The sequence below is a fragment of the Lipophrys pholis genome (assembly GCF_963383615.2).
Source record: "Lipophrys pholis genome assembly, chromosome: 5".
NCBI classification, from domain to species: Eukaryota; Metazoa; Chordata; class Actinopteri; order Blenniiformes; family Blenniidae; genus Lipophrys; species Lipophrys pholis.
Genome location: NC_137628.1, coordinates 26,262,636 through 26,550,993, shown reverse-complemented (window position 1 = coordinate 26,550,993; position 288,358 = coordinate 26,262,636). Strand labels below are relative to the sequence as shown.

The 288,358-nt window shown below is 39.4% G+C and overlaps 1 protein-coding gene across 1 annotated transcript in view; it reads left to right on the top strand.

Moving 5' to 3' along the window:
• Positions 1-286,331: 286,331 nt before the first annotated feature.
• frg1 (FSHD region gene 1) overlaps positions 286,332-288,358 on the top strand; it is a 12,730-nt gene continuing 10,703 nt past the window's right edge. Inside the window, exons 1-3 of the mRNA XM_080464197.1 lie at positions 286,332-286,466; positions 287,733-287,797; positions 287,999-288,121. Coding sequence (XP_080320323.1) covers positions 286,408-286,466; positions 287,733-287,797; positions 287,999-288,121 — 247 coding nt within the window. The 5' untranslated portion in view covers positions 286,332-286,407. The remainder of the gene's footprint in view (positions 286,467-287,732; positions 287,798-287,998; positions 288,122-288,358) is intronic.

Below are 288,358 nucleotides of genomic sequence, written 5' to 3'. Positions count from 1 at the left end.
GGAGACAGAACGTGTGTCCTTGTATCCTTGACTGTAGGGTGATAAGATATTACAGGCTTCTCTGTTCACTGTCCCTTCCGTATATGCTCTTTTTTTTATCATTTGTTTCCTTCTGTCGGTCCAAGTATTGGTACTCTAAGCCTCTGTCCTCCTGCTCCAGAGGTTTTTTTCATTCTGTCTTCCATTGAAAAAAAAAGCTTATAGATAACTGGTTATGTCCTGGCTTGAATTTTAGATTGTAAATATATTCCTGAAACTCTGAATGTTACAGCCAATATATTTCCTAAACATTTTATGACTGCTGTTGTCCACATCTGGAACACATGTAACAAGCTCAATGTGGATTTGATTCTCTTACCTGGATTCAGTACAGCTTGTTTCAATACGCTGCACTGTAATAGGACTACAGATGGATAATACAATTCATTAGGATTCACTGTACAGCACGCACGCACACACACACACACACACACACACACACACACACACACACACACACACACACACACACACACACACACACACACACACACACACACACACAGTACAGTGTGAACAGTAAAGCGCCATCAAGTTTTGTGAGCGAGTAACAGCTGGCAGATATGATGTGTTGTAACTGCACGCAGCCACACTGTCGTCAATGAGACGTGTTTTTGTGGGCATGTGCACTGTTAACATTTTATTCACAGGCAGATGCAGCACAACCTTTAAAGGCTGTGCGTGTACAGATTCGTAATGATCCAGACTTTATAGTTAGGATAGTTACTGGTTGAAATACCACCATGCCCGCACCATCCAGTTCTATCAACATTCATTGGGTTGTGTGCAGTAAACTCCGAGGTTTGCTAAACTTTCCTTTTTCATCTGAGGACAAAATATATGTTGACACACTTTTACATATTGGTTCTTTGTTCTAACACTATTGTGAAAGCTTGACCTTGTGATGTTCTTTGACATACACCTTTATCAGTTTCATATCCCGGGTGAAGCACTTATACACTACTTGTATATTGTATTCATCACAGAACGACAAAACAGATTTTGCTTTTGTTACGCGATCACAGGAAAGTCACAGAACTATGATTGAGATTGAAAAAAAAATGACTGGTGAATGATCTTTGGACATATAAAGATAAATAATGGGCTTATAATCATGTCCTCCTGGCTTCATGGATGGAACAGGTGATTCTCAAAAGAGCAATCACTGGGTTTAGTGTGTCACAAGACATTATATTAAAGTTCCTCTACCAGAATCCACACGGGAAAAAATGAAAATATTTAGGACCCAGTTTTGTTGATGTACATCTCTAATACATTGTCACTACTTTTCTGAAGTATTTACAGCATTTAAATTTTGTAGAACTTAGACCACAGAGAGAAAATCTATGGTCACATTTCCACAAACAAACCACAGGAACACTGCAAAATGCACAAGGGTTAGTTTTTTCCCCCACGAGACCAAACCTGACAAGTGTGACTGAAGCATTAGAGAATTTTCTTCCTTTTTTAATGACCTGAAATCTATGATAATATCCTGACTGCCTCTTGTTATTTATTCCCTTCTTCAGTTTATTATTAGGTAAACCCAAACCCTGAACCCACACCTTGTGTCTGACCTGTAAAACGGAGAGACCGCGAGGAACATTTTAACATAATGCTGAATAGGTCTCGTTCCACATTGTACTTTACTCTTCAGTTTCTCTGTATTTGGCTGCTGTCCTGCTGGACAGACCCCTCCTGAACTCAGACAGAAAGGATTCTTACTGGAGGTTTGGTGCTAAATATGTTCTGGGTGGGATGCGACACCTGAGGACACGTCTCTGGACAGAGAATCAACCACTGGAAGCGCCGAAAGGGAAACTGGCTCTGAAAATTACTTATTGTTGCTGTTACTTTAGCGATGCTGGCCACCACTCCCGGTCTCAACAAGTTAATTCTTTTCTTTTTTTTTTTTCCGTGAGGAAACTTTGCCCACTGATCATTGGCTCCCACTCCGGAGCGCTATTGCTGCATGGAAAATAGTGCAAAGCCTCAAAGGCGACATTAAAAGAAATATGATAACACAAGCTTAATTAAATTCACAATTGTTTGGCTTAAAAGCATTTGAGGCCCTGTTGAAAGAAAAGAAAAGGATGACTGATAGAAATGTGTTATTGAAAATAGAAAAAGTGAGTGACAGGCAGTTTGAAGCATTACCCCATTTAAAAAAAAAAATAGTTTGGTTCTTTGAGATGCGTGCATGAATTAGATGAGGCTAACAAACATTGTGTTTGTTGTATCTTTTCAAAATGGCTTTTTCGTACTTTCCATTGTGATTCAAATGAATTTAAATTCAAATGCAAAAAGGGGGAGATAATATTATTCCTCCACTATCTGTTATCACTGGAGAACAGCCTGCATCTTTGAATATGGATACACTAAGTACTGAATAAGTGGCTTATTTTCTTTTTAACAACCAGTTGGTTCCGGTGGATTTGTCATTGTGAAGGCTCGACATGATTTAATAAGAAGAGGAATTTAATTACGCTTTATTGGACAATACACCCCACCTGTAACTGTATCGCCTGTCATAACTATTGACAATGGCAGAGACGTTAATGCAATAAAGTATTTTTAAATGGACAATTCATAAAACTCGCATCATCAGAGGAGCCCCGGTCTCTCTGACTGTGGCACTCTGAACAACTGCATAACAATTCCTCTCTGCTGCTCGCCTGTGGGCTCCAGTGGCTGCAGTTCCCACATATTTGTTCTCACTTTGTGTTACTGACTGTTTTTGGCTGTGCATTGTCTTGGGAAATGAAAAGGGAATGAACAATAGTAAGGTTTTCATTCGATCGGTTTATTTGCTACAAAACATAAATAGTGAGTGACGTTTCAACCTGATACTACGTATCAATAGCGGGCAGTGATGAACAGCCGGTTTGCTTTGCATTGAACCAAAACATGCAACCGAGACATGTGGAACTATCTGAATGCAATGAAAAAGTTAATTATTTTTGAGATTGATTCTTAAATTTAATTCTTTAAAATTTTTGTTTATAAGTTATGGCAATCCAAAATATGTTCGTTCACAAACACACTTAATTATAGAGTGACAGTTTAACACAGCGCACTTTTAATTACTCATTACTTATTCATTTATTCTATGCAATAATAACATAATCTCTGGTATATATTGATTCACTACCAACTTTGTCATGAAGGATATAAGATATTATCATGGTCATCTTGTCTTTATATCATTCTTACCATTGTATTTATGTTTAATATTTATTATTTTGCTACTCTGTTTTTGCTGTCCACTTACTGCTGCAACAATGCAAATATCCCCGTTGTGGGACAAATTATGTACATGTGATTTTGTTTTTTGATTTTAATAAACTCCAATCATTAAAAAAATGTTTTGACATTGCCTTTATGGTCTTGGATGTTGAAATTTATGAGGACAAAAATGAATGTAATCCATTTTGAAATAAGGCTGTAACATAACAAAAATGTAATGAAAGTGATTTGCTTCTGGATACACTGCCTAGTCTGTTACATATCTTCCACATAGATGTTCTGTGCCAAGTGAAACGCAGCGTGCTGAATTACTGGAGTAGATTTACGAGTTGATGGTTGCCCAACATCCTAAAAGACGTCTGCAGGAATCTTACAGTTGGAGGAATTCCTCCATTGTGTGCATTAATTATGACAAAATTGCAATGATAAAACTCTAAAATCCAAAAGAAGCCTCAATTTAGCACATATTTGTAAATAGACTTCAATCAAACTATATAGTAATACTTTCAGAAGTGTACATGACCTACTTTTTAGGTGGATTCTGTTTGCTTTTGTGAATCATTCATGGGTGTAGGCAGGAGCAACCATATTGCAGAAACCGTGTTGAACTAATGCAGCAGTATTACTTGGGTCTGTCAAACAGTATAAATTCTGAGGAGTCTAAACACACCCTATATAACTATTCCTCAACTTTTCTGGGGAAAAGGCTGCTGACCCCAGGTTGGGAACTACAATCCAATTTGCATTTCCAAACCAAACATGATCAGTGCAATAATCTCAAAACTGAGTTCAGATTTTAAAACTTTCTACTGGGCATCAACCCAACAGCTGCCACTGTAGGTAAAAATATGGTTGTGAACCGTTGTCTGTTTCTGTATGTCTGAGCCTGTGATTGACTGGCAAACTGTCTAAGATGTTCTGGCTTTTCAGTCACTGTCAGTGAGAGGAAGCTCAAATCTCTACTGCATTCCTCTAAAAGGATCCACGCCTGTAACTCACAGGAAGGCGAATGGATCGCCGGCCAGCTAAACTTGGTTTGACTGTTTTGTAAGAAAAAAAAAAAAGAGAGAGAGAGACTAATAGCACCTTGAGTGTGTGGGATCTATCCAAGACTCAGCATGTATCCATATAAAGCCAGCATAAATTTGCACGTAATGGCAATCACAGGGTGCATAAAGATTGCCCAAACACCTTGATTACTCCCAAGCGGCCCGCTGTAAAGCCACCCACTACATGTTTAAAAATCGAATGGTTGTCAAAGTACAGCCGCTAGTCCTCCATAATCCCAGGAGCCAACTGAGAGTCCAGACATCTGATTAGCATGTCCCCTGCTCGCCTCCCATTGGAGGTCCACCAGGCTCGTCCAGCTGGAAGGAGGCCCAACAAGTTGTGAGAGGTTTGGACATTTGCTTTCTGCTCCATATTGCCATCACAACCCTATGTAGACTAAATAGGAAAGAAGATGGAATTATTAATAGATCGGTGTCCAAGAATCTGTAGGATTTTGACATCACAATTGGGACCCTGAATGTGATGCTGGTGGAGCATGGTGGTGGACGGCTGAACGATTAACCCAGCGGGATGACGTGGAGGAGGTGAGCTCTGAAAGGCAGGATGTCAGAATACACTGAGACCGAACAGGCAAGTAGAGGAAGTGATTTGCTGTAGATTGTGGGCTCATTGGACAAAAGTAGTGACATTAATATTGAGGATCTGGAGACTTAACGTGACAGAATGTGCGCATTGGTGAACATAATACTCTAATTTATTGTATAAGTAAGAAGAAGTGGTCTCGATATGTCTACTTTACTATACGTCTATAGATTTCCTAATCATGTCCTCATACAACATGAACATCAAAACTGTGGACATGCCTTTGACATTACATATGCATAGATTCAACTTCACCAAAACAACCACTACAACACATCTGAAGTCACTCCTTCACTTTGACTGCATTTTGCCTCGAAAAGTGCCTTGAAATTAAATGTCTCAATCTTTGATAATCACACTAAACACATTAGATAGAATGCAGAGCGCTGGTGGTGGACGGATAATCGCTCCGAAAGGTCAGAATGTGGAAAAAGCTGCAGCTGTTCTAAGAACAAACTGAACAAAGAGAACATGTTGTCCTTAAGACGGTAGTGTAATTTGCACGTTTTGTGTGACATGCAGGTTTTCAGTTTTGTCAGTTCAGTCTTGGGGGGGGGGGGTGTCTAAGGTTGTGGTTGATATTACCAGGTCAGGTTTCAATCGTCCGTCAAAGTCCTGCTACACTCAAACATCTACCTGGGCAGAGAACACAGAGAGACATCCCGTATTGTATATCAGCTGTTTGTACTGGAAGATGCAAAAAATAAAAAACACACAGCAGAGGCTTTATCATTTTACCTAAACTTTCAAAGAGATAATAGTGAAAGGTGTTCCTTCAAATCGAAGATCTCTCACTTGGTAAAGTCGTTATGTTTGCGTTGCTGCTGTCTGCTGCTGTGGAGAGAGGCATAGTTAGACCTCTGCTTGTCAGTCAGTGAAGAGTTTCCTTCACTTTGTAAACTCCTAGTCTTTATTAAGCCCCTGCACGGTGCTGAAAGCTGACCTTCAGCCATTTACCCCCCCCCCCCCCCCAACACACACACACACACACACACACACTTTCCTCTCATCAAAGGCAGACATGATAAGAGCCGACTCTGCAGTGATAGAAAACCTTCACCACAGCGAGTCCTGGTCACGAGCACCTCCTTTACTGGCTGCAGACTGTCCGGCTAGGTTGTGGGAACAACTCCCCCTGTGCTCATAATGGAAGTGTGTGTGTGTGTGTGTGTGTGTGTGTGTGTGTGTGTGTGTGTGTGTGTGTGTGTGTGTGTGTGTGTGTGTGTGTGTGTGTGTGTGTACGGGGGAGCATCCCATTAAAAAAGAGCTTGACCTGAAGTCAAGCCCACATGAGACAGATGAGGTTGCAGGATAAGGTAACGCAGATGGAACAACCACCACATTTCAAGTTACACCTGCAACGCCACTTTTGTTTCAGTCTAATCTGCCCAAGCGCAAAGCGCTGCTACACTGAAGAGCGCTGTAATTGCTTTTGTTTGAGCCTCACCTTAGCAGGTCGCCTGGCAGTCCATACGCTGAAAATTCTCCCCGATTCAAAGAGGGCGACAAATGCTTATGAACAGGGCCACTTCTGAATTTTGGTGTGAAGCCACTGTTGTAAGGTGGCATTCACACACCCATCTGGTCGCAGCACCTGCCGCTGGTATGTTCTGTTCGAGTGGGATGCAATTAATGTAGCCTACAAAGGCAGGATTTGTTTGTGCTGGTTGGTTGGCCCACCTGCAGCTGCTTTTGGCAGCCGACTGTACCGAGAGTGGCAGTCGGGGGAGATGGCTCCTTCTCCGTGTGTTAATTAACCCGGAGGTGACGGTACAAAGAGGGCGTTTTTGGCTGCGTTCTGCTCGGGAGGGGCGATCCGAATCAAACCAGCGCTAAGCTATAAATAAAATATGAACATCAAGTCAACTCATGCAAGAAAACAGTTTGAGAGAGACCGAACATCATCAAGTCACATATATAAGAGTGACATAGAACATGACTTTTCATTTAAAGCAACTAAATAAAGTCAGTTTTCTCTTTCTGAATCAGGATGATTTAAAAATAGATGTAAGCTTTGTCTGAATTTTCTTTGATGTTTGGATATCAGTGTTTGGAAGTCAATCTCACAGTTTTTATTTTTTTGTGAACACTGATTAATCTGTTAACGTTTGAAAAAAACAAAAGAGCCAAGCAGAGCTGATGGATATCTTCAAATAGATGGTGTAATGACCTCACATATTTCAAGGGCGGATGTTTAGGTCATGGGCGTGTCAAACATATGGTCAGAGAGATGTAATCCGGCCCAAGCGATGACCTTGCAAAGTCTCATTACAACAAAGAAAACATTGAGTTTAATATCTAAATAAAAGTACAAGCTATTTTTCATTTATTCATTTGGGGATTGTAAATTCTTAATGCAAATAGTGGAAAAAGTGAAACCCAGTGGCGACAGAAATAAGTGGAGCAGCAATTAGAAATCCTAGTATTTGGACATATGACTTTATTTTCCATTAAGAATCCTGATCAAAAATGGCTTTATGCTGAAATGGTAGCATCTTTTTGTTGATAAGGTTAAACTTGTTAAATGTTTGCAAAAATATGGACTTTTTTAAACATGTACTCATTTGCACAAAAACAAAGGGGGATTTTGGACTTTGTATGAATTGAATTTCTTTGCAAACATTGTACTAGTCAAGCCCATTCAAACAGAAATGGTATGTTGTGGTATGTGTCAGTTCATCAACCGTTCTGTTTTTACAACATGCCATATAGTACATGCTCACGAGCATGCATTTAAAAAAAAAATATCAAATTTTACAGTTTGAGTTCATTATTAGCTCGATCATCGATAAAAGTGAAATGCTTATCATGGAAAAGTTCTGTTTGTTTTCAGAGTCTCATTCAAAACCAGCTGCAAGAGACACGATACAGAGGATCTGTGTGACTGAAGCAATGCGTCTTTAGCTCATTCTGACATTTCTCTTCATTGATGCAATGAATAATTATTCTGTTATTATGGAACCATCTAAACTAGCCTGCTAGCCCTTTTAAATCTAATGATTTTTTTCTACGTGTGCCGTGTTATAATATGTAAACAAAGGAAATGATGAATCAAAATCAGTTTTGTCTGGTTGAATGTAACATATTAACGGATGTTTTCTTCACTTTTGTTTTCGAATGTGCGTGTGTGTGTGTGTGTGTGTGTGTGTGTGTGTGTGTGTGTGTGTGTGTGTGTGTGTGTGTGTGTGTTCTATTAAAGGCCAAACTTTTAAAATAATTACACATTTGTAAAAAAAAAAAAAACACTTTAAAACACTAACTTAAAAAACAATATCTAATGTTTTGGCACATTTCCAGTGTTTCCGTTGTGCAGGTTGTGATGTAAATTGATGAAGTGTTAGCAGGTATCAGGTGTGGGGTTTAATTTTGAATCATCGAGGTGATTCCAAGTATCCCCATGTAAGCACCCTTGTGGCTCAGTGTAGTGGATCTGTGAATCCCACACTGAGACCTCTCTGCTGTGACCCCCTCAGTGTTTTAGCGGCAGTGAGTGGGAGCTCGGTTTGGTAGGCCGATCCCACTGGTTTGTGCCCGTGTGGCTCATTTTCTGGAGGAATTTGTACTGCACTTAACATGGATGACTCACTCCCACTCCGGTTTGTTTTTATACTTGATACCAAGAGAGCCCTTCGCAGAGATCCAGTTACATCTTTGCACAGCAGACCTGTCAGACTTAATACAGTATCTACAAATCTAATGTTCCCTCTGCGGAGAAATGTTACTGTAAAAGTTCAGTGTTGTCCTCAGTATTTGTTATATTTCTGACCTTATTAGCTGTACATACACTGAAGAACCAACATGCTTATGCCAGTTGGTTGTGTTTTTTCATTGTTGTCTCGCACAGTCAGCTCCAATAATCCTGATAATCGTTAGTGACATATTTCCATTGGAGAAATAGGATTTAAACACGTGTGTGCCTTTCAACTTTAACAATTAATTCTCAAAAGGACAATTATTTATTAGCACTTGCTTATCAGCTGCAGCACACATATCTGCTGCTTCGTGGACTGAAATACAAATTAATGTTTGCTTTGTTTAAGAGATAGCAAGTCCACGTAAGTTGCACAGCAAATTGAGACAGTAAGCACTGTGTGAAGTGAGATAATTATTAATACATTAGCTTTTGCATGCTCCGAATACGTTAAATAGGCATTGGATGTCTCAGATTTACGCAGACGCATTAGTTGTCTTGCTAGAACAATTACCCCCTGAAAGGCTTCTCCAAACAAGCCATGCAATATTCATCATATTCTTCTGGCCTGCAGCGCCTTTGAGATTACTCGCTCTGTGTCCAGACGGGAAAAAGGAACCCAGTGTGTGAGTGCGTGTGTGATAAATGGAATGAACCGCGAAGTGACATAGTTTGACGTCACAGCAGGTTTCTTGCTGGATTTCTGTGGTTTTCAGGTGTTTCGCTTAAGCAGTTGTGCTCATTCTGCGGCCGACTCTTACTTAGTCCTGATTTGGTCCCGTCCGGCAGACTGGAGGATAGCTTACTGTCAGTTACTTTATAGATGCAGTAATCAGCACCCAAGGGATCAACACAGATGCATCTGGATCTCAGCATCTGGATTTCATGCATATTGTCTGTATCTTTTCTCTCTTTGCGTGCCATAAAAAAAAAAAACTCTGAGCATTTTGTTCTTAGGCTGCAAGCAGAGAGCGGAAAATTAAGAAAAATAGAAAGTGGAAAACTCAAATGTGATTTGAATTTAACAATGATAAAGCTGGTTCACATCTTTATTGTCTTTAAAGTGTGACTATGTGTAATTCAGTGATTATTAGGAGGGTTGGGTGCAGCGTAAGAAGCTGTCAAGTAAACACAGAAAAACCCTGAGTGATTATCATTTGCCATCGAGTGTCTGACCGGATCAAAGTGAATCCAATATTTTCTCTTTGTTTAATTCCTGACCATTCCCATGGGGGAAATATAAACTGTATTGATGCTAAACTTCTTATCAATTTCTACTCATGAACCACAAAAAGCCTCCAAACCTGCTGCTACCCCGAGTGGTTTTCCAGCTGTGCAGCGGAGAAGAGGAAGGACCTGCAGCAGGAGGCGAGGGTGGGAGATGACGTCATAAACACAGCTCCACCCAAGCTGGATATCACCTGCCCCGCCTGCCTCTGTCTGTTTCTACCCCCAAGCAGCCAATCAGAACTACCTGACCCTACTATTATTTCAGGAAAACCCTGCTTGTTTCAGCAAGAGATTAGAAAACAACATTTTGCAAAAATCCCACCAGTTTGTTGCAAACTTGCCTGAATATATTTTACAATAATAAAATCAACTGTCACAGATGGCACTGATATAATTGTATGTATATCAAGCAAGAATGGGAACCCAGCTCAGAATGTGTTTTTTCTTTGTTAAAATAAGAGGCGGCATCGCCATGACTATGTACTTCCTCTTTATATGTTATATTTCTTAAGTCATTCAGATCAACTTAACAACTGTTGTATATTTTCAAATGTATGCCATTATCTCAGTTTTTCAACATTCAATATGGAGCTTGGAATAATTACTCATTAAAAATATGATTAAGGCTGCATAAAATCTCCCAATGTTTCCATAATTGGAATTAATGAGATAGCTTCTACCTAAACATCCAAATGGATTAAATCCACGTTCCTTCTCTGAATCATACCATCTTTACTTTAGTTTTAAGTGCTCGAAGACATTAAATGTCACCTATAGCAACCTGCGATGTGGAAAAAGAAAAAATCTCTCAGCTTTTTTTAGCTTTCAAGTGCCAACGTTTATGAAAGAAAACGTTTTTCATTCAATCTGATTTTCTCCTTCAAAAGCCTGTAATTATGCTCAGTACATATCGAAAAGGTCAACAGAACACCAGGAGTAACAAGGAACTTACAGGTAAGTGACAAACAAAGAAGTACACATTCAATGGAGAGAATTATGAAAAATAAACTTTTTATACGTACACTTCATCCAAGGTAGGTTGAGAGACAGCTGTGGTCTGTCTCGACAGTTTCAAGTCCCATTTCTTGTTACCTCTATTTTCTAGTCACACCTATGTGCTGGCCAAAATGTGAACGATTTATCAAAAAAAAAAAAAAAAATTAAGATAAGTGCATCTGCGGAAAAGATTAAAATGTGATTTAATCTCCAGAGGATGAATTTGTGATGGACGAGGATAGCAATGCCGTTTCTCTTGCATCACTCACCTCTGCTAAATGCAGATTTCTCAACAGAGCCACACCACGGTTTATCAGCGGGACGTGTTTGGCTCATAAAGCACCCAGAATGTCCGGCCCCACTCTCCCCACCTGCAGACCATTAGATTGCTGTCGTAGATCACTGTTTGAAGTAGTGGATGACCACTCCACCCCCCCACCCCCCACCCCCCAACCCCCACTTAAACTCCTCCCCCTTGATTTCCTCTCAGAAAGATTGTGGTTCCTCCCTAATTTCCGATTTGAAAAGACAGTGAGGCTAAATGATGAAAGTTTGACGTTCATGTTTTCGTTGACATCTAACTGTGAAAGTGTGAGTGTATGTTGTAGATGATGGCAGGTCACTCTTTATTTTGTCCACTTTTTCTTAGTGCAAAACTAATCCTGTTTGTATTGTAGCTGAGCAGTGAACCTCTAAAGACCTTTTTTGGTTTTTTTTGGGGCCCAGATTGGTGTCATCTTATCAGCTATTAGATGGACTGCTGTAAAAAAAGAAATAAAAATTGTACACACACGCTCCTTTGAAGATTTTAGATTTGGACCTTAGTGATTGACAGACTTTGACTGTTGCATCACCGGCAGACGCAGTTAACTGTTTATTTAAAGTGAAATCTGTCAAAACCATTTGGAATGCGACTGGCATCACAATTTCATGGTCTCAACATTTCAATTTGTTTCGTGCATCTATGAACTGGAAAACCTGCCAGAGTAGTGATGAGAAAATCTCAGCCGTACTTTCTATCTTGTGACATTCAGCAAAAGCTGCCGTGCCGACATATTAAACTATGATGGTAAAGGCAGAGCTGCGATCTCATGCCGTGACACCACACATGACTTCTCTCACTCCAAAGAGACCGTTTTTCCCTCATTAGAGAGAATGCTCGAACGTGTGCATATTGTATATTATTATCTTTATTATTATTATTATTATTATTATACATCCAGGCAGAGGGTGTTCATGGAAATTCTCTCAATGACTAAGCACTATTTTGTTTTAAATGTATTAAAAGAACCTTTAAAAAAGTTTGTTTAAAAAAATGATGCTCACATTGGACATTCACTGTGGTAAAATGACACAAAATTCCTCTGCGTGAACGAACCTTCTCTGGGCCGCAGTCAAAAACATGCATTTGAGGTCAAATGGTCCCCATTTGTACGGCAACGTTTCAAATGGAAACGTATTGTTTTTGTATTATTGTTTCATTAAAGTTTGAGCAATTCTATGTTTTGAAAGCAATGTCCGTTTAGACGGAAATGGAAGATTCGGGAATAGGAACTGGATAACCACATTTTTCTCTTTGTTAAAGGAGCAGAATTATAGAAATCTTCAGGCAATTGAATCAGGTCACCTGGACTTGAACTGTGTCTACTCTATTAGGAGTGTGTGTGTGTGTGTGTGTGTGTGTGTTCAGGCTGAAATGAAAAGTTGGTAGTCCAGCTCCAGGTACATGATAAATGTAATGAATGTCAGTTCGCAGGGTGAGCTGTGGTCGAACCTGTTTTGTTAACCTGAGGGTTGTTTAATTCTGCTACAAATCGTCTTATGTGATTTGTATTGTTGTTGTTGTATTTTATTAATTGATTGTATTTTGGTTCTATGTTGATTTGCCTTGCCTTGACAGGAGGGGACTTCTGATTTCTCACCAGTTCCTCTCAGTGATTTCAGCTCCTGAATGAACACCGAAGTCCCTGTAACATTCAGCGTGGGGGGCTTCCACTGAAATACAGTAATGTTATTGTTGCACGTAGATATTTTGTCATGTCAACAAAAGATTGTCATCCACAGTCTGTAAAATAGTTTGAACTACAACAGAAATCCATTTAAAAAGCTCTTTTTTTTTTTTTTTTTACAGCTGAAGATGTGGCACGAAACAACTTTTTCGCATTTTTCCTGCAACACCGGTGTTTGTATTTAGGCTCTCGACCATGGCTGAGTGTGAGGAGAAAAGCACAGCAGCTACCCGTGGAAAGGACCCAGAGCCTCACACTGGGGGAGGTGACAGTGAACAACAATACCGCCTTTCTCTCGCCAAAGCGCTGCAGACAATTTGGCTCCATGTCCATTTGGCTTGTGCTCGGGCCATCCATCCGTTCCCCAGTCAGAGTATCCATCTAAGAAGTGTATTATGGTCAACATAATGGTTCAAATATAGAGCCACTTGAGAGTGAATTCAGCATTTTGGTTATTTGTTGCCTAGGACTTTGGCCGGCCAGGTGGGATGAAGCTGTGGATAAAACGAAAGTCTCAGTGACAAAATTCAATTTTACATTGGGGAAGTTCAAAAAACAAACCTCTTTAAAAAAAATAAATACTTGCGAATATCTGCTAAGACCAACAGTAAAAATAAATCTTTTAAGACAGTTGTGTCAAAATGAGAGCAGGAGGCCTGAGTGTTCAGTGGATCACATGATTTTGTGAAGAGTTAAAAACACCAATAAAACATTAACTTTATATTTGTTCTCGTAGCAGCCTGACTTGTTATCATCGCTCTCCTGTTCAGTGTTGTATGTCCAGGTTTACATACATGAGATAAAGAAATCACAGAGTATCATATCACTTATTTTACAAGGTTTGACGTTGTTGATCTAAGTGGACTTGATTTAGGTACTGAATACAAATCAAACCAAGATTCAGATGAGCGGAAATGAAAGTGTAACTGGGCTTTGGTCCACTTTGTACTGGGACAATTGGGTCCCAAGGTTAAAAAGGCTGAGAGCCACTGGCTTAGAAGATGGATGGATGGATAAACTTTGCCAATCGCTTTAATAGGGCATTTAAGTCATTATGGTTGTAACATTTCACCAATAAACTAAAAAGGTATTACAGTATGTAGTAATAACTGCAGCTGAAATTGTAATACATAAATAGGACTACATTTCCAGGAAAAAAAGTTTCTTTATGAAGGTTTCTACAGTTTGATCATCAAAAACATTAATATTTAGCTATTTTACCATTAGACAAGTTATTACTCGTATTAGTTATTATTTTTGGCTTTATTACATTGAAATTAGCTGAAAGTATTACTACTTGGAGTCATTACATTATTGGCTGCAACACTTTAATTCCATATTGTAGAAGACGGAACTGCAAAAGATTTCAGATCGAGAATAATTTGACAGGAGCAAAGTCAAGTTGTTTGATTTTTGGATGCAACAGACATAACAGGTAAAATTCCATTATTTTGCATGGGGGGGGGGGGGGGGGTCTTTAAAACTTCCTGTTTTGTCCTGTTTTGTTGAAAATGTCAATTTTTCCTGATTTGTGAAAAGATATTTATTAAATGTAAACCTTTTCAGGAAGTACCCATACTCTGTCACAAACATCTGGATATTTATAGGTCATTATGTTATCAGCGCCCCCTGTCTGTCTGGCCCGGGTCAAAAATCCCATTGAGGCACGTGGAGCCTGAATTGGAAGGAGATTGACAACCTATTTTAAAATAGTAAAATGTTTTATTCCAAATTCAGATTGTTCTTCATAAGTAGAAATCCATAACATGAATTGTATTTATTTAGGAACAATTTTATTTCTAAGTTCCCTGAAAGCAACTCAAGGTTTCTGAAGATTTTGAGGTTTTGTGGACTGAATCTGGAGCTGCTTTTTATTCTCTGATTAAAAACTCTGATCATCCTTTAGGGAGAGGCGTTATAAAGGGAAATTGTTTATGGTGACATAAAGCCTGTGAATGTCACCACTAGCAGCCCATGCCAAGGTAAAAACGCCCTGCATTATGGAGGCAGCAGTGCTGAAAGAACGGAAAAAAAAAAAGAAAAAAAAAATCAACACTAAGTGACGTCAAGGTCAGACGTGGCTTTTATACTGAGAGGCTTCTTGGAGAAAGGAGCAGCGCCTTTTCTGCAAGCGATGAATCTATAGAAACGCTCAAATCATCCAGAATAGTTTTGTCTGAAAAACAAAACTAAAGAAAAAAATGCATCTTGATAATCTATCACTATACGTAATGCAAACTGGTAATTCATCCCTACTTTCCCTTTGGCTGTGTCACATTTACCCATAATTCCCTCTCTGCAGGACAATGAGCATGTAAGCTAATAGGAACTTTGCCTTCAGCGATGAAAACGCCTCTCGCTGGCAGCCCATCACATGTCCTCAGCATCCTGACAGCCCAGACCCTCGTGGGTGATAGTTACATCGTTAAAGGAGAAGAAATGTCACCAAAGATCCCCGCTGCACCTCCTCGTGCATGGCAGTGATTCATTTTGTCTTCCTCCTTGTTTTATTTGACCTGGATTATGTTTTGACTGCAGCTCGTCGGGACTCACAAATCTGACAAGGTACCGGGGCTCAGAAACAAGCAGCACTGTGCACCGATGTGTCTGAGGAAACCTTCAAAGTTTTTCCAGTCCAGACGAAGCAGTTTGATCGAAATGATAAGAAAACAATAGTATAACAGCACTTAACGTCTGCATCTGTTCACATCTTGGGTGCAAGATTACCTGAGTTACCATGAAATCTAAACTCAGTGGCAAACAAATTTAACACTCAAACATGTACACTCGAGTTGCTCTTTGAATATTCGCTTCTTACTGGCTGTCATTCAAAGACAAAGACATCTATAATGAAGTTTCCCTCCTCAGAATGTACAGATTGCTTTTTTATGTCCAAATCACACGTCTCACAGCTATTCCCAAGAGAGCTGCAAACATTACTTCTGAAGAAGGATGGCTCATAACTTCAGGGAATCCCTGTCCTTCAGTGTGTTGACATCTGAAGGATTTATTCAGTGGAGATGAATATGCTGCTCTAAACATCCATCTCTGAATGTGACACGTGGGTATAAAAATGTAAATACAGCTCACAAGGGAGGCCCGAGGCACTGAGAACTGGTCAGTGTCGGCCGCACGATGCAGCCGATAATGGTTCAAGTTCACTTTCACAAATAAACAAATGTTCACTTGGTTTTTTTTATTTTTTATTATTAGGCCACATATACTTTGAAAACGTATCAAAATAGTCCTCATGAAAAAAAAAAAAGCAAAGTACTTGCATTTACAAGCTCTCTGAAAATGATAGATTTGTGCTTTTGTGCCTTTAAACACTGTACAAGCTCCTCTATCTGGGCTTTTCTTTGTGGGTACAGCGTGTGGTTGAGCTCTGCATACATCACCCTCACGAACCTCAGGGAAAATACAGAAAGCCATACTGAAAACTACAAAGATAGATAAAAAAAAGTAGTTTTTTTTATCAAGAGCAAGAATAAAGTCTTAAAGAATCTTCGAGAAACTGTATTCTTTGCTTTTGTCTATTAGACCACATTGATGTCCTCTCATCAGCCTTTGACTCAGTCATAAAGAAATATTTGATTATCCTGATGATTTAAAAGACACATTTTTACATACATCAGTAGTTGGTGGGTTTGAGTATTTTTAGGTACAGTGTGAGGATAATATTTAAATAGTATTGGTTCATGATGGGGGAGTTTCCTACTGGTACTCCGGCTTCCTCCCATAGTCCCAAAACATGTGAGGTCAATTGGTGACACTTGGTGTGTGTGTGTGTGTGTGTGTGTGTGTGTGTGTGTGTGTGTGTGTGTGTGTGTGTGTGTGTGTGTGTGTGTGTGTGTGTGTGTGTGTGTGTGTGTGTGTGTGTGTGTGTGTGTGTGTGTGTGTGTGTGTGAGAGAGGTTTTCTGTCTCTCTTTGTTTGTTCTGTGATGGACTAGAAGGTTCATAACACAAATTAAAGTTATTAATAATGCATGTTCCCAGTTTCTGTTTATTAACCATGAAGTAATTGTTAAATTGTCTCTTGATAAGTGCCAAATAAGTATTAGACATTATTATTATTGCAGTATTTTATATAAAATTTTCCAATAGGAATTTCAGCGTCCAATTTCTGATGACTCATCTTGCATTTGCATTTTCTAAGTCTAAATCCAAGAGGGTTGTTCATTTTCATCCCTGTGATCCACGTGGACATTCAGTTTCATTCTGACCTTCATAGAAAGACAGTGTTTATCACCCCTGGAAAGAGCAGAGCAAAGTCTAAAGATTAAAGACAAAAGAGGAATAGGACCGGCTAGACTAAGTAAGACAAATACATTTTAACACTAAATGATTCAAAATCAGTTCACAAATGTAGAAAAGGGTAACAATTGCAGATTACAGTTTAGGATTGAGAAGAAAAACAAAACAAGCAATTGTCATCAGTGGCGCACCGTTGAATTGGCTGGTTGACATCTAGTGATGCAAGTTGCTGCAGGCTAATGAGGAGGAGGAGATCAGGTGATAATAGCGGCAGGAAAGCAGGCAGGTAGGAATGTTGGGAAGTAACAGGGAGTAGATGACAGCAGGATTACTACTGCAGCGCTGACTCAGTTGCTCTGGTTACGTGGGGACATTTCTGGCTGATGTATATGGTGTGATATATGGAGTGTGTGGAATTGTGTTTAATTCAAACAGCTGTGTGATTAAAGTGGTAGATAGAGTTAACCCTTTCTTTTTTATATATATATATATATATATATATATATATATATATATATATATATATATATATATATATATATATATATATATATATATATATATATATATATATATATATATATATATATCATCGATAAAGGATCCATCCATGACTTTTACACCAAGTCTTTTTTCGCCTATGAATCTCAACAGCTGTTAACAAGAATAGGTTCAAATTTTTTTTTAAACTGCACAATGTCTTGCTGTAAGATGAAGCACACGCAGCAGGAGAGATGAGGTTCCAATGTGGTACACGCTTTGTGGAGGACTAATCCTCCCACTCTTTAAAAAAAAAAAAAAAAAAACTACATTTACGCTGTTTGAGACTGATTGCAGGCAATGTCATTCTGCAGTGTTTTGTTCGAGCCTTGCAAGTCTGACAGTAGTGCACTAATTGCAGAAAAAATTATTTCAAGAAGCTACAGGAGTCGATGAACAAAATGGAAATAGATTTTTTTTTTTTTCAAGAGAAATCTAACCATATTGTGTTTTTTCTCCACAGGTAATCATTTTGCAAGTTTTTCTACATGTGCAACTCAGAAAAAGTATATTGGTGGTACGGGATTAATTAAACTCTAAAGTGGGGAAGATGTAACGAATGAAGTTGTGTATTTTGTGATCAAAGAAAGTTAAAGAAGGTGGAAGAGGCTGAAAGAGGGAAAAGACTGAACTACAGAGACAATTCATTTGACAGCATCAATAGATTGGAAGAAATATGTAGAAAATGTAAAGATATTTCTAATCCATACTCATGACTAAAGTGATATGGTAAAGGGCAAAATAGTTTCAGCTTATCGACACTAAAGTAGAAGAAACGGGACGAACTGTAACACACCTACACATTTCTGTACAGACGTTCTATTGATATTCTGTAAGTGGCGGCACACTTGAGGGAAGGTTGAGAGTTTGTCAATGTCCCACAGCTTGAATGTGAGTGTGACTCGACTTCAACAGTAAACCTTTTCCAAACCTTCAATACATCTTCTGTCCTGCTTGAACTAATTTAGGGCTCATTTAAGTACTCTGTATGTCGAGGCTTTCAACGCATTGAAATGAGGATCCACTAGAGGGCGCTGCTTTAAAGCAACATCGTGCTGAAGAAGAACAACTCCGTCAACGATGTCGATGGCAGAAGGAGGCGCCGACGTTGGTATTGAGCCCTGTAGTGAGGTGGTTAAACGTCACACGGCTGTCATTTGATATTCAATTCTAATCTCATCATTCCCGAATGGTACCGATCCATAATCTCCTTGAGAAGACGTACAGAAATATGGGGAAAATTAATGCAGATTACCGGCAGAAGGCTGGTTTACATCGTAACGAAACAGTCTCATGAGACAAAGTCATGGTTTAGCAACGCAGTAACATGGCCTGCTTGCCGGAAAGTAACGGTAATCTCATTACTGTTATTGCAAAAATAATCCCTTACTTTGCTCGTTACTTGAAAAAAAGAAATCGGATTACAAGTTACTTGTAACGCTTTACTGCCCATCAGTGCTCTCAACTGACTTTCAGCGAAAGCAGAATACAGCCTATTACTATCCGTCGCAGGGAAACAAAGAGCAATAGGCAATGACACACATTCACATTCACACCTTAGGGTATGTTATTGTCATTGTTTTTCCTTTCATACATGTTGTCGGAATGTGAGAGGACCCCAGAGTACCTGGGAAAAACACCCGCCGACGACAGTCACCAACTCACCGTGTACTTCTTAGCACAGGAAATCCTCCAAACACGGATGGAAAACGGAGAACACGGAAAATTCACTGGCACCTGAGCTCAGACCTTATTTTGAAGAGTACTAACCACTACGTGACCGTGCACACAAGTCATTTTAATTTCATGTCCTTCCAGTAACAAACAGAATATTTAGGTTGTGTTTTGATTCAAATCAACTCGCAACTTAAGTATCAGGGAAGCATCACACACACACACACACACACACACACACACACACACACACACACACACACACACACACACACACACACACACACACACACACACACACACACACACACACACACACACACAACTGTGCTATATATGGTCCATTTGGCTTATGCGTTTTTCCCATGTGGCGAAAATGAAGTTAAAGAGGACTTCGCCAGCTGAGAGGCGGCTAACTGTGCCATGGAGGAGGAGGAGGAGGAGGAGGAGGAGGAGGTGGAGGAGGAGGATACACCATGCCACAGCCTGCAGCACTAAAGTAGAAGAAAAGCAGTAGCCATCTACATACTCCATCTGTACAGGAGACAAATGAAGTGCAGTTTTATAGCTTATCCTGCTGAGTCGGGACTTAAGAATGTCCTGGGGATTTTAAAGAACCAATTGGTAGGAAAAATGGAGAATGAAATGCTGACTTGTAGGAATCTAAAAAACAAACTTTGTTGAGTAAAATTCATTTGGCTTGATGTTCACAAGACAATTATGTTGTAATACAAACGTATAAATAGCCAATATGAATTTGAATGTCGTATGCAGAAATGATGCGATACAGATAATTGCAGTTTCATTCCCTCTGATCGAATGTGTGACTCAAGTGTAAACAAAGACGATTTAAGCAGCTAGTGATCTATAGTATTTACATACTGCGGCCCTCTTTTTATTCCACCATCAGCAACATTCCCGTGTTGCCAAGTGCACCAGCGAGGTCCTTAAATGCAACAAAGATGAAATGCTGGCATCTGTTCACTGGATACCTGTTCAGCATTGATTTTAAGATGATAGTGTTCACTTTTAAAACATGATTACATAGCCCGGAGCTATATTTTTAATTCTCTTTGAGCCTGCATGCAGCCTCAGATCCTCTGGGTGCTTTAAACTAAAGGCACTGAAAGACTTTGAAACAAGTTACCCAAGTAGCTCTGGGTCACAGAATTGCTTTATACTTAAAGACTAAAAACTTATTTTAATACAAATAATGTGACGCGTTTTTATCAGACCCTCTGCTGTATGATTAAACAAAAAAAAAAAAAATCACACAAAATAAAATAAATCATACCATCCAAACAAATATGTTGGGGCAGAAAAAACTAACAAAACAAAAGCTATAAACAGGGCTACAGCTGTATTAATGAAAGGGCATTCTTTGCCCACACACATTTTATTTATCATAACCTGAAACTACACTCCTCTTTCCAAAAACACCATGCAAAACACACAGGAGCAAAAAGTGTGGTGACTCAGGAATGGACAATTAACAAACCCCAACAACTGAGAACAAAATTAACATTTTGGAAAATCATTTTAACTTTTTCTTTTGAGGGCTCAATAAACGGTGTCACTCCACACGAGGGACTGATTTTAATTAACTTCTGCCTGCAACAACAACAAAGGAAAGGAAAGATTATATTTTGGCGGGTTGCACAATGATGTTGAGTGCTTGTGTGTCGTGTGTGTGTGTGTGTGTGTGTGTTCCAGGTATTCCTGTTTGCTTTTCAAAGACGTGTGTGTAAGGTGAATCCGGGAGTGTGTGACTGTCTATCAGTGTTTGTCATGTGATGGACCGGTGACCTTTCCGGGGTGTCCCCTTCTTTCACTCATAGACAGCTCGCACTGTCTCCATCCTCTGAAACCCTGAGCTGGATTGATGGGGAGAGAAGGAGTGGATGGATGGATGGATGGATGGATGGATGGATGGATGGATGGATGGATGGATGGATGGATGGATGGATGGATGGATGATCAAGTGGTGAATGTGGTCAACACCAGCATATCTGACCTCTGCCAGTCCAACATACTGTATGGTAACAGGTATGACCAGGATGATTACAGTTATAAAACAGACACCATCAAGCAGAATAATACACAGAATACAGTAGATTCAAAGTCTACAACAACAACATTGTTAAGCGTCGTCGTTGTGATCATTTCATCCAAGTATCCCTCTCTTTTTTTCTTTTGAAGCTGCTGTGTAAGCAGCTTCAGGGTGGGTGGAGCTCGCTGTAGTCAACATTTGGTTCTTGCTTTTTTACTTGCAACCCATCAAAATCCTCGAGAGGCATCTTTTACATCAGAAACAACTGAGTTTAATACGATCAAAACAACAACCTCAACACTGAAAATTCAGGCCTCTCTAAACAATCTTGAGAAAAAAAAACCCACTTTGTAGGAGCGACATCAATGGATCGTACAGGAGCACCAGATGAAGTGGCCGGTGGGTGTGAACGTGTTTGAAGCGTCTACACGTACAACTGCAACTCAGCTTGTGTAAAAGTACATGAATTAGCTTTGTGTGCTGGCACTGTGTTTTTCAGCTGGATGTCAAGAGTTTAATTGCAGATACAGCAAAGGCAGTTTACAAACAGGGCTTCAAAGGTTTCCGCAGAAAAAAGGAAGGGGCTTTGTACAGTTTGAGGAAATACCTCAAACAGCTTAAATCACCCTAAAAGACAAGAATCCAGGGTTTTTTATTTATTTATTTAGTTTTTTTTTAAACGATTCAAGGTAACTGACTTTAGATTCATCTTCAGTTACAAAGGGCCTGATCTACTGGAGGTTTGTGTGGATAAAAACAGTAAGTTAATAATAATGTGCACACACACTTGTGGAAGCTGATCTACAAGCAGGATGCACTGGATATCGGGTCTGACAGACTTTAGCCATCCGGCTTCATAAATATAGAAATACTGGGAGGGGGAAGTTAACATCTGAAAACATTTGCCTTGTTTATGATTGCATCTGTTTTTAACGCAGATGAAAAAGAGGCACAGATCGGCCTGGCCTGTAAGTAGAGACAATACCGTCACTGAGACGAGAGGCATTTTCTTAGCTCCCCCGCATACATTTGTGGATTTTCTAATAACTTATTTTCTGTAGTTTAAATTAGGAATCTGTAAAGTTTATCTCCATGAGTGACTATTTATCCCTTGCCAAATCAACTATATATATTTGTGGTATTGCTCCGATGTGTTTGATAACAACTTTCTCCAACCGCTCTTCCAACTCAGCGTGCCATCTGCTCACTCCATAGTGGACTCAAACAAATAACCATTAAAAATGATAGATTTTCCCTCATTTGGAGGTCCGTGTTTGTTGGTGTTGTCACTAATGCACAATCTATTTGCGTGAGCATTTAATTTAGCACCTTTTATATAGGATCCTAGTCGTAAAACTGTTGGCACGTTACCAAGTATCATGTCACTTTTATCCTAAATGCCACCTCAGTCTATATTACAGATTGAGCCATTTTCGTAAGTGTAGAATTCACTGTGTCCATTAGCAAAACAATTGTAGTGCAAAGTCTATTTGTCATTATGAAAGATAGTAAAAATGAAGTCAATGCAAACGATACATTTATTTATAATGAAACACAGTACATTTTCAATAAATGCATTTTAAAGTGTTTTTTGCTTTTCCAGTTTCTGATGGAAGCACCAAGCAAATATGAAAAACTTTGGAAACTTCCTGTTATAGGTATCTGATAAGTTTGTGATCCCATGACAGCACTCAATCTGACCCACATGCCTGATTTCACAGACCTGAGCACTCTGATCAACCTGAATGGAAACATCTTTAGATGCATAGTCATAAAAAAACAACAACAAAAAAAACATGCTATAACCACAATAATTATTTCCAACATGAAACTTTTTTCTCCACTGATTTGAACGGATCAATTAGTTTGGATTAAAAATGTTCATCTCCGATAGGATTTAACACATCAGTATATTAGCCACCGACATATGTGATTGAAAATATTCCAGTAATGTACGTCTACCGAGGGAAAAAGACCAGAAGTGTAATTAAGCACAACTACTCAATAATGAGTGAATGTGCTGTTTTTAAAATCTCTGCTAAAGCATGAAGTAATCAGTATATTTCTATTTAGTAGTGAATTTAATTTGCTGCGTCAGTGGCAGACGCTGCGTTTAAATGAGCCAGTATAAAATATCTACTGTATGTTCAAAGCACATATCACTGATAAGATATAAAATGACACAAGTGTAGGCGATTTTTTTTCTGTTAGTGTGAAAAACATTTTGACAAACGTTTAGGTCAGCAGGTTTAAAATTATTTAAATTATTTGCTCTATACTGGAAAAACCAAAGTTCTCAAAAGTATTTCTTGAGTTTTTCAGATTTGTTGACTATTACCTGTGTATCATCAAGTATTTAATAGCTCAACATTAACTGAATGATTTCCAAAAATATCCAACCTTCTATCTTCTATGTGACTGTGAGCTGAGAGCGTTAACCACTCGTCCTCCACACGTCGATATAAACTGAACAGAATCACCAAACAAAAGCTGTGTTATCAAACGTCCAGGTACGAAAGGTTATTTCGCTTCTGAATGCTTTCTGAACAAAAGCCTTTAATCAGCAGAGTCTAATTTAAATTTCTGAATGCACATTAAGGCTCATTAGCCAAGTTTTCATTTTCTGCAGCCGGGTTGATTCGTTTTGATCAAGCAAGACAGCGTCGGATCATGCAAACATGTCTGATTATCATTTCTTCGATTTTTAAAATGCGTAGCATTTTTACGCCACCAGGTTTCTGAGAAGCGTCCGGCTCTTTAAACTCCAGTCTCCATGTTAGGACGGAACTTTGATGACAACCCGGTGAAATCATGTATTTTATGCTGGGTTTGTGAGCTCCGCAGCTCGTGTCCACAGTCTCCACTGGCACGATAACGCGGGGTGAGAGCTGGGAGTAAATCTTTGCAGAGGTGCCTGGCTCACCTTCTTGGTGCTAACTGCACACCTGCAGAGCATAGATTAGAGCTGAATTATCTGAAGAGCAAGCCTCTGCTGCTTCCTCTCCTCCTTTAATCTCATCTTTCATCTGAGCCTTGTTATTGCTGTTTTCCTCCCGCCGAAGGAGCAACTCCAGGACTCTGTGTCTCCCAGAACGCCGCCGATGTGGATCGCATGTTAACTGCCGCACAAACTTTTGAACCGCGGCAACACCAGCTGTGTGCCGGAAAACTGAACTGGTCATATAAGTGAATACGCTGTATCGCAGCTCGTATCAGGCAATCAGGCAACGTGTGGATGCCTTCTACTCCTTATATAGATGTTCTGCTACACCGTTAGAAAACATTAACACCTTTCAAGTGAAGCTGGCACAGCCGACAATAATCCAGACAACAAGATGAGGCTCAGTGCGTTCTCCTCCGAGGCGAGTGCAGGAGTTATTTTGAAGTCGTGAGCTAATTCTCAGGAAGCCTCAACAGAATAACAATGTGCCAAATAGACCAATTAGTCTGAACAAACAGCCCCGCAAACTCATTTTGGTCCGTACTTGCTGGTAAGTTGCAGGAATAATCCTTCCATGAAGAAGTTACTGGATCGTCTTATCATGTCCTGAACTGATAAATTATTAGTTTTGCAGGTAAATTAAAATGAGTCAAAATGACTGTATCACTGGGTTTATGTCACTGTTTCAAATATCAGACTGTATGTTGTTGTTGCAATCACAGACATACATCTTGTACTTTTTAATTTTTGAGCCCTCACTATGATAAAACAAGTCCCTCCCGGTCTCAAACGTCTGTAATTCTATTGTAATCCAGCCTATAGAGTCAGTAATATAAAGTAAAAGTCATGACGTGTATGTCAGATCAGTAATGATAATGAAACTGTATCTATTTTTATATGTGACCATAATGTAAGACATCAGGCCTGCACATGCCGGAGCACTACATGATACTGACACCGGCCCACAGACAAAATCATACGAGCTGGTTGTTGGTCACAATTGATGGTCAACAACAAAATCCCAAGATGCCTTTTTCCATATATCTTCTACAGCCACGATGGGATGAACCGAAACTGGTTGAGTTGCTGCAAATTGCCCCAGTCGCTGTTCTGTTGAGTGTGTCTCATGTCTGCTTCTCCCACTGACACTCTTTTTGTTAAAGCAGGGCCTGCAGAGATAGTGCTGAGGCATATTTCCAGAAAGCAAGTGGAGCTGATGTCGGATGCTTACTGAGAAAAACCAATGTCAGCCCACCAAGGGTGCGGTACTGAGGAGGCATATTTTGAAGAGGGGCGGGAGGACAAAGCCGCCGGGCTGCTGGATTATAGTTTTATTTGTGTGAACATGTACAATATTGACATGTTCACACAAATAAATGTATGTATGTGTGTGTGTGTGTGTGTGTGTGGTGTGTCTATAAGCATGCAGTACTGCAAAACAATGTGATTATTGATAGCAAAATCAAAAAATGTCCATATATATATATATGAATAATGTACCATTTAATGCTAATTAACATAGATAATTGCTTTTTTATCACTAGCTTAAGAAGTTATAGTCTTTGCATTTCTTCAATAAAGCCAATGTCTGTATGTGTCCTGATGCTGCTACACACTCCTTAATCTCCTTGGACCTGGCGTCCACATATGTGGACATCATTTTGGGTTGTTGAGATCACAATACTAAACTCGTTTGGGTCTTAGGAGGTTAAACATTCACAATTTAAATCAATTTAATGAGTTGGTTTGGAAAATGTCCAGGTAAATTCTGTTTTTGTGATATGCGGATTCTTTTATATACAAAAAAACACTAATTCATTATACTTTGTTTATAGGAAGTTTTAGCTTAAAAGAATGGAAAACCTGTTGAGGTAATGTGTTTTTCTTTTTTCAACACATTGTTTTGCATTTTATCTAATTTGTTTGTTCGGCTGAAGATATTCCAAATGACACGTGGAAACAAAGGGTTTTCCACAAAGAAAAGACAAACGGGAAAAGGCCTCTGCTTAAACTCCCACTGCTAATGAGGTTAATTGGTAACAGCTGAGTAACATGTTGAGGTATAAAATGAGAATCCCGGAGAGTCGCAGTCTTTCACAAGTGAAGATGGATTCAACATTTCAGCAGTGATGTTGCTCCGTGTAAAAGCTGTCGGGGGAATTCATCATCCTCGATGCATTGTTGGAAAATATATGTTCGTGTAAATTATAAGGCTTGAAAAAAGAATGGGATCATCAATGGAATTAGTCTTCATGTCTTAATTAAAACAGAAATGTAATCTTGAGGCCCTGCTTTCACCGCCTGTACAAGCGAGCCTTTGCCCTTCTGCACTACGGGAGGTTTCTGTCCTCCCTGAGCTTTTTCATCTACAAAGAAATTCACATTATCAAAAACTTTAACAATCCTGTAAAAAAAAGAAAAGAAAAAAGACCTGCTCAAGGCAAGTCAAAGCAAATGTATTTATATAGCATAATTTGTTACACCTTAAAGGTCATTTTACCGAAAAATTACACTGTCTTCCCCACATTTTGTGCTGGTGTTGTAAATTGTTCCAATATGCAGATAATAGGTTGATATTTAAAGAGTATAAGGTCGAGTTATCGAGCTTTAATCTCCTGCTGGCCTCCATCAGATAACGCGCTCGCTATCTAAGTAATTAGCCAGTGGAGCTAACAATACCACACAGATACAACAATTACTGCTTGTTTTGGAGCTCCATGGTTGAGATCAACTGACAACTGGTAATTGGACCCAGAGGAAGACTCAGAGCAGGTGCTGGTAAAAGCAGTTGTGCAGTTTCGAATTATTTCCTGGTGTCTGTGGCTCTCATGCAGGTTGAAATCATGAGATGGAAAGAAAAAGAGAAAAAAGGAAGAAAAACTGGGAACAGGAATTTCAAGCAGAGCACGGGGAAGGAACTGGGCTGGACAGGTAAAGCAGAAAGGAAACACTGATTATCAGAGACTTGCTATGTACAACATAGTGGTGAATAAAGGAAGGCAGCTGTGCACGCCGGGGATTATCTCGGACATTGAGCGGGATCAGGACACTCTGAAGGGGCAGCTAGTGGACAGGCGGGGAATACACATTTTTTTTCCCCATCACATACGTTGACTTGTCAGAATATCTGATATGGAAGAACGGCGAAAGGAAAAGCAAACACAAAGCCAGCATCCTGATATAAAGCATCTGGAATAGAATGCCGTCACCGTATCGTTAATCATATACATTTATATTAGCGAAGGTAGAACTACACACCAGATAATTTGACCCGCATAATAACAGTTATTCAAGCATTCATCTACACCAGAAAAAACTACTCAGTGTTTCCCATTAGTTTAATACTCTACTTAATTAGAATTCATGTGGGTCTAATTTGAGCCATACAAGAACAAACATTTTGTAAACACTGTTTGGAATTTAAAAATAAATATGAGAGCAAGAGAGCCCCATTACATGTAAACAGGGCACAATGTTCCTTTCCACTGCAGCCTGATCAACACACCCCCTCTTGTATTGATGTGTCTTTATTGCAGGGGAATAAATCCAAGCTGTTTGCAATCAATCTGAGATCACTGGTGACACATTTAGTGGCAGCTATACTTCTGAAGGAAGTTCACAACAAAAGATCAACCGATCTTGAGATTCACAGGCAAAAATAAGCATGAGAGGTCTTTGAATACAGATCTGCACCTGCTACACGTGTTTGTTCCCTGTAATTTATTTCATAGTTTTAATTAATATTCTTACTAATTAAATTATTTTTAGTTCTCAAAAATATATTTTTTTTATTTTCAGGATTCTTTTTAATTTATTTGCTTCAAAATCTCCCGTTTATTCTAGTTAATTTAGCAAAATCTACCTTTGACACTGAACTGGGCCTCAGCTGTAAACAAAAAACAAATAAAAAATGGGGGGGGGGGGGGGGGGGGTACAATACAGCAATATCTATTAAGATCAATATTGCTTAATACACTACAATGCTGTGAAGATTTTCTTTCCAATCAATAGATGATAGAAAACATCCTCATTTTGATGTTTCTGAGATATGAAATTAATGCTTATGATTTAGTTCTTGTTGTTTGCAGACCTTTGTGCTGCATGTCACCCATATGTCACCCTTTCATTGTGAAATCATGACTGGCTTCATCTGAATGATTTTCAAGGAATAATAAAGAATGAAAGGGTGAAAGATTCGACGACAACAACATGACGCCATTCCCTGCAGGGTGTACTGTGACTGCAACTGTAGTTTCTTTCTTTATGTTTCCTCATGTTTGGGTATTTCTTCCTTCAACCATCAGTCTATCAGAATTGCCACCTGAGGTTGCGTGAAAAGGCAGAAATCGGTTGGGGTCAAACTCCACACTCTCTCACTCACACACACACACACACACACACACACACACACACACACACACACACACACCATGCTCAATGGAGCATTTTAAGACTCAGCAGGGAGCCGCTGGCCATAATCTGGAGATTTCAGCCAGCAGCTGGGTGTGAAGTGTCTGACAGACAGAGAGAGGTCAGCTGAAACGGCAGGGAACCAATATCACTGCCAACCATTACGCTAAACACAGAGGGGGGGACAGCTGCAACAAACAGCAGGGAAAACAAGCGTGAGGTGCGAGAAGAGGAAGTCACTTTTCTCCAAGGGGATTGTTTCTACCTTTTACAGGGCCTGTGCAATAAAAATGAAAAAAAAAAAAAAAAAAAAGAGAGAAACTTGCATATTTCTACATATGTGACTTCCTGCAAGTTTTCTTTGTCAATGCAGCCGCAGCAAACACCTGGGAAAGGTTGGGGTATTCTGCACAGATCACCAGTTCATTCAACAAAATAGGGCACAAACAATTTATGTCTTCAGTGAACACAACCACTTTACATTTACAGAGTCCCTCGTTAAAATCAAGTCAACCATCCATTAAAAAAGGAGGTCTAACCTCCATTACAAGCAATAACCCCAACCAAGCTCTTCCAGTAGCTGCACGCCGTCCAGGAGCATTCATCCTTAATGAATTGATTCAGCTTAACCGCATTTGCAGGATTTCTCATGTGAACGGCTCTCTGGAGCCGGCCCCACAGCAATCTCATCTGTTGGCTCCAGATCCCTCCTAAAGATTCATTTCATCATTTAGTAGTTTATTTACTAACATGTGCATGGTCGTTGTTTTGCTGCATCACTCAGCTTGAATCATGTAGGATACCTTGATGAACCTTTGAATACATTTTCCCTTCATGAGGGAAATTAGTTCAGGCTCTGAGGCCGCGATCCTTCCTCCATCAGTCGCTGTGGGGATGATAGTGGTTTGTGGATCACTCCACAAACACTCTGTCTATGACCCTGTGAAGCGGAAACATGCTTCCTTGCAAGTTTCAGGCAGCTAGTGATATTGTTTTTCAGAAAGCTGCAGCTTCTTCTGTGGTACACTGCTTTTTTTTATTTATTTATATGTAAGGTGAACATATAAAACAAACGTTTCTTCAAGCCTTTAGTTGTTACTCAATGATTTTCTCTTTTTTTCCCCCACTCAGCATTCTGTTCTGAGCTGTGGGACTCAAAAGCTCAACAAATTGTACATTTGCGAACAATTTATCTTATACTGTACTGGCAGATACCTAGAGTATTTGCGATTACTTTGCAACCTCTTCCTATCGAAAACTGATCAGTAGTTTTGATTGAATGTCTACGGAGGTCTATGAATTGAGCGGCATGGGCAACATCATCTCAGGTTTCTTGTGAATTTAGCAAATTTATAATGTGTGAGTCATTTTCAAACTCAAACAATCCGAGCACTTTTTGTTTGAATGAGCAAACTTAGGCACCATGAAAACGCAAGGTTTTTGCATTTTCGTTTCAGAAAACATCTGTGTTTTGCACAGAAAATGCAGAAACACTGAAAGCGATGCAGTTAGCATGCCAGGCCAGGGGTTGGCACTGTTGGTGGTTTTTTGTAATGAAGCCAACCACACAAACATTGTTGTTCTAGTCAATCTACTTGCATATGTGTAAAAGAAGTATTTACTATGGCCGTAGTGCGCATGCACAGTAGCAGCGTTTCAGAAAAGTTGCGTTGGGTACCATTTTCAGTGGCTCTGAGCATTGTTGTGTAAACGGGAGCCTTCAGCTCTACTCCTTGTATTAGGCTCAGTGTAAGGTGTTTGTATGTGCTTGTGATTTAGATGTCGATCATATCACAATTTATGGTCACAAACTGGAAAAATTAAAAGTGCTCATATGCACTTAATTTGCCACTGTATTATTTTGTTGTGTGATGTAATCTGAATACCACACGATTCATGAACTTTCATTAAAACGACTATATTATTCACATTCACTGCGCCTTAACCACACCTGAATGGCTTACTACGTCTATAACCTTTTTTTTTTCTTTTTTTTTCCCTCTACCTGGGACAGCTTTCTATTAGAATGTGATATTTTCTGTGCATCACACATTTATGCAAGTCTTACAGATCTGTGGTCTTTAAATACAGATTTATGACTTTATGGTTCAGTGCACTGAGAAACCACCACGTTTTGAAAGTGGTGCAAGGATACTTATGCTAATGGACAGTTATTCTGCCATGTCCATGAACACCCTGTTCAGGAGTCATTTAGCAGGCGAATATTTTAATGGAGAGAATCATTTATCAGACCTGATAGCTCCTCAGACAATGAGTGCGATTTCACCAGCACTGACACAAACAGCTCTTGCAGCCTCTCCTCTACGGGAGCGCAGGCACAGAGGCCAGTCAAGCTCTGTTCTTTGCGCCTCGGTTCTGTATTTTCCTCCTAATTAGAAGGCTGAGAGGATCAGATGGATGATGACAAATGAATCTCCAAAGGGCTGCCGCTGCTGATGGAGCACCTTTTCATGGATCTTTCCCCTTGTAACAATGCAGGTCTTAACAAGGCTTCAAACGCTTTTTCTCCTTCTTCTTTCCTTCTCAAACCATCACATGAAAAGACATAGGAGAAACACATGGGTATTTTTCATTCTTGGTGCTAAAGTTTCATTGGAAGTATATTTGTCAATGTACTTTTTTTTCAGTTAAGACATGGTGGAAAGAGGATCGGAGTACTGACATATAATCAAAAACTGCCTTTATTGTTTGATGAAGACCCCCCCCCCCACACACACACAAAAAAATAAAACATTTTACAGACTTTTAACAAAGAGGGAATGGTACCAAAGTTTTCCAAAAGCAGGTCATAGAATTCAGCGACAATCAAACTGATAAAAAGCAGATTGAATCTTATGCAGGCACATTGGAGGAGAGGGGAAACGAAGCACAGCCTGTGCAATCGGAGGCTGGCTGATGAGACGAAAAGACAATGATAGACTGAACCTATGAAGGATTTAAGACACGACAGCCTGAGATAACATACTAAAAACCAGATTGTGAAAACACAAAATAAGGTCAACAATTTGAATATAATATAATCGTGGAACAAATTAACACTACCTTTGCCCAGAAGAAGAGTCTTCTTCATTGATGCGCCTTTTTTCAGCGTAACTCTTCTTTAGCCAGTCTGGAAACTGTCCGAGACAGACTATCAGCTGGAGCCGCCCTCACATTACAAATTAAAATATGATGGGGCCAAAAAGTATTTTTCAGTATATTGTGCATATGAGGGGTCGTTCCAAAGAAATCAAGGATATTCACTCCTGCAATCCCTCTAGTGCCGGCTTCAACAACTGCTTTTCAGAACAGGTGTTAAACGAACGGTAAATTTTGTTTTGCAAAACTCATTTCTCAGGCTAGATAATTAAAAAAAATTTTTTACAGCAATAAATAAGAGAACCATAAAACTATTCGCAAAGACAAATACAGCAGGCTCCCTCATCCCTTTGCCTTGCACATTGAAGAGTAAACAGAATGTGGCAGACATCCAGTTGACCCATCTGTTACTATACATAAGAAAACAAATAAGTGAAGAAATGTAGCTTAATTTAAACTAGTACGTTGATCTGCTGATTTTACCGCATTTTTTGGGAGAATACAGAAAACAAGATGTGACCCAAGAGCTGAGGGTTTTCTCCCATAGTCTCTTAGCTGTAATCCGATTTCATATTTGTGCCTCCCAGTGCATATTGCTCTTGCTGACCGGCTTTATTGGCGGTTATGATCACTGCTGGACTGGACACCAGCTGAGCAATGGACAGGTGAGATCTGTCTGTCAGTCAGATTAACATTGACAGCAGTGACAGCAAGTGTTTTGAAAGCAATAAAAAGTTAATTAATGAACAGAAATAACCCTTATTTCATTTTCATAGTGCAATGTCATTGTGTGAAGCTATGCAGACCGGAGGACAAATACATAAAATAGCCGTATCACATAACACCATCAGATGACAGACAGTAATTAAATTCACCTTCACTGACCAGGTTTTCACTTCACATTGTGACACATTATGGTATTATTCACTATGTCTGACCATGAGCTGAGAGGCAATGGCATTTAAACTGCAAGATCATAATTCAGCAAAAAGCACAACCGAGTGAAAACCAATGAACCCCAACAGGAAAGCTGCAGCCTCAATGTGTGCTGCTTTCCATTTGCTTAACTCAGCATGACGTAGCTTCCTCTGAAAAAATGGGTTGTGGCGTACCACAAATCATAAACTTCCAAATCAGACAGCACAGTACAGTGGTACTATGTGGTAGCACTGATGAAAACATTTACTGTTTTTATGGACAGAGTATCAAGGCCCAGCCAAGGCCTGGGGGGCATTATATGGGGGACAAGAAGGTGGCCCCCATATATGGTAACGTCACATGAGGACCCCCAGCATTCATTGAAACGGTTCGCTGCCAAATAGTTGAGATGAGGATCAGTACCTGCAAAACTGACTCCACCGTTCTCTTATGGAAAAGAATGGTATGCCTCCAGGGGAGGGGGGATCTTGATTGTGAGATCGGCCACAGATTCAGACAGGCGGCTGCAGTAATGCAGTCAATTTACAAAACCTCTCTGCTTATCGGTCAGTCAGTTATGAACGTTGGGTCATGACCGAAATAATGACATAGCGGACACAAGTGGTGGAGGTGGGTTTTCTCTGCAAGGTGGCGGGTGTCACTCTTGGTGACAGAGTGAAACGTTCACCCATTCAGGACAGGCTCAAAGTCCAGCTGCTACTCCTCCACATCGAGAGGAGCCAGTTGAGGTTGATCAGGCATCTGACTAGGATGCCCCCACATCGCCTCCCGTTAGAGGTTCAACTGGGAAGCATCGGAGAGGTCAGCTCATGACCCGCTGGAAAGATTCTATCTCTGGTTTGGCGCTGTGGCGGAGCAACATGCACAAGTCAATGAATTTGTAGAAAAACGTCTGTGCGGTAATAGTAACAATAAAACATGGTTCATCTTAATGAGGCATACTGCGAGCCTGGAGAACAGAGTGTAAGTCTTTCATTGCTGTAGAAAGCAGCCAGGTTGAAGGCAAATGGAAAGCAGCATATGTAGTCTGGATGCCTAAATGCTCTTCAGGTCTGTTTAAGGCTTCGGCACTGGTAACCACTGAGCACATGGATAAGCAGCTTGATGTTCGACAGCTTGGCCCAACAGGCTTCCACCTGACTGCTGCACACGAGGAAACTCATTCTGCGGCCGGAAGGACTTTCCTAATGATTAGCTAATAACTTTAGTGTACCTGTGAATAGATTAACCCCAACCAGAGTCTAAATCCTCTTTGGATCTCCCACTTTGTGGATTTGTCCATGAAGAACGACAGACACATGCCTCAGAGGCATCAGCTGATCGGGCTTATGGTCGGTAATCACGGCTGAGCCCAGCACTGAGCTCTCGATCCATTTGTTTAGCATCTGTCACGATCTGCTTCTTGACAAACTGCTGAATGCAGGATAAACAAAACTAACTCTAGAGGTAGTAAAACAACTTCTCGCAACACTAATGTGTTACACCGTGGCCAAAAACTGCCTGAAATAAACTTGTACACATTTGTCTCCTATGTAGGAAAATATTTTTGATTAGGTGAAGTGATTATTCGGAGGTTTTCAGTTCCAGAGACGGCAAAGATTAAGAGTCAAATCATTCTGAGGTTAAGGTGCAAGTCAACTGTGAATGGATTGAGAGGACAGTCTCAGAGAAGTGACGGAAAGCTGGAAATGATTACAGACTAATGGTGGAAATGAATTTTTCTTGTAGTAAAATGGACATAAAAGGATGTCGGCAATGATGGTTTTTATAAAATAGAGTCTCACTGCATTGAGAGGGAGACAAAGCAAACAAATTGAGAAAACAAAGTACAGCATCCCTATTCTAAATAGAATTCAGCAGAAAGATGGTTGGAAAAAAACCAAAACAAAACCTAATTCTGGCTTTATTATCGACTTTTCATTTTTCCAGCCACACTGGAAACTTCTCAATCACGCTGACACTTGGAGTGTTGTAAGCTTGCTGACAGAGACGCCTTCTCTCCCTCTCCAGGGCTGCTTAAATCACAGAGTCCACCTTGAGTTCTGACTGCAGAGGGAACTGAACCTCAAGCATTTTGTGAAATATTTATTGTCCTCCCATTCAGAGGAATAAATGACTTCGCTCATAAATGTAATTCTCAAAGTAGATCCTCGGGCTTGCATGAACAGTGGATACATGGAGAGAAAGTCTACAGTGCGTCCATATTATAATAGGATATAAAACCCTAATTCCGGAAAGGCTTGGGACAATTTAAACATTGTATAAGAACAAGACCGAATGACTTGCAGTTATAAAAAAAAAAAAAAAGACTTGAGAATACTATATTTCAGGATTTTGAGAAAATTATTAGTCTTTGTTGAATGTGAGATGCCAAAAAGGTTGAGACAGGCACAACACAACGCTGGTACCATTTCAGAAATGGACATAAAATGTGTATTTTTTATTTTTCAATCAGAGCACGTAAAACTTTCCAACCTAGAAAAGATAAGAATGAAAACACTGCCCTGGCTGTTTTTAAAATACATCAGTCTGCGAAGAAAGGTAACGAAAACCCAATTTCAGCAATGAGGCATTTTGAAGTGTTGTTTGTTTAGGTTTCTCAGATAATTAGTAAAATTCTGTAAATAATCTACAGTATTTGATCTTAACAGGTTTTTTTTTTTCTTTTTCAATATCCCTGCGGGAATAAATAATGAATAGCTGTGACAGTTAACAAAATTATGGCTCCAGCTGTATTTTAGTTTCATTTTAGTGATGTGGTTTCAGTCACTCTCAGTGAAGAAAAGAACAAATTAAGATAATGATTTTGCAATGCTGTTTTTTAGACTTTCTTTGTTCTTTCTACTACAGTAAAAGTATTAAAACAAAAAAATGCTGAGAAAAAAAGACAAATTAAGTGGTCAACTTCTCAGTGAAACCCTGCTGGTTTGAGTTTTTCTCTCTCTCTCTGTGATTGGACGAGGTCCAGACACCACTAATAGGCCTTCGAAAGCCTGATTAATGCATCGACAGGCTCATGGAGTAACTGATTGCATTCAACAGAACTGTAGTCATCAGCAGTCTACAAAAAAATATCGACATGATTCATTAAAATTTTATGTTTAAAAGCACAGTCATCAGGTCAGATTATCTTGAGAAAGAAAAGGTGATTACATAGATGGCTTGGGTGTTAATTATGAACTCTATATTTAATTTCATATAATTCAGGCAGGCTCAGGTTGTCTGAAGTGCTTTTTTTTTTCTGTCGGTCTAATTAAGTAAATTATTGAAAAATAAAAGAAGAAGCTGTACTTTTGTGAGTGACTGCTTCAAAAGTACATCTCATAGGATTTTTGCAAAATGAAAACTTACTCTCCTCTTCAGTATTTCTCCAGCAGTGGATCTCACTCTAACTACCTCTCACCCTCATTATGAAGTCTTTTATTATCACTGAAGATTTTGCAGTCCCTTTCTTGGACTTACTGCAAATTATCCTCACACGAGAGAGAGCACGTGTCTGTAATCCAGCATACATGCAGATTTCTCGTTGAGAGTTTACGAGTTCACGAGTAATTCTCGTCACATCTTGAAAGAGTTACTGCTGATGATAAATCTTATGTTTTGGCTGGCTTAATCTTTGAAGGGTTTAAACAGGTTAAAAAAACAAAAGCATTGCCTTTTACTGTGAAGCAATCGCTGCAGGGTTGGCCTGACCACCACAGAGTCCCAATCTGTTCATAGAGTGTCTGTTCCATGTAATCGTGGGGGTTTGTTTCACCTCGCAGTGAAATATTCAGTAATCCTTTAGCCTATGAAGACCCACGGCAACATTTGTGCAGATTAGATATTTTGTAACTGCTTGGTTTTCAAAACTGAACCATTGTCGCTTCAAGAGGAAGGAGTTGCATAAATGTCGGTGCAGGTCAAAGCGGGTTAAGGAGCTAATACATCCTGCGCGTTGAAGCCAGATTTTTAAGCAGCAGTAAAACAAGTATTCAAATAGCCATCAAAGCATATTTTACACTGCCATGCTGTGAATTCCATCTACCTAAAGATGGTATTTTCATCACAATTCTATTATTATGCAGAAACAAAATAGTGTTGACACTGCTTAAAGATCTTGGCTTGGTATAGCATGCCATATGTCACTGGATCAGTAGAACACTGGAGCGAGACATAAATAACCCTTGGAAACCACTAAACCATTTGGCCTACACACACAGACCAAGATTAGCAGCATAATCACGAGCTAATAATGCCACAATCTGCAAGATTAGTATTAAATCAAGTTAATCTGTGCACCAGCAATGCCTCTCTGGTTGTTGTGACGACTAATGAGTATGCTCCATTAGTGAAAGGAAGTTGGTTTAAGTGTCATAATTACATACACTTGAGAAACTTAAATGCCTTTAGAAGTATTTGCCAAGTAGAAGTTCCTCCATGGCTTTAATTTAATTCATCCAAAACATTTGCCTGACTGACGGACTGCTGTGATAAAAGCATGATAAACATCAGGAGCCAGAAAATTATCAAATAGTATTGAGGATTGGCATTTTAGTAGTTAAAAAAGTAAAAAAAAAATTTGGAATGATAAACAACTATCTTTTCTTTGTCAGCTATGAATAGCAATTATTAAAAAAGATCATTTCTACAATATATATTTGTTATTATGATAGCTGAGGTGTGTACTGTACCAAGACCAATAGCGGCATTGTTAATAACGTCACTTCTAATCACTTCTAATTGTATTTGAAAAGAAAAACCTCAACGTTTAATTCAGTTATTGCTGTTGTGTTTATTGGGTTTACAAGGGAGCCATACGTATTGCAAGTTTGTCCTCAGTAGTTGGGTGTGGCCAGGGCGAATTGTGCTCCGGGAATCATTGTGGCTGCACTTTACCTCCTGGGTCCTCACCAGGAGTCCATGAAAAAGTACAAAGGAATGACAACAGCAGCACAATTACATGCAATACAAACAAGAACACGGTGGTCTCGATGCCGGTCACGCTCTGTGTTTGGCTCATTCGGAACAGAAATGGGTAACATTGATTGCTATGTTCGCCACAAAAATGCCATTCTCACTATGGGTCCAAATATAAGCTCTACAATCAAGATTTAAGAAAATTGTGGCTATTAAATCGACACTAATACTTTGCTGTCTAGCTGAGTAACTCTACCCCAGATAGTGAACTATGTGGAAGTTGTCCTCATACAATTTGCAAATATTTGGTAAATCATGAACATCAGTAGATTTAGTTCAGAGGAAGAAATAATTAGGATTTATATGACAGCAGTCACTCTTTATCCAATGACGTACACAAGGTGCAATATGTTGTATTTGCCCCAAGCCTGCTAAGTGTGAAGATCCTAACAATTTGCAAGTGGTAATTAATTTTTTAAATTTTTTATTTTATGTTGGAGAACTGTTGGATACGTGGAGCTGTTGAATAAACCTGTTTGATACAGATTGATGTCAACTCCTCTCTACTTTTAAATTCCAAAGGATATATCTTGCCATGGGATCGCCACACCGACATTGGGTCACACTTGGCACCAGAAGAGACTTGTGATGCCCTCGATCATTACGAACCGTTTGGTAAGTTACTCCAGCTGCTAACATACAGCTAACAGAGCCTCATGTTATCACGGCTAATTTTCTTTGCACTCATTGCAGTTTCGTTAATCCAGTGTTGTCTCGACTTCTCAGTATGTTGAGTTCTCGGTCATCATGACCCATCACTTAATGTAGAGAATCACTCACGATTGTGGTGTGCAGCACTTTTTTGTTTACATGAAGTAATCAGATAAAATGCTGATTATATTAAAATGGCTTCATATAAACCCCTCTATTGGATCAGATTGATCCTGTTGAATTGAAATTATGATTGGATCGGAGGCGTTGATATAACTTTACCCAGATCAGAGTCCACGTAAACGCCACATTGGGTTGCTTCTCCTGTCTGTTATATAATCAACCACCTGATGCACGGTGATTTAAAAAAATAAATAAAAAGTACAAATAAATTAACGGTGGTGGCAAACCCACCGATTGATACAGGGTTGCAAATGATGCATGCATGCTCTCCCCTTCACGCTCTGAACAAGGAGAAGGTTTCTTTAGTGCTTCAGTGTCTGGGAAAAAAAGAAAAAGAAACACAAGCTTGATTAATCGAGTCAAGCGATCAATACTGGTGGGCTTCTTGGTAGAGCTGGCTGTCGGATCACGTGCACATGTCACAAACGGCCAGTGAAGAATTACTGGACTGATCGACTGACTGACTCAGGTGACATTAGATATTAGATTAGATGATTTTTGCAGCATGTTAACCCGCACAACGATTTATTCAGTGTTTAATTCATGGGGCAATGTGAATCCTCATTTGTGAAGAATTCAGTCAAATTAACAAAAAAGTGACGGTGCTAAAGAGACCTTACTGGTTTCATTCCGACTTTGAAGGATTTTCTGTGGAAAGAACCTTCCTCCTGCATGTAGGTTTTCTAGTTTCATTGAAAAGCATGAGGTTAGATAGTGACTGCAGTGCATAGTGAGATCTGTCTCTGTATTTGCCCTGTGATGGACTGGCACTCTGTCTTTGGTGTAACTTCCGCTTGCGTCGTGTCAGCTGGATCGGCTCCAGCACTCTACAACCCTTCAGTTAAAAAAAAAAAAACAGTATAGAAGAAGATGGATGGATAGACCTCTTGCCAGATCTGCCCGCACAGTAGCAAAGCAATGAGATTTAAACAGAATTCTTTAACTTAATGGGAAAGGACAGTCTGACTGATTTATTGGACATTCCACCAAAACACAGCTGTGAATAATTAGGAGAATAAGCCCAATGTCTCCATTTCTGCACCTTTAACAGTTTAGACTGGGTCACACCGAGCCCCGTATCAACCCTGCATCTGTACACACCGTTCCCCCTATATGTAATTTCAATTTGACAAATAAATCATACAGTTCGTCAGATGTTTCTTTATCACTTGGGGTTATTTTGCTCATGGCCAGTGCTTGAAAACACGGGAGATTTTTTTGTTTGTTTTATAGAAATGTAATAATAGCATGAATACAAAAGAGGTGACAGACTGTCTGTGTCTGTAACCAGGGGGACTATTGTGTGAGAGAGAGAGGTGATACTTAGCTACTTTCAGCAAGAGTGTTTTTTTTTAATCCTGCAGGGTGAAGATTTTAGCTACTTAGGAAAAGATCATCTTTGATAAAAAACAAAAAACAACAACAATAAAACAGAAATACAATGCTGCTGGAGGAGATGGACCATTCAGAGAGAACACATTAAAATCTGCAGTGTATTATTATGAAAGGTAATTAAAGTGACGATGTAACCATGTGGCACATTCACACTTTTAGAACTATTAAAAACATTTGAGGAAGGCATATTTCGTCTTTACATTTTCAGACATGCTTGTCAGACGTGTCAGTCAGTCAGACCTACATAACCTTTTATTATACTTTGAAAATAAATGGCTGCCATCTGATACTGAGCATTTAGTTCTTTTATTACATTCAGGGTCAGGAAACCTTTGCGGGTACAAGAGGTACCCTGCAGAGGACCCTGAATCGAATGGTAGTTTGTAGCTGGAGGATCGGGACCACCTACAAGCTTGCAGACTGCCCGCACACCGTTCTTGCATTTTGATTTATGTAATGAATTGAACAGTGGCTTGGCTCCATGCAGATGTGCCAGTGAGTCAGAATGAGTTCCAGAGCCGCGGCACTGGCACATGTGAATGAAATGAAGCTTTCATCAATATAATTAGACACAATGACATACCCAATGTCCATTGCGAGAAAAGGTCTATAATGTCCAACTGAGCTTCCAGGTGTGCTAGTGTCTCCCAATGGCGACTGAACAATGGCTTTTTTTACCTCTGCCAAGGAGGTTATAAAATAATTTCCGTTGATTTGTCTGTTAACACGATATCTTAAAAACTAATGAGTTGATTTCATGAAAATTGGTACGCAGGTGCATTTTGATCAAAGGAAGAACCAAACAAATCCCGGTGGTGATCCAAGGCCAAAAATAATTGTTACTCTGAGGCTTTGTTTACACGACAACGAATACATGTATCCGCAAAACTTTCTTCACTTTTGGGGGGTCCGTTTACACCACACCGGTGTGTGGATCCACTGTATCCACAAGGTTTTAATGCCGACTCCCAAAGTGGAGAGATTAATTCACGGTCACGATTCCCTCCTGCAGAGACTACCGGAGCCTATGGAGAGCTCTTACTGCACATGCGCACATCTTCCCCTCGCAATTGAAAATAGTTCCTTCTTATCGTCCATATCAGTAGTTTTCTAGTTGACACTCACCCCGATAGCATCCGATTGGTCATCAGTCCATACTGATGTCGGGTTCTCTTGATATTCTTCACGTTTATAGTGTATTGTTCTCTGCACACACGTCTGTGTGGTTTCATTACTAAAACAAGCAACAGTGCCCTCCCGTGGCCCGGCATACTAACTACATTGTTGTCAGTGTGTGCGCTGCTGCTGCACTCTCTTTTTTTTTTTTAACGGATTGGGTGTTGTCACGTGGAACGTTGTTGTGTAAACGGGTCCTAAATGACGAGTGTGTTGTGGGAAATAGAGTCTTTGCATGTTTTGGTTTGGTAAGTGTACTTTGTTGTTGACCAGTGTAACAGCCAGTCTTCCCGTCTCCCTCCATCCATCACCAGATCAGAATCCGCCCAACAGCCAGCTTTTGTTAGCAGAAGACACGAGCGAAGTGAGTGAAACTCCATAAACAGCCAGGCTTCTCAACTAAGGTTCAGATGATAACGTGGAAGAAAGTACAAATATTGTCTTATCTTGTGCTCTTCCAAATATGAAAAATAAATCATGCGATCACCAAACTAAATAACTGAGTGAAGGCAGTTTTTATGTATGTAGAATATGTTTCATTTCCCTGTCTCGCCTTGGCGGAGGTCAGAAATCTCTGATTGCTCTAGTTTCTTCTTGTTTCTTCTCCAGTGAACCCTGCTTTGGCTTTTTTCCATAAAGCCTACATGGTGTTGCATTGAACATATGGTACAGGCTGAAAGAAGCACGACCTCAGTCTAAAGCTCTTCAGATGCCTTGAATCTGCTTGTTGTTTTCAATAAACTGCCGAAGCATTGACTCCATTTTGTCTCTGGGTTCTGTCTTGGACACAGGTCTTTAAGGAGTCTTGATCGTTCAATGGCAATAAATGTAACTGTCAAAACACAACTTTCAAGGCCTTTACTAAGTGTACTTTTAAATAATTATTGATAATTCCTTTACATAAAGTTATTCTCTGAGAGCATGCATTGGATTAATCGTTTACATGTGAATTAAGCATATTATTTTGTCTTACTGTCAAATTTGTATTCTTATTTTGTTTCAAGAATTTACATAAATCCCCCAAAATATTCCATTACTAACAAGAAACAGCATTAATGATGTTTTTCAGTAACACAGAACATTTTAATCATCTATTTTTCCAAAATGAGTTGATTTGTACTTATTTTTGAAAATAATTCTTAGTCGTGCATTTAAAGCCAGTCACTCTGACCAAGATCACGTTCCTTCAAAACCGGAATGAAGTAATTGGTACTTGTGTCAACCAATCATTCTCAATACCGTGTACGAGTGGATACTAATAACACCATCATGTTTCAAAGATTAGAAAGTTGCCTAAAAAGCTCATTAAGCACTTCAGTGACTATTGATTAAGTCTGTAGTGAAGTGCTAAATTACCACGTGCTCCATGAAGTCATGCAGCCTCAAATAAATGCCAAATTAAATGGAAAATGTACCTTGATTTGATGGCGTACCACTGCATTTAAGTGGTTGCATGTTACAGACTTTAGAAATGTAGATGAACACATATTTAGCTCTTATTCATTTGCCAAAAGAATCCTGATTAAGACTGTACAGTTAGCAATATTAAAACCATAATTACCTTTGAAAAGTCAATGTACATGTGAAGATTAGTTGGGTATATTGAATAAGACAAGCATTTTGATTTTCTTCTCAAGTGAAAAGTCCAGGCTGCATTCACAATTAATTAAACACCAGAGGTTTGAGTTTACAGGCACCATATGGCTTGTGCCATTGAACTGTGATTTCACTGTGGTTTACCACCGCTACAGTAGTTGCATGAGGGCTTTTAATAAATGAGTGAAATCCTCAATCTTGACACTTCAGCTTTCATGATTAACAAGGTTTAACATTTTCCTATGGATATCTCCGGAAATACAAAGTCCGACATTTGAATGAGATCAATCAACGGCCTTGTTATGTGACTATTAATATGTGGAGGAGGAATTTGTTAACAGTAAACTCTTAGAAAGCCCCTTGGCTGATGCTTATTTTTCACTTTCGCTATCTTCTCAGTGATAAGTTGAGATCAATATAGTGTGTGTTGGTGATTAAAGCTTCAAGTTTGTTTTCAGTACCTGTAATCACACTGACTTGGCAGCTTGTTCTCAGTTTGTGTTATATTATCATTAAACAATTTTCTTTCTTTTCCGACTTAACAAACTTGAGTTTTTGTGGTTTTCACTTGACAAATATTCCACATGGGTATCTCTGATGAATAAGGCAACTGAAATTTGATAAAAAAAAAAAAATTCCCTGTCACCAATATCATTTGGAGACAAAACTGAGTCTTTGTGTTTTTATTCATTTATACAGCTTTAGTGTCTGGTTTTAGTTGCAGTGAGCCGTAATAAAACTTGTTCTGCCATCTGGTTTGAGTTCTAAAAAAAACAAACAATTACAGTTGCAGTTCTGTCCTCAAGCGTTCCCGATCATGAGGCCACTCTCTAACTACTTTGTCTGTCACAGTTCCACACTGCGGTGAAGTCATTCCTTTTTGTTCCATCTGCTGCGCAATAATTATACTTTTAGCCACGAGTTATTGAGGTGATGCCTTGATGATTTGTGTTTTGTAGACCTATGAATGTTTCTTGCAAGCTGGACAGTTGGGTTTTTTTTTTAACACCCTAACTCCAGGGGTTGAAGTTTTTGAAATATATTTGGAAAGTATGTAGACGGACCTAAGTTGAGCATCTGTGATCATCCATCATTCCTTTGTGGATCTGTCGGTATGAGGAGCTGCCAGAAAGCCCGTCTCTGCACATGCCCTTAATGTTTGAGTGTATTGTGGATGTGCTTATAGTCTGCTGTGGGCTATTTGTTTTGGTTTTGGTGGTTTGCTCTTGTTGGACCGAGAAAAGCTGCCTGTGTCGCAATCGCAGCTTTCACCTCATTTCTGGTTAGAGTGACATCTCTTACCTCTCTGCTAAAGTTCTTATAAGTCACTATGAATTAGTCCCGGGGAACTGTTTGTGGACATCTGGGATTATACTTAACTAAAAATCTCTTCATGTGAATAGAGAAAGAGCCCCGAGTGTGAGTATGTGTAACTGAATAAATATTCAGTGTTTTTTCTGGAGACAAACTGTATGAAAAATATGCTTGTCAACTCCAACTTCTTTAAGAAATATGTTAATATCTGTCAAACTGCATCATATTTTGAAGATTTAAAGCTGTCTAGAGGGAAATTCATAGTCTATTGTACAAGTCAAATGATCAAAAAGCTTGTACAAAAAGCTCACGATTCTTATTATACTATTACATCATAATCCTATTACAACCTTTTCATTTCTTCCTTCTTTTTCCTCATTTAATTTAGAGAATGACACGATGCATATTTTGGCCACGATGTCAATACAACACTCTCCTTGTTCACTAAGTGTACTTGAAACCATGTGCATTTCTACAAGGGTAGATGGAGCTATAGGTGTGTAAAGAAAAGTTTTGTTGTTGTTTTTTTGGTCCCAGAAGACACATTTCTAGAACCCATACAGAAATAAAGTGACAGCGATGTTGCAGCCTGAAGAGAGGACAGCAGCAGAGTGACAAAATGAAATATGACTCTCCGACAGCTTACAGTCTCAACACAATTGTTGAATTTGTACTAGAGTCTCTCCAATCCCAGCCAATGAGGTTCCTGCTGTTGTTACCATGTGTGTAGATGTTCACCGTGTTGCTCTGGACTTACATGCAGATCCTGCTGTTGCAAGATGCTGCAGATATCCGTTAAAGCGAGAGCAACGACTGTCGGTCGAAGAAAGACGAACAGAAACAAACTGCTGTCTTTCACTAGAAATGTCAGCCACCCTGTGCACACCGCTAACACCTCTCAGGGCAGCGCCTTCAGAATCAGGTTGCTGTCACAAAGCTGCTTCGCAACATGACTCGGGAGATCCTTCATACCCATAGGCATCAGACTGTAAGGCGCTGTACGTGGAAGAGGAGGAGGAGGAGGAGGAAGGATGACGACAGCATTCAGTTTATCTGATATTGCTGAACAAAACACAAGTTTTACTGTGAACTAAATGTACTAAATAAATGAAATGTGCTCAATATACAAGTTCATAGTTTCAACCATTTGTCACTCCAAAAAAATGCAGCACCAATCTTCAAAACTGAATATTTTGAGAGTCAACGTGTCCATTTAGCATTGATAGAAATCAACAGATCCAGGATGAGGGCTGAAAACTAACAAGTGCGCTTGACTGGATGTTTAAAGCAGGCCTTACATTTCAACAGAAATGCTTGAAGTTAAAGTTTGTTTAGGGCCATCATTTAATTCTACCTTGTGCTCATGTCAGTAAGTGTATGGTAATCTTTATGGATTTATTTCAAAGGTGTTGAACAATGTAATCTCAAAAGTCAAAAACCAAGCAGAATTTGTTTCTGTAATATTATCAGTTGCTTCCTTAGCTGCCACAAGTCGACCAAGTTGAGCACAAGTTGAGCTCGTAGTCTGATATTCTTCACATATCTCAGGCAGGATTCATTGCAAAACTCCCTCTTTTGAATTAAATGAAACACACAAGTAATATTAAACACGGTAGGTCGCACTACTACTACTACTACTACTACTACTACTACTATATGTCTCCATTGTTAATTTCTTTGAATTCCTCTTCAGAGTTTTCTTTTGCTGTATTCGCTATAACATGTGATCAAATAATAGTGTCATTTTAGGAAAAATTAGAATCTACTGGTATAGTATCTTCACCTGATATTTAATTAATATATTATTCAAAATATCATTAATCAGTGTTGTTTCATTTCATGTAGCACAGGACAGATATCTTACATTTAAGCAACGTGAATCATGCCCCCACAAAAAAGGCTACGATAGAAATCCTGTACAGTCCATTAGAAATGCTCAAAGACACTTAAATTAGTCGAAAATGCTAATTGATACCAGCATGTATCCTGATAGAGGCGAAGATGAGAAGCACATTGGACAGACAGCTGAATATGGATCAGTCTTGTAAGTCTCGGCTTCACGAGATTTAAGACAATGGATTCAAACTAAAGTGTGAAGCCTGTCAATAAGTGGGCCGATTCTTCCATCTTCATTTGGACAATTACAGAGTTCCATTAGGAAGTAAATGCCACATTGATCTCTGAAGAAGTCTGCGAATAGCAGAAAGCAAATTAATGTGGGGAGAGAGGAAATTCTGTGATTACAGAAGACGGAAAGTGCAGCATTAGTCAAATGTCACATCAGTTACATCTGTCTGAAAATGACAAAGAACATCCAGACATTTTCTCTGCTCAACAAAAAGAAAACATTTAGTGTGACTCTAAGTAGCTGCAGACCGCTACACCGGCCTTTTAATACGTCAGTCACTTAAAGGGAAAGTTCAGTCATATAAGCTTCTTACTTTGCTTTTTCTCATAAGGTTTATTTCATTGAAATGTAACAACTGAAACGTGTCAATCAATTAGACCAGACCAATCAAATCTTTCTTATCTTTCAGGATGGCATTGATTGTCTAATTAATCTTGAGAAACAGAGAGAAATTGGGAAAACAAGCTCTTTCATGCAAATGTGCAGACACACCTGTCAGCAAAAACCAGGAGATGGCTAATTGGGCTTGTTTTGATTCTATGTGAGAATGGAAAGCTGCTTTCTAACTCCAACAAAACGTGAACAGTGCCGACGTGAATTCCCATTTCATACAAAATCAGATGTTCAGTAATAGCAACACTCAACGGCTGGGCAATGGGCTGCAATAATAGATCATCATTTGAATCATTCGAAGCTTAAACAGTGCACTGAGTAAAAAGAAAAATAAATGAATGAAAAGGGAATATATGTATGACACATAAAGCCTTTGTGTCACAATCAGAAAAACACATTTGAACATGAATCAAGCCTAAAGATTGAAGGAGTTTCGGCACTGGGAAAACACATCTGTGATAAAGTATTGCTTCTAGATCTATTTTCTTTCCATTCTTATAAATTCTTATAATATTAACCAGCTTGGAAAACCTTTTGTTCAGTGTCGTAGAAAAATGGAGTATCTTTTTAAAGAGGATGTGAATATTTATTTTCATTTCTTCATGATTTGTTGATTTAAGTTGACCACACCCATGGGAGGGGTTTATCCGTTAAAAGCAGGGTGGGAAACTGCATGAGGAGAGACGTTCTCTGGAGATGCTTCAGCAAGCAACAGGCCTTGAAAAACAAGGTACTCAAACCGATCAGCTGATTGCAGAGCTGAGATCAGGTTGTGTGTTTTTTCTCTCTCTCGCTGTAAATTTTACTTTGAAATCTCAGAGCAGCTTTTCATTCATTAAGTGTCACAACTTCAACCCACCTGAGTCAACGCTCCTGCTTTCAGAGTTTCAAGTTCATCTTCTGATGGTTTCTAATACAGCCACATAAGAGACGTTTGGCATGAAGTGGCTCTCAATCTATTTCTGTCTTCCTTTTACTCTTGGTGTTGTTTTCCCTTTTGTATTTACATATTTTCACTGAGCCTAATTATAAGAAAAATAGAGTAAACATTCAGAGAGGCAGTCATGACTTTCCAGAACAGGAAAGGTTTTTAATAAGCTTGTACGGTGACTTTCTTATCTTTGTTCGTTTTCAGTTCCAATGTAAAACATGTTTCACCTGTCCAAAACAATTTCTGCTTCCATTTACGGAAAAAGTTTTTTTTTTTTTTAAACTGGGAATTTTTGAAAAAAATCTTGGGCTGAATCCTAATAATGTTTATTGTTTACTGAATTTAAAATATATATATATATATAAATTACAAGAGAGGAAAACAAATTGTTTGCGACAGTTAAGCCTGATATGCATCTGTGCACTGTTGTTTGAAAGGAAGCGTTTGGAGTTGAGTAAATTGTATTATTGCACATTGACGTCACTTACTCATTTGTGATATTGCAATAACCATGATTGCACTCGAGAAATCTCTGCATAATGGTGTACACAAGAGTACAACGTACATCCAATATGTTATTGTGAAAATATTCGACTCATATCTTCTGGCTGTATGTGTGCATTCTTATTTTACACACTTGATGTGCCCAATACTGAACTTATAAAGCAAAGTCAAAATTTGAGAGATGACATGGGGCTTGAATGACGGGGTATTAACTGTCACCTTGGTTTGACCTAGAGCCTGCATGCATAGTTTGCATGTTCTCTCTCTGCATGGTTCGATTTTCTGCAATTAATCCTTATTTCATTTGTGTGTCTCTGTGTTGTAAGCCTACCAATGTAATCCAAGCATTTCTCTCATTTCCGTTTGGATAGACTCCTGCTCCCAACAAACTTAAGTTAGATAAAGTGGGTAAAGAAAATCGGTTGAGCAACAATATGTTTTGTTTTTTTTCCATCCTGATGGGATCACTATCCACCGGTTTGTGGTTGGGCGTAAAACCTGCATATTACAGAAACCAAAACTATTGTTGCCACGGCGCCGTACTGTGGGGAAGCAGCAGTACGAGATGTTAATGCCGGGTTGGATGAATGTGCAAGGCAAAGAATAACGCTTAAACCGCAGACAAAATTACTATTGCCAAAAGCATGCATGAAGATTGGACAGTGGAACGTCAGGAACAAAATGCATTTGGAGTTTGATTTAAATGAATAAATAAAAAAAACAACAGGAAGAGGTAATATTATTTGCTTAGTTGTTATGGTTACGGTTATGATTAAAAGGCTATAAAGCATTATGTCAATGAATGGCTCACACTGAGATAAGTGTGTGAGTGTGTGTGTGTGTGTGTGTGTGTGTGTGTTCCGCCTACCAAAATATGTAAAAGATGTCAATAAACTCAGACTATCCTCCCAGAAAAAAAACAAAAATCTTTTGTGTGATAAATGATGTTTCTTGTTGTTCCTGCAGCTTGTCGTTCGCTTTACTGCATCTTTTAAAGAAGCATTTTCATGGCGTATCCCACAGTGAGGGATACGGCATTTTACTTTACATTAAGTCAGATCATATTCCACTCAGTATGATAATCGGTGGCCGGTCCATTACGCCTAATTATATCAATCATCTCCCGTAGATTTAAAATGCCATATTGCACCCTGCTGGGTGCATTTATGGCCCCTGTATTCATCAGAGGCAAATTCAAATTCAAAGCACATGACGCACAAACTCAAATCACACCTACTGCATCTCGATGGAAAATGTCTTTCTCTGCCTCTCACCGCCAACAGCATGAGTCCTGTTGGAGCTAATCTGAAGATTTCTGCCGGAAAATCAACCCACTATAAGTCTGACGTGCTTGTTATCACACTGGCACGGCTGCTACACCGCTGGACGGCTCCTTTTTTATCCCCACATTTCTGAACATCTTTTCTTCCTCAGTCCTGTCAGTCGCACAAATATTTAGAATTCGTTGCCTCCACAGTTGAAGGAAAAGTACTTATTTACTTCAATATAATGTAAATAACATTAACTGTAGAGTCAGGTTTGGGACCCAGTATTCAGATGATTTAATTGATTTTATATTCATATCTATACATAAGAAAGCAATATAGTTTTGAAGTGGTGCACTTCAGTGTGCATATGAGAAGAGTCCTATGTATTCTCCTTGCAGAGCGACTTCGTTAAATGTCGTAGCCGACATGCTAACTGCCAACATGATCTCATGCCAGGAACAAACTAATGCTCGTGGTTCTGAGTAGGATTAGGGTTAACACTTTTAATGATCTTTAAAATGATCCCATCAGGTGGTTGATTGGTGGTTCCGCAGATCTGTTAATCGGACTATACTTCATTGAGAAAATAGCAACGGCTCCTTCAAGAAGAAAAAACTTTTTGTTGGAACAATGAACCAATGATGAAACATTACAATAATTTGAGTTAAGTTGCGGAATGCCAAATAAGATCTGTTAGGGAACAAACACAAACCAATTAGCTTTGCTCAGCATGTGTTTTTTTTCTTTTAAGTTTTACAAAACATCATGGGAGATAAGCAAACAGAGCAAAAATCTAATGTGTCTTTTTAATTATAAAGAATAGTTGTAGGCGTCGGGTAAGGTGAGAGATGCTCTGATTGGCCGAGCCAGTCACATCATATTGGAAAATGGTCCCAGATGTAAAATGTATTGATCTGAGGTCATACCTCACCCACCCGACCATTACCAGTCGACCCAATGAGTTTGCTTTTCATTTACTGAGAAAAATCCTGTGGAAGTTTCAGCATTAGACAAAGAAACTGCAACTTGGCATGGTGATAGACATGTGTGGTGTCAGAGCTTGAGATTAGTGGGAATTATGTGAGTCGGTGTGACTTGGCAGCCTTGGACCATTGTGCTACAGCCTCCCCCGATTTGGGCTCTCAATCTTTTTGTTTTGTCCAATATTAAGGGGGCCAAAACCGCTCTCTGTCCGTTAGTTGTCCAAATTGGCATGTGCAAGCTCAGCAAAAATGCCTATGCATTAATTGAGGTGATCTTCAAGAATCTGGAGGTAATAAGTAGTTCAGTGCAGTTTTTTGTTTTTTTGTAAAGGTTGATGTCAGGACACAGAATTCATTCCAGACAGTGTTCGGTTCGCGCATGCTCTGGCTTTGCTGCTTCAGGATGTCCAATTCTGTTGTAATTCAGACAAACACAGCAAATCAATGCCTGTCCATTGACATTTCTTCGCTCACGCCTGCACTTTTTGATTTATGCAACAGACTAATGGACATCAAGCAGATATTTAGCAACATGCAAACAGGAGTGATTTACTGGAATGTGCCTTTAAGTTGTATAGGCGTCTCTGAGGTCTCACCGCTTCCCTCGCAAAGAGCTTCGCTCTCAATATGTCATCCAAGTGAACTCTGCCATCTGCTGAACTCTGCCTCTGCCTACATGCACAGTCCTCGCACAAACTACACACACATGCATGCAAAACACACAGTGTACAAAACCAAACTTTTACCCCTAAATGTATTAACTAAACCACGGTAGTTCCTGTAATCATTATTGTACATACAACAGATAACCCATTACACAAGTACAATATACAGGTTTGATACACATTTTTTAGATATTTTTCAAAATGTTTAATTTATTGCCCTTAATGTAAAGTGATATTTGAGTTATTACACACACAAAAGCACAAGTACAGCTGTTGCCATCTATAAAAACAATGAGTGGTGTATCTCCTCAAAACAGCTTCCAAACAAACTATATAAAGGAAAAGGTTCACAAGTGACACTATGAAGTAATGCTGAGTTCCTGGATGACTCTATAACATTTACTTAGCGTCGACTGAATTTTAAAGTTTCTGGTCAACCACCAAAAATACACGTCTGCGACATTCCTGTCCCAGATGGATTTGGAAAATTCTAATTTAGAAAAGTGGGTTGTCCGCACACGCACAAACGAGCATCCATGTTGGCTTAAATGCATGCACGCCTGTGTGTGTTGTGACTCCCACTATTACTTGGTTTCGGGTTACCAGGCCTCCCTCACTCTTTTTCTCTGCTGGCTCCAGGAGTCTGCTTGTCTGCTCTTTAAATAGAGCTGACCTCAATGCAAACTCGCTGCTGCTACTGTGTTTACCTTTGCATGGTAGGCGATGCATACGTGAGACACGCTGTATGTGTGCGGCTGTCTTTGTGTGCATGTGAATGCAAATGCCGGCAAGAAACGATTCAAAGAGAATAGAATCCAAATTATACGTTTGAAAAAAGGGGAATAGAGCCATAATTCATTCCTTCACTGGTGGAGGGAGACCTACTACGTGGAAAAAAAACAAAAACATCCAGTTGTACTAAAACTATCCTCTACCGCTGAGGTTTTTATATGATACAAGAAAATGTAAACTTTGTCATTCTTACCACAACACATTTGTGCACCCTGAAATGCATACAAGTAACCTGAATAAGCCCCCAAACCATGGAAACCATTATCCAACCTGCATACAAATCATGCTTAGCATGTTTTGACAGAGGACGGGTTTCACTGATCTGTGCATGTCCCAGTGAAACAAGGCTGCAGAAAACCCAGACCTGGCATGATGAAGTTGCTGAAATGATACAGTGAAACCTACAATTGAGTTTTGTCTTTGAAGAGTGAATCGTCACACATTTTGCCAAGTAAAACATGCAGTAAACTGTATGAACACTTTTTGTTATGAAGGGCGAGACCTACAAGGAGCATTCTGCAAATCTGATGTAGCATGGAGGATTTATAGAGAAAACAGGAGGGATGTGATTATTTTACAGTTATGCACACTGCTGTCATGATTCATGGCAGGAGTCTGCAGCCCAGAAGTTGCTCTGGACAGAAATCCCTAAAGGTTTCATGTGAGTTAAAGGTCTGGCATAAAACGACCAGAAAGAAAACACGACTGCAAAGTGACTGTTAAAGAGATGATGTTTAGTCTGTAAATACTGGGTCACTTTCAAATGATGGCGGCACGTTTTATTCCTCTATATATATTCTCTCCTGATCATTGTCGGGAAAAATACTGAAACTGAAATAGTTCCTGAAAGACAGACTTCAGATTCCACTGTCACTGGAGGGGAAGGTTGCTTGTTTTGTCGAGGCTGTCCTCGCACTCCTGACTGTTTATCACTGAGGGAGTCTAAACTATACAGCTCAACCTAGAAGGGCAAATGAAACAAGATAGCCAGTATGACACCCTCAGCTGAGGGGAGGTCAGGGGAAAAAGGGGTTAATTCGGTTTAATTCCGAGATGTTATTCGCTCAGTACCTTCAGAGGTGCTTATTCAGCAAAACAAAGAAGGGAGGTGACTTTATAAAAGCCCTTGAAGGTGGCAGCTTTAAAACGCAGAGGACAGCCAATAGGCCACCTTCTCTAAGATCACATTACATGACGTTAGAGGAAAGATAAGATGAATGAGGAGCAAACAGGATAATGAGACGTTACCAATACCTTCAGATGTATTCGCAGCTTTGAGGAACCAATTAACAGAGCGCCACATATAGAACCGCAGTAGCTGCCTTTTAGCCAGAGGCCTGTCAAAAAGAGCATCGGCGGGAGGAAAAAAAGCTGATAATGGCTGCAGACACTGAAATGTCATGTGTGGCACATCTTACTGGGAGGCTGCTTTATTCCTCCCCCGTTTGGTATTTGAGAAGCTGCCTAATTGTAACATAGCAAAGGTAAAACCGTCAAAACTAAATCTGTGTTGCACGTCACATATATTATCGTAGTGGGAAACAGGACTTGGACAACCCTGATCTCTGGATATAGGGACCAACAGCTGCTGGAGGAGAGAGGTCACAGAGAGAGATCAACCTCATGTGGCTTCAGGAGTTCATAATTAACATGTTCCCACCTGGTTTATTCTCCATCCTTCACACGGTCAGACCACAAGGCTCAGAGGCTCTGCGGAGCTCTGGATGGGCTCACTCCAATTACCTTTTAAATATTCACATTGCACATGTCATCAATTACAACAGCTCAAACGTGGATGCAGTGAAAAAAGCTTAGCTAGATTCAGAAGATGAACATGGATCAATAATATTCATCATGCAGTAAACCTGAAAGCTTTTTCTGTAAATAAAGTGTATGAAATACAAAACACTGCCAGACAATGACATACTAACACAATTTCTACTGAAAGTGTTAGTCTAGGATTAGCATGCTTCTGACTATTCAGTAAGAGGGAAATCCTTTCCTATATTTAAAGGAAAAACACTGCAAAGACGTCCGTCTGTTGCTGAATTTAATCACAGTGTTCAAGGTGAGCTAATCAACTGCTGGATATAGCTAAGACTGATAAAACAGTGACATTGAGAATCACACCTGAACTCCATGAAAGTAAATATAGTTATTGGAAAACATTTCTTTTGCTACAAGAATGGGAGTTCAAGTGACTCCTTGAAGCAGAGAAATAAGTTATTTTTCTTTTAGACGGTGATTCTATTTTCCAGCTCTCTTTTAATGTGATATATTCCAAGGTATTGTGTGTATTGGTCACTGCATGCTGCGACAAGAATGGCAGACCCAAATATTAGTACTGGAGCAAAGTGAGAGGAATTTGTTTTTCCCACATGTTGAATGAACCCTCTGCTGCTTTTCAGAGTTTCTCATCAGCAGCGTTACACAACAAACCAAATGGCAATGTCAGTGTGTGTCTGGGAGTACAATGTTAGTGACAGTGTGAACAAATAGGACAAAAAAATAAATAAAATAAGACGCTGCACTGCACAACGGGAAGAAACAAACAACCAAGGTAGGCTTTTTAGGTGAAATGAAAGCCGTCCTCCTCTTGCATGTTGACATTCTGCCTGTGATCGTGGATGATTAGCGGGACTCTGTCCCCGAGGTGCTAAGCCCACATAAAGCCCTTCATTCTCACTTCTCCCTCCTGCGCTGAGCCTCTCTGGGGAAGGAGAAATCACTCGGCGTGCTCGAGATGTGCCAGCATGCGATCCGTGTATGAGGGATGGATTTTGAATATTTGGATCAGAAGAGGCTTCTGGGTGGGGTAATGCCTGATAACACTGTCACTAAGGTAATCACCCATGACAAATTCTTCCACGGCAGAGAAGTGGGCAGCCACAGATGCTGAGGGGAGAAATGTTTTTTGGCTGATCTGGGGAAACTGTCAAACCAGTAGTTACCAGCAGTGGTGAGTTTGGCTCCTAAGAGATGCAGAGTCGATAGACAGACCGTCTCTGAAACCTTCCGAGTCGCAGAAGAAAATCCAGCAATTCTATCATTCAGTGCCTCCTTGTTGCTCCCCTTAGGACCATATGTGCTTTGTTCAACCATCCATACTGGTATTGATTCCTTTCCAATGTTGCTTGAATAATTACCTCTATGGAGAGAAAACATTAACAAGACTAACAGGGCAGTTTTTTCTTGAATTGGTTGGATTGATGCTTACATCCTGGCGTTTCGAGCATTGCATCAAAAGATGAAGAGTCCACAGTGCAGATACCGGCTTTCAGCCAATGCAATTTAGCGGAAAGCTCGACAACAGTGACAACCGTGAGCACACCTTAAAAGTATTTTTCCATGGAGACGAGTTAAGCCTTCCTACTTTGCTTATGTTAGCATTTCTTCAACCACTAGAGGGAGCCACAAAGAAACCAGCAGTTGGGGCCTGCTATCCTCTGATTCGAAGCTCAAATTTGCAGCACTAAAGATGTTACCTGCATCTTGTGCAAAAATATTCATTCATGCAGGATTTATTTCTCTCGCTTCAAGATAGCATAGAGCTCTCCTCCCTGTGTAATACACTGTACTGATATCCAAGGTTTTGAATCTTATATTTACATTGCCTGAAGGCAGATTTTTAGTGAAATTAAAACCTTCTGAATAGAAATCGCACATGAATAAACATGCTGCTTCTGTACCGAAGGTTAAGTGGGCATTTGAAATGAATCACTTACAAAATAAGAGGAAGACTTAATATGCTCAAAATAACTACATATTTTTTGGGGACAGAAGTTAAATATAAGCCACAGCAACCAAGAAAAGAAGCGCCGAGTGTCTAGACTTATATTCCTTTTGCTCCTTTCCCCAAGGAGACTTTTTGTGAGCTTTATATTATTTTCCAATTTCGCAGAAGCCTTTTTTTTCTCTTCAGTGAAAACAGATTTATTGCTATGCTGAATGTGAACATGTGAATGTGCACCCCATTCTCACTAGCGACCTGTCCAGGGTGAACCCTGCCTTCTAACATGGTAAGCTGGGATCAGCTGCTGATTTATCTCGATGTCCAGATGATGTATAGATGAATGTTTGATATCCAGCAAGACTAATTAATTCATCACATTTCATATTTTGTGTGTTTTCAGTGGTACCACCATGTCAGTCCTTAAGAAAGAACACAAACAACCCACACATTAATTTAACTGTTTCAGAGAAGTGGCTCAGAGTGGTTTGAAGGAGCTTCTTTCATTTTAGTTGCAGGTCCATTCAGGAGCAGCTGCAAACAGGGCAACAACAACAACAACAACTAAAAAACAGTTTCTACTACAGAGGATATGTCTGACTCTCTACTGTATCTTTCCACTCCCTGAACAATTATGTTTATTTAGCCATGCTGCAGTGTTACTCAGTGTCCAAAGAGTTTTGAAAAACCTATTTTTCAAACTGTAATTAACCTAAGTGTAAGACCATGATAATGCGGACTGTGCAAATATTACCATGTTCAGTAAACAGTAACAATTTAAATTGATCCTTGTTTACTATTAAAAAAAAGAAAAAAGAACAAAAAATCCCAATAAACTCATATCTTATATGGAAAGAAATTCATACCGTTTAAACTATGCTCACATAAGTTGTAATCACTGTTAATTGATCATCTACCAAAATAAAATGGAAAGCCAAATTTTCTTTTTCCCCCCCATAGTACCCCCCTAGAAAATACAAAGCATAACATTCCAATTCTTCCTTCTCCTAAAGCAAAAAAATTAAATAAAAGAAATGCTATTGTATTATCTGTGGCTGAAACGGCAAGCATAACACTAATTAACTTCATCGGAAGCATTTAAAAAACCGTGAACACAATTCTTTGCAACACATATCAAAGCCACATTAAGAGACCCACAGTATGTCACAAAAAGCAGCAAAACTGTGTTTATGGCTTAAGTCTTCACTACCAACACAGTTCAGAACCAAAACACAGACTTGCACATCTTCCTGTGCCTCTGAGGATGTTGGTCTTACAATGTGGTGTAGCGCTGGACTCCTCACTCAATGACTTTGTGGGTTTTTTGTACTATAAGGGGGCAATAGTGCCATTTATGCACCATTAAAAATATTAGCTGCACACCTTGCTTACCTTCTGCTTGTTACATATTTCCATTGTTATGGTGAAGATGTTTTGTTTGTTGGCGTTTATTGACTCATTGTGCAACTCTGCATACTGTGCATTCATACATTGGGGAGCAGTAAAAAAGTAATATTTATTTAGAAAATTATTTTACAAGAGAACGAGATTAGACACAATTAGGCAGTATGTGACTGCCTCGATGATGTTTGCTGTGCTCCAGCTTTCACTTTCACTACCGTTTGGTAAATCTGGCATTATATAATGAGTGTGCATTATACAATAAGCATAAACAAGGGCAGTAGTGTTATGATTTGCACTTCCTCTTCACAGTTAAGCCCTGCCCAGTTTAGAGTGTGTTTGTATATACAGGTATACATATATATATATATATATATATACACACACACACACACACAAACACCTGCCTTCACCCACAAATCAGCTGGGATGAGCTCCACCACCCCTTAATCTGGGAAAGAAAACAGAAGTCACATATTTGAGCCAATTACCAGACTTCTCTCAAACAGTCTCCAGAAAAAACACAGCTAAATTCTTCTTGAGCATGCATTTTCATTTGCTCCCATGAACCATCTGCTGTATGTCCTCACAACATGATGAGAGACTCGATCTCAGACATAAAGCAAGGTTTGTAAAAACATTTAATTTAGTACGTTTTGGACTAGAATGGTACATTAAATAAAGTTAAATATGTATCACAATTGATACATGTATGTAAGTTCAAATAGCAAAAAAAAAAAAAAAAATCCACTTTTCACTTGTAATTATTCCATTAAATAGCTGATGTTGATGTAAATGGTTCTGAGGTTTGGCCATTAAGACATGAGGGCAGAAGTCAACCTTTTTACTTTGGCACACAGAAAATTATGCAAATTGTTACATTCAGCTATGTTGGAAAATAGAGTAATACCAGGGCCCCGAAGTGCACCAGATGCTTTTTGTATAAAAGGGAACATTGCTGGCATCACTTGAACTATTGGTTGTCATGTGCACATTGGGCCAAAAGTCATGTCAGCTGAAAGCAGCAAACACATGGAAAAGAGTTGTTTGCCAGGTAAAATTGGCTTCTTAATGTTTACCATGAATATATGCTTTTCTGAATGCTATACAACCAGTTTTTTTTCTTCTTTCTTTTTTTTTTTTTTTCTTCCAAGGACTTGGTATTTCCAAATTTTAAATGTAAAACTTGAATCCCAGTGGAAAATGTCAGGTCAGCCAGAGATGATCACATTCGGACATATTACAGACGAGAGAAAACGGATGTGCCAATCCATCACTTCAACTCCAATAAGCTCAGATCCTTTTCTCATTTCAATGACTCTGATTCTTCTTCTTTGGTTTTCACTGGTATAGAACTGTACCTTTCCTTCCTTTGCCCACTGCCCTTGACATGTATTTTGCTTTAACTGTGTTCTTGTAGGCAGTCTTAAATCTTTGAGTCAGACAAAATATACGTATCTCAAAAAGTTATATTGAGCTTTCTGTGGATTATCCTTGAAAATACATCACGTACAGAACTGGTAAATCACTCTTATATAAAAGGAAATACCTTTCAAAACATCAGGATACAGTCAATAAGTAAATGCAAGTAAAAAGCAGCAAATAACGTAGAGTTTTACTGTTATTTACTTTTTATCAAAAGATGTTCTAAATTGGTTGAAATCACTATTCTGGTTGTATGTGCCCATTGGTTAAAGTGTCATAGAGGAATATGAAATATCTGCTTAGGATACAGTATTTGATGTGTTTTTCTGATGTCAGCTGAGGAACAAGTTAATTATTACAACAAGGATTGATAAAGAGCTTTGTAAAAAGAAACCATCATATCAAGTCATGCATACATTAAGGTTAATCAGTTGTGGCCACAACATGTTCGTGTGGGGTCAGAGTGACCTTGACCTTTAAAGAGCTTAACGTGAATATTCTTTCACAAAAAATGAAAGAGAATTCAGTGACCTTCACCTGAGAACACTAAAATCCATTCAGCTCATGAATAAGAACGACTTTCAGTGTCATATTTGAAAACACGGATCCCGGCAAGTGCTTAGCTCCTCTGAGTGGACCCCGGCTTCGCTTGAAAGCTCTCAGGCCAATTAAAAAATATAATCTGATGAGACCCCCCCCTCCCCTCCCAAGGACCCTGTCCACGCTTGGTGGATCTCCAAACCAGGTGCCTTCACGATATGACCTGGCTCCTCTCGATGTGGGTGAGAAACTTTGTTCACTCTATCATAAAGGGTGGGTCAACCTGTGGGGGCCAGGGGGTCTTGGCCCTTGAATTTCATGACCATATAGACGAGGGTCATTTGTAGACTTACTAGTGAATAGAGAAAATGACCCGACAGTTTAGCAGCAGCTTCACCACAGATGTCCAGTAAACCAACCAATCACAATCTCTCCTGACATCGACACAGCACTGATTCCACCCCAACAGATCTTTCCCTCCATGGAATCCTTTTCCATAAAAAAGAGTCAGGATATCGTCACGTGCTGGAGGCAGTAATAGAACCAGAAAGATGAAATGATTTGCAAAAACTGCCTTATCGTAAATGCTTCAGCAGTTTTAACGTGTTGTACTATGCAATGTAAGATGTTGATGGATATCATTCAAGGTGTCTCTAGCCCACCTTCTTATATTGGCTTTATCCTCTGGCTTAAGAATGAACGGGTTCGCATGTAGGTGCAATGGCTGAACTCAATTTAAAAAAAATGGGACATTAAATCAAACTGACACTCAGATGAAGTTCTTTTTTTTTTTTTTTTTTTTATAAAAGTAGAGCAATCGGTGTTTCATAAAGCATGTGGTTGCATAACATTTATTTACATGATGAGACATTCAACTCTGAGGTTTTTGTTGCTAAAATCACTGACATTAAAAACAATAATTATTGTTCATTTTAGAATAACATTCAACTGGGTGTGACTTGTGTACTTGGGATCTGCATTAATCCAGAATAGTGACCTGAAGAGCAGATCGATACGTGTGTTTATCAGAGATACTGTACTCTTTAGCTCACTGTGAGATAAAAATCATCATTTTGCACTGTCGGGCATTTCATCCATCCAGTGAAGAAAATGAGCATTGATTGGCTATAAGAACATCCATTTGCATTCAAACTAGTTCCCGGTTTTCAGTTCATACTCATTAATCACATCATTCACTGTATTCCCGAAAAGTCCCCCCCGCCCCCAACTTTGCCCAGAAGTCACAATTCGCAAGCTGAAACGTGATAAAATAAATGACGTTTTTACATATTACTGCCTCTTTCATGGCATACAATCAGAGCTTATTGATTTTTATCTGTCTCACGTCATCTGTATGAAAAATAACTGCCCTTTTCTCATCTATTCCCCCAGTTTCTTGTTTGTACTCCTGACACACCATTAGACAGAGATATAACTATACATTTACATATAGTTGAAGCTCCGGAGCCAGACTTTAAATCAATAAAATGATGCCCTCCTCATTTGAAAATAATAGGATTTTCATTCTTTAATACGTCCACCTTTAAGGCATCATAAAGGCAACCTTACACACACAAGGCATTGGTCTTCATCTTATCCCGATCCTTCCTGTAATAGATTCATCCAGAACGCTTTGCTCTGCAGGATTAGGTCATTTTTTTATTTGACTTAAAGAAGCTCTCTGGTACAAAGTCACCTTCACGACAAAAACAAAACAATAGCACTTGTAAAACATACATAAAATGTAAATATCCATACTGTTAAATGTGACCCATTTTAACAAGAACTCCCTGCATCCTCATCAGGGCTCAACATTATATTAAATGGTTAATGCACATATTTGCTGTATATGCGTGTGTGTATTTTTAGTGAGCTTTCTGATTATTGTTTGCTACATTTTATTTTAAAATATAAACTTTTTGTTGGTTTTTAGCTCATAACGACATCCATTAAAAGAAGGTTGTTCTCAAATTTGAGTGATGAATTGCAACAGACCACATGTGTTCGGTACCATTGTCTCGACATTGTGGAGCTCTGCTGGATATTTGTGCTGTTTATAGTTCAAACTGGGAGGAGATGACGTAATTATCTCAGCAGCAGGACTGCATTTTTGTTTGACTTGCTGGGGGAAATATAGCAGTGCAGTGTTTGTTCCCTTAATTTCGGTGCAATTTTTGTCTTTTGACAACTCGGTCTGGAAAACAAAGGAAGGTTTTATTCGGCTTAATGTTTGGTGCAACTGAGCAAACTCATTTGAAGGAGCAGCATGGGGTGGAATGAAACTATACCTTATTTATGCAGTTGCCCGCTCTTCTATTTGTTCTGGTATTTGAGTGGAGCCATATTAAGGCAAAATATAACTAAACTCACCTTAAGGGCCTTTGTCTGCCATTGGTATGGCACTATCTTCACCACCTTTCCCCCAAACTGTTTTGAAGCTTTTGATCTGATACCATCATTGCACGTGTCTCATTGGAACCTCCACACACTGTTTTCCCACCTCTATTTGATGAAAGTTAAATCAAAATCAGCCCCAAATGAATAAATCAGGAAAAGCAATATTCACAGATTATCTGTGTAGGAGGGAAATTAGATTAAAGAGAAGCCTTTAACCCAGGAGACTGGGGTTGTCACATGGTCACGGGGAGAGGTGGACTCATGATGCCAGGCGCCAGTGTTGGAAACCAAGGTCGTCATTTTATTACAAAAAGGGGAAACCAAAAACTAGAACGGTAAAAGTTCAAGGAGAGCGTGTGACAGTGACGCACGCCACCATCGGGTTCTCCCACGGAGAACCATTATTTTATTAAAGTAAAGAAAAACCAAAACTCAGACACTGCTGCCTCTTTCAGGCTCTTCTGCGTGTCGGTCTGTTAACTCCCGCCTGTCACCCTGTGTCCGCGTGGCTCCTCCTTTATGGGCAGAGAGGTGATTAAGCACCTGATTCACATCAGGACAGAGCGATGTCCACAAAAACACACAGAAAGCCAGAAACACAAAAGCCCATTATATACTGAAGTCACCAGGTGACGACAATCACAGGCACAGGACATCAATGAAACATGAGGAGGGGAAGCCAATGTGATTGAGGCCACGTTTACACGTACCCGGGTATTTAGAAAACGGCGATATTTATCTGCGTTTGGGCCTTGCAGTTACAAATAAACGCAGCTACGAATCACCACAACCATGATTCCTGAAAACTCCGGCCTCAGTGGAGATTTAGAAAAACTCTGTCTCTGTTTGCATCTAAAGAAGGATGGACGAAGATTAACGTCACAATTTGTGACAGTGTGTTTTCTTTGGAGGATTCTGATTGCCTATCATGGCTTCGTCCTTCTCGTTACACTGCCCTCTACCAGGTGTCTATACGGTCTATGTAAATGAAGATTTTTTTTTGGAAAGGGGGACATTTTTTTGTAAAAACCCGGGTAAACGTGGCCTGAAATGAGAAATAGAGTTAGAATAAAAGAAAAAAAAAACAAGAGACAACACATAACCCAGGACATGGCCCTTCCTCTATGCGACCAGTTCGGTATCTGGAATAAAATGGGCCTCTCCTCCATGGAAACGGTATATTGTTAATGTGCTCATGATGCTGTCAGTTTGGGATGGATATCAGGCCGCTTTCAGTTCTCTAGCCGATTTATGCAGTCATGCTAAAGGAACTTGTAAAACTCCATGAGTGGGAATGGAAATTATTTCACTGTGTGGAAGAAAAAAATATCACTGATGATTGAGTGCAATGAGAAAAAAAAAAAAAAAAAAAAACTCACAGCAGGAAATTTTCATGCGAATAAATCTCCATAAATCTGCTTTGTATGCAGATGTATACATACATGAGTGACTAAATACATTAAGGTTTTACACTTGCTATTCTGAGCACCTGCAATATGAGCATCTCCTGCTCCTTCACCATCCGCTCCTTGTTAGTTTGATAACAGAGACATAGATGATTTAATCTGCAGTGAAGCAGAGCGCAGACGCTGTCAAAACTGTCACCGACGGTACCTCATATGGAGAATCATAAATATTAGTCATGACAACAGTTCAGGTTGTCTTTTTTAATTGTGGCGTTATACATTATGGTTTACATGATGTTGAATTAGTTTTTTTTCTCACAGTGAAACACAACAGCAGTACATCAATCGGTGGCCCGCTCCTTCCTATGGTACTCGCGCACTCAGTCCAGCCGGCTTGTTGCCGCTGCCGGTGCATTAACTCAAGGTCACTTACTTCAACCCCTCCGTGTCAACTCGTTTATCCATTTCAAGGCTGCTGTTACATCTCCAATGGTGTACAAAATCCCATCAAGCAAACTGGCACCACCACCCTTTCTAATTTCGTTCAATTTGAACTGGTATTTGCTGGTATGCCCTGTAAAATGTGTTCAATTTAGGAATATTATACTTTTATTAGAGATGGGGGAGCGTACAGAATTGAGCGATGGAGGGATACTGGCGGGTTGAAGAGACCGTTAGTGATTGTATTATTTTTTTTTTAGAGTACTTCCATTTACTGTGACGCTCAACCCCAGAAAAGCTGCCCAACATCACACAGCTGTCTGCCAAGAGTGAATTAGGATTCTACGATGTACTGCTAGAAAAGGAATTAAGATACTCAAATAAGCCTCACAATTGCTCTGGTGGTAATTAAAACTCGAGGGACTTGTGGGATTCACCTAACCAATGATGTACCTTCATCTCTCAGTCAATCAGCATAAAAAGGGCAGCTTGAACTGTCACAGGAGATTACATGATGGATTATTACTTGATCAGATGAAGGTACCTTTATTCCTCCAGTTTCCTGACAGGTTTCTTTCTTTTTTGTGTGTGTGTGTGTGTGTAACAGACCTGCATTGCCAGCCCTGTAAATGTGAATATCTGTCAGTGGCTGAGAGTGAGTGGCTTCTTCTCAATCACGGTACATCGACTTGGCTGCAGTCCTCTGATGATACTTCATCAAAACCACATAAAATTGTTCCAAGCCCAAGGATCTCTCCAAATGCTTCCAAAGTCCAAAATCTTCCATTTTCAACAAACGTGTGAGCTGGATACTCAAAATCTTGAAAAGGTAACAAATATTCTGTTCACGTGTTCAACGACCAAGAGATTCAGCGACAAACATCTTGGATTAAAAAAAAAAAAAAAACTATTTCTCCTTAAAATAAAATGTTTGTAATCTCACAAATAGAAAGAATTCTGATTTGAAATCATGGATAGACAATACTCAACAGACTATTTGTAAATGTATTTCTGAAATATCCCTAATATGTCAGAAAAGTGCTCTTGTTGTAATTGTGATAGGGAATTGCACGGAACATTACCAGTGTTCAATATGTTACCTGTTTACCATCTCACATCAAGTTTTCACTGACTATACAAATACATTTTTAAATTTCCCATTCACTTCAAAGGCAAAATACCAAGTGATTCATGCAAACTTTGTGTTAGACATGTTTACGTAACTCTCCCGTGTGGATCTATCCGTCTGTCTTCTATACCCTATTTATCCTGATTAGAGGTGCGGAGGCTGACGGCTCAGCTGACGCTGAGTGAAAGGAAGGGCATATACCAGACAGGCCATCAGTCCATCACAGGGCAAACATAGAGAGACAGACAATTACTCACACATTCACACTTATGGCCAATTCGGAATAACAAATTAACTTGAGTGTAGAAGGACGCCAGAATACCCAGAGAAATTGTCGGCATGAGAACAATGTGTGAACTCCATAAAGAAACCCTGTCTTCTAATCACTGCTCTACTGTGCTGCATTCATTTTTTTAATGTACAAGTCTACTAATACTATTTGTTTTTGTTAAAACAGATAAATTATTGAGTGGTTGTGGCTGGTGGGTGAAGTCTGTAGCCTTTGGTCGGCGCTATTCTGGCTTTTCGTAGGACATGGGTTGAGAATAAAGCTTTAAGCTTTCTTGGTTTAAGATCAACAAATTATTGATTGAAGCAAAAAAAAAGAAGCGATTCACTAAATAGTTGAAATTGCATTTAATCAACCAAACCAATGAATGTCATTGTAATAGACACTATTCAGGTTGAGATATTCACAGGTAAACAACAGTAAGAGTTTAAAGTGACTAAATGTATAATGGCAATATGAAACTTCCAAACTTCTCAACTGTGCTCCCAAATGATTACAGGCAGTTTATATCAGGCCATTCAGCAAAGCCCGCAGAACGAATTTTGACAGGAGTTCTCGTGAGGATTGGGATAAAAGTTACACATTTTAATATATTTTGGCAAAAACAGCATAAGTCTGAGCATATGGATGGGCGGCAGAGAAGTGGATGGTGTTCCGCTGTGGTTGGAGAAGTTTCTATGGATATTTTCACAGTTTTCTTTTTTGTTTTTTTTCCTCCCTCATCATGACAGCCGCCTTTAAAGTTTGCAGGGGCTTTAAACTTGAAGGATCCAGTCTGGGTGGAGTGCCACTTTCAACTTGTTTGTGCACACCAAGTGTATGTTTCACTGGGTTTTTGCAACAAGGCAATTAAAAAAGATGATGAAAAAGGCTTTGCTGGCTAGCGGAGATAAGCTTGCGCACCATCCCTATCATACAGCCATTTATCACTTTTTTTGATTTCTTTAGCTGTCATTGCTTGTTACCAGGATGCCGTTTTCAGATTTGAGTGTTGCGAGATCTAAAAGTGACTTCTCTGGATTTTGAATTGTATTGCACCTCTCAGTTTATTCAGGCACTGCATCATTAAAAAATCTATTTTTATTCACGTCCCCCCTTATCCGCGAGCACCGAACCCCCTTAATGATGTGAGTGATTCTGTGAGAGCACAAAACAAGACAAGTAAATGTATGAAAACAAATGCCTGAACATTAAGCTGTATAAATCATCAACGTATAAAAAAAGCTATGTAGAATATACAGATAAAGAACAACTTTATAAGAGCTCTTTCATGCACTACACTCCTTCCTCACCGTCGTTCTCTAACCTCTCATCTGTGTGATTTTTCTATTTTCTTCAGCGTGGGACGGAGTTTGCACCTAATTACAGCCCACAATAAACTGTAGCAGACAGAAAAGATTTCCATTACTTGTACAGAAACGAACTGGCTTGCGATACAACGCCTTACAAGTTGGAAGTGATTCAGACAAATAATCATGATTGCGTCGGGGCTCGTTGTGCAGCTCATCAACACTGGGTTCAAGACTGTTTTACACAGAATTGAAAATTACAACTCACTTTGGATTATATTGAATTCCCTTTTTCCCTGCTGCATTTTTCAGTTTCTACCAATCAATGTAAGCCATCAGGATATTTGGATAAATTTCAACAGAAGATTAAGATGTAGACAAGCAATACAATATTTTGCAAACTACTGTATGTTGCCATAATTTGTTTTAAGACTATATTAACAGCTGTATCATTATACTTTATGCAACCTGGTGAAATCAAACCAGCAGAGGCCACGGAACTATATTTTATTTATTTTATTTTATTCAGAATGAAATGAAAACAAAATGAGTTGGAATAAGGGGGTTATTCAGGGTACAGTTTGGAATATAATTAAAGAAATACCTCTTTTCTTTCAAGTTTTACACTTTATTTCAAATTGTGTCTTATTAAATATTTTGGGTTTGCACACATTCCTCTGGTAAGTTCAGCGAGCAAATAACAAATACAAATAACTGTGACAGATAATCTGTAACATAGAGCACATACATTCAGTAACAGTAATGTCAAATAATGATGCATACATCAAGAAGTGTTTTCAGTAAAAACGTAGGCCCCATTTACACAACGACCTTTTCATGTGAAAATGGAAAACTTGTTTGTTACATTCTGGGTGTCTGTTTACACTGCAGTGGTGCTCCGACCCACTGAAAACACAATTTTGTTTTAAAAATGGCTCCTGAGAAGGAACTTTTCGAATAAGCTCCGACTCTGTCTCAGTGAAAACGAGGGAAAACACAACTTTTCTGAAATGCCACTACTATGCATGAACACCACAGTCATAGTAACTAGTTCTTCTGCACGTGTGTGAGTAAATGGACAATAACAATGATGGCGGCCACTAGAGTGCCATGACTCCCAGTCCATATTCTCCTGAGAGTCACTGAAATAGCAATCCAACTTGTCAATGTACTTGCTAATGTCTTCTTGTAGTCCCAAGAATCATGCACCGACTGGCAGTCAATTCGACGTTTATTTCGAATAGAAATAGTCACTGTCGGCCGTGACTACGCCAACAAAAAAGCAGAACCACCCAAAAACAAATCCATTCATTCATTCTCCGACAGCCCTCCCAGCACTTCCTGTTTCTTACTCCTCCTCCCAGGTGCCCGCTCATCCAATCACCATAACAACCGCAACAACATAAACAGTAAGAATAAAGATTATAACACAGTTTAACAGAACAATAAACAATAATTGACACTTAGGTCATGACAATATTTATAGTGTATTGTTCTCTGTGTGCATGTTTGTGTGTGCTTTATGGTACAAAAAAACCCAAAGAGCATCATCCGCTATTGGCCCCAGAGAAGAACTACATTGTTTTCAGCGTTTTTGCCCTTTCATGTAAACGGACAAAGTTTTCAAACTGTTGCCGTCCAAACATAAAACGTTTCTGAACTGGGGAAATGCAAAAACGACGCGTTTTCACTTGACACGTGGTCATGTAAACGGGATCTTAGTCTGTACCAACAAGCGGGTGGAGATTCTAGCCACGCAATTTACTTCACCTCATGTTTCTACTGACGACTAAAAGATACAGACACAATTAAAAACTAATCCTAACAACAAACATATTAGACACACGTAAATCGCTGTGTAACACATTTCAAGGCATCACTGCTCCATCCAATCACCACATGGCGAGCACAAGCACGTCTAAACAATAACATTTCCAGCAGAAAATGCAAGCAAAACTATATATTTGTACTTCTATTATCCTGAAGTGATCACCTGCCAAATGCAGGCAAACTGAAACTATCTATTATCATGAGCATACAGCAGGGTCTTAGTAAATGAGGCTTTTTGTGGCGACTACCGCCGAATGACAATACTCCATCACTGTCTGGCTATTGTCCAGCGTTAATGTCAACATGCTAATGAGATATTACACCAGCGACCATGTGTACAAGCCCAATGGATTGTCAGACCACGACAGCTGGAGCATGTCACGGTGATATGGGTATTGGCCTTTGAATCAGGCTACAAATGAGTCACAAATCAAAAATTCTTACTCCGTACTTCACTACCACATATCAATCTGTCCTGCTTCCAAGGATACGAAAAACAGAAGAAGAAAAAAAATGGTTTGAAATGCATGTGGTTAATTGTTGCCTGGATGTTGTAGAGTCCTCCATCATAGGCACTCAACATAGAAATTCTAAACACTGTTTCCAATTGAGTTGCAAAACATTTTCCGTATTGTTTGATGCATATAATTTGTCATGTGATGTAAAATGCATTTTCTTCTTTAAAAAAAATAAAAAATGCCACGAGGATGGTTACCTGGTGATCTAATGTTCATGAGCTTTTGTTGGCTCGATGCATACGGCCAAAGACAAAATGTCGCTATCAAGCAGGCACATTGAGTACAAATACGGTGCATGCATCTAACATTGTTTTATTCGTACAGAGTCTTTTTTGAAGTCAGCGGTTGAGACAGTCTGGTGACAAACGAGTTAACAGCAAGATGTTTGTGCCTCTGGAGATGAAGTCTACGGCATTCCTGTCTGCAATTGTTGCTCTGCGGCAATTGTGGCAATTAGACAAGAAATTAGCAATCAGAGACAGCAGGACACCCAAACTGCAGGTACCAAAAACAAAACAGCAAGAATAACACTGATGCCTATTTGAACACCCCATGAAGTGCTACTGAGCTCTAATGTGCCTGAAAGCAATGGACAGAAATGTGTTTTGCTCCCACGAAAGATAAAACAAGATCCTTCGATTATTATGTTTTTGGACTGAAAAGACGCTTTCTTGCTCTTCACCTTCTTTGTGATCCGAATATAACTTCAATGGAAAGATGAGCTTATAAATGATGCAAAGCAAATTTTGATATTTGTCTGTGAATAAAATATACATGTTTGAAAAATATAGTTTCAATTTTGTGGAATATAAAACATGTATTGTTCAGTTAGATTCACTTTTGTTTATCTTAATTACAGTTTTTGGTTTGATCTGTTGAGACTAAGCACAATACACAACACAGTTTACACGATAACATTTCAAGTGTTTTTTTTTGAAAATGAGGTCCAATTACACGGAAACGGGGGAATCATTGAAAATGATGTAGTTAGGATGACAGGCCCCTGGTGGGTGCTGTTGTTTGTTTTTGTAATGAAAGCATGCACACAGAGAACAATACTCTAAACAATAATAATGGCGAGTACACGGGCATAATATGTATGAACAGATGACCAAGTTGAAGTGTTTTGAAAATTTTTAATTTTCCACCGTTTCCCAGTCGGGTTTTTTTTTTCAAAAAGAGTGTGTGTGTGTGTGTGTGTGTGTGTGTGTGTGTGTGTGTGTGTGTGTGTGTGTGTGTGTGTGTGTGTGTGTGTGTGTGTGTGTGTATCTTGTGAAAATAGTTTCCGAGTATGTTTCATAGCTGGTTATTATTCAGTATGATGTAGTTTCACTTAAAGCATATTCAGTGATCTCCATCCATTTTTTTGTAGATAGGATTATAAGGATTTGGCCTTTCAATTACATCATTTTCTGAAGTGACAAACTCGGGAGAAAAACAAACCATCGCTACTTAACGATTCACAAATGAAATAACTAAGATAAAATTGGATAAAAGCCTTTACCTTAAAAAAAAATGTGTATTGGAAGTTGGATATTTAAACTTCTAAATATTTAATTTGAAGTAAAGGCTAATAGACGCTACACTCACATGAGCACATTCCCCAAGCTCAAAATAAAATAAAGAAATGTGGCTTCCAAGCTGCACTTATCTGAACCACTTTGGTATGAGGCTTAATCAAAGAGGCTGATTTCGTCAGCACTCACTTAAACATTGAAAATAATAAAATTGCATTTGCTGGAGTGTGTTTGAAGACGAGTGTAAGGACATTAGAGCCGTGGCTTTTGTGCGCTGTGCTGGCATCATTCCCTCCGTACCGGATCAAATTAAGATATATACAGGTTTGACAGGACAACCAAGCGTTGGGTTACTTACCCTTGAACGCAGCATTTTTACTCCAGATTTCCCACATTTTCTCTGACAGCTGCAATCACCAAACACTCTGCAGCAAATTGTGTTGTCATCTGTGTGTTTCGCTTTAACTGTGATTGAACAACGTGTAAATGGTAGGGCTTAAGAAAAAAAATAGCCATCCTTGAGTTTTCCTGCAGTCCAAAAAGGTTTATCCTGCACGTTGCAGGTTACAACTAATCATCCACCAAGACATTATTGTCTGTATAATATTTACTTGTTTATCTCTCCCTATAGATCTGGATGAAATATTTCCTCCTACGAAAAAAATCTCATTGTTATTCAGCGAATGCAGCGAGGCATTGATGCATTCGTGAGAGTCTCTGCAGATAAGAATTCAGTTCCATTGTAACCCCAGTTAATAGGCTTGAGAGGAAAGGAATGACATTTTAAAGAACATAAACAAATAAAAGATTTTTTTTTCCTTTTCACGCTTTTGCGACTGACAACCTCCAAAGTGTTTGTGCAAAGCCGACGTGTGTGTATCACCAGGACAAAGGTCACAAAGGAAAAAAGAAGTTGCCTGATAGCGTTTGTTGGTTAATAAAAAGTGGGGAAAGAAAAGACTGTATTATATCATCAATTCAAATGCAAGTACAATATCAAAAAAGGCTGTATATTTTTCTTTGCTACTTTTTGTGTTCAACCTTTTGGTGTTGATCATCATTGTCGCTGTGTTTGCTGTTGTACTTGACATTATGAGGAACAATGAATTAACTTTCTGTGGACATACATCCGACTGTTAAGACTTTGATGAATACTAAAAAGGCAAATGGAAAAAGAAAACTGAAATAGGGACATGTCAGGAGTAAAGACATCCAGACTCAGGAATATAAATTATTATTGGTATTAACAATACTACTTGTCACTTTCATTTATATTTGTGAGGATATTTTAACAATAACAGTGCTAATTCAACAGTGTTGAATCATTACATTACTCACCCACAACACTTAATTATCACCCAAGGGAACCAAGCAATTCCCCCATTGATCATTTGGTCTCAGTGGGGAGTCTCTCATGCAACAATAGAACAGCCCATGTTGTGCTTCGATACGATTAAAAAGCAAATGGTGCAATGCGGGATGATCACACTCAGTAATTGGTTGAAAACCTTTATGTTCTCCACTCACATTTTTCGGGGAATATTTTTGGTCCAGAAACTTTGTCTGTATTGTGTAAAAGAGTGCAATAGTATGTCAGAGACACCGTCATGATACATGTCATGCCAATTTATCAATTTCACGTTACCTAAAACAGGAACAAATGTTTTTAAATAGTCACATATAGTGTGATACAAGAATAAAATCCACCAAGTCACATTAAACAAGAGAGCACTAACACTAGGTTGAAATGTTGACAATACTAACATAACATAGTATTTTAACATAAGAAGTTGCAGTGTGAGTCACATTTTGTCTGCCCATCTATTTTCTTTTACCATGGACCAAAGTTCCATGAGTGATGTTATTATTCTTATTCTTATTCACAATAATAATACTACTACTACTACTACTACTACTACTACTACTACTACTACTACTACTACTACTACTACTACTACTACTAATAATAATAATAATACAAATAAGTAGTAGTAAGTAGATCCAGTCTGTTCGGTTGATCCTGTTTTTATGAAGCTGGAGTTTCGATCTATAAATTCAGTTACTGGGTGCTACAATTCATTTTAAGTCTGTGTGTGTGCATGTACATCTCACAATAGTGAGATAAATTGAAGATTTTTGTGTTTCTCACGAAGAAACCTATACCATTGTATATCTCTGTGGATTATGTGTCTATTGTGTGGTGAAACTCAATTATGGGAAAACTTGTCCTGCCTGTATTCTAATATTTTATGCTCCAATTCAATTCAAATCAACTTTATTTATAGAGCACAATACACAACACAGTAATTTCTAGGTGCTTTTTAGCTTTTTAACAGATGTGTTAAGGATTTGTGCTTATTTGTGGGTTATGTGATGTTGTGTAATAATATAAACCTATAAAAATATAAACCTTAAATAAAGGAATTCAGTCAAGAAGAGAAGACGAGAATCCACAGACCATAGACAGTAAAGTTGTTATGGCTCGTGTCATATTTAGTTCTGATCCAGATATTACTTACAGAAAGGTATGAAGAAGGGAGAGAGGATAGAAATGGAAGAAAAAAAAACCCCACAAACTGCAGGAAAGTTATTAAAATGTAAAAATGGCACATGAATGCATGATGAGTGGAAGAGAAGGGAGCAGAGAAGTGCTCAGTGCATCATGGGAGGTCGGTGCAATTGTATAGTGAAATAGTGTGTTTCTGTGGTTTTAGTTTCAAATATAATTGCTGCAGGTTTTGTCTGAGTTCAGAAGCAGAAAATTAAAGGTCACCGAGGTCTTTATGTTTCTGAGATATTCTTGAAGTTCGACTGACTGATTTGTTTCATCTGGCTTCATGGATGAATAGAGTTCTGAGTCATCTGCATAGAAATAAGAATTTAGGCAGCGCCTTCTAATAGTCATGCTTAAGGGAAGCCGCATCGGTCCCGGAACAAAGCTCTGTGGAACTCCACTTCATCGGTGGAAAAATCATTTGCAACCTTGTACACACATGAACCTGAATTGTATAATGAAAATGACTTCAATAGTTCCAATGCAGCACATCTGGTCCCAGTTGGAGATGAGGAAGAAGTCTATTGTCTGAGGAGGCAGGAACGTTATGGGATGTACTCACTTTAAATCCTCAAGCAAACCATTTCAGTGTAAATGGTTATATTCACATACAGAACAGGGTGCATAGATGATATGCTGCCGAATGAAGCAATTACTGACAATTTTCTCACTGGAATATTGACAATATAGTATATACAGTATGTAATAGTTGTGGGAAAGGTAGAAACAAAACAATCTTGTATATAAGTTTGAGAAATAAATGCTACAGATATTAAATTAATTGGGTTCAACTGAGCTTTAAAACTTTAAGAGCCTGTCCACGGTGTTGTTGGGTTGCAGTAAACAGTAAAATATCACAGTTGTAATAACTTTATAAACTGTAACTCAAAAATGTCAGCCAGAGACACATAAAGCAGTTAAAGGGTGGAAAAAATGGACAAAACAAGACAATCACATCATATGGTCAATAACACTTTTACAGTAAATGTAAAAATAAGAGAGGATAAATGAGAAAGCAGTGTTTGTTTTCAAATGAATGTTTGTTACATTTATTCTTGACTGTAAGTAGAAATTGGCAAACATTGCAATTTATAACCATTTTTTTCACTCCAACCCTTTATGTCATTGTGAAGCAAACATGTTTTTGGAAATGTTTTTATTTGTCTCCATCTCAATATTTAACCCAGAATAAATGAATGTGTCAATCAGTCAAGTAGATTTAAGAAAACATACAATCTGAAGCTTGACGCGATAATGTGATTGAGAGAAATTAATAATGGATATTTTAGTAGGAAGAGTAAGAATGTTGTGGTTGTTTCAGTGAAGATGCTCACACTATCCTTTCCTTGCCTTATCCTGTCTGGAAATAATAAATGTTGAGATGGTCTTTATCTGGCTGAGCTGACAATATAGAGTGACCCATTAAATACTCTGGGGGGGGGGGGGGGGGGGTTGGTGGCGGGTCGCTTCTGGATAAATGTGATAATGGGAATTTCATCTTTGTCGTCAAGTGATGTCTGTGTATTTCATGTTACCGTTCAAAATGCCTTCTTGGTGGTTTAGATTCTGTGAATAAACTTTCTTTAAGAATATGTAGAAGAAATATAAACCAAGACATGTATGGAAATGTTATATATATTTTTTTTCATATATTCATAAATATTTGTTATTTCATTTTTGCTATATTCGTCTCTTTGCCTTGCTTCATTTTACTATCAGTAAATTAAATGCCATGGTTTTTTTTTTTGTACTTTCCCATTTAATTTAGAAAATTAATTAGCACCAAAAGAATCAGATTCATGTTTTTTTTTTTTTTTCTTGCCTATCCAATTAATTTCGGTGGTATAATTAATTCTAACATCACTTGTCTCGGCGAGGTATTCATCACAATATGACTTTGATGGCAGAATTTCAATGATGTTTATCTGAATTCATTACAACGCCCACTTGATGAGCATAACGCAGCAAATTCTGAAAAAATGCTGAACCTTTGTTTGGCTTTTGGTTGGAAGAAGTAATAAATAATAGCCAGTGTCTACATTAGTCAGCTTCATCTCACTGTTTAAGTGGCCTGTTTTTGCCCCTATCACCCATCATTAAATTTAATTTGCTACTTATCAGGATCGGTCGCAATTTTTTATTTTTTCCCTCTGAAACAAAGATAATTGTGTTAAGATATTCCTCTCTCTGCTTCCCGGTGTCTCCTGTTCTCCTCACCTCACAGCCATCCAACACAGCCCTGCTACAATTTAAATGAGGGAGCATGGGACATAACTTAATGAGAATTTGTCTTTACTGCTCTGTGAGTAATTAGTTTGTTAACGCAGAACGGAATGAGTGTGTCTCAGGAAATGTGAAATTGAATATTAATTAAATCACAAATGAGAATCATGCTTCAATTAAATGCTAAGGGCTGCTACCAGACTGTGGCTGTTGAACTGTTGATATGTCTAAAAATGAAAACGGTTCTTATCTGCTTTTCTCATTTGGTTTTTGCTTGAAATTGAATATTGTCAGTCGCTGCAGCTCCAACACTCCGGCTCCGTGCCTCTTGGATGTGTTGCAGAATGAGACTCTTTCAGACTTGGATGTGTCAGACGCATGGAGACATCCAGGTAATGAAATGTAGATATCCCGCGCTCCCCCTTTCAAAGGCCACGTTCTCGTCCCATCGCTGCCTGTCACTCCCGGAGCAATGGCACACTTCATCAATATTGACCATCTTTCAAACAGCGGGAGGCGAAGTCACAGAGACAAAAGTCCATGACACAGATCACAGAGGGAGACAACGGGGGCAGGAGGACAACAAGTGTTGAGGAAACGCTGCGAGAATCAACGCAAACAAACATGGGAGTTGAATCACCGTCGACGAGGGGGTTGAGAGACTGGGAGGTGGACCGTCACATGATGTGCAGTGAAGTGTGTGTGTTTTCAAAGTGTGTGAACTCCGTGTTGCTACTAATGTCTTTGAGCTGCAGCTCAGCATTGTGTGAGCAAAGAGTGACAGTGAGGACGAGATGAATAATTCAGTGTCCTTACTGCATGATCTCCACGGTTAAACTCTGTGTGTGCGTGTGTGTGTATGTGTGTGTGTGTGTGTGTGTGTGTGTGTGTGTGTGTGTGTGTGTGTGTGTGTGTGTGTGCGTGTGTGCGTGTGTGCGTGTGTGTGTGTGTGTGTGTGTGTGTGTGTGTGTGTGTGCGTGTGTGTGTGTAGGGGGTTAGAAGTAGAAAAGAAATGGAAAGAACAGCGCCCACCTACTTGTGCATCTGATTGTGTTTGTGTTAGTCTGAATTGAGATGTTTCACATCAGATAACTCCACCCTGGATGGGGGGGGGGGGATCTGCTCTTATCTTTGAATCAGTGCCGCTAATGAAAGTGACATCAAAGCATCGTACAGTTCTGTACAAAAGTTTTCAGACAGTTTAAATGTTCAGATTCTTATCCACCTCGTTTCATTACAAAGCATTGATCTCAGCATCATCTGAGTCAGACCGGGATTAGATAAAGAGAATAGCGAGGATTTATATGGTGTTTGCTTTGGTGTGAATCCATGAAATTACTCTCACCTTACTTTGTATTATCAGCGGCTTCTGGACGGTTCTTTAAAGTAAAAAAGTCATATACTACACCGACAGCATGTTTAAAACATTTAAGGCTCTGTTAGCAAATACAATCTACTTAAATGATTCAAATGCCTCAATAAAGAATGTCAAACAAAATTACCTTCCATCAGTTCAGCCTGTATTTGGTGACTCTGCAGCCGTTGCCTGCAGGGAGCACTGACCTTCCTGGTGGAGGGTATGAGACAGGCAGGCTTCAGGCGAATATCTGACTTCCCCTGGCCTGAAGGGGCTCGAGTTGCATGACTCCTTCAACCTTCAAAGCGGAATGCTCTCCATGACATCGCCTTAACATTTATGAAATGTGAGACTCTGTCTTATTATGGTTACATGACATAAGATTGCTTCTACGGGCCACATAAAGAGCTCTCCGTATTAAATCTCTACAGTCTCAGGGAGGGAACTCGAGTTTATTAGCATTGTTCGCTCGCTGGGTTTAATTGTGCAATCCTGTTGGGGCCTATTTACTTCGAGATGCGCTCTTACTGTTGCTTGACTAGCCTGAGTTCCCAAAGGTTACGCAATAATAAAACAAAATGTATATTTTCTTCTGTTCATTATACATTCAAGGCCATGTGTTTGCTCAGTGAATAATGAATGATCTCATGCGGGAAAATGCAAATCTCCTATTTTAATTATGTCAAATATAAGCACATATGGGATAATTAAAAAGTACCCCGATATTTTTATAGTATGCATGTACAAGTGACCCAACAATAACAAAACTCCATCTGTCCTTTTTCTAAAAATCAAACTTTGGTGCCGAGACTAGCAGATTGTGAATGAAACTTGGACAGGTTGCACCTCATATTCACACTTACAGGCAAATTACAGTCACCAATTAGCTTCAAATGCATTTTTTGGACTGTGAGAGAAAACCCAACCACCCTATTTTGTGAGAGGGAAAATATGACATATTTGATTAGGCGCACTCACACACACACACAAATCTAGTGAGACATGACAGGGTTGTTTATGCAGAAGACATTAATCTAGTTGACTTTGGTTAGTTAGTTTTACACTTAGAAATAGGTTTTATCACGTTAATGGATTAAAGAAGCACAACACAGTCACATTTTCATTATCCTCTCATAAAAAGTGAGGGTTGAGTACTTCAATAAGCACCTTATAGAGTCAGATATTACTTTCTTTAAATGTTGATTTGTTCATTCTTTGAAGTAAGTCCTGTGAGTAAAAGTTTTTTACTAATCATCTCCCAATACTGTACATATTGGTCAGTATTGGATTGGAACAATTGTTCTCTGGTGGTATGACTTTTATGTCAAGTAAAACACTTTTTGTACATTTCATGTTGTTTTTATTTTTTATTATATTTATTATTTATTGCAATAATTTTATATAGATTGTTGGCTATTTTGAGGAATGTGCTAATATATATAATGCATGTGTCCAAAGCTGTGGCACTGAGTGGGTGTGGGTGTGAACGTGTTTCTCTTTAGTCTTCTTGTGAATTGAAATGCCGCCACATTTTACTGTCTGCAAGGTGCTATGCAAATAAAGCACTGATCGGTCCATTTTCACTGGTTTTTGGGTCTAATTAAATGCACTGCCGTAAATAGATACGTGACGCAGCATTAAATTCATTTTTGTCATAAAATAAAGCCTTCACATTAAAAGTGTAACATCTATCTAAAAATAATAAAAATGTAAACAAAAATGTCTGGATTATGCACAAAGGCAAGCTTGCAAAAAACAAAAAACAAAAAAAGTGTGTCAGGCGAAAGAGAAAAATCAATCAGTTTAAATGAAAGAGTGTACCAAAAGAGTTATACAGAAAACACCTAAGATTACAATGGTAAAAATGTGGTCCCCTACGAAAAAGGTTGGGAAGCACTGATTTAGATGGTTCTCCTTTTGAAATCTAGGTTTGCATTTTTACAATCATTATTCCATTTCACTGCCTTCACAGTCTAGAAGGGTTTAATGATGTGACGGGAACAAGACAGCATAATACTAAGACCTGTAATGGGTCACCTTTAAACAAAACCATCCTTCGAGCAGCACCGTCTGAGACTACTGGCCTGTGGATCAGTAGGTACGAGGCGGCAAAGCACCATCCCTCCGCTCTGAAGGAAGGAGCAACATCACCAACATACGATAATCTGGTCATGCCCTGCAACAGGGCTAAAAATAGCGGCGGAAAAAAAAGACTAGCAGTGAGACTTGTGGGACAAATCTATCCAGACTGCTCAACAGACGGCGGCCGACATTGCTATTAACATGGAAGTAGAAAACTTGTGGTGTCTCACATCTACAGCTGCTGAAATGGAAAGAACATCACAACTGAAGTAGACTGCAGTGTTATTTTCTTTATTTTTGTTTGTTTTTTTCTCTAAAGAGCAATGAACACAGTTTACATTGACGGTCCTCCGCCAAGTCTCATTCTGTAGGAGGTCAGTTTATTTTTACTTGTTTGATTTTATCTGATAAGTTTCGAACAAGGTGACATTGGTACATTGAAGTTAAAAGAGGGCAGGGCAGTCGGAAAAGAACAGCTCCTTCTCCATTGTTCCAGTTTGAACATTGTTAGGGCCACTGTTATTATTATTATTATTATTATTACAAACAGAGTGCGGACAATGACAAGCAGATATGGTTGTAGTACCAATGCAGAACTATGAAATCAGAAGCTTACCTGTGGTTTGGGTCAAAAAAAAGCAAACGCAGAATTGAGGAAATGCTGTTGTATTTATGTAGATGCATTCAAAGCACCTCCCTTCTCTGCTCTTATCCTGCACAGCAGATTCACACTGTATGTCACAGTCGTGTTTGAGCGTTGAGCTGGTGGGCCTAACCCATTTGAGTCAGGTGTATTGATTCAGCTATTGACTGAGCTAGAGCTACGAGAGGACCAAGAACGACAAACTCAACAGTAAATGGTACATAATATAATCTATAACTTCATCTGTCAAAGCTCATTTTTTTAATCCTGTTGCCCTTTCCACCCATGGACGCCTAAAAAGCACGAAAGAGGAAGAAAACATGAGATATGATCTTCTTAAATCTGTCGTGTCAGGTAATACTCTGAATTGGTGACCTCAACAGTCATACTGAATGTAACTGTGCAGCTGTTAAAAGTTAGAAAACAGACAAATCAAACCTTTTTCTCTTGATTTCTTTGTGTGGCTGCATGTGAAGGGATGGCGGTATGAAGTGGAATATCACAGTCCACTTTTGACCACGCTTTGTAGTTGTCATCCATCTTCTTTTTTTTTCTCGACACATTGACTTTCTTTCTGTCAGTCTTTCTAAGTATTGAGAAAATAACAATCAGATGTAAGGGAAAGGATCTAAGTCATTTCAAATGTCATACTTTGTTTCCTTCTCCTATTACATCAAGCTGAGGAAACCCAGTTTTGCACCTTCTGCAAAAAAACATAAAAGATTCATATTGAAGATATATTATACTGTGTTTTTCCTCTCTATTTAAGTCTTAATCAAAATAATAGCCAATAGTCTTAATGTCCTTCCATTGATGTGTAGGTTTTATGCTCATATTTATCACCACTGATATTAGCAGACTGCAGTTATTGTACACGATTTGATATGTTTGGAGCAGTGCTCTGCCTGCACGAGTTAGAACAGGACACAGCCTCTCTTTGGAGATACTCAGGGTTAAATATTACAGGGACTTCTTTTCCCTCCAAGGAGTTCCCCCTAAAAATAAATAAATAAATAAAAAAAAATAAAAAATCAAGAGTTTATGACTCAGCAAGCTGCAGCTCAATAGATACACCTATCTACGGAGGAATGAGAAAAAATGAGAACACATTTTGACACAGACAATAAAAGGCACCTTATAAGGTTTTCATCGTAGGTGACAGGAATGCAGCGAGCAGCGCCTGTGTTTATTTGGGTCTAGCATCAGTAATCCATCTATATGTTGGAGCCTCTCAGCCTGTTCCTCTTTTGCTCTCAATATACACCAACACAATTATGAGGCACTGCAGTGTGTGTGTGTGTGTGTGTGTGTGTGTGTGTGTGTGTGTGTGTGTGTGTGTGTGTGTGTGTGTGTGTGTGTGTGTGTGTGTGTGTGTGTGCGTGTGCGCGTGTGCGTGTGCGTGTGTGTCAGTTTAAAGCAGCTATATCTTTTCAGCAGGCTTTTCTGAAGCCATACAAACTGTAACCCCACATTAGAGTTGTGGTGGGATTCATTAGCTGAATCCCCGAAGAGAAACTCTGCAAGAGTGTCATCTTATAGCCTACCTCCATTGTAGCTCTGCCACAAAGCCACTAGTGAAGCCCACACTGGCGTGTTCCTTTGTTTTGCTTTGGGCTTTTTTTGTTTGTTTGTTTGTAATTCTTGACAGGATGTCAAAACTGCACTTTTGTGTTTTCTGGCAAAACTCTTGAAGAAGTTGCGATAAAGACATCAAATAAAAATCACTTGCAAAAACCTCTCGCTTTGTTTATGTGTTCCTATTATGCGTTTGTATCGAGTTATGTACACATATTTATTTATTTTATTTTTTTTGTAGAATGATTGGAATTGGTGGAGGCGTTCTGCAGACCTGAAGCAAGTAACATCTCTGTCAGTTCAGTAATTAAATAACTCCAATGAAACTCCCTTGTGCTAATGTGGGCGGAGTGAGTCAGCCGAGGCTGTATACATGCAGGTTATCTGCAATTGCGGTGGGAGAAATATGGTTGCATTTTACCTACTTAGACCACCCTGATTGTAAATATGAATATAATTTTTGTGGTTTTAGCTGCAATCACAGACAGACATCTGCAGCCCACCAGAGTGTTCTGAAAACTGTTTGTGCTCCTTTATGAACACATCATTTAGAAGTGTCTACTCAGCAAAGAGACATACTGTGCCTTTGGACACAGTTTATCTGCCTTTACAATGATATATGAGGGCTATATTTGATTATTTGGGAGTTTGTGTGCTTGTGTAGAACATCATGGAGAAGGATTACTTTCTTGCAGAGGCTGGCCTGGATACTACCCCAGGCTCATTAGGATAATGCCTTCGGTTAAATGGGATGAGAGTATTCTGTCATTATGAGGTCTGATACGCATTCAGTTTTAAGATTATATGTGCCATTTATAACAATAGTGGCTATGTGGGGGATGAGCTGAGATGTGGAAATGGAGGCAGTTTGAGAAATATCATGATAAAAACAATTCTCACTCTAACGAATAAGGTGCTTATTTTGTAATTAGATATCTCCATTATACTGATATGATGAATGAATAGGGTGGTCATCATCATGATTAACGTAAGGACAAGATGAGCTCAAATACAACCCACAGACACTCCCCTTTTAAATGAGTACTCCATATATCGCAAGACTCAAAAAAATCTATTTTTGGAGGCGGCTGAGGTCTGCCACACAATGCTAAACGTGTTCTATGGGTGGTGGCGGCGAGAACTATCTTCTATGTTGTTGCATGCTGTGGTTCCACCGACTCCAACAGGCTCACTAAACTCAGAGAGGCCAGTGACGTGGTGGGGGTGGATATTGACTCCGTACAGGTGAGCTCAGAGAGGAAGATCTGGTCCAAGCTGAGGTCCATCCTGTGTAATGTCTGTCACCCTTCATGAGGTCAACAACAGGAGATCCTTCATTCCTGTGGCAAGAAGACTCGATGACTCCTCCTGTAAATGGTGTTGGGTGTGTTTTTCTTTTCTTCCATGAGAGACCATAATTTGGACAATTTGATATTGTTATCACATGTCATTCGATTATATTTGATTTGACAGTGCCAGAATCTGTGGGCAACTGGCTCTTTGGGGGAACCCAACAGCCTACGGTTTTCCTGCATCCTGCATTTTCACTCTACCAGACAAGCTTAGTGTATATTTTAGACATTTTAGTACAATGATTGTAAAACAATTCAAGTTCTGCACCTTGCATTTATCCACTAAATGTATAGAAATGGGTGAAAATGTAATCTGGAATCTGATCTCCTGGCAGGATGCACTTAGGATTGTGACATACAAGCAAAATAACGCATCCTATTTATTTACTCTGTTTTCCCTTCATGAATTAAGAATACCAGTTGTGTGTGCTCCAGATCAAATACTGTGAGGAATACTTTACAAGGCACAATGTGATTTGCATTGTCTGAAAACAGTTGTTGTGAATGATTGCATATGATCTGTTCTTAACGTGTTTGAGAAGGGGGCGGAAATCAGAGAGGCTATTATGTTATTGTGGTGAGAGGCACTTCCTCTGCTGGGCCTCCGTGCCATGAATTTGTTTATATATTTGATAACTCCCTCCACCAAATCCTCCAATTCCACGGTATTTTGTGCTTGCTCAGGGTACATCACTCCATTCAATCAGGTCATAGTGAATGCAAGCGAACAAACATGGAAACAATAGCATTTCTCTCAGATTGAGCCCATGGACACATGCAAAACCCTCATTTGAATACTCCTGTTTGATGCCATATGTGGTGTTATTTTTAGATGATCCACTGCAAAATGCACAACAACTGAAGGTGTGACAAGGTCATGCCAGTTAGCACATTTGAAATCATGATTAAAAACCATGGTAAAGTACACTAACACAGCGTTAGGTTTAAAGGTGATCACAGATATCAAGACGTTGGTTTTTTTTTCTCTTTCTTTCCCTGGTTCTGAGTGTAATTCATGCGGTTTTGGTCTAATCTGAGTGATTCCTCCAGGCATCGGACTGTTGCTTCTCTACGTCTGACAGTCAAACAAGTTTTTTGTCTGAAAAAAATATACGATTGCATGTTTCTGTCTCTGTCATTAACACTACTTTATCTTTTGGTTAAAAAATACAATGGTGTGCATTTGAAAAGGCTTCCCGGAGGACTGTTTGTATTTTTCTCTATCTAAATGTACGTGTATATCCTGTTAATCTAAAATTGCTGCTAATGCGAATGTTATGTTTCACAGCACATTTTCTTAGTTGTTCCTCTTGTACTTTGTATGACCACTTGCGATCACACTCTAAAATCCTGCCGAAATCATTAAAATAAGCCAATCATAACAGCTTCCAATTGTGAGTGTGATTTGTTCCTTGTCATTGGCAGTATTTTAGTAAGTGGCTCACATTAAACTGGAATACATGATTGGTTTCAATTCTGTGGTTTGTGTATTGACGGACCTGTATTCCATGTATTTTGGGGAAGTGTGGAAAATTAAAAGCAGCAATGAGCATACAGCAGTTATTTTTCAGGTCTCCTTGTCAACACGATGCACCGATCTCCATGATCTGCTGATCTTTTTCAGTTGTATAGCTCACTTCACAAGTATTTTTTTTAAACCTTTACAAGTCCAGCATACGGATGAAAAGACCTGATCCCAACCTTAGCCCCAACCCCCACTTTCTGTCAGCACTTGGTCTCAATCATACCACTCAGTGCAGTTCTTTGTAGTCTGAACCAGTTGTTGGGTTTAATGCATCCCCACCTCTTTAGATTTTATGGTAATGTGTGAGTTGTGCTCTGCTGCTGGGGGCTTCACATCAAAGGGTCGATACAAGTAAAGGCAAAAGTTAGAGGAGAAAAAAAAAAAATCATAAAAGTCAGGTGCATTTAATACTGGGTAAATGTTTCAATTACAGATAGGAATTTAATATTATTTGATTTCATACGGTGTTTTAAACACCTGCAAAACTAGGCTGAGAGCATCAAGAAGCTGGCAAAAAAACCCAAGAGACAATGGAGTTGTTCTACTCACGTTTTTCGTTTTGAGGGGAGTCGTACTTCGTTTCAAGCAAATTAAACAAAAAAAGAAACCCCATTGGGAATTCCACCTTTTTCTCTCCTGGTTTTCAGTGCACACAACTCGCAGCTAATACCTGCAAGTTACTCTTGAGAGAAAGAAAATCCGTCCAAAAGTAAAATACCCCATGGAAACGCTGCACGAAGGCACTCGACTGTGTGATGCTCCTCATATCTCTATATATCAGTAATATCACGCTCTACTGAAACATTTTCATCATTCTACCTCTTTACACAATTCTATGTGATTCACTTGACAGTGAAACGCTCAGAAGAAAACTAGTGGAGCATTGACTTCCTTATATTTAGCTGTTGCACTGCAGAAATGAAATGAACAACAAGATCAGCGTTGGCCCATGTGACTACCTAGTTTTATAAGACCGCAAAGTGATTTTGGGTTTAATAAGAAACATAAAAGATAAGTAATTTAGTTCTATTATTACTATCATTATTATTTATCATGTTAAGATACAAAGAAAGTTGGACAACAAAGTACATTGAGGTTATTTTACTGCAAAGCAATCACATTAGAGAATACAAGGAAGTGAATAAAGAAGTGAAAGCATAAAGGTAAGAGGATACTTTTGTAAAGAGCAAACAGTCACAGCGGAGTTGGAAAGTTACTCGACCGAAAGAGGTCAATGCGAGGTGCTGCGGAGAAAAGCTTCACACTCTGATCCGAGATGGGGAGTGACTGGCGTGAAGAGAGTCATTACAGCTTCAGAGGAGAGGAGGGAGTTCAGTGATCAGTGGTGGCAGAATGGAAAGCGCTCCCCGTGTGCCGGCCTGTAGAAATGGCCCGGGGACAGATCACCTCAAGAGCCTCAAAACAAACGCAGGCATGAAGTGAAGTGTACAGAGCAAAAAGACTGAAGTTGCACTACCCGCAGCACTGATTTGACCTAAATGCTATTGTCAGCATGCCAACAGGACATACTTTTATTTACTTTCAGACCCCGCTTGAAAGTTTTCAAGTGAAAACTGAAAACTTTTATAGCGTTTTGGGTTCCTGCTCACATGACAACGGTAAATGCAACTTTTCGCAAACAGCTCAGGAGGAGAAGTCTTCTCTGTGTAAACTCTGAGAAAACGCACATTTTCTGAAACGCTGCCACTGTGCCCAGCCGGAGTAAATAGTTCTTCTGCACGTGTGAGGAGATGGACAATAATGTTTGCCTCCAGAGTGTCATGACTCCCAAGTCCATATTCTCTCAGAACTTGGACCGCTATTACGAGTTATCCTGTACTATAAAACTACCAACTTGTCCATGTACTCGCCATTGTTCATATTTAAAGTGTATCGTTCAGTGTGTTTCACACTATTAAAAAACAAACAGCAGCACCCACTCGTGGCCCTTCATGAAAACGAAAGCGTTTCTGCCCTTTCACAGTAAACGGACATTGTTTTCAAAACTTTGCCACAAAGCAAAAACGAATATTTTTTACTTGAAACGCCACGCGGGCAGGGCTTTAGTTTTGTTTTATCAAAAATGCATCAGTCTCAGATTGGCCTCAGCGTCTGTATAATCATCCCTCTTATGTGTCTATCCATCTTCCTCCCATCTACGTTCTAGTTGGAGTCTGCTGAGCGAACCCACAGGGAAACAGACCGCCAGTCCATCATCGTGCTACACACAGAGATAATCAATCTCTCACACACACACACACAGACACACACATCTCTGGCCGATTCAGACTCTCAAATGAAGGTAACACATGCTTTGGATTTGTGGCAGGAGGCCTGTGTAGGCATGCCATACAAATCTTCCAATCCCTCCACAGATATATTTAGTTCCATTATAGAAAACTGTCACGTAGTGCCACACAATACTGTTTCTGACTTAGAATTTCAAACGTACATCAGTGGTTTGTCGTTTTTAGAGATTTGTTAACTAAGTTTCCATTGAGTATGTAACCTGTGCATTACCACAATATAAACTATTCACTTACAGTATATAATATGCTTCACATTTACAAGCTACAATTTTTAAAATGAGTTATTAAAGTTGTCTTATATGGGTTCATTTATTGTGTGTACTCTGCTGTATGAGTTGTGGCACCAAATTAATCCACTTCTGATACTGTATTGGTGCGGCACCACAATGACACAGAAAAGTTATTTATTCCTATATTTCATAAAATCTGTTCCGCCATGTAAAGGTTGCTCTAAATATATTACCAAGTATTTGAAGTAATTAAAGTGGCAACTTGAAACTCTTCATAAATATCAATCAACTCTAATCCTATGCAACCATATTTCTAGTTATTCAATTCAATTCAACTTTATTTTCATAGCACCAAATACAACACGGTCATTTCTAGATGCTTTTAACAGAGAGAAACTCCAACAACATTAATTGCTGTGTGTGTGTTGTTAATTGTGCGCTTATGTAAACCATAGAACATGAACACCCCCGTACCTCCATCAGTGTCACTTACTGTAATTGGTTTGGAGACTGATTTAATTGTCTGGATGTGTGTTTCTACAAACTGCTCAAATGCTGCTCGAGCTGTGGTCGTCCCGATTAATGGAATATATTACGATCATGAAAATATTCCCCCAGAATTTCATCAGTTTTTTTTTTTGCTAAATTGGATATCATTCACCCCATCCTCCTCACTCAGCCCTCGTCAATTCACTGTCAATTTTATAATCTAACTCGGTGTCAAGTGAACTGATGTTAATGAAATTCCTGTCAATTCTTCATCAAGCCTGGTCACTGCAGAATGTCATCTAATCAGTTTAAGATGGCTCAGTTATGGCTGTTGACACACCTTCTTCTTATCGGCAGGTGGTTTCAGTGTTTGAAATGAACACATACTGTATCTTATGCAATGATTATTTCCAACTATCATGCATAATACTAGTTGTACAGTAATGTGGTCAAATATTCTGAAATTGTTTATTACAGGTCATAAACCACAAACGTACCTTGTCAGTGGATTGGGCATGAGCCAGGTTAAAAAAGAAAAAAAGAAAATGGTAAATAATTTTTCCTAAAAATGTTTTCTTCTGACAGAGCCAGAGTTTTAACGCCAATAACATTTATATACATATGTTGTGTCTATTCAACATTTAACTGAAGCAATAAACATTTTCAATATGTTTGGTAAGACATGTGCAGCTAAATTGTCAGAATTGCAGTGTCAGTGCACATTTTCTGAAATAGCTGAATTACTATGCAGTTACAGTAACCCTAAAAATAAGAACGTGATTAAATTTTTTTTTGCTTCAAAATTGTGTACGCATGTGAGATAGAGTTTAATTTATTACAGGATAGCTTTTAATCCCGGCCCTTAAACGTTGAGACCGTATAACAAAACCAGTATTTTATGAGTGGCCTAAGAAGAAATCCATGTGTTGTTTTAGGCTGTTTGCAGAACTGACTGACGGTTCCATCATACATCAACATGTCATGCAGCGATAACAGAAACCAGAGGATGTAACTGAGCCTTTTAATATCTATTTCTTTGCCTCATTAATAAAATTACTCCACAATGCAAATCAAACTAGTAATACAATGAAAATGTACAGTGACTGTAGCATTGTAACTCGCGACATATCACACAAATTGCAATTCATAACATACCTTGCACATGAGTTTAGCAGCTTTACTGTTCGTTGTCCTACAGCCACATGAGATACGCTGGTTACCATGGGGACGGAATTGTTTTCCTAAGCCATTGAAGGAGGAGTGCATCCTGTATCTAAGGAAGCATGCACTCAAATAGTCTCCCTGCGGAGGTTCGGTTATGGAACGGTGAAGCTGATCCTTGGTGTTTAGGCCCAAAACATGTCAGTAAAATTTCATGACAACTCCCAGGACTGCTGTTGCTGTTGAAAAAAGAACTTGATGTATCACCGACTGTTTATGTCCTACTTGATACTTGTGTGGTGGAACTCACACCAGTTAGAACAAATTATTATCCACCTCCTCAACATAGGCAGTATAATTACATTAAACTACATAAATAAAGTATACAATAGTTAAGGAAATAAAATGCAGTTGTAAAGAAAAACTGATCTATTTGTAGCTGTAAACAAAGGATGTCCTCTTCTATTTCTATCTCAAAGTGTTTCCTTACATTTCTTTGCAGGACTCCTTGAAGGTTACTAAGACAAAATATCCTAATAATTGCACAAGACTGTTTTATTCTCAAATATATTTTGGTTTTACCGCCTGTAAAAATGTTAACATGGTATAATGTTTGATCATAACTTTTAACTTTTGACTATAAAGCTGTAAAGGTCAGGTTTCTGGCAACCTTCTTAGTGACCTATTGAATGATGGCCCATTGGATAAATGGATTTCCAGCCATAACTTTGTACCTCATGCAATTGTACAGGTGACAAGTTTAATAATTAGAAACCACAGGAATGTGCAGAAAGGTTTCCATAAATGTAAAAGAAAAAAAAATCTGAATTGGCACATTGAGGTGAGGGAGTTAATGTGTCAGGGTAAATACAATCATTTCATTTTTCTTGTTGCACAAAGTGCTGCTCTGCACTCGGCACAAAGTTAAAAACAAATCCTCATTATAATTTGCTGTTTACAATGTTAACTGTCAAAGGTTGTGCTACCTCCTGCATACACAACAAAAATAATCGCATCGCTCACAGCAACTGTCATTGCACCTTTATTTACTCTTCCAGGGGATGGCCGCAGTGGCAGGTAAAATTATTCTCATCATTACATTTCACATTTTTTTTAATCTATAACTCATCTGCCGGTTATTTATACCAACTTCCCCTGATCCAGGGTCACAAGGTGCTGCATCTTATCAGAGCTCTTGGTTTGTGTGTCTTTGCTCGTTGTGTCGATCCTGTGTGTATTTGAAATATCATGCTTCCGTCAGTATCTAAAAGTCCAGACAAGCCTAAACCCACAATGCGGATGCTATTAGAGGAGGTAGTTTTTTTTGGGTTTTTTTTAAGTATTCAATGTACACACAAAGAAAAGCTTATCTCAGCGAGCAGTGGAGGTGAAAACAGGAAAAATACCTCTTTATTTGCAATAAGAATAGCACCGGAGCCTTTGAGACACGAGCGCCGTGAATTACAGCCGGCATAATGTCACGTAATGCAGTACAATGCTATCTTTTTGGCTTTAAGACTCATTTTGTCACTTTTCACACCACATAATGAAATCACCTCATTGTTGACCTATTATTTATTGTTCTCGTCTGTTTTTTTTCTTATAGCTACAACTATACAGTGTAGAAACTATGAAAGAATTGTTAGTTCTTGGAATAAATGTGACCAGAGCCTAATGATTGTAACTAAAGTCGGAAATTACGATCGGTATGACTGCAAAAGTAAGCATTGCTTGGATATTTCACAGACATACTGGAGGAGTCTGAGCCATAGTCTTTGCATCATAATGTTGTCCTTTGTTTTCCCCTTGTGAGACTGTGGCGTTTCAATCCGTGCTGGAACAAAGATGTGCAAAGGTGGAAAACAAGATTGAAATTGCTGGAAAGAGAAGACGTCTGTCTCCAATGAGTTTTGTTCTTGTTATTACAGGATGTTACCAGACCAGAGGAATTCCATTATACAGAAATCTATCAGGTTCTTCAGTCATAAAATGTAATGTTGCCCAGAAGCTGCTCTCAGATATCTGCCTGAGCATGCCCACACACACACTCGTGGGGGTATCTGTGTTTTCATCAAGCGAAACATTCACAGAATGGTACATTTCCATATCAGAGGTGATATGAACAGCCTGTGATTTTCCCCCTCAGCTCACAAATGGAAAAACCTTCTGCAGTGGCACAGAAATGAGAAGGTGTAGGACCCATCGTTCCCCGTGGTATCAGTGTTGTTCGATAAAAAAATCCTAAAGTACAATGGGGTTTAGAAAAAGGAGGAAAGGTAATGTTTCCACAGATTTTATATATATATCTTTTTTCATTTTTGCCTTATGGCGATAACAATAAAATGGAAAACTTTTTATTTTATTCTAGTACATATTCACTTTTTTTTTCTGACAGGCTCACTTGAACTCAGAAAGCAGATTATCCATTGATCCCCAATCTAGGACATCTTACCATAAGTTAACAGAGGCCAATTGCAATTTTACATAAATACTGTACGAATATCAGCTTACTTTCGTCCTAGAAAAACAATAAATAACTATCTAGACTTCTGTGAGAGCAGCTTACCATGTGTCTTAATATGCATACTGAGTGGTGGCGTGAAGTGCTTTGTTGGAATATTAAGCATTGTGAGATAATCCAGGCCATACAGTTGTGTGGTATTTAGCACTTTTTATTTGTAGGACGAACACGCCCGGTTCAAATCCCGGTTGGGCCAAACTGGCCTTGTTGTGTGGAGTTTGCATCTTCTCCCTGTGTGGCGGTTTTCTCCAGGTACTCCACTTTCCTATATATATATATATCACTGGTTTTACATTTCACTTTACTTTGCAATAGAAGGTATCATTGATGTTGGCTTTATGTAATATTGTAGTAATTTTCAGCAGTACTTATTTGGTTTTCTGAAAATATCAGCATTTTTCATCAGGTATACTCTGCATTGCAATTAAAAAAAAAAGTCAAGTTTCAATTCAAAGGTTATTATGTCACTGTTTAACCGGTCTGGTCCACTCAAGATGAAATTGGGCAGTTTTTGTTTGACCCCCTTCTGTATAAATTTTTTTGGGCCTCCGTGCTTTATTTTCGTTTCAAGTTCCTGTCAAAAACAGGAAACTTCAGGGTTTTCTTTGTGTCCCTAACAACCCTTCTTCACACGTCTTCACATGCTGACACTTTACTTTCACTCTGTATTTTTCGTAAGGCTCACATTTTCCATGAAAACTTTAAAGTCCCCTTTAAAGTTAAAAGACACTGTACAACCAACATGATATACACTCGTCTCCAAGCATCAACTGCCAGAGCAATTAACCCACAGTTAATTAGAAATTTTCCCTCTACTGTAGTTCACTTGGATAAGACCGAAGTGCAGAATGCTACACTGGGTGATTCATGGCCCACTGGTAATCACACAAGAGCAGGAACCAGGATAGTTGAATTAATCACACCTTCATTTACTTCACAGAAATTGCCCACCGCAGCTTTATGATTTAACTGTGTTTACCCACTGAATATATATCTTCCAAACACACACTTCTCAAGCTATTCAGTATGCTTGTGGCATTCCAGTTTAAACAGTTCAGAAGCAGTTTTAATACCGCCGGGTTTTCAGAGGCACTGCTGATTTGGGGGCCCATTACAGTGACTTAACTTCTTTTAAATCCTTCTTCTACAACGAGAGCATTGGGACTAAGTACAGCTGTGAAAATATAGGTGCCAAACATTTGTATGGTCGTGACAATCGAATTTGTATAAAACTTTCTTTTCTTTTTTTCCCCCCTACATACTTTCCAAGAAATGCCAGAGAGTTTGCTTGAAAATACAAAGATGACGGATTGTCATAAATTCATGTAGCTTGTTGATGAAAAATACATGGCTGGTGAAATTGAAGGGGCCACCATAGTAATTCAGTGCTGTGCCAGAATATCTGCTTTTTCTGAGTCAGGCTCTAAGTCACACCCTTTGTCCTTTTTTGTGTGTTTCATGCTGCTCTGGCCTTTCATTAAACATTTATAGTGTCCAAGCAGAAGTTGAGATAAAACCTGAAGCCATTACTGTTCATGTTCTTTCAGAGTTCAACCAGTTTACATTCTATATTCCACATTGATTATTCTTCCCATTCCAAAAGGGAGCACCAACAATACTTTAAAATTGTGTGTTATGACATTTAGCAGTGATGTTTCAAAAATCCGCCTTTAATCATTACGCTTCACAATTACCTTGCTTTTACACGGGATCTTATCATTTCAAGCCTGAAATATCTCGTATAAAAACTACAGCCATATTTGCAGCCTGAGGTTGAGTTTTCAGTGTCAAACAGAAATGTCTGATTGTTTTTCCAACATCCTGGGGATGAAGGTTAAAGCCACAGTATTAGTACTTCACTTGGAACCAGCTGGATTAGGCTGGCTGGGAGTCAGCTGATTTTCACATGTGTACACACAGTCCCCCGTTTGTCCCAGTGGACCCGTCCTGCTGCTGCATCGCAGGACTTTGTCTGCACCGGCTTTGCAAAGCGGCACAACAGCAGCAGCTGCAGCGTTCTGTCAGTGTCACCTGATCATTTCAGCCACAGCCGGGCAGACAGGAAACGGTTGCCAGCACATATATAGTAATGCATATTTGTGTGTCAAAGAAAAGCTAAAAAATAATCATAAAAAAAAAAAAAATACACACCTAAAGCAGAAAATAAAACTCCTGTTGACAAATCGATTTCTTCACCAGCACCGATCCCATAGCAAACACACACGCATAGTCATTTTTAGCATTTCTGACAGTTTTTTTTCCCCCTATGTATTCCAGGAAGAAAAACCACCTTTATCTGCAAAGGTGTGGTGCAGTTTGCTTTAAACAAGTCAGCCCGCCTCGCCAGCACCGTGATCATACTGGTTGAAACAGGCATTAGCTTAATTCTGGGAAACAGTGGGCAGCGCATCTTCACAAACGCCGTGTTGGAGCCATAACATTCCTGCGGTATAGTTCAGCCATCAGTAGAACTCAAGTTACAGCACATCCATTTCTCATGTCACCAACCACAGTGGGGTGAAACTGATGGAGTGCGATAGCGTCATGACAATTTTTACAAGCAGAACTGAAGGATTTTTTAGTTGTCTCATCTTGAGTGGCATGACATGACCCCCCCCCCAAATCTGAGATGCAGTGGAGATATGTAGCTGGACTGTCAGCCAGGTAACCATCAGCGGGCTGGAAGTCCGTTGGCAGCTCAATTACTGCACATTGGCAGAGATGGTATTCCAGTCTCTTATCAGCAGTTCGCCCATGCAGGTGACTCAGAGTGAACTCTGAAAGTAAAAGAGGGGGCTCCAATTACCCATGGAGAAAAAAAAACAACCACCTAATCCAGCATCCCTCAAAAGCCAGTGTACATGTAATAGATGACAATTATCCTTCAAACACTACACCACCAAACAGGTCCAAATACCACACTGAATTTGTAAATAGTGTAATTTATCAGTGGCTGGTGTGACATTAATGCTTCTAATAGTGCGACGTGCCTCTGTGGTGCCGAGATAAGCTTTGCAGAAGTAACTTCCAGATGAAATCTGTCACCTTTGATGACGATGCTGCAATAGTATAACATATCCCTGCTCTATATTGGCACTTTGCCGTTATTTTTAGAACTCTCATTGCCTAAATCCCCTCCTCCATATCACAGGATTAAAGGATTCCTTAGGTGTGTGAGTGTGTGTGTAGTTGAATTTCTCCCAATACCCTGAAGAAACACTACCGTCAGTGTCTGTCTGAAATGTCTGCACCCCACTTGACACACATTTACATATTTATGCTTCCGAAGATTCCAACTTACACACTTACAGTGACTTCTCAGACACTGCTGACATCCGGACATAAACGTGCCTACTTAGAGAAATATGCTGAAAGTTCATTATCTGTTTTTTCGTCTGGTCCATTGCCTATCTCACACATTATTCATTAATATATATGACTTCATTCATTAATCCATATCGATCAGAGATTTTAACAACTTGAACCACATTGCAGCCCTTCAACTTTTACGTCATTTCTGCTTTTTCTCACAAAAAATTAACTTTTTTTGTTGAAAATCCGTTGTTTTTTCACCTGATACATTATGTTATTATCCATAACAACTTAAAAGATTACATAAGTGCTTTTAATTGGAAATAGCTGGTAATAGCTGTGTATTCTGATGTAACTGCTCCATTTCTGGTTTTGCATTTGAGCCTATTTCATCATTCTGACATGTCTTGTTTGTTTCTAATAAGTTAAGTTGCAATAAAGTAATTAGTATTTTTTTTTTATTCACCTATTTCCTTTTGTAATTTTTTCTCCTTAAGTAAAAAGCATCCATCTAAACCTCCAAAATAAAAATAAAAAAGAAAGGAAAAAAAGAATCAACAAAAGAAATATTCCACAGCGCTTGGCGCCAAAAAAACCCACAATCTGAGTCCCTTTTTCCTTTCTGAAGTGAAAATGCAAAAGCAATGCATTTTCACTTGAAACATGTAAATAGGACCTAAATTATTGAATAGAAATTTTCACAAACAAGACTCACTCACATCAGTTTTTAAAAAAACAACAACAATTACACGTATACTTTGAGGCATTTGTTAGCATATCAGATATTGCTCGACTCATGGTGAGCAGCAAATCAAGCTAATCGCTTTCACTTAAGCTTCTTCCTCTTCCTGGAGAGCCATGGTAGCCAATAATAACTGTTCTCTTTACAAATTAGACACTTTAATCACTTGTGGCAATACAAACACTACCAGATACAAAACAGCTGGTTTTGAGAAAGTAAAGGCAGAATAATAGGAGTGAAAGCTGCATGGTGGCTTGTCTTTCAACAAATGTACATGAATAATGTTAAGTGCTGATGCTATGGGGGATATAGGAAGTTGTACAAGAAGTGATATCAACATCAGGTGGAACAAGTCGTGCATATGCTGTACGGGCTGTGCTGAAATACCATATGGTGTCAGCACCGAGTGCATATGGCCACAGCAGGTCACCTCCCGATTTTTATACAGCAGTACTCAAGTGAGTCTGCGAAAAAATGTAAAAGTGCCTGATAAATACTCTGGTCATTTCCATTTTTCCATTGCGAGATTAGTATAGGGGCTCACATCAAACCCTTTCCAGGTACTGAGGCAGGCTGCTGGTCTTCACAACCCCCTCCCTCCCACCCCCTTAGTCCTCTGGTTGAACTATCGAGTCCCCAAACGATGTCCTCACCGCGACCCTACTGAGAAACTGTCAAGCACAGATGCATGGACAACAGTCAGAGCCTTTGTCTGGGAGCTGTGATCATGCAGAGGTCACCCTTTGTTCTCCAGGGAAAACGCCAACCCAGACGCAACTCAGCCGGGAGCTCCTGAGCGTCCCCACAGGGAAATAACCAACATTTTGTTCATGCGTCAAACTGGCTAATTAGTTTGCACATCAAGCTTGCATCCAAATAGAAACTGCAAAGTACGTGTGTGAGTAGTACTATGTTTGCCGTCGTGCTTTTTATCAGCAGGAGTCATCGAATAGGATTTTTTTTTCTTTTCTTTTCTTTTCTCTACAACTTTGGTAAAATTAGCTCCAGAAATGTCAAACCACAGCAGCGGGCTCCCAGACGCTCTTCAGATTCATTTAGGATTCCAGCGACTGATTTACAATTAAAATGTAGTCTAATTAGCTATTTGACATTAAATCTAACCTATTAACAATTCACAAGATTATTACGAAGCAACACATAAACAAGGCCGATTTTGTGGACAGTGCAGTAAACAGCTTTTGTTGACAGATTGTTAAAAGTAAAAGAAAGAAAAATAATAAGGATTATATTGTAATTTGATGACCATTACAACTATGAGTGCTGTAGTGACATCAGGGAAAGTGTTTCAGCAAATTGTTGCCTTAATTGACTTTTTTTATCTATTTATTCTTTACACTCATTTGTTATATCTTCATATTTTTCTGGGCTGTCAATTAAAGGTTACTTGACAACTAGTGATCATTGGGCTTATTGCTGTAAACATCTTAATTTAGCAGTTTTGTTAATAAAGTAATTATTTCTTTATTCTCTCAAAAGGCCAATGGACGATGTTGAACTGATTCATCTGTATTTAAATAATCTCATTAAGTTGCCCCTGATGGTGTCTTGGCCTGAAATAGATTAACACTTTAAAACTATAAAACCAAAAAACTTTTGTTGTTTTTCCTAATTCATTACTTCACATATGGTATTGTATATCAACGATAAGAATTTCTTGTTCTTGAAGCAAAACCAGAACTAAATACTTTATTGTCCATCCTCTCAACCAGTGGCGTTGAACATAAGACTCAAGGCTGTCAAACCATCAAGCTATTTGGAAAAAAAATTTCAAAGAAAATATAGATTTATAGTTTTTCAAAACAAATTACTTAAGAATAGTGGACACAACACAACGCTGAGGTTCGGTGATACTGCTGTGAAAACTAGCCAGCTTATTGCAAGCAATCTAGGATCAGCCTCAAAGCAATGCCGTCAGGGTCAGTTTGTAACAACATCAATAATGCAACCGTGTTTTGGACATTCCATTGTACTATTCATCAGAAGGCCCCGTTGAAACATTTTTTTTGTTGAGACTGTAGTCATTTCCGGTAGTAATTGTTGGGTTTTGTGAAAATATAGACATTATCACAGCATACTCTGCGCCACAGCAAAGAAGATCTTTAAAGTTTAAACTTAAAGGTCATTATATTACAGTCTGGCGCACTCAAGATGGAATTGGGCTGAACGTGGATGCTGAACTAGGCCAAGAGAGGAGAGCCCCACCTCTCCAGATAAATCAGAAACATCCTTTCTGCTTCAACTTCCACCCTTATTTTAAAGAAACATCAAGAAAACCGTCACAGAAATAAAATTAAAAAAAGTCCCACAGCTCAAATCCCAGGTGTTATTATGACAGTAACCTCTACAGAAACTAATTTCAAATAATGTTCATGCACCGGTTAAGAAGTCTGAGAAAAATCAGGTCTTTGCTCTTTCAGTCTGATCTTGAGTCTATCTTGGTTACATTACTGAGATTCATTGTGTTTGATGATAATAAAAAAATACAAAATAAACACTGCACGTCATCGTAGCAGTTCATATTGAAAGACAAGATTACATCCGTCTTGTTTTAGCACCTTGACTTGTTTCACACTCGTCGACACCAGGAAACATGAACATGATGCCCAGGATTGGTTTGCAGGTCAAAATGATTTCCTGCTGTTTCAAAATGTGTCTCCATAGTTCCTGATATCATTTCCTATTCTGAATATTTATCAACATCACTTTAACTTAAACCTTTTTCATGTTATATGATATTGAATTTCCACAATATTTCCGAAATACAAAACCAAATGAAAACAGAAATGTGCTCATAGATTCATGGCTGAGTAAAACATTTTGTATAATATAAACTTTGTTTAAATGACATGAGCCCATTATAGAATACTCAAATAACTCTATTTTTGGCTGCTATATAAACAGTTTGTGGCTCTACTGTCCATGCTACTATTAGTGATCCTTCACGGATTTTATTAGTCCACTGAAGCTGCATTCACACTTTTTTCCTCCACAAATATCACACGCCTGCTCCGACGACCCTGCTTCACGACACCAGACTGATGTGGTCAGGACAAGCTCTCAGGTTTGAGGTTAAGTTCAGGTCATTTCGAGAAGTTGACGTTATTTGGACGGGTCGAGTGATCTCACACACAGGAATACCTGCGCTTGGTGCCTAAAGTCAGGCGGTTGTATATCCTGGAAGTTACAGATCAGTCTGGGGAGAAATTCAACTGATTACTGTTAGTGGATTCAATTTAGCTTTTGATGTTGATAATAAGAACTCAGCCAAATAAAGGACAATGATGGGAGACCAGCCAGTTTCATCCAGCCAACACTGGCGCGCCATTATATTGAGCTTGATATTGACTAATAGGTGTTGCAGATGGTTTACAGTTATGAGCTGCTGTAGTGTCACAGACTGATATTTGCTCCCAGAGTGTGTACTGCCCAGAAACAGCACACAACACAAATGAAAATGGCCACACGGATGGTTATGTCTTTTGTTTTTTGTTGTAAGTACAAGATGGAATTGCTGTCATTCATGAAGAAAAATCATCATATAAACTACTGCCATCAACGATTACTGTCAGGTTATGAGTTCTGAAATGGTATAAATGTTTGCATAGAGTAAATAGACCTTTACTAAAGATCCCAGAAAACCACGTGAGGATTTTTTTTTCCTGTTCTGATGTTTCGGACGACAGACGGGCAGCTGAACACATAACTCACAGGCTCCATAATCTCCAATGTGCACGAGCCCTCAATAAACTAATTCATATCCTGGGCCTGATTTAAAGTGCATTGTAATATATAAAACTCTTAATTATACCTCATTCTATTGTATTAGATATTTCGACATTTAATGGAGAGAAAGCTAAATAATTTGGGTCAGTCGGTGGCTTTAAGCGGATGAGAAGAAATCACCATTATGTTTCAAAGCAGGTCAATCCTAATCTGAGAAGCAGCATGTATCCTTCATCATTGTATTCTTTCACTAATCCGCGGGATGACGGCCGCCGACATTACCGGGACCACAGTGTGCCAGACGACAGCCCCTCACTGTGAACTACAACACCCACCGGGATCCTCAAGTATCCATTTCCAATATGAATTAGAGAGGACTTTGAGGGGATTTACGGTGGATGCTCGGTCAGTTCATGACATCATGGTATGTTGAGAGCATCAGCAGGGAGGCACGAGGGAGAGAGCCGGATTACATCTCATACCTGAATGTACAACAGATTATTATGTAGCTGTATTTAATTTCCAATGTCTCTCCTGCAGGTGAGCTTCCTCTGCCCTCAGCCAGAGATAAAGTTTTAATTACACAGAATGGCAAAATGTCTCAGGAAATATGAAAAAGCGTATACAGCCGTACATTTCTTCACATTGTAAGATCACCAAAAAGCCTGAATGGTTTCTTTTGGTTACACTTACAGTGTAAAAATGTAATGTTGTGCATTCAGTTTACAGTGCTTAAAAGTTCACGCACACGTTTTAGTTTTTTTCTTTTTTTTTATGATTTATATCACAGTGAATAGTTAAGTATTGTGTAGGTGTTCTCCGAGTACTCCAGTTTCCTCCTCCGGCCCAAAAACATTCTCTAAAATGCTAAATACTCTAAAGTGCCATACAAGGTGAATGTGTGTGGTTGTTTCTCAGTGTTTGAGCACCGGTGACCCGTCCAGGGTGTAGCCTGCCTCGCACCACATTGGATGAAGCAACTTAGATAATTAAATACAGTGACTACTATCTATAGGAAAATGTCTTACAGCTTTAAATGTAAGAGTTCTTGTATCAAATCATATCATTATGTCTCTTTCTTTGCTTTTCTGCATCCAAACTAAACGCTCTGCGACACTGTCCAAAACAAATCCTTCAAAATGGTTTTCAAAATACTATTTATAGTCCCACTTCATGTTCTTTTTGATGCTTTTCAATAGTTTTATGATTCACTAACTATTGTTCACATGAGGGGGTCCAATTTTGCATTTTAAAAGTGTTTTTTTTTTCCCCACAAATGTGATCTTAAAATATAAAGAGTGTGTGTGTGTGTTTGTGCATAAGGCCAATACTTAAGGCACAAAAAGACTATGAGTTCGTTTAACAATTCACCCACTCTATTAAAAGAAATTTTAAAGCTTATTCATCCTCAGGTAATGGTCTGCAGAGTTCACGTCGTGTAACTTGAGAAAATGCCTCATTTATTTAGTTCACCACCTGAGAAAAGCGGGTTTTGTCGGTCATAGAAATAACACACAGCAGTCGTGACACTGGCTGAACTCTCTCTTATCTACTCCGTTTCAGCTGGATTATTGATCCTGTACATCCTGCTGGCACAAACCTCTAACCTCAGCTAAATGCAGTGTCATTTCAAGGTTACAAATGTGGATTTTGACAGAATAATAAATGGAAATCCCCGCCAGCAATTGATAGTATACAGGAATTCATATTCACTAGTGATTCAGGGTGACCTCAGCCAGTCTTAATTACAAGAAACAAAAGCTTGTTGTCGTAAGTGGAGCTATATTTATTGAAATGTGACTTCACACTACATCTTTCACAGTTGTACTTTACCACTACATTATTTTTAATGATGTCTTTCTTTTTAAATATGACTGATGATAAACACGACGGTCCTAAAAGCATTTTAGGAACTTCACAACAACAAACAATAAACATTTGCAGTGTGCTCTGCTCTCTTAGACAAACAAATAAAAGCTGTAAATCATTTCATTGTAGGCCATTATGAAGCACGTTAATTACTCATTAAGGCTGTATTAATGGTTACAATTCATGTGGCCTCCAGCTGCTCTGCCAGGTGTATTCATCTTTCACTATTAATCTGGTATTTAGTTTGAATAAAATCACAAAATTAATCAGCAAATGTTTTAGGCTGTAAATAAAGTAAGAAAATAAGCTCTGAAGAGTTTTCAGTTGTTGGCGAGTGGAAAATAAGTGAATCACATTCAGTCAATTGTTTTCCTTGTTTTCCTTGAAAGCTTTACAGATATGCACTGTAAGGACCTCATTTACTAAAAGAGAGGGTTTTTTTTGGGACTTTTCAGATAATTCTGTGCCCATATGTATCATTAAATTGTGGCTTTTTGTCCAGATAGTAGTCAATTTTGTTACGACTTGCGCAAACCTTTGCAAAAACATAGGCTTTTACAACAATTATACTTAACGCCACAACAAAGAAAAACTTTAAAGTTCAAGTTTAAAGGTTATTCTGGCACTATTTCACCAGTCTGGCGGCCCAGCTATAGAGTTCTCGGCTGGAGCGCTGAGCTCCCGCCAGCACAGAAATGTGGAACTAAATGTGTAGTTGAAGGAAGTTATCAAATGTCGTGGAGCTCTGCCACAAAATAAAAAAGAATTCGAGCAAAAAAAAACAACAACTATCAATACCATCAATACGATCAGTAAGTCAAATACATTTTTAAATGAGTGAAGTATTGAGAAACACGCCAAAGAATGATGTGTGGCAATTGCACTGTTGGAAACATTACACAGCATGATACCATGCAAATACAGCATTTCTGATTATTGATCCATTGCTTAAAGTGATTATAAAATAATCACTTGATGAATATTTATTGCTCCCTGATGAGCCCAGAGGCGTGGTTATGGTCTGCAGGTTTGCATCGACTCATCAGATCCTTGTCAAGGATGGCAGACTTGGTAATCATCGGTATGACACTCTGCGTAATCATTCACTCATATTGATTAATTGTGCGACAATATGTGCAACAACAGTGTAAACAATATAGGACGTGGAGCAGATTGCAACAGCAGAAGCAAAATGACTGGAACAAAAGTGATTTGTGTTCCTGATTACATGCTGATAAGCCACCAGAATCATGAGGATGGTGACGATGAGACACAGACACACCTGCTGACACTGGCAGTGGTTTAGCTGAACCTTGTTCGACACATTCATCATCACATAGTTGAGAATCCGACTTCACTCCCTCTAAATTCTGTTTAAACTGCAGCTCTGCCGTTCGCCCCCGAGGGACCAGTTCACATGTTTCTGATGTTTCCTTTTCTCCAACTCACACGACTCACATAAATGGCTCATTATCAGGCTCCTCCAGAGTTTAATGACGGACCGTTTGCTCCCATTGGTTGTGTCGGAGCGGGATGAAGTCTGAAACTGAAGGGCATTGGTCCTTTGAGGGAAGAGATGGGAGACACTGCAGTAGATTTCACATCAAATGCCTTTACTTTTTGTTTGCCTTATTTTAAGATTTTGCTTTTTTTTTTTTTTTTTTTAAATGTATGTAATAATTTTGTCAATGCAATCTGAGCAGACAAAGTAGAGAATATAAGCCTTCCCAAATATTCAACAGGAGAAAAAGCTCAAAAGAGAACTGAGAACGTGATCTTGACAGTGGTGACCTTGTTGCTCAAGTGGTAGATTTTTTTCTTTTCTTTTGGGTGCCGGTTTAATGCTTAAATGCTAAACAAACTAAGCCTGAAAGAGTCATAAAAAGGTGCAGTATTTCAAATGCTTGTGATTTTCTTTTCTTTTTATTATTTCTTTCTATGCGTCTCTGTTAAAATTCCTGAAGTCTCCAGTCTTTGCCTTTGATTAGCTACTCTCGTTGTATTGGATAATCCCTTCATCTCACCCCCTTTCTAGAGAGGCTTATATCGTGACCTATTTGAACTTGTCTTAATCTCACTACTTCTGCTTCCTCTTTTCTTGATATCACATCTGTTGCTGCCGTACTGTGAGCCGCAGCTATAAGCAACCTGCTCTCCGTCCCACTGTTTCCTGTTGCGTCTACATCAAAGTCTGCTTCCATACAGCTCAACCTCCTATATACCCCCACCCCACCCCCACCCCAAGTGCTTTCATTCATCATCTTTACCTACTTCATCCCGAGTAGGGTCACAGGGAGCTGGAATGTACCTCAGTCAACAGCTGGCAAGGTGCAAGCACAGGTCGCCACTTGATCTCAGGTGTAACACAAAGAGGAAGAGCTCAGCATGCACATACAGCCACATAAGAAACAGCATGTTGATACTGACAACAAGCAGGGACTGGAACCCATGCTGCTGTGAGGTGAGAGAGAGAATTACTGCGCCTTAACAGATTTTATTGATGTTCTAATGTTGAAAATACAGTTTTAGTCCCCAATTTTTCGTGACTCTTGATGTGCAGTCTGTTCATCAGTTTGTTTCACAGATCTCTAAACTACTAATGTGATAACTACGTGCAAGTCATCATGGTTACGATGGGCGATTTTCATGAAATGCTGAAAAGAATGAAAACATGTTTGTTTGCTGTCTTAATGTTAAATTAATATTCCAGGATTAGAAACATGAATACATGATTCTTAGTTTGTTGGACATGTGGATGCTGTGGAGGCCCAGAAGGACCAACAGCACAACACAAACACAAATGCCACAACCCAACAGCACAAACCACTGCACTGCAGACAGACTATTTTGATTACGGAGAGTTTAATGAGACGTAAGTAAACCACTGCAGCGTGATGATTGTTTTTAATGTTGATGTGCATTTTTAGAAATCACTCATTTTGGTCACCGTGTTGAAATTGTCATAACATCCTGCATGATGATTATGTTTTACGCTGATCAAATTAAAGTTTGAGCAGCAGAAGTTGGGACAGATTACAACAAGCAACAGGTATCAAAACACAATCACAACTTTTGTTGACAATAAACAATTGATTGACTGACCTATAACTGAATTCTTGAAAATTAATATGCAAGATAAGTACTATGACTGCCCAGTAGCAAAATCTGGAGTACTCACTTTTTTGTGCGTGCTGATTAAAATGTCAGGTGATGTTATTCCTTTCTCTGTCTTGGGTCAACAGGATGATTTGTTTTATGATGTGAACGTGTGACTTTCCCTTGGTGTTTGCACTGTGAATGACTGCTGACACGACCAGGGTGTACCTGCCGTCGCACATCAGCAGGAATCGTAACGAGGTGCAGGATAACACTGTATAGAAGATGGAGGGATGGCTGGGTTTATGGATGAAAATAAAAGTTATTTTAAAGGGTGTTTATTTCTTGGATTTGCAGAGATAGCTTAGATTTTGCTGTCTCCTGAATACCAAATGGCGTAAGTGGTAACTTCCAGCTCACAATTAAACACCTTAACCACATGTCCGACTTCACTTTCATGTAGGTAGTTTCTCCACGATTCATTAACTTTAACAGGGCGACGGGGATCTTACTCTGCCACCTCTTAAATGCTAAGTTATGCACATGCAGCGCCGGCCAAAAATGTAATTTCACCGCCCGACGAAGTTTGCATGCAAGACAAGACGAACCTGCAGAGTAACAAACACGTGGAGAGAGCTCAGTCTCCCGAAGAACCGCGTCACAGTGCTGAATGTTTCTGCTTTCCCTTCACTAATGTGCTCATTACCGACTGTGCATTAGATCAAGCTTCTAAAGGCAACAGAGCATGCAGCTGGGATGGGAACATTTATGACGTCCAACCAGCTATTCTGCTCTTTACTTGTTTTGATGTGATCCTAAATGACAGAGCCGAGGCAATTACTGACGAAGCCGCTCTTTATTTAATTCATGTAACATCAATAATAGCTTTGAGTTTATAGAGTATACAATCGAATAGTGGAGATGTTTACCAAGCCTGGATGAGAGCAAGGTCTTTGGAAAAGAGCCATTAAAAATGTTTTTTGTTTTGTTTGGGGTTTTTTTTTCACCCACTGTTGCTTGCAGCTGTTTGGAGACGTGATCAAACTGACACTAATCTTTAATGTGAACTTGTGAACCGAACAAGTCTGTCTATTTCATTTTGCGATCACTCTTAAACTAGAAAATGATGCATATGCAAGTAAATTAATACCTCAGGCTGTCCAATCACCCTTCCCACATTGCCTGATTCATTTTCAATGGTGCAATAAATCTTTGTGATAAGCTAATTTAGAGAGCAAGGCCAAATTGTCCTATTCAAGATGCAGAGCTATTAATTACGGCAAATCAAGTGGGCACATTATAAAAGACAGAAGGAAACAGCGCAGTGTTTCAAACAGCATTAAAAAGTATTTTGACGATATGATTTTCTTCAGAGCTACACCTCACGGCAAGGACGTATGGCAGTGTCCTCATAAATGTAAATACGCTGTACAACGTTGTCATTTAGTCAACTGAAGCCTTCCGGACCCCCGACTGTAAAACAATACCACAAGTCCTTAAGATCTGTTCATGTCTCAGCCGTGGAACAGATGAACCTTGTAATGGTTTCAAGGCAACATTTGTTCATTTTCTATAGATGTATTGATCATATTGTGAGTTACACGGCCTGTCCAATACTAAAGAATATCTACATCTATAGTTGGAAGTTCTGATCCGTCATCATGACTCTGACATCTGTTTATGAAGCTTGGCTTTATAAATTGGTGCATTAACACAGTGTGTCCGACTGGTCTTATGCCTCATGTCAAAGCAGTATGACAAAATATTCTGATTCTGAATGAGAAACAACGTCTGTGATTCATTAAATGTATTTGTGCTGTTGCCACACTTGCAGGGTGGATTACCTGCCAAACCAGAGTCAAGGCTTACATACCAATTTGCCATCCTTGTAGCTGCCACTGGGTTCAAGACAATGAACTTCCATATTTCCCAAATGTTGGGTATATATGAGAGAGGTAAATTATATATTCACCATTTATTTTTTATTATATCAAACACTTTGGATACCCTCAAATCTGGTGGTATTCACTTATGTAGATTTTTGTAATTGTGGTTGATCACTAGCTCAAAAAAAAACTAAAACTGCCAGAATGAGTAAATATTACCTTGTTAACATCATCATTGGTGCTTTGTTACAATTCTCATTTTAGCATTTACACAAAAGCAGTTTTTGCAAACATCTCAGCATGGCAGCCTTGAAACGAGCTTGTTCAAATATCAGGTGCTTTTTTCTTGTTTATATTATCAAGAGGGCTAAATATTGAGAAGGCGGGAAGAATCCTAATCTGATGGTGTTCAGGTCAGCGTCAATACAAACTACAAATCAAAATATGAAAATACATTAAATCCTCTTTGAACCATCTCAATGAAACCTTTTCAAAAGAAAATTAGGGCATAGTTCTGGTATTTTCAATAAAGTGTGCCCAATGAAGTTTACATTTCGAGTATATAAATGTGTTGATATTGAGCTGTAGCTCAATGTCAGGTTTGCAGCTGTTTTTATGTTTAACAGTCTTGTTGTTGCTTCAAAAGGGCCAAAGACCAAAATACCAGTATGTATGTTCCCACAACAGATGATGTGAGTGATTAACTCATGCTAAACATTTGATCTTCACATTGCCATCTTGTATAAAAGTGGTTTAAAAACATTTATAGCACTTTGTTATTAACAGTGGTAGTAACCTGTGTAACTTCTACCCTTTATGCAAGTTTCATTTTGGGGAAAATAGGTGAAGAAAGGCTGTTTTCTGAATATTCAAATGGCCATTCAGCTGAAAGATCAATCGGGTCACTCAGACACATGGTATATGAATTACAACATGAAGTCACGTCTGGCAGGCAAGCAGCTTTCATCAGAGAGGTAGTGTCAGGACCTCTAATGAACTGAAAATAACAATCCTTATCTCCAGGTTGGCAGATGTGGTTAAAGTAGGCAGATAGGGTAGGAGTCAGCTGACGGTGAGACAGTCTTGATGAGACAGGGTGTGAAAAGATCTTTAACACACAGTTGCCTCTGAAATGAGTGTCTCATTAAAACCATTAAGGGCATTTAAAGGTATAAGGGTAGAAATGAACGCAGCTGCACAACATTTACGCCCAATTACTCCGCGACTGCGTTTAACTGAACCCTCAAAGTCTCCTGGAAATCCACAGCCAAAGTGCAACAGCAAAGAATGTGTGGAGCTCAAGGCCGACCAGATTGGAGTTTTAAATAAATCATCAGAGGCTCATCGAAAATGCTCTAATTACTTACAAATTCCTCTTCTAAATGATACATTTGAGATCTACAGCATTTGTCATACTCGAGATCATGGTTATTTATGGACTGTTTTCATATTCACTGCAATATGGAAAAATATGACGTCTTAGTGGGTGCTCGAATGGAGACTACATTCATTCTAATTAAAGGCTTTTGAGGCGAGTGGCCATGTTTAATAATGTGCAATGTATAATTACAAACTGATGACAGTCATGAGGAATCTGTTATGCTAAATATTGACATAGGTTGTGCTGTTGTATGTTTTGTGCCTCTCTGCTGGTAAAGCATCTTTTCCTTCCAGTCAGTATGCCTAATAGATGCAAAATACAGCAAAATGTCCAAAAATGTATATGTCCTCCATATCGGCCCGTAGTTTCTCTCCAAGTTTTGTCAAAGCACCTGCTTTCCCCCCCCCCCCCCGATCCAAGATAGTGCGCCATTGGTGGCCATGCTGACAGCACAAGCCCCATTCACGGTATTTCATTATAAGCAATAATGTAACTGACTTTGACAGCTGCATCACTAATCTCTCCGTTGTGTGTGAAAAAAGACTATTTCCTCAGATTCGCTAACATTTCATTGATCTTTTCTCTTCTCGGTTGTCCTTACAAGCCGTCACATTTTTCACTATGATGAGTTTCATAGTGGCGCTGAGTATAATTTTCATTGAGCTCAGCAACTTGCTGCATACGCATGAAGCACACAGACCTGTGTGAAGAAATAGGAGCCGGTCCATTTTTCTGAAAGCATTCTCCATTCTGAGTCCACTTCTCTTCTTTTTGGGGTTTTGGGTCAGAAAGCATTATAAGAAAGTTTTGCTGCATCCATTACTCTCACCCCTGGTGGTTAAATAAACAGACTTTTTCCCAACTGGCAAATTTCGTCTCATGGGCTGGATCGGACCTTATTTCACTTGTGCATATGGAATGGTAACGTTTCATACGCTTTGTTAAAAATAATAACCTTGTGATGTCAAGTAAGACTATTTCTGCCGGACCCCTCCATCTCAAACAACTGAAAGTCGAGGAGCACACATGCTGCGAAGATGCCTGGTTCCCATCTCCGTCTGCAGAGGAAGCAACTGCAGTAAACAGTTTGGGTGGCACAGGTGGCCCTCGGTGGTATAAGCATTGCTTTTAATTTGGCGCTCGCAGATTAAAGACTGACACATGTCAACCGGAAACAGAGACGTGAGAAATGGAGAACTGACTGAGATTAATGATACACCACTTGTTAAATCTGTGTCCCAGTAAACTTTCCTTCAGGCCTCTGTCTGTCTGTCTCTCTTTCAACTCTGTCACTGTGGTACTACAGCTAATGTGGCGTAATGAGGGTGATAAATCAGCCCTGTCTGTTGTGTTTACTGCTGCCGCATGCAATATTGTATCACAGGATTTATTTGGTGGTTTTGAGCAGAAAATAAACAGTGCCAGATAAGTTCCCCTCACTGACAACTTAACAGAGCTGTCGGATCATAAAATACCCAAATAACTATAAGTACTGATGAGGGATCAGTGATTAAAAAATAAATAAAAAATAGTATGTGACTCAATGTGATGGCAGACTTGCAGGTAATGGACTGGAATGCTTTTGTAAAATGAAAGTAAGTGATTTAGAATCTCACTACTTCATAGACTCAACATAATTCTGATGTTTCATTAAAGGGATTTTTCAAATAAAATAAAAGGCATGTAGATCAGAGCCTCGAAATGGCTTGAATAAATATTCTCTGTTGTGTCATGAATAAATTCACCTTGTCAACAGTAAACACATTTCTAGCCCAGTAAATAATTCTTTCCTGCTTAATGGCACATACAGTATGTCCTCTCGTATACTATGTTGTCAAGAAGAACATTTGAAAGATTTTTCTTTAAAGAGAGACATTATCATACAGTTAAGATGATTATTAGCCCCCTTATGAAATAATAAAAAAACAGATCAATGCATTTTTAACCCGGCTTTGTACACAGGAACAAAATTATTGAACAAAAACTACCAGGGTGAAAAGTATTAGCCCCCCTGCTACTAATAGTCAGTTGTGTGTCCTTTTTGCTTTATGACAGCATGCAGTCATTTGTAACAAGCCTCAGACATGTCTCCTGAGGAATACCAGCCTGTTCTCCTTTGTCAAATCCTTCAAGCTCCTGAATCCTGGCGTTGGGTTCACCCCACAGATTTTCAATGGGATTCAAGTCAGGGCTTTGTGCAGGCCACACAATAACGTTCACTTTGGCTTTGTGGAGCTCGTTCTTCACCAGGAGTGACGGATGTTTTGGGTTGTTGTGGTGTCGTAAACAAAGCCACAGACCCAGTTATGCTGGTGACTGCTTGAGGTTTTCTATCAAAGTTTCCACATATCCTTCATTCTTCATGATTTCTTCAATGTTGACAATATTCCCAGTTCCAGGCGCACTGAAGCCCCATGTTTAACCTTCGACATGGTGTTCTTTGGGTTATACGCCTCTTCCTTCATTCTCCAAACATAAGCAACTTCTTTGTGGCCAAAGAGCTGGAGTTTGCTGTCATCTGACCAAAGAACACACTTCCAGTATGTAGAATCCTTTTCTACATTGTCCTTAGAATACTTCTGTCGGGCTTGAAGGGGTTTCTTTCTTAGCAGTGGAATTGTTCTTGACCTGCATTCTTGCGGCACATTTCTGTGTTGGGCTCCAGTCACTGTCTTGTTTGACACTACAATTCCTGACTTTGGTAAGTCATTAACAAGTTCTAGGGTCTTTAGAAACATCCCTCACAAGTTTTCTTTCCATAGTCTTTTTCAAATTTTTGGCTTCCTACGTCTGCCAGACTTGTTCTGTTCTGAGTTCTTTTGTTTTTGGCATGATGCTTCCTCAAGCGACAGCTCAAACCGTTAAAAAAGGTTTATATACTGTGTTTAAAGTGTGGGAGAACCCTGTTTTACCTTGATTGGTTGATTACAAGCTGTGAGCATTATAAAGTAAAAGCACATAATAGCACAATAGTGGTTTGTGCTGCTTTGGCAAAAAAAATAAAAAAAAAGGTCAGTTCTTAAGGGGACTAATAACTTTGACCCTAATAGAGTCTGGGTTTTTGTGAAATAATTTTGTTTCTGTGTGCAAAGTTAACTAATGTAAGCATCCAAAAATAAAGCTAGGATGTTTGGAAAAGCTGTGTTAAAAAAAAATCATTGATCTGTTTAACAGCACTTGAGAATTTTTTTGAAGAAATGTGAAATTTTATAGGGGGGGCTAATGATTTTGACCTCAACTGTATTTCCAGCGGCATGCCAGGAATAAGCTGCTATATACTGAAGTGATAAGTCCTGAGACTTGTACGTGACTGCAGCACTAAACTTTCACTTAGGTAGTGGTAGTTGGTAACCACAGCCAACCGCAACGCCACAGATAGAAAATTGACAATGGTCAGTGTTACGGCACGGCTTCCAAAGCATTTACCATCATCTCTCGAGTAATAAATCATCACAGCAGGTTTCTCTGGCCCTGGAAACAATGGTTTGTGATACTCTATGTTTGAATTTAATACAAAGCTTGCAGCCTACTCATTTTTGATTTCTATGTGTGAAAAGCAATAAATACGGGGAAGTGGTGTCTGAGCCACATGGATTCTTTAAATTGCAGCTCGTTCACTCTCACACTCTGAGCCGTTTGATGTGCTGTGGCCTGTAATGCACAGAGACTCAGCCTGCAGTATCACAGCCAATGCAACAATTTTTTTTCAATATGCAATCCAGCTACCAACACAGCCGTGACACACTTGTAGTGAGATTGATATCAGAAACAGTAAAGTGCTCTATCAGTATTGACTGTGGTGTGCCAGTCTCAACAGATCACTTAAACATCAAAAAGATGAAATTTCAGCGTGTGGAACGGTTCAACTGATTCATGTTTAACTAATAAAACTGCAAGCAAAATTAACTAGCCTCACACTTGTGACATGCCACCATAAATCAACCTGAACTTCTGCTTGTAAACTCAATTCCAATGTAAGACAGCTGAATGCAGCCTCTTAATATCATAAAAGCATGAAAGAACAAGCGAAAGAGAACACATTAATAGAACCAAAGGTCATTGAAGGATAATTGCTGTATTGCTTGTTCAGATGCACCTTTATTAAAGTAGAATTCCACATGTTTCCATTAATGTAATCAGTGTCCGTTAACCCCTGCTTAAAACCACTCGAAATATAAATGATTACTATGTTTTATACGATGTCTGATAGCGGTGTGGTGGTAATCACAGTGTACTCTACATTTTGCCAAATGGTAGACGAGACATCTGCAGTCCCTATGTAGCCAGGATTTTGAAGGAGCAAGTAAAAAAGATGCATGGATGGAGGAAAACATCGTGATGTATGATTAACTTTCCAGTGGGTTACCTCCTTTTGAAGTTTCTTTGTTTTTGGAGTCGACATAAAGTGTACTGGCTCCATTCACAACACTTACAATAAATGAAACTGCACAAGCCTTGTGGAATACCTCTGCAGCAGTAACTCATAGACCTTTCAGATTGGGAATTATAACAATTGGACAAACTAAGAAGAGAATTGTTGCAACTTAATGCCACAAGAGAGAAGATATGAACCAATGTTTTTTTACAACTTAATGAAAAAACTAAACAGAATTTATCTTCAAGGCAGCAGGAACAAATCTTCTTATTATTTTTTTTAAGTCTCAAATAATATTGCGCAGTGTGCACTAACCAGTATAACAATCCCTGTTGTCTGAAATGACTGGATTGAGTCATGTCTGCGCTGGTGAAAGAGATTGAAGCTGGAGCAGGAAGAATTCCTGAGGGGGTTTGCTCTGCGGGTCAATATACTGATAAATCCTGAGACTGTTTCTTGGAGAGAGAGAGAGAGAGAGAGAGAGAGAGAGAGAGAGAGAGAGAGTGCACGTTGTGTGTTTATTTATGGGTCTGTGTGTGAGAGAGCGATGGGGGGATTTCTTTCTCCCGTAAGAGAGAAATAAACAGCAAGAAATAAAAAGATTTATGTTCATTTCCTCCTCACTTGGCTTCCTCGTGAATGGTGCATGAATAATAAATGTTTAGCCAACATAAACCTGACTTCCATTGTTGCACCAGATGATAGATTGGTTTGACTGGGGCGTGCCCTTCCTTTGAACACTGTTGCTCTTTGATTTCATCTGGCAGCTGGGGATGTGTTGGAACACAGCGCGTGTGTTGAGTCTTTCATTGTTCGGCAGCGCTCGCCGAGGGACGTGCGCGCAGGTTGTCATTCCAACCAAACACTTCTGCACTAATTACAATACCTCCAACCACAGAGGAGAAATCCTAAGTGAAATCACCTGCACAAGTGTTTGGTTGGAAGAAAATCTGAAAGGACAAGCGGGCCTTATTGTGCACACATGACAAACCACAGCCAACGGTTTGCTCCAAAATGTGCAACCAGGCAGAATAACAGTTATCTTGTCTCTTCCTGGCACAAGAAGTAAAATAAAAAATGGAAGCAATAAATAAATAACACGTTTTGGGTATTTGTAAACCAGCCCCAGACAGGTTTGTCTTGGAAAAAATAATCGTCTGAATACTCAGTGGTAGAAAAGGTATTTTCTGCCAAAAATGATACTTAGTCAAATTTCTATGCTTTTTTGGAGAAAATAGCTTTGATAGAAAGAGTACAAAGAAAATGCAGAGCTCTAAGACATGAAGTCACGAATAACAGGTTAAGTTCATCACCAGCTGGAAGCGGTGCCAGTTATATTTGTTTCTTTTGTTCCAGAAGATACAGAGTAATAAAGCATCTTTTCACACCCACGTCATCAATGTTCTCCTGGGAGGATGAAAGCTAAAGTGGTGCCAGATGATAATGCTCATGATAATATTAACCACATCTTAAGAGTTGTTTTCATTCAATAATGCTGATCATAAATGGACAATGAATGAATGAATGAATGAATGGTTTATTTCGGTTAGTTTCAGTGCAAAAGTTGAATTTTGTGCATTCAGTTTTTAGTCGTTTGAAGTTCACACATGTGTTTTGTTTTCACAATATCTATAGCCGAAATGGATCTAGGCAGAAGCCAAGGCTTATTTTTTCTATCCCTTAAAAACCCATAAAGTTACCAAGGACATCAGTGATACAAGATAAAAAAAACTAAACTGAAAAAACTAAACATAACAAAAGTAATACAAAAGAGAAAAACGAAACAAAAATTAACAGAAAAAATAAAAAAATTCATTGTAACCATTAATTATTTTACCTTTCAATGTTTTTTTGAAGCACAACAAAGATTTACACAATTTTAAGCCGTCACTAAGTCCATTCCATTAAATGACTCCCAGAAAGAAAACACATCTATATTTAACATTGGTTCTCACACTACCTCGATCAAATACACATAATCCTCTTAAATTATAATTATTTTCTCTTATTTAAAAAAATAGATATAATACCTGTGAGTAGACTTTTATTCTTCACTCAAAATAGTATTTCTAATGGGGTGGATTATTCATGTTATCTTCTTTTTGACATCAACCACTGCAGTGTCTGGCATTCCGAGTCCCCCTCTCCCCAGCGAAACATAACAGAAACATCATTATCACGCATGAAACATTTCTAGGTGCACTGTGACGCATCATCAGCAATATACCCCGGGGTCATTGCGTTTCTGGGGTCTCACAAATTGAGAATTCCCCATCCGGCTGACCCATGCAGGGTTAATGGAGTCTGACATGCGTCCAAGGAGCAGCCGATGTATCAACCTCCAAATCCAAAGACACCTTGTGGCTTATTGTGTCGCTTCATTTGCTGATTTAATGGCCCTCTTCTTTGCTGCTCCTGTCATGGCCAACCGAGTGGGGGTCTCACAGTGAGCAACCTGCAGTGCTTTAAAGCCAACTTCAATAGTTTTAGAAAGATTCACTGGTTCTGTTTTTGCCTCCAGTTCATGGTGACTAGCCTATTTTATGTCATTGTCTTACGAAATCCAAGGGCATAGTGAGTCGTACGATAATCAGATATTAAAACTCATGGATAAGATCATTACATCTGGCTGAATCAGTATCAATAAAGTATGATATGGGGACTTCAGCTGCCATCCTGTATTGACCAGCAGGTTTCAGTCAACGCTGTATGGAGGAGGCTTATTCCTGTCTAGAAGCATGCACAGAACCTTTCACCAGAAATGATCAAATAAATGTATATGTTGTGTGGCAGTCTTTACTGATACTGATTATTGACTAAAATCTCTGCAACAGCCCCAGGTTCTGTGTCGATCGCATCACCCTTTCCACAAAGCTCTGAGGCAGATGTTCCAGCGAACCACACAGAGCAGGATGGTGGCTCCTTCAGGTATGGAGGTTTCCTGGCCTTGCCAGAATATATTCTCTATTTATTTATTTTTTGATCAAGAGTAAACCTTGCAATGATAGAACAATCAATCACTAATACTGAATCACATAATTGGATAAATAACAAATGTTGACAAATTATGTAACCCAAGAGGTGAAATAGGAAAAAAATAAAATAAAATCATGCTGTAAAATGAAGAAATATTCTGTATGTGTGACTGAACCCAAGGACAATTATGTATTGCTATAGATTTAAAAGGGCAGACCAATGCACACTGACTACTGACTATATACCGTATTGATTTGACCTTCTGAACTAAATAAGAGCCGCTATTCCAGTCGTCAGCGGACATTTCTTCAGTCTCCAATGCATATCTAGCCCTTTTTGATTTCCTCTGTTTTCTTTCTGTTATTTCACACTGGCTTTGACAATATATGCCTCTAAAGTCCGAGGAAATAGCAAAAATCGATCCGCTTCCCGACGAACTCAAATACATCTTAGTTTAAGCCGAGTTGCACATCGTGCCAATGTCAACCTCTGGTTGACTGAACGGTTTCACAGGGTGAACAGTTTGATTGTAGAGGAAAGCTAAATGCCCTGAGAGCAGGGGTCTCAAACTCAAGCAGGCTGGGGGCCAGTGTGGCCTCGTCGATTCATGGGAGGGCCACTTTGAGTGAACCAAAAACTACAGATTGATTCTGTTACAAATATTGTATAATAATACAAGATATAAAACAGTATTGACTTTTTCGACTCGTTCTCATACTTCTAGTACCACAATAACCTTTTGGCTTATATGTGAATTGCAAAATAAATGGGAATTGTTTGAGACTAAATAAAAAATTAACCACTTATATGATTTTATTGCCCCAAAACATATCATATTTTAATTATATTGTTAGCATTAAGTTCCGTACCATGCACGGAGAGTTTAAGCTTCGCCGCAAAACAAATTATCCCAGCAGGATTTAGTTAGATTTCGTTTTTGGGTAAATTTGGTTTCCATCCTCTGGAATGGTTGAATGTCTTCTCACTGAGTTCTCAATTTTTTTTCTTGTGATATAAAAGATACCATATCCACAAAAACCAGGAAATCATATTATCTCTGCAAGTTTCCATTTTTAGGCATATTTTGACAATGTGTCAGAATGATAACTTTGTCTTTTTTGATGACATTTTTAGATTTCCCTTTTTCTTTCACAACCCTGATGCTGAAACACAACTTAGATAACAAATGCCAGCACCAACAAACAATCTGACACGTACTGTGTAATTCAGGGGTGATAATGAGAATTTTATCTGTCTGCCCTTGTCAAAGGTTTTATGGCAAATCATTTATGACGGCAGTCTTTCTGCTATTTTTAGGAGAACTTTCACTCTTGATCAAGGCAACACATCATTAATTGGTGGCACCTACTGTATGCGTGGAGTTGCATATTTTCTTTCTAACAGATAATATATAACTAAATGTAGGGTTTGGTTGACATGTCTCAGCTACAGATGAAGGTGATGTAAACAAATGAGTCACTCATGAGACGCAAAAGGAAGTTTAGGTACCCGATCACACTTATCCAAGGTTGATCAGTCAGTTTTTGCCCGAGAAGAAAGATATACACGCCTTCATCCATCTATTTTTCTATTATTACTGTCAGCTATACATTATTAGCAGTAACATGTGGTCAGGAGAAGCAGGGAAGGCAGAGCCTCACCCGTCATAATGGAAAGACTATATAACACACAAATAAAATTTAATTGTTATATATATTTATCCAATGATTCGAACAAATATTTTTTTTTCCATTTAACTGAAACAATTTTGATTCAAATTCTCCAAATTTAAAATATGGGGAAGAGATGCTCCGTGTGGCTGCAGCAAACTGAGCCTTGCCTTGAATTGTACAATCCTTCACAAACTGTGCTGGCATTGAGAGTGGGCTACTTGCTCTCTGTATGTTGCCAACCAAATGCTTTAAGTGCTTTAAAAATATATGCTCCGTGACTTTCCATATTTTAGGTAATGTATATCGTTACCAACGGTTACAATCTGTGGTTACAATCAGCGAGTCAAGAGCAGAGCCGCTTTGCATGGTTTCAAAAGGGAGGATTCTCAAATTATTTTTGGAACTGTGTATCCACAAAAAAGTAACTGGAGTATCAAATCATGTTTTTGTTTTCCTTTTTAATGAAATATGTCACAAAGGCTGCAGATGTTGTACATGTAAATAATGATGATATGAGATCTGAAACCTAACCTTGTAAATGCGGCTGATCAAATGGTGAATAATCTCCTTTGTTGGGTTAATATTTTTGTAAATCTGATTCAGATGGAGTCAGTTCCTCATCAGCCATCAGTCATATGACCTCAAAAAAAATTTTAAATGGTCAGGAACTGACAGGAAAACATTGCATGCCAATTGAACCTCTGACATTTATATCGTATCTGCAGCTGCTTGTGTTTTGTGCTCTGATGAAAAGAGCATCCACCCAGGTCTTCAAAAGAAGGATGCAGAGGTCTATAAAAGTTTGAAAGTTTGAAGTTACTACAAGCTGTGTAGATCAGGTGGTTCAACCCAGGAGCAGAACATTTGATGTCATGAGAAGCCTCCGAATCTGCAGGTAGCTTTTACCAAGATTACACAAATTTGACCTGCTGGAAAAATGTGGTAAAATAAGACACCCATCAATCCCAACATTTTGTTAGGATCAAAAGGCAAAAGCGAGGATTTACAGAATCCCACCCATAAAAGAGCTGCAACAGTAGAAGTACTCATGTTTGGTGGACACACAAAAAAAAAAAAGCACATGTTTTACGGCCTGTGGCAACTAGATTGCCCTGGGGACCGGGCAGCTTGTCTTTTCTGATTCCGCAATACAATTGGTGCCACAGAAAAGAGTGTCGGATGATAAGTAATCTGTCCTTAAGTCAAAGTTGAACCCGGGACAGATTTTCCAACAGGATAACGATCCGAAGTACACAAACAAATCCACCAAATAATGACTCGGAGAGAGAATGTGGTGGGTTTATGGGATGGAATTGTTGAAGCGCAGATTTTAATCTCATTGAAATGTCATGGGGGGGAGGGGGGGTTGGAAACGATCGGCAAAGGAAAGAACACTCTCAAAAGTTGCACCATGGAAGAAATTTCAGGAGGGGTAAAGTGAGTTGGCGTCTTGAAGCGGACTTACTTTTCCCACTAAGCCAAGTTATATTTCTCATCTCTTCATTTTTTGTTAAATTATAGATTAAAAAAGCTAATTTTTTTTTGCTGTTGTATCATCTTCATCTGTAGTCACTGTTTCAAAGAGGATCAATGTACTGCCTCTTTAATATGAGCAGATCTGCTTTTTGCTTTTGTTCCTCCAATGCAACACAGCCGACTGCAAAAATCCACTTTACTGAGATCAAAAAAATGAGGACCCGAAACAGAAAACCAATCCAGAGTTTCCATGTATTTCGTATTTGAATATACTTCAGGCTGCATCGGGGATGCATGCATGTCTTTGTCAAAGCTCTGTGTCAAATATCCTCTGTTGTAACCATCATCGCATGAGAGCTGAAAGTGTCTCAGCAGAGTGTAATAAATGAAAATGTTCTGGTCTTGCTCCCTCTGAATACCTTTCGTTATCTCATGCCCCTCATCTCACCCACAGGTATTTCTAGTTGCTGGGTATTGTTGCAGGCCATCCTCTGCTGGTTCTTGGATTTATGACTACAATCTGCAGATTCATGGCATTTTATTAGATTATGGCAAGCAACAAATACATTCCAGAGGATCAGTTTTAGGAGAGGCATGCGAGATCCATCTTTCTTTGTGTTTTTAATTTAGACATATGGAAATGAAAAAGGAGCAATTTCATCTTTTGCCAGAAGACATATAGGAGATGCCTGTTTAGCCACGACAACTAATGAAAGTCAGACCAGGAGATCAAACATTTAGTTTCTTAAAGTGGACACAAGTAAAAAAGGATCAAGAAGTCTGGTTTCAATAATGTGTGGTATTTGTGCCAGTCTAAGGCCCTTATTATCATTTTCATATTATCGCTTCTATTATCACAGAAATACTCACTTGTCATTTACATATTTAGCACTCTCAGCCTCTCCCACATCCCACTGCCTCAGTTTCTGCTTTGCTGTCATCTCAGAGCAGAAGTTTCCAACCTGGGAGCTGGAACCCATTTGGAGGAGGGGCATCAGAGGGATGCCAGAGACACTTATGATGAGGATGATGATGATGATGATGATGATGATGACACTTATGAGGATCTAAATGCTGCCAAACCCTGTAATTTTGCAGACTCTTGCATTTTCCTGATCATGAGAGTCAATGTGTCAGCCAGGATTTGGTAGAAATTTTAGGTTTTGAAAAATCTGAGGAGGTCCACAGGATTTCTTAGAGAAATCTTTGGGGAGATCTAAGAAAAAATGATTGGGAAACAGTGTGTTTGAGAATATTTCAGGACACTTTTCCTGGACTTTTTAACTGAGGAATCAGATATGCATGAAGGGCCAATAATCTATTGGATCCAGAATGAATTTGAAGTTAATTGGCGTGTGTGTGTGTGTGTGTGTGTGTGTGTGTGTGTGTGTGTGTGTGTGTGTGTGTGTGTGTGTGTGTGTGTGTGTGTGTGTGTGTGTGTGTGTGTGTGTGTGTGTGTTGGTCCTGTGATGGACTGGTGAACCGGCCAGGTTGAACCTGCCCTTTGCCCCCAAGTTAGTTTGAATCTGTGATCAGTAACCTTGTATTGTATCAACGATGGATGGATGGATGGATGGATGGATGGATGGATGGATGGATGGATGGATGGATGGATGGATGGATGAATGAATAACAATTATCTTTCATGTCTGTATTCTATGCATGGGAATGAAACACTTATTTATTCCTCAACATAAAAGCATTGGGGTTATATTATCTGTACGGAGTGTTTTATTTTGAACATTTAGCACTTTCTGTTCCTGTTAATTACTTCCTGTGCAGTTTGTCTGCTTTGTAGAGCTTGATTAAGCTTCCAACACAAACAGAGTGGGAGGACATTTTTTATCAAAGCAGAGCAGAAAGCCACCGCTGGGACGCTGTGGAAATGTGCAGCAGTGCATCTGGTCAAATCAAGGGTGTTATCGGAGTGTCCTCAATCAGGCAGAAGACCACGCAGCCGGCCCGGGTGGAATCCAGCCGAAAGGCAGCAGAGCCTCATTAGAGCACTGTCACAGTCAGGGTTTTCTAGTTTTCCTTATTTCAGTTATTCATTCAATCTTGGGGTTGTGTTCAAATGATCCACTCTCAGATGAGCCACACCTACATATCCTACAGTCCAGCCTTCTGCATTCCCTAAACTTCCCCATCCCTCTCCTCTATTTACTTAATCCCAAATCTGCCCGGTAACTGTGCTTAAAAACTTCTGGCTCCGTCTGTGCTTCATCATGTTGCTCCAAAGCATTCCATTTTTCAGCCTGTGACATCTTTTTCATTGACCTTTTGATGCCCCTTTCTCATTTAATTCTGTCTCTCCCTCGTGTATATTTACCCACCTGGTTTTACAACCTTGTACTACTTGTTTCTTCTTTTCTTTTTTAAACCAGTTTACCTTGTGCATCCTGCTCTTGGGTCCGCTGTATGCAAGCTGTACAAAAGTATGCATTTATGTTGAAATCAAACAAGACGTTGTCTCTGTCCCTTCATAAGAGATACAAATCGACAATCTCCTGGTTTGGATGTGTTAACATGCCGATGTCTTGGCAGGTTCTATTTATGTGTCAGCGTGAAACACGATCTCCATACAAATTAGGCGCTGTGCAGATTTCACTGGTTGTACGAAGCCCTTATTGATGCTTTCAACAGTTTTAGATAATTAGATGCAAACAAAGAAATCAGTGAAGAGATATTTGAGACATAATTAAAGCATCTTCAGCTGAATAACTGTAAACAGAGTGTGGCATTTGGCAGAGAGTAAACAAACGCGATTGAAAGGTTATGATTGAATATCTGTTTGACCTACAGGATTAGACTCACGGAGGCAAAATCTCCAAGTCGGCATTTCTGCGGAGCAATTCAGCTTTCGGTGCCAGGCTGCAACTTGGCAACCTTGTGCAAAGGGTCAATGACACCGCACAATGACGTTTAAGAAGAGGTCAAGTGGTTCTCAAACAAATCCATCATCTGATGTAATAGCAAAAGGGTCAGTTTAAGCTCTGTGAGCATTTTATTATTCATGAGTGGGTGAGAGGAAGTGCTCACGTCTCACAAAGTAGAGGACAAATGAATATAAACATCCCCACCTCTCCCTCTCTTCTTACCTTTTGTCTCTGAGGGGATTTTACCCTTGGATCAGTCCCAGACATGCATCAATATATTGACTGGAATAATGCATTGAAGTCCCGAAGGACTCCTTTTTCCTTCCCTCTATTTCTTGACAGGGTGTGGAAGATTGAAGCCATCCCCTCTCTCATTCAAGAGAAACTGCACTGGCGTTAAGACATTTCAATCAGGCCGCTTTGAAGACAAGAAGCAATGAGAGCATCCGCCTAATGAGGATTTGCTCAAAGATCAAATGAGCTTCAAAATAGCTGACGCTTTTTCAAAAGTATTTTAAATTAAATTAAAACATTCTCAGGAATTAATAGATATGCATGGGCCAAAATGCTTGTGCCGGGCCTCGCGTCAAAAGGGAATTGAGATACAGTGTGCGAATTCTGCTCTACATTCTTTATCTTGACTCGTGTGGGTTTTTCCATTACCAAGGCAAAGTGGGAGCAGCCAAGCCCAGACCGTCTCCCAGTGGCTTTGCTCAGTTGGCTGGAATGATAAATTTTCCAGAGTCCCACTCCTTCCAGTGAAATCACAAGAACAAGCAGCATCTATGTTTAATTTGGAATTCACCTAGCTACAAAAAAAAAAGAAATATTGAAGAAAAAAAAAAAGTGTTCTTGCATTGAGAAACGGGTCAGTAATTACTAATTTATCTCTGCAGATGTGATTCAAAGTTGGCACCGACGCACAGGAAGGTTGGTGGTCCATAGAGATGACAAAAGGTTACTGATGAGCGCCTGGGCTCGCACACCCAGCCCATTCTTTAATGACACTTTCTGCACATGTTTCCATGCTTCCTGCCGACGCTTTGATGCGGCTATTCTCAATTAAATGCTCTACATCTGCCACCATGCTGTGCCACCCACTTCAATGCCACAGTTATAAATCATTTCCACCACAGACTAAGAGACTTGGGCAGTCCAGTTCCTGGAAGAAATGTGGTCTGGCCTCGCGTCTCTTAAATACGAGTTTCTCTTTTTTTGTTTTCCTACATGTCCTTTTCTTTAAGAAAAAGTATAAAATTATTGCTTTCTGGTTCGGCTGCCCTGATGTAACTTGCCGTAATAACTTTTTACATTTAGTTTTCTTTGCAATTCAAGACGTTGACAGAATATTGGGGACTTAAAACTATTGTATGTAGATTTTCAATTGAAAGACCACTTCTTCACACAATACAGCTGATGTGACTCATACTGAACCCTCTTTACGCTGCTGTGTGTATACTTTTGAGATGTCTTATGAAATTGGTTTATTGACTGATGCTTCCAATTCTTCAGACGCTGGTATTGCAGACATTTGAAGTAAATTTTGGACAGTTTTTGCTTCTTGTCATTGGTGTGGAAATATTTTAGCCACTGCAAAACTGATCAAATCGACAGAGCAATAACATTTTTGCTCAAATAAGCAAACACTGTATATTTAATGCACGATTATATGTTGATAATTGTTTTGTTTTTCTTTGTATGCATTATAGATAAGATTTTAAAGTTGCAAGTTTTTTTTTTATCAGTGCTTCTAAAAGTGGAGATGTAACCTTTTGTCTTGGCAGTAAGAAAAGAAAAATGGTAGAATTGTAAAGTGAAGATGACAAAATGAACATATTTCTTTTTTTGCCAGTCAGGTAAAAAACATCCCTCATTACTAGATTTTCGGTAAAAAAAAAAAAAGAAAATATAAAGTTAAAAGAAAACACACTCACTCTAAACATTTTAGGTGTTTTTGCAGCTGCCGACAGTATCGCACTGTAAAAGGAAATAGCTTGAGTCACGTTTAACCCATTCACCACAAAGTCCCCCAACAGTCACTTCCTTGTAGGTTTCTGTGCCGAGCCAAGCCAAGCACAGCTTGTCTTATCCAGTACTGATGATCAGCGCCTGTCCTCTTCCTGTCAATCACCACAAGTCATGGGAGTAGAGCAGAGGAGTCATTCAGCCTGTGCTGTGTTCACAGGTGATGGCTGACATGCTGTGGGACCTTGTAAGTCCATGTTCTGGATGATTAACCTGGAGCTGCTGAGAGGCTTCCTGGCCTGTTCCAGAGGTACAGTCACAGTGGCAGTCCACTGCTGAATGGTGAAAACATGGCACATGGGTGATTATATGAATGTGAATGTGTTCCTGTTATGTTGTGACTGAATGAAAAGTATAAGGTGTAGTTTCACAACACAACCTATATTATTTCCACACACCAAATAGTAAATACAAATCTATTCCTGAATATTAGCAATCCACAGTTGTGACTAAGTCACATCTGCATTCTACTGAGTGTAGTTCTAGTTTTTAATGTGTTTGCTGGTGGAGAACAGTTGCTCGCTATCAAGAGAGGACTACATTTAGTCCCCTTGTTGATAAAACCCTGTTAGGAAGAAGAGAGGACACGAAGAACAGACAGGTGGTATATCTCTCTAATATATCCCAGCAAGCCACATATTGGATATGTCTCTTCATTTCTTTGGAATAATCTTTGCAGGATTCTGACAGAAACTTGCAACACCACATGGTGTAAATCAATGATGGTGTTCATTTCAATGACACTCATGTCACTGCAACTTACAGATTTTAGAAGAAGTCGATATGATTAATCATGTAAAACTACAAAATGTGAAAGTGATCAAGAGTCGGGGAAAATACTTTAAGCTAATCAAATTTTGATGCAGCCCTTGGAGAATATCCTGAAGGAGGCCATGGTGCTAACGGCTCGCCTCGTAATGCTTCTGAAGTGGCCAAGTTCATTGCCAGTTCATCAGTGAAATAGTTGTATTTCCTCTTGTGCTTGATTTAAGGAGGACAGAATGATCTTTGAAGAGAGTCTCTGTAGTAATTGTCCTTTCAGAGTGATTTCAGAGGTCTAATTCTTTTTAGATTTTTTCTTTTTTCATTCCTGTTCCTGACAGTTACAACTAATGACATAGTGGTGATGAGTGCAGATCAGCCATAGCAGCAATGATCAGCCAGAAACTGTATAGGACTCTCACTGAACCTGAGCAATTATTACGGTCACGCTGAGCTATAATCAGTGGAACCTGTCAAGGAGGCACCATTACTTCATATCAAAAGGTCCAACATGCGAGAGAGAGGGTGTAAATGAGCAGGAAACTTTAAGTTATTTTAAGTTTTGGAGGCGAGGTGATTTACGTGTCACGAGCGAATTGCTCGCGGAAAAAAAGCGGACATGTGTTTTCATCTTAATAAAAAATGAGAAGAAAAATACATTATAATTACATCCCAGTCTGCAAGTCGATTAGAATGCACAGCCAAGTCTTCTCTGATTGGTCTGAATTTAAATGATTTGAAGCGGCTCTCTATACAGGCAAGGGATTTGATATGTGTTTCAAGTCAGTGTAATTCCACTCATGAATTTTCTTTTTCATTTAGGATAAGAAACGGTTTCATTATCTATAGTAAAAAGAACGAGGATGCAAATTTGGAAGGATTTGCACATTTTCGAAGGTTCTGCGACGGGGAAAAAAGGTTTTCATCAGTTTGTTTTAGCACTTTAAAACCAAACTTCAGATATTCATGAACTTTACAAAAACTGTTGACAAATGACCAACTGTTGATCACACAATAAACAAAAGGGGTACTTTTCTTAAGAAAGGTGATGTTCATTGGAGGCCCCCCTGGATGTAGCTGCTGTCCCTGCTACAACACAACACTGAACTCAAGCACTTCATAACTTTTATTTAACCAGGAAAATAAAACCCATTGAGATCAAGATCCCGTTTACAAGTGCACTGCGGACACCTCCACTCTAAACAACAAACGAAAAGTGTTTGTGTTGTTTATTTTTTACTGTGTGCTTGGAGCATTTTGAGACTTTCTAAATGAAAAGTGCTTGATAAATAAATGGACTTTTATTTATAACAGGACCCATTAAAGTGAATTCAATAGCCAGTTTTCCAGGTTTGCCAGGTTCTACTACTATATATTATTTTCTGCACGTATGCTTTCATGAATATAGAACATCATTCACGTACCGGGATCATGCAAGATAATGCAAGCAGTATATTCTAATAAATCAATGTACTCTGTAATTTACTACCTCTGAACATGTGTATTTATGAAGCGTTTGATAATGCGATTTTAATTGGATCAGCATTTAGCAGAGACGCTGAGGTTATTGTGCTAAACAGACATTTCATTACCTGTCTCCCAACAGCTTTTGTGTGTAGACTTTCATTTTCCCTGTGTTGCAACCTTTTCTTAATCTCTTCTGTTGCTGTTCTTTCTGTCCACTGCTTTGACTTCCCATAATGTGCTTTTATGCTCCCAGATGAATTGTGATGGATTTGCTCTGCTGCTCCGATATGTTTGACGACAGTTTCCACCAACATGTCCAACCCCACGATATCACAAATCATATTGTGCTTGAGTGGGATTACGACTCCAATCAATCACTTCAAAACAAATGCAAGCAAAGAAACGGACAGTTTTTGTCTAAAAATGTCAGAAAACAGGTAAAATCATGACTTCGCTCATTGCGGTATTCCGAGCTGACTACCCTGCAAACCAACATTGCATTTTGTTTGCAGCAAAAGTGTCGAGTCCTTCTGTGTGTTGGATCACAAGCCCAAGATCTGGAACCCCCAATTGTTTTTGTTTTTTTATCATTTTAGATGTAATCTACCTGAGAAATCGATCAGAGAGCAAAAAAATGAAGCAGAAGAAGGTTAAGTCTGGGCCTTTGCACCACCTGCCAGTAAGAGTAACACTGTGGTCCCAGAATGGCTTCATCAGTCTGCACTACCATTACAGCTCCTATTATCTCTGTCCGATCTGCACGACAAACCTGATTTGTGATGTCCAGCGACTGACTGATACAGATGAGTGTAATAATGTCAAGGTAAAACAATCACGGGCAGAGTGAGTTGGGCCACTTCTTCGATATTGGTTGTTTACACGCGCTCAGAACAAATTAAGTTTCTGGCTTAGGAGGAATACTGAAACCCACACCTCAGACAAGCTCCAGGTTCAGAGGTCTTCACCACGGGTGGATGTTCATCTGAATGAGTAACTGCGAGGTGAAACAGACTGGAGCCATCCATTTATCATTCCCAACTGTGCCAGTCGGCTCCGACACTTGCCCTTTCCTGGTTGATGGGCCAGGTGATTCCTGGAAGTCGGTAGCTGGAGCTGGTTGAGTAAAATGTGTAATAGTTTGAAGGCTACTTCACAGAACACTTGTTGGTGCACGTCTGATTAAACAGAAAGTAACTTAAGGGAGTGTTGTTTACATTTGAAGAAAAAAAAAAGCCACAAAAAAACAAAAGGTCTGAAAGATTGGTGCCGTTTCTTTCATGCAATAGATCAGGAGCTGATAACAAGTGCCACAGAGATTATGTTCCACCTGTTCAGGAGAAATATTACCAGTTCAGTATGAGTTTATATTCCCTTGGCGTGCCTCATATTTATTCCCCTTTCAAGCAGTCCTATACCCATGTTGTATATAAAGTATTGTTTGTGCTCTACTGAAAGATTTCGGTTTAATGAACTTACATAATCACAATTATTTTCACATCGCTGGTTGAGCTTGAGATGAGTCGCAGGTAAAGAGTATTTGCATAATAAGCACTATACAGCAAAAACAACAAAAAGTAATGTCTTGATTTAAACTTTACAGAGGAAATCAAATGCTTTGAAAAGATTTTGTGCTATATTTATATGGAATGATTTTTGTATTATCTTTCTGCAAAGTTTATCAGTCTCTCTATATTCTGTTGGGGTTGAAGCCAATGACAATGGAGGAGATTGTAGTTTATTTTGGTTTCAATTGTTTGGTTTTGCTAAAATATAGACTTTTTCAAAACATATACTTCACGACAAATGAAAACTTAGAATTCTAAACAAAGATGATGGCACTAGTTTACAGATCCAGCCCACTCAAGATAAAATTGGACTATATGTGGCCCCTGAATTAAAACGTCTTGCAGATTTTCCAGTGATTTTTCTGCGTTAAACTAACCACAATCCATAGTCAGTATACAGATCTGAGAGCCGTCCACTGTATTTCTTTTAAGCATCTTCTCTTTTGACACTGACAATGTGGGATAAAGCTGGTAACGGCATGCGCTACGCATGAAGTATTTCAGTTTGTTTGTGAAAGTGTTTTAAGTGTAATTCCATTAAAAAATATATATAATTACCTGATATGTAAAACCCAGTGTTACTCTGAAGATTCCAATACGATCTGAGCCAACATGTTTGTGTGTCGGCGTGTTACAACCCAAAAGCTCTCAGTGAAGAAACAGTCGCAGACTCACGAATGTTTTGGTGAACCCCGCTAATGGGGGTGAGGGTGCTCATTTAGCAGCCAGATAGAGTCTCGTTTAATCCCACAGATGTGCCTTATCAGTGTCTTCCAGTTTTTATTGCCTCGCTTCCTCTACTCTGTATTCTGTGCCGAATTTCTCTCCGGTCTTCTTTCCTCTGGCTGTGCAGATGGAAGCTGGAGAAAGAGAGCAACGAAGTCAGGGTCTCAGACTCACTCTGCTCGACGCACTGTGATAGCACTGGTGATCCGTGAAACTTTTATAACTGCAACCTGAGCCGTGCTTGCTTCATCTGTAACCGCAGGTTTGACATTAAATGTGCAGAAATGCTAATTCCCTTGAAATAAATGGAGGTCTTACATTTATTTGATATATACACTGTGATTTCTTCATAAAATGAGAAACCCAACTGAAGCACAGCTTGTTTGTCTTTTCCTACTGAATATCCAGGAGTTTTATCCAGGCAGGCTCACAGTAGACTCGTGTGATTTGCTGAAAGCTTATTTAGGGATACAGAAAATCAATTTATTAGGTTTTTTTTAGGTATAATTGGCAATAGCGTTGGAAATTTTATTTCATTGGGACATAAAATGTTGTTCAAAATTAAAAATTAAAAAATTACAATCAGTTTTTTGTCCAAGGAAGTGATATTTTTGGAAGAAAAGCATATAGAAAGTCTATCCTACTCTGTACTTGAGTGGACGGCAAACAAGATTGTGGACACTCCTTTTGTGCGAGTTGAGTCATCGAATAATGCAGATTTGTTTAGTTAGTGTGGGAGCCTGCGTCAGACGGTATTATTACTGAAAGTTGCAGAGCTGTGATACCTGTAACTAACTGCATGTGACCCACCATCGACGGGATTCATTAGCGAAACATTTTCTAGCATGCGCTCATTATTCGACCGATTCTAATAGTTCCTCTCAGTATAACAGCCTCACAGAGGCCAGAGGGTGGAGTTAGTGATTGCCGAAATGTGTGTGTGCTGCATGAATGATGTGATGGAACACAGACCCCCTAAAGCCGGCTCAGCCTGAAATCTGCAGCAGTGGCCTCTGCATGATCGGGAGGGAGAGAGAAAAAAGAGCGAGGGACAAGGTGGTCCGGCTGAGACTAAAGCAGAATCCATCTCACATGTCGGGGAGTTGCAGGTGATGGAGGCATGTAAAAGCAGGAAGGACAGAGGTGAAGCACTGAGGGGGGTCAGCTGGAAAAACCACATGTGGGAGGAATAAAGACGGCCAAGTGACAAAAAAAAAGAGGGGGTTCAAGGGAGAAACTAGAACAGACGCTGAAGTTCAGTACGCCTGCCCCACCTTCCCTCAGCGCCTATAGAGACCTGCGTTATTCATCAAACCGATCTGAAGCACGTTTTGCCGTCATATGATGCGCACTTTTCATCAAGTCACTGAAGTATACCTTTGCGCTTCATACATATGCATTCATGTCAGCGGTGTGCAGGAAAACCCTTATATATAAGTGAAGCTGATTGAGCACGCAGGCTGTAATCTAGTTTCAGAGAAGGAGAAATATTTGGTGAGCTCCCAACAGTTCCATCAGGAGAGCGGGTCGTCACCTCACCAGCAGAGCCTCTGTTTTTCTTCTTCTCTCTCTTTTTCCTCTCAAGCTGTGAAGTGCCATTGAAATGAAATAATAAGGGAGGTGATCCAAAGTACTGACAAAACACAAATATCTATGTGACTTGAATAATCAGATGGTCTTTGTTTGGAAAAAAGTGTCTTCTAGGAGAAAAGTCAGAAATAAATCTCCCAGAGTTCTGTTTCTATATAACTAAAGTTGAGACTACAGCAGAGGGCAAATAGGGACAAAAAAGCATTAGCATTTATTGAATTTTGAGTTTGTCCAACTGACATTGGTAATGATAGGTGCTTCATGGACGAATTGTTAAGCCACCCAGACGCCAGTTTTATTGGCACTGGCACAATTGGATTCAACTGCCATTTTGGCTTGGATTATGTGAAACCTTTATTAAAAATGTAAGCTTTATTAATATATGTTCATTTATTGTATTCTCCCGACATTTAAAGCAAAAAAACATACGTGCGTTTTGGTCCAATATCCACTGTTGTGCATGCACATATTTTGAAATGTCCTCACTTTGTTCAAAATTGTGTTACGTTGTGGTGAAACGCACCAATAGGCAAAGAAAAATGTAATAAATTCTACAGATCCCACTAAACAGTAATCAAGCGATGATGGTTCCTTCTAAACAGTTTGTTCAAACAGCATATTTATTGAAGATGAAGTGCTAAGTTTTAATTATGCTAATTATTTTTTCCTGATTACTTGAATTTTATGGACAAATATACAAATGTTACAAAAAGTTCAATTTCAGAGTAGATTTTGCTGCAAAATCAAGTTGTTGGTTTTTTTTTTTAACCACACTATTCACAGAAAAGACAATGATCTTCTTGTGGGATTGATTAGTTCAGTAATAGGAAAACGCTGACTGACGTCGGACACAATGGGTCTGATGCACTAAAGGTTTTGTGCATTAAAACAAAAACAAACAGAAAAAAAATCAACCCTGATGCATTGACGCAGGTAATGAGTAATGAGGATGACGTCCCATCAGACAAGGAGCCTACTGTTGATTTAACTAGGTTTCCTTCATGGTTATGCAACATTAGGCTCTCGTACCAGGAAACACCTTAAAAACATTGTGTTATTATTGTTTTCAAACAAGAAGTTCAGCTCTACTTGATGAGCGACATTTCCTCAGTTGGTTTGCCATAACTTTTGTTTGTAGACTTCATTCTGTTGCTTTCCTTTTTCTTGCAGCTTTGATTTTGCCGCTTTATTTGCTGCAACTCTCTGATTTGTTTCGTTAACTTCTGTTATGTTATTTGTAAACAATCACTTTCATGATAACATGATCGTATGAATGTAAAATTCATTTGAATACTTCCTGTGTGATGTTACTCATAGTATTATCGTTATTAGATCTCCAGTGACCATGCAGTGTTTCACACTTCATCCAGGACCTTTGTAAATCAGGTCTGACATGATTATGTACATCATATTTAATCAGAACCCCATTTTTTTGTTTTTTTTCCTAATCTTAAAAGTAAATGCTGAACCTGCAGTCGATCAAAAGTACGTAACTTACGTCCATTCATCCAGGACAGGTTGGATCTGTGGTTTGCCGCTACACATATTGACAAAAAAAAGACGACAGCATTTGTATCAATGTAAGTGCGCATTGTGTATCATAATAATTGCTGGAAACGACTGACAATACTCAAAAGTGGTACTTTGAAACCATTTAGGTCACACTGAGGCTTTTAAGGCTATTGGATATTATAGCAAAAACTTTTAAAATGTTTCACTGACACTGGCACTACAAAGAGCAGCATGGCGATAAAAACACACAGTCTGGTGTTTCGTGAAAAAAAGAAAATAATAATTTTTGCTGAATTTCAAGGGACATGAATCACAATCTGGGTAAGTGAAAATCAAGAAATTATGAGAAATGATTTGTCACTATAGCCAACAATTTGCCTCTTACAACATGTGGTTGGTATTTGTATTTATTTTATTTCTAAAATTGTTTTTAATTGCGTCTGAGGGGGTCGTCAAAATCCAGTGTGAAGCTTGGTGAGACGGTTGGGAAATTAAATAACCTATAATCACACAAGTTAACTCTAAAACATAACAGCTGTGATCAGATGGTCTTTGAGGTAATTGTTTTGAAGAACAAAGGATCGGGCCAACAAGTTCTACCAATTAAAAAAGAAAATCATTAAAAGTCAATTATTTTGACGCTCATGAAAGAAGCATGACAAAATGTTTTAGTGAAATGCAGCAGAACAAACACGATGGGAGAAGATGACTCGCCGATTCTGACTGAAAGCAGAGTAAATAACTGGAAATCAGAAAAAGACAAAAGAGTTGTAGATGGTATTTGGAAGTTGGTCGGGATGCTACTCCTGTGCCTTGCAGGTACATGACTTACCGTCACGGGTGAGCGCACCAATAAAATGTGGCCACATGCCCTTGAATTACTGACAAAGCTTGTGATTTCCTCCATATATGAAACTGGTGTCATTACTTTGTGGAATGTGGCTTGGTAAGTTATCCATTAGCCTTTAAAATAGAGCTGTGTTAAGAGTGATTAAAAACTACCTTAATTCACCCACCCCTGTGCCTGTTTAGCTCCAGTTCACTTAATTTAGAGGTGTGTTCTAATTAACGTGAGGTTAATTGCTTTAAACGAGCGCTCCTGGGACTTCTATATATATATATATATATATACATATAGTGGCCAGAGTCATGTGACTTATTTGCTGCTTTCCAAGCCAAGGTGTGTCTAAAGACAAAGTAATGAGAGGGGAGAATCATTATGAAATCTAATTGGACACCAATTGGTGTCATTTGGATTACGGCAGTTACTTATGAATTGATAATGGTTGTATAGAGTTGTCCGCTGGTTACCAAGCAACGGATATGTGACAGACACTGAAAAATGGCTGAGATTTCAAAATGCAATACTCTTTATAATTATGATCATATTTATTATTGTTGGAGATGGGTGTGTGCATAAATCCAAGGCTGCCAGCTAATTATAAATATATATATATATATATTTTTTTTTTTTTAATGTGTCCACCCTTCTGTCCATCACTGCCATTTAACAGAACCACCAGATATCAGAAAAAACTTCCACCTTCTTACTGTTACAGTACTGACTAGGTTTCAGAAACCAAAGTTCACGAGGACTATGTTCTCAGGTTTGTCCCATTTGTGCAAATGCAAGATCCGGTAATCAAAAATTCTGTCACAGTTAAAAGCCACTGTGACCTCACACATTGTTTTAGACAAGAATTTCCAGTTTTTGTGCAAAACATGACACAATTTCAGAAGAAACTGTTAATAAGGAAGGTTTTCATCTCGTCTCATTCAGTTCTTCCTACACCTCTGCAGCGGCGGACTCCCAGAGGCTAAACGTTTCCCACCGTCATTGTTTGAACGATACAGTGATAATTAGCCTTTTTCCTAAAACTTTTCATTTTTAAACTCTTTGGCATAGACGGAACTATGTCCTGCAATTTTGCTGGTTGACGTGAACTGCATTACGTCATTCAGGTTGATATTTTCACAATCTTTTTTTTTTTAAATATTGAGTATTTCTAAAAAAATATATTCTAACTAAACTTAATTCTCACATCATTCTTCTATCAAGTAATGCATTTGTAACTGTATGATGTATAATAGTCTAAAGGGTGGAAAAATATATTGATTCTTCGTAAACGATATAACAACATCATTTTGAAATGAAAATATGCTCTTCATGTTCTCCCGAGTATGCATGGAGCTTTTCAGAGTACTCTATTTTCCACACACTGTTCAAAAGCATGTAATTGACAACAATTTGTCACTATAAATTTCCTGTAGGTGCGTGCGTGCGTCCTTTGTCTATAGCAGATGTCTTGCTTGATTAAAAAAAAATATTTGAGATTCTTCTCTTTGTACTCAACACCTCAAACAAACCTGTGGAATTGTAATATCCATAAAAACTCTTGAAATAATAGGCATTTAAGACTTTTGGGCAATGCACTAAAAGACATTATCCATGCGTATACTTTCATGTGCCCTCAGGTCAACTGGACTTGGTCACATGTCTTGGATGATGTTTCAGTCCTTCTCCAAATGGCTTCATCAGGTCACGCTGTTCGCTTGACAAGGCTTCCTCGTCAATGGACGAGTGAATTATATAAAATACAGAAGATGGACGCGTGGACTGTCCATGCAGAGCTTGTGCCACTCATTCAACCTCCAGCAGTCTGTAATGGAGGAAGGCGGCAATTTATTTTCAAATTTTAGTTGGGAAGATGTGTGAAATTAACCAACGTCTCGGTGTTAAAGTCCATCAACTTGAGGTGAATTTGTTGTTTTCACAGTGTTGCCCCCAGTGAGCTCACCGCTTTAGATATTTTTAAACTTAAAAAGGTGCATAAGTGATCAACGGTGCTCAAAATGCAACTTCAAAATGGCTCAACGGTTGATTAACAGATGATTGGGGGGATTTTACACTTACTAACAGACACTTTAATGCACTCTGGTGTGTGAACACGTCTCAGGTTTGTTTTCATCAGAAGGTTTCTAAGTATGACGTTTTAACAAATATCAAGTGGAAAGCCAATATATTCAAATCTTTGTGAAAGCTGCTGGAAACCCATGGGAAGCAATTATCACTTCTTTTTTTTTTTAAAGAATAAAATGTCTAGTTGTATTTGTAGAAAATATTGTTAGCACTAAGACAACAGCCATCACTGAATTAGCTGTAGAAAAGTATGACTAATACTGTATGCAACCATTTAAAAATGTAAAAACCCTTTACATCTCAGTATAGCAAGACTTTGTGGTTGAGCTTCTACAGTACCAGCCAATCCTTCATTTCCGGGCATTTTAACAAACCCACCCACACTGTAGGCTTTACTGCCAGTCATGGGGATCAGGCACTTTGAGTTTTAACTTCAAATATTTCATTCTGTTTTATACTGCTTTTTGAACTCCTTCAGCATTTTACTCTTGAAAGTAAGATAAAGTGCTTTCGGCCTCCTGCAGCTGTAAGAATCAGGGAGGCTGTTAAAATCTGCGGAAAAACACTTCCGACCTGATTATGGCCGACGAAGAATTGTTGGCATCGAGTATTTCCTTCAGCTTTCATTCAAAATACTTGTGATCACTTTCTATTGGACTCCATTCACTTTTGTTTTACTTTTCATTCTCCCCCTTCTTCTTGACACTTTGTTTTTTTAGTTTGTGTTAAAATAAAGTCCTTAATTTTCCTGATTTGTGTGACTGTATTCCTCATTGCTTCTCTCACATTCATTTTCTCAGTCTGTACTTCCTTCATTCTAACCGTCTTTCTACGCAAATCATTGCTCTATTTTTAAGAGACAGCTGGCTACATGAATAAATGCTATTTTTTATCCTCCCTCCTTCCACTTTCTTTATTTTTTTTCTCTCCATATTTTCTGTCTTTTCCATCCTCCCCTCTCTCTTCTTGACTCTTGACTGAGTAATAAATCATTCAGTCCACTTGAAGGAGCTTGGAGCACTCACATGGTCTCAACGACCTAGAAATACTGGGAGCTTTCTTCTCCACATCGTTGGCTCTTTGACAGAGCTTCTTCGCGTCAGCCTTGGCCCTACAAGGTCACCGCCGATCTTCTCGCTACATTCCTGCCCTCCTTGCTGATCAGATATGGCAGAAACATGAGATGTGTGAATTATGTCATTTTTAGTTTGGGCAGATAATTGCTTAGCTTCACATTTTTTGGGGGAAAAAAAAGAATCTGCAGTTCAAATGATTTGCAACAAGTTGTTGTTTTGAAGTTGTGAAGTCTGTTAGAAGCTCGTTTGCGACACGCATCGCACTGTAATCAGGCAGTGGCACTGACAGGAATTCACACCTACAGCAACACCACACGGAAAGTGAAGCATGGAGCTGGCTTAGACAGAGCCCGTGTAGGTTTAATAGGTTTCAACCCACCGCCAGATCTATTATCATAAGAACAATTAATTTACCGGGGAGGGGTTCTCACTTGTTTTTCTGTGTTCTTTAATCAACACCCTTAACACTGTTAAAATAATGCCTATTTTTTTATATCTGCTCAATATCCAAGTGGTGCCGATAATTAGTGCTGCAGTAAGACGTTTTGTTACTCACTGAAAACAAACAGACCAAGTTGTAGTACTGGTAGTGTTTTCATATTACAAATGTAACTGGGTATAATTTTCAGAAATGTTCAGTAGTTATGAAGTTTAAATTTGACTTTAGATCATTTTGACACATATGCATCATAATGCAGAAAAGGTATCTCGCTAGCGCTTAGATCTAGCTTAATAAAGCACGCGCGGTGGGACGGTAATGAGGACGCCATTAGCCAAATGACTGCTGCACTGCACTACTATTACACTCCCATTTGATTATCCATATCTTAATAAAGTAAATCTGACTTGATGGGAATTACAGGGGGGTAGCTGTTCTGGCACCAACTCTATGATTAACAGTAGAATAAAAAGCGTTTAAACAAAGACAGATAATTTGAAAATTTACAACAATGGCAGCCGAGGGAGACTTCGTCGTCTTTAGTAAATGTAAGTCCATCAAGACAGTCGATCAGTAGAGACTATTGTGATTATGTGCATTCCAGCATTAATTACCTGAATTTTATGAATTATTACGCTTAATTTTCTCACGCTTGCACCCAAACAGGTTGAAAGAAATTCATTGTCAGATGTCATTCTGTCAGGATTCATTGATGAATGATAAATTGAGACGAATGTGATAAAACCTGAATGCAACACAAGCATGACATCAAGTGAAGATTTGCATTAATCTCTGAAGCACTGAAATCGAAGTCTAATGTTTGTGCTTTTGCTCATAATAGTTTATCACAATGTTAAGCTTACTCAGGAAGCTGGACTTGTTAACACGCTTAATCTATTTAGGGTGTTTCATGAAGCTATGGCTTGTGGTCAGAAGCTCAACAAATTGTGGGCTATATTTTGCAGGGTTCACACAAGAGACTGTGACAGGTTGGACAAATGAAGAGAAAGTGCCTCAGTACTCTGAGTTGTTGGTGATGTTGGACTGGTTGGTCTGGAAGGTCGGGCTGTGCTCTGTGAGAGCAGGTTGCAATAAGTCTGTGGTGCACCTTAACACTGGTAGATGAATTGGGCATTCAGCTGCCGCCAGCAGTGTGAGCCTGACTAACAGAGGAGGGAGAGGAGGAGGAGGAGGAGGAGGAGGAGGAGGAGCTCTGGCAGGGAGAAGGAGTCACTCAGGTTGGTACCCCGGAGTGTTATTAAGTAGGAATGGCTGCAAAACTGCTGACTGCCTGCCAATTCGTTGTTTACCAGCTTTGTGTTTGCTTTCATTTATCAATCAAGTAATATGTTTAAATGCACTTCTTAATGCTACAGCCTGAACCGTTTATAATCATTGGTGGTTTTAGCAGAAATAAGCTGACCTGGGATATGAATAACAGTTTCTTTTTTGTCTTACGCACATTGTTTGTGTAATTATGTTCGGATTTAACCTTTCTATTGTGAAATAGACTTTATAACAACAAGTGGCAGCTATCCTGTCGCTGTGTGTGATGGGAGGTGATGCACCACTTGTCACATTGTTCAAATGAGCTGTTGGGCAAAAAATAGAACTCTCCATATCATAGCTGTACTTTAGAACTGCTGGAAATTTCCACTTGGAAAAACAGAAAAAGGAGTCTCTACAGATCATTGGCTCCAAAGCAGCCTGACAGACTGATATGAATTCCAAGTTTACAAACACAAACAGTTCTGGAATGTTTGATTGAAATAAATCTTCAGCTCTTACATATTAATTAATAAAAATATAAAAGGATAGGTGCACCTATTGAGAGCAGGCCTCCTGAAAGCATCACGAGGGTCAACCACTTGCCATTTTTTTTCCCTTAATCAATGAAAGGTCAATAAGTGCTTTTTCCTTTTCTTGTCTTCAGGCAAGTCGGGTTTTTTGCAACATACGATTGACATGTTTGAACTGGGCACTCCCGTCTCCATCAGAAGTGATGGATGAGACGTCTTTATCAAGCAGAATTAACCTAATTGAACTGGTGAAAGGTCAAGACTGTATCTCCATCATTAGAAAATTATCGTACTTACAACTGTAAAGGATTTCGATGAAGGTCTTATTGGTGAAAAAAGGTTTGAGCACTTGTTACAGTGGAATTTGTAGTTGTGTACTTGTGGGTTATATTTGTAGTTGTGTACTCTCTCCATAAATACAACACTTACACATTCACAAATTCTCCATTACCGGTGCACACGGTCCATTTTACAAGTGTCATATTAAATTAAATGACACGCTCACATTTTTCCTACAATTGTGAGGTTCTGTCACAGATTCTGTTTTCTTCAACTACAAGTCCCACATCGAGATATCTGGTGAGAAACAAGCTGTGAGTTTAGTGAATAGAGAAAAAGTTGGTGCTTATCTGATATTGACTGATTTCACAGGCAATCAGAACGGAGGGGCTTTTGTCCCACAGCCAATCAGGGGATAGAAACGTTTATCTGTTTTGAGGCGGAAATGGAGGAAGGAAGTGACGGGACACTACATTTCTACAAGTATGTGTCCTCTTGCAGATTACTTCGCTTGTAATCCATTCGCATTCACGTTCCCCTGTTTCTTTTGGGACTTTCTGGGAAAGTCCATTTCGTTTGGGGAAATGTGAACGCACCCCGAACTCGGTTCAGGATTTTTCAAGTGGACTTTTCAAGTGGATTTTTCAAGTGGATTTTTCAAGCGGTCAGATGGTTTGGTCTCGTCTCAAAACTGAATGTGAACACCACCTGAACCAGATGAAGGTGTCCCCCCCACCCCCCAAATGACCCAAGTCCCAGACTATCCAATGCGAAAGGCCCCATAGACACAAGTTGCTACACTCACTATAGTGCAACTTCTTAAAAACTCTGTTTAGACCACCCACCTCCACATGCTGCGACTCCTTCTCCTCGCCTGTCTCTCACACAGGCATACCAATCACACACACAAATGCTCAGCCTGCGCCTCCCACACACACACACCTGCATGCCCTCTCATTATCCAACCAGCATCAAGTGAACTGCCTCAGTGACCACAGACATTTCTCCAGAAAGACAGCCCCAAAAGATTAAACATTTCTGACATTATTCGACAAAATAAAATAAATTGAATACATTTTGAAACGATTTCATGAACTTTTAGACATTTTTCACACATTTCTAACAGGCAAAAAATAACTCTTTAATACACTTTTAACCCTCTATTGATTTATTCATGTATCATGAACAAATATTAATAATTTTCACTGGGCTCCACACATTTCGGCTTCAATGTCTTGCTCAAGGGCACTTCAACATGTGGACCGTGAGATGTGGGGAATCAAACCTGCAAAATTCTGACTGAGAGGTGACCACTCTTCCAACGGAGCCACAGCCATCATGTATTCTGTTTGTTTTATGTCTGAAGAATTCTCACATGTGATAGTAGCTTAGATTTTTGAGGAGTACTCCAACTCCAATTATGTTTCCCAGAGCAAACATCACAATATGGTGCCTGAATGTATACATGTAGTACAAGGCTAAACTACCCTAATCACCATACTAGTGTTATGTTTGTGCATGTTCTCCAACACGTCCTGTTTCACAACAGTCACTAGTTTGTGTGCCTATTCTGCTGGGCTTAATGGAAACGTAGAGGTTAAAAGTGGAGTATGATGCAGCGGGTGTTTTAGAAGGACAAGAGCCATGCAGCTTACCCCCAACAGGGTAAAAACTAAGAGCCTCAGAATAAAAAAGACCCAAAACCACATAACTGTGTGACATGGACCCGTTTCAACATCTTTGTCAGGGAGGGAACTATGGACTCAGACTTGGTACTAAATAAAACCTATTATGCTATTCATTACAATTTCTATTTTCACTACACAGTGACAACTTAGGTAATTAGACAGTGCTTAATTAGAAAATAATAATGATGTATATACACAGATGTCTCATTGAGTGGCATGAAATTTACTTTTCGGAGTCCTCTGAGATTTCTTCTTTCTCTGGGGAACACTCCATGGATAACAGTGTTCAGATATGTTCATGCATATTCTCATTCATCCTGGTAGGGGGCATCGAGAATCAGTTCATGAACTGATGAAGCCACTTCATAGGAGGGGGAAGTGTTTTAAAAGACATGTGGCCAAGCTCAGTTGACCTGATTTAATTTCTTTGACAAATGTTCTGATGTATATTTCCCTACTTGGAGGTCAGAACTTAACTACTTATAGTATAAAGGTTTTCATGAGCACCCCATAGGGACCTTAAAAGAGGAGACTCTTGAAAGTAGCTGTTGTTAACATCTCTAAAAACACAAATAAGAAAAATGTGATTAATGACACGGTTTATGTTGGTAGAACTGATTCCAGAGGTGATGTTGCATCTTCATTAAAACGTTACTCAGGCTGGACGCTCTATGCCGACACATCAGAACTCACTTACATTTGGAGGTCAGCATGTTGGTGGTCGTGATGGTCCTGTAGATTTATGACAGCACCGCCTGAATACTCTCCGGTCTCCATTTATGGGTGTAGTTTGACATCATCCCTCTGACATCTGAACGGGCTTACAGTTCAAATGTCTCTTTTGATAATTCTCGAGGAGATTATAACGTCTCACTCTTTATCTTTTTCACATGCTCCTTTTGTGGGGAAGTAGGAGAGGCAGGCAGCACTGGGCAGTATTCAATATTTAAAGATGCTCAGGTTATTTTCTTGCAGCAGAAATGGACATTCTCAAAGCTTTTTCTTTTATTTCTGTTCACATACAGCCTAATTATTCCATACAGTATTCAAAACTCATGTAGATATACAGCGATAATCTAGGTTTGAGGTTTCATAAAGCACAACTGCGAGTGAAACATCATCACAGCATCCATCGGAAACTACTGTAATGAATTAAACATTCAGAATGTCACGTCGAGACCACAATCACCTCTAATTTTATGTACTTCTAATGACTTCTGAGCATATTTTTGTTTGACTGACTTTAATGTAATTTATAAGAAATTGTGTGAAGTCATCGGTAATAAATAAATCAACGACCTTCATGTAATGTAAATGGGGAAGATGCTAAAAACAGTGAAATTAAACAAGAGTTCTGAATTGCTTATACCATCTGAATGTCACACCTGCTGTGAAAGGCTTTTTTTATCCGTCACATATTTACTCAGTTGATATAGGAGTCTCGAAGCGCCTGCTGCTCATACTTTCTGTGGTTTGCATGAAGAATAAAAATGTATATTGTGAGTGAAACTTGGAAGTAGTGTAAATACAATAACTTTTGCATATAGCAGACATATTTTTATACATACCCATAGGAAATATATTGAGTTTTTTTTTTCTTCTTTTAAACCACATTTGCTAATTTTACCACTTAAAGACAGGAAAATACCCAAGGATGAGTGTATATGAAGTCACTTTCAACAGCAAACAATACAAGAAAACAGCAGATTTATCAAAAAAAAAAAAAAAGATTCAAAGATAACTGAGGCAGGCAACATAAAGCATCCACTTCACACTACAATGTAGTATCGGATACGTGATTATCTAAGCTGAGAAAATGACCACAGAGTGTCAGGATTTGGACAAAAGCAAGACCAAGAAGTTCAGACAAGTCCGTCACTAAACCAAACTTTAGGAAAACATTGAATGAACACACCAACTCAAACTCATAATCCCATGAACCAACCCACAGAAACCTAGTGAGGAGTCCTAGTCTCACACCTAATCCCTTTCAGTACATTTTCTATGCCTTCCTTTCATATTGCAAATGAAAACCTGATTATCTATGTGATTGCACGCTACTTTATTCTTGTTCACTCCCAAATAAATTTCAAAACAAACTCTTTGTGTGTTTTTTTTTCCCCAGGTCTGTCTGGGACTGGGTTAAGGTCTGTAGTATGAAACTCTGCAACTGTTGGTCAAAGTAGAAAGTATAATAGGATATTAGCATCTAACCATAGGCCAAATACAACTGAGACAATAATCCTGTCACTTAAAAAGTGTCCTCCCCAAAAAGTGTGCTTTTTTTACGGGTCAATTAATCAAATCAATTGAACTTTATTTATATAAGTATGTGTGGCACCTTGCATGACAGCCATTGCCAGTGGTGGGTGAGTGTGCGTATGAATGTGTGCGTGAATGGGTGGATGTGATTGATAAGTGTATCGAGACTGTTACTGTGGCAACAGATGTGGTGTTTAATAAATGTCCATTCAGCATGGACTAAAATCCATTTAATACACTTCAAAAGGATTCAGTAACAATTGACAGGGTGAACGCACAATACAAGGGACAATGGGACAACAGTGAATACCAGGCAAGAGAAAAAATCATTAAGAATAGAATAGAAACTTCGACTAGAATAAAATACAAAGTTAAAGCGCCTGTCAGTCAGAGCAATAGTCAATCATACAGTGAATAACATTGGTATCTAGATTTTAAAAAAAGAAAAGGGATTTACACTATATTTCAAAGAATTGATTCAAACTGAAGACAGCCCTTAATAACAAAACTAATAGAAATTATTTAAAAGGCAAGGCCATGTTCAATACTTGATAAAATACCATTTAAACAAACAGACGAAAGAAAATACAAGATAAAAATGATGTTAGTAGGAATAAATCAATAAAATGACAAAGAAAACAAGTTGAAAAACAATTTACATTGAAGAAGTGTATAAATGTAGTCAAAAAAGACACATATATATATATATATTCTCACCCCAAAATAAATCTACACACTAACTCAAACTGCAACGTTCTTTGTAATTCTATGGTCAGCCAATCTTGAGGGATCCATGCTCTACATGAAACTCTGGCGATAAAGTCCAGAGAAACATTATTAAAAGGGTAAAAACAGGAATAGAATGTCACAGTATAATGCTCGCCGTTGCCAGACAGAGTTGGTATTTGTAAAACTGCTGATCTGGAAGTTATACCACAAAAGTTTCTCAGAGAGATTCAGACAACCAGTTCTGCAGATAAAATGCACTGAAGATGAGAAAGGTCACACTTGGTACAGTTACACCAAAAAACGAAAAACACTATTTGTGTGAGCTGAAGAGAAGAAAACTGTTGGGTTCTCCTTCTGCCAGGCGAGAGCAGAACGGTGAGGCTGCAGTGGACACACGGCTCATCAGAACTGGACAGTTGTAGACTGGAAAAATCTAGTCTGGTCACATGAATCTCCATTTCTGCTGAGGCGGCAGATGGTTGAGTGAGGATTTGTTTTAACAGTCCAGGCCAGTGGAGGTGGTGGGTAGGACTGGGGGAATGCTTTCTTGGAACACATCGGTTCCCCTAATATCAATCAATCATGATTTTAATGCCTCGCTGAGTACTTTTGCTGACCATGTGTGTCCCTTTATGGCCACAATTTACCATCTTGTAAATACTGCTTCCAGTACAATAATGCACCATGTCACAAAAGCGCAAAATGTCGACTCGAACCGTTTTCATGACTATCACAGGAGGTTCAGTAGCCTCTCAAGTATCCAGCAGAACCCTTTTGATATATGGTAGCATGATATTTACAGTGTGAATGTGCAGCTGATAAATCCGCAGAAACGACGTGGTGCAATTTTATCACTTTGTTGCCCAGAAACTTTCATCGTGCACAGAAGCTGAAGCAATCTTCTAATCAGGAGACCACACAATATGCTGCAAATGGCAAGGTAAATACTTACTGCCTACTGGAACTTGTTCAAGGTTAACACTTTCCCAATCGGTTGATTAGATTTTATAAATACAGTAAGGGGGAATAAATAAGACAAATAAAAAACAGGCCACGGTGTGAAATGCACACCATTCAGCTCAAGCCGTTCACAATTCTCCTCATAGTTGTTGTTTACAATTCACTGTACTGTGATTTGAAGAACAAGGCACGGAGCTGTCACTTTGAAACAAAAAACAACCAGGGAGGAACAGAGCGCTGTGACAGCATGATCCCACAATAACATCCCACAGGAGACAAACACAGAGCAGCAGAGACAGGGGGACTCTGTGGCATTACACCATAATGTCCCCCCCCCCCCCCCCCCCCCCCACCCCACACACACTGAAACTGAAAGCAAGCATGAGTAGATATTAAACTAAGTGAACGAATTGTCTGTTGAGGTAAACAGGCCACATTAGAGGGAAGTAAGCCTACTTTAATACGGCCCGACTGGGTTCCTCTGACTGCAAAACAGATGCTGGATGATGAGTACATTTTGAGTTTCACGCGAGTGCTGCACCATTTCTCACTGCTTTTCTCCATTATTGTCTTCTTCACTCCACTTCCCGACCAAATCCACAAAGCGGAGAAGAGCCAGGCCGGGAGACATTCTGCCACCGCTGCTAACAAACAGGGTTACTTTTCTTTTCATGCTTAACGCCCACATTTATGCCGATCCCTATATTCAACCATTCCTCACAACCCCATATCTTCTAAGTCCACATTCGGTATTTTCATTCATCCTGACCATATAAGATACATTTATTATTATCAAATTGAATCTGGATTTCTGTTTCTTTTTTCCAAGTTTTTCAATCATTGGAAATGTGCCGAAACACTAAAGGGTTAATCCTCTTAAATAAATCGCAGCATGAGGATTATATTGGACATATTTTGTATAAGAAGACTCATTCCGATACCTGAGTAAGACCACTGATAAAAATCCTATTTAGTTTAGCAAAGTTGGTTAATCTAACCCAGAGAAGGGAAATACAGTGACTTTAAAGCAGCATAAACTGATGCAGTTATTCATTCCTATGTTATTTGAAGATCTTTTATAAAATATTTCACAAAAACTCAAAGGTTATGAGAGTTGCTGTGGCCGAAGTTGATGAGATAGACCCACCAGTTAGTAGAATGATATTTCCACATTTAATTTAAATCTTATGAACAAGGCCAATGCAAAAATGTTTGCTTTGGGACATTCTTTTATTTTTTATGAATATTTTACAAATTATATTGGTGAAAAGGAACCTGAGACACAAAAACACCAACCAAGATGATGAATCTTTGTTGCATCTGACTTGATTATTGTAATTGCATGGTTACTATTTCCACAGCATTTTAGTTGGTTTCGTGAGAAAATTAGATTCGATATTCTTGTATTAATTCTGATGTGCAAATTAACTTGTGCAAACATTTCTAACATCTTTATTTTGATTGTTGTTAAGTCTTGTTGGGCTGTTTTCCTGCACTGCAATGTGGATAATAATTCTCGTGGCCCTTCTCCAACAGGGGCCTTGCAACAACCAACAACGTAACAGCCAATAATGTAATAATATTGACCATTATGAATGTAATGACGTGCAATAATGTAGGAAGACATATCAACGGTATCTTTAAACTGCTACAATAATTGAGAGAGACTGCTGCATATACTTTATATTTGATCAGTTTTAAGGATCATTTATAAAACTGACTATAGAGATCTTACAAAGTCACTCTTCTTAAAATCATAATTACTATCATTTACTGACCTGGTTCAATTTAAAACTTCCTGCAAATATTCAAAACATATTTTTCAACAGAAAAGGGGGTTAAGAGTGGAGAGGGGATTTAAAGTTAAAACATGGTAGATTTAGAACACTCCTAAAGTCATTTTGTCTTTCAATATGTGGAGCGAGATCGTGGATCAGTTTGGAGGTGGAGCTCAGGCAGTGTCCAAGCATGACCCACTTCAAAAAGTGGTACAAAAATATGGTTTCCACAAAGTACAGGGAGAAAGATGGGCTGTAAACACTGGTGCAAGAATTGTGTAAGAATGATTTCTAATCTATTGATGTTATTTATGTATTTACTAATTTTCTTGTAAATTTGGGTAAATATATTATTTGTTGGGCATATGCACAGAAATAACGACAGGGGTGTGGAGTAACTGATGGTTGAAGTGGAGAAGGAGTAGGAGTTAATAAGCTTGGGCTTCTTCTTACTACTTTTCAGACATGATGGGTCATTATCCCCCCCACCCCCACCCCCACCCCGAGTGTGCAGGGGCTTCCTCCTGGTACTCTGGTTTCCGTGGGTAACTGAACAAGACCCTCAGCGCCCCCCGAGCACCACGCTGTGTGCCTGCCTCAATTCAATGAAGAAATTTCCCCTCTGGAGACTAATAAGGGATTAATCAATAAAGAAATTAAATAAATGACTATGTCATCCACTGTGCCTACTACTGATTCAACCAGTAGCGTGTGTGGTCATGTGGTATTGTACCTCAAGTGTTCAGAATAATTAAGCTTCTGTGCTTCCTTTTAGTTTCTGTGTGAAACTACCCATGAAATAGACAAGTGATCTCCAGAGACTCTGCCTTCACTGTCGAGGAGATTAACACATTATCTGGATAGAGATGTACATGACTGGGGGCAAATTGGAGAGAGGGTTTGATGGAAACTGCAAACTGTGAAATGATTTTCAGCGTAGTCTCATCAATGTTTATGGTGTTGAAGATGTGAGCAGTGACATTCAGAAGCATGCAGGCTGCGCGGGACTGCAGACTGAACCCATACACTTTCCAGTAAACTGCCTCATTCTCAAGCTCAGCAGCATCTCTGTCAAGAGAAGTCAAACTTAGTGAGGCTGGGGATATAATTACATCCTGTATATTTCATTAGGCGAACAATAAGTAAACATAATGTTGTAAACATACAGTGGTGTTGTGGTTTCGATGTATCAAGTCCAGGCTTTCTGTGTTGAAGTTTGCATTTTTTTCCTTGTATGTTCATCCTCTCACAATCCAATCCTTTGCTCTTATGTGGCCCAGATCAGGTATACTTTTGGACAATGCAAGAACAAAACACATGCTTGCATTCAGATGTTTTGAGGGTCGGATAAAAGCCTCATTCATATGTGGAAATAGACCAGATATGTGCCAATGTGACTGCTGTGTAATCAGGCTGATAAGATTTCTAAACATTGCGTCTCCAATGACATGAAACCTGCAACCATCTAGCTTATTCGGTCGCATAGTGAGCAAGAGGAAAAGAAAAGAGGAGCAGGGAAATCATCCGACAGGAAGAGAAATGCGGCACAGTGGTCAGTTGAGGAGGTCACGTACTTTTTCTCAGTCTTTGGGGGGAGGAGGAAATAACTGCGGCATATGCATAAGATGCAATTATGGCCCTTTTCTTCCGTCTCTGCCTAAAATTCCTGGCAATGTTTGGCAAGCTTTAACAAACATACATGGTCCTCCATGGCCTTGCAGTTAGAGGTTGATTCAGAAGTACCCTGACATTTGTAAACACTACAAGTATGCATGCGCCATGTTCCTGACATTGTAGGCAAAAAGTAATAGCAAAATATCAGACATGGGCCACTTGATGAAACGTGTCAAAATATCTTTAGGCATCAAGGCTTGCAGTGTAAATGCGACTTTAGATGCCTGTCGGTGAGAATGTGAGTGACTATTTTCCCAGTGATTACCTGGTACTCTGTCCATAGTGAGATGGGATCGGTTTGGCTTCGATAGAGGGGTAGAAGATATGGAAGACCTCTGTATTTAAATAAAATCAGCTGTGAAATTTTAAGAGGAGGATAAAAAGATATGTAGGCCCATGGAAGGCTACAGTAATGTGCATCTTCCTCAAAAAAAATGCTTTGCATATATTTTGATTTCCTCATGTATCCTCCAAAGGATATCCTCTATTTCTATCAGCGCCAATACTGGACTAGTCAGAGTACACAGTGGAGAGTGGACTCACACTCACATCTACTAGCATTTTAGACTCACCAAGCAACATAATCTAAGTCTTTGGATTCTATGGGAATGGTACTAGGTACTAGGGAAATATATTTGTACAACACATATAATACAACACAGTCATTCCTAGGTGCTTTTAACAGTGAGAAACCCATCAAATCGTTGACATTTGAATCTACTCTACAGGTTTTCGCTCGCCGTTCTTCACGCTGCTTCAGTATTATTTTAGGTCAGGTGTTGGAAAACGTGAGCTCATTATCAATAAACTACAAAGAAATGTCATTTAATTTGAACAGCATGTGGATTACAGATTAATTACAGTATGATCAACAGTGGAAATGCGAGAATGAATGCAGTGGGATAATGTTATTACGATCATATGTGCCCTGCAAAACCTCAGTGTTCGACAGTTAATCATATTTCCAACGAGGTGTTAACTAAATGTTTACAGACACGGCTTTAAACCTGAGAGCACATGCTGTTTTGGAGGAAAACCGAAGAATTTCCTGTTTAGGCATCGTCACAGCAGGAGGCAGAAAATGTAGTTCTACTGCTGCATTTATAAAGAGACGACAGCAGTATGTAAGTATGTATGTATAGATTTGTCCTGAATCACAAATCACAGTGAGCAGTCCAAGGCTGCAGGAGTGCAGTGTGGTTTCTGAATTTCTGCCTTGGCTTCTTCCTATGGGGGGGCTGTGTGACCCTGAAATTTAATACTTTAGAAACTGTGAATTCCTAGGCTGGTAGAAGAGCAGAGAACTATACAGTATTTGTATCTGGGAAATACCTCTGACTATTGGAGAACATAGGTGATTACCTACAGCTCCCATCAAAATGAGCACATTAGAGAAATGTCCCTCAAAAAGAAGAAAAAACATTTGTTTTTTATGGTTTTATTTCTGGAATATGTGAAAATGAAATTGCACTAATACAGCGCATTCAAAAAATCATTGGCGGATAAAATAATCTGTGGTTCCTATGTAATAATTTCAGCCATTTTGAATGTAATAATAATAATAATAATAATAATAATAATAATAATACAGCATAGTCATCATACTCATCTATTGAGGAATCATGCGATGCAATACTCTCTCAATAATTGTTGCAAGGACTCTTTTACAATTTTTATTACACTTCACATTCAAAATTACCAAAATTATTACAAGTAGTTATTAAATTATTGGACATTATTAAATTATTAGTTATTACATTGTGTCATATTTTAAGTGTGATCAAGTTAATTTGATAAAAACTTTCATGCTGAGTTTTGGTAAGAATTAGTTTTGCAGTGTATTTTGGGCTGAAAGCACAAACTAGAGCGGTAATCTTCACCGTTCCTTCAAGAAAGTATTACAGACAAAGATATTTGCTCACCTCCATGTGCCTCCTGTATCATGATGTAAGAACAGCCCTTGAGATTAAACTACCATCAGCCGCAAAAAAGCAGTTCCAGCATCATCTTTTCCCTGTACTCGTCCCTGAAAATTAGAATGTGCATCATACAGACTTTCACATAGTTATTTCAAAGGGTATGTTCCTACTCCGATTGACCGCACAGACACAGATCTTTCCTCTTGTGTTGATCAGTGAATGAAGCTGTAAGCTGTAATGAGTTCAGATTTGGTTTCATCGACTCTGGACGTCCTCAAAGGTCAACACGGTTCAGACTGTTTGCTTTTTGTCAAAGTGTGAAAAACTGCCCTAAATCCATGAAAGGTGCATCTAATAAGAGTGAATGTACTGTTTGTGATTGAGCGTGTGATCGATCTGCTGATGTAATCATCTTAATTAAGAAAGAATTTCATAACCAGACATTTTCATGAACCCTTGAAAGAAAACACAACACACACTTTTCTCTTTTACTTTTTTTTTTTAAACCAATTTCTTTTTTCTTTTCGAGTCAACTGCTTGAATCTGACTGCCCTTGGATGATGCCCTGTCCTATGCGTCTTCCTTTTCATCTTTCCCTTTCTCACTGACGACCACAATGTGGAGAATGTGAACAGCTGTAATGACTGCAGGGACTACTTAAGGTTGGCTATTGGAAGGTAGTAGGCTCTTCTACTTTTTTGCTCTTTTGAGAAACCGAAATGTCATTTCAATGACTAGCTAAGCCGTGGATGGCACCGAATCTTTTTTTTTTTTTCTTTGTCTCAGGGATAAGTGGCTCTGCCTTCCTGAAAGGCTTGATAAGGGATGCCTCGGGTGAACGTGCACTCCGCAGGGCCTTCACTTATACGATGATGGATTTCCTGTACAATCCCTAAAAATGGACTTAAGAAGAAGTAGTTGCTTTTGCTTTTGATGGAGAATTGGATGAAGTGTGTGAATTAAAAAGAAGAAAGTGAACAGGAAGAACAAGGGCCACTCGCTGTGTGGATGAATAGATCTAAAAGACACTTCATTCTCTCCCAAAATGAATAGTCCTCATTCACTTCTGGCTGCTCCTCTGGATTTAAATGCAGTGGAGAAATAATTGATAATATGCTATTCCCGTGACAACGATAATTTGAGAGAATGTATGTGAAATGGAAATGTTCAATAAGACTTATGTGACAATGTAAAGATATTGCCAGTGATGATAAAAAAAAAAAAAGAAAGTCCATACTGGATTTGTGAGGAGTGATAAAAGTATGATTGTGACGTTCAGGGAAAAAGAGGTTGAAATGTAAAATGCTAACTTTTTTACATTACTCACATCAATATTTATTATGTAATAATCTGTTATCTAAACTGAGTAATTGTGCTGTCCAGGATCAAATGGTTTCGATCCACACAGTATCTCGGGGAATCTTTTCCTAATTCCAGTAAAGTTAATGGAAACAAAAACACCACGCACGTCATTTCATGTTTATTTCATCCCTCGCCAAGTGAATGCATTAGCTTTGTCAGTACCGAGATTATTATGCATACATGCTGTAATAGCTTTGCTTACAGAACGCGAATACTGAAGATGATATCGCCTATTGTTCTTTGTCTTAGCATACAGTGTATCACCTTAAGTTTTTTTCTAGCATATTGTGTATTTTGTCACAAGAAATGCTTACTTAGTAATTGGAATTGGTAGTTGATTCCATAAATAAATAAACACCAAACTCATCACATTATATTTTTAATGGTAACAATATCATTCATTTTAATGACCAGTGCTATTTGTATTAAGTTTCTTGTGCTCAGGGCTTTTCACGTAATATTGATGAAGACACACATTTGCTGTGTGGTTTTTTTTCTTTCTGCTTTTTCTCACAGACATGACCAAAATTAGTCTGACGTCGAAACATTGCTGTGCTTGTAGTGGGAGGTGACGCGTTAAAATCACATGCCACAAGCAACATCAGTGGGTTGTTGCTTAGGCCGCCGTTGCCATGGTATTCACGCAGATTTCAGTCATTGCCAGATATTACTACCACAGACTGGATTGAGGTCTCTGGTGTTAATTATGAAGAAAACATTTTTTCCGAGGTTCTCATCACGTCTCCAGGAAAAGGCACACAGAGAGATTTTTCTGATAATTGGTCTTAAAGTTAAATTTTCTTGACCAACCATCCTATCAGTCATGCTGAGACATAAGAGTCTTGACTTCCACCTGTGATTTCTGCCTATCATCACAGCTCCGGGGCCTTTTTTTGTTTGGTTTTTTTTTCACCTGAACTGACAGGGAAACTGTTTTGTTGTGATGTACGGTTGTACAAGGCAATCTAACTTCTGACTGCAGCATACTATTACAGACGCAGACACAAGCTCTCAAGAGAAAAGAACCCACCATGTGGTTGTTATCCTCCTTTATTTCAGCTTTATTAATTAAATTAAAGTCTTACCAAAATACCATGCAGTTTCAAAGACGAATCCTTTTAGTCTGCTTGTGTGTGTGCTGCCAACGATATGGGCATCAACTGCAAATTATTCCCACAGGCCATGTCCCATTAACCTATCTCATCATGGCGGAGTCTGTAATGCTATTTATCTGTAGGCATTTTAGGAATAAACATATGTTACTGCTATATTTGTCTCTTCCTCCTGAGAGGAGGCAAAGACTTTCATTAACTAAGAAAATGTGTTGACACACAAACGTATAACGAGTAGACACAAAGCGGTGCATCTCCATTATATATTAGGGTTGACTTACATGCACACAAACTGTGTGACATATTGTAGTGCGTGACTGTTTCCATCATTTTAATTAGCACTTTTCTTTCTATGTGAGAGAAGGACATTATAATAAGGTGTCCAGTCCAGTGGCTGTTCATCTCTGCACTCTAATTGCCAAGTGTAACTTTTATACATCTAATTTAAAATGTCTCGTATGATGAGATGCAGCTGATATGAGGAGACTTTGAAATAATGAAGGCAATCTTCTGCAGCACAACCGATGGCTGTTTAATGCATGCAGTTATAACTGTACAGCCTCATTCTAACTTCAGATCTTGGCAATTAGTTCCTGTTAAAATCAAAAGAGATCCCTCTCCACATCATTATTACATGACTTTACATCAGACAGTGTTTTTGCCTTGGTTGATGCATCTGTGGCACAAATCATCAAACCTTGATGAAGCTTAAAAAATGATGGCCTTTCATATGAGCTAAATCCCTCACTTCCCAAAGTAAACATGGAACTGGCACTCAGACGCCCTTGGCTGTTGTAAATTATGGACAGCTGGCCTTTTTCTACTTTATACTTGAGTAAGGCACTTGGTAAAACTTGGTTTGTATGACTAAGATGACGGGGACCGATGATTGATGATGGACAGGCTTTGGATCTTGGTGCCAAATTTACAAACTGTTTCTACGTTGCTGACATAGTGGGGACACCAGGAGTTACCTGGGTTGTATCTTTCAAGTCAGTGATCAGAGGGAAGGTGGAATCACGGCTGCTTGTGTGCCTGAGAAAAGAATAACAACCACAAAGCCCAGCAGGGCCGAGCATTTTCCTCATTAAAGCAAGATCACACGACCAACTGGAGCCTCAAGTAGCTGAAAACCCAACCATCCACATTCTCTGTCATAACAGTGACATATCACATTACCAAGGTCAATAAACTGGACAGACTTGATTCTTGTCAGCGCTGTATATACTTTATTTAGGAGTGGGGTCCACGACTACGCTCCATAAGTAGAAGGCTTCATTATACCTGGCCACCCGTCCTTATGCTGTATATACAACATTGGCTGTATGCAGGGCCTGAAGGTGCATCAGGAGGCTTGTTTTAGTTTGAACAAATGCAATATGCGTGCAACACTTGTGCTCTGCACAAACACAGGCCAAGAATTACTTTGTAGGGTAAGAAAGTAGACCTGTTGTCCACCACCAGTCGTGCTGAAGCATCACCTCAGGTGAGGAAATAGGGGGGGAAAAAGAAAAGACAAGAAGAATCTTTGAATCCAAAGCGAATTTTAAAAAAAAGAAGAAAAAAAGACAGGCACAACAAAAGACTTCTGTTTCTGTCTTTTTCAGGCTTTTTGGTGGTACATCTGTAAAGTTTCAGGCTTTTCTCTGGGCAATGTCCTCTAGCTATTTGTGCGAGTGGCCTCCCAGGACAGCTGCTCACCTGGATGCTGAAGCTTGTTTCTCTACCTTGTATTGCGAAAGTTCAGAAAGCAGATCGAAAGACTCATCAACATCCATTGCTATTATTTTTAGAGAGACATAAGTAATCATTTCATCTTCAGTGCCATTTAAAAAGCCTGCGACGTAGCTGCTGAATTCTATAAATGTATACATTTTTTATCAAGTGCCTTCCTGTACTATTTATGTGGACAGAAAATATATTTTGGGAAGGGAAATTAACCCAACTTTTTTCATAGTAAAGGATGGCGATTATTACAGAGGCTAAATTACAAGGTCAGTGACATTTACAAGCTGCTGCTGCTGCTGTGGTGGCTACCTGGACAGTTTGTAAGTGATGGGAGACTCCTGCTCTTTCCTGACAGACATATTCACTGTTCTGGTTTACTTGTTTGATAGAAATTCACAGTACTGTTTAGTTTGTGTGGCCACACTGTGATGTAGTTGTCAGCAGTCCCGTCTCAAAGCGTGGTTTCTATGCATGAGTGTTTGTGTGTGTGATTTTTCTTGGTGCTCAAAGGCGACTCGCGAGGTTTCCTCACACAGTACAAAAATGTGCATTTTAGATATATTGACAAGTATTTCAATTCTTAATACCTTTGAAGAGTAATTGCTCCTCCATGGTAAAGTGGGCTGCTCTGCAGGGTTTTTTTCACGTTTGCAATTAGTCAGACGCTGTAAGCACCTCCCCTTTTACATGACCGTGCGCTGTTAAAGATGGGAAAACTCTGGGTTCTATTATCTAGATGATAAACAGCTTCATAGAACCGCGAATAACAATTGCGAGTCAGCAGATTTCCACTTCTCCTTCTCACCGATTTGCTTTGGGAATGACAAAAGCCCTGTGTTGTGAGATTTTTTCTTCTGCTTTTGTGATGGCATTGCTCAAGTCATCTATATCATCAAGACTGTATCACTGTGTAGCAAAAATTAATTAAATAGTATTTATATGACTTAACTTGACGCCCCCCAAAAAACTAATCAAATTTATAACATTTGTTGACTCTGAAAAACGTCAAGCTCACCCAATTATTAACCGAGCACAACTCCTTTTCTTTGTTTTACTTGTCATCCACATATAATTGTTGAACTGTTGCTAGTTTTCAAAGAACCAGTAACAGAAATTGGATTAATTCTGAGCCGTTACACCTTCACCACCACAAATTCATTGTTTCAGTTCTGAGAAACAAATCATAGCTGAATGAAGATTTTGGACAAACAAGACACAGATTTCTGTCTCTTAGTTCTGCCATCAAGCACTAATATTTAGTAAGGACAATCGAAGTATTCATTTTTTTCTCGCTGATTTTATATACGGTCAGCACGAATGGAACTGCCTCGTTGCAGCTATTTTCATCACCCAATTTAACAAGGCCTCTGTGGACATTAGCCAGTTAATTACCATTGTGTGGGTAACCCTTTCCACTCCTTTCATATTGGTGAAAGATATTCAGCCTGAAACTTTTATGAATGGTGATTTTAAAAATGCATATTGTGGTTGGGTGTGTTTGATGTACATTGTGAGGCCAGAAGTGGGAACAGTTGGGAGTTCATGCTACTGACGGGCCACTATCATATACTGTATGTGTCCACACAAAATTTTTTAGGTATTAATTTCTCAGACACTTCCATGACTTCTCCATGAGAGAAATGAGAGAGTACAAAGAGAGTATATAAGTGAGGGTTGTGTGTGCATCAGACCCCATTTACATCACCCTGATACCATTCAGTTGGATACGTTTGCGAAATGATTGATCAGAAATATTGGAAGATTACTGAAAATACATCTGAATTTGAATCCAAAAAGAAATAAAGCAAATGCATTTGGGAGATGATCTGTGTTAAAAGCAAAGTTGTGTTAAAAAAAACAACCAAAAAACAACAGCTACTGGAAGAATGGATTCCAAAATGAATGCAATCACAACAATAACAGCATTGTGTCTGCTCAGGAGTGAACTGATTTTTATCTCTCTTTTAAAAATTGTTAAAAAAAAAAGACACAAGACCAGTGGCGGCTGGTGGTAAATTTCTTAGGTGGGGCCTATTAAGACTCTTTTATTAACATACTTGAAAACAAATACAAGCAGATGCTTCATTAAGTCCCTTTTCGAAAACGAATGTGTTTTGGGGCTGGTTTACTTGAAAAGATAGTTAGTCTGAGTTTCGGGAAAACAAAAGGTAAATCAGGTATATTTTCAAACAACACATCAATTCATGTTTCAAAGCATTTTAGAATGCTTTGAAAGAAACCTAAAAAAAAAAAAAAAAAAAAAAAACTATACTGGAGAAAGTCGAGCCTGACCTGCAGCTTTTCAACCAAATTTCTTCTTTCAAACCGGTACATTAGAAGAGATGTGACAGAGTGACACAAGCGGTGAGTCTGTGATTATTGTCTTCATCTCAACATCTCACAGAAACACGCGAGAAGAAACCAGAGCTGACTTTAAGCCAATCACTGAGCCAGGGGCGATTTCAAAAGCACGCCAAGTCTCGGACATGAAATGATGCTGATTAGTTTAATTTAGATCGGCTTAATTCAGCCTCAAACTTGTGTTTATTTTTATAGTGCAGTTCTTTTGAGATCAGGCCCTCAATGGTCTTTTTACTGTTTGTTTGTTTTTTCTCTTTCGCTGTACATAGCATATACTTTTTAAGTAAATAATTCCTGGTTTCATCATGTTGGACTGTTCTGAAATATTATTTGTGTGGTCTTGTAACGGAACAGCTGAGCTGCACTGGTTTATCTATATCATCATGACTTTAGTCACAAAGAAGGTATTTTCAGCATATGGTTTGTGCTGCGAGTGTTGAGATGCTTCCACCTCCTTCTTGGTGACTCCTCAGGTTTTTATTACAGTGAACAAGTTTGCAGGATTTATAAACCGGGGGAGCTCAGGACACGTAGCGGGATCATATTCTTCACATTTAGGTGCTCAATCTGATTTGGAGTTTTCTTCCACCTTTGATTACTTTATTCAGTGTCCTGCCATTTTATTTCAGCGAGTCATTTCTGCATTGATTCCAGTAAACAGTAATTTATTATCAATGCAGATTATAGCACTCTCGAAGGACTGCGGGTAATCTATGAAAACAAGTGAATAAATAAATTACATCTGTACGTTGGGGAGCTAAAGTAAACGCACACAATCACACACAAAAAACCCAAAACACTGCAGACAAACTGTTTTGTTTTTTTCTTTTCCGATGTATAGACTTTGCACCCAGGCAACTCTAAACATTGACATTACAGGATCTTTAGGTCGAGTTCCCAGTCTTTATTAATTAACTCTGACATAATCTCTTTTCACTTTCCACTTTCACTCACATGCTTTGCTCTTGACCAAGAGCGCAGAGAATGACAATCCTTGTCCTTATGCGACTCCATTTTAATTATGGGTCCGCTGCCATCCAAAAATGCAAAGATTTTTGAATAACTTCTTGTTTTTAGGAACAAATGTTTTGTGTAAACTGCACAATCTGTCACTTTTTTGTGTCTGCCTCTTCCTTGTGTGAAGATACGGTCTCTTTCTTTGAATTTCTTTACTTTTGAAGGTTCACTTTTTTTTTGTTTGTTTTTTTGTGGCCATTGAGGTCAAAATATACCCTCCTGGTAATATCATAACCTGATGAAAATCTAAACATGAGTTTCAGACCATTGCATCACATATTAAACCAACAACCACACTTTTGTCTATTACATGTAATCAACATCTTCTAATTGTACAGCTTCATGTTTTAGTATTTGTCTATTCATTCAACATTATTGAATTCATTTGTTAATGAAACCTTTATTCTAACTGATCCTCCTGTTTTGTTTCCTCATTTAACTTTTTACTACAATGCACTTATAAAAAAGGTGACCATTTTATTATGTGTACATGGTTTATATATAACATTTATTTATATTGTGGGTGGTGTAGCACTTCACCCCTGGATCGTCAGGATTTACCCCACCGTCCTAAAAAAAGTTTTTAAAGGTAAAATAATTATCAGTCAAATAGAATAGATTAACAAGAGATGGATGGATTGATGATCTTTTTTTATTTTTTTTTTATTTTATGGGGTATTTTATGATATTACACACAAAGTGCTTAAAATGTAAAAATTGGTTGGGGTATCCTTTTTCAATAAATATACCACTTTATCACACTGACACTACATATAGGCTGCCTGCTGCAGTATATATCTCAACGTTTCAAATGTGGAAAAGGTAAACAGACAAATTAAGGTGAAAAGTAAAGAGGAACATGGTTATCATAAAATTCTGTACACATCCAGGTGCCTCATTTCGACTGACACACACACACGAGCCTTTTGGTTATATTTACTACATTGAGTGTTTTTTAATCAAGTTATCTACCCGTTATCAGTTATCTAGCTGAGATTGTTTAACATATATTGAAGATATGTTGGCTTAAATTGTGTACAGTGGTGTGAAGTTATGCTGCCTTCTTCAGTTTTATATTTATAGTCGTTGATCGCCAAGCCACAACAATATAAATATACCCAGAGAGAGAGAGAGAGAGAGAGAGAGAGAGAGAGAGACCGTGAGTGAGTGAGACCTGTAGTGTTTTTGTTTGTTTTTGTTTTGTTGTCTTTGGGTTACGTCGTTTTTTTTAGTTTCCAGAGGCAGTGCTGACATGCAGGGCAGTGGAACTCAGTTTTGTTTGGTACAGCAATTTTTCAAGTGATCTCTGTATTTTTACCCAAGAAACCAGTTTTGCTGCTCTTTCAATTTTTTTTTTTTTTAAATGTTTTACAAATTATAATTTTCTGTTGTTTCAGCTCTGTGCCTTTCTGTCTTCATAATTATATAATTATATATATATATATAATTTATTTTTATTTTTTCAGTTTTTGGTTTTGTGTATATTTTGTTTCCCCTTTTAAAAGACCTCCTGATGTTTTGGTCCACTCGAGCATTCAGGTATGAATTTTCTTAGCTAATCAAATAGAGAATATTATTTCAGGATAACTCCCAGAGGGAAGCTCTCATCAGAAATTTACCAAAAGAGAATAAATGTCACAGTGACCTTTCATATTTGCCTGTGAAGATCAATTTCTGAGTCACACTGGATATTATCTGAAAACTGAAGAAATTGCTGGGACCCGGTCAGACAGATAAACCAAATACCTTTTTGGCTCCTGCTGTCGCCAGTGTGGAGGCTCGGTTCTTGTAAAGGGAAGTATGGAGAACTTTGACAGCATGAAGATTTAAAACTATGGACAGACTCTTAACATCGCTGTGATTTGAACACCACAAAATGTGTGTCCTCTGGTAATACATAGCACATTGTGGTTGTCAGCGTAACCATTCAAGAGAGAGACAGAACGACATAGTGACCGGATGCAACTAGGTAAGCAGCAGTATTGTCAAGATGCACATATAATTGGTCGTTTCTGGAGAAACTCACCTGACAGTGTCTGCCAAGTAAAAAGAAATAGTGCCAGTGTGTCATATGGAGACAGTCACTACTCACAGAAAAGAGTGGATCTATTAAGTATTATGGCTCCGTTAAGTTTTTCTTTTATCAGCACTCAATCAAAAAGTTTCCGAAGTTTGGAAATGTTGTCATAATATTTACTTGAGTTAAAAATACCAAAAAACATACACAGTAGTTCTCAATAGAGGAGCAACGCCTGATAGAAGAGCACCCCCCTTTTTCAAAGCTGTGGAGCGCACAAAGAAAGAACAAACCTCACTACTTGATAAAATATTATATTTTGCAGTGGTTGCAAAAATGCAGAAACAACAGTCAATTCGATTTTTTTTCCCCCCAAGTGTTTTTATTCTTAACACCCGGGGCTGGGCCAGTGCTGTGGCTGGTGGGGCAGTGTTGCTGATACTGATGACGACTTACTCTTGTAAAAGTAACTTAGTTACATTACTGATCACTTGCTTTTAAAAGTAACTAAGTTAGAGTACAAATTACTGTTTAGTTACTTTCAACAGCTGCCGACAACAGTGATTCTGTCAAAACTCTTCAACTTTCCTCAAATTACATGTTTTGCACTGAAGTCCAGTGTTTTTTGTTTGAGTAGTGGTGGTAGTAGTGGTGGTGGTGGTAGTAGTGGTGGTGGTGGTGGTAGTGGTGGTGGTGGTAGGAGTGGTGGTGGTGGTGGTAGTAGTGGTAGTGGTAGTAGTGGCAGTGGTAGTGGTGGGGGTACTAGTGGTAGTGGTAGTAGTGGTAGTGGTGGTGGTGGTAGGAGTGGTGGTGGTGGTGGTGGTGGTGGTGGTGGTGGTAGTGGTGGTGGTGGTGGTGGTGGTGGTGGTGGTGGTGGTGGTGGTAGTAGTGGTAGTGGTGGTGGCAGTAGTGGTGGTGGTGGTAGTAGTGGTAGTGGTAGTAGTGGTAGTGGTAGTAGTGGTGGTGGTGGTGGTGGGGGTACTAGTGGTAGTGGTAGTAGTGGTAGTGGTAGTAGTGGTGGTGGTGGTGGTAGTAGTGGTAGTGGTAGTAGTGGTAGTGGTAGTGGTAGTAGTGGTGGTGGTGGTGGTAGTAGTGGTAGTGGTAGTAGTGGTAGTAGTGGTGGCGGTGGTGGAGGTTGTGGTAGTAGTGGTAGTGGTAGTGGTGGTATGGTGGTAGTGGTGGTGGTAGTAGTGGTAGTGGTAGTAGTGGTAGTGGTAGTACTGGTAGTGGTGGTGGTAGTAGTGGTAGTGGTAGTAGTGGTGGTGGTGGTGGTGGTGGTGGTGGTAGTGGTAGTAGTGGTAGTGGTGGTGGTAGTAGTGGTAGTGGTAGTAGTGGTGGTGGTGGTGGTGGTGAGGGGGTCCAGGTCCGCGAGCGGAGGAAACAGACTGCCTGTTAAACTTGTCCTGCAGGACATTAAAATAGAAACGCACGACGACTTGAATAAGTTTAATCTCATTACTGTTTTTTTGTAAATAGTGACGCGTTAGATTACTGGTTACTGAAACAAGTGGTCATATTAGGCAAACAGTGATGCCAGTAACGCGTTACTTAGTAATTCGTTATTGGCATCACTGTTCGCTGATAAGAGGCTTCCAAAAAGCTTGGTTTGCAGAAATGCTTCCATGTCAACAAAGTCACCTGTAATTACTGTACTTTAGAACATTTTTTAACTTGCACTCACATGTTCCTAATAGACATGCACTGCAAGGTTTTCACTTACGCACACTGCGTCTATTGGGAACTATACGGTATGTTTATTTCTGTTTATTTCTTATTTCTTTATTAGGTGACTGTTGACAAGTGACAATGAGTTTGAGAGTCTCAGAAATAAAGTAATTTTCCAGCATACAACTACACAGTAGTTTATTTGAGGTGTTTACACAATTTGTTTTTCACATAATGTATCATACATGTCAATGCAACACCACTATCAGCACAATGATAAATATCATGTCGAAATCTGGAGGAATTTAATACAAACTAACTCTGAACAAATAAAGTCTGAATGCTGGGAGAGCTATTTCACTGGATCACACTGAACTGTAGAACTGTAAGTAATGACGTGGGTAAATAAAGACTATAGTAACACTTACCATGATCATTTAAAGAATGAAAAGTAATACTGGCTTGCTGGAGTGATATTGAATAACTGCCATTAGCAGATTCTAGATCTCCTGCTGGCAACTGAACAGAAGGGAGCTGGAGTTCTGATTGCAGAGTCGAGGCAGCGGATGACTCAGACGTGACGGCAATGTGTTTTTAGTCGTCACTGTTTTCTCTCCTCTTACTTATTTTGACATATGCATGAAGTGAACGCCAACTCTTGTCCAAATCCTGAGGCTGTCCTGAGAAAAGTGATGGTTAAATCCATCACTCACCGTGCACACCGACTCTTGGAAAGCAGTGGAGCTGAAACAAGTGCAGAGTGAGGTTTCTGTTCAAAATCCTCATGTCAATAAAGGACAAGAATGACTTCAACGTGTACCACATTACCATTGACTTCTTATTTTAGGATTTCCATGAAATTAAGAACTTTCTCAAGCTGGCACAGATCACCCATTACCCCCTTTGGTTTTGTGTTATGCTTTCAGTTGGAGGAAACTCTCCAATCCTCTGGGCCTCAGGTGTGCTGAGGAGTCTTACATCTCCTGCCGAACGGGCTTTCACACCAGCATGTGCATTCTACTAGTTTTGGCATCGCTGCGCTCTTGTTGCTGCGCCACTACTAGACTTCTCAGGGTGCTCGCCTCACAATCAGTCAATGGGATAATGTTCCGCTCTCTCTCTCTCTGATTGAGAGAGAGAAGAAGAAGAAGAAGAAGAAGAAGAAGGGAGACAGTCATCAGGGATGAAAAAGCTGCTGATAAGAGAGAGGGAAACAGTCATAAGGGACGACAAGAGCGGTGGGAAACAATGTAGATATCAACCAGCAGATGGCGGTAATGCAACTTTATGGATGCAAACTGCCATTAAACCCAAAAGAAGAAGACAACATTGGAGCTTTATGAAAGTGTAAATCATGGACAAAAGGGATACAATAATAATTGTTTCTTATATGTATGATTCTCTAACATGTTATTGCTTGACCTCATTTAAAAGTCACTTCCAACTCTCCAATTCTGCCAATGTTTTGCTGTTAACACTGAAATAAAGGGGATTGTTGACAGTAATAATGTAAAGGATTTGCCTGTGTCACACGCTGGAAGACTGTCCGACTTGTGTTTCCAGGCTTAGGGGCCTCTCTGTGTAGAGTTTACATGTTCCTCCAGTCCAGATGTGTGTGTGTTTTCTCCAAGTACACTGACGTCCTCCCACAGGTTGCTTAGCGTCCAACATTATCCGTATGTGTGTGATTGTTTCTGCCATGTTGGTGACCCAAAGCTGCTAATGAATGAGGCGGATGGAAGAAAAAAACGGATCTAATTCACTTTCGATGGTGGAAAACCTGTCCTGTGCTCATTTGTTTTGCACCACTACAGTGTTAACTTGACACAGTTTCTCTGAGGTGTCTTCAGAAGAGTAACCTTCTTTCAAATAAAGAAGATATAGTTATAGATTTCTTGGCAATTGGAAAAAAAATCAAACAACATTTTTTGAATCAAGTGTTTACTTCCTCAAGCGATACTCATCTTTACACTTACAAGTCTTTTCTGTAGTTGGTCTAACGTTATTGCACCAGTAAAAGAGAGGAACCCAGAACAGGAGTGAGTTGAGTATTCACTTTGCGCTGCATCACTGTCAAATCTCTCCTGGAATTGTCTGAGTTTGTATTACATAACCAATCAGAAATCGGCATTTTAAATCCCAGAACAGCAAATTAACAAAACACACATGGTAACATGACTGGACTGTAGCTATTGGTTTTTTTTTTGTCCAGATTGCGTTATTTGGACTGTATTTGGTGAAATAATGACTTGAACTTGCAGCACAAAGGACAGATTGCAGCATTTATTTGATTTTGCAGCCAGTGGAATGTAATCACCCGACCTGTCAACACTGATAAACGTCAAAATGTAATGGCTCATGACTTCCAGTGTGCTGTTGTGTTTCCTCTGAGACTTGCCATGACTGTTTACTTTGCTGTCAAACTGATCCAGTGCTCTTTACCCAAGCTTACCTTAAATGTAGGCGGCTGAAATGACGCCAGTATTGGTCGGTGTCATTATCGTCTGATTGATAATGAACATAAGCTGCGACAAATATTATAAAAAGTCTTTTTGTGCTGTTATTTAAGAAAAACTGTGTGAGCTGCTAAGACTTAGTCATCAAATGTGATCTTCTGTTGAATGTATATCTCTATAATTTTTTTTAGAATCTGAAATCCTCAATATTTGGAAATCCCCCCTAAGGCTGCCCCGAGCATACAGTGACATCTTGAAATTGCTTATATTGTCAGCATGTTGTCAGCAGTTTTCTACTTGACAGAGAAATAACAAAAAATCCCCCTATTAACAAAATGTGGACATACTGTACCTGGTCATTATTTGTGATTGAGAATACATCTATCAAGAAAACTGTTGTGTATGAATTATTTCAACTAATCGTCATGAGACTCGATGTGTTGTAATAGTAATATTTATTCCACTTTTGCTTTTCCACATAGCTCTGGTGAGTATTCAAACTCACTTTATATTTCCTGCAAAACCCCCGATAATTGTATTAAATTTTTTAACGAATCTCCCCATCTCTTACCAAAAGGTGAAGGATAATTATTTATTTATTTCGAGCATTCACTTATTTGTGTGGAGGAGCGATGAAGGTCTTGTTCTCGAATCGTATTGCCTTCTTAAATGTGGATGTTTTCAGTTTATTCAAGACCAGCCAGTGGAGGCCACAGTAATTCTACGTCCATCTACCTCATCATGAGGAATGTCTCAAGTTGAAGTAGACTATTTTAGATCCATGCTATTCTAAAAAGGCTTCATGTCTCAGTATAAGCGCTCCAGTACAAAGTGTCCCCACCTTGACTTTACTGTTGTATCATCTGTAGACTGTTTTCGAGTCGTTGCTATTTCTTGTGAATTACCACGAATCACTATGCCAGTGGGGCGCCTGATTTTATCCCCCCTCAGGTGATAAAGATAATACTTTATTGCACCCCAGTGAGGAGTCTGTCAATATAGAGTTTAGAGATTCCTACTCTGGCTCGGTGACAAGAAGAAGACTGCATTTCAAAAACTTATTTTCATATAAAATCGGATAATGTTTTGTCAAGAGGAAATAAATTTTTTTTTAAAAAAGGCAAAGTTCTATACTATTCTTTATAACCTTCGTCCACCATGAGTCACGTTGAGTCTTAAACCTTGTCTGACAACACATCAACCCTCACTGACTTTGAACATTTTCCTCTGACATGTTGCTTCGTTCATCATTGAGTCAACAAGGGTACTGGACCATAAATGAACAAGTACAAGTAAGAGTACAATAAAAAGAAAAACAAATCCGAAAATGCCACTGTGTAATCCACCCATGGAGCACTTTGGTCATTGCTTTCTGGTGTAACTAATAGAGACTAGTTCCGTTCTACAAGAGGCCTCACACTCCCACAATATTAAAAGATCCAAATTTAGGACTCCACTTTGAACAGTAATGTTCTGTGATCGTTCCCACGCGGGATACTCCTCTGGGATACTTTGAGGGTTTGTTGGGGTTCCTCATCATATGTTCTAATTTGAAACTGGTCAGATTCACTTGGTAGGATATTTTTGGTCAATTTTTATCTCCCCTGCACAGCTTGTTGCACCTTGTCTGCAGAGCAAAGCGCCGAGCAGCTTCTGGGAGATGAACAGGCATAGCCCGCAGTGGCCGAATTCATTCCACAACTGCTTCTAGAGGAAATTAAAGGTTAACAACACATTTGCCACAATCTCTAAATCCCTCAGGGGGGAAAAAAGTGTCTTAGTGTTCATCCCTTCAATGGCAATATGCAATCAGATCAGCAGTTGGAGCAAGTCCACTCTCTAATTCTGAACAAATGTAAATAAGCTCATGTGCTGATTGTCTTTAGAAATGTAAATAAAATGTCTAGTTTTAGATGAGGAATGAATTGTAACTTGCACAAACTATTTGACTAGATTGATTGAGGTCACATGGCTTCTTTTCTTTTATAGACACAATTTGTTTGTGGTGTTTTGTCCTGTTTGTGTTCTTATTGTGGTTTTATTAAAATCTTTCTCCCTAAGTGTCTGGTATTTCGGTGGTATGATCTCAGGTTTCCTCATTTTGCTTGCGTTTTGCTTCATTTTAAACTTCCCTGTCTTGTATCTTCTAATGTTTCTGTTAACTTCACTGCCTCGTGTCTCAGTGCTTCATCTTTACACCCATCTTGCGTTCTCATCTCATTCACCTGTACTGATTGACCCTGCCCTTGATTGTTCCAGCTGTGCCTTGTTTTCTATGTTAGAGATCTGTGAGATTTTCAGCCGTCGCAGATGAAAGATTGGATCGTGGGAGAATTGTTAGTAAACTCTGTGGTCGGGGCTCTAATTGGTGGCCGTACGTCATGCCGAGATCAAGGTTGACCAGACGGCCGAGTTGGTGCTCGTAAGGCTGCCATCAATACCAGACAGTGCGTCAGATATTTGGGGCGATCGGCGCTACTGCTGCGACCTGCAGCCTGTTTGTTTCATTTACTTGGAGTGTGTTTTAATGGAAAATGAAAGACCACAACAGTAGCATGATAATGTCAAATGCTATTCGATGCTAATAGATGCAAACAACTACTTACTTCAACCTCCAGGTTGTCCCCCTCACTTCTGAGCCACGACCGTGTCCCGATTCTCTTCAGCCAGCGTGTCTTCATACAGTCTGCAGACATGAATATTTACATTTATCTTGTGTAGTGTGAGAGGCTGAGGCTACTATACTAAAGATTCTTCAGATCACAAAGTGTGGAGAAGACTTCACACATAACAGCCATTTGGAAGAATTAGGGCAAGAAGTGATTGAAATATGAGTGGCATAAATTCATTTGTATATCGGGTCTTTTGAAGAAGAATGCTTCATTTGTCACATATAAAACAAATGTACAAGGAAATTGGATCTTTGCACTAAACCCATCCCTAAGGAGCACGAAAGGAAGGGGGACAGTTTAAAGTGATCGTTCATTTAAAACTTCTGAAAACATCACATTTAACGCTACCATTTGATTGTCAAACAAACAAAATGACGAAAATGATATTAATACTGGAACATATTTTGTATTATGTGAATTAGGATAATAATATTAATAGGAATGTCCCGTTTCCCAGTTTACAGAATTCACAATAAACACTAACAGGCAACATGGCTGTCTCCAGCTGTGCCACTTTATTGCCGTTGTCAGAGTATGAAAACCAGTCCAAAAAATAGTCGATTAAGAGCTCAGAAGGTACAATTTATTTTCACACTAAATTCCTTGACATTTGTTTTACAGCTGTTACTTAATTTTCTGCTGTTAACTTAATTTGAATTATAATTTATGCCTACGAGCACAGGCAAGAAATAAAAAAGTTTTTTGTTTTTTTTAAAAAAAAGCTAATTTGAGTGAATTATTTACACCCGCTGCAATGTAGAAACATCAGCCTGGCTTTCCCGAAACATTCTGAAACCTCCAGCTTTCAGCTCTCAGCTTGATGCTTTCTTCTCACCGGGAGGTGGGACCTTTGTACCGATTTACTCATTAACGAACCAATAATGTGCAACCTTTTTCCACTTTATTTGCTCGTGCAAATACAAGACACTTAAGCATTGGTAGCAATAGGAGCCTGCCTCTTTATAATTCTCATCCATGCAATTTTTATGTATGTAAACTCCAACTGGAGGACAATTTAAAGATTGATTTAAAGTGAAGTAAAGACAGATGATGTTAAAATTGAAGCTTCATCATAGATTTTACCCATCTTTTATACAGCCAGGCACGTACGACAGAGCTTCAGCCACCTGAAGTCATTGCAGTTTGTATCGGCAAAGATAAATCCTCCATTTGTGCTGTGGAAAATACCAGCAGGATTTTTATCGTTTATTTATGGAGCTCCACAGCAAAGTTTGAGGAAATTATCCCTGAGAGGATTACATTGACGTTTTGTTGGAATCGCTGGGGACTTTTCTGTGTGTCCTACCTTGTGTTTTGAAAAAGAAAAAAAAGCCTATTTGTTCACCTCTAAAACAAATACCCGGCTGTTTAGTTTTTAACCATCAACACCTTACAATTAAATCATTTGAACAAAAGGCTGATGACATGTTTACTGCGAAGAATCAACACAAAATTGTTAGGTTAAGAAGTCACAATGTAGAATAATTATGTTTTGTCGTTTTCTTATTGTTGTTTGAAGTGGGTACGCTCTAAAGTACTCACCACAAGCTGTGAAGTGACTTCCTAGCGGCCAAAAATGTTTTTACCTGGTGATTCATATAGATCAACAACCCCGCCTAACACAGTGGTGTTGTGTGTTTGTGACACTAGGCTGTGAAATCAATGTCTTTCTCTTTATACTATCTAGATGTCGATAGAGCCTCAAATCCTTCTTCGTACGACGCCTGTTAAATCTCACCAAAGTACAATGAGATCCATTAGAGCTTTAATGATACTGACTCGAGATGGACAATCCAACAAAGAGGATAGCTCACGTGGAAGAACAAACAACTTTATTTAAATGAATATGATGACTTACAATTAGACTTTTGGAGACTGATTGCTTCTGATTCTTTCAAACAGTGAGATCAGCCCACAGGCATGAAATTATGTTCATTATCACCATGTGCTGTGATGTACAAGAGTGTTTCATTTTGCTCGATGCATCAAGACTTCCAGTGATTAGTGAATTTCGGTCTGCAGCATAATTAGCATGAGGCCCAAAAAAAACAAACAAGGATAATGGATAATTGTTGGGTATATATCTGAAACCCATCAAAATATGCTTTGCATTGCACTCATGAAGTCCTGTTTTCACCTTTAGATGCAGACCTATAAAACCCGTTGGGGGGGGCTCTTGTTTTCTCTGATGTCTCCATACAGTACATGAGATCCGCAAATGATCTCCTACAGAGAAACATCTGGTTCAGGCATTTCTCCATGTCTCCCAATTAAGTGAGAAAGATGCACCTATTTTCCTCGGGGTATGATAACCAGTCTTCCATAATGATCAGGAAGTGTTGTGAGATCCCCATACAAACATTTAATCATCTGAAAAGCTCATAGATGGGGAGTTTTTTCTTTTCACATTAAAACACAGTGTTAGAAATGCTGACAGTAAGAAATTTTACTGAATCAAGAAGAATATATGTTTTGAATTTGATGGTAGCAGCAACACAGACAGCCAGTCACACCTAAGCGCAATTTACGAATCATCAATTTACGTCAAATGTACTCATTGGGAGTGTGAGCGTACCTGGAGAAACCTGGAGAAAAAGCTCTCATGCACAGAAAGAACATGCAAACTCTGTGCTGAAACAAATAGATTACATCTTTCTCAACAGCCTGGCTTCCCAACAGAAGAGTTTGGGAAGCCTGCCGATACTCCCAACCAGAGGTGGCCAGTTTTGAACATTATAAAGCCCATGGAAATGTCTTGTTTCAGAGTTCTATTGTAGGTTGCATTCTTTACTATTAAGATATATAACAAAAAACTAAAAGAACTGACTTTGTGTTTTTGAGTTAATTTCAATGACTCCACATCGATGCATTTGACATTTTGAGATGGTAGTTTTTTTTTGTTTTTTTTTTACTTCTATCATCAAAGAGAACAATAATTTAAAGATTTGGGGAAATTGTGTCATTGGCAACAAAGAATGGGGATGGAGATCACACTTGGCCAGCAAACTATCACCGTCCAGTCTATTGGTCAAATTGGACGTTTGGTGCCTCATAAAACAAAACCTCAGGACCGTTAAACAGAAGCTACAATCTGTCATGAAATGGACGACATTCTTCTGCCAATACTTCAGAAATTGTTTTTTTGACTTTCAAGATGTTTACAGGCTGTTGTTGCAAGGAACACAAGCAATCGGCACATCCAGCCTCCGTACATGCGGCTGATGCAATTCCTCCCTCAGCAACATCTCATAAAAATCCATTATCATCTAGAAAATGTCCATCTTTCACAGTGTAATGGAACATTTTTTAAAACGGGGATGATTTGCATTTGGGGGAAAAATGGTGTCTATTTAGTTTAGTTCTCCAGTTGACCTTAAATAGCGTTTAGGGTTTTAATTAGAGATCATGCCTACTTATACAGTATGTCAATTATTATTATTTACTATTTGATTTGATATGTTAATAAGTGATGATGAACACACACACACACACACACACACACACACACACACACACACACACACACACACACACACACACACACACACACACACACACGCACACGGTTACTGTATAAACGTACCCGTATCCCTACACCTACATTGTTCATAAACTCATGCATGCACACTCAAAATAATCTCGTCTTAAAAGTATTAGGAAGAAGAAATTTAACCTCACGCCTTCTTCTATGGTTCATCTTACTAATATCATAAATAATCAATAAATATCACAAAAATACCATAAAAAGTGAGAAAAGACAGAAACACTGGAACAACAAACAGAGGAGTTATTAATCAAGATGCATATCAGTGCCAATGAACATATTTTCTCTAATTATGTAATCGACCTTTTGTCAACTATTGCTACATGCTGAAACACTCATTAAAATCAGTGAGCAGAGGCCTGATTAAGTTTGCAAAATTTATGGGGAAACTTAAGCGCTGACCTTTAACAAAAGCTAGATTACATCTCTTATGAAGCCAAAACAAAAACAATCTCTTTGATTAAGATGCGTCGGCTCACCAGCAGCATGCAAACCAAAATTTATTTCAGCATTTAAAGCATCTTTGTTTAAATATTTGCAAATGACATTATAGTTGTTGTTTTTTTTTGTTGTTTTATAAAGTCATGATAAAAAGATTAATCATCACAAGGTGAAAAGTTAGACTGCACTCTGTGATACTTCTTGGAGTTTGCACGATTGACGATTACATCGGCTCTGACTTGGGCAAAGGTTTTAACACGGCGATTCGCTGCAGAGTTGGAGAAGTTGTTGTCCCAGTTTTGAGCAAAGTCTTCGCAAGAGAAACTGGCAAACAGCGGCTCTCAGTAGGGAGGACGGGACATTTAGAGTGGAATCGATACTTCAACACTCACCATTTACTCATTTGATATTGATTCCTGAAAAAAGGGAAGAAAAAATAAAAAGCGGGAGAAAATAAAAGACAGGGAGTCCAGCATCACCTTCAAAATATGTCATAAGGGAAGGTTTGTCGAGGAAAAGCAGCATTTTCAGGCAAAATTATGTCTCTCACTTAGTTGGAAAATTATGAGTTTTGTTGTTCGTGTCAATGCAGTTTAAATGAGACATAAAACTTTATTTCAACATATCAAAACTTAAAAAGACAGTGACTTTTTGAACTAAATCATGAGTTAGAAGACTGAGATTTACCTCCCAACATTTTTTTTCTCAAAACAGAAGAAGAAAAATATGTTGGAGAGAGTTTTACAAGTTTTACAAGTTTTATAAGTTTTACAAGTTTTACTTTTTCCTCGAGCACACTTCTACTTCCTTTCATCATATTTTCCCCAATAATACCTATTTTATTCATAATACCTCAGTAGAAGACAGTTGTAAGTTATTATTAAATGTAAAAATCAGTAAGCTACTTGTTTAAGTCCATCTTTAAATGTAATTTAATGTTTTGTATATTACTACCAACAACAACAATGGCTTGAGTAAACTTTCCCAGTCAACATTAACCACAGCAGTATTCTGCTGGTTGTCCAGGACAAGGGTGTTCAACATAAGGCCGGTGGGCCAAAAGCAGCCCACGGGCGACTCCAATCCGGCCCACCAAACCATCAAGCAAATTGGAAGAATTTCAAAGAAAACATAAATTATTTTTAATTTGTTGTGGACACAACACAACACTGAGACCTGAGCTGAGATATTGGTGATGCCGCCCTGGAAGATAGATACCTATTTTGACATTTCACTGTCATTTTGCACCACAAGTTTTCATTAAAAGTGACTTTATGTCAAGATTGTAGCAATTTCCAGTAACTGGTGTGACGCAGAGTATAAATGATGAAAATGTTAACAAGACCAAACAAAGAAAACTTAATAAATTTAAACTGAAAGGTTACTATAGCACTATTTTATCCGGCCCACCATGTCGCCTGCGAACTAAAATGTCTTTGACACCTCTGGTCTTAGGACCTTGTTCACAGAGACCTACAGTGGAATTCTGCAGGCAGTGAAATTTAACCCGACAAACCTCCCAACTGAACTCTCTGTGTTCAGTGTGTTTGCTGTATGACCTGTCGAAAAGGGAATATTGAATATGTTCTACTGCTTGTGCTGAGAAGTCAGTTGGATGGCAGGGTTAGAGGGCATGTGGACCCCCATTGGCCTCAGGCCAGGAAATGGTTCCCTACCAGCACCCTTGATGCTCTGCCCGAGGAATGTGGACTCGGCTTTATAAATACTCCACAGCAACGATCTAAAAGAAACTGAATTTGAGGCTCAGCTGCATGCAGACCCTGAATGAAAGAAAAAAAAATTATCAAAAATATGTGTAATATGAAATCGTAAAAAGAAAGGACAACTTTTAGTGTCATTTCAGGGAAGTCGGAATAACCTGCAGTTTCGCTCCATTCTGTGAGCACATTGTACATCTCTCATAAATACTATTTCGGTTTTCTATTTAAACCATGAATGAAAGGGGAAAAAATAAATATGCACAGCGGATTGTTAGAACTCCCCTGGTTTGACTCTGGGCTTTGATTTGTATGTCCTTCTTAGGCGTGTTTGAATTGGATGTAGGTTCCTCTAACAATCCAGGGATGTCCATTAAGAGGTGAGTCTCTCTCTCTCTCTCTCTCTCTCTCTCTCTCTCTCTCTCTCTCTCTCTCTCTCTCTCTCTCTCTCTCTCTCTCTCTCTCTCTCTCTCTCTCTCTCTCTCTCTCTCTCTCTCTCTCTCTCTCTCTCTCTCTCTCTCTCTCTCTCTCTCTCTCTCTCTCTCTCTCTCTCTCTCTCTCTCTCGCTCTCTCTCTCTCTCTCTCTCTCTCTCATCTCTCTCTCCTCTCTCTCTCTCTCTCTCTCTCTCTCTCTCTCTCTCTCTCTCTCTCTCGACCCTGTAATGGACTGGCGACCTGTCAGAGGTGTAACCAGCTTTCCTCCACACTGAGTTCAGCTTCGGTTAACCCAAGAAGAATGACGCAGTAGAGAAACTAGCAAAGGAACAAAGTACAACAAAAGTCAAGAATCCCTTTGAGTTCATTTTATCATTCAGTATCAACTTCTTTATATTTGCTATCACAGCTATTAGATATGAAGTGACGATCACTTGGGCCGTTATGATACACATCTTTCACAAATCTGAGCCGAGACGATTATCATCCATTCTTTAGAGAAACTTTGTAAATGTTTGTGAGACTCAGGGTCTTTTCAATCATGATTTCAGTGACAAAATGTAAAACACCTCATATCAGTAAAGTTCCATCTCCTGTTTTTTAATCTGTATTATGCAATGCAAGGGAAACATTTTGAACCCAGATCCAAATAAATTGATTTGCATCCCTCCGTTTATCTTTATTATTATTATTTTTTTTTAGATTTCATCACTCTTCTGATGCTGTCTTGTCACTCCTGTGCAATGTCCCCTGTCTGTCAAGCACTTTGTGCTTGTTTCTTTCCATAAAAAGCCCAGGTACAGTGCAGTCTTGCCACTTTTTCACCATTTTCCAAGCAGCAGTTCTCCTTCTGGACATTATCTGTAGAGCCTGAATTGATGTAATGTCCTTCACACTGATTGAGCAGTTACTGAAATACCAGTATTCACAGATAAGCCTTCAGTCGGAAGCACTTACCTGTCTGTTTTTGGATACTAGATTGCATATTGTTGCATGGTGGCATTTTTTTTTTTAAAAGACATTTTCTTGCATACAGCCTTCTGCACTTCTCTCTCAGCAGTGGTCGTTAAATCTGACAAGAAAATGAGTGACACACATTTCAGCTCAATCGTCACCAGCAGAAAATCTAAGCAGAGAAGCTTTTCTTCAGACATGATGTCCAAAAGAGGGGTGACGATCCAGCTAAAGCTCCGGATGGTTGGAACTTGTCGTTCATTTAAGAATTCGTCAAGCAATTTGTGGGAATGTGAAATCACACACTTCACCGACGTGATATCTGGATGATGGATCGTTAATCCGGTTGTCAGTTTTACTGCGCTGATATCAACGGCTGTCAAATCATCACTGTCCACATGCTGCTTTGCTGACGGAATGTATAAACGATTTCTCGGATCCAAATGCTGGAAACTACATTTTATTTAATTTTTTTTTTTTTTTTGGGGGGGGGGGGGGTCATCATTGTGATGAGAAACATCAAACAAAGGTACAAAATGCACTCATAAAATATGTGTTAGAGCCCTACACACATAGTCCACCCACACATTCTGTATTCATCCTCTCTCTCAACTCATTCAACACTCCCTGTATCAGTGTTTCCCATAAGATTGTGGTGGGTGGACTTCACTTGGGCCCTGGAGGGCAGCCGAGGGCATGTTCCCATGCAAGAACTTGTATTTTAAAGTTCAATTCAGCAAGCTGCTGCACTTTGAAAGCAAACTTATGAAAAGGAAGAACTTTGGTTTAAAGAAAGAGGCAAATATTGATTAAATAGTAAGAAAAACATTGGATGTGTATGTACACAAACATACCGCAGTATCCGAGAGTATAAATATACAACATGGTTTTTCCAGACATATTCTATCAAAACACTCATAATGAAATACATGGTTTAAGTAAATAGTTAATCCTCAGAGTCGTGTGTGTTTTAGTGGCAGCAAAAGCCTTAAAGATGACTTTACTTCTTTATTATATCATGTGAAAAGTATATGTATTCAAATATTAAAGTGCAGTGACCAGTGAGGTTCCCACAATACCTGTTTCACATTTTACATTGATAATAGAATATGGATAAGTCTGGATTTTTGAAAATGAGTTGCAGATAATGAAAAATGGATGTCCAAAACAAAAAGATAATTTAGTGCGTGTGTGTGTGTGTGTGTGTGTGTGTGTGTGTGTGTGTGTGTGTGTGTGTGTGTGTGTGTGTGTGTTATTGGAGTTATGGTGTGAAATGCAGCACAATTTCAGTAATCAAACACTCTATAAACATGTAAATACTCTGCCAGCAATAATTTGGGCATCTGTAAAATATTGTTTAAGCAAGGTGAATGTGTAAGTAGAAAATAGTGTTTATATTTCACTGTGTATTTTTATAATTCATTTACATATTGCGAATGTAATGAACTTCAGAACAAACATGGAGTTGTTTCAGTCAGACCTGTTCTGAACCACGTACTGGAAGAAAAGACTAAACTTTTTGTTAAAAAAAACAAAAAAAAAGAAAGATCCCAGACCTTCACATCGACATTATGTGCTACCGTCGGCACTGTTTACTGGAACAATTCATTCAAAACAAACAAGCAAAAGGATCCCAAGCAGAGAGAAAAGATGAAAAGAGTGAACATCCATCCTCACTCTGCTGTGCTTGTTGTTCAGCTGCCCCGTCTCTTACCCCGGCTCCTGTGATTCTGTCTCCCCAAAGATTCCCTTCAGCGGCCACAACTCATCCACAATACGCCTCAACTCAACCTTCATTAATTGTCCTTCGTCGCTCTCCTCCTACAGTGTCTGCAGGAGCTGCTCGTATCAAACCTCCACCGCCTCACCGAGCTGTGTATTCTGCCTTCAGAGGCCACTTAGCTGCCTTCCTGCCTGGTTATCTACCCGTACAGTCTCGGCTCGTCTCCCTCTTGGCACCCTGTTCATGGTGAACAAATGACCTTCCCTCTGACCTTCCTGTTGACAACTCATTTTTCAAGAAGGAACTCACATCACTCTCTCCACTGAATTGACCCCCCCAGTACATTTGAAATTGCTCTCTTGTATTTCTGTCCTTTGTGTCTTTATCTGCACCCCAATATTGCAGTGTTCCCTGTGAATTACAGATTAGTTAATGATGACATTTTTTCCCCTCATATGCAGACTGAGCTTAAGACCACAGCTGGTTAGATAACAAAACCTGCTTCTTCGTCCTCTCCGAGGACTTTCTGTGCAGCATCTGCTCTTATAAAGAGATTAAAGGGAAGTTGGAGACGAGGGAAAGTTACTGGAACAATAAAATTACTTGAAATGAAAATAACAGGTAAGGTGTTATGAGCATCTGGACCAGGATTTTAAAAAGTAACAGGAGAACATAGCGTGTATTTATGGTATGTACACTAACAGAGAATAGTAAAAAAAAAAAAAAGGTCTAAACATTATAAATTGAGCAGAAAGTAAACCCTCATAGGGTTTAAAACTCTCCCACACCCTAATTATCTATGTTTTATTTAAAGTAAAATCAAGTCTGAATACAGAGACTTTGGGTGGACCGAGGCCGCACGGCAAAGCAGTGGTTTGTCGTCTCGCCTCACAGCGAGAAGCTCATGGGTTCAAATACTGAGTGGAGTTTGCATGTTCTGCCCCGGGTTTTCTTGGCTAAACACAACCCACCAAATGGAATTTAGCACTGACACACACCGGTTTGTAAAAATCCACAGCTCCAGACACAAAAGATTAACAAAGAAAAATGTACAGCCTCCAACTTGACTTACTTGTTTCAAGTGTTACATATGAGGATTCACATTTACCGCTCATAACAGATTTCCAATCTGAAACTGGAGTTACAGTAATGAGGGTTGCATAGCAGAACGTCCTGCTTCCACTTTCAAAAACAAATTCCAAAACTTTGTTTACAAGTTGAATGATGATCTGTTTTTATTTTCTGATGTCTAATCTGGTGTAAAATATAGCTGTAAAATATGTTTTACTGCTTTGATACTTGACTCCTTTAACCAAAGTCTTTTTTTCTTATTCATGTCTGTAGAAGTACTTTTGCCCACTTTGCAAAACCACTGACAAATCGAATGAGTTACCTCTGTTTCCTTTAGCCAGACATGGAGAGGTCTGAGGGAGGACAGAAATAACGGACACGATTCAACAAGGAGGTAATGAATCAAACAAAATGCAGCCTGGCTTCGACTGTAAAGCTGTTTTAATCATTATAGTAGTGGAAGTTAAAAATAAAAGAGGGGTTAGCCAGTTTTCTGTTTAAATTAACCTTTGTGCGATACTTACTGCTTCCACTGACACGGTGTAAGAGATTCCTCTGCACTCTGGTGATGGAGGGCTAATGTGTTTTGGGTTCAGGAAGTTGAAGGAGTGAACCGAGGCAGAAACACATAAGAGAGAACTGCAGGCTTTCTAAATGTGTTTGTGCTCATAATTTAAAATGTTAGGAGACAGTAATAATAACAGTGGAATCATTATTTTGCTTTATGAAATTGTTTTATATTTATATGTGTGTATTTATGTGTAACTATATATATATATATATATATATAGTTATAGTTATATATAGTTTTAGATAGATGTATGTATATATATATAGTTATGGATATTTAATATCCATACTTGTTAACTTGATACTTGTTTTTACATATTAGAAATAAATATCTCAATCAATCAAATATCAGTACATCTTTTACAAGCTATTGCCGTTGCTCTGTCTTATAATTCAACCACAAACAAAAAACACATAAAAAATTTTGATTCCGATATTTTTTGTTTTGTTTTGAACATTGAGCACCAAAATAAATGGAAACCAGCTCTAACTGCAGACTGAGAATATGGTTTGAACAAATTGATGACTATGCTCAGTGATTTATTTGTTATTTGTTTCACAAATATCATTGAGAAACTGATCATGATTTGAATCTGTCTTTTTAATGATTATTGTTCAAGACATTAGAGAAAATATAGTCCTTTGTTCCATACTTCTTGAAATGTAACTTTAACATTCCTTCAATGTTTAATTTTAATGCATTTACAAGTAATTATAAAGCCATTTAAATTACCTTGTACCTTGATGTTGCTATAGAAAAATAACTTTCCTTGGTTTTATTGTATTTGTTTGCAATATACAAATAATATATTTTAAGACATTAACACTATCTGAATATTATCCCATAAACTATATTCAATATACAATATATGACAGCTCATTGCTAAAACAAGTCACAGGTCAGGAAGCTCAAGTCAAGTTTCTTGAACACAGTAGTAGAACACCCCCCCCTCCCAAACACACACACACACACACACACACACACACACACACACACACACACACACACACACACCAATTTAAGGTTGCTGATCGAGTCTGCAATTTCCCCCCAATTCCACCCAATCAATGTGTGAGGACAACGAGCAATGGTGTTGCCGACAAGTTTGGAATGCGACAGCGGACATCATAGGAGAACCAGTTCATTGGGCTCATAGTCTTGGTGAATGTTTGCTAATCTTTAACAGCCCCCAAACAGCTTTATATATGAACATTTGTTTAATCACATTCACACACCAATGGAAGCGGCTGGCAACGGTCCATCTATTAGGTGCAAGGTTGGCTTCAAAACCTTGCTCAAAGACTTGTGGACGTGTGGGAGATTAAACTTGCAACCAAGAGTTGACCTGCTTTATTACACACAGAAATGCCAAAGCACTGAAACTGCTGTGAGAAGAGTACGAGCAGAAAACGGTGCCACATAAGCTTTTTTTGATCCATTTTTTTTCTTCATGTTGGTCGACTCGGTGTCGTCACATGGAGAAAACCACACGTGTGGTCCCTAATCTATGGAATGTTGTGTCTGTCTGTGTTTACATGGAGGCAAAGTGCAGCGCATTTGGGAAATGCTGCGCTCTCTTAGCCGTTTTCAACAAGTTTTGCTTTTGGTGACTCAGACACTGTTTTCTAAAGTTTCCAAAACCATGGCCAAACATTGCTCAGGCTGGGGAGTCTTCTGATCTCTAAAGCATCTGAAGAGTCAACAGGAAGGAGATATAAGTCACATGGTAAATGAATATTCAGTGTAATCTCGCTCTCTGCTGTTCCTCGTACAGGCCGGCACGATTCTTTATGTTATGAAGGTGCAACATAGGAGAGTTTAAATCCCACAATTAAACCTCTTATACCAACTACTGTTTAATCACTGTTTATTAGGAGCTCAATCTGATTGTATTTGCTAATGTGAGAAGACACATCAGTCAGTGAGACCTCCACTTGAACTCCAGTATGGCGTTATTCAGCCTGCAATGTTACTATCGTGACAGCTTGCTAAATAACAAATGCTTTGGAACAGCCTGCCGGAGAACCTGAGGGCGGCAGATAATGTTCACCTTTTCAAAAGCAGGCTTCAGACTGAAGAGTTTTTTTTCAATTTTCATTTATTCATTTGCTTATCTTTGATATGTAGATGTATGATATCAGTGGGTCAGCAGATGGTGGGGCTTCATTCTGTTTCTATTTTTGGTGTTAACCTGTGAAGCACTTTGTGTGGCATTTTCTTGTAATAAAAGTGCTAAAAATAAAGTTTAATTTTAAACCAAATATGATGCGATTTAAAATTTAAACTTAAAATATCCCAAAAACCTATAAAAAAAAAACCAACGTTAAAAAAAACGAACTACCTACGAGTCGTTAAGGGAGCACACATAAGGGGAAGCGTTACCGCTTATCCTTCACTGATGTAACTTAGACATCATTGCTGAATGACGGAACACATTTTATGTCATTTCTTTATACCGTCGGCCCAAAGTGGATGTGCGCAGTGGAAGAAGCCAGCTTAGGCAGAAAGAAAATGCAAATGGCGTCGTTTTCCTTTGTAGAATGTCTGTTTGTTTTAAGTCATCATTATTGCATGACTTGATGGGTGTTTGTTTGTGGCCTCTTTCTCTGCTGATTTCATAGGTCGGCCCCATCGTCGTTCCTATGAGCTTCTGATACACGATTCACTTCACACCTTATAATTACTTGACACCGAACAAAGTGTCTCCATTAAGGGTTGAGTTGAAAGAAAATGGGTAAAGCAGGAAAGTGTGCTGAACAGGTGTAAAGCAAGACGGTGGTGGCGGTGGTGTTGGGGGGGGCTGGGGTGTAATTACACCCTGAGGGGGTCGCCCCCGGTGACGGTACATGTGTTCAGATGAATCCAGTCAGTGATGTTTAAACACTGGACTGGCACCAAAAAGAGAAAACCTTTAATTACCAATAAGCCTTTGAGTTCACACATTAAGAAGCAAATTCGGGAGTTAATGCCAACCGCTAGCATGTGTCACAATCGGCTTTCATAATAACACTAATAATATCAAACCATCTGCTTCGCCTGTTATGCTCATTTTTGCATCCTTCCCAAAAAAATTAGCCAGATGTTCCAGAAATGACAAAATGTTTGTTTAATCATTTGGGACTTTTTAGGCATCTGTTTGGTTTTGACACTGCTGGCTGTTCACTTACACCTTAATGCAACACATGCTGAAAGCTATGCCCCACCCCCCCCCCCCCCCCCCACACACACACTTTCTTTTATGTGTGTTTCCCCACTGGGATCCACGTGTGGGGCAGATCAATGCAGCACTCAAAGCACATTTCTAAATGAGCCTACCCGAATATAATCCTAAACCCGACGCTTTGTCAAGACATGTTGGGCTGGAAGACAATTTCAGCCTGTGTGACAAATAAACGTGTATGTGTGTGTCTCAAAGAGAATAAAAAGATGAGCAGGAGGGACCGTGTGAATTATTCATTCGTGTCCTTCCTTCTACCTTTTGATTACACACCACTAAACAGCTATTTACATCCCCGCAGCTCACAGGCTGTGACCACAGGTATTGGTGAGGCACGTCGTCTGGCTTATTGCTTATTACCTCCCAGATTTCAGGTTCACTTGCCACAATTTTAGATTTGCAGCCCAAGATTGTTGTGAGGGAATCTGCAACATGGACATCACCCATTGATCTCAGTTTGTTTTGCAAGGAAGTACAGCGACATGTGGTGGCAGGTAGCAAAAATAAATAAATAAAAGAAATAGCCCTGCAAGATTCTACGGGCATTAAAGAGTACTGTGTTGACTTTATTTCTTTTTTAAATAACACATCAAGTCCTCTGTTTTTGTAGATACAACACAATTCTCCAGTGTCTAAAAGGGAGGGAGAGCAATATGCAGTTTGTCAGTGAAGCACAGTCACGTTTTTCTTGTAATAATTGACTGACTGGAAAATTGAATTAAAGTCATTGAGCACAGGAAAGGTCATTGCTTCCTTAGTTCCTTAGTGGCGGAGTGATATACTTGAGTGTAAGGTAATGTACGAATAGATTCATATGACCCATAAGCCAAATGTAAATACTGTATGGGGTCTGAACATTTTCAACTGGAAAGAAACAAAGGATGAAAGATGGTGTGCACTATTGTGTTGGTGAGCATCTTGCAGCGAGAAGCAAGAAAATGTTACGGCGGACCATCAACATGACACATAGGCCAAATAGTGGGCCGAGTGAGGTATTAATAATTCATTGGACACCCCCCACCCCAACCACCACCCTCTCGTTTCCATTTTCTTGCTTCTTTGGCTGAGCTAACTTCATGTCAGTATCAGCGGTTCAAACACAAAACCATTCATCAGTGCAAAACACTTTTTTTTTTTTGTTTCCTTTTTTCTGGTTCTTTGGCTTTTTATGAAAACTATTGATGACGTGCATTTGGAGTACTCCTTCACCAACTTGGGAAATTCCTGACTTAATCATACATTAATTATCAGAGCTGTCTTGTGAATATAAATGCAGCTATACTCGTGATGTTTGGCTCATGAAGATGCAACCTGCAAAGAAGTGAATGGCGGTTTTTCAAAACTACAGAGGAAGTTATACAACAATATTTTGGGTACTAATGTATTTTATGTGCGCGTGGTGCTTCATTTTACTACTTACAAAAAGTCTTATTCATTTTTGTACTTCATATTTACTGTTTGTGTTGCACCGACTACAAAGCAGACATTTGTTTTCACTGAGTGAAGCAATAACAACAAAGGATCTATTGATCTTTTATCATAATGCTTTTGGGAAAATCATGTGCTCATAACATTCATATTGATGTCAACCATATTTCAACCTGTTCAGATTTTTTTTTCCATTATATCCCTTTTGCAGATGGTTCTCAAGGCTCTATAAACAGAATATTACATTTTCCCAACGTTTATCTTGGATTGGTTTTGTTAATTTATCTCTTGAGCTCTGCCAAATGAATGTAAAAAATTTTAATTCTGGGGTAAGATGGCAGCCAGGTATCAAATATCTGATCACTCGTCCTGCACTCGGGGGCATTCCCTGACTCTGCCTCCAATTGAAGTCTTTGTTTGAACCTCTCCTACTAATTGTGATGCCTACAATATGCTGCTTAGCGGAGAGTCTCCTCAGAATAAACAGCAGCGCTTTAATTCTCTATGCACCAAAGCTATGCCACCGCTGGATAAAACAGCACAGAGCTCAAACATTTGTACCAAATCTTGCTCTGACTTCCTACTAGTAGATGACAAAGTAAATTTTTTAATCCGAACGTCAGTTGTGGGCGTGTTGCTTGGTTTAAGGAGCAGAAAAAAGTGGAAAAATATAAAGATCTGCAAAGACTATCTGCAAAAGCATGTAAAGTTAAAAGAAGTTTCATTGTTTATTTTGTTAGTTCCCCACTGTTGATTAATCCTTTGCCGATTCTGAAAACAGTCTAAAACAGTGATGGCGCATCTGTGCATAGCAACTGAGGTCCAAATTTAATGACAGTCCACATGAACATTGATAATGCCGAGGCTCCAGCTGAGGTCAAAATGTAGAAATCAGGATCGCGCAGCTGCTAAATCTGACACAAATATCAGCGGCAGCTCACTATAAAACGAGGGCCGGATTCACCCTGGACAGCTCACCAGTCCATCACAACACTGGACAGGTCACCAGTCCATCACAACACTGGACAGGTCACCAGTCCATCACAACACTGGACAGCTCACCAGTCCATCACAACATAGTTTTTTAACACAACAAACGTTTGTGGAGAATCAAGAAATCTTCCTGCTAATCGAGTGTGCAGACGTCTTCCTACTGGGTCTGAAACACTCGAGCAACATGTATTTTTACACACATAAAATACATCAATCAAAAGGTCCTTACGGGGTGAGAAGTTACAAACTGAATGCTTTAGTTGCAGGTTGATTTGTAGTCCATGACGTGACCGTCCTGAGGTCCACTCTTTATGGGCCAATGCTCTGCTGTTGAATACTCAGGTGGCTACGGCATGCCGCTTTAAAGGATGTGTTTTGAAAGGCGTCTCACCACAAAAACTTCTGCTGGGTATCACCCCCGTTTCTTTTTTCCTCGCTGGTTTTTTTTCTCGTATTTGTCATGCAAGTCTGGAACTGGACAAGTTAATTTATCTCAGATTGATTTTCTCTTTCACTTCACTTATTCCTCCTAAGGGGGATTTAGGAGAAACAAGTCAGAATTCACAATCTCCCAACAAGTAACTGATTTATTTCTAATGAGACATAGAAAAGACTGTTGTAAGTACTCAAATTTCCCCCCAGGGCGTTGGGAAGTAAGCGGACTGTGAACTTCTTTCTCAGGCTCACATATTCATTTTTCAAGGTACTTCTCTGCTCTCGGTGAAAAGCTCTGATATGTATCTGCATTATACATCTACATCGTCGCACTCATCACACCTTCAGCAGGGTTTTGGCCCCGTCTTTGATGTAGTCATGTAGAACTGTCATTGTGATGTTTGACGGCATGATTGGACAACATGTCTCACAATGTAGCCCGGTTGACTGACAGCTCATCAATCGGCGTCTCAAAAAAAATGCCACATGTGAAATACCTGTATAGTTGAGTGTGACTCGCTACGCACTGCGCCTTATGTCAGACACTACCCGGCTGTCAGTGTTTGTGGATTCAAAGAAAAAAAAAAACACTCATTCAAGGCTTTGTGATTATTGGTCGATGCAGTTTTGAAGCTTAAAACAGTTAATTTGTCCCCGAATACTGCAGGACTTAAATGGCTTAGTCCACTCGGAGAATTGTTACATGACTTTTGTTATTAGTTTCTGTGTGTGTGTGTGTGTGTGTGTGTGTGTGTGTGTGTGTGTGTGTGTGTGTGTGTGTGTGTGTGTGTGTGTGTGTGTGTGTGTGTGTGTGTGTGTGTGTGTGTGCGTGTGTGCGTGTGTGCGTGTGTGTTTCAAACTGAAAAGAAAGGAATTTAATTTGCCCTTCTTTATTGTTGTTGTGGTCCGAGATAGTAGCATGGAATTGCACTCAGAGAAATCAATATTATTTAGTCTTTCCACTTCTGTCAAGATGAATAGCTGTCAGTGGAGTGTGAGTGTGTGCTGGTGTTCATTTGGGAACGGAGAATTAGCAGCTGGAAACTTGATCAATGATGACCTGGTCTAAGCAGTTGGAAAAGTAGTGGCCGCAAAACAAAACAATTTCTGAAGCTATAGTTTTTTCATTAGAAGATTTTATTATTAGCTGAAGCATAAAGCATGACAAATCAAGAAAAACAAAAATATATATTCATGTCAATACTGTGTCACAATATGACTTGATTGTCAATAATCAGTTTAAAACCAAAATATAGCTGGAAAAACTATTCAGTAACCTCTTTGCAACGAGCTGCAGGGATGATGCACATGCTTTGTAGAAAAACAGCAGTTTGTTTCCACAGATACAAAAAAACTCTCTGCATGTTTTTTTGGGCTGTTGCATAATGATATCTGTGGAAAGGATTCTCCGGGTTATTTTGAGGTAATAAACCTCCAAAATTGAACAACATTTTAATAAGTTCTACAAAGCTTGAATCAGCAAGACTGTACCACTGGCATGAGCTTAGGTCTGCTACTACTAACAACTTGTTAAATCACGGTGCATGTTGAAGTATTCCTTCTGAGTATAGACAATAAAATGACTGAAGTGGTAAAAGAGAAAAGTTTCATCAGTTTGCAAGAGCCCAACTTTAAAAGTGAATTAGTCAGTTCTCAGTGTTAATGACACTCTAGCCCCTGATAGCCACTCCAGTCCTATTTCTTTGTGCACATTAATACAATTATAATTATCAATTTCCAAACTAAAATCCCTTCATCTCACCCACAATTGCGCACTGTGGTCTCATGCTGAAGAAGTCAGAACATAGTGGTTTATTTTTATATGTCTCCTGCAGCACAAACGGTTTTCATGTGTTATTTTTCATTTGATAAGGTGTTGCAGCTTCCTCACAAAAGAAAGGGAAAATCAAGGACACAATACCAGTTTACCCCAAAAGCTGTTTTGTTTTTAACAAAAACCCTAAAAAAAAAAAAAGAACTAAAGAGAGAAAATATCTTATTTGAAAAGAACTAAAAATGTAGAGACTATGGATCAATCACTCAGTGGGTTTTCACCTCCAGTGTCTCCTAATAGCAAAAGTAGACTTTAAGTGAGGGAAAAGACAAATGACTTAACCACCATCAATCTCCAGTCAGAATTCAAGTATCACAAAGTGTATGGAGGGAGAATAAACCTGGTTGTGGGGGGGGGGGGGGGGGGGGGGGGGGGGGGGGGGGGGGGGGGGGGGTACTACAGCAAGACAAAGGAGGCTGTCACAGCAAATGACACTCTTTGGAAAAAATACTAAATAAAACTAATTCCATACCATTAAGGGGATGAGGGATACTTTGAATCCACCTGCTTAAAATAACCAGGTGATGAAATCCCTGGGTTATTTTACGTGGAAAAAAAGTTTGACATTTGGGTTTCTGTTTTACTTTGATGACTTCATAAACCAAAGAGGAGGGGCAGATGGATGGAAGAACTCGCGATGGAATATATAGGCGTTTACTAATATAAAAAAATGTGATTTTTGGATCTCATTAGGAAACCAATTTAGAGGAATTTCTCTCTTTATTAAGTCTGAACTTAGTACAATAACGTCTTACTGTGTCTGTTTATCTTTTACGTCATTGCGACGATACATTCTGTGACTAACATTTTGGTGCATTGCTTTATTAAAAGAATATGCCTGAATATTAAATGACTATAAAACATTCAAACTTACACAGTGACATAGTCTCTTTCACATCAGTTGTCCGTCCGTTAGTCGTCGCACCTGCTTTTATGTTTCATGCTTTTTTTTTTTAATTATATCTTTTATAATTATATCCACACAGTAGTATTGACGATGCACTGATGATGACTTTCAAAACATATTAAACTCAGAGTGAACAAACTCAGATGAACCCTAATCAGTTGTTCTCAAACCAGAAACCAGAAGTTTCCCGTTTCAGGGTTTGTCACAGTTGCGGGATTGAAGCCAGAGTTGAGGTAATAAATCCAGCTCCTAACAGACCACTGGTCCAGTGATGCGCAGTGACAGTCAGTGTCAGTTTAAAGATCTGAAGCAGAGAAATATACTCTTTGCTTCATGCTGGATCAGTATTATGGCAGTGGTTTAACTCCTCTCAACTAAGGAACCAGAAACCGCACTTGACATAAAATGATCTATTTTTAATTTTCAAGGATTTTGAAACGTGATATCTAAATGCTGCATTGGCCTGTGAATGCTGAGAAAAAGACTGTGGATGCTGAATGAATAGATGCATTATAGTGATCAGTGTGTAATGAATAGTCGGTCTCATCTGGAAACACAAGTAAATCATTACAATGAAGCAGCCTTCCTCTAAGTAAAGCGGCAGATTCTCATATCAGACTGTTTTTCTCCTCTTTGACTGAGCTCGAACACAATAAATGGGTTTACTGTAGGCTGTTCAAATTGAATATTATTTTTGCATTGACATTTGTGCAAAGGAGGAAACGTTCCGTTATCTCTCTGAAAACAGAAAGATGCAAGACGGAAGAAATTCAATTTATTTGTTTATGTAAAATGTCATCTATTGCTGCACACGTCTGCTCGTGGTCTCAGCACGACGTGGACGGCCTTTCATCACCTTAAGATTAAATTTTCAAATGCAGCACATCCCTACACTGTCACAAGTACATTTCATAAGTCTGGCCATAAATGAAGTTACCTCGAGAGTGACTGTTCTCATCTTACAAGCTTATTCGGCATGTGGGTACGAAACCTTCATACAAAACCATTACATTTTCTTAAAAAAAAAACCAGTGGAACACCCTCATTTTGTAATAATAGTTACAATATGTAACAAGTTATTACAAAATGCATTCAAGAATTTTATTACAAAATGTGGCGTTATTACATAATGAGCTGAAAATGTATTACATTATTAAATATTGCACCATTATCACATAATGTGGTGCTACAAGGTGTTCTTCTGAAACACAAGGAATTATCATGTTGGTTCCTGTTTCAGGTGCTGGTTTGCTCTTTGGCCGGCCGAACGGCTCACTCAGTACAGATGAGAAGAACATAAATAGATTTTCTTGTTTTAAACTGGAGTTGGGGTTGTGGGTGTAGAAGCAAAGCTGCCAGTAATGGTTCAAGAAGGAAGCCTTTCCAATCTTATGTTGACGCATGGCATCGCAGTGATACACTGGAGGGAAACTAGAGGAAAATGTAATCATTGTCTCAGCCCATCAGCCAAGGTCCACGTCTCGCATGAGTAAAGATGGATAAAGCCTTTCCAATCTTATGTTGACACATGGCATCGCAGTGATACACTGGAGGGAAACTAGAGGAAAATGTAATCATTGTCTCAGCCCATCAGCCAAGGTCCACGTCTCGCATGAGTAAAGATGGATAGGTAACACCGGCACGCAGAAAACCCCCAACCTTTGTTTCTCTGCTCAAACACCACAAACAGCACACAGACTTGCTGAGTGAATTTATCGCTCCACGTGTCAAGTTGACCACCACAAGTTGACACCAGACCTGCTGGTGGAGAAAAGTTAACTTCTCAGGAACTTCGATATTCTACATCTTTGTTTTCTTTCAGGGGGACACACACACAATCCCAGTGGATCCACATAATCCCGGAGTGCTTCAAGTGCCTCTGTCAGGGTCACCACTGCTCCTACAAATATTGCAGTGTCCTTGAGAAAGTGCAGATTGGACTTTTCCACGACACACACTGTATAATCCAGTCCGTGGTGGTAGCAGAACAAGCATACATGCCTCACTGCAGTGGTGAACTGGAGCTTTGTATCACTTCAGAAATCAAGTTTAGTTCTCATAGGTGAAGCTTAACTAAATCTAAATGGGCTGATTTTAATTTCACCACTGCTTGGTCAATACATCCTCATCATAAACATCAGGGCATGAGTATCCCTGACATCCTTAAGTAAATGATGACTGATTGATTCATTTGATTTAGAATTTTATTTTATATCCATTACTGAGAAAGTAAGTCCTCCTCTTTGGAGCCACATGCCAAACACTGGTTGCAGACCATCTGCTGTTGAGATAGAAGGAGTTCTGCTGCACCTGCTCCTTTAACTTGACTGCTAAAATCCCAAAATACTATCAATAAATAACTATCACAGATTAAATGTTAGGTGCAAGCGGTCTCCATGCCTTAATGACTTAACAACTTATAATTTATGCACCTGATTTACACGAGATTCATTTTTGCAGTTTTCATCAGCGTCCTCCTCCGTCCTGCTTATCTCAGAAGGCCTCAGGTCCGTCTGCTGTTGCTTGTCCTGTTTGTTGTTTCCCACATTGTCTTGTTTCCTCGGGCATGAAAAAAAGACAACAAAAAAAAAAACACCGAGCTCATGCAGTCCTCTGGCCATGTTTTAGGCAGCAGTGATGCAGAAACATGTTTCTGGAGGCTCAGTGAAGCTCTGCCTCCTGTTCCTTCGTCTTAACATTCAGTCTGTGTCTGCAGTCTGTGCTGAATGGGAGCACTCTGTGGATGTCGATCTACACTTAAGCGAGCTAAAGTATTGTGCTTTGTTTAACCTTTATAATTATTCTAATATAGACGCCAACTTAATTAACATTTTCCTTGACTTTGTCGTTTCTCAGCTTGTGCCAGGCGTCTCTTGGTAGACAGGCTTAGCATGGAGGTTTGCCAACTCCTGCAAGTAAACCATTTAATGTTGCTTTTTATCTAGTTGCTTTATGTTTAAAAGCAAATCGTATAATTGCTTAAGAGGCGCCGTAAACATAACACTGTCGCATTAGCGCCTTTGAAATCATTATGGCTAACTAGTTAGGAAACAGCTTCCTATTTGCACGCGCAGCAGGAGTTGCGTTTCTGGCCACTTCAATAAAATAAGTCTGATATTCACTCCAATTACCTGAGATTTACATTCCCCAAAGTCCTGCGGACAATTACTGGCTTTATAGATGCTAAACACTGCAATGTGATCATCTGTTAATCCCTATCTGCCATGTGGTGCTGGACAAAAAGTGTAAAAATCACTTTAAAGGTTTAGTTTTTCCAAAAGTGAAAAGCTGCCTCTAGCAACTACAACAGAAGCGTTCTTTTTCTTTTTTTTTCTTTCTCAAGAGCACTGTAGACTTTTTTGCTTTTTGTGTACTACTGTGTTTTTTTTGTAAATCACTGTCAGTACAAAAACTACCTCGAATATATTTAGCTAAATTTCAATGGGCAGTCGAGATTGAAAGGCAACCACTTAACACATAATCTCTTCAGATATTTCAGGCATCAAATACAAAGGGAGAATACTTCTACTGCATTCCCAAATACAATCTGTTGCAGTCGGTAACTTCGGTGTGCGAATGATTACTCATGAATTGTCTTGACAATTCCACTCGTCGCCTAGAGCATCTGACCTCTGACCCCGCAGCTCTCATGACTTAATCATAGGAGACATTAAGCACTTCTGCCTGTTCAGAAGGTTAATATTGCCATTAGAAAGCCATTATTCACCAGCAGAACTCTGAGCTCACGCTGGTAAATGCAAAATCACACAAAATCTGTCTCTAATGCTTTGGAAAGATAATTGGAATAAGTGAGATTCTAGAAGTGGCGTCACAACTTGACATCCATATCTGATCCTCATACAAACAGCATTAGGCATAACTCTCATCAAGTCTACTAGAGAGACTACATGTATCTGAATTTGAAAAAAGATTAATTTCTTTAATATGTTTTTACAAATATTTCTTCCTTTTTTTCGCATTAAATGTATGCTGTATATCAATGAACCTACCGTGGCCAGTTAGATTACTTAAATGACTGGAAAGGTACAAACACAAGTGCACCATCCCCCGACTGTAACATTTTTGCTTCAGTCTTTTTCCATTCATGTCAACTTGACAACATGTCCTTTGACATGCTACCAAACCTTCAACCGTCTCCCTGCATGGCAGCATCAGCCCAACAAGTAAATGAATAAGAATTGGTGAATGAAACCAAAATTGCAAAAGTGCTTTGAGACTGCCAAGGCAGGAAAACATGCCAAATAGATGCAGTCCATTTAGCTTTTGCCATCTACCACTGACAGGAAAATCATTATAATACTAACATTGATTAAATAATCAATGTTAGAATATTACAGTGGCTGAAATATATCATATGCCAAGGTAAGAGTCAATGGAGTTGATGAGTTGGAGGCAATAAATTGGATAAGCGCATGAAAGTGAGCAGGTTTGACAGGAAGCTGGACGACAGCATGAGCACATCTACACCACTGCAGCTGTGACGGGGTGTTTCCAGACTGAACTGGGTACAAAAGTCAGTGATATACAAGGGTCATCAGCGGGGTCAATGATGCCTGTGCAAACAAAGACTTGTTGAATTGGGATGAACACCGCACAGCTGTGGAGCTTTGATTTTTGTCTGTGAAGTACATGTTGGTGGTAAACTGTAAATAGACTGCACTTATGTAGCATGTTTTACCACATCAGGAGTGTCACAGCACTTTACACCGTCTTTCACATCCACCCATTTCACACACACGTATGGCAACAACTGTCACATGGTTAGGATTCAGTGATTCACCAGTTTCATTTCAACCCATACAGTGGTTAAAAAAAAAAAAAAAGATCCTTCTGGATCATGGATTTATTGATTATTTTTACTTTTTTTTTTGGACCTGAACAATATAGAATGCAAAGTATGTTAGTTGATTTTTGCCAAATTATTTTCACATGGTGAGTAGTTGCTTGGTTTTTCCAGACGCCACGATCACGTTGTTGGGTTTTTGGTGTGAGGACAGCCTCTAAATAAAGTTGAAAGCAGCAAGCATTTCAGTGTTTACAGTGATTTCTTTGCCCCCGTAAATTTCCAAGGAGCAGATGTCCTTTGTTAGCACTTATTTTGGCTCGCCGTCTTAAAAAACAACAAGGAATCCCCTCTGAGTGGGGATTTAATCTACTCCACCGCTGCTTGTGGCCACAACGCTGCTACAGTTTGAGCCTGGTTGTCAGCGTTTGCGCTCAATCATCACCTAACAGCTCTGAAGCAGATGATGTCACACATCGTGAGCGAGATTAGATTTTAACATCGTGACAGCCTAATACATGTGAAGAAGCAAAAAGACAGCTGGTGTAAAATTGGCATTATTCACTGGCTAATTAAAAAGATAACAGTTTGTTTTTGAGCCGTGGTAAGGCTGAGCAACGTCAAATCAGATAATCATGTTGAGTAGATGCCACTTTAGTTTTCTCTGCACTCGTGGAAGAGACACTCACACGGACAAGTCAACGTCGACAAGAGACGCAAGCAGTGACAATACACGGTTGTGTGCATTACACCTTGAAAAAGAAAGTGCTTTAGGTTGGTATTGTATGAAATGTAAAATAACAACTTCAGTTTGACATGAGGTTAATGAGTTATCCTCACCGTGCAATAAGCATGGCACAGCACTAGTTGAACTTCAATGGATGTGGTCTGTCAAATGAAGAAAGAGCATAAACTTAACTAAAAGTAGAATATTTTTAAATATAATTCTAGATGAGGAAAAGATCAATGTGGACATAAGGCTCACCCACAGCTTTGTGAATTTTCATGAACCCATAAAGAGAATTTATTCAGATGTCATTTATGGATGCAAATTTCTTGTGAATATGCAAGTCGACCCTGTAGTTTCCGGAGTAATGCTCAGTGTTCCTGGCACTGTTCAACCACTCAGCTTTTTCAGTATGCCATAAGAGTTCATGTTAATCATGATGCAACAGGATGCAATCACAGTCTGTACATAAGATGACCACACATCAAAACGGAGCCGCATGAATAAAGAGGAACTCCCTGAGTCCCCCCCCCCATGCATGCTCTCTGCAAACAGTCTTTGTAGTCAGGCTGCATACAATCCATAGGCTCCATGATGAAATAACAGCTACACTAGTTCTGGTGAGCACGTGGTTGGCCAGAGCAGCAGATACGTCGAGTGTCCACCACTTCAAAACTGCGTCAGCGCCCACTCGAAGCTCCGAGCTGGCCTCTCTTGGGAAAGTTTCTGCTGTTGTGGCGACTGTGCGAAGCTCTTCCCTTTCAAGAGCCATCAGATACTCTGCCAACAAGTCAGTGCACCATCTAGCAACACACTGTCATTTGATGGCCCTCATTGCTAATAATTTCCCATGAATTCATTTCATAACAAAGAAAAAGGTTAAATTAAACTGCCCAGGTTCGCCGAAAACAGAACGTAATCCAATATGTATGTAAATCAGACCTTAAAAGTGTGATGAGTGGACTTGTTAACGTTTTCCTCATCTGCAGCCCCCTTCGCTCTCAGCAATGTAAAACTTTGATTTAGTGTTTTGTTTTCAGAGAGAAGAGTCCTCCAATGTCACTTCTAATAAACAACTATCAACATATCCTGCAAGCAAGTGCACGTGCTGCATGAAGATGAGGCTGCAGAGATCGCTCCGGGGACAGTCTTGCACACTGGTCATGCGTGCTCTTGTCAGCGTCGGAGTGAGCGCAGGTTACTCCAGTTCCATTACCACCTTGCCTGCCCACCCCCCCCCCCCCCACACACACACACACATTCTCGGCTCCTCTGACAGGCAGGAATGAAAGTGCTCAGCGCTGCAGGGCCGCGCATGGAAAGAGAGTGCTGTTGTGCGGCGGAGGCAGAGTGACAGCAGGCTGCACTGTGAGCTCTGCAGGGGATCTGGAGTCGGGAATGAGGTGCACAAGAGTGAGAAGGAGGGAGCATGAAGAGGAGGGAAGAAGTGAGAGAAACTGCTTGTGGCCAACTTACATGGTAGCACTAAGTGCATGCAATCTTAATAGTACATCTGTGGCGTTGTGCCGTCAAGAGAATGAGGGAGGGCTGTGTGTTCGATTTGTAAAGCACACAGTGTAACGCACACACGAGAAACGGCATTGAACACAAATCTTGTCATGTAGCATTTCTAACTGTGGCGGGTAGGTGAGTACGTGTTGCTTATAAATATGTGATCATTTATGAAGTTTCTGTTCGTCAGTAATTGAGTAGTGTTGTGTAATGTATTTTCTTTTAAAAAAAATCCAACAAGTGTAACTTCATCAAAAAAACTGCAAAATAGATGTGAAGTCTAATTCAAATATATTCTGAAAAATCAACAGGCAGACGCAGACAGTTATCATAAATAGTGTCTGACTTGGATGCCTCACCATGTTTGTTATGTCGTGTATGAATTATGTTAATAGAAAATAATCAACTTCCCACATTTCCCAGACTTTTTTTGTTTTGTTTGTTTTCAGACACGTGTTTTGCTTTTGCAATGCTTTGAAAACGAAGTCCGTTTTCCCACAAATTGGGTGAAAACTATGTACTTTTCATGTGAGGCCGCTAGTAGGTGCTGTTAGGGTTAAAAAGCTATAACACAGAGTTTAAAGTAAAGAATTTTCAAAAATATGCAGTAGGACAAGAGTTTGGAGTCGTTGAGGAACTTGTAAAAGGACTGGAAAAGAGCAGAGGAACCGTTAACGTGACGAAGACGACACTCTATGCTGGAGGAACAAATTCACAAATGGCTTTTGAACAGCTGCTGGCTGAGACTCAAAACTGCAGTTACATCTGAGCATGAGAAATAAATGTGCCTTATGCCTCAGTGCAACTTTTTTCAACTCTTCATAATGCTTTCTTTTGACAGATATGATTTATACTAAGGTGTGACTCCCCCCCAAAAGAAAATATGGTAAATTACTTTCCACAGCTTGGTCCTGAGAATATATGTTATTGTTATTTTATAACCAAATTTTTTCCTACAAAAAACATGACGCAATAACAAAAACTAAAAATTTCAACCGACAGAAGGTGTCATCTATATTGTACAGCACTGTGGCGGCAAAACAATCAATGATTAAGATGACAAGTGGTCCAGAATACAAGATTGTTTTCTAAAATGTTCTGCAGTTAAAATGGATTTCTCTTATGTGGGATGCTCTCAACATTTTCAACACTTTCTCTAAGTGCTCTGTTACATTGACCCACACACACGTAAGTGTGTGTGTGTGTGTGTGTGTGTGTGTGTGTGTGTGTGTGTGTGGAACGGGTGCACATGTGGTTCACCACACGCAGTGATGCATGCATGTGTGTTGGAGGCCGAGAAAGGAAGGGATCGGCGTCTTGTCCAAGATCCCTTTAAGACTTGAACAGGAGTCAAGCCACCAGCGGTGGAGTCGGAGGACAAGCTGTTCTACACGACACAATGCAGACATGGTACATGTATGAATGTGATGGGTTCTGCTTCCAACCTCCCTAAATTCATGCACAGTTGGAGTGACTTTTAAAGTTGTCTCCTATTATTGCAGATTTTGTCCACCAAAGCCTTTAGAGAGTCTTTGGAGAAAAGACACCTTGAACAAAAAGAACAAAAATATACAGCCCTCCTTTATATCCATCCAAAGATTTCCACCGAGAACCTTTGAGTGGCCACTTCAAGGCTAATTCCTCAATTTGATCAAAGTTAGCAAAAAGTTAGCAAAATAACTGAACAGGGTTCTTATTTTTATGTTAGAATTCAACGATAAGCTCTAAAGGGAAAAAAAAGAAAGAAGGTATCCTAATATCAAAATTAAATGGAAGAAGGCACACTGGGAACTGCTGGATTGTTTGTATAGTTGATTTCCATTCATCTCTTTTCCAGAGGGAACACGTATACATCTTATTGAATGTTTCCATGCAAGCAGGCTTTTTTTTTTTTTTTTTTTAGGGCAAAAGAATGTCTTCAGCATTCTTATAAGAACTTGTTTAGCCAATGAAATCTCAACACTAATACATGTCATTCATTTGCATAATGACTTAATTTTTTCCCCATTAGATACTTTGATGGCGATGGCAAGTAATAAATCGACCAAACTTGACATTTAACTAAAGCTCGTTACATCACAAGAGACTGTGTCCGCTGCAGGCCTGCAGATCATCTTCAGATCGCAGTCCCTCTCCTGCAGCTTCAGCTCTTTCTGTCCTCTATCATGCTGCCGGAGCATCTGTCAACAAATAACTCAATCTGTCCATGTGGAAATATCACTGTCCAGTGATATTTTTTCTCTTGCTCTGAGTGTTAATGTCATCCTTTGTATTGCTGAACTTTCACCAATTCCATATATATAGAGAGAGAGAGAGAGAGAGAGAGAGAGAGAGAGAGAGAGAGAGAGAGAGAGAGAGAGAGAGAGAGAGAGAGAGAGAGAGAGAGAGAGAGAGAGAGAGAGAGAGAGAGAGAGAGAGTTGTAATGTGTTTTATAAATGCTCTGTATTTGAATTAAGTTAACATGAGCTGAAATTGAATAATAATGAAAAACCCCACCTAAGAAATGTATCAATAGTCACCACTGATACATATTCCAATCGTTACAGTTAATCAAAGACAAAGTTCATGTCATGACTTTTGTTACTGGAGCTTCTCAATACTGTGAAAAGGTCAGCATCTACACCGTCATATTAAAAGGGGAAGCAACTATGACTCATTGCACATTTCCAATGAGGCAAATAGCAACAAATGAAATAGTATTAAAAGTGTCAAAACATTTTAGCACGTTAACAACTATTTATAATATTGTAATCACCTTCCGGTGAGTCTAAAACTGTTTGCGGCCGTTGGCTGTGCGTTCAAAGTTAAGTTCAAGTCAATCCAGTAAAAACTCCTGTTAAAGTTTCCTAGGCGGGTAAATATTCATTAGCGTTGTTATCAATCTGTTTAGTGTTCAGGGAATGCTTATCTTACACTGACTAATTAACGTCTGACCTGTGAACAGAAAAACACACTGAACTTTAAACTGGGCGGACTTTGGATTGAGTCTATTGAAAAAAAAGTGCAAGTTGAGTAAACGTGTGTGAAATTGAGAAGTAGCTGAAATACCTCTTCAACTTGGACAAATGAAAATTGAGCAACCATTCAAAAGAGGGCACCTTTCTCAGGTAAGAAGCCATTGCAAAGAGAAAAGTGGAGCCTTAAGCCAATTTACCTGCATGTGATCCCAAGGGGAAGTCTTTCTGAGAGGATCTCAGTAGTTAGAGGTTTCTGATTGAGATTTTGATATTTGCAGAGCGACACAAATCAGCCAATAAACACACACACACACACACACACACACACACACACACACACACACACACACACACACACACACACACACACACACACACACACACACACACACACACACACACACACACACACACGATATAACATATTTGAAATGTATTATAAAAATAATATAACCATAAGGTGTCTTTGTATCAACGCTAGCCTTGGATAAATGTCTTGTTCAGCAGTTTTCTTTGTTATTGTTGTTTTTCATTAATCTCCTTTATGTTCCGAGTTACTTTGAAATACCACTGTCTAAAGGGTGTGGCAATTTTCAAATTTGACAATCTCACATTTCATTCACAACATTTGGGCTATTTTACCATTTCATGAAAAATGGAAGCTCATTTTCAACTTGATGATGGAAAAAAAAAAAAACATGAAAGAGAGGAAGTCAATTGCTTGGGTGTTGGGAGATTAATGCTGAAATAGGCAAAGCCCGTTTGTAAGAGGCACATGTTTCAAATGGTACCAGCCCATACAAATTGGCAGTGTCAGTTCTTACCAAAATCATTTATGTGGGAATAAAGAGCCCGTGTTTCATCTTTCACAGTTGCTTTTTGATTTGAGGCTTTTTTTTTTCTTCTTTTTTTTTTTAAGTGGGCTAACTTGTTGATATGACGAGAATATTAAATGCGTATTATTCAACATTGTGACATGGTTTGTTCCTTTGGGTTTAAATGTGAAAACCACAGGCACATGCACTCCAGTGACACTTTCTTTTATGTTCAGATTCCCTTACAATACAAGTCACAGTAAGTAACGTCACCTTCACTCTTGCAGCTCGGCCTAATACCCCTTATATGTTGAAATTTAAAACACCATTGTGTCATTGGGATGGAAAACATTTGAAAAGTTACATGAACAGAAAAAAGAAACCAAGATGTTTGTTTTTTTTACACACACAGGTACATTTCTGCCTGAAGTAGAAGTAAAACAGTATCCTGCACAGATTCCAAACTCACAAAAACCTAAAGGTGACCTGTCCGATCCAGACGTGTGGAACAGCAAACCTTTGCTCACGCTTCGAGATGCCGGCATGTGGTCAAGTCAGTCAACCCCTTTTCCATCAGAACCATAATCAATAGTGTCAGAGACGCCTCTGGTAGCTTCCATACGCTCTGGTGTCACACGCAGTCAGTCTGACAGACGTATTGTTATGTGACTGGCGGCTACGTCGGCTTGTCGTTCGTCGTCTGACTTTTATCAGCTGGACGCAGCAACAGAGAAAAGGTCACAAAATCACACTTGCAAGACATATAACCAGATATTTCTTCAACTTGTCAGCTAGGAACACATTATCTCACTGGCGGGGCGGTTTAAAGCCGCAGTAATCCTTCAAGGTAATAGCTTTTCATAATCACTCCATTGTTTTTGTGAGGACTACCCTCGCGTTCCCTGTTTCCTGAATCTTGACTCTGTTGACAGTTTAAATTTAATCCCGGCAAGATGTTGATGAATGGTGTTTGACTTCAGAAGAGCCATGATATCCCTCGGATACACTGATTTATGAAGTTTGCTGTATTCCAGGAGCCGTGTTTTGATGAAGTGCTGTAATTTGCCTTTTGTTGTACCAACTCTCACTCAGCATGTCTCATCTACTTCTACTTCAGGTGGTGATTTCCTGCTCAGAGCTGAAATGACTTTTAACAAGCCTCAGAGAGTTTATGTGCCAGCGTGTAGCTGTCGGTTGTCAGTGTGACATTAGAATTAAAATAGATAAATAGATGCTTTTTTGTCCTCATCTTCTCATATAACACCATGTTCCCTTCTTAAGAGTTCCATTAATTATCATGCATTACTCTTCTAATTTGGGGATTATTGGAGATTGAAAAAAAACAAAACTTCTTTACAGCAATTTCTTGGTTTTGTTCTGAATGTTTAGTGCAATACTGTACAAAAAATACTTAACACAGACCTTAGATCACTGATCCGAAATAACATTTAGAAAATGTCCATTTACACAGAAATGGCAGAAATGCTGAAAAAGCCGTACTTTTCATGTTGGGCCACAACCGAGGTGGGTGCTGGAGTTTGTTTTTGTAATGAAACCACACACACACGTGCGCACAGAGAAAAATACTTATATATATAAATATTAACAATGGCGACGGACACGGACATTCGTATGAACAGACGACCAAGTTGGACTGGAAGTCACTGTTGTCATTGTCCATCTACTGAGCATGTGCAGAAGAACCATTTTGGTGCGCATGCACAGGAGCAGCGTTTCAGAAAAGCCATGTTTTCCCCCCGTCTAACACAGAGACGGAACATTTTCGAAACGTTCCACCTTGGGAGATGGCTGCAAGCACTATTGTCTAAATGGGGCCTCCAACACGGTCACAAGGTTTTGCGTGACGTTCCCACTGACTCCTCTGCAAACAACAAAATTATTCCACCTGTGCCTTTCATATGACCCACCAACAGAAATATATTTTAAAGAATAAAATAAATATCATAAATCAGATGAGTTATAATTTGAACCATAGCTGGTTTACGTAACTAACTTCAATTATATAGGATCTTCATAACAATGGAATTAATAAATACAAAAAGGGCTGCTACAGACATTTTCACTCCAAAGAGCAGATAAAGACAACAAATTAAGCCGACAAACGTACTATACCCCAAGAGGAGAGTGTAGTACAACAAAGAAAACCACGCCCAACAAGATCATGCAAACTCCACACAGAAATGTTCTGTCAGACCAGGAAAACTTGAGCATCTTACAATTACACCACAGTTTTTGAGCAAATAAACCAGTTGATGGTGCTGCCGTCAAAGCTAAGATATTGCCAAAGAGCTCTGAATCAGAACATTTAAATCTTATCCAAACTATAATTCCACATCCCCCAGCCAACATTTATTTGTTTTGTTCCTATTTATTTATTCTCTTCTATAACACATTTTCTATTACAGCTTCATTTTTGACTCAACGCGGCACAGAATGCAATAAAAAAAAAAAAAAACTATTTTAGCATTTCCATCTGTTACCTTTCAAAACACATGCGCTCATTACAGGGGAGAATTGAGTTGGGGTTGGTGCTAATAGAGCAATCAATAATACATCCTAATGGACTGAATAATGTATGAGATGGCATTAAAAAAAAAGTTTTTTTTTTTTGCTTATTTAACATTGGTGCTTGAATGTGCTCATTTGCACTGATAATGTAGATAAAATGAAGTGTTTATATTGTGTTTTCTGACCAAATTAGCCACGAACACTTTCTTCAGTGTTTATCATGAAGGTCTGAATTTGGACGATTGTTCATAAATGTTGTCTTTATCTTTTAAATGATAATCTAACCGGATCAGACAGTGTTACATTCGTTCATATTTCTTCAGAACTGATTTGCCATTTTTATTTGTGTGTTCATTTTTGAAGATAAGTAATCCTTTTAAACTGAGCATATTTGCTGGATCGTCCAGCAAACAATAATTCAAGCCAGAGACATTTTGGAAGGCACCACATGTAGCCTTTTATTTAGACAACTGTTTTGCACAAGATTTGTGGATATGGCTTGTAATGCTTGTCTTGCCTTTTTGTGCAGTGTTGTTAACATCTTCACATCCGACATCTGAGCAACACATTCCTGTCACTGAACAACTTATAGTCTGATCTTCAAACTGCTGCAAGATAGTTTGTTTTATTTCAGCTGCAAGAAAAACAGAAACAGCAGCAGAGCCTGTGAAGTCTCTAAAAAGTGACATTTTACATATACGTCTGACAATAATGTGCAAGTTACTTAATATTTGTGTTTATTTATAGTTACACTCGTCACTTCTTCAAAAAGTAGTGTTGCTTTATTTTATACTGAAACTGAAATGAAAAGTTTCTTGGAAAACAAAAAACCCTCGTTATTTCAAAAGCATGCGCTTGCTTTGCTGTGACTTATTGGTGGCTCACTCTAATGACTAACTGACTCATTAAGTTCAGTGACAATGTGGTGCACAAATGCTATTTTGGTCAGTAAATAATAAAGTCAGATATTTTTCAAATTAAAACACTCATGCAGTGGTGATCTGCAGTCATAGCACCTGATTTTGAAAGAAATTGATCTGTCAAACAATGATGAGAAGAAGCAGCAACAACACAGCTCAGACAAACCAACATGCAGACAAGTAAGCCCGTGTTTATTGAATGATGCAAATATATATCTGGCACTAACATCAGCAAACATTAAAGGTAACAGCTAATTTCACAATCGTAATCAGTTCCCAGCATGTTAGTGACTTGGATCAGGAAATATCGCTGTATGAGTGAGTTTTGAAACCTTGGAGGACGATCTGGAGCTCGTCAGCTCGTGGAAGATGAATGTATGTATGCCGCAGCTCGTTTCGCACGACTTTGCAGGAGTTGTTGACGATCAACCACACTGATGCATTGCTTATGCCAAATAGGTGAGCCAAAGTTGCTCTCCTGGTAGGACGGGAATGGGGACAAACTCTCGCATTGTATGTCGAAGGTTTCTTGCTCGTTCTGAAATTGCTGAACCAATGCTCTTCGTCAAAACTTCTCGAAGCAGTCCTGAGACCTGTCTTGCGCCAAGACATTCCGCTGAACGACTGGGGAGGCAATAATAGCAGCAAACGCATAAGATGCAATTGTGGCCCTGTTTGTCCTTCTCTGCCTAAAAATCCTGGCAATATTTGCCGAACTTCTCATGCATCACACATATGTCATCATCCATGTTATTGGCTTCGCACTTCGCGCTTGGGTCAGAAGCAGCCTAACGTTTAGTCAACACTACAAGTGTGATGGCATTAATCAGATATGTATAAACTGATGCATTGACTGATAAAATAAGCTGCAACACCGATGCAAAAGAAAAAAAGGCATCACAACACAACAGCAAAAAGGAAAGCAGGCATACAACAAGTCACAATGGGAATCAGCAAGCAGCAGGACATTTTCGCTTTTCCATTACACTGATAGAAGCAACATTTTTCAGGTGGTATTATGAGGCTGGTAATAAACTGTATTTTTCGTAAGTGTCAACAACAATCAAAACAGCAATTTAAATGTCTTACAATATCCTCCAAATACATGATCTGGTCTCAGTGAGCGAGTCTACCCTCTGTCAATCAATATAGTAAAATGCCCTCAAAATAAGCAACGATGATACTAAAAGCGTCGTCTGTGTACTAGAAATTTCATGGCGTATCTAATAGCTCCACCTTGGTCCAAAAACCAAGGAAAATTCATCAGTGAGTCATGTAGTCTCACAGCATGTTCCTTCATTATAATAATTACGGAGTCTGTTATTTATTTTGAGCCAATCCCACATATATCCACATGCTGCTGCAAGTTTAAACCACGTCGCTACATCCTCCACTGAAAATAGTCCCTCAAACAAATGCAGGCTTAAATAATTTGAACATGATTCATCCGTCTTAAGTCTCTGAAAGTCCAATCCAAGACTCATCCTCCATCTTGACGCATTATATAATGTAAAATTCTGCATATAGTATATGATAATACCAAATCTCTGCTATTCTGTGAAAGTATGACACGACAACCTGCAAGCCTGCGGAGTCTGTTGGTCTTGTTTTTCAGTTTTCAAACTCATTAAAATTTCATGCTCAACTCCTGACATTTGAAGTACAAACACTGTCACAAGTTGGAGTCGCTTTGTTTAATCTGACTTTCACAAGGTGTTCAGCAGTGACACAGACGTGAAGTAAAACACGGCATGCTGCACACTGCAATCTCTATTAGTTTATATTTCCTTAAATAATCACTACGTTTCAACAACAATTGCCTTCTTCAGTCCCTGTGTCCCTTTTCCAAAATTAACCTGCATTATTATGTGTGTGCACTGTGTCCCACTGCGTCCCACTCTTTGTATGACTTGTAATTGTTGGTAAATATTTTTCTTCATTTTACAATCCCTTCCCTGCAGCAAATCCCACTCAGGATTCATCACACGGATGTGGTTATCAACATTTTTCATGGTGACTTCTTGCATAGAAAGAAGAGAAAAGTTGTCAATACCCCCCACCCCCCACCCCAATCCGTTGATCGCTCTACATCCTCCCCCTCTCTCCTCTCTCCTGATCCGCGGAGGAAGAGTGGAGGGAGACAGAGTCAATAGCATCTGTAGGTTGCTTCACTATGGTGTTGCTAATTAGTTAATCCTGATGGTTGTCGTTAATCTGCTGCTGGCATCATAGCGAGGAAGTGAAAGTGGGCTGAACTACACACACCCTACACTCTAAATGCAAATTTCCCAGAGGAAAAATATGCACAGAGCCGCTGATTTTATTTGTGTGGTACTGGGATTTTCTTATGCAGCAGCGAGTCTGTGAGTATTTCTCTCATTACGGTGGGGTTGCACAGCACTCCCTGAAAATATTGGGACAGAAAACACATTTTTCACTGTTTTCTCAGTACCCCAGCACTCCGACTCTCAAACTACACAGTGAATATGAGGTTAAAGTGCTGACTCCGACGCTCCACTTTTAATTTGAGGTACTAACATACTCATGAGATGAACAGTACATTTCATACACTGATGCCTAGTTTTGCGGAGTGAAAAGTAATTGAACAGCTTCACATGAACTTGAAGACATTGTGTGTATTATTAGTGGCCAGACCTCCTGACCTAAAGCAGACTGTTGTTCTGTGTTTTAATACTTTGGTGTTTTCAGTAAAACACAGAACACCACCCTCTAGCTGTGTCGCCACCATTGGTTTTAATTTTTCCACCTGACCTTTAAAGCAGCTGCCCACTTTCCCCAGAGATCCATTAGTGCCTGTTTTCTGAGTTTATTCTCATGATGGGAGATGATGACAGTATATGAGGTTAGCTGACTTTGTTTTGGGTGTTAAAGGAAGGAGGCCAGAGTAGACAGTTGGATAACCCACGAGAGATGATTGTTCAAGTCCCAATTTTGAACACAAACTTTAAACTGCAATGATTATTATTGCTGCCTGGTTTGGGACCTTTACCTGAATCTAATCAATTTGTTTATCTGCTTTAGCATAACAAACCATGTCATTTATTTATTCATTTATTTATTTCAGTGCTCCATATTTTTGGAGCACTGAACAGGGGCTTGGGGAAAGACCCTAAATTCTTCAGAGCTGGGGTATGGCGGTTGCTCAGTTGGAGGAGAGAGTTGCTTTTTCAGTCCAAAGGTTGATGGTTTGATCCCCCTTCTCCATTAACCCATTAGTGAAAATGTCCATGGTTGGCTGTTCTTGTATGAGTGATGGGGACTCAACTCATATGGGTTACATTAACCTAAATAGGTAAAGTGAGTTCAATATTTTATACTGTAAAGGCTTACTCTTTCCATTTTGCCTGATTGTATGCTTTTTTTTGCAGGTTTAAATCCCTCAGGTCACCACTGTGAGTCCCTGAGCAAGACCCCTGACCTCCATCAGCTCCTCTGAGTGCCATAATGTGCCTGTACATAATTTGTCCATGTGGGAAAAAAAAGAAATTTCTCCAAGGGGATTAATAAAGTGTGATTAATTTTTAGTATAGTTGTACTCTGCTGTAGGCAATCACGGTAATGCATGTATGGTGACTTTTCCTATGCTGACCTGTGTAAAAGACAAAGTTCTTCATTACAAACAACTTTTTTAATGTCTGTGACAAAGATTCAACAATATAGTTTCAACAATTATGTTGGTACCACATTTGTAGATTGATACAGCTAAGATTATTAGGGCTGAAAACCTAATGGCTGATACATCCACTTGTCCTTAAACTTCTCCTCATAGAGAGAGAAGCATGTTTGTCACTGCAGTCTTTAAAGTTTCAGTACTTCTATAACCTTTTGCCCCGGTGCATGGATTTGTAAAAAGAGAAACATGCAGCACTATTATCAGAAAAAAAAAAAAAAAAACCTTATCTTCAGGGTGTGGGGTGGAGGCAGCGGCAGAGTCTGTATCTCTGGAGGAAGTGGATGGAGGCAGAGTCTATCTCCAGTGGCAGGGAGTGATTGCTTTATTGTATTTTAAAAAGGCATCCGTGCTCCTCATGTGCAACTAGCAGCAACTCATGAGCAGAAATAGCAGCTGCCAGCTTCATCTGTGCAGCAGTCCCCATTGAGATACTGCTGCTACTGAGGGACTTTGAAAAACAAAACCCTTTTCACACCACAGAGGTACCAGTCAACTTTCTTTGGGCCTATTTAGTTGTTGCCACCTGAAGGTACTGTTATTCGCACATGGCTGATTGGTAAAGTTCAATACTCTACTCCTGCATCATTGTCATGATTGATTTTCAACACAAAAGCACTGTAAACATTGTAAGAATGGGATGGTAGATAGTGAACATAATCTTTCTGAGAGGATTCCTGAATGTTAAAGTAGCAGGAGTCATTTAAGAAAACTTGTAAAATCGACACCGGTGTGCGGATCAACTATACGCAAAGTTTTTATACCGGCTCCCGAAGTGGAAAGATTCTTTCACGGAGTGCACTTATTGCGCACCCCCCGTTGTAAATAGTTCCTTCTGCTCATAGTTAAACAAACATGGCGGACCCGTTGTGGTATGATTCGCGGTCCGTATTCTGGTTATAGTCCATATCGGTAGTTTAATAGTTGAGACTCACCGCTGATAGCATCTGATTCGTCTTCAGTCCATACGAATGTCAGATTCTTTCCATTTTGTTCACGTTTATGGCGTCTTGTTCTCTGCACAAGTGTCTGTGGTTTTATAACAAAACAGGCGACAGCGCCCTCCCGTGGCCCGGCATACTAACTACATCGTTGTCAGTGTGTCTGCTGCTGCAGTGTCAACACAACACTTTTTTTTGAACAGATTAGGCGTTTTCACGTGAAACCACTGTGTGCAGCAGTGAGCCCTGACACGTACACCAACTTGTAGTGGCTATTTCTTTTTGTACTTGCTTCAGCAAATCTCTTCAAAGATAATGTGAAACAAGCTTATAATATCTGGCATCGTTGGGTGTGTTACTTACACAGAGTGAATCTGCACCTCAGTTACAGATTTCAACTTGCTTTCAGGACCCAGAAGAGTCGGAGAATCATACTGCAGAAAATCAGAATGAGTAAGACTTAAAAAGATAGAGAATGAGAAACATTCCCCCGGCAGACTTTGGCAAGGCCTTTGGCTACATTCCCCACTTCCAAATTGCTTCTACCAGGTGTGAATTTTCATGCGTGACTTACGATTTGCTTTTCCGCTGAATCTTTGGCCGCAGACCTCACAGCCAAATGGTTTTCTCTTGTGTGAATGTTCATGTGTCTCTTAAGATTCATGGTTGGACTAAATATTATGCCACATTTATCATAGCCAAATAGTCCCTGTATTGGGCGAACTCCAATATGTGAATTAGGATGTCTCCTTTGGCAATGTCCTCGCTCACATTCATCACAGCCGCGCTGATTCTCTCCAGTGTAAACTATCATGTGGCTGATAGAACTGAATCTTAGTTTTCACTATATTACTGGTTACACCTGACTCAGTCGTTGATTTCAGATCTTGACTCTGACGAAATGTTTTCTGCCATTCATCATCATCATCATCATCATCGTCATTATGACTGACATCAGTCTCAGAGGAATCTAAATTGTGTTCATTAGTCTTTTGTTGTTTTCGACTGTCAATCTTGATCTTTGGGCCTGCTCTCATTCAATTAGCTGTATTGTTGAGAGCCTCTGCCTCTATATAATCAGTTTGGTCAGGGTGAAAGAGCCAACAATGAAGACAAACCCTAAATCATAAATGTCGTTTTTTTTTTTTAATGAAATTGCTTTTCCTCTTCACTTTTTCCAAACTTTCTCCAGTTCTTGATTTATTTGGACACATTATTTATTACTTGCTGCTCAAGTCTGTCCCTCTTAGTAGTGACTTTTAATCATCTCCCACATCCGGTGCGAGTCTGCAGCAACAATAGAGTGCAGTGTTTACTGACAATTATCTCTTTATATCCAGTTAGAATTGACTCAGCTCCATCCATACATCCAAGTTCCACACTGGCAGCATTCTGGAGCAGTGAAGGTATGACACACGCTGGACAGGCTGTTCATCAATTACAGAGCGACACACTCACACCTAATTTAGAGGGACCACTTTCTAGTTAAGGAGATTGCCCGTAGAAAAATGGCACATGCTATGCAGGTAGACCCCGAACCAAGTTCAAATAGGGAATATTTTAGGGCTTGTTGGGTAATTGCTAAATCACCATGTGGCTGTATCATTACTTCATATTTGTGCAATCAAAGATGACTTCAAGCACAGCTTTAGAAATCCTTTCCCCCCCAAGTCGAATGTTGAAAAAGAAAGAAGACAATGAGGACTGAGTATGCACTGACATGGTTCCAAAATTAATGATTAGCTAGCGTAGTTCATCAGTTTCTTTTATTAATAATCTGCTAACTACTTATCTGTTAATTAGTTTTGTTTCACTCTCTCTCTTTCAGCAGTGTGTTGGCATTGACTTTAGCACCCTGCAGCCCTAAATGACATAAAGCAGTCTAGAAGGTAGATAAATGGATAGATGTAGCTGCTAAGCAGCCATAGACGGGACAGTTGTTGGACAGGCTTTGACACAGTGATGATATAAGGAAGATTATGACTAAGGTAAGCAAACAAAAATGAAGCCATTCTGTATATTTATATATGCTATACGGTAGCATAGCATCACATTCACAGTGTTATTCACTTCGCCTGGAAATGTTAATAATGTGGCTGATTTGTGTATGTTTAATGAAGGCACAGGCAAATGAATTGCATTTATTGCAGCATGTCAAAAAAGCGGTTTATTCAAAGCTGTCCCTTCAGAAGCAAATGGCTTAAATTGAATGAAATGAATAGTGATTTTCAAATGACGCAGTGGCCAATAAAGTCCATAAATGTCCATTGTTCCAAATTTGGATAGTTTTTGCTTGTGTTGCCCTTTGATAAATAAGCATTTTTGCATTGTGTGTGGAGTTCTACAAAAAACAAACAAAAAACAACAACTTTTGTAACCTCTTTTTGTGACTTACTTCCTTTATTCCTGAACACGAGTGTTTCTCAGTGCTTCGGGAACAAGTGTTAGCACTTTCATTTGACAACTGCTGAACTTTTCCACAAAAGCACCTGTTTTACCACTGTCACTCCTTTTCAGGCAACAAATTACACATCAGATGAGGCAGCACTGGTCACCATGGAAACCAACAACATGGTGAAAAGTGGCTCACTTTGTCTCTTGTGGAGCTCTACGAGATGTCCAGTAGAAAATATTATGACCGGGACACAAATCAGATCCAGTGATACTAAGTGAGACGGCCGAGGATTGAGGCTTCAGTGACAGAGATATCATGAAAAAGTTGAATTGTGGATAGAGGGTGTTCAAAGTTCTGGCAGTGTTAAATTTGCCAGGCTGCTGTCAGTGAAACAAAATCCATGAGCTTTTATATGTCATTTTTTAGCACAGTCCCAGTTTATTTATGAAGGAACAGGGATTCTTGATCCCTCTGTCTAATTCTTCTTATTCTCCCTTCCAACAATGGCTCGGAACATCGATTTATGTGGACAGTTGTGGGCTTAATATTCTGTGAAAAAGAATCACACTATAGTCATTTCCTCTAAATCAACATCCATCTTCCACACCACTCTATCAAATTCAAAACAATCCCAGTTGATTATAGGGGTCAAAGCCAGGTTTCAACCTGGAGAGGTCATTGTCTCGAAAATAAGAACTGTCGGACTGACGTTTATCATTTTTTATGAGAACCTCTACACTGAAATAAATGTTAAACACCATATTTGAAGGGTAATATGACAATAAAATAACGGGAACAGAATAATAGACAATAGTAGATGGAATCAGCCAGACGCTCTAACATCCCCCCTTAACAAGAAGTGATAATGTATTGTGTTTCTGATGGCATTAAGTTTGTGTGCGACATAAAACGTGCCACTGTGAATTTCGCTGCACTCCGCACTCCGCACCACATAATTCCCGACGAATACAGTCTTCTGAGCATCCTACTCATCTATGAGAATTTAACATTCACAGTGACACTGCCAAGCTGCAACTATGGCCATTTTTACTGAATGTTTATACAAGAAGCCTTTTTTGCCTCCAGTTTATCTCTGCAGCCAAGGCAAGCAGATGCTCTAATATTGTGGTGGCCAACATTTTTCCTCGGAGTCCTCAGATTCACTCCAAGAAAGACTGCAGACCCCCTCTTCCAACCACTATTTGCAAAAGCGTCCAAATCAACGCTGTGTGGCTTTTATCGTGTCTGCTCCAGAATCTATAATGTGCCGTATGGTTTGGAGTAGCGTGTGTAAATCTAATTTGGATGGCCTTAAAGCAAGAAAAACCTCAAAGCTATCACTGCAGCTCACTATTGCCATAATGTCAATGTAAATTATGAGTATGACAACAAGTAGCGGTGCAAGGTATTGGCAATTTATTTGTCAGAAACTTGATGTTTTTTGGTTGTTGTTTTTTTACAATATATGGCTTTCACATAAAAACTCATTGAGTCTCAACGGCCATTTGGTGTAATTTAGTGGAACGGAGTCTCCTGAGAGGCATTGAAGGGCAATTCTGAATGTCAGTTTTCCGCATTTTTAAACCACTTTATATCCATTTAACAATGACTGTAGTTCTACCATCTAAATGGATCAGAAAGCTTATTGTGACTTGAGTTACAAAAAAAAGCAAAACTGAAAAGTTCAGCTTTTTTCATGATATTTGTGAACTAAATCACAATAGACTTCTAGTTCCCGTTTATGTTCACCCGATACAGGCACAGACTTTAAAAGTTCATCCAGAGAGTCCATGAAATTACAGAGTAACGATGGAAACAATCGTTTTGGTAGCAGCTGGAGCAGACAGTGTGTCGTTATGACGTCGTCGCTGTCGCCTCTGATGACAGTCGGGTGTGACGAGGTCCCAGAATCGGGTTTAAAGTTTCACAGCTTCTGTGACGTGCGCCGTCTGTGGAGAATTTGTCTCTGGTGATTGATTTAGTGGCTACATTACCAGACATCACTGCCCCCCAACAACCCCAACTGGCATTATAAGCTTCCTTTGATGCAAATATTCTCTGAGTGCATGAAGGAAATCCATTTTCTCTCACACAGACCCCATACTGACACATCACGGGAAAAAAAAAACTACAGAGACGAGCTCCTCTCAGGAGAGCCTTGGTTCAGGAGGCAGAAGAGAAGAGACAAGCGTGACCTTCATCTTGGGCTCTGCTTCGCTGTAGCCGGGGGATCCTGTCAACATAAACTGTAACAAAGACGTTTGTGTCTTCAAATTTGTTTTTTGTTGTGTTTTTTTTTTTTTTGGGGGGGGGGTTGTTATCACAATGGTGGGAGGCTACTAAAACTGTCTTGAAAGTTGATTCTGGGTTTCTCTTCAAAACATTGCAATCCTTACATTAAAGAAGATAACTGTCCACATAATGGCAACTGCAGCTGCCAGGCCGATGCATCACCTTGAAACACCATGGAGCACTCGGAGCCAGCCATTTAAGATGAGGCTCAAATGCTTGGAAAAACAAAGAAAACACTTGTCAGGATAGCTTTTACAGCCAGTTTGAGGCTGAGTCATAGTTTTGGCAGCTGAGTTTAATTTCTCTCCGCAGTCGTGTATCTTGTTGGTAATTCATTCCTGCAGTTTTTCAATCAGGAATGAAATTGTGAATTGAAACGATTATGAATATTTCATATGAGTCACCATTTAGCACATGGAAGTCTTAATTTGAAATACAAATTACATAATAACTTCAGATTAAAACAACAAATTGGAAAAAAAAAAAATGAATTAATTCTGCGGATCTGCAGTACTTAAGTGTTATTCGAGGTGAAAAATGACAAACAACCTGCAGGAAACATAATTTGCTCTTGGTGTCATTCGGATGCTCTCAGCAAAACAATCAAATTTGTTCAGAGAAAACTTCTCCTGAAACGTCTCAGTTCTTCCATGAGTGTGTTTGAGGGGGACAAATGTAGAGAAGACGCTCGGGAGCATGGACAGAGCATCCAAACGCAGAACAAGGTTCAAACTGAGAGCGACAATTATTCAAGACGAGGTTTAAATTCTCTGACAAAACTACTCAGCTCATAACACAATGTGGGCTTGAAACAGGAGCAACTCATGCCACCCTGGAAGCTTTTCATTTTCACTTTGCACAACCAGTGGCCTTAGTGTGGTGGTGGTTGTGTTATTAGATATTACCGTCACATAAACTGAAAGGTTATTCCTGAAAGCATGAATACCATGAGTTTATAATCTATTAATTATATTGATCTGTCATCTTCAAAACAAAATGAATTGGCTGTGTTTGAAAGTCCATAACGAAATCATTCATGGAGACATAGAATGAATATTACACTGGATTTTACCCCACAGAACATTTTTGATGTCCATTATTGTATCTAATGAGGTCACTTGTGAGCATTTATAAATCATGTTCAACTTACATTTTTCAACTTATTTGGATCAAAATCATAATGATTTTTTTTTTCCTTCTTCACTGAATCAAGCAGACCTTTGGTGAAACTCTGGACTGGATCCTCCAAAAAAGATCTGCTTTTGTTTTGAAGAGTGAACTGCATCTTCCGAACCTTTCTGGACTCATGCAAAGACAACTGGTTTGTGGAAAAATAGTCTGTATGCTTTCAAGACCCCAAATTACATAGGGAGCTTTTATGTATATAAGGTTCAATTTACCACAGAGCAAAAAAAAACAAATTTTTTTTTCTTTTAATCTTCTGTCCTTTTGGATTAAAAAGAGGCAGCCTTGTTTCTGCCTTGCGTGTTGCATCAGCCATCAGTTAAGCGACATCAGGCTGTTGTGACTGAAACGGGTGGTGAGCTCTTTCTTGCACGGTCCATATTTAGCATTATTAAATGCATAAGCTAATGCCATCAATTATGCAAAGCAACTGACTGACAACAGACACTTCCGCAGTTGCCTGGTGACGGTAGAAGCCAGAGCTCCTGCCTGAGTAGCTCACATGAAATAAAAGTAGTGATGTGTGTCTCCCACGTTTCCGAAGTGCATCCTGACGGAATTAGCTAAAAGACTGTGAAGGGACAAAGGCGCAGGTTATTAATTAATCTGGTCATAATTGTAGTGGCCTCTCATTTGCTCGGACAAGCATTTACAACTTTCCATGATGAAATTACATTTGCTGATGAAGTTGTCAAAAATAAAGGTCAGGGACGATTAAATAAAATACAGCGAACAGAGTCTTGGTTAACAAGAAAGAATATTTACAAAGAGCTATTTTAGCACAGCAAACGCCACACGGCTATTTTGCTACAACACGATAAATACTGTCTTGTCATTTTTCGTCTGTTTCAGTTCATTGATTTTATTGTCTAAAATATGTGTGAACTCCCTTAAAATAAGAATGTTTATTCAAAGCAATTGATGCTTCATTATTGTCTATGTACCTGCTCACGGTTCATAGAAGCAAATACAAAATGCCCTTGAGCTTCATCAGCCGCACCTTTGAGTGCTCCACTGGTTCGAGGACACGCGGCTCACACACAAATTAAAGGTATCCATGTGGCAAGACAAAGGCTGACGCCATTTCATTTCAGTGGGCCGCTAATATCACATTTCAGGAGCCCTGTTCCATTTCAGAGGCTCTGGCCTGTGGGAGGCAAAGTCACCTCCTCTTTCAGGTTCTGTTGAACAAACACCGTCTCAGGTGGAGAATAGAATAACACCTGGGACATGTAATTAACCACCGAGACTGAATACACAACAAATGTGAGAGGCCTCCTGTCCCTTCAGTTGCATTACTGCTAATTTCCATCCCATGATGAATGAGTCACAGTAATACATTTTTGGGGGGAATCATCTTTAGAAACGTTTCATCTTTGATTTAATGATTTAATGTTTTTTTTTTTTTTTTTTATGTAATGGTGGTAAACAGCACACCATCATTTGTAGTGATCAACAAGAGTTAACGCTCAGCCCTCTTTAACCGAGACAGCTAAAGTAGAAGCAGGGAACTGAATAGTTTCTTCTTTTCACAATAAGTTGCTCCATCCACTTATATGAAAGTTGTAGCTAGGAATATGTTTGCTGACACTACATCTTGAGGTTGATTTAGTGGAAAAATCAAAAGTACTCAGCCCTGACAAAAGCAACTTGGTTGAAATGCAAGTTATTTTCGACAGACTCCTCACTTGTCTGAAGTTTGAGTATTTAGACCAAAAATCTTTTGGACTTCCTGTGCGAGAAGGACTTCCAACATCTGAAGTCTGGAGACAATCAGACCACATTGGTGTGTTAAAGTTTGTTGTTTTAAACATGAGTAAACCACAAATGGCTTTCAGATTTCAGAACTACAAGACTCTGGTTATGATCCACGCTGGCTTGAAGTCACAAAACGCGATGTTGGTCAACCAAAAACGAATGATGTAAAGTTCTGTTCTGTTCAATGTGCAGACTCAGCCACAGCCACCAGAAATATTCTTAAACTGTGGACACAGCTATTATATCCAGGCAGAGGACAGATTTACCATCAGCTCTTGTTGTGCCTCCAGTTTGTACTGCTATGACAATCTTGTGTGTCCTTTCTATATTTCACCGCATATTGTTGAGAAATTGTAAAACAGTTTGTGCGCCCACATGCTGTCTGTTCAGACCCTCAAAGAAGACTTTCAAGTACCGTCCCTTGACAATGTGTATTTCTGTAACTGTAAAGCCTTGAATGTGAACTTATCACACAGGAGTGCTGAAGGACACGGCAGCTATAACTCGACCTTTACCGAGGTTTCCTCTTCCAGCTCAGATCCATCTTCTCAGGGTCTGTGATGGACAGCATGGTTGAAATGGGTGATCTTTCCTCGGGCAGCCTGAAGGGAATGCAGTTTGATTCCTCAGATCGTGTAACTCCCCTTCAAGTGGTTCAGCACGATTTTACCCGCACGTGAACGTGGTTAATCGTGTGATTCATTGCCTTGCAGTAGTAAGGGCATGGCTTAAGAAAATGAATGTATGCTGTCCGACAGCTAAAACTGCTGAGTGCAGTTTTTCGGAGCGACCCTCCTGTAGTACTTCCTCTCCTATCTGGCAGAATGCAGCTCACTTGTCTTATGACAGGAACGCACCCTGAAGCCTGACTTCACCAGCCCTCATCCTGCACCACTGCACAGGCCCTGTTCCGGAGGAAGCAAAGGTTCGGTCACGGTGGCAGCAACTCCAACAAGTTAGGCTTGGTTTGAGCATGCACGTAATTGCTCTGTAAATATTGTAGGTAGTGAAACAAACAGGCTTCATAAGACCCAGGAACAAATTTAATTGTGGCTGAGTTATAGAAGAAGGGCTTGGATCCCTTTTCAGACATGATTACTATTATGTGCTTGTGTGGTACGAGTGTTCATTTACCCCATAGCTGTCGGGAGATATTACTGTGACTGTGTTACATGGTATGGTTTTGTAAAAGTGTTAGACAAATCTGAACTTTTAATCCAGTTAAGGCTGACCTGGAAAAAAATATGTTTCCAATAATTGGGATACAATGAAAGAGTACATTCTTTTTCTCCATAATTTCATTGAAACACTGATATCTCATATCATATAGATTTATTACACAAACTGACCTATTTCAAGACTTTTGTTTAATCCATTATAGTTTTTGCTTGTAAGTCAGTCTAAAATTATATAAATGTTTTCTATAAATAAAAAAGATTTTACATTTTTCAAACGGTTAAAACCGAAACAAAAAAGTGCTTGAAACTTTTACGGTATGAATGTCAATTATATATATTTTTTTCCAGATGCACCTTCAATATCAAAAGAGATTTCATGAATTTTGCATCAGCGGTCTAAGACAGTCTTTTTCTTTTTTTTTTTACTTAAGGAGGATTAAAGTAGTGACCTTAGAGAATAAGCTGTCCATGCCCAAGTACCTCAGACAGTAGTCAGGTTACATAAAAAATGTAAGTTTGTAGAAGAGGCAACAGGGCGACAATCGCAACTGAACCAAACCTGGCAACGGGAGAAAGAGACAAACAAAGATGTTTAATAAAAGACAAACCCAGAGAGAAGGCCGTTAACTAAAGTTTCATTCACCAAACTGCTGGACAAGGGTTCAGGTTGACTAAAGGTTAACTAAATTCACGCAGTCAAATATCGGAGTCACACTCATATATCACACATAAGACTGGGAAGGGTTTGACTAAAACATTCATGTCGGGTGTCATTTACAATGCCTTAGAATGTCTGCATTATTTATGACTATGTCTGTTGTGGTGAGAAATGTTTCTTCATTTGGCTCCCAAAAACTTCAATTTGCTCACTTTATAATAAAATATTTTCAGGTTGATTTTGTGTAAGTGGCGCTTTAAACTTGTTTGTACACGATAACACTCATTGCCTCATTCAAAGCAGGCCCATAACACAAGTGGCCAAAGAACTCTCCCACCCCAACACAATATTTCTGTGAAATAGTTTACATTCAGATCCTTCAAACCTGTGCAGCTGACGTGTCACACTAATCTTAGCTTGTTGATGAAAATTAATGATTTAAATCAAGGGTACTTGATTTTGTTTCCCCCACAAGTACCTGTGTCAACAGGGTGTGGTCAGCAATTAATACTGTACAGTGCACAAAAAAATATTCAACCCAGGATCTGTCTGTCTGTCATTTCTCTTCCCTCTAAGAAAGTTTTCCAAAACCAAATCTGCAGCTTCAGAGCTGTTTGATCGGCAGGCCGTGTCCCTAAACGCACCTCTCTGCTCCAATGTCATCCTCTGACAAGATGATTGGATCACTTCAGATGATACTCGACATCAGCACAGTTTGATTTGCATTAAAGCAGCAGCTGGACCCATTTTAAAGCCAGCACATTTGGAAATTGTCTAATTTTATTTTGCCATAATTTGATGAATGATCTGGACGGTCCTCCCAATATTTGCTTCATCACTTTCAAAACAAAAGCCAGTCGACTTTCTTTGGAAAGCATTTTGCTCTTAAATTCATGGCATACTGCATCCGAGCCACCACATTCATTTTGAGAAAACCTGGGCCAACTTAATGCTGTGGCCTTTTTTTTTTTTACTTAACACATACATATTTCATTGTGACTCATTATTATACATTGTGATCATTCAGCTCCTCCTCAGCCTCTGGGTTTAGGTCCAGAGCTTTGCTCTATATCATTTGTAATGGTGGTCCTGGCCGGCAATCTTGTTTTTCTGCTGTTCCAAACTATTGCTCTCTCATGAGCTTTTAGTTTTCTCTTCACTGCCTCCACCCTCTGCCTTATCAATGGGACGCAGCCGAAGTAAACATTGCGTCTTGCATATAATTCTGTGGCAATCCCCACCAGCAGTGATAAGCTAAGAGAGCCCATGTAGCTCATGAGCTAACTTTGTGATTCACCTCACTGGAGGATGTCTAACAGGATAAATCTTAGCAAAGCTTATGTCCAGTCCACAGCATTCATAATTCATGAAGTAAACATTTTTCACTCTTACTTATGCTCCATCATGAGCTGCAGCCAAAGATCCTCAGTTTGCTTTGAAAGTAATCACAATGCCACAATGGTCCCCGACGCATCTTGAGCAGGTGGAAAACCAAGGCGCTCCAGCTTGTTGACTGCAAAATGTTAACGCCAATGAACCATGACGCAGGCGCCGAGTGAAACTAAATAAAAGATTGAATTTGTTTTTTCCCCATTATGATTTAACACATCTTTTCATGAAATAGGATCCCTGGCAGTGTATGGACTTGAGACTTGTAGATGTTTTCTGGTTTGGTTTGAATTCAAGTGATACATGGAAAGAGATTTACCCGATGCACACTTGAGACAGCATACTGTTAAAGAGCACTCACATCAGGGGAAGAAACCATAATGATGCTCAAAGAGCATTAGTGCCACGCTGATACATGGAAGAAGGCATTAGACAGTAATTTCTTTCTGTTTATTTGCCTTTTTTTTTTTTCATTATTCAATGTGGAGACCATTTGCTGTCCATTTTCTCTGCAGTCGTGTGTAATCATGTTTACATGCACCGCTGCTAATAAAATAGGCAGTAAAGCATGATCTAATCTGATACACAACAATACAGCGTGCATGATAATGGTCCTCACAATGTTTTACCTTTCAAAATGAAGAGCAGGGCTTCTCAGGAGCTGGCACATCCACACGAATTCAAATATGTTGTATCTGTTTATCTGACTATACAGTAGTTCAGTTATAATCTCTACTGAGAAAATGGGTCGATGGATGGATGCATTTAGGGCCTAAATCAATATTTTTATTTCAGCAAAAGTCTGTGGTATATGAAGTTTGCACTCTACAAATAAAAGCTAAAAACACACTATGGTTTCTTCAAACTTGCACTTTCCATTTTGACAGCCAGTATATTTGCTTGAAATGGAGAGAATAAGCTATCCAAATAAACTTCAGTATACATACACAATAACTTCAAAACAGCCAAGATCTACAAACAGATCCCCCAATAATGATCTCATTCTCTCTATCTGCCCGGCCTGGTGACGTCTCCTATGTATTTTTTGAAGGAAAGACTATCAGTGTCACGCTACAATAATGTGCATAAAAAGAAGTGGCAGGAGAAACGCTTGTAGGATAGTAGGGGAAGAGTTTAGGCAAAGTAAGCCTGCATTCATTTGTATAGACTGTTTTACTGCAGTGTCCAGAAAATACCATGAATGATCAGCCTGGATGTTCACACGCTTCGAGAAAACCATAGCGCAGGTGAAACTTAATAGAACTACGAATTGTGAAAGTTGTATATTGAAATGACTGAAGATTTTGATTGGTTATACCCTGAAGCAATCTTAGTTGGCATGCAGTATTTACACTGCTGTGTACAACGTTGAATTCAGCTTTTTTGTAAGTTGCCCGTTCTTCACTTCCACCTTATGTCAAGTGTGATGGAAGTTTTACACTTTGCTTATTCGGGAATTTCACAAACCAGAGAGGTTAAACTCTTGAAGAAGCAACTTAAAGAGGCCTATGTAAAATGTAAGGCGTATCTGTGTTTTACACCTGGTGGCAGTATTGAATCAGTTTAACAGCTTTCTGGTTGGTAGTTAGTTGTCGAGATCGGTCTCAAATCTAATAGTTTGGTCGTCTAAAAACAACCAAACATTTCAGCAACTGCAACCTACTCAAAGTGAATTTGTTTGTAGATGAACTGTAATCATGGATCCTTACCTTCACCAACGAAAGTTGACCGAGAAGGTCATAGCCAAGAGCCTCATCTGTGTTTGTGTTATCTGTTGATCTGGCGGCTCCTTGGAGTCACTCAATGGACCAGCTTGTGCCGCAGACCTGGACTGCAACGATGAAGGGGTTTTTTGGACAGTGGGAGGAAACTAGAGTACCCGAAGAAAACTCGTGAGTCCATGCTTAGTACCATTAAAGATACATATTACATATTGCACCTTTGAATTAAATGTTGTATTTTTCTCTTTCCACTCAACACACATTTATTTGAGTACTCAGATATGCTTATGAAAAAAATGTATTGGGGAGCTTTCACGATTTCAGTGCCTGTTTACATCTATCTATTGCGTCGATGGACCCAAATATCAAAAGAGACTTCTTTTTTTTTTTTCCCGTGAGTGTTTTACAGAACTTCCTCCACTCAGTATGCTCTCTGTGTCCACAGCACAATCGTTGCTCATGTGCGTGCGTGCATTCGTGTGACACACATTTCTTAGATGATCACATGGCGATGTCACGTCGTTTAAGTGTAAATGTAATGGTTCCTCAAGGCTGTTTATAATTAAGTGAAATTATGTTTCGGCTTTTAGTTTGCCGTAAATATGCACTTCAACTTGGCTTTGAAAGTGTCTGATCTGCTATTCCTCTGAATGCTACAGATCTCACTGTGATTAGGCTGCAGTCCTTCCAAACAGGTGATGATATAGTGAAACTTGCCAGCGTTGGAAGCTGGAGATCGGTCATGTTTAAAAGGAGCCTATCGTTCAGTCCCCTATCACACTGCTGTTATTGGTAATAGATGTCTGTGCTTACTGATACATACAGATCTAGCTGTCTGCGGCACACCTTGGGGGATTGAAATGGAAAAATCTGCATGCAAAGGTCAGTCCTCGAAAGGTGTTTTCATGCTATTTGCATATTTATGGTTCTTTATGTGTTTGTTGTTTTTCTATATGTATCATGTATCATTATGTATTCTCTGGTCTCCAGAGATATGAAGTGGATTTGTCATGAAGCATGAACCTCGACTGTCTGTGAAGCCATGATTGAACACAACTCGGGCTCTCAGAGCAAGTGGAGCGCAGCATATAGAAAACAAGCGATTCGAAATGAAACGTTCGGCATTCGAGAGACATAAGAATCCGAGCAGCCAATGGCTGCTGTTTGTGTGGCTATACATGCAGGAGCGCCTGTAATGAAAATCACCCACCCGCACTAAACCTCACTCTGACGTAAACGGAGAAGCATGTGCCGAGTTAAAGACTGAGGCAGCCTCGGAGTCTGTGCTGAGGTCAAGCCTATTTAAAGAGTAGACAGCCTGACTCCAGCAGGAACCAGGCAAGAGGATATGATAGAGAAATACGCAAAAGAGTGGAGAAGGAGACACACTACAAAGAAAGGAGAAGCGTATTTACGCTAGGTTCCTTTTCTTCCACACGACCAGCCGCGAAGAGTCGCCTATTTGCAGTGTTATGCAAACACCGGTGTGTACAACGTCCTCCCAAGTACACACATATGAACATGTGCACAAGCATCGTGAAAGAGTGTGTGTTTTTGACTGAATGTCTCTGTGTGTGTAAGTGAGAGACACAGGGTGGAAAAACTAGTGAAGGCGAAGGAGTGTGAGTCAGAGTTTACAGAGAGTTCAAACCAAAGAAAGTAATGATTCCCTCTCAGACCGTGGAGTCCAGATTACTTCCAGCATTTCATTGTGCGTGTGCGTGTGTGCGCTTGTATGTGTATATGGCCTTAAGAATCAAAATATTAGGACACTGGGCCATTATGACTGCCAGAAGAGGCAGTTAATGCACTTCAAACTGAAAACTGTACATGCAGTACATAAAGATTTACTGCATTTTTCAGCTTGAGACACATGAATATACATTATTTTTCCTGTAGGGGAAAAAAATACATTAACAATTTAATGAGAATGAAAACATAGGCATCAGTTTACAGTTAACGTCAAAACATGAGTTGTTCAGTGGTTGGATCTGGTTTTGACTAATATTTTTCCTTTTCCACGGACTCTGGCAGGAGTCTGAACACATACCAGCACGTAGAATACCGACAGCTTGTGTTGGACTCAACGTGGCATCTTGTCTTTAGATTAAAATTTAAATTTCAAGGTGGCCTTTTACTGTCACAGCAATGTCTGTGTAGCCATCATTGCCTTGTACTCACATCTGTGTGAGGTTCTCGCAAATGTAGGGATTTTACACTGGTTGCCCAGCATACTATCTTTTTATCTTATATTCAAGTAAGAATAAAATATTGAGAGGATTAAATTAGCCCTATCTCAGAAATGTTACATTCAACATGAACATGTCTGAATGGTTATGTAAAAAAAAAAAAATTGAATTAAGTGATGAATGAGGTTATTAAACTTTTGAAAGACAAACAAACATACCCATAAAAAAAAAAAAAAAAAAACTGGCCTCAAGTTACTCCATAGAGGGCAAGTGCACTAATTTACAGCCAAGAGCGTAATAACTTAATTCACCTATACATCAACAGGATTTACACTACACATGCACACAATTGCCACCAACAGAAGGGCTTTGGGGGCTCTCTTTTTGACATGAATGACTAAGTCCTTAGAGTATAAGACAAGAAATGCCAAGTTAATAAGAGCAACTCCACACAGCAGCTCAGGCTTATGAGTCCCTCAGGCCCCCGGGTCCTGTAAGCAAATTTAGTAATCCACTCATGGTGGGCAGCGTTTGATAAATGTGGTACAGGCCCCCTTTAATGTATATTGCAGATCTTAAATGGTTGGCATTGTTCTTTCAAGGAGGTCCTTAAACCTGTTGGGCGTCTGGGGGCTTTCTGTGTGGATCTGTGGTATCTGTGCCGAAACTATATACACATGCTATGTTTTTTTGGTAAAACCTTGCGATGAACTGGTGATCTGTATAATGCAGTCAGGACGTAACTTAAAAACAAATGTAGACTTTGACAGTAACCCCATCTCCACGTCCTCCCTTAAAGCAGCTGAAGACAATAGAAGGATTGCGTATTTTCCTGGCCACCTGAGAAAAACAACAAACAGCTTTAAGCAAAACTCTGACTCACTGTAACTTTTTAATTTAGAAGACTTAACAAAAAAGGTTCTCCTGCACACACCCAGCAGACACATGGCAGCATTATTCTTCATTCAGAGTCAAACTTGGGTCCATTTGATGAATGTGAGTCTAATATTCCCTCTCTTATTAGAGCTCTTTATGATCTCTTCGTACTCCTGGGGGAAATATCGAACTCTTGGAACTATACACACCACTTTGCTTACTCGCAAGTTGCTATTTGCCGTTTGTGTTTGTTGTGCTGAGCAATCACTATGGAGGGCTTTTATCAAGGATTTCTCACAGCAGACAGCTGCCTTCTGTGGAATAAAGAAATAAATGATGTCCGTAGTCGCTTTGAGAGTGAAGAAGAATAGCAAAGTTGCACGCCTGAAAATCCAAAACGGCCTAATAAATGCTATAAAGTTTTATTAAACTGGCAGCGGTGTGATAGAAGAAGTGATGAATACAACCAAGTTTCACATCCATTTTTAATATAATAATATTGGATATAACCACCTTTTATCTTGGGGTCACTTGTGAAAAATCCATAAAAAATAGAAAGGCACAACTGCACATCTGCATACGTGTGTTGAAGCGCTGCTACGTGTGAATGAGTGGGAGGACATGTTGGCACAAATCAAATTTAAAATGCCTCATGACTATCTTTTATAGATTCACTACATAATTGCAACATGACAGTTCCAGTAAACAAACCGTGATCTTCCTATGGGCTCTGATTTGTTTTGATGCCTGGACTGAGTGTGTCGCACACCCAGCTCTACGTGACAGCTAGAACGCTCTCAATGGTTTTGAGTAGGGGAGCATAGAAACTGTTCTATGATTTGTTTGTTTGTTTATTTTTTTCTGCAATTTGCATCTGAAAAATATTGCAATATTTACATATCAGCGAGATGCCATATGTCAGATAGCCAGTGACAGTCTCTCATTTAGGAAGTCGCAAATAGCCTGTATAAACAAGAAGCTTCATCTGCTTGTGCTATCACATGTTGCTCACAGCTGTTTTTGCCTTCAAGACCATTTGAAAGTGACAAAAACAGACTGTTCCTAAGATGAGAATTATGTGAATTTGAAATCCCTCTGACACGCTCCTAAATGGAATCTTGACACTTCAAGTCACAGGGAAGAGGGTATAGCTGATGAAAGCAGATTAAACTGGTGACTAAAAACACTTTATTTAACGCATGCTGCTTCGCTGTGATGCGTTTATTCCATTTTGCATTGAGTCCATCCAGCGATCCTCTAGTGCAAAATTATGTTATAGGAGAAAAAAAACAAACAAACCTGTACTTCATTGCAGCACGTAGTTTGTCACTCTTGCGATTTAATCACCTCTTTCCCCCAATTAGCTGCAGTATTGTATAATTCAATGCGACCTATTCTATCATTTTCTGCAGATGGCCTAAGCACTCACCAGCTTATAAAAATGATTTAAACAGCAGGAGTAATTCCTGTTTTGGGTACATCTACCAAGATATGTTACAAGGCTACAATACTTCCTGGGTCATTATGTTCTTGCTTGTTCTCTGTTGTACTGAGGCCTGCTGAGTCCACTCGTTTGGTGCTCATGAGGGTTGAGGTGCAGTCACACCTTCGCAAAGGGTCCACACGGAAGCAATCAGACCAAAATTTGTTTTTATCAGACCAAACGTGTAGTGTAAGTGTAGTGTAAGTGTAACCACACACACTTCGTGCTATATTTCAACATCGTCACCAGATATCATGCGGGAAAACCCACTGGTCCAAAAACAGCTCTGATGGCTGCAGATTTTTATAAGGAATACAAAATGTCATCTGTGGGAAGAAAAACACTGACTTTGAAGTAAGTAAATGATGGATTTGCACAGATGATGGATATGGAATGTGATCGCAGACTTGGAAGCTCACTTAGGGAGTTTGCTGTCATGCCCATTAGCATCTTTTGTTGCCTGACAAATGAATCTCCCGAGAAACCTGCAGTCGCTGCTGCATGGTGTCGTGTCACGGCTCTATTTGTGCTACTTGACAGAAGCACTGTGCAGATAAAGAGTAATCAAGCTTACACATTCAACAGGACATATTGTACACAATATGTAAACATGAGATGGTGAAATGTAAACTTGTGAGAATGTTGTCCCTTTACACAAACTGCATTTCTTTGCACTCCTGTCTAACATGGCAGGTACCAGTGGGTTATTGACATACAAAATAATGTGTAAAGTCTAGATAGTATTAACTGAAACTTTGTTTTGAAAGTTTCAATGCTTTAATACAAGTACCACCTGGCGAGGTAGAAAGAGAACTTTCATACATGGCCAATGACCTTATGGTACAGCAGACTCACATACAGTTCTGTTCTTTAATAGTTAACAAATGTCTTGATTTGAACATAATGAGGGATTCTTTACATCAATATACTAATATATGTTTTGAGGGGAAAAAATGTGTTGAACTTATATTCCCAGGATTGAAAATGTCAAGTCATCTCAAGGTTCAGTAAGCAAAAGACCACATAGACCCCATTACTGAATAACCACAGATGAATACATGTGTACATGCTTTCAATGACACCCAATGATAATACACGGTCTGTTTGCTTTGAGAAAAAAAACGTAATGTGCTCATCATCATCACTGGATGTATTCCACTGCACTGTTTTTGCTGATTAAAGCCTTTACAGTTATTCAGATGAATATTCCTCTAAAACTCTCTGAATTATAGAGTGGATGCACATTTTGCCATGTGAATATGAGAAATGTTGGTTTGTGTCCCTCCACAATGTTCCCTCTTGCTCATAATGACACAATGACCCTTTAGTTTCCAGCCCTCCAGCCATTAAAAGCTGTGCGGTTTTCACTCCAGCCTCTCTGTGGATTACTGCTCACAGTGGTGAATTATGCAGAAGCATGAAGCAACTGTGTTTGGCTACAGAAGCGAGCTCGCCCCCCTCTCTGTGCAGTATAATGGAGAGCTATGGATATGAATGCACGGACATGGAGCTACTTTGAGAGTCTTGTCATGAGAGAAGCCCTTCTCACAAACACAGTTTGAGGCCTGCACAAGAAAAGCTTGAATAATCTCAGCATTCCCTCCTCTGCTCAACAATAACATTTTCTCTCTCTCAGTTCTAACATTATTTTAAGTTTCTCGAACAACTTTCGTTGAGTTTCATAGTGGCTGTTAATGGGTCTCTATAATCCAGACAGAGCTATCAGTGACTTTGACAGGGCATTATCTTCCTTGGGCAGATAAGAGGTCAGTATAAGTGAAATTTGCTTGTCTAATTGCATCCCTGGGAGCAGAAAATGACAAGATTATGGTTAAAAAATTATCTTATTAGTGTCATACAGACACGACATGGATATGCTATTAAATATAGATAGTAGTGAATATAGAGAGTATAAAAAGTGAAGTATTTTTAATGATGAGAAGAACATGACACTGTGGAGATAACACACACACACACAAATGTTCTTTTCTTATGTCTTGTTTCAGAAACAATCACTCTTAACGTCTGAATGCAACAAACATCAAACTATAGTTTGCATGCCAGTCCACGAGTTGGTGGTATGTCGTAGTGTAACCTCACATGCAGAGAGCAATTCGAGTTAAATATCAAGGAGACTTTTAGCTGTCCTTGTTTGTCGTATAAAACCACGTGTAGATATGCTGAATAAAGATTGACTGTATCTGCACTGTGCATGTGTCGTCAGTGCTTTGCATTCCAGAAAATTAGCATTTCCCTCTTTTACGTTTTCTGAAACATCTAATCCAAGGTGGTGCGTTTACACTGCAGCAAGAACACACTGATAACGATGTAGTTAGTATGCCAGGCCATGGGAGGGCGCTGTCACATGTTTTTGTCATGGAACCACAGAGACATGTGTGCAAAGAACAACATTTGTGTGGAATGATGATGAATTGGATGCTACCAGGGATGAGTCTCAACTATTAAAAATACCGATATGGACGATAAAACTAGAACACGGGCGGCCCCGTAGTCATACTACTACGGGGCCACCAAGTTTCTTTACTAGTGTATGAGCCGAAAGACCTATTTACCACAGGAGGGGTTACGTATGCGCAGTAACAGCGCTCCGTGGACCCCGGCAGTCTCTGCAGGAAGGAATCACGCCTGAGAAAGAAACGTTCCACGTTGGGAGCTGCTATAAAAACTTCACGGATGCAGTGGATCCACACACTGGTGTGTTTTTGCGGATACACTCGTCTTCGTTGTCGTGTAAACGGGGTCTCAAATGAAGATGAGGTCATTTTGAAATTGTTGCACCCTGGAAGCCAAAATCAAAAAGGTTTTTTTGGGAGGGGGGTTTAAAGTCTGCAAATTTGTAAACAAATGGCCAAAATACAACATTTGTACCTCTAACCGTGTAAATTTAACTTTAAAACATATCTTCCTCTAAAAATGTTTTGATTTCACTGATAGAGACCTTTTTTTTTTTGTTCCCAAAATGACATGAAGGTAGCAAAGGGTAGATTTGTAAACAGCTTTGGGCACACAAATGTGATGAGCTAAAAACTGTTGGAGCTGCACTCTGACTATTTTGTCTGAGTTTTGCTGCGGTGAAACCCACCTGAAAGCCACACAGGTCCAACAGATAAAAAGCCCAATTTACTGCAACAAAGGGCTGCATACCTCAAGAATTGGTGTCTGTGAATGTTTCCAATGAAATATCTTGGCAAATTACAGACGTATCACCATGAAAAGTGGGACAATTGCATTGCACTCAGAATACATTACACTTCTAAATTTGTGTTGAAGACCTGTCTACTGCAGACAAGCAGTCAACGATGCAACAGTATGTCTGAACAAAGCAGTATCAATGTGTGTATGAAGAGAGACAGTGATACATGTCCCGTTCTATTAAGTTCTATTTACAACTCTGTTAATTATGGTGGCCATGACATGTCAGAATCTATTGCTCCAAAAATCGCCTCTAACATAAATGCAAGTCAAATTAGACCAAACTAAAATTGAAAGTAGAAATAAGACACAGGATTGTCTCAATGTTTAACTTACTTGTGCTTTGCTTTGGCCTCTGCCCCCTCTGCACAGTTTCCATCTGCTGTGTGCTGTGATGTATCCAGCAAAAAGTGATGTTGGTAGACTGAGTTTTTCCCCCTGCAGGCAGAAAAGCACAGATCTGTAGCTCTGTTAGTCTGACAACAACTTGCCCTCTGATGGCTACTTGATATCTGACCTTGAGGTAGGGCATCTTGGGGGTTTGAACTGGTGGAGGAGTACTGCTGTGAGGTTGAGGATTGTATGGGAAAAGGATCAGAGGACACCTTAGTATGTTGACATCTAAAATCATTCTCCAGGTAGAGACGCACAGAGCTTTTTAAAATCCAACTATCCGTAACAGAATTATAACTAAGAAGGAAAAAAAACTTGGTGTGAAGGAGCTTTCGGTGAACTTTTGCTGCTTACATAGGGTACTGTTCTTGTGGTTTCAGTTTTGAATGAGCAAATGTGTGACTTCTTACAAAATGTGTACTAACAGCTTCATGATCAATTAAGTGTGGCAAAAAACAATGAAGATTTTATTCAGAGTTCATACGCTGCCTTCATCCAGCCTGGACATGTACTCATGTACCTACAGTTTCATGTCAAAGCTTAACAGCACTGTATTACACACAAGTGCCATAAACAGTGAGAGAAGAGAACGATGTCGTAGTATAATAGACAACAAAGTCACAGACGCAGTAAAACAGTTGGCTTAGCAGTGACAGCTTCACAATGTGCGGCCACAAGGTAGTATTGTATTCTAGTATACAGCCTGCAAGACAAACTGCTTTTTTTTTTAAAAAGTATGTCTTTGAACATGAATTGAAGCTGCAGAAAGAAAATGTTTTGTCTATTTTCATCCCGTGGCAGTTATCATAAAAACACGATATCCAAGATATATTTCTTCCCGTGTATGTCATTTCATAACAACCTGCACAAAATGATCAATTTCATAGTCGGGATTTAAACTATTCAATCTGATTCTATTTGACAAATATACAGGAGCAATAATTTATTCCCATTCAAGTTTGTGCAGAGCTAAACCTTTCTGGTTCGTTCAGATGAAGTCCACAGATTGCCCATACTGTATGCCCAATATGGAATTTAATCAGCCAGCACACAAATTTTTCATCACGATATTCAAAAACTTTTGATGTTGATCAGTATAGAACGATTCAGATAGACTTAATGAAGTCAAATATATAGGTCACCCATGTAAATAGAACTCTGAAGCTTCTTCAATGCATGTCATCATATTCATAAAAACTGTGTGTGGTCATTACTTTGACGTTCCTATGCAGCTTCCAGTGAAGTGCCATTTAACCTCATGCTCATCATTCCTTCCTGCGATATGCATTGTCTCACATGGTAGAAGTACAGATCCAAAAGCACAACAGAATTCAGAGTTGGGCAGGCAAGAGGTTGGTTCATGGGAATAATCCAAAGCTCAGGCAAATGCACAGAAGGGTAATCCGAGAGGCAAGGTCAAAAGGCAGGCAAGGGTTCAAAATAAGGCATGGACTATAAATGAGGTAACTCGGCGAAGAAAGGCTGGGGCAAAAAATGGCAATGTATGCGCAAGACGTAGAGAGATGAACTAGAAACAAGGAAGATGTGGAGCAGCACATTTTTGATGAGGGAATGAGGGAAAGTGGAGCTCCTGCAGTTCGGAGGAGCACATGAGGACAGGGTCAGCTGAGCGAGGTGAGAGGCAGAACAAAGGCTCAACAGAAACAAATGAAATTATTACAAGGAAACAAGCATACAAACATGCACTCCAGTTTCTATTTGCTTGTGTTCTAGTTGTGCAAAGTGCCGCAAAGCCTTCAAACTCAGTTGAAATAATAACACCATTTGATTTCAGGTTATCCCACCTCTGCTATAAAGTCATTGGAATTACTGTGTACAAATTAAGGCTATGAAGGTAACTGTGATGCATTTGCTCATCAACCGGCTGGGACCGCAGGTGCTGATGTAAGCTTCATGATATATTATATGAATATTTATATGCCTACAGCACAACTGTAATGCTTGTAAAATAAAAATCTATTTGAAGGCCTGTCTGAGCGACAGATTGTTTAAAAAAAAAAAAAAAAGCACCCAGGCTGAGCTGTTTGCTCATCATAAACAAAACCAACCACTGCCATGTCTGTCTCAGTGCAAACATGCATAAGCAGCAGACTACACAAAGAATGTGGTTTAAAATGAGCAGAGAAACTTTGCCAGAGCAAAGTCCCAGTGGAGTGCGACAGACAGACTGAAATGCTGTTGCCAAACATTTGTTGTGTCTGTGATCACTTGGACCAGTTCCTCGCTGAACACTGTTCTCAGATTCTTTTTTTCCAAAAACAGCTGATGGAAAACCAGCACGAAAGTGGGAATGTAGTGCTTTTGCTGTCGTTCCACAGCTCTGTGCAGCGGGTGCTGCATTACATGCCGCAAAGCGAGTGAAGGTTAATGGTGCAAACAGGAAGCGTTATTAACCCGTGATGAAGCCGGTAATCTCCGGGTCTACGAATCTACGAGTAAGACTGGACGTCATAAAAGAAAAAAAATGAGGATTTAGTTTGGGTTTAGTCCAGACATACCACAACTGGGATCACTGATAGCTATGATAGAAACCTTTTTTGAAGATAACTACATGAGAAGATCAAAACATTTCTTTACCTCAGACCAACCTCATGCTGCATACTTCACTACTGAGTTTAAAAACCAAATATAAATAATAAGTTGTGATCATGTAAACTGTTGAGAGTCTGTTGTTGTTGTTTGAAGGTGGGAATCAGAGCAAAAGTAATAAAAGTGTTAGCTTTCAGCTTTAAAATTTTCAAGGACGTCGTGTCCATATTGGCTGGACACCATAGGAATCCAACTTTATGGCTGCCCTGCTGTGATGTTCAATAATTGAAGACTTGAGTAAAAAGCATTTTGTTGTTGATTCACACACACAAAAAAAAAAAACCTAAGCAAACTGCACAATAGATAATAATAACGTATGTGGGGTAATGCAGAAGCTGTTTTTGTCCACTTCCTATAACGGCTGTAAAATTTCACCCCACCACAGGTGAGGACAAGGACGTCTCCTAATCTATTTATTTTTCCTTCTTTCTCTAGCTTCTTTCTCTCTTTGTGGAACAACTGTGCTAAATCCAACCAATTTTCCCTCAATAAACAGCATAAGACAGATGGAGTGCTTTCATCCAGTCAGCAAATCATGTTGGGAAAGATTGATGTTCTCTCGCTTTCTTTCTCTAACTTACACTCTCTCTTCCTCAGCTCAGTGTGTGTGTGTGTGTGTGTGTGTGTGTGTGTGTGTGTGTGTGTGTGTGTGTGTGTGTGTGTGTGTGTGTGTGTGTGTGTGTGTGTGTGTGCATGCGCGGTCAGCTGCAGGCACTTTAAATTGGCAATCCTTTGAGAACTCCGCCACTTCAGTCCGCTCGCTTCCTCTAATCATCACTCTGTTACAGCTCAAAAACAAATATTGACAAAATAAACTATACCGTGAAGTAGACTGGTCGGTGCAGTGCTCACCGTAGCCGTAAATGATGCTGCCGTTACTAAGGAGGATTTAACGAATTGAAAACGAGTCATGAAGCTGGTTAGAAAGTTGGATGTGTTATCACAACACTGACATTACAAATGAAGTCCAGACACTGAGGATGAGGTTGACTTCAACTTGAGAAGCAAACACTTTCTCCAAATCTGAGCATCTGTGTGTAGATTGCATAACTGATTCCCAAATATCTTGCATTGTATACTCAAAGTAATTGTTGTAAAATCCCCTTTGTTCCATTGTATTTTGATGGCGGCTTGTCGATCATCCCCGAGGCTTCTTCCCTGCGGGCCTTTCTGTGCCTCACTCGTCTTCACCAGCTCAGGTTTGGCAACAAATTCAGTTGAGGTCAAAAAAATCCCTCAGTCTGCTGTGCACTGGCAGTTTTCTTCTGGTGAATATAAGACTTAATGGACCACTGAGAGTTTTAGACCCCCCCCCCCCCCCCCCCCCAAAAAAAAAAAACTGCAATGGCAGCATTGCCTCAAGATGCAGCGGGGAAGAAATAGAGCAATGTTTTACAGAGAGAGAAGCATCAGCACGGTTGCTTTCTCTTGCTTTGATCTCAACATGGCTCAGACTGTGGATTATTAAGGGGGATTTGTTGTCAGATTCAACACGGAGCCTGTTTAAAATACAGAAAATGTAGCGCTGCATTGTGTCCCACAGCTCTGCAGTTGGCTGGCTCAGTTCAAACGATTAAAGCAGCTACTTTCTAGCAGACAGTCTCACGCAATAAAGATTATAGTGGGGTCACCAGATGGCAGAAAACTGGTCATAAGAGGTTAAGTGGAGCACAAGGTCACGGCTCAAAGGCGGTGTTTGTAAATATTTGCAATAGTATGATTAGTATGGATTCATTAGGAAAGTAAAGAAGATTTTTTTAGTCAATCGCGACCCCTGCAGGTCATAGAAACCACAGCCGGATCAGCAAAGTCTTGTCATATAGTATTTTTGCAAAATCCCACAAGGATTTTTAATTCATTTCTAAATATAAACATGTGGAAAAAAAAATAAAAAATCACAGAAATTCTACAATTTGAACCAGAGAAAAAAAACTGACTCTTTCCCTAAGGGAGACAATTAGCAGAGGCACAATCCTCTGTTTCATCTCAGAAGAATCTCCACTTAATCTCTCAGTATTTTCGGCTGGTTCCTCCGCTGCGGCTTAATTCACATTCTGAGCACTGCAGATCTATCGCTGGCTGGCTTTCTTGTGAAAACTTCAATATGGATCTGGATTTTTGACTGACTTTGTACTTCGGAAGGTCACCTGCAGGTTGATACCAACAGTGTTTAGAAAAGAAAACCCCGGTTAACTTACATCCATTACTACTCTGCTTTATTCACAGGAGAAATTCCCTGAGGGAGATTTAACGTCGGGCCAATTATGCTTTGACAGTTGAAATATCAGCATCAGAGCTTTTATACTGCTCTGACAGTGCAGATGTGTTTTACCCAGCTATTTATAGTTTAAACCAAGCAAGAAATAACTGTGTCCCCTCTACCATCAGGAGAAATTACAGTATAAAACAAGCTGAAGTGAAAAACCAAAGAGCATGAGGCACAGCCAGATTAAAGATACACTCCTCGGTTTGGCTCAAGCCCTTTATAACCTCCAAATCCACAAATGTCCCGTCCGTTTCTTGTTTGTATTTTGGACCTATGATCCTCAGCAGATACAAGAAATGAACAAGGAGCCCGTCAATAAGGAAGTGGATTACGTGGGCAGCCCTGGTAACCTCCCATAATCCAAGGCAGCATCACCTCAAACACTCATATCCAACAGACAGTTGACCCACAGAGGCTTTGCATAGAAGTGGGTCTTGATTAAGGCTAATCATTGGCCGGACAAGCCATTTGATCTGAGTCTCTGAAGGGAAAGATTGCCAATAGCAAAAGGAGACGCTTGCCGACACAGCATAAACCCCAAAGTTAAAGGAATGGGAAAAAAAGCACCATGAAACAGTGCAAGTGATACTGGTGTCACGCTGGGAAAAGCACCAGTGCTCAATTCCCTGAAGCTTAGGAGAAACAGATAAAGCCAGTGAAAAGGCTTTATGTCAAGCTCTATTAATCCGTGGCTACACTTAAGAGCTGGCTGTTAAATCATCTGTGAGTGTGCAATAAGGTAGCTTAGTGCTGATGTTGCACCTCATTCCACAGATGGGAAAACACTGAACCACCACAACTGAAGCCTCACGTCCCAATTTAAGCCTCAGAAACTCTCCTGATTTTTTGGGGTTTTATGCTCCAACTTCGGCGACTGAGTGTGAGCCTGAATGGCAACAGATGTGACTTAATGGAGCAGGTAACAACTCCTCGCTGTTTGAAGGTTACGTTCAATTAGTGTGTTATCAACGTGTCAACAAGAATGACGACGTAGCAGCAGCCTTCAACGCCTTTGATCCCGACGCATTTACATGGTTCAGTTTGCTGTACGAGATAACATGACTACACTGTCAACGCTTTATGAAAAAGAAAAACACTTTATTGCTTTATTTACAGAGAGTTTTGTGTAGAAGAATATCAAATTATGAATCCAGAGATTGTCTGTATTCCATTAGCGGGCATGGCTTGATGAATGGATGTAGTTTTTCATTTTTTGGTGCTCTTACTGGTGCAATTCCTGTTTGAAACATGCCATGAGATTAATTGCTGACTGGATTTTCAGGTACTGTCTCTGTGTTACCTGTATGATAGACGCTCTTTTTTTCTTTCCTTCTTTCTTTCTTTTTTTGAGCAGTGGGAATGGTATGGACTATTTGGAACCAGCAGATGGTGGTAGTGCAATTTCACGGATGCCAACTGCATTGAACCCGTGAAGAAGAAGAAGGGAAACAGTCATCAGGGACAAAAAAGCTGTTGATAAGAGAGAGACGGACACAGTCATCGGGGACGATGAGAGTGGTGCGAAACAATATAGATAGATAGAACCAGCAGTAATGCAACTTTATGGTCTGTTGCATTTATGACAATGACAATAAAATGTTGAAAAAACCAAACTTAAAATCAACAAGGCTGGTGAAAAACAATGCATGGGATGATGGGGTGTTTCAAATAATAATACATGTTACTATTAATGACTGTGTTGTATTTGGTGCTGTATAAATAAAGTTGAATTGAATTGAATTAATGCACTTTTCATTTTGAAAATATCTCTAAGTGCAAGAAGCACACAGACAAAAAAAGGGGCTTTTTTTTCCTTCGAAGAAGCATTGAAGTTTTGTCATTGAAATCACTTTTATGAATAAATCAGCTTTCATAGTGAGGCTACCTATAGCCATTAGACTGTGAAAAGAACGGGCCCTATTAGGGAGATTCCCACTAAGTTGTCCTTGTTGAAGGCAGCGTTTAAAGGGTTTGATCACATTGTCACTGATATTGACTAATGTCAACTGTCTCTGGGGGCTTTAGGCAACTGCCTGACAACCCTTCCTATGGATGGACGGACAGACTACAAGATTAAAATGAGTATTATAACTCGTTCCTGTTTCATTTTGTGCAATCATGTCCAAATGTTTTCTTTGTCACATATTTTGGTTCATGCACCTGTTGATGGCCAAAAAGCTCGATCAACTCTGCGGCCTGAAGGCTCAATGGGCGTCTGAATCAATGCCTCTGCTCGGAGTCACTGGTGGTATCATTTATAACGCAAAGTCAAAGTGCTGAGTCCAACAAAAGTCTCCCTGTGTGCAGCAAACCCAGTTTTCTGCTGTTGGATGCAAACTAGACTTTCAGCCTTCTTTTTATTGTCAACCGATGAGTCATAAAGACAGAAGGCAACAATGAATAGATACTACTTAAGTTTCGTCTGTGTAGCTGCCGTCTCATATAGTTTATTTCACTATGCCATAGAGTTTCCCCTGTGATCCACATATTTGTAGTGGGTGACATGTTGTTTTTTTTTCATTATTAACAAGAGCCGGCGATTTATTTGGAGTCTCACCTTTAATGGGCACCACATCACAGCTGAAAATATCCACAATAAAAACACAGCTTGCATGTCTTTGCTCAACACTTGCAACAAACGACTATGCGCAGCGAAATCCACAGAAACTATTTAGCTTTTGAAAACAGCTGAAGTATCTATTCATGGCAGTTTTTTTAAATGTGCCTGGGATGAATAGAACATCCCCAGCTAAAGACTGAGTGAGCATTGATGTGTTAATGGTATTTTGCAACAATTACCACACAGTTGAATTCTTCAACCAGGGGTTCAATCACTCATTGGCATTCACCCGCGTTCAATTAAAAGAAAAGGCAAGCAACAATATAATAAGACATGAGAAATCATTTCCCTATAAGCCTTAAAAGTCAGTCTTTATACTTGTATGTAACATGATTTGCCCTTTTCCACCCCAAGTGTTGCAGTTCCTTTTAACTAGAAAATTCATCTCACATGTGACAGGAGCGAGTCGTGGAGTGGGATGTTTTCCATGTTGGCAGCTCGGTCCCCATCTCTGCCTGTTCATGTGCACAAGTGTCCTTGGGCAATTTACCAAAATCTCCAAGTTTCTCCCAATGACAGAGGAGCACTTCGCCACTGGTGACTGCGTGTGTGAGTGTGGTGTGTCTAATCACGTCGATCACTTTGTGAATGATGGATTTCAGTTTATGTTATTTATTTATTTTAAATCAGTAGGGCATTTTTTAATCACTCCTATGTTTATTTATGAGGTTGCAGATTGCTGTGAGACCGCAGTGTACTGGTATTCAGAGATGTCTCGTTTGCCCTTGCAAACGTATTGAGTCAGTTGAAAACTGTAAACTGCAAATGAGCTGATTGGTTGAATCAAACTTTTCAGTATTTCAAGCAAAACTGGACATTATTACAGTTATAAAATTAGAATCGGCAGAAAATATTTTTGACAAGATAATATTTAGTTGTATATTTAGTGTATCTGGTATGTTTGCGGTCAGCTTATCTTGATTGAACTGTCTTGCTGTGAACTACTAACTGGTGTTGTTTTCTTTTTCTTCTTTTTGGAGTTTTTGTCTCCGTTTCTTTTCGGTCCGGATCCTGCATTTCAGCTTGACTTGATTCACTTTCTTTACTGGCTTTATGACACTTCTTTATTACACCTACACATTCCTCCCCTAATGAAAATGTTCAATCGTGTGCCTATATGGCAAAAATGTGTCAACGCCATTCTAGGTTTCAATGGGTTAAACATACTGTGGATGTGCCAGAGAGCAGAGCATTAGGCAGATAGAAAATCCGATAAGAATGTGGTCCCTGCTGTCATTTTGGATGTCAAAAGTGAAAAAGCCTTCAGGACAGATACATTACTCCAGTAAGACTTTTACCCCTAAATGGATTGTGCACTGAGCAGTTGTCATAAGAGAAAAGTGCCTCCAGGCCAAACTGAGAGCCTCCATGCAAAAATGAAGAGGGTAGAATTAGAATTCATAACCACAGGTCCTTCAGACTTCACGTTCCACGAATTTGAATCAAAATTAATGTATTTAAAAATCAATACAAACTTCTCTCCGAGGTGTCTATTCTGCCACACGAATCTATGAATATGTAATCGGTGCCAAACTTGCTCATAAATTAAGAGATAAATGAGCTATATTATCCGACATTTATGAGGTTTGAAAAAAGGATCTGTCCATGTTTGTCTGTCGGGAGAAAGAAAACTCATGTCTCTATTTAAGAGTGGGTGAGCCGGCATGAATAATTCATGGCTTTCATAATACAATAGTAGCCCATGTGACAATATGCTGATTCTCTGTAGTTGTTATCGTCTCACAGGACACTGCAGTGGGCTTGGCTAAGTAAATGAAAATATAATCCCGTCAAATATAATACATGAATTCATTTCAGATAGATAGATATGCCCCTCCTATTGAAATAAATGTCAATGCAGTACAGTCATCTGTACATACAGTGAAGGAGACCTGCTAACCAACTAATAATTGAGTCACTCCATGTTCTGCTGTGTTATTTTTTAATATTCTAACCTTAGCTGTATTAGTTAGTATATATTTCCTGCTGTGATTGTTAAGTAATGCATGTTCGTCAGTTTGTTTAAGGGAAGTGAGGCGGCAACTCCTGGCTCCTCTCCCAAGGTCTTTTATTTCTAAATTAACAACATATTGGCAAAGTAGAATGCAAACCTGAAACTCGTGTTATTATATCTTTAATGAGTACATATGAAAGAGTTGAAAGACATAATGGTTTTGCTATTTAAACATAGCGAAGATCTTTCTTTGAATATAGCGCACAACCTAATAAAACCCTGACAAATACTGTAATCAAGCCTGTGTCTGATGTTTCCATCTCAAGCCGGGTAATATCACTTGAATGTTTTTATACTTGTGACAAGTAGAAGTAATAAAGTCTCACTGACACTGTAACCTTGACTACAAAGTAATTAAGAGAAATTTCCAACTGGAAAAGAGGAGAAAGCGTGCGTGCGTGCGTGCGTGCGTGCGCTGCAGCAGATGAAGCTGCAGCAAGAAAACAAATGAAGTAATTTTAGTAGGCCATGTATACTTGGCCTGCCGAACACAAATGACCCTTGTCCCCGGCCAGCTCACAAGAGGTCAATGAAAATTAATTATGATAAGGAAGTGTATAAAATGCATGGAAATTAAAAAAAAAAATTAAAAAACACTTTAGTTCTATTTTGAAGGTGTCCTTGCAGGCTGGTAAGAGCTACCAATGGTTCCCTCACACATTTGTGGGCTCCGTAGTAAAAAATAGAAAAGGTTTTTAAACGATTACAAGGTAAAACATGGTGATACGTGACTGATGAAACGATATCACAATCTGGTTCCTGTTGATTGAATATTTACACTGATGCGCCGTGTCATGATGACTAAAGGTCCCAATGAGACTGTATTCTTTGGTCTTTGCTGGCCAGTACCGACCAAAACCATCCCACACGAGCTTCAGATCTCAAGATGCTCTGACACAATGAGGGGTACGAGTAACTAAGTTCCTGTGCGTGCTTTTCAAGTATTCTAATGTTATGATTTTGATGAGTCAGATTTTTGATTTAGAACCGCTTGAACTTCTATGTAATACAAATGAATCGGAAGTGATAAGATTGTGCGATAATAGGCTTGGAGATATTTTCCCACGGCAGTGAACAAATGATCATCTGAATAAATGTGTTGTATGCCTTTGATGTTTTTCAGCACAATAGGTGGCATCGCAAGAGTCTGTTCCTTTCGCACCTGCAAATAGCCTACAGTCAAACACACCTAAATGAGCTGCCACCACATCTTAATGATATCAGTTGTACAGGCGTTTAAAGTGTTTGCGACGCTAATTGGCTGCTGCTATAAGATGAAAGAATTTAGGGACTAATCTGAGGAGCATTCAAAATGGGTTTCATCATGAAATGCTCAGTGAGTGCAAATTGAAAGAGTGGGCAGTCACAAAAAGCAAAATGAGTCAAACAAGGTCATTTGATATCCGTATTCAGAAAACAGATTTAGAGCATTTTTCACTGCAAGTGAAGAGCTCACTGAGATTTAGAGGACAGATCCCTATCAGCAGTGTGGCGAAGGAGCCAAGTTATGATGTCGGAGGATGTGACCAAGCAAGTGCATTAAGGATAAGAGATGAGAGAGTTACTGCTGCTATCAAAGTTATGTGCTGTGAGGTGACTTCCACATCGATGTCCTTTAACCCTTCCAGATCTGGGACGCTTGTGTCTATGTCTTTATGACCGTTTGCAGTGTTTGTGTGTCTCCCTGAAGAGCTGTCAAGTGGATTTCTGCACTTTGCAGTGCATTTTATTCGTCACAGAGATTTTAAGCTACTTATATTCTTGCACACTACATCAGGATTGAATTGTGTTGAATGACACCCCAAGTACTGGACAACCATGTTAGCAGTGTTGATTGAGTTTGGCACGGTTGGATAAATGTTTCAGCACCTGCGAAAAGGTTCATAATGATGGCATCATTTTCACTGCTCTTCTTCATCATCTTCACATGCAAGATGACTTCACATTTAGGTGTGAAGGGTTAAGAGGAGTATATATTTCTAACACAAAGAAAACAAGGAATTGATAGCCTGAAAAAATTGTCTTCACCTCGGGTTAATGCGTCATGCCATTTTTGTTGCAGTCGGGTGAAGAGCATGCATGAGGAAACATTAGGCAGAACAAACACAGAATATTGAACCCAGCTGCTGTTTGTGTACTGTGTGGAGACAAAACATACACTGTATGGACCAATAAGATGTATTTCTATCCATCCATCGTCAGTATTCAATGCCAAGCCAGACATATAATCTTTCCAGCGGGTGCGTCCGACAGGGCCTCCTCCCTGTCGGACGCACCTGGTATGTGAGGCTACCAGGGGGCATCCTAATCAGATGAACCACCTCAAGTGGCTCCTTTCATTGTGGAGGAGTAGCAGCTCGACTTCTCACTCGACTACGAAGAGTGTCGCCCGCCAACCTGGAGAGAAAACTTTCAGCCATTTGTTTTTGAGATCTCATTATTTTGGTCATGACCCAAACTCCTCCACCAGTGGAAGGTGGTTCCTCACCAGCTTTATGTGTAAGAGATTCACACTCTGCAGAAGACTGTTCCAGTGATCGCAGAAGCCCTCATGTGACGCTGCCAGAAGGACAATAACATCCACATAAAGCAGACATGCCACCCTTAGGGAATACCAAATGTATAACAAAACACGTTCAATATTATACAGGAAACTCATTTAAACTCCAGTAATGTTCAATCATAATGAAATGACAACAGGAATACTCCATTTCATTGATAGAGCACTAATGATGCTTTACAAGATTAATGCACAATGTAAGTAAAGCCATAAATAAAACTAACCATAGCTAAATGTGGCAGACCAGCAATTATTTTCCACCAATATATTAATTAAGATCATGTCGCCAAGATATTAGGTCTCACATCAAGCTGGAGGCTCCAGCAGTTGCTCGCAAAGCACGAATCAGTGAGGTGAGAATGGACTGAGAATCTGTCATTTTTTCCATCCCCACAGCCAGAATGACTGAAAATTAACATCTGAACAATTAGCGTTCAGAAAGTGCAGTTGAGGACAGGGACACTAAATATGAGTGACAATACAAAGAGAAAAAGACCAAAAATCTGAACATTTAATGTTAAATCAGAGGTGGGTCTAAGTTCAAATTTAAAAAACGGGGGTTCTGTCATATTGTTTACTTTATCTGTAATTAACATGCATTTTTTCTAAGTTGCTTAGTGCAATCTGTTTATGCTCCTGAAGTTCAGTTATTTCTTTCCAAGATTGGAACGTGCAGTTGAAAATATCCCAAACAACTAATTGAATTTATTACTGTAATAAAGCAATATAAATTGTTCTCCTTTTCTCCTATTGAAATAGTGATGTCACATCTCTGCTGATTCATATTGTATTCAAGGGCATTTATCAATTTCAAGAGGAATGTTTTGAAATTGATAATACGATGAGGCCTATGATGCTTTTTTCTTCTTCACATCAGCAATCAAAACCTAAACACGCCCCCTTTTATTTGAAAGTGAAATATATTTTTCTTCTATCTTTTTTCTTTTACATTGTTTTCTCAACACAGATGTTAATCCACATTTTAATGTGGATTGGAATTGATTTATTTTGTCTCTTTGATATGAGGGGTGTGTTGAAGATAAAGTTGGATAAATTCATGGTCACCCCTGCAAAAGAGCACCCGAGATCTCTCCATCAGCCGCCGGTGGCCAATTTAGAGCTTTGACAACCACAAACAGCCTGTGGCAAAACTCAGTGTGAGAAATTCCAGATCAAGTTCTCACAGTGTGACTCAGACAAAGTGGTTCACAGCAAGAAGTGAAAATATGAGGACAACTTCTGCCAAATACTCTGAAGAGTTAAACATGTGCTTTTAAAGAACTACAGGGATCATGCACACACAACCAAAACAATAGAGGAGAAAAACAAAACAGTTGACACTATCTATGTGTAGATTGCATACTTCTACTATTGTTATTTTTCTTCATGGACAGCATAGTTCTGCAATTGTGTATGCATTCTTGAATAAAAAAAACAAACAAGTCACTATGCTGCCATCTGACAAAAAAATATCAAGATATTATTGGACTGGTGTAAAATAGTAAACCATCATTGCTGTGACAGTCTGGAAATCAACAATTTCCCCAAAAATGTGAAGATATAATCACATTTAAACAGAGTTTGACTGCCAGACTAATGGATACAAAAGTTATAACGGACAAATTCTGGAACTGGGAATTTAATCTCAAACAATATCTCTGTTTGTTCTGGTCATCCTCACTTATTTAACTATTAAGAAGAAAGTTGTGTATCACTTTGATTCAAAAATGTCTTTTGAGCAGACTGTGTATGTGTATCCTGAAACACAATTCAATCATACTCACACACAAACACCTTGGAAAAGTCCGCACACTGTACAGTATTTCAAAAGGGAATCCAATTTGACACCATCTATTTTGAACAAAGGATTTTTTACCCATTGACTTTCCTGGAATAATTTATCATACATTATGTTTCACACAAAGGAACAGCACTTTCAAAGCTATAAAAGCATTGTGCAATTGACAGAATGATAGAGAATATATTTAGGTAATTGCATTCACTTGGGGGGAATTGTCAAAGGAAAAGCTGCTTGTTTTGTTCGTGGCTCGATGAGTCGCTTAAAACAAATTACTATCATAACGCTGGATGCTTTCTTCTAAAGTCATCAGCAGTGTTTGGCTTCTATTTCCATTTAATAGAGATCGCAGTGTTGCCAGTTCTTTGTAATATCTAGCCACAGGGAGTGTCTGGCTTCATCAGCACGAACACACACACACACACTGCCTGCTTGTCAGTTCCTCCGTCCTCCGTTGTCTGGAACAGGTAAGGGCGGACCACCTTTGCACTGATTCAATACTTATCAGATATTCATAAGCGCGTGGATACATAATGAAAACCAACACAGCTTACAAGTAATCAATCAAATCCTCTGTTGTTTGTGGAAAATAGAGATGCTACGTGGAGTCGTTCTTTGATGGTACATGAAAGCTTCGGAGGATTCCTGTGAATGGCTCGCAGGTAACCGCGGGGCAAACACATGCGCCTCATTAATACTCATCTGCTAATATTTATTTTTAGCTCTACATGTGTCTTCCATGTATCATTCAAGGCACGACTGATAAAAGTAATTACAGTTTCATTTTTCACTCGCTCATTGATTTCTTGCCCGCTGTCACTCATCATGGACATTCTCTTAGAATCTGCCAACATACTCAGAAGCTGGAATTTAAAAAGCCATACATGACTGAGACAAGGTCAGATTTAATCAAATGTATGTGTTGCCTTAGCTGAAGACACAGCTAGAATAAGGAAATTATTCAGAGTTGGGGAAGTTTGTTGTATTTATTTTTATTTTTTCAAAGTAAATTTAAAGTTCCAACACAATTTACCAGAATAATTAGTGATCGGAAGAAACTGTACATAATATAATAATACCGAAAAGTAGAGATTTTGATGTGTTAGAAGCAAGTAAAATGGGTTATTTTACGGATGCGAATGACTTTAGTAAGTGTGAGCATCTCTAGAACTGGAGGTCTTGTGGTGCTTTCAGTTTGTACTTACTCGTTCGTCACTAACTATAAAATAGTGGACAAAAGAAGGAAACTGGTGAAAGGGACATAATCGGCCACGGCGCACTGACGGTCCCATGGACGCCCCACCTTGCAACTTACAGAGTGTCAGGTCTCTGTGTGTCTCACCTTGTGTTTCCAATTAACCAATGGCCTTCTCCCTCTGTGTGCACCCACTGTTGTGTTCCACTTGTGTCCACACCTCCCTTGTGTATTTATACCCCTGTCCCGCTGTTGTCCTTGTCGGATGGTCTCGTCAACATGTCTCGCCTCTTGTCATCATGTCGCTCCTCTAGTCGTTTTCCTCGTGTTCCCTGGACTTTGTTTCAATAAACCTGGTTTTTACAGAACTTCCTGCGTCTGCATTTGGGTCCACCCTGCATAACCCTGACACAGAGCTTAAACAATCTGCTGCTCATCTCTCTGTCTGATACCACAGCACACCTTGAGAGGTCTTGTAGAATTGATGCCGTGCCAAAGCTTTTTTGAGAGATCTGCTTATTATGGTCATGGAATTAAGGCTAACTGTGTGTATTCTTTGACTGATTCGTGTCAACTGCTAACACTCTCGCCTCATAGTGAGGACCCTCACTACAATTACTCCTCTGGGCTTGGGGGCTTTTCTGTGCAGAGTTTGCATGTTTTTTCTGTGCATGTTCTGGTTTTCGCGCCGGTTCCCACTCAATGTACTGTTGGTATTTCAGATGATTTTATTGCTCGTAGGTGTGAATGTAGATGTGTGTGAGTTTCTCAGCTCATATCAGCCCTTACGATGACTATAAGTAGGATAAAGCAGCATAGAAAACGGATGGATGGATGTTTGACTCTCTGGCCCTAAGAGCACATGCAAGACTTTAAAAAATGTTTCTACACAATTAAATCTCTGTGTGTTTAGTCTGAAATCTGGCTTCATAAATGTCTGGAGGCTCCCCTGAGATTGGCCACCTGACCATGTTGAGCATTCACAAAGTTGTATCAGTGAGTGATTTTTTTTAACTGCTGAACCAAGTGCACCACATGTTTGATTCAATTTTCCAAACAAATTGTTTAACAGCAAAATCAACCAAATATTGGAAGTCTTACCTTGAGTGAAAGGTATGAGAAGTGGAAATTGTCTTTAAGCTTCTGAGTGATATTTAGCATACGTACCTGCAGCCGTTTGTTGATGTTCAAGGGAATAAATTGTGCATTTGACAACATCCATTATTTACACATCGCAGTGCCATGGAATAAATGTGCCTTTGGTGCATTGCACGGCCTGTAATAAAATCTACAGATGGCATAGTAACACATGTTTGACAGGAATGTAAAAGGGACGGATATCATCATGGAAGAATGTTTTCCATCCATCCATCTTATGGATATCTATCCATTGTGGGGTTGTGAGGAGCTGGAGACGATCGCAGCTGACGGTGGGTAAAGGCAGGGTGCACTCTGCACAGGTCACAAGCCCATCGCACAGCAAACACACACACACACACACACACACACACACACACACACACACACACACACACACACACACACACACACACACACACACACACACACACACACACACACACACACACACACACACACACACACACACACACACACACACACACACACACACACACACACACACACACACACACACACACACACACAGAGGAAATTTTCAAATTACCGAAGAACATCAAACGCCTTATACTGAGGAGGGAGACTATAGTACCTAGGAAACACAAGCAGAGCCTGCAATCATACAGAAAGAACCCAAAGCCGGACTAGATCCCGGAACTTTGTTAACCATTCCTTCCCTGTGCAGCCCAGGAGAATGTTATCTTTCCTCATTACCATGACTAGTTTTCAGTAATTGTCATCTCAGACAGTTGGGAGTAAAAACGTAGCCAGCATTCATCTCCATGCCTGCAAGTCCAGACACTATCACATTTGTTCATTCAGTGCGGCTGCGATAGCTCCGATTCCTGTTGATACATGGAGTCATGAGGGTCGGGCCATAATGTAATGAATAAGCAGATGGGTACAATAGTCGATACCCAGAGTTTTTTATCAGGAGTGACATGTTTCTTAGGTGCCCCGAAACTCTCTGGACTGCTGCAGTTCCTTTTCTACAGAGTAAAACTGCAATAACAAACCGAGAGATGAACCCCTGTGATTGAGCAGGAGGAGGAAGCAGCAGCAGGTAGTCCCTACACTGATAATTCAAGTTTAATCTGAGCTCTGCAGGCATTCACACCACCACAGATTTACTCCCGGTAGCCTAATGTTATCAAACTCCAGCAAACAAACACGGAGAGGTTTGGGAGAAGTCTGAGTAAAACCTGATTTACACTGATTGTCAAAGTAGTTATCCTTGATAAGGAAGAAATTGCAGCAAAGCTTGTCCTCACAAGCCGTGGGCCGATACAAGAGACTATTTCCTGCAACAGAAAGCATGATATGAATCACACCCAGCTTTTTTGGAAGAGGTTGGCCGGGTCCCAAAACGTGAACATTCACACATAAAACGATCAGATTATTGCTACCATCAGGACACCATTACAATGAGCGGCTGTGATTCAATGGCTCTAACTACAAGTCCAATCAAGCCTAAATGTTAAGTATTTAACAAGATATAACTGATTAAGCTTAATGGCCTCCGGGCAGAAAATATGCTTTTGAGTACTTTTAATAGATTGTAGTGTTGCAGAGAAAGCATGCAAAGAGCCAGATTGACAACATTTATTTCAATAGTTTGCATTGAAACGGTATAACATCAAGTGACTGTAGGTGATATAAATCTTGCTTAGAAAAGAATAAAGTCACTCTAATTTCTTCACAAAAAAGGTTGAGGCTAATTCTTTGCAATTCTGCTCAAAAACCGAAGTGTTTGTTATTGTATTCACATCAACAGAGCTGTTAAATATGTCAAGGGTTGCTGAAAGAAGGACTCAAAAGGCCAGACACTGCTACTGCTAATGAGTGGCCATTTTATTTAAAGACTTGTAGAAAAGGGGAGGTGGAGCAATTAGTGGACAAATACGCAGTCGCAGACGATGCAGAATCACAGACATAAGGAATACAGAAAGCAACTAAAGGCCTCATTCACACTGCAGAGAAATGTGACCTAATTCTGATTTATACCCTCATCATAACTAAAGGAATGAAGGAAGTTCCAGAAAATTCAGTGGCATGCAGTGAAAAGTACGCTTGGTGAATTCTGCTTCACAATGATAGAAAGAGCCGACGTCAAAGGGAAAAGTAAAAGGCATTTCAGAATAATCAGACGAAGTTCATCTGAAAATCTGAAAAAACTAATTTTTAGTTGTCATTTTCAATTTGGACTTTCAAACCCATCAAACCATCTATCCATTTCTGCACCTCTGCATATATTTGAAAATATGACATCGCCATACACCCTTGCATGTTGTTACATTTATAAACAATATTTGCAGATTCTGGAGTGGACATTTGCACCTATAATTTAATATATGTGTTTTTACCATGACAGCTACAAAATAAAAAAAATTGAGAGTTGTAAGTAAAAGAGACTTTGGGGAAAAATCTTCATGTCCCTTAACAGACTCGTGACAATGAGTCAGTGAACACAGCTGTTAGCAAATCTGCTCTGCAAAGCCTCTGAAAAAATACCAAATCTGTTGCAGAAGAAATGAAACGGGAGTGTGATGCTCTCAGTTTATTCAAGGTACTTGAGGTCTTTCTTTAAACGAGTGTAACATGCGTGGCAATGCTCAACAAGTGGCATTGAGCGGCAGAAACTATCACACTCATTGTCAGGATGTTTAAAATTGGCCGGACAAAAACAAAATGTGATGATTCTGTTTGAGAAGGCAGGCGGAACACAAACTGAATTCAATATTTTAGTATTTATTTATAACAATGTTCTCCACAGTCAAAATCACAAAGACCTTTTTTTATTTATTGCCTCCTTGTTTATATTTTTTCCTTCATAATTGACATGTACGACGTGGCAAACAAGCCTAGTTTTTTTATTTTGGCACCATTTCCATGTTGTAACCTGATGGTCAGTTTTGTAGCAGCAGCGCCTCTGAATTCGTGACTCTCTGAATTTAGCCGCAGGCTGTTATTGGTCACCAAATCTCCAGTGGGTGGACGGGCCTCTCAGTGAGATCTAAGACCACAGTTTTGGTCTGACAACTCAAAGTTAACATGTTTCCTTCGTGACAGCTCATAATCAACGCCTTTAGGCAGCGCTGACGCCCCACCAACAAAACAACAGACCACAAATTATCTTTTTAAAGAATACAAGTTACAAAATGTCTGCTAAATAGATTACATATCAAGATAAGTGGCTCCGGTGCTCCATGTTTGTCATTCAGGCATTCGAGCATGAGAATGAGCTGTAGGTCATCACGTCTTGGTATGGTGGCCCAGAAGGGTCAGAACGTAGAAAAAAGCACCAAAACAACACACTAAAACCAAAGCCCACAACACAAATAACAAAATCGTCATCAAGAATGAAAAAATGACAATAGAAGTAAGTGAAGCAGCAGGCTGTTGAGTGGAAATGAACACACTTGAGAGCATTTAAGTCTATTTGTGATAAGTAGGATACAGCAACACACAAGTTTATTATATGGTCTCACATCACACTGTTCACTCTCAGTTGCTGTTGTATTGTTGTTTTTCAATCTGGTAACCCTTTGTAGCTGAATGAATGTAGATATATCTATTTTTTTTAAAAATGCAGGAAACTCGACCTAAAATTTTTTAATCTTTCTGCCAAGTGAAATTTGAAATCTTCCTTTGAACAGAAGCGTATTCCTCCTGAGAAAAAATGAGGCAGATGCTTCAAGTGTTGACATTTTGCTTTGATAGGTGAACCATTTGTCCAATTACCTACACAATTAAAGCCTACAATAGCATAAAATTGTTGCATAATTAGACTTATTATAAGGATTGTAATACCCTCAATACTGGAGATAGCGGTTCATGTCACCGTCTCTCCACTTGACAGTCACCGTTGGCATGTTGTGGCCATGAGCAGCAATTTATTCTTAACCATGGTACTTGATTGATTTGTATTCCCATTCACGACTAAGACTGAAACTGTGACTGAAATTAACAGCAACCTTTAAATGTCAACCTAGCTGTTAGGGAAAAGACACTAAACTACACAGTGTCACCAGATTGCTTTTAGCTATCATGTCTTAATTGGTTGATGTTTGAGCTCTTAGAGCTGATCTTAGGCTGTTTGCCCTTGGGTAAAGTCAAGTCTTTTGTCAACAGCAATTGATGTACCTTGAGTTATGCCCTGCTGTGCTGGAGTGTCACATTTGGCAAGATGAATGATCACAGCAATATATTCATCCTCACTGTAGCAATCAATCAACATTGCCAGATAAGGAACGCCTGCTGCATGGGCCTGTGGCTTGCTCCATGCAAGCTCTTAGAAGAAAATGTGAAAAAGATAAACTAGACATATGGATCAGATATCAACAGGAGAGAGGCGTGTTCATTCTGTCCAGTGCAAATAAGATGCAAACAAGACATAAACAACACATCACAGGTCAACAAAACACTTCGTTCAGAGCATTTCATCGAGCAGAATCTGCCTTTTCTAGATTCGCCCTGTTGAATTTTGGGTTTGAAATTGATGCCGCAGAGAAGGTGTGAACAAAGACCAGGGTACAGAGAAGTGGTTTCAGTATATGACATTGGGCACAGAGCTCAGACGGTTTCTGTAGTCGGATGAGTGATGCATCAGAACTTGTTTTGCCACATTTTACATTGTGTGTGCGTGGTCGTGTGCATGCATACGTGTGTGCGTTTTTATTTTTATTTTTATAGTATGTGAAGCACTTTGTGCTACAACTTTTTGTATGAAAAGGGCTGTATAAATAAAGTTTGATTTGATTTGATGTGATGTCATCAAACATAACTCATTGGTGTTTGGTCAGATAACCAAACAAACTGATCAACTATTTGCAGGAACAGTGCTGTGAGCTGTGCAACAGTACTACATAAAAGCCAAAACACTTTAAAGAACAAAAAAAAAAAACAGGATTCAACAAGCTAAGGAAATGACCAAAGCAAACTGGCAATGTAAAGTTGATATCCACTGTAGTCATGCCAATGCGATGCTCTACTTGGTAAAAAAAAAAACTGTAAATTGTAACAAAACAAGATGGTTTGAAAAGATAAACTATTGTAAAAAACCTTGAGCATAATACGACTGCTGTCGGTCTATATGTAAGGGCCAACCCAGCATTTAATTCCTACACAATGGTTTTTCTTGCTTAGTTTAGATATCTTTTCCATTTATACCATTCCCTGAACCAGGAAAGTCCCACCACGATAGGCAGCAGCAATTAGAAAACAAACTAAGACAATCAAATTGTTGAGCCGTATTCTATACTGCTTTATCCACTTCAAGGTCAAAGGGCCCTGGACCCAATCCCAGCAGGGGATACAATCAGGGCAGGATGCCTGTCCATCACACACAAACACAGAAAGACAATCACACACAATCACATTCACATTATGGGCACTTTTGGAATCAGAAATGAACCTCAAACGCATGTTGTTTTATAGCGTGGGAGGAAACCACATCTGGGTAACTAACCAATTATCCACACATGCATGTTTTTGGTCTGTGAGAGGAAACTGGAGTGCCCAGAGGAATATGCACAGGACACGCAAGCGACACGGAGAAAGGTTTAGTCTGGATTTGAACCCATGATATAACCACCATACCATTTTCTGTGCTGACTTGTCACGACTTTTGTTGCAAACATTTTATAAAATATATTTCTCCCTCAAACTTTTAGCTTTTGACCAATAATCTCCCAAATCATGTTTCTCTTTTCATTTCTTTCTCATTTTACTTTGTCAAATTTGCTTTAACGCTTTAATATGTTTGGCAACTTGATCCATCAACAAGTCCAACTTCCTGGTTTCACTTTTCCTTTTATGTAATACTAGTTTTAGTATATTTCTCTTGGTAAACAAGGGCCCATCCACACAAAACTATTGAATACTCCTGCGTGCACCGTATGGCTCCTGGTTTGATTCTTACTTGATCACCCACAAAACACACACAAACTGGAAAAGCAATCAGTTTGCATGAGTATGCAATTTAGCTTTTCTATGCAGGATCAAAGTGAATCAGACTCTGTCTTTTAAAACAGAAACCTTTCTGGAGAGATGACCTGAAGATTCATGCTTTCCAATCTATCAACCTGGAATCTTCTGGTGGGATTTCAGGTTAATCTCTGAGAGTTATGTATCCTTATTCTGCTGGGCATATCTATCAATCAATTTTAATCATCAATGTTTAGGTTTTTTTTATTTATTCCACAACCTGTTTCTTTCTTCGTCTTTGTATCCTGGCAGAGAACATAAGGTGACCACCGGCATTAAAGGTCCATTAAACTTTCAAAAGCAGTTTAACAAAACTATAGGTTGGAATAAGAGAAACAAGAACAGTAAGAATAGAGACTGAAGTGTTTTCCTTCATTTAACAATAACAGGCTTGCAAAAACCAAAATAACAGATTAGCCCTGTTGTGAAGAAAGTCCCATGAAGCCACTCCAGTCGGTACTCCGGAGTGTTTCACCTTCATCACCACTTCTCCCCGAGAACTGGCTTCAGGCAGAGTGAAGTGCTAAAGAGAGAGGTGGAACAAACAGTGAAGGCCATATTTTTCTCGAAGAAGAAATAAGTTTAATCTTTTATGGGAATTAAAGACAAGACTTCAGAGTAGAGAAACATGGCAGAGCTGCTTTTCACGTCATCTGGGAGGAAGTTAGAGTCTGGCCATGTCGAGGAAGGAAGCGCCGGTGTAACAAAATACAGAGAATGAATTAGAGTGAATTTAGCTCCTGGAAGGAAAGAAAGAAATTCTCTATTGTGTTAGAGGCAGTTAATAAATTACACACCTTTTTCTCTGCTCTCAGACACACAGTAAAGAAAGGAGATAATAACCGACTATTGGAAGTCACTCAGTAACTGGATATTTCAAAAAGGCTGAGAAGAGTTGTGATAATGGATTTTTTTTTTTTCCAAAAGCTTCTGTGGTTGTGGTATTTATCTAGTTCAGGAAGTGATGCAGATTTTATAAAGTCAAGTGACTCACTGCATTAAAAGTGACAGAGCAATCAGCATTTTATATCCATGGGAAGTACGAGTTCATCACGGTGATGTACAACCACTGGAAAGTTTATTTTAACTTTTTCCTGATGAGTGATTCAAGGAGTTTTGCAGCCATCTTTGTTTTATTAGATTCGATTTTTTTCGTCCTCCTGATTATATTTTTATATATATATATATATATATATATATATATACATATATACAGGTACTTCTCAAAAAATTTGCATATTGTGATAAAGTTCATTATTTTCCATAATGTAATGATAAAAATTAGACTTTCATATATTTTAGATTCATTACACACAACTGAAGTAGTTCAAGCCTTTTATTGATTTAATATAGATGATTTTGGCAAAAAAGTAAAGAAAAAACAAAAATCCCCATCTCAAACAATTAGCATATCATGAAAAGGTACTCTAAATGCGATATTAACCTAATCATCTGGAGCACCACACCCACCCTTGAATCAACGAATTAACTCTAAACACCTGCAAAAGATTCCTGAGGCTTTTAAAACCTCCCAGCTGTTTCATTACTCAAAACCGCAATCATGGGTAAGACTGCCGACCTGACTGCTGTCCAGAAGGCCATCATTGACACCCTCAAGCAAGAGGGTAAGACACAAAAAGAAATTTCTGAGCGAATAGGCTGTTCCCAGAGTGCTGTATCAAGGCACCTCAGTGGGAAGTCTGTGGGACGAGAAAAGTGTGGCAGAAAACGCTGCACAACCAGTAGAGGTGACCGGACCCTGAGGAAGATTGTGGAGAAGGACCGATTCCAGACCTTGGGGGACCTGCGGAAGCAGTGGACTGAGTCTGGAGTGGAAACATCCAGAGCCACCGTGCACAGGCGTGTGCAGGAAATGGGCTACAGGTGCCGCATTCCCCAGGTCAAGCCACTTTTGAACAAGAAACAGCGGCAGAAGCGCCTGACCTGGGCTACAGAGAAGCAGCACTGGACTGTTGCTCAGTGGTCCAAAGTACTTTTTTCGGATGAAAGCAAATTTTGCATGTCATTCGGAAATAAAGGTTCCAGAGTCTGGAGGAAGACTGGGGAGAAGGACATGCCAAGATGCCTGAAGTCCAGTGTCAAGTACCCACAGTCAGTGATGGTCTGGGGTGCCATGTCAGCTGCTGGTGTTGGTCCACTTTGTTTTATCAAGGGCAGGGTCAATGCAGCTAGCTATCAGGAGATTTTGGAGCACTTCATGCTTCCATCTGCTGAAAAGCTTTATGGAGATGAAGATTTCCTTTTTCAGCATGACCTGGCACCTGCTCACAGTGCCAAAACCACTGGCAAATGGTTTACTGACCATGGTATTACTGTGCTCGATTGGCCCGCCAACTCTCCTGACCTGAACCCCATTGAGAATATGTGGGATATTGTGAAGAGGAAGTTGAGAGACACCAGACCCAACACTGTGGATGAGCTTAAGGCCGCTATCAAAGCATCCTGGGCCTCCAGAACACCTGAGCAGTGCCACCGGCTGATTGACTCCATGCCACGCCGCATTGAAGCAGTCATTTCTGCAAAAGGATTCCCGACCAAGTATTGAATGCATAACTGAACATAATTATTTGAAGGTTGACTTTTTTTTGTATTAAAAACACTTTTCTTTTATTGGTCAGATGAAATATGCTAACTTTTTGAAATGGGGATTTTTGGTTTTTCTTTACTTTTTTGCCAAAATCATCTATATTAAATCAATAAAAGGCTTGAACTACTTCAGTTGTGTGTAATGAATCTAAAATATATGAAAGTCTAATTTTTATCATTACATTATGGAAAATAATGAACTTTATCACAATATGCTAATTTTTTGAGAAGTACCTGTATATATATATATATATACACATAAAATCTCTCTGGTTTATTAAAAAGACTCTGACACTAAGGGTGTGTGCCTTATGTCTGTGGTTATCAGCGTAGCTCATAATGTATTATGTCAACGCCACAACTTTAATGGATAACTGTTATAATTGCAGATGTTTCTCTGACATCAATGCTCGTTACGTTTGGTATGAAAACAAATTTCTCCTTCTGTTCTGCACCGTGTGCTACCGGGGAGCTTTCGCGCTAACCAACATTATTTCTCATGGTGCCTATGACGTTATTACAGCCCTAAATAAACATCAGTTTATCACTATATGTCTTTGCTGTTTTGTTGCTGCTTCTTACTGACGTCATTAATTCAATAATCAGGGGGTTTTTTTTCAGTAAAAATTATGTTTTTCCAAGTTGTACATGTTAGCCGAAAGTTGACTTAAAGGGTGTGAGGAATCTAGATAAACAGGAAATAAGTAGCTTCAGCAGAAGGTACTAACACTTTATTGAAACACAACACTTAAAAATTCCACGTTTTAGCAATAGGAGGATATTGTAAATGTAATGACAGATGAAATGTAAGGTAGGTAAATGTTCCAGAGGGGCGGGTTGGGCAACGTATTGTTGCTTCTATATCCAAAGTGAAAGTCTCAAACACCCGTCAACAATATTCATATATTGCTTATTTGTCAGCCCTTGAAAACGAAGCCTTCTACTTTCAAAACAGTCGTTATCCAGCTTTCATACCAAAGCTACAACTTTGGGAAAGAAATACAGTAAAACATGGGAAGGGGCCGTTCTTCTTGTATTTTATCCCCATTGTAGGAGTAAAACTGTGTTAAACTATCAAACATGCTTGTTCAAACGTCGATGTTGTGGTTTGTTGACATGTTTTTATGCTGATCTTGTCACCTATCTGGATCAGTAAACTGATGCTTGAATTAAGCAGATGGATCATTCATCAGCTAAAAAAAATAAAAAATAAAAAACCCATCAGGAGGAAACACCCACTGTGTACAGATAAAATGTTGTGCCTTTCTAACAGACTTGTGACAAAGATGAAGTCATGTTGAACTAAAGTGTTGGCATGGTAAGAAAAACGGTCTCAGGTAGAGAAACAAAAGAAACTTGAGTATGTGTTGGATGTTATATGAGGACATCCAATGAGAACTTAGTGAGACGTGGGAAATATATGACAGAGTATTAGTTTAAACTTCTTAAATCCAACAGCGGGCAGCTCAGTGTGCACTCTATCAGGAGGCTTATTTCACAAAATGTCAGGCTTACTTTCTTCCAAAGTGCAGCTGATCACGTCACAGCTCAGTGTTACTGTACTTTCAACGGGAACTTTGCAACATCGTGAGACGTATACAAGTTGATTTTTTCATCTTGTATTACTGTGCAGCACAATAACCAGGCTAAATATTATTAGTACTAATATTAATGTTTACATGTATTTTTTTTAAATACTTTCATTACATAGCTGGTTTACAGTTCCCACTTAGAAAACACTAAATAATTTGAGTATGTTGTGCTTTGTGTGCAGATTTGTGTCTGTAGTACGTTTGGAAATCTAAAATATATTAGTGTCTTATTAGTTACAGAATAGGATCATCTTTGTTTGTAATAACACTAACTGTCAACTTTTGTCTTGAATTATCTCTTAAGAGGTTATTGGATTCAGTAGAGATGGGATTACTGGGATTAAAGCCTCAACAAAGATTTACCCCAGGAGTTTATGTTTTTATAAATAAAGAGTGTGAAGCCAGGAAGGGCAAATCCTATGAAATATTTTTTTAATAGGCGAAGCAATTATCCCATTTTGAAGATTTAATACCTAAAGGTGTTTATTAAAGTTGAGAAGCAAATGTAAACACTTAAGAAAAATAAAAACACTAATTTGCTTTATTTCTACTGGCTCCCGTTGACTGTACGGGAGACAGAAAGTCCTTGAGATTTAATGCACCAATGAAAAATACCTGAGAATCTAAAAGAAGTTCTCTTAATATATTCATGCAGGATCCAATCTATCCGGGCAGCTAATCTACTTTTCAAGCTTTCAGTAGTCCTTATTTCCTCCTCAGTGGAGGGAGCATTTGATAGACTTTGGAGATGTGCACATGGATTGCACAAACTTCCACGCAGTTTAAAAGATAAAAATGAAATATAGCTGAAATTGTGGTAAAAGGCCCCGAGGCACTGTGGGAGAATGAGATAGTACAAATCATTGATATAGACTTTGATATAGACAGCTGATTGTCAGACAAAGAACTTGGGATGTGAACTTTGTCTTGGGTGTCAGAGGAAGAACCCCAGAAGATTTACAGTCATTGACTTAAGATTTTGTCTTTGTTTTGTTTTTTTGCCGACTGGCACATAGAATGACTGAGCATGTCTGATATTTGGTGCCTTACTGCAACTTTTGATGTGTGCAGTGTGTGTGTGTGTGCGTGCGTGCGTGCATGCGTGCGTGCGTGTCAGTGATAAGCAGAATCTTTGATTTTATAGGACGACAGTTGTTTTAACGTACACCAACACCTAACCAAATCAGTGATGCCGACTTGAACTCAACATTTAAAAGCCAATATGAGTCTGTTATTTACACAACATTGTTTGATCAATTTAAACTTCATCTAATTGATTCCCTCATGAAATTGCCTTCTAGTTAGCGGCTAAACGATTGTAATTGAAAATGTGGTGTGTTTATTAAAACACAAAAGGGTCTGGGCGAGGTGATCGACGTTCACGTTGGCCTTGTGTCTCTGTTTGGTTCATTGCCTAAATATTACAGTTATCACCCCTGGAGCTGCTTCAATAAAAAAGCATCTATTCCTTCTCCGCTTTTCCCATCAGAAAATATGTGTCATTTCACAAAGCGGTGGGTTTTACTGGAGCAAAATAATCACATTTATTTGGCTACATGGCCTTTTTGCCACCTACACTACCCCACGCTGCGAGTTCACAAACAAACAAGGCGGCAGTGCGGGTGGTGTGCTGTGGCTCTCCTAATCCCATCAGTGGGTATGCCTGCCAATGAAAACCAAACATTGTGCTTCGCATTTTCACCTGCATCACGCTTCATTAACTGTGATGTGTGTGTGCGCTTTGTGTTTTGATCCACTAAAACGGAGTCATGAAACTTGATTCTTGAGATGAAAGACAAAGACATCCAAAGGAAATGTCTTTGTGCACCACGAATACTGCTCGAATACATTAGTGAATCCTGGAAGAATACGTTCATTAAAAAGCACAGAGTGTCTTTGTTGAGGGTCTTCTGAAAACATAACTTATAAAAGACACTTAAAACCAAATTATTGTGAAACCGATTCCACTCAGCTTAATAATTATAGTAATTTTGGGACAATGAATGTTATATTTATATATTGTTTAGATCCCTAATGATATATGTTATGATACAAATATCAGTGATAAATAAACTCATTTAATTTAGTTTGAGCTCAGTATTCCATACCGTTTATCTGGTTTGTACCTCCGTGCTTAATGTTTCAGTAAGAGTTTGAAAATGTGTGCTAGTTTAAAAGCTGAGTCAAATAAATTGTCGTGGCAAGTGCTGACACGGTATACTGTATCTCCAGTGAGATCCTCTGTTAACAGAATTTATCATCTGCGGCAGCACTTACTGTTCCAGGCCTCCTTGAAAATAATTTAGATGACCAGTGGAAAAAAGAAAATGCGTTCGAATATGTTGCAGCTTTAAAAGTCCGAAGACTTTAACTGTGTCGGCTGTTGTCTCTTGAAGTAACTGCAACTACAGTCTCCAGTTAATAAGGAAATAGGGAACATTTAACTGCCTATAAAGTAAATCTCCCCAAAGAAAAGCCCATTCTTTCCATCCCATGGTGACTGGTACTGGACATCAAAGCAAAATCCAATTATGAACTGGCGGGTGAATTAAATACCACTGCTCTCCTCTTCTGCCCCTCTCCTTTAATTCATACCTCTTCAGGCCTATTTCTGAAGCAGCTCTCGTGTGCTATACTTAACTTCCAGCTCAGCTAAAGTTGAACACCGCGCTGAGGTTTTGCCAGTTTTCCTCTGGTGCCTGTGACTTTGAGGAGACTTTGGAATTACACCAGCTCACTGGAAGCCGTAGACAGAAGTTGCAGCCAGATGTACCAGGCAGCTGTATTAAAGTAGTTATTACTTGAGCGCCACTGTCTGGGCAGATGAAAGGTCATTCTGTATGTTGAGATCATGAATTTCTGGAATTGGTCAGTGTGAAGTATTTAGTTACATATCTAGGCAGAAATTGTTAAAAGATGAGTCTGTAAGGGTTGAAGGTGCTATGACATCTGTTCGTGTGGACTAAATTGTGAATGAGCCGCAGTAGTTTGGCCGATCGTTTTCACGTCGACTTTTCTCTCCAGACCAGACGCCGCACTCACATGGTGGAGATTCATGTATCCATGATTACTGGATATGACGACATGGGGATCTTGTTCGTCTTAATGCAGCATTGACATCCAGAGCGAACTCAACTAAAACGTCAGGTCACACCAGAGTTCGACTGCGGCTCAAAGACCACCTCTTCATGCTTCTCTTGGACAGACTGCTTTCAAGGTTAGTCTTGCTTTGAAACCAACATCGCTGTGCTGCACTCGTCCGTGGCTGCCATGACGACAACAAACGAGGGGATGTTCCAGAAAATTCAAATGCTGGAAAGTCGTGTTTGTGTGAGTGTATAGGGAAATTTCCTTCAGAAAGTTATTGACAACGTATTAGAGATCGACATCAACAACTAAAACTGGGTCCAACATTTTTTCACCTTTTTCCCTGTGGATTCTGATAGAGTAACTTTAAACTGAAGGAGGTTCCTCCCTCCACCATCATTGCTCATGTGGGAACGGTACAATTTTGACTCTATACAGAATTTGATGTATCCATATCTATCCATATTCTTACCACTAAGTCCACATGGGGTTGTGATAGAATTAAAGACAACAAAGAACCCCACACATCTTTGTCTTTCACCAGCTCCTTAGGGGTGGAACCCCGAGTTGGTCCCAGACCAAACCAAAGATAAAATCTCTCCCGGTCGACCTCAAGGTCTCCTCTCAGGTGGCAATCCTCAGTACATTTCCAACGGGAAACGACCAGGGTTTTTTTTATAATCGCATGCCCAAGCCACCTCAGCCTCTCTATGTGGGGGAGCAGCTTTGCTGTGAGGAGTGTGGAGCTTCACCATCCGTTAGATACTAAATCAAATGAGAAAACTAATTTCAGCTGCTTTCATCCACAACCTCATTCTTTAACAAAGGTGATGTTGGGTACGTAGAACTGACTGGTAGAGCTTGTCCCCAATTTCACCTCACTGCTTGCCCAAACCTATGGCTGATCTCCCGATCCTTCCTCCAATCACTCATGAGAACAGCCTCCTAATACTTCACACTAAAATGTTTACATCATGTTGCACTCGTGCGATGGAGCGAAAAGGACAATTGATTCACAGAGCAGTGATTCCTCACATGAACTCCTGACCACAGCTGAGCTTCAACACCCGGCAGGATAAAGTCAAATTAAATGCCGAGTATACGGACACAGCTCTGACACCAGGAGTAGAGAGGCTGGATGAAACAGACGACAGAAGTGGCCCCAGGGTCCCATAATCTGTCGAGAGACTTCTCCAAGTGGGCAAAACAAATGTTGGAGTGTCAAATAAAATTTGAAATGAATGTTCTTGAAGGCAGATTTACCAAGCAATAATTAAAGTGACAGCAGAAGTTCAGCACAAGTGACCGTGGTTTTACAATAGTTCAATTCAGAATTTCTTTTTGTTATTCTTAATGTTGTTATCGTCATCATCATCATCATCATCATCATCATCATCATCTTCAAAACACTGTGCAATGGCCTTAAGTCCTGGTTTTAATTGATTGATTGCATAATCACTTGTCTCAAAACAACATACCATCAATACACCCAACCAGATTTCCATTTAATAAAAATGTGACAATGGGCATTCAGATAAATAAAAGTAAAAAAATGACCATTGTCAGACTTTCCCTTAGCACAGACTCAAGTGGTGCAATGTATGTCACTTTGCACCAGACATAAGTCACATACTGTATCTGAAATATTCCAATGGCATATAAAAGTGATAGATAACAGATAAAACAAACATCCTGTCATGCTGGCTCGTGTGTACTAAATTCCCATTTGTCAAAATAGGAGGAATTCCAAAGCAGCTGAATCAACTGTGGTTGAGCACAGTTCTCACCTATGTTATGTTTGTTCATGATTGTTGGACACTCCCATTTCATCTATTATTTCATCCACCATTATTTCATAGTTTTTATGAATTCATTGTGTGGCATTATAAATTGGTACTAGGCATACTGACTTTCTCAGTATGTAACGTACACAGGCACTCCAGGCATATAAAACACCTGCTTGGATCCCTGGAGTCCCTCTGGTCACATTTTATTCTGTACACTAATGTGTGTGTGTGTGACATGTAGGTGCTATGCAGGTGAGTGAATGTGATAAAAACATGTTCAAATTACATAAATATGATATTGTGAGTGGGTGAGAGTGAGAATGCATTATGCACTACAATGCACTATTTTCAGATTATCGTGTCGAATGCCCAAATGGATTAGCCACTAACATCAGTGTAAGTGTGAGCGTGTCCTCAGTGTTGTCGGTGCAGTAATGTTTTCAGAGTTAATTAAATGCTGTTATATTTTCATCAAGATGGATATTAGGCACATTATCTGATGGACTGATCTGTGTATGAAGCAGATACATTTCTTCTGTGGACTTGCTTGAGAATAGAGGGGGGCAGTTAAAAGTAATGCATGCCTGGATTTACGCCGTATGTCCGACAGGATTTATCGCCCACAGTCCTGCACAACTGCAGAAAACTCACTGTTACAGAAAAGAATAATGAATTTCACCCAAAAAAAATGAACAGTAATTTGGGAGATTTAAATAACTTTAATATCTATTACAACTATATGTGACCAGATACTGACTGAACTAATGGCATAGCCAATAGCTCTTGGTGGGACTTTTTATTCCAGCCACATATCATGAAGAAATAGTGGCATTGCTTCAGGGAAGGGAGAGACTTGATGTTCTTCTCTTATAAACGTTTATTTATAAGTTACTGGTCATGTGACTAGTCCAAATGTTCCAGCAAAGAAAACTTTATTGCCATAAACTGACATCCCTTTTATTCATCAGTTACGTCTAAACATTTATGGTTGGGGTTTCTGTCAAGAAAACAAAAACACCAAGTAATAATAAACTTGACTAACTCGATTAGTACGGCAAAGTGAGAGTCACAATGTCAGATTGAAACATGCTACTTCCATTAATGAATGTACAGATCAAGACATTATGCTGCTATAATGATGAGTCAGCAAATTAGCAAAATATTACCATTAATCTGAAAGTACTTACATTTCACAAGCAGGACTCTATTTACTGGACTACACAGCTGTCCTGACGGACAATATTTATGAGCTTATAAAGTCATAATTCAGTTGATGTAAATCACAGTAAGCAATAAAATGTTGAAGAAAAAAAGTTTATTTTCACAAACTGTTGTGCTTTGAGTTGCACCATTGAGTGTGGGGAGGCAGAATAGCCTAGTTCATATTTATCTTTGTAACAATTGTATTTCTTGTTTGCTTTATTCAATTTAATTTTCAGTCTAGTGGGGGGGGGGGGTAACCCTTCGTTGTCAGAGGTAGTATAGTAGAAATATAAGACTGTGGGATACGTAGGTGACTGACTGAACTAATCCCACTAAACAGCTTAATTTTGGAGAAGACAGTTCAGAAAGTACGAATAGATATCACTACAAGACTAACAAAACACTTTGAATGGTTGTAGCATTCAGAGTTTAACAAGCATGAACATCAAACAAGATGTTACTATGATGATGGCATTTGTATTTTGATTCCAAAATTATTATTATTATTAATATTATTATTATTATATTCCTGGCAGTTCAATGTTGCATTTAGATAGTGAATGTTGTAATTTTTATTAATGTCACTTGCATCATGGTGCGAACACAAACCCTTCAGTAAAGTGACCCAATATATTCTGTTTCTGTGAAGAAGAAAAAAAAAGAAACAAGCAGTGGAATTAGAGATGTGAGAAAACAATCCTAAAAAAACTAAGCAAATCTATTAATCTGAAAAGAATCATTTTGACAGACCGAATGTTTTTCAGATGGTGACCATGATGGCACCACTGAGCTAAATTTTAACTTTATTTATTTTTGGGAAATGTTAATTTTTTTTAACGATTTGTCAACAACTGTACAAAAAGAGTGATGTAACGAAAAATAACACACAAAAAAGTCCAGATGAAATAGTTTTGGCTTGAGCAAATTGGAAGTAGAAAGAGAAACACAAAAGCCACAAAAATGAAAAGACTCTATTGGTCAGCTGGAGCTTTTTCCTCTCGGTGAACAATATCAAGATATCATGATGAGGCGTGCGAGCCGTGTCGGCTCTCTCTAATGTCTGACCTTGACGACTGGTTAGAACCCTGTTACTCTGCTCTGAAGGCTTTACAGCCTTCATAATGGAAGACAATGACATTTTCAAAGGTTTATTTGATCATGAGCAGCTTTCAGTTCCAGATCATCTCTCACTCTGTTTAACGGTGGCGAGGAGACAGATTGATAAAGACCGAATTAAAAAAGGCCAAACAGCTGCTCGAGGATCTGCAGCTACACTGGAACCTTCAGCTTATTGCCAATCTTCAAGTCAGACTTTGGTGTTTTATATTGCAATATATTAGTGGGTGGAGTGAAAGACTGCTCATATTGAGGAGGAAATGGGTTTTGTATCTTCTCCCTGTACATGCATGATTTACTCCCAAAGTCCAAAGACATGCACATGCAGATTATTGACTGCCCATAGGTGTGATTGTAAGTGTTTGTGGTTTTCTGCCTCTCTGTGTCTGTGAGTGACAGCTTCCTGCTTTTCACCCTTACAACATGGAACTGGGTGAAGAAGAGGGTGGATGTAAATAGATTTTACCTTCAACTAATAATATCAGTTTCAAATGAAGGTATAACCCAAGTATGTACCTTTCAGATATGCTGTGTGTTTGTATTTATTTTAAAGATATGTGTTTGCACGTATTAAAGCTCTTAAAACTCCACATGTCACACCAGCATTCGACTGATCACGGTATGCTTCAGGTTCACACAGCGAAAAACTAAAAAACAAAGGATTTTTGCAGTGCCTTTTATTTTTTTGCAGTAGCGAGTTCTCACTCTGACAGGTCTGCACATCTCTCCCGGGAATCTCATGAATATATTTGGGACTATTAAACCGTTTTTAAAAAGCTATTTTGCATGCATACAGTCGAATCATTACAATGCAAATGAGACCGGTGGGATGGTAAATACTGTGTGAAGGAGAAAATGGAAAATGGATAAGGGAAGCCACTTGGATGCACATCTGTGAGGGCAGCCATATTATGTTGGATACCCGCTATAGTGAACCTTTATTTGTGATTTTGTTATTTTGATACAAAGCTCCAGACACTGCATCAGCCATTTTCATGAGAAACAATTTTCATTGATTTAACATCCTCTCTTTATTTATGTTCCCGTCACATGCTGTTGCCTACTGTCCTTGGAAAGATGCTCTGCATTTGCAATTAGTTGTGTTTGAGTCTGTGGCTTAGGTGTGCGCAGTTTCATTTACAAAATCAACGACTGTGGAAATGAGTAACATCCTCAGAGACAGCCGAGGTGGCATTTCTTCACAGCACCAATCTGTTACAGCAATCTGCTGGGAAGGTACGAGGAGTTCGTGAAGCGGCACCTGAACCCGTCCTCCGTATAAAGCATCAAGGGCCCCGACACACAACCTACACACTCGGGCAGAGACGAGGAGTTGTGAGCGATTCTTGTCATCTCGCACATTACACAAGCACAATCACATGTGCGGGGGGGGGGGGGGGGGGGGCGCTTTCCGAATATACAGTGCAGTTTAAAGAAATAAAAAAATAAAATAGCCCAACTTTATGTTTCATATATTCAAATGCATCTCAATTATAGGAAAAATAAACTTACAAGCAGATATCATAAGGGGGAAAAAACCGTCCAGGATAAACATTGGAGGGCTTTCCAGAGGCTTACTTCAGCAGACTGGAGTCACAGTTTGCTAATCTGTACAGCACAGAGCTGCATGTCTTTGGCTCCAATCCAGTCAGAGCGGCAGTCATCTCTGAGAGGATAGGGGACATGTGTGGAAGTCAGGCGGGTTTACATGGTCGTCAAATAAAAATTGTTGACAGTTTCTTGTTTTTGCTTAATACATAAGAGGCAGGTTTGTGAAGAACTTTTCTTGGTCAGACATGAAAGCATAAGATCAGCCTTTATCAGCCCCACAAGTGAGAAACTGCAGCGTCACAGCAGCATAGCGGACAGTCACACAGAGACACCAGCAAACCAAGCGATACAGATAAAAGCAATATATAAATATGCACGTATGAACAGTGTATGCACGTAAACCAGCAACTTCTGCAAGCCGGCAGTGAACTCAGTCCCCATCAGTGGAGGAAGGGGTTTGATTATTAAGACGTGACTCTTCTGTTGTTGCCCAAGCAAAACGTGCAGAACAGAACAGAAACACCACCAACAGATCCCATTACACTCTTTTATGGTGGTTCCTCTGTCGTGTAATGTTCCCTACGACCAACACTGGAACAGAAAAAGTAAATTGACTAGAGGGATCCAGGAAACTTAAATAGGTCCCTATATACAGTACATCTGGTTTCAGGGTGGCTTTGTCGTGCAGTGATTGAAACGAATGACTCTGGTTCTGTGGGGGGGGGGGCAATCCAGGATGGGATTCTTAGTTCCTTTCTACGTGTGGATTTGTGTTCTCTTTCAGTAATGTGTTTTACCTCCACAATGAAGGGGATTCTACAGTCTCTGTTCACAGAGTTGAGCAGAGCTGATCAACTGGACTTCTATCAACCGTTTTAGCAAAGTCTTAAATGTATAATCATATTTGTATACGACGACTGCTTGCATAACCCACCTTTAACTGAATGTGATGCAAAGTTGTTAGCATAATTGTTCTCAAAAATGACTTTTTTACTATGGTTCTTTAGCGCTTCTTTCTCAAATAAACTCATAAAAGCTTCGGTCACCTTGCAATTGAGTTGTAAGTTTCCTGGGGAAAAAAAAATTAAAAATTTACCCTTAAATATTAAAATGTACTGTTTCAAAATATAACATCGTCTGAGGCATAAACTGCTTTACAAATTCATTCAATATCTGACCAACAGACTTTAGTTAAAACACGGCGAGTATAATAGCTTTCGCTTTCATTTTGTATAAAACAATTGTAAGAATATTTCAAATAACAGCTTAGTGTGTGGTGATACTTTGTGGCGATACACAGGCGGCGATGGTGGTGTGATCGGGTTGTAAACACATCTGATATGATACTACTTAGACTTAGATATGTCAATAGTTTCATATAATATAATATGTGGTAGAAAAGCCCATTTTATGACATTATCCATGTAGCAATGTTTTTCATGACTTACTTTGAAAAAGCAGATGATGAATTGCAATGTTTAGGCTCATCAAGTGGGAAGTTGTTCTATGTTTCACTTGTGGCTGAGAGTGTGCTTGTCTTCACCTGGCGGTAGTGTTGTATGTTGTTTTTCTTCTGTGTGTTCTCATTGTTAGTCCATCTGTGTTTGGCCTTACAGTGCCTCAGCAATACTCTCCTGTGATCTCCAGCGTTTTGTGATTTTAGATCTTTGGATTTTTGCTGTTTTGGTTTTTGTTTGGCTCCAATAAAATAAACTTCTGCTCCACCAATGGCAGTGTCGTAAAATGCTTCATGCGACCTGGTTTTCAATAAATTTCCACAATCTTAGAGCATTGAAGTCCTCTTAGATTAATTTTTTGTTACAATAATACCATATGTGTGTCTTCAGTGTTCTGTCCTCCAACGGAGTAAAGACAAAAACCATCAAAGAGATCCTCCTAAATGAAATGCTAAATACTTGAATAAACATTGGATTATCAGGGTGGTTTCTTTGTTCAGGATGTTTTCCTGCTTGGACTAAAAACGAGAAGAGGAAGCTGTAAGCATACTGAGGTAAATCTGTGATGGATCACATATCAGAATAGAAACAGATGTTGGTAACAGATCATGGTTCTCACCACTGTCTCACATTGAGATCTTGGCCTTGAGTTTATTAAATTTTTTCTCTCCCCTGTTTTAATTTAGACAAATTGTGCTGTGTGTGGAGATTAGTCACCTCACTTCATGAACCTCTGCCATCAATCTCACTCCATACATGGAGACTCATTACCCAGTGTTTTGGTCCATTTGTTTTGATCATATTGAAAACGCCATAATCTCTTTTACACTTACATGTGTTTGACTTTCATTTATGAGCGGCATAAAGATGTTTGCTCTTTTTTTTTTTTTTTTTTTTTTAAAAGGAAATGGCTCGCTGCCATGTGCGTATAATGAACACACTGCTGCAGCTTCTTTCTATAAACCACAGCTTGTCCCAATCTTTCTTCTTCAAAAAAATAATTAATGCTTACTGATAAAGCAGCCATTATAAAACACAGACAATGGATCTGTCACATTCCTGGATCAGGTGTCGGTGTCGTCGCTAACTTCTGACCCCTCAATTTCTCATCTACATTTTTCACCCTGACAAAAAGGACAGAAATTAATTACGTAGTCTTCAAGAAACAATTACTATGTATGAAGTAAAATCTATAGACGAACATCATAATTACTCGCAAAATTGTGTCCTCTTTAAATAATGTTGACCAACGTTGCAAAATGCGGCGTCAACATAATATGTGTGCATATTCTAATTATGTGCAAAAGGAGGATTCCTGAATAGTCCTACTGATTGTTGATATTCTTTATCGGTCCTAAATAAATATTGTACTTTGATGAACAAAATGTCTGTTTGAATCCAGTGAAGACTTTCTGTGCAGTATCTTGCCATACCTACAGAGTGAGGAAAAAGACTTTAGAGTGACCTGTAGTGGCCAAACAAATGTTGATATAGACAATGTAGAGAAAAGAGGAATTGAAGTAAAAAATGTGGGACAATAATGTCATCAGCGTACCAACCACTACATACAGTGCATCATGGCTCAAGTGTTTTGTTTTGGGGGGGTTTTGTCCCTGATCCAAACTAAATTGTAAGAACATTAGCTAAATGTTTATCTTTAGCATGAAGGAAGAAGTTCAGAAACATATTTCAACTGAAAACATTAACTTTCCTTCAGTTTTTAACACCACATAAACACTTGTATTACAATCATTGAGGAACTTCACTTGACCCCAATTAAACCATCTCCACCAATTAGCTGGACAATGCTATACATTTTTTTGAACATACTTTCCCATAAATGTTTGCATTTGGTTTGTATTAAAAGTACTTGCAGATTATAGAAAAAACACCTTTTTTTGTATTTTCCCTAGGGAATATACTATATTCAATACCCTTGGTTTTTTTCTTGCTCGGAAAGATAAATACAATACAGTAAAACATTAAATAACATGAAATTAGATGTTATTTCTGGGAATGCTGAGGCATGTGAAAGATTGTAAAACTGTATTAAGGAAGGAAACAAACACTGTTGCAATGTGTTCATGAAAATTAAAGATTAAAGATGTTTGTCCGATTGTGTCCACCCATTAGAATGGTGATACTTTTCTGTTTACTGTCACTTTCTTGCTTCCACAAACATCCTGTAATACAGAAGTTTATTTTGAGGTAAAGAATAGTTCTCTCTTCCGCCACCGATGGCAAAAGGCAGACATCTAAAATATGGAAGTCCAACTGATAACAACAATTCAGCTGATATAGATCCTGTTGATTGATACCAAGTACAGATCTAAAGATGAATCATAACAAGTCAGGAAAATCGTGTAGGCACAGCTCAGATAAATGAAGCGAACGTTGGTGAATTTTGTGTTTTGTAAACTGTAAGTTTGGAAAAAGGTTTTGAGTGAACCGTATTACAGAATATTTACAGACACTCGATCTGGGGGTTTGCAGCCCCCTGAAGATTAACTATAGATATTTCTTCACTGAGCAACTGAGACTTCTTCATCCCTGAAGGGAACAACCCAAGACGGCCAAAATGTTGTTTTTTTAATTATTAGTACAACAAAATCTCAGCGAAAATGTATGAGAGGATGAAGTCAATGATGAACAGATGAGTAGAAACACTCATCCGCTCCGTCGGTTCCTGAAAACGATTTGTTTCTGTATTTCTTTCTACCTCATCTTCAATCAGTCATCACACTTCTTTGGATGCACTTCATGATTATCATTTCATCTCTCAGCCTGTCTGCAGAGCATGAGCAGATGGACCAAGTGATCAAATAATGAGCTGTGATGGACACATTTTTATGTGCCATTGAGCTATTTTCAGACTTCATGCGAAGCTCTCAGAGGGCGGCTAATTCCTCGAGTGCAAAGGGGGCATCCGAGCCTGCATTAACACACGATGCCACAAAGAGGATACAAAGCCACACATTTTCACATATAACCCATTATAGGCCATGCCTGCATTTATCGCATTCTCACTGTGAAGCTGCCGTCTCACTGGACTGCAACAAATTCCAGACATTATTCACAATGGAGCATCCAAAATATCACAAGACGTGGTGTTGGACATTTTTTCCACATGAGTTGAAGTCGTGTGCAAAATAAGTTTTTAGTAAGTCTCGTTGTCATGGCCATTCCACAAATGTGCCGAGAGAGAGAGAGAGAGAGAGAGAGAGAGAGAGAGAGAGAGAGAGAGAGAGAGAGAGAGAGAGAGAGAGAGAGAGAGAGAGAGAGAGAGAGAGAGAGAGAGAGAGAGAGAGAGAGAGAGAGAGAGAGAGAGAGAGAGAGAGAGAGAGAGAGAGAGAGAGAGAGAGAGAGAGAGAGAGAGAGAGAGAGAGAGAGAGAGAGAGAGAGAGACTACAAGCCAGAGGCAGAATTTTGGTGACATGTAGTGATACTGTCCATAGTTGTATGGAGAGTGACAAAGGAAAGACGCTCAGTGAAGGTCTTCCAGTAGTCTGAACTGCAGTTTAACCAAAAAATGGTCTAAAGTGGCCTGAAGCAGCCCCAACTTCTGCAATGAGCTCCATGTTGCATGATATCTGATGACAACATTTTATTCATGTGATACAGAATTCTCAACAGTCCAATAAAAGTGTATTATATCGGTTGCCCAACACTCGTGCATCCACTGCAAGACAGTAATAAATCCTTTATTCATTTATGTATTTGGTGTCATCAGCACTTTACAAGTTACAATCGACATTGTTCTGTTGTCAAACCTTGAGGAAGCGTGGCACAACGGGCAAGCTAATTTCGTGCAACATGTGCACAAACTCCTGACAGATTTTTTTCAGCGATTCGTACAACATTCATGCAACATTCGTATACAACGTATTACAAGAAAATGATTGTTGATTCATGTGATTTCCCTGGTTTGTACATCTCCAAATAATGGTGGATTGTTGCAGCTCTGTGAGACAAGGGCTTTACCACTCTCACGCTCCGAGATGACATCTCTCCTCTCGCCATCATTTCCAGCCCTCTTTACTGTCTCTTCACAATCAAGCAAAGTAAAGGCTATAAGTTGGTTTGCCCCCATCGAGGAGTAAAGAGTTATTCAGCCTGCATCAGCAGGATTGCTTTGCATATGTCCAAAGCTTCACAGCATGCTTTCATTTTCCACCTACACACTCTGCCTCCACTCTGATGTCACTCACACCTCACGAAAGCAACGCTGTCATAGTCTGTTAGCCAGCTCAATATTCCCCCATTGGCATTTTTCTTTTCTGTCAGAAGCCCAGGTTTGAGAGGAGAAAACACAAGAAGGAGTCAGTTTTCCTTGTTAAATTCAGCCAGCAGGGAAGAAAATAACAAAGTGAGGTTTTGTTTTGTTGGCAGAAATACCGCATGGCCTTTCTCTGCAGGGAGCCGACTGTCATAGTATTTTGATACAGGTACAGTCACATTACCCGGCACCACAGCAAACTGTTAGCAATCGTCAATTATGTTGCATCTCTCAACAGCACCAGGGGCTTGTTCACTCCCCTGGGAGCACTCACGCTGAAGTGCCTGCTCAGTTAGTGTTGTTCCCTAATGGTTGTACTTGCAACACATAGTTTTCTCCCTGGCTGCGGTGTATGCTCAAGTGAGTTTTTTGTGTGTGGGAGGACGTAGTTTAACACAACCTCGATGATCTCCTAAAGGAGGTATACACTCAAATATACCCATAAAAAAAAATGCTAATTTAAAACCATAACACACTGACCTGACATGAAATCCAAAGCATCGAATATGTGGGTTTTCTCATAAGTACATTATTTTCAAAAGTCGAAATGTTTTATTGTATATTATTTTGTTTTTTATAACTTCACCCAGACCAACTTAGATAGTTAAAACTACCCCATCTACCCTATCAGGATGCCCCACCATCCTGATGGTATACCCGTAGTGACATTTATATCACAACCAATCTAAAGCACATTTTATCTCTGGGTGGTTTGTAGTCAGAGAATGGTTCTGTACTTTCACCTCCACTGTGGAGTCATCATAGGGTGTTTAAACCTCAGACAGCAAGAGCTCAACTGCATTTGTGTCCAAGTCTTAACCTTCATGAAATCAATAATAAGGAAAACCTTAAACGCATGTGAAGTATACTGTTAGAGTAAGAAGATCACTAGTGTAATACAGTGCTGGACTATATAAAAAAGTACAGCAGGAAAACTTTGATCGTTGTGAGGGCTGCACAAACTTCAACCTCACTACCCGAGGGGCAAATTGTGATGGGAGTTAATTCTATGAAAATTAATGATTTTCTCAAATTTTAATCCACATGAATGTAACATTTTACTGGACCTTCTTCTCCAATTTACGCCATGAAAAAAATTAAGTATATATTTCAATTAACTGGTGGTCCGCAACGTATGGGGAGGGAGGCCACATGTGCCCATGTCAGATATAGATATTATATTATAGGTGGTAGGTTTAAAAAAAATCAATAAAACATGGGCTGATTAGAAGAATTTATGACATTTTTTGATTGGAAATTTGAACGAACTGAAAACCAAATTAAAAAGAACAATGTCACAATGGCTTAAAATCTCCTATATCCACCAAGTGTGTAGAGAAACGGTTTCATGCGGTGGATTATCTCAGTTTTTTGGTGTATTTGAGGAGGAAAAAATTTAAAAAACCAGACACATTTGTTGACAGGAACAGACAGTAGTCTGAAAACTTGTCCCTCGGACATCTGAGGTGAGGCAGGCATCTGATAAGGAATCCTCACTGACCCGTTCCTCTGAAGTGATCCACACATCCATCTGAGAGGAGACCTCGGGGCAGGCCCAGAGCCCCGGAGAGTCCCATTTGATACTGCAACATTGCTGTGATATTTCAGGATGGAGGTTGTTGAGGAGAAAGTCATCTGGGAAGTAATGTTGAGATGTCAACTACCAAAAGAAAGTCCTTTCTTATTTATTTGATGAACAACATTCAGAGAAGTGCTTTGCAACCAAATGACAGAAAAATGTCACAAGCATCCTCTCATGAACAAATGGCAAAAAAAAAGAAAAAAAAGATGGGTTGTTCTGTGACAGTGTTGGGAAATGATTTGTTTTCAAGTGATGCGTGTCTGGAATACCTCTACTTTCTGTTTCCTCACTGTTGTCATTTTAATAATGATTTTACAGTTACTTATGACTTACGTTCATAAGAACACATTTTTTTATTGATGAGTTTTCTCTTAACGTCTTAAATCTCTTTCTTTAAAGGAGTCATATTATCCAGCTTTTCAACACTTTCACATGAGTCTCGTTGGTCCGAAAACATTGTATTCAAAGTTTATTGTCCCATATCAAGCTTTTCTTTGATTTTCCTCCATTTGAATATTGGATCATAGGAGCTGCATTCAGAATCTGCTGTGTCTGTGTGAGCTGGACTGGCTCCGCCCACACATGCCCATCTTTGGAAGAGGAGGAAGTACTTCCTCTCGTGGTGCCATGTGCCAGAGCAGAGCAGCCTAATTGTGGCAGGGTCAAAGGGAGAGCCTACCCTGATTGGGATTGGCTGAACCCCCGATGACACTATATAGGGTTTGATCTCTGATTGGCTGGTTGGAGCAACACACTTTTTAAAAACAGAAACAAGCCAGGGAGAGAGAGGACAGACTTTCTTCACTTCTGGTGTGTAATTCCAGGTTTGGGGACGATTATAACTGTTGGAAACCATTAGAAAGTGAATTTTGGACAATATGACCCCTTTAGATAAGAGGCATTAACAGGAGTTCTTAATGACTGCTCAAACCTGGAGAATTGAAATTTTCAACAGAAGTATGTCACTGAATATAAAAAAACGATTATTTATTTTTTTTATTAACTTTTGTGATACTTTAAAGACATTAGCAACAAACGCCATAGAGTTTGCATTTTCTCCCTGTGTGGGCAGTTTTTCAGTTTCTTTCCCAGGGTACTCCAGTTTCTTTCCATCTTCAGTGAAATGACTATGGGACTGTTTAAGGTGTACCCAGCCTCTCTTTTCTGCCAACCAGCAAAGAAGATAGATGGATCTTTCAAAATGTAAAGTTTCACCAGGTCCAGTGTTTTGTTTGAATACCGACCTTTCTGAGTGAAAGTTATTCTTGACCTAACTTGGGTCATTCTGGGCTCTGCACCGTTGTGTTCGTCAGCTCTTCGTGAGGAAGGTGCAGCACTGCTTGGTGTTGAGGAAAACGCAGGCTGGGAGTCCAACTGGCTTTATGAGGGATAATACCGAGCAATGGAGAGGGCAGGAGAGATATTTCATGCACACTTGAGTGCACCGAATCATCCGCCTTCACTGACTTATGTAAAACTTTCTTTTCTTCTCCTCTCCTTGCTGACTCTTTGCTTCTCAACTCCCTCTGTCCTCTACCATCTCTCACTACAAACACACTTTATACTTTATCTCTGTCCTCTTTACTTACTCTCACCGTCACCGTTCCCTCTTCTTCCTTTCTTTCTCCCCCTTCTCATCTTTCATCTGAGTCTCTCTAATGCCTTGCCAATCAGAGCAGCACCATCAGCATGCTGAGAGGGTTCGGGGTGAGACGGGAGGGAGACGAGAGGAGACAGATCCAGGGAGATCCAGAAGACACTAGAAGGCAGAGGACATCTGGAGCCTTGTTGTTAATTCATTCACAAATGATAAATGAGCCATTTTGTGTCTGCTAATGGGTGAGAGAGGTGGAGTCTTATACTTAAATGGATTTACTAAAATACATTCACTGACATGGAGGAAGTCTTTGTCCACCTTCTGAGACATCCAATCCCTCGACTGAGGTTAAAAAAAAAATCAGTAAATGATTAAAGGAGAAAGTGCTAAAAACAAACTTCAAATCCACCTTAAAAGCTTTTCTGAATGTGACTGTTAAAAAAATCGTGTCATTAATATGTAAAAATCTATTTGAAGAAATGTATTTATTTTAAATAGATCACTGTGAAAACGAGCGTTGACTTTTGCCCCTAATCTGAAACCTCTGATAGCAAGTGGATTATTTGAATGTGTGATTAATACAGGACTCCACTCACTTCTTCCCCTTGTTTTGCCTTTTTGCTCTCCAGAAATATGAAAGTAGACATAACTTATAATGCTTCCAACCACACATCATCGGCACTGTATGCGAGAAGTTCAGACATTTCATGGTAACATGTTTAAAAAGAAAAATTAATCAAATAAACAACAACCGGCTTCACTGAAGACCAGATTTGTCGTCTTCAAAAGTCAGTCTGTGTATAAAAATGCTTCATATTAATTTCCAATTAGCTAAACTCTCTAAACCCAAATGATCAATATTTTAATGAATTGAACATTCTTGATTTGACTCATTTGATAATATCCTAAACTAATTGCCAGATTAAATGAACATTACTTAAAAGTCTGGTTCCCTCTTGTTTTTAATTTTAACTTTGGTGAAGGTTGTCTGATGATAAGTGACAGAGCGTGCAGTCAATTCATGTGGCGTCGACTTTAGGTATCGGCAAATAATAAATGAAAGAAGCACTTTGGAAGGTTGGAGTTTCTAACATGAGTAATAAATCTCAATAAAATCTGTACAGATTCCTGAAATAATTGTACAATAATAATAAAGCAAAATTATACTCTGACACATGTTCTTTGCAAAGACTTTGGAGGAGGGATTCATCCAATTCTAAATACATTAGAAAATACCTCATAACTTTTATTAAGGTTAGAGTTGGTATCATATACTGTGTGGTTACAGTGGGCACAAAAGCTGTTGAAATTATAACATAGTTTATGCTTCAAATTTTGCACCATAAACTCTGTTAATCTTTACCAGTGATGGACAAACATAAGAAATTACCTTGATGATCTACATGTGAAGAGAACAGGCACAAATTCTGTTTTAGAGGAGATAACTGATGTGAAGCTCCAGTGAAAACAATCCATTTGACTGTCAACTTATTTGGACATAAACTTTATTCTTTGGCCTGAACTGAGACAAAAGAAAAAAAAACTCAGATACATCTGCCCTTATGATTACTAATTGTCAGACCAAAAGATATAGAATGGCTTCTACCTTCTTTAATCTCCATACTCGGCCAGGCTGTTCGCCTCAGAGTCCATGTACCGTTCTCTAAAGTCTCGAAAAAACACACTTACTCATTGTCTTGATGGGAAGAGGATGAGAAAATCAATACATCTCTCTTTTGCCGAAGGCTGAGGCCTGGTACTGGACAGTTTAGCTCAGCATAAAGACTTGAGGTGCAAGGACACAATGGAGGTGCCTCTCTGCAAAAGTCTGTCAAATACTGTTTCTCTCCTGTATATTTGCATTGTCTTGTTCAAAATATGGATGCGTAGAAAGGACAGTTCGTGTCTTCACACCTAAGCATCAAATCAAAGTTCCTAAGATCCTGTTGGATTGATGTGATTTATACAACGTGATTTAACTTGTTTCTCCTCATTGCATTTAAAACTTGAGAGACACAAGAGATTAAAAATAACATGCAGGAGGAAGAAATTTCTCGCGTCACGCTTTTTCTTTTCGGTCCAAGCGCTGCTACCCTTTTCTGCACAGTCACATCTCTCCTTTCAAGAAGTAGTGGACTTGAAGCAGTAAAGAGTGGGAAACCATAAGGAACGTGTAGCCAAGCTGTGGCCCCTATCACGCTGTCTCGCCTTAGCGGATGGTAATGAAAAATATGCCTTGCATCATAATCACCAGTGACCCTCACGCTGCCACTTGATTGGCTCCTCTGTGGCCTCCTGGGTGTCCTCTGAGCGAGGTCCTGACCGTCCACTAGTCCGGACCTGATGAGAATATTCATGACTGTGTATGTTTGAAAAGCAAGGAGGTTCACATTGATTTGTCTAAAATAACCCGGGAGCGGCTGCCAAGGGGACGGAGCGAGGATGAAGTGAAGGTGTCTGTGAAACTTCAGTCTCAGTACTCATCAGTACTCATCACTCATCAGTCGGCGGATAATCTGATTAGACTTGCATTCCTTTCACCTGCCAATACTGCAGCCTTTTGTTAAAAGACCGATGAGTCGAGTTTAGCCAGGAGATCTAATTTCAATGTTAAGCTGTTTCGACCAATATAACCTAGAAAGCATCGTGATGCCAATGATATAACGATGCCAAGCTGCTGATGGGATTTACGTAAACAGAGCCATATGGTTCCGAACACCGCATCTTTCCAACAGCCTGCTAATACTCCTGTGAATTCACGTCCTCTCATCCAATAAGCTTGTGCTTTGCCATTGTTCTGAATGGGCCCAAACAACCAGCTCGTCCGGTAATATCACACCGCCTGTGTGAAGGGAAGGTTAATCATTTGGAGGAAAATAGTCAGAGCTCATTTCATTCATTTCGTTTGCTTCGAGTTTTGTTTGTTTGTCAGTTGAATCAAATAGTTCATTCACTTTGACGGTTATAGCAATATATGGTGAGGAACGCGTAAACTTGTTTACAAATGGGTTTTTTTTTCTCCATTGATCGCTGTGTATTAATAACGCTGATTAAATCACAGATTTGTATTTAAAGTACAGTGGAAATGGATTACGAAAGTCATTCTAGTTTAGAGTTTATATACAAACTCATTTGAAGTGGGCCACACCAACAAACTAATAACTCACTAATTTAGGGGAAACAAATGTATTAGATCCAAGTACACTAAGCAAATCTCCACATTTAGATCACTCTTCCTGCAAAACCTTTGATGAACAACCTGAATTCTTCTTTACCACAGGGACTGTCTTCACACTAATGTTTTAGAAAGCCTGTTTCTTCTGCAGCATTGAGCATGTTTTAATGTGAATTTGCTTGTGTCATGTCTTATAATCTTATTTACACGTTGCAATAAAAAAGGGGACAAATAAAGTTAACCAGTGACGTTAATTGCTTTATAAGACGAGACGAGACTAGATGTTTTTTTCCAACAATGAAAACAGACGCACATTCTTCTTATTTTTTTCAGTAACAAGATGCACAAAAAAAATCCTGCAGCCACCACTGCATTTGTACTGAGAAGAATACCAATGCACTGTGTTTGGTACCCACAGCGATGCTACAAGCCATTGTGGGAATCACACATCCAAACTACATTTGAATTTGTAAGTCTCCCTCTGAGCAGGAAACACGAGCTCGGGGTCACTTTTGTACAACAACTTTTTTCTTTCCAGTCAGAAACAGAAAAAAAAAAAAGTGTATAGAAGAAGTGATGGATAATAACAGAAACTGTTTCTCATTTGAATGCTGTAAACACCCGAACTCTTATCACATCAATCTCTAATGTTGCACTAACCATTGACGGCAACTATTAATCACACGTAATTATGAACAACAGATCAAAAAAACCATGTGTTGCTTGACAGGGCGTGCTTACAGCGACAAATCCAAAATGAAATGGGGTCTTAACCTGCATCAACTTGGCCACATACACAGAGTCACGGCATCAATTCGCATCAACTCTCCCAAGCAGCAGATATTTCATCACATTTGCCACATAATCAGCTGTAGTTATAATAGATATCGTATTTTTCCTGTTCTTTAAGGAAATCAACATATGAATCTTTACTTCATACTGTAAAAATGTTGTCAGGTTTGTTTTTGCAGGTTTTAAGTTTAAACATGTTTCTGTTTCTTCAATTCTCCTGCTTCGTTTTAGAGAGGTGGCCACAGGCCGTCAATGCAACTTAAATTATTGACATGACTAGATTTAATGCTGGATCCTGACCTTCTCCAACCGGGATTTGAACCAAGGTCCAACATACATAATTTCAAGACTGACATTTCATTTCATAAAGCAATGTTGTTACTTGATCCTTGCTGCCAAACGGAGGTACAAAATTCCAATTACATATATATATAATGTCAATAACTTTCGAGTATATGTTGCTTTGGGTTTAATGAGATGTTTCTTTTTGAGTTTTGAAATATCGAATTTTCCTGTTTTGATTCAGTTTTGTCTCCTTCATATTCAAACTCCAGCAGCACGGCCTATCTTTGAGTTGTGTTTCACACGACTGTAACACTTTGACAATAATAACTGAAGTCCGACAGCAAAGCATTTGAAGGATGCTCATATGTTCCAGAGGTGAGACCCATTCATGAATGAATATGAGTATAACACACTGAAAGCCCACACACGTCTATGCTGTGTTCTCAGCCTGTGTCCTCAAGTGTCTGAAAGAAATCAATTCACTCTGCTACAAATTGAAGACAAAACCCGATTTCTTTGCTCATATACTGTATCTTCTTGCTCCTCATTGACTGGCCACTCTCCATATACACTTGTTACTGCTGCTTCACACAATAGTTATGACAGCTCAGCATCTGCAGTTTAGATTACCGGCCGTTGCATCAGACACAAACCTTGGTCATTTTGACTTATGACATGTGAATGTGAGAGGAAAAGTTCATATCTGAGAATCTCTGCTCAACAGCACATGGCTTCTTTCACTCTTGGTTTGACTTGACATAAATGCAAGTAACAGAGAGAAATAAGGATTTGAAAGATATAAAAATATCTGCATGTGGAGGAGATATGAGATTTTTCTTTTCCTCCTCAACAAAACACGAGCATTGCTTGGCGTAAAATAAAGTGCTGAAAATTTAAAGTCAATTAAAACTATTATTATATTGGTTATTAGTATTCAAGTACTGTTTCTCACACACACACACACACACACACACACACACACACACACACACACACACACACACACACACACACACACACACACACACACACACACACACACACACACACACACACACACACACACACACACACACACACACACACACACACACACACACACACACACACACACACACACACACACACACACACACACATTTATTCGAGGCATCTCAAAGAGTGGCCTCAACAGTTCAACCTGTTCACTAAATTAAATTGGTTTGTCTAACTCTGCATTTACGTGACAACATTTCAAGTGAAGATGCATTTATTTATTTATTTATTTTATGTTTTCGTTTTAGAAAACGAAGTGGGTGCTGTTTGTTTTTGTAATGAAACCACACACACGTGCGCAGAGAACAATATGCTGTAAACATTAACGATGGCATGTGCACAAACTTTTGTATGGACAGACAACAAACTTAGATTGCTATCACAGGTGACTCTCCACTATATAACTGTCGACTGGCAGTCATGCCACTCTGGGGGCCACTATTATTGTTGTTGTTGTCCATCTACTCGTGCATGTGTAGAATAACTGTTTACTATGGCCATGGTGAGCATAAAGTTCCAACATTTCAGAAAAGTTGCGTTTTCCCCATTTACACCGAAACGGAGTCGGAGAATATTGAAAAAGCTGTGTTTTCAGTGGCTCTGAGTGTTGTTGTCATGTAAACAGACTCCCAAAACGCAATGGAAGTTTTCCATTGTCACTTGAAAACGTTGTTGTGTAAAGAGAGCCTAACTGAGGCCCTGTCCACACGAGCCAAAATAATGTTTATTCTCCTCATTGTTCTTAAAAGGTTCCCCATCTACACGGAAAACAACAGACTGACTACGACTCAAAAGGATGTAGAACATATGCCAGGCCTATAGGTGGCACTGTAACGCTGCCACAGAAAAATACACCAAAAACAGACAAGAAGACACAGAACATGCAAAAATGGAGAAATTGACAAATCTGACATTTCGCCTTATTAAACCGACTATCATCAGTAGCTTCTGCAGCTCGATCTGGAGCATGTAGTCCGCCATGTTGTCGTTGATAAGTGACGTCACAGAGAGGGTCACAGGGTTATCGGGTCGAGAGGTGGGGCATGTGTGTCTTGCCCATCCACATGTCAAAGGCGAAGTGGTGTGCTCAGATTTCTCCACTCTGGAACCCGTTTTTTCATTATTTCTTTTTTAAAAACCAGTTTACAAGCATTGCACTGTTGGCTGCTTTGTGCGGCATTCATCATATTGCTTTTCTCCGTGTCGTGTGCAGCCCGCAGGGTGTATCAGTTTGAAAGATGCCGGAATGTGGTGTTTGTTGAAAGTCTGTCAGTTTCTCAGAACATCCAAAGTGTACACCAGCAATTTTTTGGGGTTGTTATCACATACATTGTCATTTTCTAATCAATACGTTCAAATTGAAAGCATCAATTTGGGGGCAATGCCTGGAAGTAAAAAAAGATGTTTCCAAAAAAATCCAACAGTGTTCAAGTGATTATTCAAAGTATAAATCTGAAGTGTCAGAAAAAAAAAAAACTCTCCACAAATCATGCAACACACAAATCTATTACAACAATTGATCCATAACTTCAGTGACTATGAAATATGATAATCTGTCTGGTATGTGTTTAAATACAGAATGAGCACGATTACAAACTAAAGGAAATATACATAAAATGCTAAATGATGTCACATAATACTACTGTCATTACTGATACAGCCATACATCATGTACTTTGGCGTAGCTGTCAGAGTTTCCCTGTCAAATTCAAGTGAGATGTGTCGAAAAAAAATAAACGAAACAGCAGTGAGGAAAATCTTGTATCTTTCTATTCGGAGATCTGTGACTTTCACATGCTCACAGACGAGCCTCGTGAGCGAAGACTTTTCAATGCAACGCATCCTCCTGGAGGACACCTGCCTTTCCTTGACAAAGAGTGTCTGGGAAAAAAAGAAGCAGCCCGTGAAAACGCCGCGAGCGCTGAGTTTAACACAGAGGTTTAAATTATCACTATGACCCGTATTTCCTTCCATAAATTCATGTAAAATGTGTTTCAGATGTATTGAAATCTGGGTGGGAGTCTCTAAGGTTACAGGCGCACGGAATCACCATGCTTCTCACTCAATTTTCCTGACGCCTCAAATGCAAATGAGTGCATTTGATGTAGTAGCTGTTGTTCAGAAGACACTGCAGAGGGAACGAGATTGGTTACTGAGGTTGATAATTAAAAAGAAGTGACTCTTCCCCCTGCTTTCAATGTTTATAAGCAACAGAAAGAAATTCCTCCTCAGAAATGATCTGTGCCGGCAGACAGACGGATGAGTAACGTTTGCGAGTTGAATGGGAAAGCGACTGTGCAGCGGTTAAAATGTGCATCAGAACAACATGGCAGCTTTTCTGCAAGCCTCCATTACAAGGCTTCACAAATCCAAACATGCAAGTCTTTGCCTGAAAAGCGCTTTTTGTGCATAATCCTGGCAAATTTTCTGTTGCATTAAGATGGGGCAGGAAGGAGAAAAAAAAAAGAGTGGCTGCCAATACAATATCACCAAGTCAGCATTTTAACACCCTGAAGTACAAGCCGAACACGTTGTTGAGGAAAATAAACAAAAAAAAAAACACATTGTAGGATTTTCTTCAAATCGCTTTAACTACTCAAGTGTGCTAAACAGGGTTTATTTAGAAACACCTGTGAGACAAATGGAGATATTTCATTCCCATAAAGAGTTGATCCATTATCATTGCGAGTCCCTCATCTGATGGCACGTAGGATAGTTTGAGAAATCGGAATACAAGGAATGCTGCATTGATTTTCCACTTGAACACTGTTAGCGAGTTTGACTCTTTGCAGGGAACAAAATCAGGCTCAACAACACCAGTAGTACTTTCAGCAAACATGGATCAGCCTTAATTTAACTGAAAAAACATTATTCCTGCTACAGAGCCTTTTACAGGGTAAGGCTTTGTGCATTCATTAATAAAGGAAATTCCATTAATTGGAAAAAGGTAGAAAAGTCTTGTCTTAGTCACTTTTTAGGCTTTTTTTCCCCAATACAAAAGCTCTATTTCTGTAGTGTTATAAAAACGTATCTCAATAAGTTTCAAATCTTCTCTTTAAAGGCTGGAATTCTACAGAAAAGAAGAACTGTTTCATGTCTGCGACTCTGTGGTGCAGCATTATCAGTTATCAGTGACCCCTTCTTCTTCATAGGCATTGACAGTTTTATGAATGATGTGTGTCCCAGCCAACCAAAGGTTTCCTTTGGGCTCGTGGCTTGTTAGCTGCATCAGAGGGTGACCTTTAGCTGCTTTCTTTCACATCAAAAGGTGGGCAGCGGGCCGTGCTGATGGCAGACATGAGACACGACAGTGTAGTAGTGACATGATGAAGCACTAGTTTCTAAACCTGGGGTCTTAGGGCGCCAGTGGTGACATAGATGACATTTCAAGAGGGAGGTTCTTTGCCAGCTCTGATGTTGTCACAATTACATTTGCACATGGTAAAGAAAAACTCTTGTTCCCAGTCAAGCACACTTTTTTCTTCTTCTCACAAAATATGAAAGTACAAGTCAGCACATTTACTGACCGTATTGCTGCATTGTGCCTCTGTGGACTGAACTTTCTAATAATGTGTCAATCAGACATCAGACCTTCAATTAATACAGCATATTTATAACAACAAATACATGGAACTTTCCAAACTCACCAAACATAGTGCACCAAAACCTCTTTATTTATTATTTCCATCGCAAATCAATTTATTATCCTTTTAAAAATGTTGAAATATAAAAGCAATTTATTACATTGACTTATACTCAATGGAAACATTTTGTGTATTGCAAATGCATAGAGGAAGTGTCAGAAATCATTTTGTTAATTATTAATCCAAATAAGAATTAATACATTGATTGTTAAAGTTGAGAAAATGGTTGGTTTAGTAGCAACTCAAAATCTGAACTCTTTTTCCAGACTTCATCTATCTGCCATTTATACCCACATTTTTCAGGGTGCTGGAGCACAACGCAGGTGACTCTGGATGAAGTCATGGTACAACCTAGACAAGTTACTAGTCCATCGTGTGGAAAACACAGAAACACACAACCACACATGCATTCACACCTATGGCATATTTAGAGCGACTAAGTAACCTTAAATACGTGTTTTTGTACTGCTGGAGAAAACCAGCATCATCAAGTTCAGAACCATCTCCCAGTGTGGCCACAGTGCTAACCGCGACACAACTGCGCCTTCAATATTTATCTTTTTTTATTATCTTTTTTCGTGACACATATTGTAAACGAGATACAAAAGGTGGACTGAAGTGCCGAAGTCAAAACTTATGGATTCATTGTGTTCCGCAAATTTAATAGCGATGACATTTTCAAAAGAGCCAAGAGCAGCATGGTGCCCTTTTTGTGTTGACATCAGTGTGTGATTCAGCTACAATTGGTAAAATAATAATTCAGTGCCCAGAGTGTGATCGGTTACAGCAAAGGTGTGTGTGTGTGTGTGTGAGAGAGTGAGAGATTTGTAGAGTGCAAATGCCACCATAGCATGAACAGACCCTTCACAATATGTTAGGAACAAGCACCTTACAGGGAGCGCTACAGACAACAGCAGTTAATTACTGCATGATCACCATATGCTTGTGATAATTTGGCTACGGCTTGTGATTCATGTCCCATTTCATTTTGTACTTTCTCACTTCTCTTTTGAGTTTTTCCAAATTGATTTCAATGAAATCTGACGAGGACTCCATTTTCTAGACCTGATTTAAACTTATTGGTGCCTTAGTGTCAAATTAAATGATTCCTCTCTGCTATGAGAGGAAAATAAGGTCATCAATGGAGATTTAGGAGGAAATCAAAATTATAATGTTTCTTACATGTAGTTTTAACTGGGTGTCCCTGCAGTTTTGGCAGGGTTCCCTTGAAAAATAGATATCTCAATGGGTCGCTCAAATAAAGGTAAATAAATAGAAGAATATGAATTGATGAGCGTTTGGGATCCTATGTACTGTACATAGATGAGCCGAATGACGGGCACCCACCTGCTTTTTAAAGGCAAATGGCAGCATTTCCCACAGTGATAATCTGGGATGAAGGCTTAGTTCGGATTACAGTAAGGGTTATATCTCATGTTCAGGGTTGGGGTACATCTACAGCAAATGAATGCGATGTTACTCTGATGGTTGTCCTCTGAAGAAAAGGAAACGTTGTTGTGTATTTGTTAACTGGCAGTGATTCACCAATAAAAGCCTCCAGAGATGTGCAGACACTAAAAGATTAACAGTGTGTCAGTGTCATAAGATTCACATTTCTCTGCATTATAAATGTAAGGATGGGTTTAAAAATACACAAGACCGTGAATTATTCAGCTGCCCCTTTTATACACTGAGAGGCTTCTTCACTTGATGTCACACACCCAGTGACTAATGTGGCAAATGACTGAGGAGACCATCAGTTTCAATTATATTTTAGATACGTGGCTATTTATTTTTCAGTGGCAAAAATGCTGATGTGAAACAGCATTTTCATTCTGTTAAAATGGACAAAACTAGAACTGTTTAATTCATACCAACAAAGAGGTGCAATTATTTTACCAATAGCTGTGGAATAATTGGAGTCAGAGAATATGCCGCCGCCCATAGAGTGTGTAAATAAGGAATTCTTTTTTTTTTTGTTTTTTTGTTTTTTGTTGCCATCCAGCATGTGGTAAACTGTGAATATCACCACTTAAAATGATAAAATGGGTTAATAAAGGAAATTCTCAAGTGCTTTCACATTAATATTTGGGATTTAATCCATTTTGAATGATTTTTTCAGCAAAGGAGCCAGAGTCTTTAGAAGAAGGGGAAAAAAAATCATACAAAATGTCTTCTTAGTTCATCTGTATCATACAAATATGCATGACACAAAATGCATGTTTCTTTATTTATCATAGGATGCTAAAATCCACATTGGCGACTTGCAAACAGCGGGGAGCGCGTCATGCTGGGCACTTCTTGGCGCGCAGCTGGACGCTCGGACTCACGTGTGTTTACTGCCACCCAGTGACACTAAGAGGAACTGCAGCACATGGGATGAGTCATTCTTGCGGCCCCCAACCTGCCTGAGTTGCTCAGAAAGCCCTGCTGCAGAGGGACCCGGGGTGGGTCATAAATTAGTCTCTTTTAACATTCACAACTGATGGGAGGCAATCTCATGGTCTGTGAAGATTTGGTTGAAAGGACTGAGTAGACGGTGAGCACAGAGCGGAAAGATGGGTGGAGGGTGGGGTGGGGGGCGGAGGTGGATGGGGTGACAGGATGACTGAAGCAGGGCTTTGTGGGACTCTGAAGCAGGAACAAGACTGCATGAACCATCAGAGACTGAGCCAACAGACATCGAGTTGCTAACTGTTCACGACAAAGAAAGAAAAGAAGAAGAAGAAAAAAAAAAGCTGCAGCTGTCAGAAAGAGAAAAAAGCTGCGTGCAGGTGATCATGTTGAAGTTTAATGCACCTGCGACATTCTTTCCAGAAGTGAAAATGCTCGATCAAAACAGCTGATTTTCAGAGGCTCACAAATTAAGTGGGTTCACGACGTTTATAATTAGACAGAAGCAAAAGAGGACTTCAAAATGGAAAAGGACAAATTAAAAAAAAAAAAAAAAAAAAAAAAACTGGCACTGAACACCCTGCTCAAGGACGGCAGGCTGTAAAAGTTTCAACGTCTTTTATTCCTTCCATAACCTTGATGAGTAACATGTTGGGGAGAGGTCGTTGTTATCATAATGGTTTATGTTTCTGATCTCTTCAAAGTTCAATTTGGCCTCAGCTGAGCGCTCGTTTCAGCATGCGTCATTCTTAATGTGATCACACTCTCCATTATTCAGTGTTAAACACAATATTTAGAGCGCATTTCTGCCAGGGGAAGTTCAGTGGATTCACATCACATTCTTGGCATCGTTAAGGCAAACCGTGATTCACTTTGCGACAAAGTCAATATCTACATGTCAAACCAAGCAATGTACGTCAGTTATACAAATCGGGGGCCATTATAGTGGAATAACATTCAGCACAAGGAGGATTTTCCTGCCAGGATACTCCTAAATTGAAGCAGGGGACGAGAGAAAATAGGCTGTGTGGAAACAGTTACCTTGAACATAGTGCTGAAAGGAAATGTCACAGGTGTTTATCCATTCGCTGAGCTCCTCTCTTCCATAACCTGCAGTGAAATTGCCATAAGACCTCTAAATGACTGTAGACTGTAGTCAATTTCCAGACCCAGAGCCCCATGAAGTCAAGTAATACCATAGTCCAGTCCACCATGAAAAGTATTTAAGCTGAGGTTCTCAATTCATCTGAGGATAAATGGCTCTCTTTCCACTTCTCGAGTTAATCTTCTTAATTGTGTGTCCATTGTTAATAAATGTTTTAGGCTCCTTCATTTAGTAATAGAAAAATAAATGTGCGTGTTCCGTACTTTCTTTTCCAGGGAGCCTTCCTTTTCAGCCGGAGTTCAATCACAACCCTCAACACAGTAGTCCATCACATAATTACTGTGTGTCAGGCCATTTCTACTCAAGTGAAGCCTGAATGCATCAATAATACTAGAAAAAAGAAAAAAAAAGAAACTGGCAAAAAAGGGATAATAATTAAGTTGTAGTAACTATCATTAATTATGTTTTAGGCACTGACCTTTATGTAGTTCTTCACATCTTTTATGGATACTTCCCATCAATCTAAGTCAAACACGAATTTAAAAAAAAAAGAAGAAAAAAAAGACCACACATAGGGACTAAATGACCCTTATTGCACAGGGCAAGCATTCAAATTCTCCACCTGTCCCACGTCTCACTCTCCTCCCTGGTGTCTCTCTGGAAATTACATCATTACAACATTTTTAACTAAGCAGCCTCGGGGCACTGAGCAACTTGATACCTCCTCATCTGTCTCCCTCTCTCACGCGTCGTGCACATCATAAACCTGGCAGTCTGCGCACGCACGCACGCACGCGCGCGCGCACGCTCACACGCGCACACGCTCACACGCTCACACGCTCACACGCTCACACACACACACACACACACACACACACACACACACACACACACACACACACACACACACACACACACACACACACACACACACACACACTCACTCACTCACTCACTCACTCACTCACTCACTCACTCACTCACTCACTCACTCACTCACTCACTCACTCACTCACTCACTCACTCACTCACTCACTCACTCACTCACTCACTCACTCACTCACTCACTCACTCACACACACACACACACACACACACACACACACACACACACACACACACACACACACACACACACACACACACACACACACACACACACACACACACACACACACACACACACACACACACACACACACACACACACACACACACACACACACACACACACACACACACACACACACACACAGTGAAAGCCGAGGAAACACATCGTGAAGGAGCAGTGACATTGACAAAGTGAGAGCGCGGCCATAGTGCAATGTAACAGCACGCTGCCACTTATGAAAACACCTGCTACACACTGTCAGCAACTTAACCTTCTATCACCTAAATCCCCAGCCGAGAATTAAACCTGACAGATGTAGGACGGGGGGGGGGGGGGGTCAGTGGACGGGGGCGAAGGGGTGAAGTGGAGGGCGGGGTGACACTAGTGATTTCATGTTCTTTTGGGTGTTTAGTGTGTATATATGCATATATATTTATCTACTTATCTATTTATATATTCCATTCTCTTGTGTGCAATGTTGAGCGGCTGTGATTACTGAATTTCCCCATGTGGGTTTAATATCGTCCAATTTTATCTTATCTTAAAATAGGACAAGGGCTGAATTGAGGAAAAGGAGCGGAGAAGAAGAAAGAGTTGGCCAAGCATAAGAGAAGAAATGGGAACCTGGGTTAGGAGAGTATTGAAATCAGAGTTTTCTCTTTTACACAACAACACGTTGGAGCCCTTCATTTTTGCATCTCAAAAATTACTTTCACATGTCAGTTGTGGACCGCTCAGTCGCTCTCACATCGTATGGTCACCTGTTCAAGTCCAGACTCTGTGCCTTTCTGTGTGTTCGAAGTGTCAATGTCAGCTGGATGAGTCCCAGCCACTCATCATGCCAAGCTGGATAAAGAGGTATAGAAAGTGAATAGACCTCAGTTGTGACGAAAGTCAATGGAAACTTCTCTGGGTGGATTTTTCTTTTCTCCCAGCACCTGAAATAACCTGTTGCTAAATTTTATGGCAGTATAAAATGAAATTTCAGGGAGCCATGGAGTCATCGTGTTACAAAACAAATGACAAAAGTAATTAATGAGTTATTCCCAATATGTCAAATAAAATGCCGTTGTGTTTCTTAGTTTGCCCCCAAAATAACACCAAAAACACCATTTAGATGTTTATAGCAAATCTTAACAGCTTCACGTCATGTTTTCACGAACAGCCTGCTCAAACAAAGAAGTTTAACCGAGCAAATCCAATAATTCTGTAGCATGTAAAGAAGCATGGGCGACATTTAAGGAAAACTTCTCTTTCAAACGGATGAAATCTCCAGCAGATCCTGACTCAGAAATAGCAGCCATCTGTTCCTGCCAGTGGGGGTTAAAGCAGGGGTGGGCAAACCATTTCCCCAAGAGACCACATGAAAAATAGATGCATTCATTGCATCAGTCCTGTTCTTGTATTTTTCTGCACACTATGTCTGACAACAGGGTTCAATTTGCAATCCTTAAAAACGGGACACTGTTCCCCACAAACTGAGACCGAACTTTTGACTTCAGTAAATAATAATTATTATTATTGCCCATGATGATTGTATACCTCTCTGAGAGCCGACACAGCGAGACAGGTAAAGCTGTACCTGCAAGCATAAAATATGCACATTTGATGGACTGAAGCACGAAAAAAGCAAAAGTCTAACAGTTGCATGAGGTGCATCCATCGATCCGTCTCCTGCGCCAATTTATCCGATTCCAGTCTGCAGTGGGGCTGGAGCCGATCCCAGATGAAGGCAGGGAAACCGCTAAAGAGATCACCTGTCCATCACAGGGCAAAATGTATTCCACCAATGAGCCTCAAATCCATGTTTTTACATCCTGGGAGGTAAACAAAGTATTCCGAGAAAACCTAATAATGCATATTGAAATCATGCAAACTTCCCCCGGTTAGCTCAGTTGGTAGAGCATGAGACTCACAATCTCAGGGTAGTGGGTTCGTGTCCCACGCCGGGCGCCACCTTCCCGTGGGCTCACCACCTGCAGGAAGGTTCTTAAATGGTGCATTGTGATCTGGGTGACGGTGCTCAGACTGTCACCCCCGCGACCCGGAAACGGATAAGCGGAAGAAAATGAATGAATGAATGAATGAATGAATGAGATCATGCAAACTTCACACAGAAAGTCTCCCAAGGCCTAAAACTCAATCCAGAGACTTTTCTGCTTTGAAGTGATGATAACCAGTAAAAAAAAAAAAAAGCCACTGTGGATGCATCATGTACACTAATATTCTTCATAAGTTGTGATTGATGCCCAGTGCCCAAACATTATGATGTATATCTAGATCTGGGTCAGAGGTAGAGAGGAGAACACAACTATTAATAAATGATGATCAAAAGAACCGATAGGACCAGTACCACGCATCAACAACCACTGATACCTGCAGGAAGATACAGAGGGACACACAGACTGCAGGAGAGGGACACACAGACTGCAGGAGAGGGACACACAGACTGCAGGAGAGGGACACACAGAGCTATTAGCATGCAATGGAAGTATAGAAATGCAAAGAGAGAAGAGAAGAGACGATTAAGCAGAATAAATAAAAGTTTAACACCAGCCTGAACTCATAGCAGCTTAACCAAGATATAGTTTAGCCAGCCTTATAGAACAAGAAAAGTTTTAATTAAACCTGATTTTAAAATGCCATGTCATCCCCAAAGTGAGTCGCAGTTTATTGAGACGCAAACGATAGAATGGGTCACACTGTATTTTGTGTTTGTGTATAATCCTGAAATCAGCATATCAAAACTAAAAACTTCCTTTGGTTACGAGGTTAGATTTTTGGAGTTCACCAATTTCACCCTCTGAAGGTCATGACTGGACAAAACGCCATGTCAATCCACTGGATATTTGTTAAGATGCTTTACTGCTGATCAAAGTGTTGCAAGTGATCCGCTTTAAATAACAGCTTCAGCTGGCTTATTCCTTGCTGGCAGTGTTGGAGGTTTTTGTACAGTACATATAAAGGATGATAAATGTGCTTTTTCACAGTTGAAAGGCACCTAATGGAGCAAGTACACTTGTTAGACTAAAGCTATTTTAACAAGGACATGAAAGACACAAAGGACACTGGAGTATTACAGCATTAACTCATCCTCCACCTCACGACAGATCAAACGATCAGACGGAGCTTTCGGTCTGGCTGTTTTATTATTTGTATGAGTATCGAACTACATGTTGCTGAGTTTCGGTCTTGTTGAGGACAGAAGAATCCTAATTTCTAAAGGACTGATCATTTCACTGCAGTTGTCACAATGTTATCGTCGTAGTTTTAGTAAACTGTCATCATATTTGCATGCCAATTTTGTCAAATATTTAACATTTTTTGATTATTCTATTGTGCTAATATTTGTGTCATTATCAAAAAAGACATCCTTTATCAAGGATATATGATTTATGCAATAAGATTAATATAAGTCACTTAACTTTTTACTGATGCCTTTTAATGCAATCTTGGAAATACGACAAGGAGTATTAGCATGCAGAGACCGTACATTTTTGGTTCTGTTATGAGTGAATGGGAGGTTAGAAAAATCCATCTGAACTTTATAAAACTGGTAGATTCAGGAGACTGAAAGGTTTTGTAGAATTTGCCGGCGGTTTTGGTGACGGTTTAAAGATGTACTCGATATGCGAGCAAATTTTTTTTTTATCTTGGTTTTGTTTTTTTATTTTTACTCAAAAATTAGAATATTTCTTCTCACCTGTTCATCAGTAAATTAGCCCTTGCCAACCGTATAGATTTACAGCTTCATTGTCATAATGATGATTGTTAGAGACGTTAACAGCAGAAAACGTGGCTCTTTTTTTTTTTTTTTGTCAACACATGTAAATTGGGAAATGGAACAACGCCAGTTTCCAGCTGCATTAACACCACGTGAATGCATAACATTAAAACACATCATTCAGTTTTTTTTAAAATGGCTTTAAAAAATATTTTCCATCCATCTATTGTTTGACCTTGTAAACCTGCTATGTCAAAGTCAGCTTTGCAGACAGCTGGAGGCCATTCACACACAGATCGGGTGTGAGGCAGGTTACAGCTCGGGCAGGACGCCAGTCCGTCGCAGCATTAACACAGAGAGACAGACAACACACACACACAATGTGCAAACAGCACACAGAAAGTACCCAAGAACTGAAATAAACCTAAGTCTTTTTGCTGTGAGGTGACAGCGCCAGCATACCACGAATACACACATACTAACAGGTCATTTTAGAGTCGCTCGACGAGCCTCGAAGAGGTCTTTGTGGGAAGAAACTAAGAGTACCTGCAGAGAACCCAATGCGTGGACTGGCAAAATATGCACATTCCACACAGACCAGGACTATATTTGATGTGAGGTGAAAGAAGAAATATGTCATCCGTGTTGCAAGTGAGGTACAGTTGGTGTCGTTAATGACATTTGAAGCAGCTGTAAGGTGGCGCGAAGCAGCTGTGAGGCGTCCCAGAGCTGGCATGGTGAAAACCTGGCCAAACCATCAAACAGTTCATTAAACTTTAATGCTACAGTATATTTCAAAGGAAAATACTACGTGCCTGATCATAGAGTGTCTCACGCCTAATCAAATTCTTCAAACAGAAGAATTATAAATTGTATATATTGCATGGAGCTGTTGGTGAACACTGTGGCTGCGGGAGGAGAGCCATCATACATACATATGGAACAATGAAGTGATGCGGCAGTGTGTCATTTCTGTCTGTTACTTTAACGCTGTCTGAAGTACCAGGTACTGCATGTTAACATTTCATTTGACAGCGTCTTCCTTCGGCTCCTTTTTCCTACTTAAGGACTTAACCACTCAGCTCTCTCAGTACAAGTTATGGCTGTTTAATCCCATCAGCAACAGGGATTGCTGTCAAAGTATTACCGAGTTTGACAAATGACGGAAGAGGCACGGCTGGGATTCAGTTCAGGGTAAAACGTTGATTCATGGTTTCTGAAAACCCCGCTTGGTAACTTCCTTCAAGCTTACAGGCCTCTTCTAACGAGATTAATCTTCCACACTCTGCGTCAACTTTTCCTGGAGCACAGCAACACCAGGGACTCTCACTAATGTAGTTCAGTCAATTCACAGGAGTGTATGTTGAGACATGTTTTGTGCTTTGCTGAGGAGTTTAACTGGGTCCTGAAGTTTTTACAGGCCTGTTCTATTTTTTTCATTTCCTTCTCAGAGTCCGGTCACTCGTTTTAAGTGGAATGATAGAGTCGACTCTTCACTGGTCGAGTTTTACTGCAGGGAGCAGATAACACAACCCTCTGTCTAATTTATTTTACTTCTTGACAGTGTTCGCAAATGATTTATAGCTTGCTGTCACAAGCCCTTGATTGGGCTTTTCCTGTTTAATGAGGCAACATTAGCATAAACAGAACAGTTATATGAGGACACCGGGCTTAGTGGCAGGCCCTGCCTTTCAGGCCTCGGCCTTCACTAGTGCTGGTCTGACTCAATCCACCCCTCAATAACTTTTTTTTATGGCTGCAAAAACCATGTTACCAAGCAGAAATGCAGTATAAAAAGCCTTTGCATTACAGATAGATACTGGTGTAGCCAGAATAAATACCTTTATCCCCGGGGGCGGGTCTGGCTGGTTTTTCGTCCTGGGGCGACACGAAGGCTGTTTATGACGATGAAAGAAATCTTGAGTTCATGTCTCTCCTTCTGCTATAGCTGCGTAAAAAAGCAGCTGCTATTCCCAAAACGTCTGGGGGTTGATGAGGGTGACAAGCTTTTCGTGGTCTTGGAAATAATATAATGGCAAATAATATTATCTTGAATCCTGCCAAGGAAGTTGTCGTCAGCGCAAGTAAATTGCACCGGGACCTCCGTGGGCTTGAGTGCTGTGGTGCGTTCATAGACCTCTTGGAAAAGTCCATCTTGAAAAAGGTTTTGACAATAAATCGGCAACGAATGTCTTTATCTTCTCCTTTCGTCATTGTAGGTTGACAAAACCGCTTTTAAATCAACACAGCGATGGTTTTTCCGTGCTGCTCGCTACAGATGCAGTCAGCTTGCGCTGGAGCGCGAACTCTCTGATGATCCAATCGCAGGGCTTGAATATACTGACGTCATCTTCTAGAAGGCCCTCAGTCATAGACATATACACGTATATAGACATAGACATATACACATATACATAGACATATACACGTAAATGTCTATGCTCTCAGTCGCCAATATCAAAATGTGATTGGTGGAAGCAGCAGCGTCAACGACACTTATTTTACACTGCAGACTCCTGCAGAATTGAATGTGAAGGCCTCAGGCAGATTTCTTTACCCTGGCAACAGGTGATGGCTAAAATGTGATTGGTTAAAAGCTTTAATATGAAAGTACGGGTCTGGAAGCGGCGCAGACAGGGGAGAAGCTATGAGAGGAAGCGGAACGACAGTTTGGAATCATATAAGCAGTATTCATGGACATAATCTAATCAACGTCAGTCTGTGATTTTGATATTTTTCTTAGGCCTGCAGAGAAGGCCTTTCAGGCCCGCCACTGGAGGTCACCACCTCCGTCACTCCTGCCCACCTTTTCAATGGTGTGGCGATTCCTTTTTCCTTTGAGGGTCTAATGGGTTTGACTCTGAGGCCATCTAACATTTCCAGTAGGTGTGAATGTTGTGACTGACTAAAAAGAGAAAATGCTGCCCTTGATCCTGATATACTGAGGGGAAACTACTGACATGATTTATAGTCGCCTGTGATTAAGACATATTTTTGATAGATGGCCAAAGGTGAACGTGTAGAAAGTGACGTTCATGACATGAAGTTTCAACAATGCCTAATTTCTCAATGTCAGCTTCGCCGTTTAGATATTCAAAAATCTCATCAAACCAAACAGACCTGTGGGAATATGGGCTATTGGCATGCCTTTCTGTGTATTAAAGCTTACTCTAGTCACAGGATGATATTGGATGTCCTTGTTAGACTCCGGTTGTACTTGACACAAAAGTTATCTTGAGAAAATAGAAATAAAGACAATGTTAAGCATTGAAATCTATCCATCCATTTTCCATTGTCTCATTAGAAGGCAAACTCGGAACAAGTCCAAAGATTACTGCTTTGTTCCAACAAATGTTCCCAAAAAAAACCCTCAAATATGCTAGGTAAACTTACATTTTTTCTTTTTCATTTTGTTATTTAAAGTAGCATTTAATCACTACATTTGCATGTTTAGGTCTAACCAAATTGATTTCCAATGCTGTGCGGTCATACGAGTTTCGCTCAGATTTTGAATGTCCCTCCGCGGCTGCCGTAGACGTCCACACACAGTCGTGTTTACTGTCGGAGCTAACTGCTAACGTTCGGCGAACTCATGGCTGAATATTCGCATGTAAAATCAACAAAACTGGTTCTGAAAGGCCTTAACAAAGGGTAAGTCCATACACATTCCCTGGCAGTATTATAGAATAGACGCTGCACATTGATCCGTTCACGAATGGCCGTTTCTCTTGTAGCATTAGCTTAAGTCTGCGAGGCGACGTTAGATCCTCGTAAGGACTAAGAAGCGTCTGTTTTCACTGTTTTCTGGATCATTATAATCACGACGAAATTTCCAGTTCAGCAGATTGTCCTTTGGCTGTAAAAGCAAACCGCTCCAGGTTAAAATTGTCCTCCGAACTTTGATAAACACCGTAACACATTGTGTGTACCGAGAACAACGTCGAGGGAAATGAACACATAAACAGTCATTCAGAGACATATCCAGACTCACCTGCGTGAAAAGTGAGTTAATCATACGAAACTGTGACAAAATTTGGCAAGAGAGGAGGAAAAACAACTGTTAGCTCTGTAAGCTCGTGTAGTTTAGTACAATTCTTTAAAATGTTACACTTTTCACTTTGCTGTGTGGTATTTTGATTTAGATTAAAAGCAATCGATCAACATTTGTTTGTGATTTGGCGAAAACTCCACTAATTGAAAGCGCCGGTGTAAATGTCAGTGTCTTCATCCTTTCACTGGGAGAACTGAGTGATAAAGTTTGAGTTTGTTTTGTGAAAGAGATAAGAGGAAGGGAGTCCAGACAGGGTGGACTTATTGGAAATGAGTGTGAGGGGGAATCTGTGACGTACAGGTCCCAGTGAGGACCACCGATGTTTTATGGTTTAAAGACAGTGGTACTGTCCAGAAGACAGGATGCTGAACTGGAAATGTCAGAGCTGAGGATGTCAAGAGTTTACCTGAGACTGAGCTGGATGGACAGGATAAGGAATACGCACATTAGAGGGACTTTCCTTCCGAAGTGTCCAACATGAGTATACGTCACGATGGACACTTTGGGGGGGGAAATAAGATCGATTTCATTATGGATGTAGGAGAGATGGTAGCGACAATATGTGGTAAGGTTGTAGGGAAGGGTTGAAGAAGAGAGAGGCCAGCGAGGAGGTTTGTGGAAGCTGTGAGGGAGGCCATGCAAGGAACGAGGCTAGATAACACAGAGGGTACTGGAAGAAAAAAATCCTCTGCGGTAACCCTCTAATGGCAAAATGATGTAAAAAAAAAAAAGAGGGTAGATTTTAATTTCAATTAATCTGTGATCACTGAAATTACCTTTACAGCCTCAGAGTGTGTGTGCACTAAAATGTTTGGCCAGCTCGTTTCGTGTGAAAATGTCCCTTGACGTATTTTGTACTCACACAGGAAAAAGAAGAAGAACAAAGATAGGAAAAGAAAAGCAAATGACGAGGACAAGCCTGATATTGTCGGTAAGTGTATCAAGTTTAACTGAAGTAATTTAAACTGAGTATATAATGTGACCAGAAAGCAACTGTTAGTCTTTAATCAGAATGGCACCTGAGATGATAATTAATCTGTTATATATTTTCTCAGTTGTTGTACTTTAAAAACAAACAGTTCTTACTTGTGCTGTGCATCATTTCAACTGTGACATGGGTCATTCTGTTCAGGTGGCTGGTGGTCCATTAGTGGTTTTGGGGAAATTACAGGAACAGTTGCCATAGAAATGCAGAACAACGCATACATCCATGCACTGGATACTGGACTCTTCACACTCGGTGCACCACACAAAGGTAAGTAGAGGGAAAAGACCTATTTTGAAATCGACTGAGTTATTTGAGAGTTTCAGTCCATGCAGCCTCCGGCCTTTTCTCAGCACAGTGGAAACTTTAATTAGGTTACACATTTCAACAAAGAAATTTTTCTCCATACAGTTAGCCAGAACATTTTCTGTTAAAGTTTTCTACCTAAAATTGATATGTCTTTGTGCCGGCGACAGCCGTGAACTAGTAGAATTGTGTTTTCCTTCC